Source organism: Monomorium pharaonis, chromosome 2, assembly GCF_013373865.1.
Source record: "Monomorium pharaonis isolate MP-MQ-018 chromosome 2, ASM1337386v2, whole genome shotgun sequence".
In the NCBI taxonomy this organism is placed as follows: domain Eukaryota; kingdom Metazoa; phylum Arthropoda; class Insecta; order Hymenoptera; family Formicidae; genus Monomorium; species Monomorium pharaonis.
In genome coordinates this window covers 25,947,893-26,161,435 of record NC_050468.1, presented here as the reverse complement: position 1 = coordinate 26,161,435, position 213,543 = coordinate 25,947,893, and the positions used below count along the sequence as shown (strand labels likewise).

The 213,543-nt window shown below is 34.2% G+C and overlaps 21 protein-coding genes, 3 long non-coding RNA genes, 1 other non-coding gene and 1 pseudogene across 46 annotated transcripts; 12 read left to right on the top strand and 14 right to left on the bottom strand.

The window, feature by feature from the left end:
• Positions 1-1,712: 1,712 nt before the first annotated feature.
• LOC105840002 (gamma-aminobutyric acid type B receptor subunit 1) lies at positions 1,713-13,499 on the top strand. 6 transcript variants are annotated; one of them, XM_036282705.1, is made up of 13 exons: positions 1,714-2,544; positions 2,751-2,857; positions 6,421-6,519; positions 6,624-6,758; positions 6,876-7,046; positions 7,358-7,856; positions 7,959-8,086; positions 8,173-8,465; positions 8,615-8,858; positions 9,170-9,413; positions 9,519-9,913; positions 10,252-10,405; positions 10,469-13,499. In XM_036282705.1, exons 1-13 carry the CDS (start codon positions 2,475-2,477, stop codon positions 10,480-10,482), a joined length of 2,553 nt encoding a protein of 850 aa, XP_036138598.1. In that variant the 5' UTR covers positions 1,714-2,474; the 3' UTR covers positions 10,483-13,499. The 6 variants fall into 6 exon arrangements, 4 of the variants coding, with proteins under 4 accessions (XP_036138597.1, XP_036138598.1, XP_012542154.1 ...); XM_012686700.3 differs by having other exon boundaries at positions 1,715-2,544; positions 12,651-13,499; XM_012686701.3 differs by having other exon boundaries at positions 1,716-2,544; positions 9,206-9,413; positions 12,651-13,499.
• Positions 13,500-16,827: 3,328 nt separating this feature from the next.
• LOC114255525 lies at positions 16,828-17,829 on the bottom strand. The gene is made up of 2 exons (XR_003626785.2): positions 17,759-17,829; positions 16,828-17,086 (listed from the first exon to the last, which is right to left on the bottom strand). It is a non-coding gene; the product is annotated as an uncharacterized LOC114255525 (long non-coding RNA).
• Positions 17,830-18,795: 966 nt separating this feature from the next.
• LOC105839992 lies at positions 18,796-20,007 on the top strand. The gene is made up of 2 exons (XR_004962155.1): positions 18,796-18,878; positions 19,607-20,007. It is a non-coding gene; the product is annotated as an uncharacterized LOC105839992 (transcript).
• A 719-nt stretch (positions 20,008-20,726) lies between these two features.
• Positions 20,727-24,576, top strand: LOC105840003 (nuclear pore complex protein Nup54). The gene is made up of 5 exons (XM_012686703.3): positions 20,727-21,033; positions 22,496-23,014; positions 23,106-24,016; positions 24,094-24,321; positions 24,403-24,576. Exons 1-5 carry the CDS (start codon positions 20,934-20,936, stop codon positions 24,523-24,525), a joined length of 1,881 nt encoding a protein of 626 aa, XP_012542157.1. The 5' UTR covers positions 20,727-20,933; the 3' UTR covers positions 24,526-24,576.
• Positions 21,027-22,388, bottom strand: LOC114255455. The gene has a single exon (XM_028194142.2). It carries the CDS (start codon positions 21,689-21,691, stop codon positions 21,317-21,319), a length of 375 nt encoding a protein of 124 aa, XP_028049943.1. The 5' UTR covers positions 21,692-22,388; the 3' UTR covers positions 21,027-21,316.
• Positions 24,577-24,929: 353 nt separating the features above from the next.
• LOC105840004 (SWI/SNF-related matrix-associated actin-dependent regulator of chromatin subfamily A containing DEAD/H box 1 homolog) lies at positions 24,930-31,792 on the bottom strand. Its single transcript, XM_012686704.3, has 12 exons — positions 30,316-31,792; positions 29,782-29,963; positions 28,176-28,369; positions 27,880-28,108; positions 27,379-27,712; positions 27,020-27,294; positions 26,793-26,930; positions 26,363-26,686; positions 25,895-26,196; positions 25,606-25,818; positions 25,400-25,506; positions 24,930-25,334 (listed from the first exon to the last, which is right to left on the bottom strand). The coding sequence occupies exons 1-12, from the start codon at positions 30,410-30,412 to the stop codon at positions 25,192-25,194; spliced, it is 2,538 nt and encodes an 845-aa protein (XP_012542158.1). The 5' UTR covers positions 30,413-31,792; the 3' UTR covers positions 24,930-25,191.
• Positions 31,793-31,840: 48 nt separating this feature from the next.
• LOC105840005 (lysophospholipase D GDPD1) lies at positions 31,841-37,425 on the top strand. 2 transcript variants are annotated; one of them, XM_012686705.3, is made up of 7 exons: positions 31,841-32,096; positions 32,205-32,247; positions 32,918-33,099; positions 33,174-33,394; positions 34,308-34,441; positions 34,534-34,651; positions 34,726-37,425. In XM_012686705.3, the coding sequence occupies exons 1-7, from the start codon at positions 31,973-31,975 to the stop codon at positions 34,849-34,851; spliced, it is 948 nt and encodes a 315-aa protein (XP_012542159.1). In that variant the 5' UTR covers positions 31,841-31,972; the 3' UTR covers positions 34,852-37,425. The 2 variants fall into 2 exon arrangements, with proteins under 2 accessions (XP_012542159.1, XP_036138405.1); XM_036282512.1 differs by lacking the exons at positions 31,841-32,096; positions 32,205-32,247 and adding an exon at positions 32,254-32,384.
• A 3,684-nt stretch (positions 37,426-41,109) lies between these two features.
• On the bottom strand, positions 41,110-41,781 carry LOC105839995 (protein mago nashi homolog). Its single transcript, XM_012686678.3, has one exon. The coding sequence runs from the start codon at positions 41,631-41,633 to the stop codon at positions 41,193-41,195; it is 441 nt and encodes a 146-aa protein (XP_012542132.1). The 5' UTR covers positions 41,634-41,781; the 3' UTR covers positions 41,110-41,192.
• Positions 41,782-42,668: 887 nt separating this feature from the next.
• LOC105840006 (synergin gamma) lies at positions 42,669-46,789 on the top strand. Of its 2 annotated transcripts, XM_012686706.3 has the most exons (6): positions 42,670-44,202; positions 44,310-44,688; positions 44,780-44,943; positions 45,030-45,171; positions 45,515-45,657; positions 45,812-46,789. In XM_012686706.3, exons 1-6 carry the CDS (start codon positions 43,042-43,044, stop codon positions 46,028-46,030), a joined length of 2,208 nt encoding a protein of 735 aa, XP_012542160.1. In that variant the 5' UTR covers positions 42,670-43,041; the 3' UTR covers positions 46,031-46,789. The 2 variants fall into 2 exon arrangements, with proteins under 2 accessions (XP_012542161.1, XP_012542160.1); XM_012686707.3 differs by lacking the exon at positions 44,780-44,943 and having other exon boundaries at positions 42,669-44,202; positions 44,310-44,624.
• Positions 46,232-48,237, bottom strand: LOC105840008 (transcription elongation factor SPT4). Its single transcript, XM_012686708.3, has 4 exons — positions 48,019-48,237; positions 47,782-47,888; positions 47,258-47,313; positions 46,232-46,571 (listed from the first exon to the last, which is right to left on the bottom strand). Exons 1-4 carry the CDS (start codon positions 48,079-48,081, stop codon positions 46,453-46,455), a joined length of 345 nt encoding a protein of 114 aa, XP_012542162.1. The 5' UTR covers positions 48,082-48,237; the 3' UTR covers positions 46,232-46,452.
• Positions 48,238-48,248: 11 nt separating this feature from the next.
• On the top strand, positions 48,249-48,880 carry LOC118644309. Its single transcript, XR_004962114.1, has 3 exons — positions 48,249-48,501; positions 48,578-48,677; positions 48,760-48,880. It is a non-coding gene; the product is annotated as an uncharacterized LOC118644309 (long non-coding RNA).
• A 1,998-nt stretch (positions 48,881-50,878) lies between these two features.
• On the bottom strand, positions 50,879-51,896 carry LOC105839994 (smoothelin-like protein 2). Its single transcript, XM_012686677.1, has 5 exons — positions 51,881-51,896; positions 51,756-51,831; positions 51,430-51,553; positions 51,131-51,282; positions 50,879-51,002 (listed from the first exon to the last, which is right to left on the bottom strand). The coding sequence occupies exons 1-5, from the start codon at positions 51,894-51,896 to the stop codon at positions 50,879-50,881; spliced, it is 492 nt and encodes a 163-aa protein (XP_012542131.1).
• A 1,304-nt stretch (positions 51,897-53,200) lies between these two features.
• Positions 53,201-70,672, bottom strand: LOC105839998. Of its 2 annotated transcripts, XM_036282543.1 has the most exons (5): positions 70,082-70,672; positions 66,047-66,088; positions 64,929-65,213; positions 55,551-58,957; positions 53,201-55,421 (listed from the first exon to the last, which is right to left on the bottom strand). In XM_036282543.1, the coding sequence occupies exons 2-5, from the start codon at positions 66,060-66,062 to the stop codon at positions 54,666-54,668; spliced, it is 4,464 nt and encodes a 1,487-aa protein (XP_036138436.1). In that variant the 5' UTR covers positions 66,063-66,088; positions 70,082-70,672; the 3' UTR covers positions 53,201-54,665. The 2 variants fall into 2 exon arrangements, 1 of the variants encoding a protein (XP_036138436.1); XR_004962113.1 differs by lacking the exons at positions 53,201-55,421; positions 55,551-58,957 and having other exon boundaries at positions 65,109-65,213; positions 65,924-66,088; positions 70,082-70,347.
• A 326-nt stretch (positions 70,673-70,998) lies between these two features.
• On the top strand, positions 70,999-75,889 carry LOC105839996 (dual oxidase maturation factor 1). Of its 2 annotated transcripts, none has more exons than XM_036282741.1 (8): positions 70,999-72,239; positions 72,813-73,014; positions 73,140-73,197; positions 73,727-73,861; positions 74,028-74,247; positions 75,004-75,215; positions 75,297-75,492; positions 75,578-75,889. In XM_036282741.1, exons 2-8 carry the CDS (start codon positions 72,850-72,852, stop codon positions 75,750-75,752), a joined length of 1,161 nt encoding a protein of 386 aa, XP_036138634.1. In that variant the 5' UTR covers positions 70,999-72,239; positions 72,813-72,849; the 3' UTR covers positions 75,753-75,889. The 2 variants fall into 2 exon arrangements, with proteins under 2 accessions (XP_036138634.1, XP_012542136.1); XM_012686682.3 differs by having other exon boundaries at positions 70,999-72,243.
• Positions 75,890-76,039: 150 nt separating this feature from the next.
• Positions 76,040-93,053, bottom strand: LOC105839999 (dual oxidase). Of its 4 annotated transcripts, XM_012686692.3 has the most exons (20): positions 90,049-93,053; positions 88,419-88,502; positions 87,725-87,886; positions 86,754-86,941; positions 86,273-86,477; positions 84,818-84,984; positions 84,331-84,567; positions 83,282-83,727; positions 82,673-82,874; positions 81,801-82,127; positions 81,039-81,263; positions 80,180-80,398; positions 79,524-79,727; positions 79,097-79,409; positions 78,584-78,958; positions 78,285-78,502; positions 77,510-77,971; positions 76,842-76,997; positions 76,585-76,713; positions 76,040-76,405 (listed from the first exon to the last, which is right to left on the bottom strand). In XM_012686692.3, exons 1-20 carry the CDS (start codon positions 90,134-90,136, stop codon positions 76,277-76,279), a joined length of 4,536 nt encoding a protein of 1,511 aa, XP_012542146.1. In that variant the 5' UTR covers positions 90,137-93,053; the 3' UTR covers positions 76,040-76,276. The 4 variants fall into 4 exon arrangements, with proteins under 4 accessions (XP_012542146.1, XP_028049957.1, XP_012542144.1 ...); XM_028194156.2 differs by lacking the exon at positions 90,049-93,053 and having other exon boundaries at positions 87,725-88,818; XM_012686690.3 differs by lacking the exons at positions 88,419-88,502; positions 90,049-93,053 and having other exon boundaries at positions 86,754-86,936; positions 87,725-87,805.
• Positions 93,054-93,174: 121 nt separating this feature from the next.
• Positions 93,175-103,235, bottom strand: LOC105840000. 4 transcript variants are annotated; one of them, XM_012686695.3, is made up of 10 exons: positions 103,041-103,235; positions 102,544-102,819; positions 96,635-96,719; positions 96,430-96,529; positions 95,754-95,991; positions 95,342-95,573; positions 94,953-95,071; positions 94,472-94,615; positions 94,080-94,208; positions 93,175-93,791 (listed from the first exon to the last, which is right to left on the bottom strand). In XM_012686695.3, the coding sequence occupies exons 2-10, from the start codon at positions 102,580-102,582 to the stop codon at positions 93,558-93,560; spliced, it is 1,320 nt and encodes a 439-aa protein (XP_012542149.1). In that variant the 5' UTR covers positions 102,583-102,819; positions 103,041-103,235; the 3' UTR covers positions 93,175-93,557. The 4 variants fall into 4 exon arrangements, with proteins under 4 accessions (XP_012542149.1, XP_012542148.1, XP_012542147.1 ...); XM_012686694.3 differs by having other exon boundaries at positions 102,544-103,235; XM_012686693.3 differs by lacking the exons at positions 102,544-102,819; positions 103,041-103,235 and adding an exon at positions 102,213-102,491.
• Positions 103,236-108,071: 4,836 nt separating this feature from the next.
• On the bottom strand, positions 108,072-113,095 carry LOC105840001 (ribosomal protein S6 kinase beta-1). Its single transcript, XM_012686697.3, has 12 exons — positions 112,320-113,095; positions 112,148-112,185; positions 111,807-111,984; positions 111,243-111,326; positions 110,896-111,029; positions 110,754-110,816; positions 109,876-110,004; positions 109,705-109,795; positions 109,360-109,476; positions 109,026-109,265; positions 108,754-108,929; positions 108,072-108,666 (listed from the first exon to the last, which is right to left on the bottom strand). The coding sequence occupies exons 1-12, from the start codon at positions 112,407-112,409 to the stop codon at positions 108,612-108,614; spliced, it is 1,395 nt and encodes a 464-aa protein (XP_012542151.1). The 5' UTR covers positions 112,410-113,095; the 3' UTR covers positions 108,072-108,611.
• Positions 113,096-113,665: 570 nt separating this feature from the next.
• Positions 113,666-116,061, top strand: LOC105835043 (thioredoxin domain-containing protein 17). Its single transcript, XM_012677980.3, has 3 exons — positions 113,666-114,184; positions 115,430-115,511; positions 115,715-116,061. The coding sequence occupies exons 1-3, from the start codon at positions 114,040-114,042 to the stop codon at positions 115,869-115,871; spliced, it is 384 nt and encodes a 127-aa protein (XP_012533434.2). The 5' UTR covers positions 113,666-114,039; the 3' UTR covers positions 115,872-116,061.
• LOC105835042 (SEC14-like protein 2) lies at positions 116,060-145,330 on the bottom strand. 3 transcript variants are annotated; one of them, XM_012677979.3, is made up of 11 exons: positions 132,854-133,057; positions 130,685-130,845; positions 124,468-124,537; positions 123,685-123,728; positions 121,695-121,812; positions 119,525-119,734; positions 119,335-119,415; positions 118,204-118,403; positions 116,979-117,121; positions 116,737-116,891; positions 116,060-116,443 (listed from the first exon to the last, which is right to left on the bottom strand). In XM_012677979.3, exons 2-11 carry the CDS (start codon positions 130,727-130,729, stop codon positions 116,340-116,342), a joined length of 1,170 nt encoding a protein of 389 aa, XP_012533433.1. In that variant the 5' UTR covers positions 130,730-130,845; positions 132,854-133,057; the 3' UTR covers positions 116,060-116,339. The 3 variants fall into 3 exon arrangements, with proteins under 3 accessions (XP_012533433.1, XP_012533432.1, XP_028050292.1); XM_012677978.3 differs by having other exon boundaries at positions 132,893-133,057; XM_028194491.2 differs by lacking the exons at positions 130,685-130,845; positions 132,854-133,057 and adding an exon at positions 145,198-145,330.
• On the top strand, positions 124,536-126,349 carry LOC114255516. Its single transcript, XR_003626775.2, has 2 exons — positions 124,536-125,113; positions 125,401-126,349. It is a non-coding gene; the product is annotated as an uncharacterized LOC114255516 (long non-coding RNA).
• Positions 137,517-160,314, top strand: LOC105832384 (calcium release-activated calcium channel protein 1). Of its 3 annotated transcripts, none has more exons than XM_028194492.2 (4): positions 137,517-138,090; positions 154,626-154,810; positions 158,554-158,682; positions 159,242-160,314. In XM_028194492.2, exons 2-4 carry the CDS (start codon positions 154,658-154,660, stop codon positions 159,767-159,769), a joined length of 810 nt encoding a protein of 269 aa, XP_028050293.1. In that variant the 5' UTR covers positions 137,517-138,090; positions 154,626-154,657; the 3' UTR covers positions 159,770-160,314. The 3 variants fall into 3 exon arrangements, with proteins under 3 accessions (XP_028050293.1, XP_012528726.1, XP_012528727.1); XM_012673272.3 differs by lacking the exon at positions 137,517-138,090 and adding an exon at positions 140,620-143,211; XM_012673273.3 differs by lacking the exon at positions 137,517-138,090 and adding an exon at positions 146,421-149,768.
• Positions 160,091-163,453, bottom strand: LOC105832386 (MORN repeat-containing protein 3). The gene is made up of 3 exons (XM_036283047.1): positions 163,037-163,453; positions 162,216-162,525; positions 160,091-161,698 (listed from the first exon to the last, which is right to left on the bottom strand). The coding sequence occupies exons 1-3, from the start codon at positions 163,232-163,234 to the stop codon at positions 161,487-161,489; spliced, it is 720 nt and encodes a 239-aa protein (XP_036138940.1). The 5' UTR covers positions 163,235-163,453; the 3' UTR covers positions 160,091-161,486.
• Positions 163,454-164,036: 583 nt separating this feature from the next.
• LOC105832383 (zinc finger CCHC domain-containing protein 8 homolog) lies at positions 164,037-169,491 on the top strand. Its single transcript, XM_012673271.3, has 7 exons — positions 164,037-164,878; positions 165,568-165,811; positions 166,168-166,460; positions 166,746-166,959; positions 167,072-167,252; positions 167,451-167,611; positions 167,694-169,491. The coding sequence occupies exons 1-7, from the start codon at positions 164,550-164,552 to the stop codon at positions 168,264-168,266; spliced, it is 1,995 nt and encodes a 664-aa protein (XP_012528725.2). The 5' UTR covers positions 164,037-164,549; the 3' UTR covers positions 168,267-169,491.
• A 1,637-nt stretch (positions 169,492-171,128) lies between these two features.
• LOC105832385 (small integral membrane protein 14) lies at positions 171,129-177,564 on the bottom strand. The gene is made up of 5 exons (XM_012673274.3): positions 177,372-177,564; positions 173,706-173,810; positions 173,018-173,072; positions 172,614-172,759; positions 171,129-171,848 (listed from the first exon to the last, which is right to left on the bottom strand). Exons 2-5 carry the CDS (start codon positions 173,775-173,777, stop codon positions 171,804-171,806), a joined length of 318 nt encoding a protein of 105 aa, XP_012528728.1. The 5' UTR covers positions 173,778-173,810; positions 177,372-177,564; the 3' UTR covers positions 171,129-171,803.
• Positions 177,565-180,190: 2,626 nt separating this feature from the next.
• On the top strand, positions 180,191-210,359 carry LOC105832387 (sodium-dependent dopamine transporter). Of its 3 annotated transcripts, XM_012673278.3 has the most exons (13): positions 180,191-180,320; positions 187,308-187,481; positions 195,959-196,093; positions 199,303-199,612; positions 200,112-200,250; positions 200,488-200,622; positions 203,229-203,332; positions 203,413-203,650; positions 203,878-204,006; positions 204,205-204,405; positions 204,953-205,120; positions 205,499-205,651; positions 210,128-210,359. In XM_012673278.3, exons 2-13 carry the CDS (start codon positions 187,319-187,321, stop codon positions 210,146-210,148), a joined length of 1,896 nt encoding a protein of 631 aa, XP_012528732.1. In that variant the 5' UTR covers positions 180,191-180,320; positions 187,308-187,318; the 3' UTR covers positions 210,149-210,359. The 3 variants fall into 3 exon arrangements, with proteins under 3 accessions (XP_012528732.1, XP_012528730.1, XP_012528731.1); XM_012673276.3 differs by lacking the exon at positions 210,128-210,359 and having other exon boundaries at positions 205,499-207,316; XM_012673277.3 differs by lacking the exons at positions 180,191-180,320; positions 210,128-210,359 and adding an exon at positions 182,327-182,509 and having other exon boundaries at positions 205,499-207,318.
• LOC118644334 lies at positions 196,463-197,786 on the bottom strand (annotated as a pseudogene).
• Positions 210,360-213,543: the final 3,184 nt, after the last annotated feature.

Below are 213,543 nucleotides of genomic sequence, written 5' to 3'. Positions count from 1 at the left end.
AGTACACGTAACATGAACTATACACTTTTAGTACTGACGCTACTGGCAGTGAATTTTGGAACGCACCCGTAGAATAGTGAGGGGCGTAGGGGGAGCGGAGGGACAAATCTTGCGCATGCGTAGTAAAGCAAACAATATGGACGATTATAGGTCTGTTCCTTTTAGCTGCATTGCTGCGCTAATGCAATAAGTTAGAATGAGAAAAAATATACTTGTTTTACTTTAACTTATTGCACCACTGCAGCAGTGCAGTGAAAAAGAACAGGCTAAAACAGGTGTGTCTCAGATACGTATGCAGGCCAGGGGCTCGATTCTTGAATTTATTCGCAAGAGAAACGTATTCGCAAATTCTGTTCTTACAAAAAAGTTGAAAATTTATTGGCTATCGTGTGGCTTTTAACCAATAAACTTGCAACTTTTCTGTTAGAGCGGGTATTTGCGCATACGTTTCTCCTGCGAACGAATTCAAAAATCGAGCCTCTGCTCGTTTCAGGAATGGGGTATGGGCACACGTAGAAAAGGACAGATGATATACGTTGAAAAAGACGGATGATATAAAAAATATATCCTTCTCTCTCACATGCAAGCACTTATATAGTCTGCCTTTTTCTACGTAAGCTATACGTAGAATTGTCCCCACTTCCAAAAATTGAGACAATCCTCAGTCTAGATGTATTATGCCTATGTACGAATGTTTGTTACAATGAACAACGATTTGATGAAACTGGAACTCTTCGAGGGAAAAGAATAGAAAACAAAGATTGGAAATATTATGTATATTATTTGTAATTATTATTATAATAGATTCTATAATTATGAAATAAAATATGTTAAATTAAAATTAAAGTTAACACTCGGTAGAAACGGGCCGTAGGCCCAGTTCCACAATTTAGTTTAACTGGAGTTTAACTAACCATGTGCAATAGATGATTTTGTATTATATAAAAATTCTCCTATTGAACAATGTTAATTAAACTCTGGTTAAACTAAATTGTGGAACTGGACTTAAGTTACTTAAAATGTAATCAAATTCATTCTTGCAATACGCTAATATATAAGTACAGAAGGTTAATTATTTAAAAAAAAATTAGATAATGCGCATTTCTAGATACATAAACTTGGCAAAAAATTTAATACTTATAATATATTTTATATCTTTACAATTCTCACTATTTACTTACATCTTATTGCATCTTTAACATTCAAATATTATATTAAATTAAATCAATATAAATTTATAAAGGAAAGGATCCACGAAGATAATCCAAAAAACACATTGTCTTATAAATATAAAATGTCTTTTAGATTACTTAAAAATATCTTCAAGATATTTAAAATAATACTTCAACACTATCGCATAAAATGTCTTTTAGATTGCTAAAGATGTCTTTTCGAAGCTTTTTGAAGAAACACAAGACATGACAAGACATGATCTTTTAAAAATCCTTAAGATATCTTTTTCAGATCATTTTTTAAAAATCTTTAATATCTTTAAAAATCTAAAAGATGTCTTATTGTTTACATGGGAAGAATTTTTCATTAATGCAATTGTCACAATTGAATCGCCCGCGCCATATTGATTTTCGCGCGAAGGCGAGCACCCCTTTCACGGATCCCATCCTTCCTCACTCCCTCTCTCTTTCTTTCTCTCTCTCTCTTTCACTCTCCCAGCCGTCCTCCGTTTCACCTCATCCTACCCCACCCGGATCCCCGGTGACCCTCCAGGGGGTTGGGAATCGATATGAATACGTCCGCGAAGCGTGCTCATCGCTGAACCTCTCGGCTACCACGCGAGAAATTCCCGGCCACGCGAAGGTAGAGTGTGCCCTTGCGCGAAACCGGAAGTACGAAGCGCCGTCACCTCCGTTTCTTTAGCCGCAGAGTGACCGCGAATTCGTCGTCCCTTGCGCGCGTGTCCGAGAACGGGGACGGGGATCGAATCGAGCACGGTCCCGATATATCTCCGGGGGTGGCTGCCTTCGCCTGCCATTCGCACGCGAAACTCGCGCGCGACGAGTAACCCGGGCGAAGGGAAGTATTCCAATTCGTGAATCTGCTCAGTTTCCAAGTCCGGAAGTGCGAGAATCGCGGAAGAGACGTCTCTCGCGCAGGAGAGACGAACGTGGAGACTCGTGAAGAATTGAATTTGGAACGAAGAAACGGAAGCTTCTTCGACAGCGAGGGAAGGAAGTGTGCATAGCAATTGATTTTGCTTGATTGTAGTAAAAGAGGAAGAGAGACAGAGAGAGAGAAAGAGAGAGAGAGAGAGAGAGAGGGGCGGACGAAGGACAAATAGAAGAGTGACGTTCGCGCGAGGAGATTCGCGGGCGATCGAACGCGCACGTCGTGGGACCGAGAAAAGGAGAGAGTGAAAAAGAAAGCGAAATAGAAGCAGAAAGAAAGTAAGAGAGTAAGAGATAGAGAAAGAGAAGGTGTTCGATTAGTCGGGCTACGAGGTCGATCGGGCGAGGACGATGGCAGTGAGCACTTTCTCATCGACTTTGCACACCACCGATTTTGCCACTACGTGTCCCACTACACCCGGTATGTCGTAGGAGAGAGCTAAAAAGAGGTAGTGAGAGAGAGAGAGAGAGAGAGAGCGAGAGAGAGCGAGAGAGGGGGAGAGGGAGAGAGGAACGTACGGTTTTAGTGAGCGCGCGCGCGAGAGCAAGACGCTGCTGTCGGAATGGCGAGCGGCCTTCCTCAGCAATGCGCGATGTTGCTGGGCTTAATTGTGATTTTAATGGCAGCGCTCTGGACCGAGGCGGTGCTACCACCCGAAGACGAGGAGGAGAACGTCCTGCACATCGGCGGTATCTTCCCCGTTGCCGGAGAGGGCGGCTGGCAAGGCGGCCAGGTAACGGGAATCCTCCCCTCGAAACCGCGAGCCGCGAAAATTACATTATTAAATATTTAACGACGTCATAAGATATTTAACGTGCTTTTTTTATTGCACGTAGACCGAGAAGATAAAGACACGACAAACTATGTATTTTTTTCTCTTTATAAAACATATCTACAAAGCAAAAAATGTTACAGAAATATCTTAAAAATATCTATATGTCAGAATATCTGTTGCAAAGCAAACTGTCAAGGTATTCTAAGAATGTCTCTGAGATATCTCCGAAATATTAAAAAATTATGATATTTTATCTTAAACTTGATATTTGATTTTTAATTTAATTTTATTTTTAATTTTTATATTTAAGGTAGCCTGAAGTTTATTTTAAGATATGTTCCATAAATTATATTATTAGTTACGGAATATTACGAAAGATATTTTAAAATTATAAATTATATTGATTTAAAATTGTAAGCACAAAGATATCTGATTACATCTCAAATATATTTTGCTGTATGAATAATGTTGAGCTGGTAAACAAAATTCGAAATAACTCCATTTGCAATGACTTAATCAAGCGATGTCAGTGATAAGAATTGGCGATCAATTCGATATTTCTTTTTGTTTGAAAATTATATACTTACGAAATCTTTAATTGTGATACGAGTCGCTTAGAAGCCAAGTTCAATTTTTGAAAAAAAAAGGAAAATTTAATAAAGTCAATCTAAACTAATCATATGTTTTGATACATTGAAGAAAAGAATTCGATGATAATGAAACGTAAATGGTAATTACTAAGTTTTAATAAAATAATTTTAATTAAATATTAAATTAATACATTAAAAAATTTAGTTGTTAACTTTTTGTTAACCGTTCAGTAATCGATTGGTTACTATTGTTGTATTTCATTACTATTAATATAATCATTAAATGTTACTAAATATTTGATTGATATTAATCAAACATTTAATTAAAGTTATTTCATCAAAGCTTGATTATTACCAAACTCCTTTTTTTACTAAAATTAAGAAAATCACAAAAATCACTTTGGTTTTTAAGATAGCTTTTCTTTTATTTACACACGGAAAAACGGTTTTGCTGAAATGTCTACACTGAGAAAAAAATGTTGTTAATTTGACTAAATTTTCCAATTAAATTATATTTTGTCTATTCAAGTATTTATATATTTTAATTAACTATATAAATATTTGAATTATAATTTGTGCATTTAAGTTAAATGCATAAATTCTTGAACTGACAAAATTTTAATTTAGTTGGAAAATTTTGTTAAATCAATATTTTTTTCTCAGTGTAGAAATTTAACTGGATATAGATCTAAAAATAATTTTGTTAAACCATTAAAATAACTATAAAGAACGTTCAACCATAATAAATACAAAGTTTTAATTTTTAGATACCAACTCGAATGTCTTATATAATAATGGTCGAATTAATTTTAATGTCAAATTTTAATTAATAAATAAAATTGTATTTAGATTTGTAGTTAAATGTTAAGATACCTTAGCAAAACAGTTCTTTCCATATATTTGTCTTGCAATAATATCTTTGTAAATTTGGGAAGAGAATACGTGGTATCTCCCTGTTCAGTTTTATAGACGTGTTTACGAAGGAGGACGAATTGTTACGCGATATCGCAATCGCTTGCAGCCTCTCTTGTTTCCTCCGGTCTTATATATATGTCTTTCGCTTCCTCCCTTTTACGAATCTATAAACGACCGTGTGACATCGATAGCACGAGTAAAATTTCCGACAAACTTCGCGAAACTTTGGAGATCAAATTCCAGAAGTTCCCTCATAATGGTGGACAAATTTACTTATGGAGAAACGTTTTTTGCTCCCGAGTTCGAAGCGCGTTGAAGCATTTTTCTCGTTAAAGTCAGAAAATCTGTATAGGATTGAGTAAAATTCTTGGCGAATTTAACAAATCACGCATTATTTACGACCGCCAGAATCTGTTGGATTTACAATGAAACAACAACAATAATGATAATAATAATAATAATAATAATAATATCGGAAAAATCGCGGTTCAGTAACTCGCCTCTCTCGTCATAATTGTCTCTTGTCGAGGCATATTTTCTTCCGGATCGTTGCTGTCTAACGTCCGCTGTAACTTAATGAGAAAATTCTATGAGGCATATTTTATTACTTTTTCTCAGCGAACGCATTTAAATTGTAAATGCTTGTACTATTCTACAACGCAGTATTTAATTCTGTAAAAATTAAATGCAACATTATTGTTTTTATGATAGACAACTCAACTATTTTTACAATAATAATTGAAATTATATTTAATTGATTTATTTAAGGATTTAAAATATTCTTGGTAATTTATTTTCCTTTTACGTGGCATAAAGTTTATACAACCACGTAAAGAGAGAGTAATCTGCATACACAATGAACTAAAGTTTCGTAAGGTTCTTTTACAAGTTTGTCGGAGTTTACTCAATTTGTGACAAACATTTTATAATTTTATAATTTATATAGTACTTTCTGAGCACGGAAAAGCTTAATAAACTGTTCACATAACTAAAATTGTTTATTCAGATAAAAACACAACGCAGCCTGAAAGTTATCTTTTTAATTAAAATATAACTTTCTAAGATAACTAAATTTTTTACAAATATTCTTCGAATCTTTTTCATTTACATTGTTTGAATGCAAAACTGAAAACTTTTTACCATAATTTTTTTGCGTCGCAATTGCGTCCTTTCCACGATAAAGTATCTTAAAGTTTCTATAGTTATAACTCTGACAAAAATAAAAATCGGTATTTAAGGATATATGTGCTTTATTTTAAAGTATTGCCAAAAATTTTAAAAATTTACAAATTGTTTCATTACATTTGCATATCTTTGTAAAATTTAAACATAATTCTCTTATTGGTTTTGAATATTATTTAATTTTTCATTTACCTTTGATTATATAAAATCGCATTTTGTAATACTTATTTGCAAATTTGACGAAAAAGTAGCATTATAATACTAAATCAATTTTTACGTATACTAAAGAAATTTTAATAAATATTAATAAATAGATAAGCAAATTATTTGTCAAACCTATTATTCTAGTTTTTATTTAGAAAGCTCAAAGAAAGTATATAAATTTTTGCAAATTTTTTAAACATTTTTACTAATTAATAAGCCCGTTAAACATAATTGACCTACATATACCGTTTAAAGGTGCCAAAAATAGCAATACAGAGTAAGTGTTAAATTTCGATAACTTTTAGTATTTCAAAATCAATCCTGCCGAACGTAACAGAAAAGTTGCAGAGGCATAAACAAAGCTTCTAGCGTAAATTGGATCAGCGTAACATAAAATAAACATTTTTGAGATGTAAACTTCTCTTCTACGTTTCGCTGTTCCAATTTATGCTTCCTAAAAGTTTCGTTTACACCTCCGTCACTCTCCCTTTATGCTCGACCTACACTCCGATCTTTACTTTCGCCAAGGGACATGCACGAACGGCACCGCTTTTGACCTCGGCATGCAAAGCCCGGCTCATCAAATTAGAAGATTAATCAAGCTGAATTGCATTATCATTTATTCAACAGGCTTGCATGCCAGCTGCGCGCCTGGCCTTAGAAGACGTTAATCGCGAAAAGAACTTGTTACGCGGATATAGACTGCATCTCCATTCCAACGATAGTGAGGTAAAACTTACGAAGATGCTTTTAATGACATTATAATGGCGGACGCGATGGTCGCCGTCGCCGCTGTCGCCGCCCCGCAAAATTACCTCTGTAATTTATTTTAGTGCGAGCCCGGCCTTGGCGCATCCGTAATGTACAACTTACTATACTTTCCACCCTACAAATTAATGCTGTTGGCCGGGTGCAGCACGGTATGCACCACGGTCGCCGAGGCGGCGAAGATGTGGAACTTGGTGGTGGTGAGTACCTACCCTATTTCCTTTTCTTCTCCCGGTCGTGTTTACGCGAACCTCGTATTTCGCGACCGATGCGGTATAATACAGAAGTGTGAGAACGCCTGTGACATTTATCCCTAGCTCTGCTACGGTGCATCATCGCCGGCGCTGTCCGACCGAAATCGATTCCCGACCCTGTTCAGGACGCATCCTTCCGCCACCGTGCACAACCCCACGAGAATCAAATTGCTGCAAAAATTCGGTTGGTCTCGGGTAGCGATACTCCAGCAGGCCGAAGAAGTATTTATATCAGTAAGAATGTTAAGCACTGTTAGTAAGTTTAGAGAAGCTAAAACGATTTTGCAATGTTTATTTCCATCAATGTAGATTAACTTTAATCTCGGTTTAACTATTTTACTCCTTATCTTTTTCCAGTTCTGAAAATTAGAAAAAAGATATAAAGTAAAATCGAGATCGACTTTTCTATGACAAAGTATATAAGAAAATATCTTAATATTTCAACGCAAGCTGACCGGATTAATATTCATCTCTTGCGTAATGAATCGCCATTCGTAGTACAAATTTAATATGAACGTGTCTGACTGTCCGTCAATCTGTCGCAGACCGTGGAAGATCTAGAAGCGCGGTGTAAGGAAGCTGGGATAGAGATAGTCACTCGTCAGAGCTTCCTATCGGATCCCACGGACGCGGTGAAGAATCTACGCCGTCAGGACGCGCGAATAATCGTCGGGCTGTTCTACGTCGTGGCCGCGAGACGGGTGCTCTGCGAGCTCTACCACCAGAAGCTGTACGGCCAGTCCTACGTGTGGTTCTTCATAGGTTGGTACGAGGACGACTGGTTCGAGATCAACTTGGAGAAGGAGGGCATCACCTGCACGAAGGAGCAGATGCGGATGGCGGCGGAGGGGCACTTAACTACCGAGGCGCTTATGTGGAATCAGAATAACGACACGACGATTAGTGGCATGACCGCCGAAGACTTCCGAAAGAGATTGAACAAGCTGCTGAAGGACGACGGCTACGACATAGATAACAATCGATATCCGGAAGGATACCAGGAGGCGCCTCTCGCCTATGACGCCGTCTGGTCCGTCGCTCTTGGTGAGTTACGGGCGCACTCGAACACACGCACGCGATATATCCAGCAAAGTTGACGACCAATAATCGTTTTATCGATTCCTCCTTCTTTGTCTCTATCATCAGCGTTCAACAGAACCATGGAAAGGCTAAGCAAGATGGGTAACAGTCTGAAGAACTTCACTTACGAAAACAAAGAGATCGCCGACGAGATATACGCGGCGGTAAACTCGACCCAGTTTCTCGGAGTTTCCGTATGTAGAGCCGCAACTTGAAAAATTGCTGCTTCCCGCCTTCGCGAAAATATCTTACGTTGAAAATCTTGTTTTTCCTCCCGTAGGGTTACGTCGCGTTCAGCTCCCAGGGCGACAGGATCGCCCTGACGCAGATCGAGCAGGTGATCGACGGAAAGTACGTTACATTAGGGTACTACGATACGCAGAGCGACAATCTAACGTGGCGGAACGTGGAGCGATGGATCGCCGGGAAGGTGCCGCAAGACAGAACGATAATAAGAAACGTTTTGCGAACAGTGTCACTGCCCTTATTCATAAGTATGGCGACCTTGTCAGCGCTCGGCATCGTGATAGCCATCGGATTGATCGTATTTAATGTCTATAATAGGCACCGAAGGTATATAACCACTGTCTGTACTGTATATGATATAACGTATAACTATCGTGCTGCATTCGTTAATACGTTATCTATAACGTATACCGCGGGCCATGTCAGGCAATCTACAATCAATAAGCTACAACCGATGTCTTTTCATGACTTTTCAGAGTTATATATTCGTCTCATCCAACCGCCAACACGATAATGCTGGTGGGAATAATAGGCTGCTTCTTGGCCGTGTTGTGTATAGGAATTGACGGTAGGTTCGTGACGCCGTGGCAGTTTTTGATAGTCTGCCAGGCTAGAGCGTGGACGATGTCGGTTGGTTTCACCCTGGCGTTCGGTGCCATGTTCAGCAAAGTGTGGAGGGTCCATCGACTCTCCACGAAGGCGAAAGCCGATCAAGGAAAAGTAAGTTCGGAGATTGATTGTAGATAATCGAGTCTCCGCTGGCAAAGCGGTACGAGTGATCTTTATACTTAAAATATCGCGAGCTGTATATCGCGATGATATGAAATAATTTCTCTGTTACTTTTTTGTTACTCCTCCTCCGCCTCTAACGATTCTTCTTCTGCGAAGACAATCGTACCGCTTTTCCCCTTGAGTTGCTGATTAGTAACGAGACTGATTTTTAGTTTTTCATGAAGATGGAACCATCCTGCATGGTTTGCTGTTCCCGCTCGTATGTCCCGCATCTTTAACCTATTCTCGATTCCTTTTAGTCATTGACGGCTAAACAAAAAGTTTCGTCTATACAGAAGAAGATTGAGCCGTGGAAGCTGTACGTTATGCTGGGCGGATTGCTGTCGGTGGACATCATCCTCCTCGTCACTTGGCGAGTGGTCGACCCGCTGCGACGGAGAATCGAGACCTTCGCCCTAGAACTGCCTCCTTACGGAGACGAGGACGCAATGATCAGACCCGAATTGGAACACTGCGAGAGCGATAACAACAGCTTGTGGCTCGGTGAGTGCGATTCTTGACTTGCGAGAAGGCACATACGCATATCGACATAATTCTATTACGGTGTAAAATCGTGTACGGAAATTGTGAATATTTTTTTTTTTTCAGGATTGATCTACGGCTACAAAGGCATTGTTCTTGCGTTCGGGCTCTTTCTATCGTACGAGACGAGAAGCATCAAAATCAAACTGATCAATGATTCGAGATACGTAGGAATGTCGATATATAATATCGTAGTTCTATGTCTCATAACGGTACCTGTGGTAATGGTCATCTCTAGTCAGCAGGACGCGAGCTACGCCTTCTCGGCGTTGGCCACCATCTTTTGTTGCTTCCTCAGCATGGCCCTCATCTTCGTGCCGAAGGTCATCGAGGTGATCAGGCATCCTAGGGACAAGTCCGAGTCGAGATACAATCCAGACGGCGCGGTATCCAAGGAAGAGGAAGAGAAGTATCAGAAACTGCTCAACGAAAATGATGAACTTCAGAAACTCATTGCAGCGGTAAGAGATCAATGTCGAGGTTGTTGCGAAAATAAAACTTATTCGTAATAAAATAGATTTAACACTGGAACATTTAAAGTAAATGCGTCAAGAAATATATAAGTGTTGAAGTGTTTAGTTTTAGTGTGAAAAACTGAAAAACAATTTAAGATTGTTATGCAGGCAATTTATTACACCAATATTTACACGTAATGAAACTATCCGTTATATAATCAGAGTCATCTCTTTTGTAGAAGTATTTAGTTCTAAAACAGACATGCGTTTTATTGATTAATTAATTTCCGCTTTATTATGCTCTCTCATTATTCTCCGCATATTTCCTATTCTATGTATTTCAGAAAGAGGAAAAGATTCAAGCCATCAAGCAGAAGCTGGCTGAACGCGACGCCCTGAAAGGAACCGGCACGAGTCGTTGCAGGCAAGGTCAGCCCAAGCAAACTTTCATCGTTGCTGACTATCCGACCGGCGAGGGAACATCGGACAGTGCTATCGGTGGGGGTATTTCCATTTGTACAAAATCCTCCCGCGCTTCCGCTTCTGATGTTGAGTTTTCAGAAACATACTTATAATCTCGCCACGTACACGGATAAAATCAGGCCGCTACGGACGTCCTCATGCATTCGCGCGATACATTTGGGACCTAAAATTCTTTTCAATTGATCTCGGTGATTATTGTTACGCCTCACTTTTAAATTGAACGGTATTTCCGGTATTATTTGTCGTAAGTATCGATGGGTACGTACTTGCGTGTTTCTTCACGATGCACTTTCGAGCAATGTCTCGTTAAAATGGCCGGAGTACACGATTATTCACGACAGCTACACTCCAACGCGACGATAACACGGACGATGAAATATAATTTTTATTGAATGGCTAAATCTGCACAATTTAAGGAAAATAATGGAACATCAGAAACTGAGTCGTGATTTTGAGTTATTAAAAAAAGCTGGCACATATGTTTTTCTCACGCAACTTGCGCACGATTGATAAATTATGTTGCATCTTCATTGATTGCAGAATATAAAATTTGTTCGGTGAATACATAAAAAGTAATCTATTGCAACAATAAAATAAACGAGTGTTAATGTCATGTCAATGTGAATGTTAGCTCTTAATCGAATTGTTTACAGAATTTTTTGAATTGTTAATTATAATTTATAGTTTTTTCACTTCAGTAAAGAGATATTTTATAGTTTTAGATCGTTAAATATTTAAATATACAAATAGTATCGATTAATATGTATATGTACGTGAAGTAGAAATTTTTATCTTAGTAAATTAGAAACTCTCTTCCTGTGAATTCATATAAACGAAAAACACACGATCTAATGAAATCTTCTGGCCTACACTTCATGAAAGTTTTATGAAAGTTGGTCCTATCTTTCTGACAGCAATGTGTTCTTCTTTCTATAATTATCTATTATCGATTAATTATTTACTGGTAGAACGACATGTGTATTTTTATATGTAGCCCAAGAGTCCCATTAGCTGTTGTGTAGACGCTCGAGATTGGATGTTTGTGAAATCATTAGGTGTATTTTTCAACACCTGTGAGAAAGTACTCGGATCGAAGGTACTCGAATCTTCTTAGCGTAATACAATCTTTATCCTATGGACCAAGTTACTCCACCGTGGAATAGCATTTTCAGAGACGGAGCTTTTGAGTATTTTATATCTTGACTTGTAACTATTTTATTGACAAACTATATACTCGAAGGAAAATATAAAGTCTTTCAATCATTATCGATTTCAATTAAATACACAACTTGATATTTTTCTTAAAAATGTAACGAATTTTCAAAGAAAAAAAAATGTTATAACAGATAAAAACGAAACGTGTTCGCTGAACGATATAAATTTAACCAAACGTGGTCTTTAATAAAAACGAAGGAACAAGGAAATTGGAATTACATTCTTATACCGGTTATGTAATTTTCTCGTAAAAGTATTTATCTTTCCAAATAAGAATACAGAATAATAAGAAAGAATATAAATATATTTTGAAACGCACAATATATATAAATATAATGGACATGTTATACCTAAAGTAAAAAATGTATTATTCAACCGGTATAGATACCGCCGCTGTAAACTGCAAATTGGATTTGACTGGCTCAGGATGATGTTTATAACATGTTTATCATTTGTTACAGAGCACGTATACTTATTACACGAAGCAACTTGTAATGTTTACGTTTAGGCCTAAAAATAATCTTCACTCATGTCATGTGACTCAGTTTATCGCAGTTAAATCTCGTTAGAAAAGTGTCGTATTGATTGTGTACAGTATCAAACGTTGTTGTAAACCTCATGAAGCGTACTCCCAAATTTGATGACATGAAGACAAGAAGAAACCAAATTACGAAATTTGGTCCAATCCGGTTTAATGACGCAGTTGTTCACATAGACGCGAAGTGTGCTAACGAGATTTAAATGCTTACGAATTTCGTATGCCGTTCGTTTATAATTTGGGAGTCTTGATGAGGTGTGAAGTGTTACCATTACCGTTTAGCATGTAAGCCAGGACGCACGATTGTTAATTTTTGATGAACGTTTTTTGAACAGAGCAACATCGGACGCATGTCGGACCGTTTTGGGATACTTACACGGAGAATAGGTGAAATGTACTTTTTTTTTTTGTCGACTTCCAAATTATTTACGGACGCATTCGGTATCAGCCAATTGTCCATCTGCGAGCTCGCGAGATTTATGGTGTTTTGACCTTTTGTTTTTTTAGGCACGCAGCACATCGCCGAAATGTACGAACTGCACCGACTATGATGCCAAAGCAATACACACGCAAACGAGCGCTACGCTTGCGACAAAACTCTCTTCTAAAACTAGTATTAAATCTACGTGCACGGTCAATATGCGAAGCATACGAGTCTTGGAACACGCCAAAAGTGAGAATAACTCTCCGTAATGTCTGAGACACGATGACGGGAAACCCCGTTAAAGTAACTGTAACTTATAGTTTATAGCGGATGGAATTGTTTTATATGTTTCGACTGCGCCTTAGAAAGAGGAAGGAGAACAAAAATTTAAGGAAAAAAAAACAAGAAAAGGAAAAGACACGGTTAGGTTGAGACATGGTACATGCGTCGCGCGGATGTTACGGCTGTTTATCGCGTGTTCTCTCTCAGGCACACAAACCGAAGATAATGTGAAATCTGTCGTCGTAAATCCCGTGTATAGACAGTATTTAAAAAACGGAATGTAATTTCTCATTTACGGTACCTACCACGCGCGCTCACCCACGCAGTATTTTTTACTGTACTCGTTTTAATCAACTGCCGCGCAAACGGCGCTTGTAAGTCTAGCATTATACATTATAACGATAGTCCTATCGAACTGTTGACGAAAGTATCACATATATGTACGTTAGATTTATGGAGATATTTATTTTTAAGTTTTTGAATTATAAAATCCGTTAAAAAAAAAAATCGAAGGCTCTATCTATTATTGAACCCTGGGGATTGTTTACTCGATCCGAAGCTCGCGCAGCTCACGATCGGCGTGATCGCGAGTGTTCATATCTCTACGTTGTTTCTAGAGTTGAGATTTTAATAAAGAAAATTTAAACAAAGTCGCCAGCCTTTACACTCACTTTAATACACCTCTTCTCCCGCGAGTAAATGTATTCGTTTGATTATAAACGAATAACGCGAATAAGCTCTTAGGAAAATTTACTTTAAATAAAGTTGAAGTTTTCCAAATTACCTTACAAATCTAAAAGTTTACTAAAGAAATTTTTAGGTAAGTTAAGGTATTTAAAAGGTTAATCTAATGTAATTGAATTTTTTTCCCAAGGGAGTATCGATAATGTTCAACGGCGACACTCGTGTATTTGTTAGATATAGTTTTCACAGCGCCGAGAAGTTGCTTAAATTGATAAGCGGTTTGTAAAAATAGTTAGGACCGAACAACTGGTTGCCATGTACAGCTTTACCGCCACTCGCGCGTATTTTTTAATCTTGTATACAACGTGTCCTAACAATGTTATTAACTTTTTAGAAATCTCTACTGAACTTCGGCGTATTCCTCCATCACTACGAGATGCTACGTTCAAACTTTATAATGAACTCAAATAATTCGAATATTTTCTTTATCAATTGCTTCAATGCATTGTTTGGTATATTATTTATCATAATAAATCTGTTTGATAGATTGTTTTTATGCATTTGTCTCAATTTATACTATTTCTCAAAAATTAAATATTTTTCTTTTCTTTTTACTCTTTTTATACTTTGGATTTGATTTACACTATTCCTCAAAAATTTAATAATAATACTTTCTTTTTTTCCCCTCATCTTTACTAATAATGTCATCGTCATTTTCATCATCATCATCAAAACTTGCATCATACTCCATTATTTCTTTCTTTATTCGTAGTTTATGTTCTTTCTCGTTGTCCACTGGACTTTCCTTGACGTTGTTCTTTTTGGGTTTAAATTTTAGAGCTTCAAAGTTTTTACAACTTTATTCTTTATTTCTTCCTTCTTAATCATTGTTATAATCATTGTCATCCTTATCATCTCTCTCATCATCTTTCTCATCTTCCTCATCTTCCTCATCATCGTTCTTTTTTTCTAGACTTTTAAACGTTTTAACACCTTTATGTTCAACTACCTTTTTTTTTTCATTTCTATTATCATTTCATTTCTATTATCATCCTCCTCTTCCTCTTTTCTTCCTTCTCTTTCTTCCCTTTCTCATTTTCAAAATCTTTATCATCTTCAGCTGTATCGTTTTCTAAGGTAAATCCTGAGATCTCTAGTATATTATTATCGGAATTAGTTAGAAAATCTTCTGTACATATCGAGAACAATCCAAATCTGAATCACTGATGTTAGAGGCAGTTATACTTATCATGCTTAATTTATAGCTTGAATCATCGGTTGATTCATATTACTCTTGGACACTTGCTCGCGCGAACTGTAAGCTTTTGCATTCGCAGAATCTTTCTTGAATAATTATAAGGAAAGTTGTATACTCGTAACGGGAAAAGTGAAAGATGAAAGGTACGAAAGTTAAACTCTTAATCCTCTGTACACACATTGTTTTTTGAAATCTTCTTTGCTCACGTGAGACACTTGCGAGTTATTTGCTTTTATAGGCATAAAAAATCTTTAGTTTAAACTTTTCTGTAAAAAGTATTTATTTACATAGCTGTTTATTTAAAAACGGTAGTTCAGTTTAAAGGCCTCTGCTCAAATATCGATGAAAAAGATATAACAATTATTTTAAAAACAAGTATATAAGTGTTTGAATAAATTACAGTGCATTCTGATTTTTTAAAGGAAAAATTTACAGAAACAAAATTATCAAATTGTGTGTACGGAGAATTAATTCTTAAACACCGCATCCCAATTTTATTTCATCAAGCATAGAATTTTAAAAAATCAGAATTTCAATTTGCACCTGTGTGGTTACAGTTATATATGTATATATAATACGTATATTTTATAAAAATAATATTATGTTTAATACTTTACATTGAACACAATTCTCTACCGTATTTATAAAAAAATCACAACATTAAAAATTTTTATACTATAGTATAAAATCTGATATCCGATAGAAATAATAGATTCAAATAAAATCATATTAAATTTCTATCAAATTTTTATGTTTCTATCAATTTCTATCGAACTTTTTGAGCAGAGTAATTAAACACTGATTAACTCAGTCAGCAGTTAATTTATTAAGCAATATTTGTCTTCATTTGTTAATATGAATGAAATAATTTTTTTTAATAACAGAAGAACATAAATCGATACAATTAATTAAACACAACTAATTGAAATGAGTTTTATATTCAGTAAACTAGATAAGATTACATAAAAAAGCTATATTTAGATAAGATTTTAATCGTTTAATTCAGATATGATAAAGAACGATAGTGAGTATAAGTAAAGAATGAAGATAGAATTTTTCTTTATTTTTCCTTGATTCTATTGGATCTTTTGAAGGGCAAGGTTGTTCTTATTGCAACTTATTTCCAATAATTCGAGGCGTTTGATCGTGGCAGACCATCGAGAGAGCAGAATGTAACGCGAATATCTAACAGTGTCCACGACGAAGGGAGGAGAAATCAGAAGAAATGGTTACATAATGTGTACGTGAAGCGCGCAATGGCACAGCGGCTGTGAGGAGGCGAAGTTAGCCGATTGTCGATCTAGCCCTCGAGATCGAGTTACAAGGAACGCGAAAGATCCTTGCTAAGAACTATTTCTGAGATCCATGAATTCGTTTCAGCTTATCACGATGATCTTTTTGCAGTAACTATGGGTAAATATATAACATTTATATATAAATATATAAATGAATGCAAATAAAAAATTACACAAACGCTAAAAAGACTATTTTTCCACATAAAAATGATTTAATCTATCTTTTGAATTCTTTTTAACTCCAAAAATACAAATTAAGTATAATTAAGAATATAAATTATTATGAAACTCAATATGTGAAGAGATGTTAGTAAAAAATATCAAATAAATATGAACAGATAATATAATAAGAAATTATAAGAAACAAATGTAACAACTAAGAAATTAGGATAATAGAACATAATATGAAATAAAAAGCTTGGAAGCTGTGATGTTTAATATATAGTGTGCTGATGTTGATGATAGATTGCTTTAAATATGTTATAAATCAAGTTCAAGAAAAGAAAAGCAAAAGCGATAAATTCCAAGATATTTGTCTATCCTTATGAAATCTTTTTCTTGAATACAAAATACTTTAAATTTTTCGACACATCTCGAAAAAAAAAATATATATATATATGTGTGTGTATGTATATATGTTTACATAATTTAAAAAATTAAAAGAAAACTTTCAAGATCTTAAAAATAAAAATAAAATTAAAAATTTAGGGGTTTGTGAGCGGGTAATAAATGTAAAATAAATTAAGTGGGCCACATTTAGTTGAAGTATATTACATTCAGTGCTTTATATAAAATTGCCCGAATTCTTTTTAAACCTTATATAATTATAACATAATAACTTGTATTTTATTTTTTTTTTTTTTAGGCGACACCGACCCAGTTGCTTATGTCGTCGGCGTCATAGCCCTCGGCGCAATTATTTTCTGCATTTGGCGCCTCTGCCGGTGGTGCAACAGAATACGAAAGCCTCAGCTACAAGGTTCAGCATTCATAGTCGAATCTGTACATATCCAGACTGCTTCAAGTAATGTCGTAAGATACTAATATAGCTCTGATTAGTTGATTGCATCTTAAGACTGTACTTAAGGATGTATCGGATTGAAGTTCAAAATGTTACAAAGTTGCTAAAAATCTGTGAAATTGTTCTTTTAGTTTCCCTAATGTACTGCAAAAAATTGAAAACGCATTCACTAAACGGTTGTTGAGTTATAACTATTTTAATTTTCACTGATTTTACATGGTATCCTTTTCTATCTTATGGAAAAAGACGATCTTGACGAATGAAACAGCTAAAAAAATAAAGAAGAAATAGTACAAGTGTTTTGAATTTTTTTATACATCTAGTATATGAATAGATGAAAATATCTGCCAAGTTTCAATTGTCTTCACTACACCGTTTTAAAGAAATAAAATATAACTTGAGATAATTGTGCATTTTCACTGTCAAAAATTTAAACTAAATAAGTAAAAAAAATTGCAAATACGTGAAAAATAACTTTGTAAGAGTAAAAATAAGACTCCAACTATCGTTCAAGTTTCTTACATCTAGATTTACTATGCGTTAGGCGTAGATATTTAAGTATTTCAAATTTCATGCACTTTTGTCTAAGATTGTATGTCCGATACACCCTTAAGATGATCTTAAATATAAGATTTGACTATGAATACTGACCAAAGTTGCGAAAAGTTGGAGACCTGAACGACATGATTGTGTACCCGGTCAAATCACTCGGCCCAGTGCACATGACAGAGATGGCATGCACGATATTGGGACTGAAGTCCGGTTGATTGAGAGATGAATGTTATTCGTCATCAATCTCAAAGGACAATTTTTCAATTCCAGTCTGCAGTTTAAAATAATAAATGTGAGAAGTTGTGGAATTGATTTTCTTTATTATAAAGAAGAAAAAATAAAAAGCATTGACTTATGAAAAAAGTTCTGAATCATTTTTTCAAAAAACGATAATTATATGTATAATTAGAACTTTTTTGATAATCTAATAATGCTTCAGAATTTTTTAAATATTTATACAATAATTATCTAATATTCTCATTGTACATTGAATTATTACATAATTATTTCGTTATAAGGTAGAATAAATAAGCTAGAATAGATGAAAAATTGATTAGTGAAAGAGCTATTGAGGCTTTAATTAGTTATATATTTTACCGAATATAGATTGATACGCCGTTGTTGAGGCATGTTTTCCTTGCATTGTTACATATTTTACTTGTTGCATTAAAAATAAAGCTGATTGTTAATAAATTCCAACTATGAAAGCTCTCATCCATAGTCTTCCTTTGATGTTAAAAGTATACACCTATAGTAACACCTATAGTATTTCTGTGCTTACGCTTCGCGCTCTAGACATGATATCGGTGTTAGTAAATATTGCGCAAATTTCCGGTAAAAGTTTTCGAGTTACTGCGGTGGGGCCAAACAATACCGACACGCGATTATGGCGAGGAAGTCGCTCAATGACTATCATATGCTTCATCTTTCAAGAGGATATCGGCCTTAGGGCCGATTGTTCCAACTTCTTGGTAAACTTACTATGATTACCCTATCAGGTAAGCATGTCTATCTTCATTTCTTTTCTTAAATAAATAAAAACAAACATACATTTATCTAATAAGTAAGTTTACCAAGAAGTTGAAACAACCGACCATTAGACTGATTGGACTAGTCTATTTTCAATTAGATCGATCGGTGACAGAAAAACCGGTGAAACCGAGATGACCAGTGAAACAGAGATCTTAAGATCTTTTCCTTAGAAAAGCCGAAAAACATGGTAAGTGTTCTTATGCAAAGATAAGATGTATAATTATTTTTAAAATAATTATTTTTTTATTTGTCTGCGTTATTTCTTATTTCTAAACATCTGAACATTTTTATTAGTATTGTAATCCTAGTAAAAAGTTTATCATGAAATAATTTTGTACTTAGTAAAAAATTTTTCATGTGAAAGTGTCCAGTATATACACATATAATATCTCGATATATATTTGCAACTCACTTACGGCACGAATTCCTAATTGCCCAAGGTTCTTATCTTTATTATTATTTATTTTTTTATTTGAACTTTTAGTGGAGTCTTAATGAATTTGATTTTATTTTATCTAATTATTTTTCCTATATGTATATATTTGAAGAGATTATACAAAAGAAAATACGTGTGGTGATATTTTATGTATATTTATGTATGTTTTTATACAAGTACTTTTTTACTAAGTAAATTTTTTTCCTAGTAAAAAAGTACTTATATAATATGTTTCTAACGGGAAGATTAGTCTTTAACTCCGTACCATGTACTTCTGCTATAGGTTAATTGACTAACTTGGTTTTCTTGCATCGCGCATCTATAATATCTCTAATGTTACTACTCTTATACAAATAAATCTATCAGGTTGAATGGTGCAAGAAAAGAAAGGCTTTATGTCGTTTATATAATGCCGAGAAAAGTTTTAATAGAAAAAAAATACGATAATTTCGAATTAATTACAAAAGACATTATTTCAGAGCCTATCCAAATGAAACATCCTACAGTTTGATAAATGCAGCTTCATTATCAGAGCTTAATAGTCGACTGGACAAACCACTCACGCTGCAACAATTTCGCTTGAACTTCGTGGTTAAGGATGCCACTGCTTACGAAAAAGATAAATGGGATTGGATAAAAGATCGGGAATGTGATTATGAGAAATGTATGCTCTGTACAAGATGTATTTTGACTACGATAGATCCAGAAACGACAGAACCAGTACGATCCGACAGAAACCAGTACGAAACATTCCAATGCAGAGCTTCCAAAGACTTTGAAAAGGTACATATACATATATGTATAATGTAATAAATATATAAAATAAAGATTTCTTTAGTTAATGCAGTATGCGGCAAAAGTGTATAATATAGGTGGAAAACATTGTTATTTTATAAATATACGTTTAAATAAATAATTTTAGCACAAAATGTAGTTTTGGTAATATAAATTATTATTTATTTAATATTATAACCGCTATCATTTTTTGTGATATTTTTATCAATTGAATTAATTTAGTAAATAGTTAACTTATTAATATCTATGGTATTTTGTTAATAGATAAAATTAGTTTTCTGTTCAATATACGTAAAAAATCTCAGATTAAAAACAATAAATACATTTAAATATAGTTAAAAATTTTGCTTCAAGCACTTTTACTATTTAAATTAATTTTCGATTAAATTAAGTAACATCTATGTTTTATAAACATAGAGATTATTTATTTTTTAATATACGAAAAGAAAAATTAAATTAATGATAACGAATTACATAATTAGAAATTTTGCTGTTTTCTGCAGATTAAATTAGTTGCCGAGTAATCAGAATTTGATTAAACTCATTAAACGAGATAATGAATATTGTAAACAAATGTGATCTCATTTTTCAATAATCATTTGACGCGTACGTACATATATACATACACTTGCCTATTTAAAAAAAAAAGAGATCTCGCGCGTTGCGCAGATTTTTCGCGCATCGCTAAATCTCGCGCCCGTGCGCGAAACTGTTTTTCCGTGGCTGTACGTTGCTGTTCTTTCTACACTCGAGAATGAGACAGACCGACGGACGAAGGAGATTAGACGTTGAAGGGAGAAAGAGGGAAAGTGAGATAGCGCGCTGTAGCGCGCGGAGCTTGACGAATACCTAACCTCTTATCGCACGTGCGAACGGCCATGTTCAGCCATGTTGCGATTCGCCCCTGTCGCCGCGCGTTCGTGATCGCACGCGTCGCGACGCGGGTACGTCGCCCTGAGTTAGCAGCGTTCGACTGGTTCGCACGAGGTACAAGGAGAAAGGAAAATCAACATGTCGTTCGGCAGCGGCTTCGGGCCGTCCACGTCAACACCTGCACCCACGTTCGCCTTCGGCACCACGCCAGCGTCCACGGCGACAGCAGTTAAACCTGGTAAGTCTAACCTTCCGTCTCGTCGAAAGATCGCAAATTTTTCGCCTCATCTCCCGCAGCTCCTGGTTCTTTACGTTTTGCCTCGTACACTACGATTTCGCCTTTCTATCGGACGTTCACGCTCCGCGTCATTGCCCGTGCATAAGTTTCTCACGACAGTTCGCGCGTGACTCAATTTTGTGGTTAAGAACGGCACTTCGGCGATTCGTACTTCGTCGTTCCGTTTTTTCGATAGTGAGGCTGAGGGATAATCGTGTTCGAGACGCGTACAAACGGTCTCTCGTCAGTCCCTTGTCGAGCTGGTTCTGGTGGTCGCGTCGGAAGCCTTGTCCAGCAAGGGCTGGTTTACACCCTTGCAGTCCGGACTACACTCGACGTCGCTTTTCGTAAGGAAGGCATGTCTCCTCCTGGATCTCGCGATAATACACGCCGTGATGCAGCACATGAATAATATAATTAGGAGCGTGGTCAGCAGAACGATTAGCAACGTCGAGCGTTCCGGGTACTCCGGTTTATTATTTTCGATCGAAGCTGCCAAGGTGGTGTGGCTGCGATCGAGCATCATGCGCGATTCGGTGCCGTAAGCTGCAATCTTTCCGGCAGTTGTATCTTCCAAGTAATACATTTCATTTGGAATTTTTCCAAGCGTCGTTATCATAATTTCCGCGGTCGCATCCTGCGCAAGGATAATTGAATCAAAATTTTTACCAAGGATGAAGTAAGATGTGCCAAGCGAAGGAAATTGTTACCCCGATTGCTACGTCTGTAGTACCAAGTTCGCTTACAATTTGAGTGGAAGAATCCTCTGCCGACTTAATATGACGGAGAATGATGTTGGAGTATGTAGCAGCTGTCTGTAATGAATTATGTGCCAATTGTGCATAGAAGTTGGCCTGTTAAAGATTTAATGTGCACTTTATCTTTGTATTGTAAATTGTTATGTTTCAATAATTTCAAAAGGCAAACTTACCTAAGTTCTAAGATTCTTAATATCAAAATACTTAATTTATTGTTAAATTACCTGCAGATTATTTTGTTGACTCAGAAATGCCATTTTGTTATTTTATGCTGATTTATGTGACTATATATTATATAAAAAATTTATATTTATAATTGACTTGTGAATTTTTTAATATAGAAATCTCAATAAGTATATTCCAAGTAACATATAATCTACAGATAGTTAAATATATCCATGTTGTATCTTCCAATATGTCACCACATTAAAAAATATAAGAGTCACATTTAAAATTGTTTTTACAAATAATAATAAGTGACAAGGAATGTCACAATAGCAAACACTTTAGTTTGACATGATTTACCTAACTTCATATTAAACAAAAAAAAAAGAAGAAAACGTGTAACTTGATTTTATCGATTATACTTCGACTTTACCGATTAACACTCGCTTTGCAGTTTTTTTTTTAAACCAAAGGTTGTTAACTTGTTACAAATATTAAAGTGGCAGGATTTGGAACGCCCTCGTTTGGATTTAGTACGCCGACTACTTCAACGCCAAGTCTGTTCGGCACGCCGTCAACACAAACAACTGGATTCGGTACTGGCACTGGATTTGGTACGCCAACGGCCACTGGTTTTGGTAGCGCACCTAGCACTGGTGGTTTTGGTTCTGCGCCTACGTTTGGTACCGCATCAACCAGCGCCTTCGGCTCGGCACCGGCCTTCGGTAGTACTCCCGCTTCCTCCACCGCAACTGGATTTGGTACAACCTCGACATTTGGCACTCCTGTTTGTACCACGTCCGGTTTTGTTGGTTTCGGGACACCGACGACGGCGACGTTAAGTTTCGGCGGTTTTGGCGGTTTTGGTACGACCACCACTACATCTACCCCCAGCCTGTTTAGCGGATTTGGCACTGGAAGCACCTCTTCAACTGGTTTTGGCACAACCACAGGTTTTGGTGCATTCGGAACCAAACCGGTTACCACCAGTGCTACTGGATTCGGTGGATTTGGTACAGGTAACGCCAAATCTTTTATCTTACATGTAAATTGAGACTTCTGATATTACTTTTTTTCTTATTTTCCATTGACATACATATTTATGTATAGGGACAGGATTCACTGGATTTGGTACTGGATTGACACAGCCTCAGCAGCAACAGCAACAACAACAACAACAGCAGCAGCAACCTACAAATACTGCGTCAGAAGCTCTCTATAATGCTGTGTTTAATTGTCAGTTGTATAACGATGAGCGAGATAATACCATTGCGAGGTGGAATCTTATTCAAGCATTATGGGGTACAGGAAAGGCTTACTATTCCATAAATGCTCCACCTATAGAGCTCACTCAGGAAAATTCGTTATGTAGATTTAAAGCCATTGGATACAGTCGCATACCTGATGCTGACAACAACGATGGTTTAGTAGTATTGTGTTTTAATAAAAAAGAAAAGGATGTACAGGATGGAAAGCAACAGTTAATAGTATTTCTCAATGGTTTGTTGGGAAATAAACCTAATCTGACAGTAACTGTTGACAATATCAAATCAACGGGGGAGACCAAGAGTCAAGTGACAATATACGTATCAGAAAAAGGAATTACTGGTTCTTACAGAAAAATTCCTGCTAACGAATTAGTCGCGTATCTGTCGCAAGTCATGCAAAAGCAACAGTTAGTACAGAACGGAGTGGAAGACATATTTCCGTTGGTAAAGCTTGATCCGTCCCAGTTAAAAGAGTACCTAGACAATCCACCTTGTGCTATTGATGCCAGATTGTGGAAGCAAGCGCAGTTGGACAATCCCAATCCGGAGCTGTATATTCCAGTTCCAACGATCGGTTTTCAACAAGTTAAGCACAGACTGAAATGTCAAGAAGAGGAAACTGCTAGACACAGAGCGTTTCTAGATATGGCGGCTGAAAAGATACAAGGCTTACAAAGGCAGCACACAGCTACACAAGCCCGACTTAAAGAACATAGACGTACATTATTGGAACTTCAACACAGGGTTCTACAGGTATTGCAGCAATTAATTATTACTTTTAGTCGTGATATTTTTGTCTCTCTAACTGACAACCTAAATTCCATTTAAAGATACTAGTACGACAGGAGATTACACGAAAGGTTGGATTATCTTTACAACCGGAGGAAGAGGTTTTAACACGTAGATTTGAAGCAATGCATTCGCAAATCAGTGCTCCAACGCAGTATAAAGGTAGAATTAGTGAAATGCTCTCTCAACTCAGAATGAGACGGCATATTGATATTCAAAACCAAGAGAGGTATACAATGGATCCTATAGCACAGGATGATATTAAAACGGTGAGAAAATATTCTTTATTTACTTCAACTTTAAATTATCGTTAAGTAATAAGTGTAATCATTTTTTGTCTATTTTTCCAGTATCTAAGTATGGAGCAGCAGGGCATGGCGCAGCTTATTTCGACAATAAACGCCGATTTAGAAAGTTTAAAAGTTATTAAGGATGGAATGTCAGAGCTTTTAATGAGCCAAAGTATATCTTGAGGATTGTAATATATAATAAAATTTTTTCATACGTCTTCTATACAATTAAAAGACAGCGTGTTTATTAATGTTTATATAAATGATCGTGGTTGTGTAAATTCTATATTTTTCACAAAAACTCTGTGCCATATTTATTTCATTTATGCACGTTCTACAATTTCTTTTATAATAGAATGTTGACATACCCATAAATGAACAAATGAAGTCAATGTACATTACTTTCAATTTTATATTAAAATTAAAAAATTTTTATGCCTTGTGCTTATTATGCAGAAAATCAATTTTTTTTAAGCACGATTTTTTTTTATTCGCTGTTATATTTTTAAATATTTTGATATTTTAAAAAATTATGTTATATAAAAATAAATGCATGTTGCATATATATACGAGTAAAACAATGCATATTGTGTAGATAAATAATGATTTAATGGACATGTAAAATAACAGAAAAGGAAATACTCCACAGTATACATTATAAATAGAAAATCTACAAATTGTGATATATTTCTATCGAATCTTTGAATGAAAGTAAAAAACGACCCTCTACAAAATATGTTTTATATCCCACGTATGTGTTTACGATGATTTGACATGATCAGTATAGATTACAATTAGAGTATATCAAAATTACGTGACTATTACAAATAGAGGAATAAAATTTCTTATTTACAAATTTTCATCATTTTCTATTGCGTCGGTTCCTTTATTGGTTCCATTTTTCATCGATGATAGAGATTTATTATGAACATCTTGGCCTATGGTCATCTTTAATAATTTTATAACGGATTTCTTATCCGTATTTTCATTTTCTGTAGCAAATTTGATTTTGTTAATTTTTTTATGACTTTGTAAGATAAAATATCGTGTACTTTACCTGCATCTCCAGTGATTTGTTGTTCAAGATGCAATTTTTCTTGCGCTATCTCGTACATGCCTTCCTCTATTGTGCCTTCGCTTAATAATCTTATTATAGTGACGGGTCTATAAGAAAATTCAGCAACTTGAATATCTATTTTTATGAATAATAAACGTATGTTTTATCTTAACTAAAAAAATACACTTAAATCTGATGATACATACTTCTTTTGGCCCACGCGGTGGCATCGATCTTCCGCTTGTTTATCATTATAAGGATTGAAATCTATGTCATGTATTATAACTGTATCGGCGGCAGTTAAATTAATACCCAAACCTCCAGCTCTTGTTGATAATAAAAATATGAATATACTTGGATCTTGTGTGTACTCATTTATAAGAGTCTGTCTCTCAGTTACAGGTGTACTGCCATCTAGTCTAATTTGAATATTAAATTCATAAGAATTAATTTGAGACAACATAATTACAACATATGACAATAATTATAGTATACCTTAGAAATGTTTGTCCTCTAATAGTTAAATATTCTTCAAGTATGTCTAGTACCATAGTAAACTGGCTAAAAATTAGCACCCTGTGACCGTCCATTTTGAATTGTGGTAGTAATTTGTCCAGTTCTTTTAATTTACCAGCTTCAGGAATAAGTTCTTGAGGCAAGCCAAATCCAGCTATACTTTTGTATGTACGAGTCATTTGATTTATTTGATAATCAGATGCCCAAATCAGTTCTTCAAAAACATATTCTGGATTCTTCTGTTTGTAACCTGGTTCCTTTGCCAACCTACTAGCTATAGCCTAATAATACATTCACCCATTAGTTCTGGATTTTTTAAATTCTAAATATTTTGAAAAAATATTAGGAATATCTGGAGAACCAAAATTGAAAAATGCTATTTTATAGAGACAGGGAAGTTAATAAATTACGAACTGAATAGAAAAGTTTCCTAGATTACGTACGTACCCTTAGCTTTTTCTCATCGTAATAATGACGTACGAGAAGGGGATGATTAGCAAGCTTCCTTAACTGCATCATCATACCAGTACCATTTACGTCAGTAATTTCGCTGGCCTCGGCAGAAAATTGTGCGACCAATTTGTCGTACATACTTCGCTGCTTTTCAATTAAAGTACATCGTATTATTTCATCCTTTTTATATGGCAAGTCGCGCAAAACTTCAACTTTAAGTCGTCGAAGAACAAACGGCCGCATAATTTCCTTTGCATTCTTAACTTGCTCTCTTTCGAACAATGGCTGTTCTCCATTCTTTTTATCACCTGGTGTTTTCTGAAAATTTATTCAAATTTTTTGAATTACGAAATGTACAACAACTTAATATCTTACATATGTAAAATATAATTAATACATTTTTGATAATAATTTAATAACTTACAGGATTTTTGGAGAATAAGCTTTTTAAATCTGCTTGTTTTCCAGCAAACAGTGAAGGCATTACGAATATTAATAAAGATATTAATTCTAATAAATTATTTTGCAAAGGCGTGCCAGTTAACAGAATTCGATGTTTAGCCTTAAAAAAATTGCGAAATTTTGTTACAAGAAAGATATCTCACATTTTTGTTACATGTATATATACATACATATATAGTTAAAACGTACATTAATTCTGACAAGATTTTCGTATCTAACACTGCTCATATTCTTAAGCATATGAGCCTCATCAAAGATTACATAGTTCAGTGGCATAACCCGAAATAGTCTACGCTCCTCTGGAGTACTACAAATTAAATTATATGTAGTTAACAAAACGTCGACGTCATCAAGATCACCGTTTCGCCAACCCATCCGCATCTCTTTTCGATCCTCTTGAGAGCCATAATATTGTACAACTTTCAAACCAGGTGACCATCTTTCTAGCTCGTCTAGCCAATTTTCTGTATCAAGACAAACATTTTTGACATTCATATTGTTATAAAAATCTATGAGCAGAACAAATATCTGAATACACGATATATTACCCATAGTTGAACTGGGAACGACAATTAAATGAGGTCCATCCTTCTCATCAAGAAGATCAGCTTCCTTCAGATATGTTAGAAATGCTATCACTTGTATCGTTTTCCCTAAACCCATTTCATCGGCTAATATGCCATTTACATTTTGCGCGTGCATGACAGCAAGCCAGTTTAGGCCAACCATTTGATACGGAGCTAATGTCATATTTGATGATAATCCTTTTGGTTGCTGTGTTATAGTCGATGCACCAGCAGCCACAGCCTTTTCCATGTTGGTAGATAAGCGAAGGCATTTTTTCATAAGAAGTTCTACCACGTGACGTGTAGATAGTAATACCTTTATGTACATATTAGAAACAGAATTAACCAGAATGTATATAAATTGTATATTTTATTATTAGATTTATATTAAAATATTTTAAATTTAATGAAATTTAATCAAAAAATTATTTTTAAAAGAAGATAAATATCATTAAATACATATATGTTAATTGTCAAATTTACCTGAGCTGCATTGAGTAATTCTGTATCTAAATATTTTATATTTTGAAATTTATTCACTAAGTCTTTCCAATCTTCAAATGGTCTTGCCTCTATAATGGCCAAGGCTTTCTTTTGAGAGCATTGGGACAACAAAAGCAACTCCGAAAGTAAGGCTGTCTGCATAAATTCTAAAACTGCCTTTTTATCACCTGTGAGCTCATTAGATATTTCTACATCGGAATCTTCATCACTGTAAAACAATAATACATTTATATCGCGATCACCAATTTAGTACAAATCATTGTAAAATTACATACCTGTTAAATACTTTGTCTTTATTATAGTCTTGCTCATCTGAATCGATATCTATATCCTCATCTACATTTAATTTTCTTCTTTTCTTTTTGCTAGTTTTTGCAGACTTCTTTAAGCCCCTTTTCCTATTATTTTTAAGGGTCTCCTCTGCCTCTTCGACATTCCAATCAGTACTTGTAAGTACTTCCTGTATATGCTAAAAGATAAAAATTTTTTTTTATTATTTAATTAATATATAATAAATTTAATATGATACGTTTGTTAGCTTATACAAAAATACAAACAGATTATGAATCAAATAAAAACAGTAATACGTCAAATTAAGTTTTAGTGCTAAATGTTTTATATAAACAAATATTCTAAATATATAGAAACTCTTAAATAATCAAAAATCTCTAATTGCAATTCTTAGATAAAACTCCATACAATTTAAACTCTCATTCATCGAGGTCTGTATAAATTTAGTGACAACTCATCACCAAGATTTACGAGTGATTTCAATAATGACTCACTAATGCTTATATTTATAATGTATTTCTAACAATATTACAATTAGATAGGATTAATTTACTGATTGTATTATATTGTTTTATATGTTCACTTGACATTTGAAACCGTTTTTATACTTGACACTGAAGATAATCTAATAAAGATGACTGAAACATTTGTTTATTTAGATTTTAGAACATTATGTTTATGTAAGTTTTAGCATTGAAACTTAGTTTGGTCCATAGAGATTTTAGAATTATTTTATTGTTATTTTATTCCTCATTGTTCATTGAACATTAAATAAGGATAAATGACATTCACGGTGTTGCAAGTATTAAATGGAACATGTCCTATGTGTAACATTGCACATAATAGCGACTGCACATTGGTCTTTCAAATTTGAGATAAATTTCTGATTTATCCAAAAGCAACATTAAATACTAGTTCATGAGAATCAATAATAAAGGATGCATTTAAAAGCACAACTGCTCATTGATTTGCTCTATTTGCTTAAGCCCATCGTTACATCTGAAGCTCTATTCTGTAATTCTTAATAACAGTGTCAATATCATTATACTGTCCTTGCGCATATATGACAAAAGAGCTGTGCAACAACAACAATATCGAACTGTTGTTAACAGTTACAGGGCAGGCCTACTGATATTTTTATGTTAACTTTATTGTGTCCTAGTTTTTTATTGTCTTTATATATTTATTAAATAAATTATTTTCATCTTGTGAGTTTTGTTGTGAGAGATTTCTAGAAAACATGGAGGTCTTGTGTGAATATTCGCAAGATCTCGAAGATATTTTATTAAAGATATCTTTAGCTATATGTAGAAGATGTCTAGAGGTTGTTAAAAAAATATCTAAAACAATTTTGTTCAAGATAACTAGAATTTTTAAAAAATAATAAAATGTTTCTTAGCTTTCTAAAGAGATATCAGGACCCACCAATATCTGAAATGATATCTCAAAATATTGCATAAAATATTCTTTAGATCGTTAAAAAACATCTTTTTAAAACTTTGACAAAAATGCGAGACATTGTAAGGCAATTTAAAAGATATCTTTTCACTTATGTAGGAATTTCTACTTAGGAAATCTGAAAATACTTACTATTACATCATTCTGCGGATATAAAGTTGTCAGGTACTTTAACTTATTCTCTTTACCTTTGGCGCTACAGTCCGAACTTGTCTTAGCTGGACTACCAATATCGCTGTCACTGTCTTCAATGCGATTTACGGGTTTACGGCGCACTTGCACATCGGAACCAACCAAGTTACTGTCCTCATCAGCTAAAATTATTTTTAAAAAATTATTATACGTACATCTCCCTGTTTGATCAAGACAGATAAGATTAGATATTAATAGCAGTTATATTAAATAATAATTATCAGTTACGATATATTAATTAAGACAAGTATGAATTTGCATATAACAAGTTTATTTATTTATTTCCGAGATGCGCACGCAAGCATTGTTCAAAAATCAAAATTGAAAAATATTAAAATATTAAACTGTACAAAGTAAAACATAGAGAAGCCGTGCGACTTGTCAGGAGAACACGCACGCCAATTACGCGCGTACATAACGTATATACATACATCGATTAACGGGACAATGATAAAAAGATACGCGAGTGCTTACACAGGTTCATGATCTTCGGTTGTTTTTTTTGAAAGCGGAACTGCCGCAGGAGGCTGGAGCTACTTGTGTCCGTTTTGGGCGAGTTCGAGTCGGACATCGTTCGAGTCAACCGTGCGAGGGACGCTGGCAGGAATGCATTTTTCCAAAGGAACTTTCGGTATCGTCTGCCAGGTGTATTCGATGCGGCTCGCCGAGCGCGTCGAGGAGCGGGGGATTACAGTAGAACGTAGATCAGACTGCGGCACATCCGGTGGAATGATATTTATGCCTGATTTCCACGCGGAGATTATTTTTTCCGAAATTAATGTTCCGGATCTAGAAAGTAATATCGAGATAATCTAATCGGAACAAGAACAGATCATTGTACATACACTTGAAATGATAAATAAGGGAAACTTGTGTTGGTGCAACAGAAAACGGGATAGGATTAAATTAAATTAAATTTATACTTTCAATTTTAGTAAATTAATTTAATTTTGATATCGTTCGACGTTTGTATAATTTAATGTTGTGATAATGTCACTATATCTAATACAAGGAAAGTTAATAAAGAAATTTACATTGATGACTAATGGAGAAATTTGCATTGATGACTAAACGTAAAATGCGTTAAAAATAAAAAAGAATTGCAGTGTCAAGTACAGTGTTTGCAGTGTCAAGTGTGGACCGCAGTCTTTTAAACAGCTATCCCCGAATAATTTGAAATTAATTCCCGATCTGCATTAAATACACAAAGTTATTTGGTTGGCAATTAATTTGTCTCACAGAATTAGTCAGAGTAAAATTTTCAACTGTGCTATATTCGTCGTGTCTAATTTAATTTTCCTACCTTTTCATGAAAGAAAAAATTTAAGTTTGTTTATTTTGTGATTAATTAATATGCAAAGTGATTTAAAAAACGAGGCAATATGCCTGAGGCTTTGACTTCAAACTATATAATTAATTAATTTAATCGACGATTAATTTAACGTGTAATATCTCTTGTATCTGTTGTTTCGTTGACATGGACAGAATCATCGATCTTTTATTGTTTGACAGACAGAAAGGAAAACTAGAATTAAAAACAATAAATTGTAATTACAGTTAATATTTTACTGCATATGAATCTGCATGTTGATCTGCATATGAATCTGCATATGAATCTGCGGTTGAACTAAAATAACTTTAACTAAACTTCGAGCAACTTAATTATTATAATTAATTCAAATATTTCCATGCATCATATCGTTAACAATAAAATCGTTAATTTTTTTATTCAATCCTCAGAAAAAAATATTAGATTAGGGACAACGATTTATATAGTTTGTTTTAAGCAATTTTGCCGGGATTAAATTAGTCGACGACCAAGTTAAGTTTGGTCGAAATCATTGGAAGTCATCCCTTTGAGACGGTCCTGTCGAGCGTTTTCCTGGCAACTGTCACCTGATCCGATTGGTCCCAGCTGATCGCGACGCGCGCGTTCGCGCGGCAGTGACACGCCGCTCTCGTGGGCGCATGATTCAGGGCCGACAGCCGTGCGCACTTGCACCGTCCGTCGTCTGCTGTTTCTTCCGTTTGTTTGTGTCCGTAGTTTTTTGCCACACGCAGTGTATTATGTTCGACAGTGGATAAGTGTATCACGCGGCGTACGGGTACCACGGAAAGCGAGAAAAAAAAAATGTTGCTGTACACGCTAATCGGCGGCTACATGCTGACCTCGGTAATACTCTTCAAGTATCCCACTCTGTTGCACAAAAAGAAGAAGGTGAAGTTTCTGTGCCAACACATCAGCCATCGGGGCGGTGAGTTGTTCGTCCATCATCCCTCCGTTTTTTGTTTACCTTTACTCGCGGGGGTGTATTCGCGATTCTTATTAATCGTCCACCTTCTGCGTGTGAATCTTCTTTCAGGTGCTGGCGAGAGCTACGAAAACACGATGTGCGCGTTCAGACGGTTAGTGAAAATATTTGTTTACCCAAGTGCATTCCCTCGCCCAAAATTGCGAAAATGCATTATCATCTATGTGTTGATCGTTACGAAATTTAATTACCATATAGATGAACACGGCGGCATGAAGTACATACGTTTATGTAATTTCAAATATTTATTCAAAAGTAGTATATAGTATAGAGAAGTTAATTTCTTGTATTCTATGTTAATTTTTATCAATCTCATTTTTGAATTGTCGAGTACATCTTTTAAATCCTTAAAAAAATATCTTTTTTTTTTATTTCAAAATATCTGAATATTTGTATGTACTTGTATAAGAAAATAAAAAAATAATCTGAGTTCTTATGCTTTAGAGATTATAGTAATATTTCAGAAATTGTAAGCCGTTAATTTGATTCTAATATTATTACATAATTTATTTGTATTTATATGCATAGATAAGAAAGGACAAACAAAAGATAATATATATTCTAATTTATATAAAAATTCCTAAATATGAAAAAATTTAGACAATTGAACCAGTAATATAAAATATTATAATATATTTAAATCAAAATTCTTACACAGAGTTACAAGATCAAGCTTGTCTGAAATTAACCAATAAACTCATCTAAAAATATGCTATTATTCTAATTGTGCTCACTCAAGTAAATATCTCTATTTACAATTGCAGAGCAGTGGCTATTGGAACGCAAATGTTAGAATTAGATTGTCACCTTACAAGAGATGGTGAAGTAGTAGTTTCTCATGATCACAATCTCTTGCGCAGTACAGGCATAGATAAAAACATCTCCGAATTGGATTACAAGGATTTACCACTTTTAAAGCAACGTTTACCAATTGATTTTGATCCAGGTATTGCTATCTATTATTTTAAAAAAGAAAACTGCACTCACGAACAAAATTATTTAAGAACTATAGTTGAACAGATTCTGAGTATGTCGGTTCGGAAAGGGAAGAAGATCGACAATTCGCATTGTTACGAGAAGTCTTTGAGGCATTCCCTAATATCCCTATTAACATCGACATTAAGATCAACAATGATCGACTTATAGCCAAAGTTTCTGATCTTATAAAAGAATACAATAGAGAGGAGTATACAGTTTGGGGAAACTTCAGTGATGAAGTCACACAGAAATGCTACAGAATGGTATATTAATATACATACCTATTAAGTTTTATAAAGACCAAATTAATATATTTTGAAAAAATATTTGTAGAATAATACTATGCAAAATTCATACAAAAAAAAAAACATTCGGCAAATTGGCTAATATAAGTTGCTGATCAATAATTAATATTGCCATTATAATCTTCACAAATAGACCATTTAATTTCTATAGATAGCCAAAGTTCATAAATTTTGTGTATCTGATTATATATTACTTCTTACATAAATTAAATATCCTAGAAACATGAAAATATCAGAAGAAATAAAGGGCTTCTTTTTACTAATATTTTTCAATGGTAGCATGTTTGAAATAATTCCAACTTAAATTCCATCCTATCACTTTTCGAAAAATGAAGGGAAAATGCTCGGTAAGATTTTTTTATTAAAATAAATACATTTTTGGTTTATAAATCACTTTTATATATCGAAATATAAATTATTTTAACACAAAATATATTTGACCTATTTTATTCGCAAATGTGTATGAAAAAAACTAAAAAATCAAGGATGTTTATTATTTTAATTAGAAAACTTACTAATATTTCTCCTTTTCACTTTTTTCCCCGCTTCATTGAAAATGAAAGAATCTAGCTCAAATTACATGTTAAAACTCCTACTGAAAAATACCGAGACCGTTTAATTTATATAAGATATAGGATACATAGAATTTTATTTTCTGTAAAAGTCAAATAATTTGCGAAGATCGTAACATTATTAATTTTTGTATGATCAGTATGTATATATAATGTATATATAATCAGTATTGTATAAATAATTATGTAAAATAAAAATTAGTCAATTTTGCTGAAAACCATTTTCCATAAGAATTGTACGAGTCTTTTATGAATTGTTAATTTTTCTACATTTTAAATAAAATCATATTTTGTTATAGAATCCAAATGTAAACTTACTATTTTCAATGCAACGTGTGACGATGTTAATATTCCTTATGTATACTGGCTTGTTACCATTTGTACCATTAAAGGAAACACATCTTGAAATTTTCTTGCCTTCAATATATTTGCGGTAATATAAATGGAAAAAAAAATTTTACCCTTGTAATTATGATTCTACATCATAACAGTACAATAAAAAATATTCTTTTATTTTGATTTTAGACGAAAAGGTGGTCCGAGTCCAACATTTTTACCGTTGGAAAAGTTAGTAGTACGTACTATTAACTTACTATTAATGAGACCGTGTTTATTTAATCATTTAAAATCACGGGGCATACATGTAAGTACACACAATTACAATTGACACAATTGTATATTTGATTTGTAATATTATTAATTTACGTATTTGTATAGGTTTACTTTTGGGTTTTAAATAAAGATGAAGAATTTCAAAGAGCATTTGATTTGGGAGCAACTGGCGTAATGACAGATTATCCAACAAGATTGAAATTATTTTTAAAGAAAAATTCAATAGAATAAAGTACCAGATATAGATTTTTAAAAAGTACACGTCAGATAACAAACCATTGAGAAATTGCGCAGCTATTTATGTCTGAGGGGAGATATCTGCCATGATAAGCCAGAGCTATAAGTTATACAGAATAAACAAAGTAGTATATTTTTTTATAAGCCAAGCAAAAATATTTGCTTATGTTCTGTGTATAAATGCCAATTTGAATGAATTTTTGCCATAATTGCGTCAGTCCATATAAATCGAATCATTAGCGAAATTACGTATACAGTACATGAGTACAGAATGCGTACATGACAGTTTATTGTTACATTAACCATGCGAGTATTCATGGAATAAGATTGCTCTGGCCTCGTAAATCTTATCTGCCTTTTTTCATTTTTTATTTTATATAAGGAAGCTTTTTCTTTCCATGTGATTAGTTTAGAATTGTAAGTTTATTATTTATTATCATTGACAGTTACTCTGCGTGGCATAAGTTACCAAGATATCTGTGCAACTTAGCAATTTTAATAGAGCGATTTTTATATAATTTATAATGATACTGCGCACTTCTATTTACTTTGCTTTTAGAATCTATCTATGGTCTCAGACTCCATATATTATCTTTATTTACGGGATAGGCATACTTTACTTTCATATAATTAAAAAAAAACGAATGTTCTTTAACATTATTCATTTTTCTTCTTATAACGACTTTTTATTTACAATAGTCTTCCACATTTTGATTTATTGTAAGGTACAATTCGCATACCTTGTAAAAAGGGTCTGCATGCATATCCTAAATTTTTGGTACAAAATATCTATTAATTATATCTCTCTGGGGCCAGCGTTAACTTAGCCCAGCATTTAAATGCTTTAAATAACATATAGATAGTTTACCTCGGTGTTCACAGTGCTTGTAAAGGTTATCACATATTCAATAAGACATAACAGTATTAGGTTTCAATCAACCGTGTACTCGACTCAGCCGACTATGATTACAGTCATTAAATTCAACATCGAAACTATTACGTCTTATAATAAGTATGTGTGATAACCTTAAGTATAATTTGTGCTTCTTTAATATTTAATAAATAAGAATGAAATAATGCTTAAAGCGCTGTAAGCGTCAAAGCGAATGCAGCCCATGTCTGATCTATGGTGCATTTGTTAAATAAGTTTTAATCATAGATTCGTGAGAAAAAATATTTTACGTGTGAAAAGAGAAAAATCGAGTTACGCAGATCGTGATATGTCTTTAGTATATATGATATAAGTTTTTCGTAAAAAAAAATAAATGTGATAAAAGTGTGTGTCATTCTCATATATTGAGAATTTGAAATCGATGCAACTATCAGGATTAGTCCTATAAATAAAGAAATAAATTTATGTATTTGTGCAAATATTGAATTTGACAAGTATATTTATACTATATTTATGCTAGACATAGCATAAATGATAAACAGTATTATGGTCTTATAATAACTTAATATATGTAGGACATACTTCACAGGAGTTATCATTCTTCAGTGCTACATCTCCATTCCTGAAGCATATCCTACACATTAAGTTACATCATATTTTTACAGGGCATTTTGCAATTAACATGTGCAATTGTCTTACAATCTATGGATATCTATATGTTGAATATGTGTACTTTTCTAATCTTTTAAATGTAGAAACGATACATCCCAAACAATTAAACGAATATTATGTTAATAACATATTTAACTGCAGCTCACATTTATAAAAAGTGTAACGATAATATCTTTTCTAACTTATATGTATATTATATATAATTTATATATTTAGACTGTTTTTATATATAAAAGATCTGTATGTATATGTGCGATTATATGTATATGTATACAATATACATATTCAGATGAAAGAATAGTAATATATGAAATTACTAAAGAGACGTGGAAGATATCAATATTTACGTGGTTATAAAAATTAATAAAGATTATACATTATACGCGCTGTCTTATAGAATATACAGTTATAGAATTCATGTGATGTATGTTTTCATTTTACATATTTAAAATCATTACTAAATTTTTAATGATAGATAATTATATATTTATTATTCTAGTATTTTGATGTAAAATCAGTAGCATAAATATTCTTTTATTTATGCTGTAAAAAACCGTGTAAATCATTTATTGCATAAAACAAGTTCTCTTGTTTCATCTAAATAATAATGATAAAAAAGAAGCAGAAGTGATTTATATAAATAGTTTATTTAAATTGAAAAATTTGTTAAATTTACAACTTTATATAAGTATATACATATATTTCAGAGAAAAATTATTTCTATGTATGTTTAAATAAATTGTCTATTTAACTATAAGTGTACTTCACAGGAGGAAAGGATTAAATAAATAACATACTAAGTTTTGTTAAATTGCTTCTATTAAGTAATCAAAGTCTTATAATGTATAATTAATATATTGAAAATGTTTTACAATGAATGTTAAATATAGAGAAAACGCAATTACTATGTACAAATACATGTACCTTTGTACTTGAAATTAACTTTTGTGTATTTGTAAAGCTCAAAATTTATAAATATAAGTTTTCATTCTATGTGTTATAAATAATTGTTCCTTTATATCCATATAAATAATCTCAAAAAAAATCTCATATGATAGAAAATAGATAATTAGTTCATATTCGTTCTTAATTAGCTTAGCTTTCATCTATAATTTTTATTTTTGAGCTTTTAGAATTTGTTCCTTTATGAAAAAGAAAAAATATCGCAGTTGCAAATAAATTTAAATCAGATCTATAGAGTATTAAAGTTTCAGAATTAATATTTGTACTTCGTCATAGCGCCATTATCTTTTCGTTATTTATGTAATATTTTATATTTAATTTTTCTATTTAATATTTGCTAATAATAGCTCTCTTAAATTATATTTAAAAATATCTTTAAATGATATAAAATATATGTGATAAATACATATTTGGAAGAATCTGAAATTTATGAGCATTTTAACTATTATAAGAATTAGTATTTTTTACATGTGTAGTGACATGGATGTATGACGTCAATATTATATACGAATATTAAAAAATGTATAAATAACGTGTATAAATATATATATATAAAATAGATGATTCATATGAGTTTATGTCTATTTTATATAAAAAAGATTGTTCGACATGTGATATATCAAAAACATTATGGCCCATATTCGAGTTAACTTTTATCGGCCGTATTTATTTATATCACTGATTTTAAAAGTAAAAATAAATTTACAAAAGTTATGTATATTCTCAGCGCATTTTTATAGTACTTTTATCTTAGAAGTACATATATGTACATTTATTACGTTACACCTATGATAATTGCTTTGCGCTTCTAGTACTGTAATCAATCGCGAACGCGATATAACTTAAATTTATAAACTTTACTTCGCTCTGTCGCAGTAATGAACAATACATAATAAACAACATACAACATTAAATGAATGTCCGATTGTAGTCTTTATTTTGTCCAAATGTCTATGGACGTAATATTTTAAGAACATGCATTATTGGACGTTCAAAATATATTCATATTTGAACGTTTTAAAGATGTTCATTTTACGTACGTTTGAAAAAAATTCTTGTAAAATAATTGTCGATTCTTTTTGATAAAATAGTGATGATAACATGTATAAGAAAAACATTTTTTAAATAATTAGTCTAGATCAAGTGCAAAATCCTCACAAGTTCACGAATTTCAGCTGTATCATCTTTCTGTTGTCTCGATAGAGCAAGATAAAAAATAAATAAAAATACGCGTATCTAAATCTTGAATAATAATATAAAGATGGTATTAAAATTATCTGAAATGTTTGGTATAAATGTACTACAAAAATAGTTCAAAATAGTATTTTCGCTATAAAATTGCATTTTTATGTGATGCTTGACAGTCCGTGTCTAAGAGTTTCAATAAAAGTGTATTCAGAATATGGTCACATGTATCGTCACATTTATAGTACTTTTATCGGTACTTTTATTGATAAACGTGAGCTCATAACACGGGCCTATATCTTCATTTTTATATATTTGTATATGTGTACTTCATTTATATATGTATTTATATAATTTATTAATATATATTATATATATGTATATATAAATATTATATTTAATGTATATAAATATATATTTAATATATACAAATACATTTATATTTATATAAAATTATCAATATTTATAAAGTATATCTGATTAAACTTATTGTCTAAAATCTAGTAGAGAGACATAGTATTATATATATTAATATTAATATTATGTAAGAAACAGGTTGAAGACTAAATGTTTTTTATCACCGAGTATCTATCGATTGATAGAAAGAATCGATTGTGTACGTATATAATATTTATCAACCAATCAGTATCTTTTGATTTTAAATAATTTCTTATACAACTAAAAATCTCTAATTTGTTTTGTCTAGTAGACTCAATTTTCAATTACTAAGTATCATACATACATCTTCATTACTAAGAATTTATAGCTGTCACGATTTCCTACATCTATTTCTATTAACACATTCTGTACCGCGTGAATCATCAAGATTTATTTTGAAGTTTTCACTCGTGCATTTCATATTTTGTGTTATAAAAAAAACGTAATTGCAAAATAACTTCTGATATGCATGTATAATTGTGATACAATATTAATACTAGATAATACCTTATAATTTTAATGTTTATTTTTGTAATTTTAAATAATTTTGTAATAGTTATTTTTGTAGTTTTTATAACTATTTAAAAATACATTTTATCCGACAAATATAATAAACACAAAAATCATCAATAATTCACGCAATGGCAGACAAGTTAAAAATTTGCATAATATTAGAATGTATTAATAAATATTATCAAATTTAAAGCTCTTATTTAGAAATTACAGAAGAGTATTGGCATTATGTAGGTAATGCCTTTGACGCATTTGTTTCATGCTGTTCATTATGCTTGCATTGATGATATACAAATCTTTGTGATGATTCCTCATTGTCTACTATCGTGATTTTTCGATACACAAACACTTTGCCTTTGCAGTAGCAGCAGTGTCTGTCCGAGGGATGCGAATCGTCAAAGTGCTTCTTTATGGAAGACCTGTTTGCTAGAATGTCTCGATTGCAGTCATCGCAACGGACACGTATCTGTTGAAATCTCTCGTGAACCGAGTCTGTGACTACACGATCCTCGAATTCCTCTGGAATTCCGATGTCCTCGTTGTCCAGCATATCTTGTACATCGGTTGACATCTTGTATCTGCAATTAAAATTGCACGATTAACGAAATATTGTACAAAAGAATATTTACATATAAAATTCATTGCACTCGCTAAAAAATTTAAAGAAATGAATTTTTTAGAGAAAGATGAACTCTTTTTGAAAACAAGAATTGTTTTGAGTTTTTTTTTCTAAATTTTAAACTCTTTCAGATTAAATAACTTTACCAGCTTTTCTTGATGAATTTGCTTAAATTTCCAATTAAACGTTTTAAATTCTTTTTTCCTCTGTTTGTAACGAGCAAAAAATTGTCACGAGGTTAGGAACCGTAGACAAGTGATCTAAATAGTAACGGCAAATCATATGAAGTAATTATTACTGTAGCTGAAGTCATACACCTGCAATCGTCATTCTTTTGTTTTAATCACATTCATTACTTGTATGTATATAACATATATATGTCAAGATACATACTTGTCGATCCAACAATTGTTTCACGTGCGAATGTGTGTAAACGTATGTCGAGTGTGTGAATACTGTGAATGTACCGATGACGTATGTCAATCGTTTTTCCCGGATTAGGTTAGGTCTCTCTTCTCTGCTTCGTCCCTGTTCGTCCCTGAGCAGCCTATTATGCTTGTTGTTAGAGATGATTATTTGTAAAAAAATCCAAATGTTGAAATGCAAAAATAAACAATATATCAATATTATAATGATGAATACAAAACGCGGTCAATTGTATCAGCAACGTTCAAAAATTTTGTGTCAATATACATCAGAGTCCGAAAAAAGATTGAGTTCTCAGAGAAGTCAGAGAAATTCTCTTTTATTCTCTAACAATTGGCCTGTTTTTTTTTGGCTGATGCAATAAATTATTGCACTTGTTCTTTTTCACCGGTGCATTGTTATTGTACCAGTGTAGCAGTGCTATAAACAGGCCTATTGTAATTCATAATAAAAAAGACAAGCGTAATTCAATGTTTGTAACTATTCTCGATCAAGTTCCTTGAACGAAGGGGGGAGAGAGGAAGTTTCGTAAGAGAAGTACAGATTCAAGTACAAATATCTATATTTTATTAAAATAAAGAAGCGCAGTAGAAGAAGGGGATTACAGAGAAGTCTTTAGACACAGATTTATATGGGCTTGATCTTGAAGTGTAGTCCTATTAGAGAGAACACCAAGCATTTGAGATCCTGCACAAGATAGTAGAAACATCGCAGTCCTTCCGGGTCTCGCGACTGATTCACGTCCAGCAGAGAACCAGTCTTGGAGGTGGTGAACGATATGTGTTCGTCACCGATGACGATCTCCAGCTCTTGGCGACCAACTCGATCCGGCGGCGGCCAGAGTGAGTCGTCCTCCTGCATGATCTCAGAGTCCTGGATAATGCGCTTGAGCTCCTCCATCACGCACTGGTGCACGTACGCCTCTTTGCGTATCATCGTGTCGTTCTTGTAGTTGGAGTTGTTAGCGTACCGCAGCTTGCCGTCCGGCCGGAACTCGAATTCCAGAAACTCGTGTCCGAACTTGCCTTTGTGGCCGACGTAATAGCGTATATAAAAGTCCGCCGACATCCTCGCTGCCGTCGAGTTTATCACTTGACAATTACGATCAGTAGCGATTAAATGTAAAACTGATTGTGTTTGGGAGTGTGTTTCTAATAAGGTTACAATAGGTCTTTAGCGATCGCCAATAGTGCCCGCCATTTGCAAACATTAAGCCGTTTTCTCATGTAGCGAATTTGAATCAGTTTTAATTTGTCCACTGAAACGCGATTAATTATCACAGGAATATTATCAGCAATAAAGTATAATGATGTATTTAGAATAAATTTGATAAAATTTTAATAAATTTTTTGAAAAATTAACATTTTTTCTTATTTTTAAAACTAAAAAAAATAAAACCAATTAGATTAAAATTAGGGTGCGTTCGGGGAGACGCTGTTAGCGCTACCAGCATCAGTCCATCTTCATTACTCATTAAAAGTAGAACAAGGATAAACTGATGCTGATAGCGCTAATAGCGTCTCCCTGAACGCATCCTTAGGCTGAAATCACATGGTGCGGAATAGAGCTGCGGAATAGAACGTGCGTCATAGAAGCAGCCACTCAGAGCTTTGCCGCATTAGAATGCGTTGATGCGGCAAAGCTCTGATTGGCTGCTTCTATGACGCACGTTCTATTCCGCAGCTCTATTCCGCACCATGTGATTTCAGCCTTAGTCTATTGATGGAAATGAACATAATTCAGAATGACTTAATGACTAAATTCTGATTAACTTAATTTAAGTGGCAGAATTACAAAGAAATTTTTAGTTATTTTAAAAGTTATTGTTGCTATTAATTTAACAGTAATTTTGAATTAACATTATTGCTTATAATTTCGTTATTTTTTTACATTTACATTAATTCTTTTGGTTTTATATTCTCAAAACTGTAAAGAATAATTTTCAAGTAATAAAAAAGAAAACAAAACAATTTTTTTTAACTTAATTATGCGAAATGATATCCATCGTCGGAGGAAGAAAGACCGCGAGAAATCTCGAGTGCAGAAAGTGCACGTAAAACAAAAGCGACTCCAACAAAGTTTAGTACTCTGGATTGAAAAAGGAGCAAGTGCAATCAGGTGACAGCAGACTGATGGCGAATGGTGTCACTTGTAATTGTAACGAGATCGACGTCACTCTCGTTAGTTGACGTAAGGACGAGCGTGTTTTGTATTTCGTCGCACGGTAAAAGCACCATCATGTGGCACAAGAGTAATGTTTGTATTGCGAGTTTCGGAAGTTTGTGCGGCCAACATTAGGGAGAGATCAGCGATAAGCTCGACTTCCTCTTCGTAATGCCAATGATATCGATGTATGTATCAAGCAGTTAGCAGTTCGAACGACGAGCTCATGCTGCTCGACGAGTTCACATAATTCGCAGGCGACGTTCGTCGTAGCTGTAGAAACTCGCGCCGTCCTCCGATCCTGTCAAGCGGGATGAACATGAACAAGAGCCATGCGAACAGGAAGCTGAACCAGCTGCCAAGTTGGCTGTGGACCAACTCGACCACCCTGCCGCCGGTCTACAAGATGGTATGGGAGGCGGTGCGGGAGGACCGGGTCAGGTCGAACGGCATGCAGGCCGAGCTGCTCGTCGACACCAACAAGGTGTTTCCACTGTTGCTCACCAGCCATCTGCCTACGGAGGTGCTCGGTCACATATGGAGCCTGGCCAATCAGAAGTACGCTGGGCAGCTGACCGAGCAGGAACTGTACGTGGTCCTGGCTCTCGTGGCGGCAGCCCAGACATCCTACACCTTCAACAGTCTTGATATCTTGCACTTACTCCCCTTTCCACCAACGCCCTACCTGAACATTGATTGCCTGATGAATCTGCAGCCTGCTGCGCAGGCAAACGCACCGAAACCTCATTATCACGAGGAGAGCAACGACATGGTTGCGGAAGGGAAATACATTCCTGAGATTAAGGGAAAAGCGAAAGTCAGAACCCAAGTAAACGCAGTGCCTGATACAGGCGTACCCTTCCTCGGCGGTACGCTTGTCGGAAAATTGTCCTGCTTTGACGGCAAGATTCAGCAGATGTCTGGTGCGACTGGAAGTAATAATGCCAATAATCTGTTTAGAGAAGCAAGACAAAATCCACGTGCTCAACCCGCTGACGTTCCGTCTGTCGTGTCGTCGTCTCTGGACGAATCCTGTGACGAGTTTACGGAGTTTCAAAGCGCCCCGATCCCGAGCGTCTCCGCCATCCCGATCTGGGACAGCAAGCAGGGTTCCGCGATCGGCAGTAGACTCGCTAATCACAATCTAGGTGTAAAGAAAACGGTCGACAGAATCAAGAAAACCGCTGCCACAACAAAACCGCCCGTGCACATTAACGCACAGATTCGCACGTCCGCACCTACGAGCTTACCCTATCAGAGCAAGGATCAGTCCATCCTGGAGTCCACGTCCGACCTGTTTCCTAAGTGCGGAATAAAGAATCAGTCTAAGACCGTGATACTCAAGGACACGGTAATCAGAAATAACGACACGCCGAAGGATTACAGCGACGGTTTTAACAATTTGGCGGGTACGCCGGAGCCAATCGGCGGCAGCGATAAAGAGGTATTGCCTAGAGTGGAATTAGCATCGAAGGTAATTAACCGCAAGTTTGTTAATTATGTAGCTAGTATCTGCCTCTCTGTTGCACAAGTTTAACGTCCAATGTAATTTTTGCTGATGTACAAATTTATGTTCTGTAGGCTGTAGAAGTTTCTAATTCTGTTCAGCAAGACTTAATGAGTTTGCAACAAGTCGAGGACAAGTACAGCGCGTTGCGCGAATTGGTTCAGGAAGCGCCTGTTATTACGAGCGACGCGAGCTTAGATTTGACTTTCAATAATCAGTCGGCTGACGAGTTCGGGGAGTTTATGTCGGCGGAGCAATCACCCGCTAATCCCTCGACGTCAGACGCTTTGGACATTGAAAGTTTTAGCGATATGTTTGCGGATTTTGAGTTCAAAACGCACGCTAATGCTGATAACAGTAACATAGCAGATCTAAACTTTGTATCTGAGGTGTCTGATTCGTTTAACAATTTAAAACTTGATGACGGAATTGAAGTGCAATTGGTAGGAACAGGTTAGTGCTCTCACTACGTTTTTATTTTTTTTTTGCTTATCAGTGTCATTTTCGCTTGAGAGAATCTAGTAGCATATATATTGTTTCTTAGGAAAGAATGTTCAAAAAGAGGATGCTATTTCCATAAATAGTATAGAATTGATTAGCGGTACATCCGAAGCACTGCCACGTTCTGGATCTGTGCCTAGCTTAGATCTTAAATCATTTTTGCCTTCTAACATAGAGGAAGATCAAATTATAGAAGCTCCACAGCAGGTACACGTGCATTTGAATTCAGTCAGAAAGTGTTAAGATTCAGAATATTTGTGTGACATGTTTTATCAAGCACTTTTTTGTTTCAGACTGTGTATTGGGAGTGGAAGCAATATATGGAAAGTTGTGTTTTACTATTACAAGTTGCAGCCAATATATTTACTAATATCACATCAGAATTGGTTTTGCAGGAAGTTTTAAATTCAGACCAGGGATACAACTTTCTTTGCCGTAGGTGTTTTTTGAAGAATATATTTTATATTAAAAAATTTAACGTATCCTATGTACAGTCTTGGCCAAAAATATTAAACATCACATTTTTTATTTATATGGAATTTTTTTATCTGTATAATTTTTTATTAATAGGAAATTACACTGTTTCAAGAAACGTATTACTATAAATTTGTATAGATTTTTTGATTTGTTTATAATCCCGATAATAAATAGAAAAATACAAGTAAAAGAATTCAAAATAGATGAAAAAATAGGTAGCTTCATACTTTTAATCAAGGCTATATATCACTGTTATTCAATATGTGTAATAAAGTTATAATATCTATTTCGTCTTCGCTAGAATTAGCTGAAGTTGCAGCTGTTTGTAGACGTGTTAATTTTTCATACAAAGAATTGGATATAAACATTATTGGATTTGATGATCTTTTAATGGACATTGATCGGATCTGGGCTGAAATGGAACCATTTTATGCAAACATACCAGTTAGTATTGCTCGAATAAATTATTAATTATTTTGATATGTCAATTAATATTTGTTAATATTTTTACTATATATATTTTTACCTGTATACATTTTTCTTTAATAGTTATTTTTATGCAAAGCTTTTAAAACACATTTGTATTAATGCATTTCAGATCGTCACTGAACTACCAGCTTGGCCATTGCATCAGGGAGATTGTGTGTCTTGTTCCCTGTGCTTAACAGTTATTACGAGTGGCCGAGTTGTGTATAACGATAATAATTATCATGTAACATGCGCAAATTTGTGGCTCAATTGCGTAAACAATCAATTGCCGGTGATGCGGTATTCTTTATTTTGTCAATCGACTATATGTCCAGGAAGTCACATTTAAGTGCTGATTTGCACGTATGCGTGCGCGCGCGCGCAAACACAGAAAGTGTTTCCAAATTCAAATTAAAAATATACTGTTCAGATCTTATTAACGTAATGCATAGGAATTCATACTAAAAATAATTTTTAAAAGTGAAATTCTGCAACAATTTGCATTTAATCTAGTAAAGTCACACATATGTATATAAACAAGGTACACAGATTTAATAATATAAATTATTTATTAAACTTGTACTTTTTAGAGATTGTTAATAATAGACATGCGATATTACATTAAATTGGCCGTGCAGGAATATTTGTATATACTTAGCTTAACAAAAATGAACAATGATTGTATTTCGACTGGTCTATTTATAATGCATTTATAATGCAGTATTAAGAAAAATTTAATATGTACATCTTAGAAAAAGATCTCTTAAATAATTAACGTTGACTCGTATCGCGCGGCCTATATACTATTCCTCTGCTCTTCATTTCTCTGATTACGCCAGCAGGTAATCGTCCTGATACTGATATGGCGTAGACGCCTTTACAAAATCGATCTGAAAGTAGAATCTCCAAATCAACATTGATCATTATCGACTTGTAATTAGACTGAGATACAATTTTAATTCTGAAGAAATTTGAACAGCATTTTGCTTAAACAAATCTTTATAGTATATATACGCACATAAATATGTTCCTAGATAAATACATATTGGTATTTGTAAGAGTAATAATATGTCTGTATAAATGTATTATACGTTTAAAATTGAAAAAATATCAAATAAATATATTTATTAAAATATATCAACATGTGTATTATATAAATTTATAAATAGTATAAAAAACTTATCCATATATATATAAAATTTATACTACGCAATTAAAAAAAAAAATTGTTTTTATAAAATAAAATTACAATAAAAAATGGCAACTATGTATTGATGATAATTTAAAAAAGGATAATTCAACAGTACTAGTGTATCAAAGACTACCAAGACTAGTCTTATTAACTTCAACTAAATATATGAATTGCTAAACTGCGAAATTTAAAACTGATCATCTCAAATTAATACTTTTTAACGTTTTTAAATAAAAAAATTAATTTAAGATATATTTTATAAAGTATAATTTATAGAAATAAATAAGAAAAAATATAATGAATTTTAAGTTTTGTAATTGGTTAATCTTAAATTTAACCTGCCGATCAAGTTAATGGGAAATGGTAAGATCGAGCTCTACTTACTTATTCTTTGCCACTTGCATACCCAGCTATCTTCTGGACTCATTACAGCAATCATTCTAGAAAATAAAACAAGTATACTATATAAATATATAGCAACAAGATCATTTATTTTTTTTTAATACAATTTTTTTACAAATTTAATAAAATGATTTGTCAACTTAACATTGTAAATTTTCTGATTTGTTAAAATTAAAGAGTTGAATTAGATTTAATATAATTAGTCTTTTAAAGTACATTATACATATTTTTATTCCTAGATTGCTATCATATGCAAATTTGACGTGCAACCAGAAAATTGAATTTTATAGTGTGCTTATTCCTTCTTTTCAAGTTAATAATTAAATTATTTGTGTGTCTAAACGTCTAGATTATAAATATTTTATATTATTAAAAAATAACTAAATATCATTAGATTATAAATATCATTTAGTAACAATAGCATTATAGGATTAATAACTTTTATAGATGTAAAAAGCTGATAATGTTAAATTATTTTTATAGGCAATTGTATTGCTGCATATTACCCATCAAAGTTGGAACTCGTACAATCAAAAACATTATCTTTATTATTCTTCATACGAAGAAAATCATCACAATTGTCACATCCATCAAACTCGAATTGGTCAAAAGTCTGTAAAATAAAATCATGATTGCAATTATTATAAAAATATAAACAAATGTTCTGCAGGTATTACAATTACAGTCTAATTAAGAGATAAAATTAATACTATGTATTGTGATAAGATTTATAAAATACGCACCTTAACCAAAGAGCACACCAAACACGCTCTTAGTCCACGTAAATCTTTCGGCACAGTTTCCATCGATACTACTGTTATACACACAATGTACACGTTAAATTATATAACTTTCTCGTAATTATGATACCAACGAGAAAATAAGTTCGAACTATTTTAAAATCAAAATTATCACAAATGTCTCTTCGCAACGCACAGATGGATAAGGTTAGTGTGCATCCCGATGGAGAAGAATTAACGGAACGGAATAGAAACGGAATGAAAATATGGAGAGGGATTGACCAATCGGAGTAATTCCGTTTCAATTCCGTTCCGTTTTTTGATGAACTGGATCCCCATGTACAGAACTGTCTCGGAACGGAAAAGGAACGGACACACATTTAAAAGTGGCAAAGCATACCCTGCATGGTCCGTCGGGTGACTTTTACGACGCATTTTTGTGCATTTTGTGTCTATTTTTTTGAACGATACATTGAAATATCGCCAGTAAGTATAAAAATAGTGATAACTGATAATTATATTCTAGTAACATTATAACATTTATTTCTAATATTTATTTTAGGACTGTAACATCCTTACAAAAATCAATACATGAAGCTTTGACAAGTTCAATAAAAAATAACAATAACACTTCTTTCACATCAACAAGCGACAACTTCAACGTGAATAATAACGTTTTAACTCTTACCAACAATAATTCTACGTCAATAATTATGTTTATATATTTATATATTTCTGTTGTAGAAAGAAAAAGGATTGATTTTGATAGATATGAAAAAGTTCATGAAGATGAGTATAAGAATACAAATATTTTAGCAGCAGATCACTTAAAAAAAAGATTAAAACGTATAAATATGTTAATACAAATATTTTAGCAGCAGAAAACGTTTACTTAAAAAAAAGATTAAAACATAATATGTTAATACAAATATTTTAGCAGTAGAAAACGTTCACTTAAAAAAAAGATTAAACATGTTTTAATGAAATTTAAATATCAAATATTATGTATAAATATTTTTTGTCAACAGATTACCAAAAGATATAGATAAGTAAAAGAAAATTATGGTTGAAAAATATTGGTTTAGAAAATATTATCTAAAAAAATCTGCATCAGTTTATTCTTTACATTTTAAAAAAGAGAATATAAACAGAACTTTGGATAAAATTTTATAATATTCTTGACTTGATACGAATTGAGCTTTATTAAAAGTTTCTTTTTTAGGCTGATGTTTTCTCGGCACTTACAAACAGGAAAATGTTGAAAAGCAGAAATATTTGAATTCATTATTTTCTTTTATGAATGATCAATTTTCAAATTTAGAAACATTTTTAAGTGATGCTCATTGCACAAAAAACTAAATATAGAGAATTAGAAATTCAATTAAGAGAAAAATATTTTTATGTTGGCTAATGAACAAATAATTCTCAATAAATATATCAAAGAATTAATTAAAAAAGAACCTTTACTAGATGACTGATTATATAATTTTTACATAATTATTTAATTTTATTTATGGAATCTTTATTATTAATTTGAAAATTTTGCCAATAATGTATAATTATTTTTAAATGAAATTCAAGAATACTGTACTACAGAATTAAATGAAGAACTTTTTGACAATACTTTTGTACTTTTTCCATAAATTTTTCTGCAAATTTACCTTTAAAAGTTAATCGTTCTACATCTGTCAATTCACAACATTTTCAAGATGACAAAGATGATACTATAAAATATTTAAAAGCGTCATTAAAAGAGTACAAACAAAAGAATCAACAAACAATAAATAGTTTAAAACTTAAACAAAAGTCTGAAGATGAATTTTATAACGTTATAGCTTCTTTAAAATCAAAATTAAATAAACTTTATGTAGATATCTTAGAACAAATAGATAGTTTAATAAAATCTAATAAAGTTTAATAAAGAATTATTGAAAATAATATGGACTAAGAGCGTATTTGTTATGCTTTTTTGTTAAAGTACGTATTTTATATATCTTATTACAATATAATAATATTATTTTATCTCTTATTAACTGAGTTGTAATTGCAATATCTGCAGAATTTGTTTATACCTTCAGAATAGTTGCAATCATAATTTTCTTTTATGGACTTTTAATTAATTCAAATTTGATGAATGTAATAACTGTGATTCTCTTCGTATTGCAACGAATGATTTTAAAACATAAGACTATTAACAAATAATACAAATCAGAATTAAGATTTTATACGCTAGCATATATTATATATATTGCATTACTACAGTCCCAAAACTTATAATTATGGGAAAATAACAACTTCAAAATTCTTGTATCACATATTTATTTGAGAAATTTCTTTGGTACTCTCAAGGCATTTTTATTAGTTTTATAATATCGACGCTCACATCACTTTGCAGCAATTCTATGTGCGTTTTGTTTACACAGATATTATGTATTTTCATAGAAATTATAATCGCTGCATCGATAGAAAGTAGTTACACGTTAGTAAGGCTTGCGTGCCAGGAAAATATGCAAGATATAAAAATATATAAGACATATACGAATGCATAGCTTCTCACGCGGTCGTGAGACTAATTTCAGTGGCTCAGCATTGCCGTTCATCATCACCATCATCATCTTTATCATCATCATAATCATCATTATTGTAATACATTGTCTATGTGAAATCTACGCTTACTATCAGATTTGATTCACATGTGGCCATAAAAACGCTAATCTGACTGCATAATATAAAAAAAAGAAGGCTGTCGTTTTTTCGGCTACATATGAACTTAAAAAAATTTTGTTCTACGAGTAGCGGTCATGTTATATGTCTTGGCGTAAAGTGGAATTATGTTGCTGCTGCTTGCATTTTAAACTAGCGACTAGTCTTCATCCTTGAAGCGACGATAGATGGACTGAACATATGTGAAGACGCACTTCCAATCCGGCCGTTGCATCATCACCATGTCCTCGACGTCAAGTAACGGCGCGATTCCAGCGACTTCGCTGCAAGAGAGGAGAATTGTTGAATATACGAATAACCAAAAAAGAAAAAGGAAAAGAAGAGCTGACAGATTCTCAAAAACAAGAACGGTCAATATCTCGATACGAAGCAAAAAGTTCAGAACCCTTACTCGGCCTTCGTAAAAGCAAGTTCGAAGTTTTTCCTGCGATTCTCCGGACGAAGAGAATTGTAATCGAAAGCGTCCGGTCTGAAGTGGTGAATCAATGCGCAGAATGCTAAACCGTTGTTCCAGCTAGTCGAGAAGTTATCAAGCTGTACATTCTGAAATAGAGGTGTGGACGTTTTTATATACGTAATTCAATAACTCATTAATTGCAGCGCCCTTTCTCGTGATGGACACTAGGGTGTCGTAAGAGTTCGCCAGTGTCAGGTCAATATTATTTTACACAACACACGATGCACACTTACCTCGTACTCTTTGGTTTTCGAGCGGCACCATGCCAATAATCGCTCTTTAATTTGCGCAGCGTTATCTCGCACAGTTGGTTCGGTAAATTTGAACCGAAATTCCGTTCCCGGCGATTTTAGGGGGCTAATGAACAAATTAGAAAAAAAAAAAGTGAAAATCGTTTAATGTGTGTAAATTAAAAACATGATGTAAATTAGCATATAAAACGTTGGCATTCTTTTTTGCGCTATCAATCAAAACTTTCCCTTTCCGATTTTTGTTACGTTAAAGCAATCGCTGTAATCATTAATTATATATCATGCAGTTTTTATTTTTATTTTCTCACCTCGGCGACAAACTGGCGCTGTTTTGCCTATCGAGCTGACGAAATTTGGCAAATGGTGACAACGGCTTTTTCGGGGCTGAAAAACAAATAAGGCGCTGTAAAGCTACGAATGCTCAAAAGCGCACGGTATGTTAGACTCATGTCGAGATGCATACTAAAATCCGACTGGAATGTTAATGCCTCTATATCTATTTTAAGTGTCTATAACTGATTCTTGGTCACAAAGGCGTCAGAGGTGCGAATTATTAGAAAATCTGGATCTAGCAGAATCGTTCATCTCTCACATCTCGTCGCGTGCCCGCAGCGACATGCATTAGTTGTCTTACAAACAAATTCAATGACAGTTTAGTATGAAAAAGAATAGGATATGGCGTATCACGAAAAAAAACATACATGTGTCTGTACAAATATTAATTGTCTAAGTATCTCTTAGTAATTCTCGGTTGGGAGATGTGACAAATTTACGTAAAAAAAAAAAGAGCACTTCAAATTGAGTTCGATTGTAAAGTGGCTAAATTCATTGAACGACGCCACCGCACCGTCATGCACGAGCATACTTGAAAAAGTATGTCTGTGCCGCGTGTATACATATACACACAAACGCATTTGCACGAGGACATCACGAAGTGTACAAGCATGGGTAGATTTGCCGATCAGACGACGAATTTAGAAAATCGAATTTTTTTACGTAATTTATAAGGATCAATAAAATAAGAAACATTTAAGAAAGTTTATCTTTGTGTTTATCTCAGAAAAATCTTTCCGATCTGTTGACTGCACTATTCAACCTATATCTTTTCTTGTCAATAGAGAACTTTTATTTCTTTACTTTAATTTTTAAGGACTAGTTACATTTTTCATACAAATTTGCAGAATCAAATAACGATTTTAAATAAAATACCAAAGAGAAATTAGAAACTGGAAATTACGCGAAATTGATTTCGTTCACAAACGCACATAATAAAATTATCCTCATATCAGCTCAAAATCATAAGACTTGTTGCAAAAATATCCGTCCAAAGAACTGCTTTAACTTTCTATATTGTTTATATAAAAAAAATTAATGTGTGTAATGTGTGTTATTTGAAAATATTAGATATTTATGTAGTTACGTAGTTATAACTATTATGCAATCTTGTATCAAATATTTTACAAATATTGAAAAATATTCAATTTTAAATGCAACATTGCGCGAAGCTCCAAGTGAAAACAAGAGAAAAATCGCATTTAATTTTCGTTGAGCGTTCATATTTTTTGAGGGATATTTTTGATTTGAGCCGAGAGTTATTCGGGTCACCACAGCATCGCTATGCTTTGTAATTGTACTAGCGCGTATGGCACGCGTACACTACGATTACACTCTTAGACACACTCGCAGCAGTGCAAACAGTATACGCTACTGCGTAACAAAAGGATTAACAAAAATAAGGACTGTGACTCACTGCTTTATTCGGGGATTGGTATGGTCCTCTTAGCGACTCCGTCCGCGAGAACGTGCGCGTCGCGCTCGCGACTTGGATTTGAATAAAAAAAAAAGAAGACAAAAATGTGTTGAGAGAAAAGTTGATAGAAAAGGTTGAGAATGAAAAGAAAGAAGATAGATAGATATTATAGATATTGATAAATAGATAGATAGATAGCGAGAGAGAGAGAGAGAGAGAGAGAGAGAGAGAGAGAGAGAGAGAGAGAGAGAGAGAGAGAAGAAGAAGAAAAGAAGAACAAGAAGAAGAAAAGAAGAAAAAGAAGAACCACGAGCCACGAGATTCGCGCGTGTGCCGAAACGAGTGACTGTTTCATATGCGAATTTTGCGACTCGTAGCTAAGTAATGCGCATCGAGCGGAATAACGGCGGAATAACCGATGCGTTGCGCGATGTTCTCCATTTCTTGCTGATTACAGCGGATTTTCGCACAGTGGCTCCGCACGTTGCTCGACTTTTCTCTTGCACGTGTGCCAGAAGGCGATCTTCAGTGAAGAAAACAAAGAGTGATGGGACGCTGGGCACCGGCGGTGACGATGGTCGTTGAATCGATCTGCACTACTCGTCTCGTAATGGACGAAGACCATGTATCAGCGTCAATTCCGCCATCATTGCGCGAAATATGCTGCTTTCGCAGAGAGCCATACAGTCATGTCGGGAACGGCGTCGCGAAACGTCTTCGTTTCTCAGAGATGCGACTTCTAATCAGATTTGTTAGATTTACTTTTGTAATATTGTAAGCTAATATAAAAAGAGCTTCAATACAAACTATAATTATAAGACGACCTCAGCGATCACGAAAATATCACTCGGAAATTACAACAAATTAGAGCCAGGTATTATTAACGTGACTGTCTTTAGTTTCCTTTTAATTCCATGAAAGATGATTAAGTCATAGATTTTACTAAAACACGCTGCATTTTGCATAAAATACAACTAGATAATACTGGATTCATTTTTCTGAACAAAGCCGTTCCCATTGAAAACTAATCACTCGGAGGAAAGTAGATTAACAGTTAAATTTCAGTTAATCTTGAAACCTTAGCTGTTAATGTTACAGAAACAGTTTTATAAAAACAAGTAACCAACAATAATCGTATGCAAATTTTTAACGTAAACAGTCTGATTAGAATTAACTGGTTATATGCGCGACAATATGGTTTTGGATGACGATTGTCTGCGGCAGGCTATACGAGTAGGCAAAATTACAGTTTGTCTATGTACCTTGTCGGTCAATTACGTAGCATGTCCGTAGCGAGACCAGCGCTAACCATAGAATTGTACCTTTATCACGATGTCCAACATGGCACAAAGTATTGCTATCGCACAAAGAGTACTCGCCAAAATCTCAAACAAACGTCACTTTTACTGTCACCAAATCCTCAAAGTGTACTGCACCGACCTTTTACGATACAATGAAGATCAATCAATCAAAAACGAAGATTATCGGTTTTGGTGGCCTCCTCGAAGATGTCATCAAACACCTTATCCACATCGGCACTATTAAGGTTCATTACAGGAATCTGTGACTCCGTCGGGATCGTCAGGTGCAGACCTTCGTCGCATATCCCCGGCATAGTGCGACTCCTAGATAGACTGACAAGACCCTTTTTCACTGAGTCGCGCGATGAGAAACGTCTACCTTTAATATCCTTCGACTCCGCGACGCTGTCGTTTGCCGAATTGTCAAAGTATCTGCGTATCTTATCCTCCATCTTTTTTACACTATCCGTGGACGCCTCGTACTGTTTCTTCATTTTGAATGATGATGGTGATTTTGGCTTGGGCGGTTTCGGAAGATAAGACCCGGTGTTACCAAAAGATTGCGGCGGTAAGTTACCTTGTACCGCACGTGACGAACTATGATGGCCCTTCGAGAGTGCCAACTGATGCCATGACTCGGACTTCGACAAGACGATAGATCTGGATGGTTTGTTGGTGCAGGATACAAGATACTCATCGCTGGAATCCATCGCGCCGCTTGCGTCGTTCGAGATTGGCGAGCGTTCCTTGCGAATGGGTTTCGATTGGCCTCTCGGTTGTTCGTACTGTTCTCTGAGAGCAGTGATCCGATTCTTCGCTTCGAATCCGGAAGGTACTACTGACAGCAAACCAGTAACGACCGTTGGTGGCTCTAACTTTCTCGATGGTTCCATTTTCTTTGGTGGCTCCAGTCTCCTCGATGTCTCCAATCTCTTCGACGATTCCAGTTTCCTTGGCGGCTCTAATCTTCTCGACGGTTCCAATTTTCTCGACAGTTCTGATCTTTTCGGTGGTTCCGGTGGTTTTTTTGGCAGTTCTGGTCTTTTCGGAACTTCGGGCGATTGGGATTTTAAAGGTTGACTAAAATTAGATTGATGAAAATTGTCAGGCTGATTAAAGTTACCAGACTGATTGACATGAAGATCATTCAGAATTGTTCGTTCATTCTGCAGCTGACGAATCAAATTTTGCTGTAGCATGTTGTGTCGACGTATTTCATCCTCGGCTGTCATTGTCTCGCTATCAGTCAATTTGGGATGTAGCCAGAACTGTGAGGGTGATAAAGAGGAGGGTGATAAAATTGGCGATGTTCCAGATTCTGGTCTGGCTTCGTTTACTTGCAGCGCTGGAACGTCCGCAGATGCGACAGTTGCGATCGCACAAGTGTATCGTGTAACGACGCCGGTGTCCGCGCTGATGTCCTGATTTTGGATATTCTGTTCCTCTGGCAAGGCACCGTTGTTTATACGTAAAGGATCTTGCTTGCCAATTTCATGAGAGACGCTTGGCATCTGATATTCGAACGGATTTTTATTAGGTTTATCGTACGGGATATAAGTTGGATACGTTTGCGATCGATTATCAATCATTGATTTAGGCGAGAAATAATTTTCACATCGCGGACTCGTTTGGAAGACTGGTTCCGGTGACTGATGGCTGGAAATCGCTTGGAAAGGAACCTCTTCCGTCAAATACGGTACGCAAACAGTGTCCTTCTCGACAAGATCGCATGCATTCTTGTTTGCTAAGGGCAAAGCTTCATTTCTCAAAGCGACATCGGCTGTTACGGGATGATAATTTCGATTGTGATCCAGAACGAAATGGCTCAGATCTTCGGAGGGATGATGATTCAAATCTGATATCGGAACGATGTTGTTATATTGAGGAGGTGTCCATTGTTCTTTGACTTCTACGTTCGGCTCATTGTGGGTTTGAACGGACACATTATTGTATGAAGACGGCTTTTTTGCGACTCTAGGAGTCACTTGAAACACTCGTGCTTCTTCAGGATGACAGTCGTCATTGATACCAGTCTGTACAGCCACGGACGAGCTACCTTTGAGCATCGCATCGATCGATGCGTTTCCCGCGAATGAAGTTCCAAACGAATCTTTATCATTACGCACCGTGATTAGAGGTTCGAAAATATTCTTCTCCTTATGGAGACCAAATTTATCTCGAACAGGTCCCGTGCGACGCGACTCACTCAGACGATACTGTTCTGGTGGTCCTTTCTCGGGGAACATCCTAAAGGAAATCTTCCCGTCTATCACGCCAATCTTTTCGTTCAATGGCGTTGAGTTCTTGCGATGAGCGTTTGAGTTTTCGTTACGCTTGCGAGAATCCGTGATACTCTTGGCTTCCGGAGCGACGTTTTTACCAATAAAAGGTGCAAACTGCTTACAAAACTGCCGGTAATCGAGCCGTCCGTTCTCGGTGACCATCTTGTTTGATTTGCCTTCGTTTCTATCGTGCTCGATCCACGGTGGTCGGGGAAAAGCAGATTTCTGATTGTTTTCGTTCACATTGAACGGTTGGGATTTATTGCTATCTCGGTCGAACATTTTAGCTTTCTCGCGTAAGGAATTTCCAGATGATGGTGCGTTATCCTTCTGCCAATGGCTAGACGGGGACTTTGGTGTATGCGGCTTCTCGATCTTTCGAAACAATGACGAAGGTGCGTGCCTGAAACCCGGATCCGGTTGGGACACATTTGCGTTTGCGTTTGCATTTACAAACGGGATATTGTGTGCCGCGTTAACACCTGTTGACGTCTTCTTGTTCACCGGAATCTGAGGAGACGCTGGTGGCGTATCCAGGAAGCGCTTCGCGACGTTTTGCAGCCTCGGTGACAACTTGTCGATATCGTTTGTTGCGGACGAGGACTTATCGAAGGCAGTCTTGATGTTCGAAAACCGGCTGTTCCAGTTCTCATTTGGCTGCGCCATGTCCGTCGCCTTGGTGTAGCCGGACGATTTGACAAAGGCGGGCGCGGCGTTGTACACCTGCTTCGTTTCGTTATTCCGATTGATCAGCGCCAGAAACTTCTTATCATTCTCCGTCTTGGGTTGGAACGACGGCACGACGAGATTGGCTGCGTTCGCCGTTACCTTATCGCCTACGTTTATGGGACGTCGTAGCACTGCGCAACCGGGATTGTAACCGAGACTGTCCGACTGTAGCTTCAGGTAGCTCGGTATGTCGATGGTGTTGGCACGCTTGATCTTGGACTTTTTTGCCGCGAACTTGTTGCTGCCGTTGTTGTACTTGCTGGCGCTTATCAGCTCCGCGCGTTGCCGAAGCGCTACCGCGAGTTTCGCCACCTGACTCTGCTCCTCGCTCGGCCTCTTGATTGCAGTTTCCTTTTCCTCGTCGTCGGTCACCTTCTCCTGGTGACTATCGATGCCGTCCCGTTGTCGAATTTGATATGCATTCGATTCATCTACAGTTCTAGATGCGACCGTCGGCCGATCCACGTAATCGATTTGCGGCGGGACCAGCGGCCGATACACACTGGTGTCCTTATTCTTATCGCGTAACGATTGACGTTGATTGATCACGTCCTTCGTATATTTATCGTGGATCTCCTCTACGTGCGGCCTCTCGTCGCTTGCTGCATTACGCGTCGCAGGCAACAGGGGTTCGGGTCGCTCAACCGGGAACACCTGGTCGTTCAATCTCGCCAAGTCCGTGCTGTTCTCCTCCAATTGTCTTCTCGCGCGTGCGATTTCCTCGGCGGAGACGCCGATGGTGTGCCTGACGGGGCGCTTTCTTCGTCCGAGCGGTGCACCGCCGCCGCCGCCGCCGCCCTGTGTTGTGACGTCGACCGTCTTGTCGCTCTCGTTGCTAACCGGTTCTCTCTCCTCCACCGGCACCTGCAGCCGCGACAGCAGGCTCGACACTAGCCGCAGAAGATGTAGCTTGCTCGTAGGATCCGACACCCCGCCGTGTTTCGCGAGCGTCGCGACGTCCGTGCGCTCGAGCGTCTCGCGCAAACGGGAGAGCGCGGTCTGGATGTCCGACAGTAGCAGATCCTCTAGGAACTTGAGCTCGTCCTTCCTCGATACGGGCACGTTGTGGTCGCAACCGTGGTCGATGCCGAGCAACGCCTGTTCCATACAACGGCGCGCGCAGGATCGGTCGCCGATCCCGTCGGTCCCGACGCCGGGCGCGGCGTGCGACGTCGCCGTCGGCTCGTCGCCACCGCCTCGCCGGCAACCCGCTGCCAGAGACAGCTCAAGCGCCTCGCGCAGACGTTCTACCAGTACCGGCAATGAATTCCACTCACCGACTGCCGCGCTGGCACCGCCGCTGGCGCGACGCTGCGGTGATCCGTCTCCGTCGTCGACGGTGGTTGCCAATGGCACCCCTACACCTGGTAATTCTGCCTGCCTCGTGGCTACCCCCGACACTGGCACGCCGTCGTCCGACGACGCGCTTCTCGTGACGGTCGCCAGCTCTGCTGTGGAGGAGAGAAAATTATAAATAGTTGAGAAAAAGTAAGAAAATAAGAATTTAAAAAAGAGTAAAATAAAGTAAGTCATTTACACATGTAAATAAATTATAATTAACGTATGCTAGACAGAGTGTTATGCATTATCGTTTTAAATGCAAAACGATTTAAATTAGAGTAATTATTGTGTTTTTATATATTGTCCTTTTCTGTTTTTTATAGATTCCTACAATTAATTTTGTTTTATGTTGCCGGGTTGTAAAATAAAAAAAAGAATTAACTGTAAACTTATTTATGTTATATTTTAATAGTGCCTAATAAATGTTATTAATTTGCATCTATATGTATAGGTGAATGTTATAATTGGATTATTATCTAATAAAGATATATAAATATATTTATCATCCCCAATATACATATAACTACATAACACTTGTATGATTCATATTTTTTTAATAATTAAGTATATTAAAAGACTAAAAATGAGCAAAAAATAAAAATGCATCTTACAATTTTTTTGAAAATGGTTAGTACATTAATATAATTGATTAATGTAGTTCATTTTAATATAATTGGATTTTATATTTAACAACTTAACAATTAATTTAATGGAGTTAATCATTTGTATCATCAAATTTATATTGCGATTGAACAATCTTTATAAAATTAAAATTAATTTTGTTAGTTATTAGATATTGTGTTATTTTGAAGTTAATGTACAAATCTAAAAAAAAAATTAAAATACAACATCTTTATTTTTTGCTCATTTTTGGCCTTTTAAAAAACTTAATTATTATAGTTCAGTAAGCTAGATTATTATTATTAATCTATATTTTTATATGATATTCTATAGATTGTAATTGTATATTTGATAAAATAATAACAAACATAAATTATATCGACGGATAATTATATAAAAGATATTATATAAAAATCAATTAACAGATAAAATGTGTAATGTCGGAATAAAACTACGTTTTTACACAAATGTGAAAACGCATACCTACTATGTTTTTTCAGACTACGTGGAGAAAATGTTGCCAGCGGCAAGATACTGCTTTGCTAGTCGGATAGTGGAAGAAAACTCACTGCTTTTCTGTCAGAACGATCGCTATTTTTAATCCGCGATTGAAGAGTCGAAGCGTAAATCTTGACAAGTGGTGCTTTTCGAAGACTGAATTGTGTACACACATTCGATTATTCGCGCGCGTTACGCATACTCGCGTCTTGCTTTTTAAAATTATTTTACAACGATTTATCATTTAACCCTTTCTGTGCTACAGGTGTGTAATCGGCCTATAAAGAATAACAAAAGTAATAAATAGAAGTATAAAAGTACACAGAAAATAAATTAGTCTCAAATCTCCAATTATTATTATCTCATACATAAGTAAGAATATATAAAATTTCTTTTAAAGAATTTATTAATCTTAAACAGACGTAACTCACTTACATGAAGAATTTTTTTACAATTTCAAAGAAAATATATTGTCATATGTCATTATTCAATAATAATTTTCACCGAGTTAAGAAAAAAATATTGAACAAAGAATTATCATTTAATATTATTATTAAAACAATCATATATCTACATATATAGTGCGCACTTTAGATGACAATAATATTAAAATAAAAATATATCATATTTTGTTGAAATTTAATATTATGAAACTCATCATTCAAAATTTCATATTTTTGTTTATACATGAGATAATAATTGTTGAATTAATACTAATTTTTTTTCTGCATACGTGACAAGAAGATAGAGCAGGTATTCTGCATACACAACTCTCTAAATTACAATCAGTGAAAAATCACTAAAATCAGTAAAAATACACTGACTTCAGTGGTATACTTATAACTTGTCAATCAGTGAAATAAATACACTGATCTTTCAGTGATTATACACTAATTCTGAAGTAAAAATTACTAAAAGTCTGTGAATACTCACTAATTATCACAGTTATAAGTATACCACTGCAAATTAGTGAAAATACACTGATTACAATTTAGAGAAAAGATTTATTTGTTAAAAGTATAATTCACACAGCACTGAAAGGGTTAACAGAGATCATACGTTAAAATCCACCGAACATTCGTCTTTGAAAGCAACATTCGTGTCACGTGCCTTACACTCGGACTACAGTAGCCGCATATATCGCGCGATTGGAAGTAGCGTGAATTGCCCTAATTGTAAGAAATAACATCGACATTAAAATGTCGCGTAGTGACAACATTAACTATTACTATATTCGCGTAACTGAAAAAAAAAAGAACACCGTTTCCTTCCCGAAACAATCGATTAATTTACGAGAAAGATTAGACTGTAAATTCTGGCAAAACGGTATACTCTTCCATGCTAAACCAGATCACGAAGGAAGAAAAGAATTGAGAAGAAAAGGCGTAAAATTTTCACCGCACGTCGACACCGTGTTTCCGAACGTAGAACGCTCGCTTATCGCACCACGAAGAGAGAAGACGCGCGTTGTCGAGACCTCGCACGTCCAGCCGCCTCGGCACGTCTCTCTTCGGCACGTCAACGCGTCGCGCGTTTTAAGAGCTTCGCGCTCGCGCGCGAGCCCGCGAGAGCGGGTCGCGGGACGCGCGCGAGGCGGTTTGTTAGAAGCATTGTAAAACAACCGGTTTTCACGCGCGTGACAATCTATCGCGAATCCGCGGAGACACGAGCTTCGATACCTCGCGATTGGCTGCACCGTTAATCTTCCTCTTCTAAGGGATGATGCGTGAGGGACCTCTAAAGCAATCGAACGATTGCGCGAACAAGGTAGACACGAAGAAAAGGGAGAGAGGGAGAAAAAGCCCGCACAGCAGTTGAGTTTCAAAAACGCGCTATTGGAACACAGTATTTTTACCCCGGCTGCGAACACTGCGCGCGGACGCGCGATTTCTTCGCGACTCGCGCGAGGCAAGAAGAAAGGACGAAGACCAGCCGCGCGCGCGAGCAAGCGGAGATCGCGCGCTGACCGGCTTCGGCTATCGCGCGCGCGCGCGCGCGCGCGCTCGCCGCTTTATTTAAAACACGCAACGTACGGGGATTCTCTCTCCGCGGGGATTTATTTTCGGTCGCTCGCTCGTTCGACGCCTGTGCAGCTGCCGCGCGAAGCGAAGCGAAGCGGGACGAGGCGAGGCGAGGCGAAGCGAAACTACCCGCGTTTGTACAAAGCGGAGTCGCAAAGCCGAAAACGCGCCTCGCGCGTTTCTTTATCGCGTATTTTGCAGCGGGGATAACGTCTAATAACAGCTTCACTGCATGCGGCGCCCCATCTGTGCCATTAATCACGTTATTGCGTTGTTATTGCACCGTAATGCAACCGCGTGTCGCGTTTTTATTTTTGGAAACGGTGAAACGTTACAATGACGACGGTGTTACGAAATAACGTCAGAATCGAGGCTGCCTGACGCTAAGATTTGACAGAAGTGACGCCGACTAGTCGTTCCCCTCACGGAAATTTAATACCACCATATTAAATTTCTGTAACACCATTAAATGGGTCAATTTTTCAACCAATTTCTCAGTTAAGTCATATTTAGTTATTCTTAGTGACCATTATTAGTGTGTCGAAATTTACTATTTCGACACAAAACGTGTATTAAAAGGAAACGACTAGATACCAAGTCAATTCATTTCAATGGTTGAATTACCCGTGCTTGTAGTAAAAAATAGATTAAATTTTAGTCAAGTTCAATATATTTTTGGAGTTAGATTATTTAACTCTGTTGTCCATCTCAGTTAAATCAAACGATATATTTAGTAGGAACAGTGGCGACTTATAAGAATGGTTAAAAATGACTAAATTACAGTAAAATTTCACACTACGGATTTAAACAGAGACAGGTCTTGCTTTTCTCCTTTTGCGTTAATAGTGGCTGAAACTCTTGCGCTTTTCGCCGTCAGTCAAAAATCATGGAAGGTAATCCGGAAGTAATACATTCGACCTCTGTTATTCCATTAAAGAAGGGGAAGATAAGCAGGCGAATGTGTGCGCACAGATACATAACAAATTGGTCGCACCCCAGTTGTTGCGCGTTCCACTTTGCCCCACGGAGCCATTCCATTTCTCTTTCCGGATGGAAAAACCTTCGTGGCGCAATATTCTTTTCCGGAATATGTCCAGAAACGTTTTTTTTTTTTATTTGCCTAACGAACCGAGATCTCTTAGATGTTATAACAGTGAAACAGATTTTTCGCTTTGTATATACATGCTGAACGCACTAGCGTCCAGCTTGTCGTACTTCTCTTCTACTGAATTTGTGCCAATTTTTCTGCTCTCTTTCTTCCCACGCTATTTCATCTTCTTTTATTCCGTTCATTGTCCCGGTTATCTTATGCTATTTATATATTTTCTCATCTCTTCCTTCCCTCTCCTCCCCCTTTCACTCATTTTCTCTCTTTTTTTTTCCTTTCTCTCTCTTCTTCCTGTCAATAATTCTATTTCTGATAGCGCCATTAGTAACTCACTGTTGTGCGTTACAATATTTCATATTCCGAGAATTTATATCGGGCATTTCTATTGTAGTATCAAGTAACTGTGTAATTGTATATCGCCGCGAGAACGTAAGATTTGTAAATAACGCGGGAACCTGTAGCGCGACCGAAATAGTTTGCGCGTAAGAAAGTTTAGATTTCCTTGAAACATACCGCGAAACGCGCAGATCGCCGTACATCGCCGCGCCGAACTATCCGCTGACGTCGCTATTCAAATAAACGCGTGAACTGTCTATGCGAATAATGGCAGTGCTAACGCAAACACGTCGACGATTTGGATGAGCAACGCCGATTGGTTCCGACAAGCGCGACGGGATAAACACACCGCGAATCCACTCCGCGTGTTGTGTGCGTTGCGTGAGTTTGTGCGCAATTTCTTTAAAATTAATAGAATTTCTATTTTAACCGGCGCGAAATGTCGTAATTATTTCACACCAGGTATTTCTCAACTTTGAATTCAGATAGTACGTGGAAATTAATTTTCCTTGACCGAAGAATTGAACCGGAAGTCAACAGAAACCAAGTTCTCAAGAGTTGAAAACCTTCGTCATGAATTGGCACCTTTACCCAAACAGCATACGATATTTATAAAAGCTTTATAAAGTATCTTATAATAATTATTTGAATATTTTAAGTATCTTATAATAATTATTTGAATATTTTATAAACATTTATTCCAAAATATTTCATAAATATTTTTTTATGTCATATTAAACAAATCATAAAAATTTATGCCATAAAAGTATACAATATGTATAAAATACATTTATAACTTTAATAAGATGTTGAGAAATTTTATAATATTTTCCTTTGTGTATATATATGTAGAAAATATTTACGTAACATTTTTTAGAAATAGATAGTAACAAATATTAAAAAAATATTTATAAAATATTTACCATAAATCATGTGCTGTTTAGGAATGCATAATAAGAGTAACGTTCAAGTACAATAAAATTGTATTATTTATCTAAATTCAGCGCTTTAATCCTTTCTCCAAATTTAATTATATTATAGTATCTAATGTTAGAAGGGGGTAACAAAAACAAGATGGCACAAGACCAAAGTTTCAATTCTTAGAAACCAAATAGTGTGGTTACGAATTCTAGCGCACTATTTCAATACTTTGCTACGCTGTGCCATTATCCTAAATGTGCGTTACAAAAGTGTAACGTTTTTCAAAAAAGTATATGATGTAAAGTAAATTTGTAAAGTGTAACATTTCTTAGACCAACACTATAAATGCATTGACGTTTGCGTGATATTGCTGTTTGCATTGTTATCTTCTGTTATCTCAACTGCTTTGTTTTAATCGCGCAATTTTAATTGTTCATATTTTTGTATCACATATTTAAGTCGCGTTGAGTCTCGCAACACTTGGCGTTAAATGACACAAAATTCAAGATTATTAAATCTTCGAGTTTCTCTATTTACTTTTTAACTATCATGCTTGATCGAAGTGCGCCTTACCAACGGAGGCCGACGTTTCTTCCCTTTGCGTCTCTTCCTCTTCGTGATTCAGCGTCTCTCTCGCTTCTGCCTCCTTAACTTCTTCTTGTTCCTTCTCCTTTATTTCTTCTCCTTCCTTCTTAATTTCCTCTCCCTCCGCTTCCGATCCCTTCGTAGACGATTTTTCCGACAAGCTGTCCGAGCTGTTCGATTTCTCTATCGTGCCCACTACCTCATGGCTGACTTCGGCTGTTTCCGTGGTCTCATCTTGAATGGTGTCATCCTGTTCCGACGCGTCCTGCGAATCTGCAAAAGTAAATTAATGATAATAATCGTTCAGCAATACAAGCATAAGTACGGTTAATCGGAAGGAGATAAAAAGCGATCATCCACAATGGAGAAATGTTTTCAATGATAAGTATATGTAACGAGGCTTGAAAGATATTAAATTGATATAAAGTCTTCGATACGTTAGTCGTGAAATTTTATGCATTATGGCAGAGAATATTCGACAATATGTTTCTGAATTGCATCTGAGTTTTGTGTAACTTCAGAAAATTGAGAATTGCACGAAATAAGACGCAACAATTTCTCATTAGTATGTGATTTTTTAATATATCAATAATTTAAAGCATCGTGTATTCGATGAAAATTTCTTTTTATAAAGTAATGCAAAAAAATCTACTAAACAAACTGGTGTTTTTTTCTTAAATCTCTGTCAAAAAGAGAGGAATAGATATATGATTCTTATTATTTTTCGCAGACAGGCAGAGCTTTATAAGGATCGATGACGTAGCTCGGCGAACGCTTCTTGTTAATAAACATCGTCAGTGCAGTGGCGAACACAGCGGCGTTATATATCGCGGAAATGCGACAGGTTGGTAAACAATTTGCACCCCAGTAGGCAGTAGACAGAGGTAGACAGAGACGTTTTGATTTTGCGGTCGTCCAGAATCTTTGGTTAATACGTTCATCGGCATTCCGTTACACATTACGTTGATCATATTAAACATTACATTTTTGCGCGCATACGCTGAATTACGCTCGTTTCCGTGACTTCCTCCACTGACACTCGTTTATCTATCTACGATGATACTCAAGCAACATGGTCGTGACAGAGCTCGTAAAGGGGCCCTCACCTTCTATTCCCGACATTTCAGCACGCCGCCTCGACTGGACGCCTAAAAAAAAATAAACACAGCTATTAGGAAACAATAATATTTGTAATTTTACTTTTTTCTTACTGATGACTCTTTACTGAGAGTAAAAAGATCTTTACCAAACTGTTTTTTAAAATAATTGGAGTCATAAAAACTTTTATCTTTTTATTTTTCATTTAAATAGGCTTAATAATATGACGAAATTATTTTAATTTGACGCTTACAATATAAAATGATATGTAAATCATCCTACAAAATCGTGATTTCTTTTGTATCACTTTCTTTAAATTATAATGCGTAAAATTTATTATGTGCGTTGTGAATAGCGTGTGTGTTGTAAATATATTTTAATAAATATGTTTATATATTTATTTTTTTATTAATTAATAATTTATTATTTGTAAAACAAAACATTAGGCGATTTCAATTTTATGAGATTTAATTCCGGTTTAATTCAGGTTCAATAATTATTGCAATTAATGAATTAGAAGTATGTGAATAGTTCGAACAGTTTGAAAATTTCAATCGATGATTCGATGTCAAATCAATCGTCTATTTTTATTAGCTTATTTATATCGCCTATGCAATCGATTTTATATATATCATCGCGTACATTCTTATATCTAATTGTTTATCGACTTTTCTATTATTCCTAAGTCTTATAAACTATTCAATTTGTGTACACGATAGACAAACGTCTTTGTAAATTTGTTTCAATATTTCAAAGGTTTGTATTATAATTTTATAAGAACAAAATTTAAAATTATAAAATTTTATTACTTTTTTTAAATAAAATTAATAAATAATATTATTAAGGTAAAAATATTAAAGTATTATTTTGATAGCATTATTTTTTATTTGTTATTAGTATTATTCATAACTTTGGTTAGATTAATTATATCATTAGATTGATTTTATTAGACTATACTTTATGCGACATATATTCAACACTTATTTGTCAGTATAATATTCTGATTATTGTCTAATACTTAATATAAATTTTTATTTAAAGAGAGAGAGCGCATTATTTTTTAAAATTTTTGCAATTGATTTTCTTGTCTATAAAAAAAGAATCTACAGCATCATTGAAAATATCATGTTTAAATTAGCACGTAATGTAAACCCGGAAAGAAATTATTCGCATCCAATTCGTATTCGAATTAAAGAGATTCGCGATTCGATTCGATTCGATTCGACCTCACAAATTGCTTCGCATACCTCCCTGCAATGAATCTAAATGTCACGTCGGATATGTTAGATTCGCAAACGGGAGTTTAATCGACCGCGCGTTACGATTCACAATACGCTTACCTTCTTCCTCGTGACGTTCCTAGATTCGCTCTAAATCGTTCTTGGATTAAGAGACTTGCTCGTTATCGAGAATAATAGAGAATAACAGAGGCGGAAGCGAGAGGCACACGTGGTGCACGCGGTGTACGGCGTTCGTTCTAACGAGAGACACACCGTCGTCGATATACTTTCGCGGCTTTGAGGGCTGTTTCGCGCGAAAATAGCTCTGACCCGTTTTTCATACGTTTAGAAATTAGGAAGAAGCGGGCTAGACAGCGCGCTGATTTGCACGCGGGACGACCATGATAGGTAGGCGGTAGTGGCGAACGCGGTGTGTGCCACGAGGTCGCACTTTATAAATAGGCCGGGCTACTTGCAGCGCGTAGGTAGATGCCTCCGAATGCTATCGCGAGGAAGTGCTCGCGTTTCGCTCGTCACTGAGATTTCTCATCGAGATTACTGCGCGATTTAGCGAGAGTTTGCGACCTAACGTCGCATGAACAGAATCGCTAAAGGAATCGATTGAGAGACTAGGGGAAGACTACGGGGGAAACTTTTATGAAAGAATTTCGTTCTTTCACTTGCTTCCCTCCATCGCGGTTTACTCTATCGATTCCTTTTGTGGTTGCGTTGGGAAATAGTCACAACATTTGCGATATAGTAAATTAAACAGGGTTTAGAAAATTAATTGCAAGAATTGAACGATTAAAAAAAACATTTCTTAAATTAAAAAAACAAAATTATTAGATTAATTAGTCTTAAACTTTCACAAAGAGAATGCAGATTACTATTGTATTATATCACACGCACAAATTATTTTTTTAATTTAAAGTTTTCTAATCAATACAAATATAGACAAAAAATCCAAAAAACTTTATGAAGATATAAAAAAACACTATAAATAAGGTTTAAAGTTTTATTATATATACAACAATTAAGTTTATTAAAAAATCAAAGACAAACTAAAAATAAAACCGTTGTGTTTAAAGATTTTCTTAAAAACAAATAGCATATTAATTTAAACATAATATAATGTTTAGAAAAAGTAGTTTCAACTTTACGTCTTTTTCAATTGCAATAAATATTTGGTGGTACAATTGATCAATTTAATATACTGAACGGTCATAAATATGATCAAATTATATTATATCAAATTATTCAATTAATGAGTGTAAAGCACAATTATTATGTTTTATATGCAAAATCCATGGATATTTAATTCGATTGATAAGCTTGCAGTGTGCTTTATTGCGAACTATTGTCTCTTAAATTCTCTTTGTGTTTCAAAAGTAAAATTAAGTGGCAATTTATTGTCCTTATCTCGCCTCTTTCTTTATTCGTTATATATCGCGTGTATTGAGTCTGATCTCAATCTCTTTGCCTAATTTGACTTCAACTCGATTTCATCCCGATACTATTTGTCATTACTACTATACGTTTCAATCACGCAGCCGTGACTTTTAGTAAATGACTCTACGTGGCAGCACGCCAACGATCACTTTACCATCCTGTTGCTTGAAGCACACCGACTTCACCATGACGGTGAATTTTCGCATCGTCGACGGTCAGGTATTTTCGGATACAGGAATGCAGTTTCCGTAGACTGCGCTCCCGTTTTCGGACTTGGCCGAAATTGCCGAAAAGTGTTTCGTATAAGTCGCAAGAAATTGGAATTTGCGTGGGAAAAAAAATGCAATGTTTTAAAATAATCCAAAGTATCAACTAAATCCTCGTTAACTATCAGAATTATTTCGATGTAATGTATAGATGTAATTGTAAACATAATAAATTTTGAAAAATATAACAGAATTAAATTCAATCTGTAATTGCTTTCTCTCTCTCTTCTTTTTTTTACATTAAAAATAAAAAAAAAAACAATAAATGCTGTTGGTGTAAATTTTTTAACAAATATTTTTCTTTATGAAACAAGTTAAAGTATTTATTTTGTGAGTATGCCAGAAGTGGCGACGCATTTGGAGTAAAAATAACATTTTGACTACCAAACTATTTGCTTGTAAATGCAAGATTTCTCAATTATTTCCGAAATGTTTCTCATAACTTTTATCAAATTTGGGACGAAAAATTCATTGATATTTGACTTAATAAATTATCTTCATTATAATTTACACATAATTTCAAGTTAATTCTTTTAAGATTTCTGATATTTGTGCCATTAAATTTTTCTGAAAGATTGGCACTAATAATTAAAACTAATCTCCGTTTATATATACCAAAATACTTTCTATACGTATATTGTCGTCACATCTAATGTTTTTTTTTTGTTCCACATTCTAAAAGAATTATATAATTTTTAAATTTTCTTATTTATTTATTTTTATTGCAACAGATGCACACGCAACAATATTATAATTTTATATGAAATTTATATTTAAAAAAAAAAAACAAAAAAATAATATAGTTTTTTGCTTCAGTCTTCATAATAATATGAAATAAATGCAAGACTTCTAAATTACTTCTGAATGTTTCTCAATTGGTTTTGATTAAAAAATCGATATTCGAATAATGATTTATTTTCTCTTTAATCCGAACATAATTCCATGGTTAATTCTTTCGAGATTTCTGAATACTCGTAACAGTAAATTTTCCTAAAAGATTAGTACAAAAAATGAATATAATGGCGTACGAAATAAATTAATTGCTATTTCGGAAAGATTACGATTTAAGCGGATTCGCGAAGGGCGCGTGCGAAAGGACTGATTTTACCTTTAAGGATCGGAGGACCAGCGTCGGGTGGCAGTAGGAGGTCCAAGCCCTCGGGAGACTGCAGCGAGCGGCCGTCTCGCCACCACCGAACTCTCGTCGTTCCGGTGGTTATTGCTGGCGACGGTGGTGGTGGCCGACAGCGCTGGATGATGCTTCACTATCAACGCCGCCGTTAAAAGCGTAGAGTCACCGGGCCCAAATTAGACGGCCCGAAATAGCGGAATTATTGGCGGTGGTGTAGCATAGCCGGCTTGGACACTACGTACTGCGATGCCCGGCCTCGCAGAACGAGTGGAATACGGTCCGATGCGCTTCCGCTACCGGTATATGCGATCCGATGCGACGCTCGTTTATCTGGCAACGACAAATCAGAGGGTCTCGTGACGTCGTGTAAAACGGTTTCCTGTGCGTCAAAGAAAGTGGAAGTGGCATAACATTATTCAAGGGAAAAAGAACTTGTGCCAAATCGAAGCGTTTTATGTGCACTGAGGAAACTGTCACATGTTATGAATTTACAAGACAATTCGCCGTGTATTAAATTAATTCTAAAACAGTTGTTAGATCTGTCTCTTTAGATATGTGTTTGTATATATGTGTAGTGCAATCTTAAATAAGTAAAATAAATATATATTTATAAATCTAAATATATATTTATTTAATATCATGTAATACAGCAAAATTTTAATACATATGAAAAAATCACCTCTGTTTAGTTTTTTATTTTGTTTTACGTGTAATGAAAAATTACATAACACTATTGGAATTACTTTTAAAATACTTTATAGAATATTTTAGAATATTTTTATTATCAAAAAATTATTGTGACAGTAATATAATGTATACTTTCTAAATATATGCTGTATATAACTTTCTTAAATATTTATTTACTTTATTTTCTATTTAATATTAACAATAATAAATTTAAGTATTACTTAAGAAATTTTTTAATCGCTCATAAAAAGCTTTATTTGTCATAAATTGGATTATTTTTCCTTTTTAGCACACTTATATTTCTCTACACTATAATGTACACAATAAATTTTCTTACATAAAGTAAAAATAAAATTTATTTATATTTAAGGTAAAGGTAATATATCCAGTTACAATTTTTTTTCTTAATAATTAATCTTTTACAAATCAGTCAAGATTCCTTAATAGGCTATAATTTTACTTTCATGACTGTCAATCGAATCATCAGAAGCATATTTAAGTGGCAGTTTAAGTTGCCTTAGATGCAACTATTCCGGAATATTTTGGGAACTTCGAGGCTCTCCTTCGCTCGTCACGAAAGTTATCTTATTTGCCGGCATTGATGTCACTCGTATGCCATCCCGCGTGCCGTGCGATCCGTGCGCCACGTCGTCATTGTGTCGCGATGCAAAATTGTGGCCGATTCATCGAAGAGAAAAAGAACATGAAGTTTATCCCGTTTAATTTTAAACTAATTTCTTTATAGTCATAAATAAAGAGAAACAATTGTTGTTAAATTAAACTTAAAAAATACGATGAACACCTACAACATCCTATTTTCCTATTAATTGTAAGCGTCTGTTCTAACAGAATTTCAATTTAAAACTCAAAGGAAAGGTATACAATATAAAAAATTAAAAAAGCAACAAACGTAAGCTTTCTCCAACGTTGTCTTCGTTAAGGAAGTATTTTAATCATATAACATTAAGCGCCGATTTGACAAATACGAAATTATTGTTCAACAGATAATACTTATTATATTCTTTAACTAGATACTGATAAGATATATATATTCAATTCAAAAAGCGAGCGAAAAAGTCGGCCTGCAGCGAATCGGATCAGCTGATTCAACGTAGACCTTTCTCGTCGGACTGCCTTCTCCATTCTTCTCGCCTTTCTCTCTCGTTCTCTCCCGCCGATGACCATCGCGGTGACAGCCCCACCCGCGGCATCACCTTCTCTCTCTCTTTCTCCCTCCTTTTCTCTCTCCCGCCGAGGTAATGCACGAGGTCGTCCGTCCACTGGTGGAAACCGCTTTCCAAGCGAAGCCCGTTAACCTACTCGGGGCCCCAGTACACTCGCCGCCTTCGGTCCCACATGTCGCACGTTGCGCGAGTGCGCTTTCGACGCATGCCGAGGATTTCGCAAACGTTTTGACAACTCGGACTTTGATCCAAACCCGCTGATCGTAGGTAAACCCCTCTTCTCCCCTCTCCCAAAGAAATAGAAAATCCTTCAGGATTCGCGTCAAGGCCGGCCAGGAGATCGCTGCCTTTTTTGGGTCGCGCCAATGACTACGAGCCAGACAGAACGACGGGTCACGGTAACGTTAAAATAACGTTAAAGTGAATCGTGATCGATGAAAAGTGACTTTTAATCATTGTTTTAGAATCATTTCGATATCGTTGATGACTTTTTGTACTGCTCGAGGAGAGCAGTTCCTTCTGGCATTTCTGTAAGATCCAAAATACCTTTTGCCCGCGAAAATTCATGTTTCCCAAATAATAAAATGTTAAAAGGATATAGTATGATAAATAAAGTATCTGTAGCAACGCCCAGAAGATATCTTCTCAAGGTCCGTGCTACCTGCGCTTATTGCTGATTATATATTAAGTTTCTTAATAAAAACGAACGTGTCCCGAAGTAGCGTCTAGTATAAGAGTAGTGTACGAAGAAGATATTGATTCGTGTAACCTATACAATTTTCTTCGCCGGGAGCGAGGATTGGTAATGGCGATTTTTTCATTCGAATCCGGCCCAGATTCCGGCGAGCCGGAAACAGCTGCTGATCCAGGAAGATGAGGGGATGGTTCGACGCCTTCCGCAGCGACGGCGGCCCGACGCTCTACAGCTACAGCAACCGCACTCCCGTCACCGGTGACGTCCCCCTGGTCATCGTATTCGTGATTTTCGGCACCCTGTTTACGGCGTTTCTAGTCATATTCCCAGGCGTTAGGAAAGAGGTGAGCAACTACATTTTCCATTTTCCACTCCTCCGTCGTGTCCGATCGTGACCGACGATTTATGTCTAATTATGAGTTTCTGGCGTGTTCTGGCCGTGTAAACCTGGTGTTTTCTCCCGCCGCAGCGGTTAACCACATTTCTCACGGTTACCCTGAGCCTCTTCGTGGGTGCGACGATTCAAGGTTCGTGCACTTTATCTACTTTCCAAGTCAAGGGGCCTTGGCTGACAGTGGCGTAACTAACCGATCGGCCTCGCGGAGCTCGAATTGTAAGAACTCGGCGAGATCGACCAAGAGAAAGAGGGGAAAAAAAAAGAAGAAATAGGAAAGGAAGAAGATAGCAAGAAATAATGAGAGAGCAAAGAAAATAAAAATATTGAATAGAATTCGTCTACGCATTTTGTAGCATCATATCAATTGAACTTACTCTATGTGTCATTTTCGTCGGCGTGTAATGTTCAACGTTTTTAAACGCGCGTATTTAAAAAGATAATGAACAAAATATCTCGAGATCGAAATTATTTAAAGTAGAGTGAGATACTGGTTACGCCATTGTCCGCCTTGTAATAACCGCATATTTAATGCTAAAAACTTCTTTGATACTGTCAAATAAAATTGCGACATCTATCCGGGATGATTAATCGAGATAGTTCTAAATATAACGCCGCAAACGCGCGAAAGAATAACCGGCTGTGTTTCTGTGCGCGCGTAGTGGCGCAATACGGCTCATCCTGGCACACGAGCTCCGCTACCATTGTCAGCTCTTACAGCGCTTTCTCCAGGCATAAGGCAACGGCCGACATCGGCGGCTACATCGGTTTGATGCACATCAACATTACGTATAGGTGTAAGTTTCAGTAAAGAAAACAGGATATCTAATTTTTGTTGCGTGTCTCTACAATTTTCAAGATATCGATTTGTGATTGATTAAACGTGACGGAATGAGATTGAAATTAAGATTAGAATTTTACGGGGCTATTTCACACGCTAAACTAGATTTTGTCGCTAAACAGTATTACCAGATAACGAGCAAACGAACGGCGACGTTGAGTACAATGAACGGTTCTGGTGGCGAAGTTCCGGCGAGATGACCAGCGCCTTCAAGCAGGCCCTTTATCAGGGCGCGCCGTTTCCCATTGTCTCCCTGGCGGAGTACTTCAGCCTTCACCAGGAGGGCTTTTCCTGGGGCTCACGGTACCGCGAAGCTGGATACTACGCCTCGATAATGCTATGGTATTATTTCCGCGTGATGAAGCACTTTCGGAAGAAACTTTTTTGTGAAGTACCTGAAAATTTAGTTAGATACTTTTCGTCGGATCATTAAAATATAATTAGTAAGACCCAAATTATAGGATCAGATTATTGCTCGAATGCTCAAAAAATTTTGCAGCATTGTTCAACGTGCTTAAGCGTGCTTGCATTAAATATTTTTAGATCAGTATTCAACTACATTTTTAGGTACTAAAGTAAAATTGTTCTTTCCGTGTAGAAATTATTTTGAGAGTCTTAAATTTGTTTGCTTTAATATAATTTACTTTTAAATTCGATTTAATTTATGTTACATCTTTTTTTAATTCCAGAAGAATTAAAATTAGGAAGATTCTTGTTCTAGATTTTGAAATTTTAAATTTTAAAATTGGAGAAAATTCTAATTCTGGATTCTAGAATTCTAGAATAATTTTTTTAGGTTTATTGTAGAATTTTAAATTCTATAGCTTTAGCCCATTCTATTTCTAAGAATTAAACAAAATTAGAAAGTAACCCGGAAAAAAATCTTTATATCAAAACATACTTCATATTAAAGCACATCTAACTTTATAAACCGATTAAAAAATTAGATCTACTCTGATATAATTTAAGCAATTTGATTCTTGATGTGAAGCTTTTTTCGGGAAGTCAAACGGAGTTTAAAGTTGAGCTACATTTTAAACAGGCCGTACAGGTTTTTTTATTTAATGCGCGTTCACGAAATGAATAATTTCTGTGCAGGACCTCCTTTGCTTCATGGTTAATGATGAATTTGTTGCTCATGGTGGTACCGCGATACGGAGCGTACGGTATGATCTTCACGGGTCTGTGTATGCTGCTAACAAATCTAATCTACACGGCACTCTTACCGTGCGAGCCTCTGATAGCTCACATCGAAGGCTCGATCCTCTCCTTTAATCTCGGCTGGAATTACTGGTTGGTGCTATCAGCCGGTTCGTGTTCTTGCGTTAAAACGACTTTTATTACGTCAACCCGCGGACATACGTACGTGATCGCGATTCTTTTCTTCGTAGGTGCCGCGTGTCTCTTCGCGGGACTTGTAATAACAGCCATCGACATGATCTTCCCTCATCAATTCTCGACCATACTCGAGGTCGACTATGACACACCGTATGACAGACATGTCATTATAGAGGAGAGTTTCGATACGCGCAACGTTAGGCGAAAAGTTCCCAAGATCGAAGATTCATTCGGTGATCGAATAATGAGGTTTTTGCCTTACAATAGTATTTGTAGTAACCAAATTTAAATAAATTATTTTTTTCACTTCTATACATTTTCTAAAATGTTTCAGTCAACTGTCGTCCAAACTTCAGAACAGACACGGCAAAGACGACACCGAGGGGGTCATTAATCAGGGCTATACACACGAGCTGTCCGAATTCTCGCAAGAAATCAGTGATGAGCCCAGCAAGAGCAATTGGTCGTATCCATTCCCGCCAGCCACGCGCAGAACTGTTAATGGTTAATGCATTTTCCGCATGTTGCGGACAGCCGCGATACTCGCCGATTTTTCCAAGCGCCGTTGCAAAACATTTAGATATGCATATTTTATTATATAAATATTATTTAATATTATTTAATAAAAAAGAGAAATTCAAACATTTTTCTGACTTGAATTATTTACAGGAAGTAATCTCGAAAGCTTTCCAATAACGAATGTAAACGAAAATTTCGTAAGAAAATTATAATAAATTAGAATTATTAAAATTACAATAAATTATGATGCAATTTTATAATAAAATTAAAAGTACAATTAAGTTTTTCTGCACGTTAAATTCAGACAGATAAAACAAGGAGGGAAGGAAGAGATCTTTTTTTGCATTCATAAATAAGAAATGTAATACTCATGATAGTTAATAAATAGTAAAAAGCAACGTTTCAGCGTATAAATATGTACATTTCGTGGTAAATCGTCGAGATTCAACGACGAAAGGTTGTCAAACACGTTGACGGTTCGTTATTTCATACGAACGAGGAGCGGCGTGCACGACTAGCCAAAGTTTTCGAAGTGATGAATGAAGTACGGCAGTCGCCGCGTTTTGTTGACTTCATCGCAGGCCGACATGACGCTCTTCGTCAGAGGACGCGGTCCACAGCTGAATACTCCTATTTTGCTAACCTGCAGATCAATAATACATCTCTCTCAATCGACATATAAAACGTATTTTCAAAAAAAAAAACTAACATATCTTCAAACCGCGCAAGCTAAAAAAACGTTTTAACTTTTCGGATTTTTTTTTGGAGTATTTCCTTTGAGCTTTTAAGCGCTAAATTCTTAATAATTTATATTTCACATACATAGCTATGTTTCTTCTGGACAAATTTTAAAAACGACGTCATGTCCGGTCGACCAAAGTGATTGATGGCCTTCAGTCCGGTAAATATACTCTTCTTCGATAGCCTCTGAAAGTGGTTCTCACATATGTACTACATATGTGGAATAAGAAAAATATTAATAAACGATTAATTAAATTAAATATTAATATAGCCGAAGCTTCGCGTGCTTTCTTTACCAATTATGGATCGTACAAGAATTCCAAAATAAATTCACTTACCAGCATAGTAGTACGTAAATCGAACTTGTGAAAAAATTGCGTGATAAATATGTGAATTTCAAGTACATCCGTAACGTCTTTCCTCTCAACGTCTCTGAGAACGTCAATAAACCATTCGAAATGTTTGTGCGACGGGCAGATCCATAAAAAATAGACCTGCAGAATAAAAAGAAAGTGACACGTTATTATCGCGTGAAGAAACGAGACTGTTTTCTTATTTTAATGAGGCATTAAATTTAATGCAATGAGTTACATATTTCGACTGGACGATATTCTAGTCATATTCACGTTTCTCTTTTAGTAGTGAAACGGACTTTCCAACAATGAAGCAATCGTCACTTTTGCATCAACTTCACGTAACAACATTTTTACATAAACGTATTTTTTTTATAGAAATACTTTAGTTTCCCAAAACAATAAAAAATTGTTAAAAACAAAATTATTTCCCAACCTTGAAAATATTTTTAATTTATTTGCAGAATAAATATAAATAACTTCTTTTTATTCATTCATTTTTATGATAGATTGTAATAGAGAATTTTTATTTAGAATAAATAATATTTACATTTTATTTTAAAAAAATATATATATATTTTATATAAAAATTTCTATTAAATATTCTTTATTTTAATTATCATTTTTATGTGCTTCTTTCGGTTTACACTCACCTTCTTGCACGCGACACCCGAATATCTGTTGGTAGACGTTCCAAACACGAGATCATTGAGCATTGAGGCGTAGGGAGTCACCCCAATGCCTCCACCGACCATCACTGCGACCTCGAATTTGTACCAATCCTGATTCCCTCCACCGAACGGACCTTCTATACGAATCTTCGGATGATCATCCTCCGGATTGTAATTGCAGGGATCGAAATAATTGCGGAGCTTCCAAGTCCACGGTCCCTGAGCTTTTATGTGGCACGACAGAAAATTCTCGTGTGGTGCCGAGGTCAACGTGAAGGAATGAAACTCATTGGACCTGAAGGCGGTGCAGGCGAGACGCACCCACTGACCTGATAGGTACTTCAAGTTCGGAGGCCTGTAGAATTTGATCTTTATCACGTCGGAGGGTAGCAATTCCGTCTCGATAATGTCCAGGGCCATGTACTTGGTTCGCAGGCTGACGACCTGAAATCGGCAACACTATCGGTACTCTGCATTCGGTTATTACTTTTATCGCGTTAATAATGAATATAGATCTTAGATGGCAACCGGATGCGACTTGCATTAAATAAACGTGACGTAACGCGTATTATACGTTCTGTATTATAAGATCTGTTACGTCATACACGAGCCATACATAATTAATAAAGTTGCGTAGTTATATATAATTACGTGTGTGATGCATATACAATGCGAGCGCAGAGAAGAGAAAACTATTTTATTTTTCTTTGTAGCCTCTTTTACTTTCAAACAAAAGCGTATAATTATATGAAATTACTTTGTCCAGTGCGTAAATAATTGCCGGGCCGACGAAGAATATCCAGAAACGCGGTGCGCCTGTCAAACGGGCCAAACCGTGGATCAGGCATAACGCGTACAGGACCACGTAGAGACTATGCGTCGACCAAAAGAACTTGTACGCTTTCTGTCGTATGGTCGGGTGTGCGAACACGAAAATGATCGTCATGATGACGAAGAGGAGAATACCGGTTAAACCTGCAACGAGAGCAAAATAAGAGAATCGTCATTATTCGAGATATCGAACGAAATTGCGAAATTGTCAACGAGAACACCTACCGGTCACCGTTCTGAACAGCCAAAAGGAGATAGTAGGCCGCGCGTCGCTGGGAAAGCTGATTTCACTGGTGAGACAGCGAAGATGCGCTATCGGCTGCGTAGAAACGTGATAAAAGTTGACTATGTGACCGACCGTGTGCAGCACAGAAAAGAAAAGTGCCGTACACGCTGCGATCTTGTGGAATTGTATGTGCGAGTCCAGCGGGATGTACTGTTGGATCGAGAATTCCTTTAGTTTCGTCAGCAGATTACGCGACATCGTTAGTAACAGGAGACTGTAACAAAAGGACAGTGCGGCCGCAGAGCCTCTGGTTATGGCGATTCCCACGCCCATTATGTGCCTGAGATCCGTGTGTTCCGCCATAAAGGAATAATCTGCGGGAAAAAGGATAGAGAAGATTACGTTGCGTTAAATAAACGCGAGCAAAACACTTCCAGAACGTGTGCTGGAAAAAAAAGTTTAGACAACATCTTTGAGACTTTTGTTCTGCCTGAATCTGATCGGGCACTCACGGATAAATCTCTCGACGAAGAGGGCTATGGTGACCACGTAAAATACAAAGAGGTAGAATATGTTCTGCCGGTTCTCCTCGAGGAAGGTCGATATGGCGTCCCACTGCTTACGCGTCCAGCTCTTCGAGTCCTCCGGTGGCAGTTGATCGATATGAAAGCTGGTCATGCGAGCGACATTCGTCGACGTGTCGAGAAAATTCTGTTTGGCGCCCTTGCAGTCAAGACCGATCGCGACGAAGTCACCCTTGTACTCCTTCATCATCAATTTGAAGTCATTGTACGTGAGGTAGTCCTTCCTCTCGAGCCCGGCGTCCTGTTCAACGAAAGATTTTAGCAGTTACATCGCGAAAACTAGCGACGGATGACACTTCAAAGGCCTGGTGGAACATCGGAAATCCGTGACGAAGTGACGATAATGAAAACGCACCTGGAACATGCCGTCGATCAGTTCCGTGACGTGGTCATCTGAGAGACTCGTGGTACGCGCTATCTCCACAAGCGACCTCAGCATCTCCGACAGCTCCTCCTTGTCGATCACGCCGTTGCTGTCCTTATCGCACATGTCGAAGATGATGCGCAACTTGTCCTCGGTTTTGCCGCGCGAGAACAGCAAGACCGTGTCCAAGAATTCCTGGAATTTAAATCGCTCTTTGCTGATGATCATCGGACGAATCAAGGGACGAATGTTATGACAATAGGACAAAATGGATAAAAACGCAGCTTTATACCCACAGAATAGATTTCTGGACCTAGTGCTATTACTCTTCGATCTATCATAAAATAGGATTGATATATAGACCACCAATCGTATTTATTATCAAAGATAAGGAATATTTTATTCTTAAATGGAAAGTTCTCAAATCTAGAATAATGTGACTGATTTAGTAAATTTGTGACAATCTTATGGCATTCTAGATTTAAGTATAGACCGATCTGAAGATAGAAATTTAGGATTTAATCTTAATCTTGTTTTATTTTATACTACATGAGGTTGTAATAAGATTAAATATGTCAAGAATATTTTTTGTCTTGGTATCAGAAATCCTTTCTGAGAGGGCAATGAAGCGAGAGACGATTATATACCTGGAAGGAGATCCGGCCGTCGCCGTCCTTGTCAACGATGTTGAACATCTTCTTCACGAAGACCGCGTCCGGCCGCATGCCAAGGGCACTCGCGAATTCGCTCTTGGAGAGCGACGTCCTCATCACCGTGACGACCTCCCCGGTGTCACTGTCTTCGGATCGCCGCCTCCGTTCGCCGGGCCGTAAGCCGAAAGTCAACGCGTATGCTTCTCTAAAGAACTAAGAACATTCCGCGATGTCAGGAATCTTCCATACATATAATTGATCGTTTCAATACAGAACAGCACGATGAAGAAACACGGTCTGTCTGAAGCCAGTAGTTTTTTTTTTTTACTTTGAACGCCAACAGTATATTAAAATAGTTGACACTCTACAATAATTTCTAATAATAATAAAATAAATTATTCAACTACATTTCCTCTACTTACAAGTAGTAAGTTACATTCCGAGACTTTAATCGTGAATCGAATAGCATTTATATTTTATATAAACAAAATAGTACTTATGCAAAATAATTCTTTTAAAAATTATATATGTGTATATAATTCTCAATACAATACTAATATTTTAAAATATAATATTAATATAGTATATGATAATATATTTATAATATCTTATAATATTTAATTTGGATAACTAATTAACGAGTCAGTTTAACCGGCTTCGTTAAAACTTATTAATTTATTTTCAATCGATAACACGTCCAATAAGACGTTCTAAGGACCTCCTTAAAAGGTCATATAGATGTCTTGAGGAGGTGCTGCATGAGTTTCTTCACGGGATATTAATCCATCTTTTGATGTTCAACGAAACTGCGAGTGCATTCATAAATGTGTACACGCGAGAAAGAAAGACAAACCTGTTCGAGCTTCTTTTGCCGGCGCTCCTTGGTTTCCGCTTTTGCCAGCATGATATCCCGCGCAATTGGCGTGAGTGTGAAATGCTTTTTTTGCGACGCCAGAAACGCCTCCAATTTCGCAATGAACTTTCTACGCGAAGCCAACGAATCGAGTTCAAGGACAAGGTCGTAATCGCGCGGTATACGTAACAGCACTAGGGCCTTACGACGTCCGGTTTCACTCTCCTGGAAACCGCGATTAATAATTATCGGGTGTACGGCGTGACGTTAAAGAGTCAGCTGTTACTTAATGAAGCGTATAGAATTAATTTTTGACGTAATGCCGAGTATTCAATAAAATACAATTACTAACCACGAATTTTATATCGTTACATTATTTCGGCAAACGCGTTTGGATTGTTTCATACATATAGCGCAATTGTTACCTTCTTTCAGTATTTTTCAACAATAAAACTTCATGATTTTTTTTTCGGGAGTAAGAAATTTTTCTCTAATAAAAATTTGTATATATTTGTCTATTTGTCTATCTGTCGCGTGTTTTCTCAATTTTCAACATCTGATATCTTGATAATTTTACAGATATAAAATTAAAACTTTGTTTAAAATTATCGTTATTAAGTACAAAGAAAGCTCTCATTGTATTCGTATGTTTTAGAAATTTAATTCGAGAGAAATTTATTTTATAAATCAGGCAAAAAGTTTATACAATTTTTTAATATGCCGCTAAAAAAGTGTCTATTTTTTGTAATTATTGAGAGATACCTGCGATTCTTCCATAATTATGGTGTTGACGCCGCTAAAGTCAAACGTGCGCAGTTTCTCCCCCTTTCGATCGACGATGTGCAACGCCGCTTCCGGTCCGAATTTCACCTTTACGAGACGGCGATGATTCGCGTGCAGCCACTCGCGTACGATCATCTTATCAACGCAGATCCGGCCGTCGCTTCGCTTTTGGATTGCCTCTTGAAGTATTTTCAATCTACGCCGTCGTCTGTTCTGTAGTTTCACCAATCCGTATCCCGCACCGGCGCAGAGAATCGGAACGAATCCAAGGAACACGCACGCGTAGATGTAGACGAGTTCGCTACCCTACAGTGGATTATGAATATTCTCAAATAATTGTATAAAATATAGTATGATACGTGTATTGTGTAAAAAATGTTCTTTCTTGAAAATCCTTTCAAAAATCACGTCTTACTCAATATTTAAAAAATGTACACCAAAAAAGCTTATTAGAATCGTTATTCCAGAATTGTAATTTAAAAAAAGGAATAAAGTTATTTAATTTTTAATCACAAAAATCAAAATACTAGAGAAATCTTATCTAGTATAACAAAAATGCAGTATCAGAAAATCTTGCAACTGTTATTAAAAAAAATGTTATAAAATCGAAATTAAAAAAAAAAGGAAGAAAACAAAATGCAATTATTTTAATTTAACTATAAAAATCGGGAAATTAAAGAAATCTTATTCAATGTAAAAAATGGAATATCAGAAAAACTAGCAATTGTGTGAAAGCAAAAAAATATCTATAATCATAAGAATCGAGATATTAAAATTATTTGCCCAAGATAACTGAGAGATAATTCAAACTGTTTCTTGATACGGTCGGTCTGCATATTTCTTAACATTACCTCAAAGTAGTCATAGCGCTGTAGGGGGACGCAGGGTTCGAGCATCGTCGAATTCAACTGAAAAGGCTGGGGACACGGATCGCCATCTTGCCAAACGAACACTCGTCTTTGGATCGCGTCGGGTGGAATGCCGGTCGCGTTTATGATCACGTCCCACAGAGTAACACGGCGGATTTCCTCTATTTCACCTCTCGTGAAAATGCTAAAAAAAAAAGTCGGACGAAATCGCGGGTAATCAAAATTTACACACGATCAGCTACGTCTCTACACTGAGAAAAAAAAGTTGTTGATTTGACTAAATTTTTCAACTTGATTAAATTTCCTCAATTCAACTATTCGTATCTTTCAGCCAAATGTATAAATACTTAAATTGAAGTTCAAGTATTTTGTGTATTTAAGTTAATTACATAAATACTTGTACTAAAGAAATTTAATCTGGTTGAAAAATTTAGTCAAATTAACAACTTTTTTTTTTTTCAGCATACAATTTATTTCAAAGATCGTAAAATATAAATATATATTCTTTCGTCACGAGCATAATCGGAAGAAGGGCGATCATCGCGCGCATAAATGTTAACGCAATCGTTAAGGACCAGCTCGCTCACTCACCCGTTTTCCTCGTTCTCGAACCAGAACCTGTCGGAGTCGCGCAAACGGAGGAATTGTTCCTTTATAACCGCTGTGAAGAGCTCGCCTGGTCCGCCCTTGGACTCGAGCATCCCTCCGACGTATACGTCGACGTTGTTGAGATTATTCGAATAAATTTCGATGAGGGTGCGCAGCAGCGACGGGTTCTTGTTGAATAATTCCGGATTGATCTCGTTCCACGTCTTGCGCTTCGCCAGCTTGAAGCGCGCCCTGGCCGTGTTGTAGTCCGGAAGACCGTTGTCGCGACCGCGCATGATGTTCAGGGCGCCGAGATCCCGGCGCGAGAACTCCATAGGTCCGAAGAGATTGTTCCGGATGTCGGTGCCGAGAAGATTGTCCTCCTTCTCCGCTAACTGCGACGCCATCCCCATTATCAGCTCCTCGATCGTGCTGTTAGCTAAAACCTCCTGTGAGCAGCATCTATGTTTAATACGATCACAGGCCTCATAAGAATTTAATGTAATGATTAGATCACGCAGGATGTTCTGGAGCTTGGAGTTACATTTTAACGAATAAAAATTTGTGAAACGATTTCTCTTTGATTTAGAAGGAAAGTTTAAGGAAAGCCGTCATTTGTTATAACTTTGTAAAATTCAACACTAAACATCTTGATAATTTATTCTCGATTAAAAATTTTAAGAGATAGAAAATAGGCAAAATTAAAGACTACCGGAAAAAACTAATATACAAAAATAATTTTAAAAGAGCGTTACTAATAACTATAAAAAATTTATGTTAATAATTAATACAGCGTATAAAAGAGGATTAATCGATATAATCAATATAACAAGTACAAAAATAAAAGAGAAAAAATTTTAATCGAAAATTATTAAGGGAGATTAAAGCAATGAAATAATTTCAAAAAAAGATAATTACTTAAAATTTATATTGACGGTTAATATAACATACGAGAATTATTACGATGATAGACTTAAAGATAAATATATGAAACATGATCTCTGTTGTGTAATGTTCGAAAAATTGGAAAATAAATTTGTAAATACACTCACGTTCGAGTCCCACCATGTGGAGCAAAGTCTCATTGCTGGCTGGCCTGTGTTGGTCTTTCTGTACTTGCAATTTTCGTCTCGCCGATATATGCCCGGCGGTATAAGAGTGTGACCGAAACGAAAAGCGGCACTTTGAAAGATGTGACTAATACCCGGATGTAAATCTGGTTTATAACCGGTGTACGACGGCAGATCCTCGTTTAGCAATGCCGGAAGATACTCGTAAAGGATTATATTCTGCAATAAGATAGAAAAAAAAAAAACCCTCACGTACGCCGGCAAACAGGGTTTCGCAAAAGGCAAATGCAAATTATGTAAATTGCGATTCGAAAGGACTCTATTCAGTACCGAGATTCCTCGATAGCTTATCAATTACATAAAACTCATTTTACTATCGTTTGTAACTCTTTCCGCGCCAAGCAATAAAAGCAATAGCTTTTCTCTTTTACTGTTTATCTATCGAAAGAAAATTGAGAGAGCTGTCCACCTGAATCGTCCCGGTGACCATCTGACGTGCCTTTTGAAAAACTTCTTCGTCGGACATGCCAGGATGCTGTCTGTGTATACGAGCCGCTATGACATTGTGATATCGATAGAACAAGATTCCCAGGGCCAACAGCGGCGGGTGCTGATTCGTTCTCGGGTCGCCGAGGACTGTGCAATATAATTAATTGTTAGGCCACTTTCGCAAGAGTCTCAGAAAATTGATTGCGGGGAAAGTTAAAACGCAAGACGTAATAGAAAATGGACACGAGCGCATGCGGTTAATGAAAAAATTACGTGCAATAATGCAAAAGAGCCACACGGTTCAACGCACGCGGATAATAACATAATACTTAATGAGTGAGAAGAATCAAATTATGTAAGTGTCGAACGATTAGAATGAAGATGTTGCTAAAACGTCACGAGGAAAACGCATTGTTTCGGTAATGAAGCGATAAGTCGATTAAAATTATATTTATATCAGATTGCCACGAATTCGCATTCCCCTATTTCACATAGTTAACGTTTTTGATACAAAACAAATTTTAAAAAATACTCTTTCAAACATGCGATATATTTATGATAAATATTCATAAGTATTTATTACTATTTTTAAAAATATATAAATATTATTTTTTTAATGTAATGTAAAAGAAAAAATCGTAAAATTTTGATTCAACGTGTTGTTAAACCAAACATAGACCAAATATTTATTGTAAGTAAAAAATACATATATTTATCATACTAATAATTATAATCTTTATGATCTGTTCAATCTAAAATAAAAGATATTTGTAAAATATTCAAAGTATTATAAATATTTTACAAATACGTCATACATATTCCATATATACTGTCTTGACTATGAGAACAAAAATAATACTTCTTCATATATGCGCTCACAATGAATTTCTTTTCTTGAGCGCATACACTGAAAAAAAATTTACTAAATTGAAATAAATATTTTTTTAAATTATAGAAAATATGATATTATTTGAAATAAATATTATTTATTTTTTAAAAAACTTCTGCATACTATTTGAAAAAATATTTATTTCAATTTAGTAAATTTTTTTTCAATGTATATACATATGTACGCGTAAATACGGTCAAGGGGTTAATAGGCGGAATCAATTTTCCGCAACTACAAAAGTGTCCATATTTTCCGACTAATAAGCAAGCCGCGTGAAGACCTCTCGGCAGTTAAACTTTCTAACTGCGAGCAACGTTTCCAAGCTGAACGAAATTTCCTACGCATTCCGAGCTTCAATTCAACCGGGATGTTCATCCGTTCGAATGAAAGCGGCGAGTGAAAGAGAGCAGTGTTACGCTGCGTGCATGCAATTAAAAATTCGGTTAGATAATATTCAGCTAGGCGCGGTGCGCGATTACGAATTTCTTGAGAAAGTCTTCGGGCTATTTATAGGCCTAAATTTATACACGTAAGATCCTCGCTTACGATACAGGCGCTCCGGGCTGAGCATTCGCATGACGTGCGGCACCGCGTGGTTGAAGAGGGGCGCGCGCATGGTGTTCCTCACGGGAAACTGTCTCGTTCGCTCCATGAGAAGGCTGCCGTTCTCGAACGCGCGCATTGTATTGGCCCACGCCTCGCTGCTCGAATAGACGAAGCTGCCATCGATCCAGCTCGTGACTTTATTTATCTGCAATCTCACGTATACAGAGCTAATTCTCACGGATCACTGTCTGTCGCGGCTCGGCGAAGCGTTCAACCAATCGAGAAAGGGGGGAAAAAAAAAAACAAGCAACAAGAGATCGCGATCTATCGCCGTGGCGATAACTGTAATTTCAAAGATCGATTTGGACACTCGACAATGTCGTTATCATAACCGGCAAAAGTCAGTCGAGAGTCTAACCGCTGCCGGAAGTGGAGTGATTAGTGGCGCGACGCAGAGGCACGAGAAAAGCAGGGGGATTACCTGCTCCCGCGGGCTGTTGGGGCTGCGCCCGGTAAGACGGTCGTAATCCGCTCGCAGAAACGGAATGTACTTGCTACCTTGGCACTCCTTGTCGAAAACCGGATCGCATTTGTCCACGTCGATCCGATGAAATTCTATGGGGCAACCACTTTCGCTGGCCATGATTATCTCCGACGTGACCAGCTGTCCTGAAAAAGAGTCACCGTTCGAGGATGCCGAGGAGAGTTCCGGCAGGGAGAGATCTACGTTGTGTGTCGCACTGCGCGCTGAGCTCACCCGCGGATCTAGACTGGTTTTTTATATAATAATGTACATTTCGCGCCGCGTTGACAGACGTGGCAATTAACTGTGCCTGCCTCATTCGCGTCCGCCATTGTACGCAGGCAAGCAATTTATATGTAGATAAAATCGTAAACGCACGATCACGGCGTGATTAATGGTAAACTATATACAACTCATTTATCATTATTACAGCTTAAACAAATTTTGATCTATTGATACGTTAAAAATGTAGACTTTTTGTTAAAATAAAAATTCTCGTTTTGTGTCTAATTACATTATTACACGAAAAAGAAGATTGATTACAGCAGCAAGAATCTACGTGCGGTAGCTAAATTTTAGTTATGCACCACTGAAATTTAACTACTTCACATGTAGACTGTTGTTGCAACTAATTTTTTTTGTTTAATTGACATTTTTGAATATTTTTTATACAAAAGGACCTCACTTCCTTTATTTTTTTTAATCAGGAATTTTTAAATATTCGTTAGAGCGGACACTTTAGGCAAAATAAAACGAAGTTAAGCATTTTCATTGCTTCTAAAAGCTCAGTACTTTATAAATAAGATGTCAGTTTAATATCTTTCTTTTCTATTTTCGTTTTTTTTCTTAAATAAATGAATAATCACTTGTATTTTCCAGTCTCTCTGATTTTCATTTTACATGCATTATTATCTATGAATTGTCCTCACCGAAAAAGGCGAACAATGCGGTTCGATTTTTCACCGATGGCAGACCGTCGTCACCTTGCATGAACAGGTCGCTGAGCTTCCGAGGGGATGGCCTGTCTTGGCCAGCCATCGCGTACACACCATCGGAATATGCCGCCGGGACCTTTCGGATTAGCCTACTGTCTACGGAGGTACGTGCGACTCGCATTAAGATAACTTTCCATGTAAAATCATCGTCGCCGTATCACGCAGACACTATAATCGCAGGGTCGTCACTTTCCTGTCTCATCAGCTCTTCTAAGAAATATACTTTTTACGTGGCACATCGAGTGATTAATTAATCTCGACAGCCTCTCTTACTTGAATCTTCGATATAAAGTCGACGAAGCACGTTTAATTATAGAAATGTATATAATTTTCACGCAAAAGAAAATTTATAATTATAATTTTATCAGAATCTATTTAAGAGAAGCTTCTTAATGAGAATATCAAGTTGCGAAGTCACGTAAGTGTGAAATTAATTGTTGTTTAAAACATTAAATGAAATCCAACGAAATTCTACTTACTTGTACCAATACTTCGAAATACCTTCGTTAAAAGCGTTTATTTAATAAAAGAGGAAAATGCATGCATTTTTATAAAGTGACAATCCTGACGTTGCGTAATAATGAAACAACGATGATACTTAAAATTTCATACAGATTTGAGTACTTGCCGATTGCACCCCAATCAGGATGAGCTAGATTATTATAAAACCCATCGTATCTCTGTTTATTGTCCGCATAATTAGGCCCCGCTTCTAAAACATTTGGTATAGATTCTGCATAAATATATGAGCTTATATAAAACATTTTATATATAAGCTCATTTTACATAAGTATTTTCGGACCTACGGACTGGCATGCTATTCATTAAAAAGTGAAACTAGTAGATTATAATGAAGCTAATTAAGTACTTGTTAAAGAGTAATCAAATATTACCTTTATAATATTAAATATTATTGTTCATTAACAGTTATAGTTTCAAGAAGAAAATTGTATTTTTTTAATCATTTATTGAGGTAAATCTGTATTTAAATATAAATTTTATAAAAGTAAATATTATTTTAAAAATAATCTTTTAAAAAACGTTTAATTATTTCCTAAATAGATTTGTCTTTGGTAATAATTATTTTGTATAAATATTGTTTTATTTATATTAAATATAAATACTATTCGACTTAAAATTGAGATCAAAGTCTCGTCATAAGTAGAGGGATATCTACAACTGTTAAAATCAGAATTTTGTAATATCGCTATCGGCCAAACCAATTGATTACCGGCACTGGCGTCACGTTATGCCGTGAGAAAGTTAATAATCGTTCGATAAGCAAGAGATGTAAAATGCAACTTTTCGTGATTCCGTAACTGAGTATTAGAGACGCGTAAACGCTCTTCTGCTTCAAAAATATAATTAGGATATTCGAGAAATTTGAGGCAATACAAACGTGCAGACAACCGAAAGCGGGTCAAAAGTACATAACGAGTTTAACAAGCCAGATCTACCGTAAAATTACTTTTCTATCTCTCACCTTTCGATCTGTTCTCTAGCTTTCACAAATATCTTTTATCCATAAACTAATATGAATATTATGAGATGTGAACGTCTTTATTTTGACAGTGAAGGCTACAAAATTATTACGCTCTATTCATCAAGTTATTGTATATATAGTTTCAGATAAGACTTAATAAATAAAAATTAGAATTATTTTTAATATAATTTTGATATAATTGATATTTTTATAATTATTAAGTATAGGTGTATGTTATTTCAAAGTATTATTAAAAATTTAAAAATTTTACATATTTTATTATGTAAATATCCATTTCCATTCTTATTTGCTTAAAAATTATTTATCTAAAATTGCAAAATGGAATCATTTTCATTATACATAAGTCAATACTTACAAGCCAAATTTTTTGTTTTCTCTTGCAGTTGATTTTAGGATCAAAATTCGGACATTCACAATCAAATTTTGATTAAAAAAAAAAAAAAAAAAACTAGAACCCTGCAGTTGTTAAATTTCAATACTTTTACCTACTATTGTACAGTCTAAACTTTCTTAAAGTTATTATTTTAATTCAAATAAAATATACAACCAACTTCGCTATATTAACAATAAATGTTGAGACGGATTATTGCATTATTTTATTTTCATTTTTGTAACATTGATATTAAAAGTACATTATCGGAGGAGAAATTTTTTTTAATATACATAAACTCAGTCTTTCGCATGTCTACAGGTTCTTTTTAACGAGCGACTTAACGACCACACGTTCCAGAACGATAACGGCGATTGTACTTACTGGTTTCAGCGGGTAACACGATCCAGAACGCCCAAGCGATCGCGCAGAGCGGCGCGATGCTGCGGGCCGGCGGTCGTCGTCGTGTCATCGTCGTGTGTCACTCGCTCTCGCCTGGTCCACGCCCGTGCATTTCTCTCATGCCACACAAAGCGTCCCTTTTTTTTCCGCACCCTCTTTCTCACTTTCTTCCCCTCGCTTTTACCAGCGGTATTTTCGGGGACGCATGCCGTTGGTGCCGTCGACCAGCGGACGCGACGAGAACGTGCCCAGCCGTCGTCGCGCGGCACATACGAATCCTCGGGTTCGCCAAAAAACACGGACCGGTTCGAGAGGCCGAATGCGGCGGTTCACCTGGCGATCCGAGGAAGAGAGACAGAGAGAATTTAAGCGCGCGCGAGGTGTAAAAATGCCACCGTGGGATCTTTCGATCGGCCCGGATGTGACGATCACGTGCGTCGGGCGCGCGGGTGAGAGAAGGCAAACGCGAGGAAAGGAGGTAGAGCGCACTCGCGCACTTACGGAGCACCACGTGTGTGCCTGGTCCCGCGAGAGGTGCGAGATCACCATCCGCGGCCTCTCCGGCCCGGCATCAGACCCGTCGAGGAAATCTCTCGCGGAGGAGCCGACGATAGTACGCGCGCGCGCGCGTGCGAGAGCCCCTCAAGAACGGTCGGCTGTCTCTTGGACTGTGTGGATCTGACTGTGCGCTCCGGTCTGCGCCTCCGCCACCATACAGTCGCTCTTGGTCGCGCGGTGAAAGTCGCCGGCCTATTTGTTTCGTTACCGCGAGCGCGCGCGCGCCTCCTTCTTCTCCTCCTCCTCTTCCTCCTCGTCGTCGTCCTCCTCCGTGTCTTGTCCCTCTCGCCGCCTCCTCCGCGAGCTACGGCGTCGTCGTCGGCCTCTCAGTGCTCTTCAGCCGTTTTTTTCGTACGGCGCTTTTGGAGGAGAGACCGAAGACTTGCATTTACATTCGACATATCTTCGGTTCCGTCTGTCGTCGTTAATCGATAGGGTGGACCGAGGCGAATCGGATCGGAATGACAAGTTTCGATCAGAACATGAACGAATATGATCACAATGCTCATTTTGATTTGGTCCGTCTACCCTACAACTGCTACAAAATATTATACCATTACGGTTTTAATTGAAATCTCGTATTCTACCAGTATTGCATTTGGGGAGTCTTTTGTTGGACACCTAAACCCGCGTAGGGTTCTAATTAAACTATCAGAGCCGACTGGGATTCGCGCAGTTCTTCGGGGAACGTATCATCCATTCTCAGCGAGAAACGATAATGAATTCGACATCAATTCGACGTCGAATCGACATCGAAATGATGATTCGATTCGATGTACTATTTCTCACTGGGTTTTAAGCTAACGTTTGCGGGAACAAGGCACTCGAGAGAAGCGCGTGCACTTGCGCGCCGATCCCACGGTTGCCGTACCGGTTGAAAAACCACTGTACGCTCAGGCGCGATGCGGCGCGCGGCGACGTCACCGCGAGCACAGGCCTAGTTTTCGAGTCCGCGGCACCGATTACCCAAGGCGAAACCTCTCTCGAGTCCCCGCCGGTCGTTTCAAGGTCGAGCGCACGTCGGATGGACAGTGCCGATGCGCACGTCGGTTGGAGACGACACGGAGGACACGGGAGGCACGTTCGCGTAATCTCACCCGCGGCATTCCCGGCGACTCTCCCCCCCCCCTCCTTCCTTCTTTCTTCTTTGGCGGAGCCCCCGTTCTTTCCAAGTGAAAATGAGAAGAAAATCCGTGTCACCGTTTACGCGCTGACAAACGACGATCGGAAAGAGTAGGATAACACGCTGATGCATGACGTACCGACGTCAATACAAATACAGAGCCGACACTCGAGTTGGGTCTGTATTTGCGTACGTCGAACACATTACATTTGATCAAACAATGTTATAATCAATATAATCAAACGGCACAGAAGTCCTGAATGTTTGAATAAGGATCTAAAATGTACTTAAAATCATTAATCTTCAAATCTATGTGACTTTCATATTACGAGAGATGTTTGACAAGTTTTTGCGAATCAACGTATGGATAACGCTGGGAAGAAAACTTTATAGTTGCATAATTTCGCCATCTTTTATAATATCTCGCCGGAGAAATTTTAATTCTAACAAAGTGGTTTGTTTTGACGACAGTGAGAGTTAAACGTTTGTTAGACGCCTTTGAAAGTTAGAAATCGAACTGCAAATTTGGTAAAATATCGTAAAAACGATATAATATCGTCTAAAAATATTTTCATATCTATATAAAAGAAAAAGAAATGACCAATTGTTGAAAACAAAACGCAGGGAAAAATGGAGCCGAATCCGAAATGTAACTCACTTCTTGAAAGAAGTGCTCAAGAAATACAAACAAAATCTGTATTATTAATATAATATGCAAGACAATCATCTCGCATTATATTCGCAAAAATCTCTCTAATGACATTACAAAAGATAATGCGACAAAATTATGCAAATAATTTTTCTCTCTCTTCTCAGTTACATATTCATATCTGCAGAACTCTTCGAACAGTCACCGCATGCTTAAAATACGTAACGATAATTATCCTGAACAATACTGTTATACCGTTCGGAATAATTAGCATTACGTGTTTTAATTAATAGCACACCGCGCTCTCATTTCAAAACCGTAGACCTCCGTTTCCATTTTTTCTCTGGATTCGCATCATGTAATATGTTTGCACGTGGCTTAACTGGATCGCGCTCGTCGGAATCCGGGGAGATTCGACGATGATTCGGTGCTTTTAGCGGCCGGACACAAAGGTGCGGCGAGCTCGCATTGTGACTCAACCCGGAGAGAGAAATCGCGTTCTGCTGTTCTCGACTACTGGCCGAAATCTTTTATCGCCCTTGGCACGAATCGCACTTGGGAAAGGCGAGCGCACGCATATTATTGCGTACGGTGCGTACACGCGATCGCTTCTTCCTTTCGGAAGCGCGAGGTCCTTCACCCTCATCGTTCGCGAGACGAAGGCGTCTGCCGCGACGTACGCGCGGATGAAATATCGCCCGCATAAATTACCACGCCGGAATTCCCCAGCCTGTTGTTCAACCCCAACAATGGAACTAGCAGAAACTCCGTCGGCACGTGCAAAAGAACTTGTTTATTCGTATACAGAATCGTTTGCATACAGATTTGTCGAACAAAAACTTCCGTTTCGTGGAAGGAACGAGATCATCACAAGTGTCGTTCGCGATCGTCGTGAAGTGAATAAGAAATAAACAAAATTGCAAATAAAAACCGTGTAACACTCATCGACGTCGTACTTTCGTTCGTGGTTTTCTTTTTTTTTTTTTTTTTAAATTATTATTGTCGCGTCGAAAGGCGCCGCCCATGTCGGCCGCGCTTGTCAAAAGACGTTTCGTTGCGTTAAAAATACTTAAGGTACACCCGCATGCTTTCGCGTAAGAAAATCTCTGATACTTTGGGAAGACGGACGGAGAGACCGCGGTGAGTGTCGTAGACTGGCGGTCACTTGGAGTTAGAGTTCGAGGGGTAGTAGTAAACCACCGCCGGCGCCGGTAGCTGCCAATGGGCGGCGTGGAGCTCGATCAGTTGCAGAAGCGTCCTCTTGACCGGGGGCAGCGTCGTTTCCTCCGCCAGGAAGGCGTCGCGCACACTGCCAAGCAACTGCTGCAGCTGCATCGGCAGCTCCGCGTCCAGGTCCTTGCCGATACACGTGAGGATGAAGAACAGACAATTTGTCTACGGTATGCAAACGAAGAGAGGAATCAGAATTAACATTAAGAGAATTAATATTGGGAGTCCGCATTTCGGTCAAAGAGTCCGGTGCGAGAACGAGAAAAGCTCATTTGTTTACAATTTCTAAATGCAATTTTACATTGGTATTATATTACAGACTTATTTTACGCGGTGGACTTTGTAATTTTAAACTGAATCGATCGTAAGGAATTTTAGCTAAACTGAGTTACAACAAATATGATTTTGTTGTAAATCAGACCATAAACCTTGTGTCGACCGAGTCGCTCTTACCTCAGCCAGAGAGTTAATGACCGGCGGTTGCAAGCAATCCTGGCAGCATTTCCAAAGCAGCGTGAGGAGCACGCGTCCGGGTGGAACGCCCTCCTGCTGCGTCTTCAATTGTAGCTGCCGGCGCTTCAGCTGGAACAGCACGATTATGCGGGCGTTTATGCGGGCGCGCTCGAAAGCGTTTTAGCATCAGAAGATAAAAAAAAATAAACGGGTATACAGATGTAATCGAAATGAATGCCAAGTCGTAAATTAGATCGAGAAAATCTTGTAACTGGCCCGTTTCTCTTCGTCATAGTTCGGAAGAGTATCGTTACAGCCGTAACAAGCCGGAGTGCGCGTTTTTTGCGGAGAATGTCGCGTAATAAAGCGTGTCATTATGTGCTTAGTTATACCTGGCAATACATCTCGTTGAGAAACGTCATAAAGGCTGAGTATCGATGGCAGGTCTGGCCGTCGTACAGTAATCTAGCGCGATCCTGGTACCATTGTTGGCACGTATTTAGCAAGGATTCCAGGAAAGTTTCTTTTGTTTCTTTCTGCACATGAAATATATCTCAAGTTATACATTCCATCCTGTGTGTACGTCACACTAAGATCATCGTTTAAATTGGAAAATACTATTTGTGCGATTTTCTTATACACGAAATAAAATAAAACACAAACGACAGAAATATTTAAAAAAATATATAAAATTGCAAATTACAATACTTTTTAAAGTTGTTTATAGAAAAATTAATAAGTTAAAATTAAATATTTCTTTTTTTGACATTTTGTTTTTATTTCTTTTACGTTTGCTAAAAAAACGAGTTCGACGATTTTGATTTTTTCAATTTTTAATTTTGTGAAAACATTAAGATAAGAGAAATGATAAACCTCTATAATCGTGATGCAAATTTTAGCTGCCGGATCGGCATACTTGCGATTTTCCACTACCCTATCCAGAATGTGCCGTACTAGTTCCATCAATGTCCTCGCATTTAAAAGATTCGGATCTGTGTCAAGAACACACACATACATCAGCGTTAATTATCTTCAACAACTCTCCAACAACTCTTTACTAATTCTTTACTATTGATTAACTTTTGCTTATTCCATCGTCAGAGAACTCATGTAAGAATAAATTTCGCATGCTTTTGCTAAACAGCTACGTTCTAGTGACGTATAGATTACGTTATAAAATGTATAATATGCAATTTAATAATGACATGGCTTACTTGAGTCCTCAACTTAATAGAATAATAATTGATAATAGACCCTCTTACCTTCTATCGCTCGTAGAAGTATATCTTGAACGGGCGAAGGAAATTTTCCTAGTTCGGAGGCGTCCGCGATGTTGAGCGCTTTGGCGGCCAACACGTCCGTCGAGTTCAGGCTTTTGGAGCGCTTCAGGCCGTAAGTCGACACGAAGGTATGCGATTTGGTAAGCTTGCCCGGTTTCACGGAGTTAGTCTTGATTTCGTTCTGATCCATGTTGAAGTGTACCCTATTCGCGGCCTGGCAGGCAAAATAATTTTTCTCATCTAAATCTAAGATTTTCTAAACCCAAGAGTGAATTCATGAGAAGCTAATGATCGCTTTGCATTCAATCCCAAATTAAACCGGATAATTGTAGCGCGTTCAATCTTTGTTTAATTTATCTGTCTTTATTTGTTTTGTACAATTCACATTTCTTACGTGCAAGATGTTTCCACTGGACGCGGATATGTCCAAAGGATGGGGTGAACGCAACGTGGAATTCGTCATCGAGTGATGGCCACCCTGAGAATGACGGGACGGTAGTTGATGTTGCTGCTGCTGTAGAGGGTGTTGCAGCTGCTGATGCTGCTGAGCGTAGAGGTATCGGTGGATATTACCGCTTGATTTGCTGTGCTGCAGATAATACGTGGAGCGCTCCGGTGCACTAGTCCGAGACCTAGTCAAGACACACACGTTCAGATTATTTACAGATCGATCCAAATTCAGACTCGTGTCTGAAAGATTCTGGAGGCTCCAAGCATTTATTCTACCAATCATTTTTTTGTTGAAAAACTGTTAACAATGATAATGGCAATAATATACATGAAGCATTAAAAAAAAGTAATAATTCAATAATAAAATTAAATTTGAAAAAGTAATATCTCAATTAAATATTTTCCCATTTGAAAAAAAAAGAAACAGATCATTAAATAAAACTTTAAATACTAAATCTACATCATTAATTAAACATTTTTTAAGGTCCATGTTATCTAAATATTATTTGTATATAATTAATGGTAAAATCTGAACGCAGCTTCAGAAACGGCGTCGTGACTCAATTTTCACACACGGCGACAGTACACCATTTAAATATAGTCCGCTGGTTCACACTCACTTAGAAGTATGCGAATCGTTCTGCTTCATCGTGAATTCCTTGGCGTGCACGTTTAGTCGAAGATTAGTGACGCTCGCCGTGGTTCCTTCCGCTCGCCCACCTAGAAGTGACCATGAAATCAAACGAACGACCATTAACAATGATAAACACAATTTATTCGATACACAATGTGTGCTCGAATACTTATTAGCAAGAGGATACGAACCTGGGGGTCGATATATCTCTAAGGACGGTTTGGACTTGGGGGTGGCTACGTTATGACTTCCTTTCTGCGGAACCGCATCCCTCATCTAAACAAAAGAGCAAAAAATATATGTATGTCACACACGAGACACGCAAGAGCGTAATGGGACTGTCCTCAAAACACGAGTGCCCTCGAGTGCCTCGAGTTCGAGGAAATCTTTTTCTCACCGCAGAACTGCACCGTAGCGAGGCTATAATTGAGAATAATTACGCCGTCTGTATTATTAGAGACTAATGTCAAACCTTCAGATTTAGTTGTCACTTATGCAAATGGGAAAATGTAGGAAAGATGATTCATTGTTTGAAGAAAATGAAAGTGTTCACTTTTTGATTTCTTAATATAATTGTAATACAATATTTATTTCATTGATATTTGTTTTATTTTTAGACATTTGGCAATATATAAGATGTGGATGTAAAGAGATGTATATGCATGTGTACGCGCGCGCGCGTATTTGTGTGTGTGTTTTAGACAAAAAATGAAATTGATCATGGAAGTAAGAACTTTTAATATAACGTAATGAAAATATAAAACCGCAAACTGCTGCAGAGCACAAGAATAACATGACACGTGCAATTCTTTGCTTTCTGTATTTCCCTTCATCTCGGTGTTGCGATATATTGTTTAAACGTTCGAATAGCTTGATCCTTCACCTTTGTGTCAAGATCGGTGTCTAATTTATTAACAATAAATCACGGCAGTGCTTCGTAAAAGCAATAGGACCGCGTTAAAATCAAATCTAATGATTTTGTATTTAAAATAATAATGAAATGCGTTCACAAGTGTATCGTGTTCCATCTTTCAATGTATAAAACATCAAATAAATAATAATGGAATGCGTCTACAAGTGTATCGTGTTTTATCTTTCAATGTCTAAAACATCAAATAAAATCTATCAACGATTGGCATATAACATAATTTTGTAATATAACATATTTAAGTCGTAATAAAAATTTTTAGAAAATCGTTTTTTCTTTCCAAAAATGCTAGGAAGCTTAAAAATATGATGTATACTATATACTTCTTAGTTATTTAAGATACGAAGGTCACACACACAATTTCATTCAAAAACGGAACAATATTGAACTAAACGTCAGGTTCAAGGTTTTTTCTTTGTCTTCTTTGTAGGCTAAGAATTCTTTTTAAATATCCTATTCAATTTATTGAAAAGCGTCTTCCATTGCACGCTGCGAATTTAATCCCCCTTGCAAAATCCGACGTTTCAAAATAATCCTTCTAATCGGCAAAGTCTTGGCATTCACTTCTCACGTTGTATATATTATGCCGCATGACCACGTGCATTATTCACTACAATATATACTATTCATTGCAGTATACAGAATGTTTCTTAAGTACTGTCTGTATTCAATACTTTAAAAGTTCTTTTTAAAGCCATAAAAAAAATTATATAAACTTTATATAGTTTTAAACAGTTTTTAAGACAATGTTTCAGAGATATAAGGTGTTAAAAATTCTATAAAATTGAATTTTTCTTAACAGCTTTTAAACAAGAAAAGGTTTTCTTTCAAACTTTAAGACAAAATATTATTTTTTATTTGTAGTTACGTTTCATAAAATATCAATGTAAAAATATAGATAGGTAAGTACTGTTTCGAGTTTGAACGTTAGAATAAACAAGTTTAAATTTTTTTACGGATTTTTATTATTTTATTATTCTTGTTAATTTTTAAAAAATCTTTAAAGTTTAAAATTATTCAAGAGCTATAAAAAAACACGATAATCTTATAGAATTTTTAACATATTTCTCTCAAATAAAACTTTTAAAATCATGTATATTTGTATAAACTGTCCCTCAGTGAAATAATTTCAAAAATAATCCCTAAAATATTTGACAGTACTTAAATGTAACACACTGTTTATGTATTATATATATATATATGATAGAATGTACCTATAATAAGGAGTGTGAGCATCTATTTTTCCTGTTATACACGTTATGATAAATGCAATGAGTACACTGGCTGAATACACACTCTCGTTATGGTAACATGTTGCTAAGAATGCGGGAAGTTAAATGTGTATATTACAAGCCGTGGACTCAATTAAACGCGTGGGTTTAATTTACGCGCCAATTTATTGCGACAGTGTCATATTACGAAGAATATTAATTGTAAACTAATTGACGCGATTAAAAATAAATTGCCTGTAATATGTATATATTGAATCACAATCTGAACAATCAATAATCAAATATAATCAAACGTCTAATATGAGAAATGTGTCTAAAAGAAAAATTTCTATCAACTTTCTACACATTCCGTGTTTCATCTGCGTTCTCTTTCTATAAAAATGCAAATTTATAGTTCCATGAAGGAGAGATAAATAATGGATCGGAAGAAACAGAAATGAAAAGAATTCGACAGCTACAGCGCACAATCGAAAAAACCTTTCAATAATTAGATGTTTACATAATTCTGTAAAAAATTTTTCATCAAATTTTCAAATCATGCTATTTGCAAGAGGGAACGAAATACATGCGAAAATTAAAAATATCATCGTATTCACGTCGTTGCTTCAGTTCTATAAGATTCCAAGATTTGCAGTTGTGCAAGAAACACAACTGAAACTTGCATCGTTATCGCGCGATTTCTCAATTCGCACGTTATCTTCCTATCCGTCAGTATATCCGTTTGATTTCGCAAGTCGGCCAAGACGGCATCTTTCTCGGCGTATCGTTCACGTTAGGATTGTCGAGAAACGGTTAAAAAGAAAAAAAACTCGAAAGACTTGATCCCGCGTAATATCTTCGGTAATCATGTGATACCGCAAAGAAGCCCGTTTCTATTATCGTTCCGCGTTTCGACAGTCAGAAATATACCGAAAAGTGTCATTCGTATAGCGCGGAATGACTCAACCGACGGATCGAAAGCAGATGCTCGGCGGGCAGCGATATAATTTCGGCGAGGTATACTATGCTGTGTTTCGCGAGGAAAGAGATACCGATCTTCACGGGAGCCATTCTCCAATTAGTCCAAGTTGATGGCGATCTCTAACAACTCTCCGTCTCCTCCTTCTGGTCGAACGTCGAAGACAAAAGTGGGGAAACGAAGAGAGTAAAACAATTAAACCTCGGTTTCAACTTGGATCTTCATAGAGAGCGATCTCTTCATCGCTCTCTCGGGATTTTGCCTTTAACACACCTCGGGATATTTGGGTGATTCTGCGCATTTCTTTTCATTGAAATATTCCGTCTTGGCTATAAATAGTTCTAACATTCATATACAATTTCTTCAAATGCACAAACCATACGCTTTCTAAAATACCGAATGCTTTCTAAAGATATTATAAGATAGACGTGAGACGAGTTACTTGGCAATTTTTACATTCTTGTAAAAGTGACGAGAAGATTAAGGACGAAGAAAATAGCGACCCATCGCGTGTAGTGAGAGAGCCCGGAAAACAAAGGTGTGCGTTAAGCACGTAATTATATGCGTCGGAAGAAAAAATAATTCAAAAGAAACTCTTCGGAGCGACGCGATTACTCCATCGATACGAAAAACCACGGGAAGCTCCAACTATCGGGGAAAGAGAGGGGAGAGAAAGAAGGGGAGGAAATGACGAAGGCAACTCACAGTGAAGAACGTGCGAGAATCATCCTTTCCAAGGTTCAACGAGCGGATGCTATCGAGATCCTTCCTCTTGCGCACGAGCTACCACCACCACCACCATCAGCACCATCACCACCATACATCCACCGGAACCTCGCGGCTTAGGTTGGCGCGGCGCGACGCAACGCACGTGCACGCAGGCGAATTTCCGGGGCGCGACACCGGCGAGAGGAGAGGCGTGCTTTCTCGACTCGAGAGACGCGACAACTTTTCCGCGTGCGTACGTAGGTGCGTGCGTGCGTGCGTGCGTCGCCGTGCGTTGCGTCGTCGCGTCTTCGCTCGTGCACGCAGAGCGGCTCCTCTCCGATGACCGAGGACTAATAATAGCCGCGACGTAGCCACAAGCGAGCGCTGTATATCCACGCGCGTATATACGTACGTCGTTGCACCGTGCGTGAAAAGCAGACTGAAATATCCGACGGGACGCTCGTCGTCGTCGTCGTCGTCGTCGCGCGATGGGAACGCACGTCGTGACACTTCTTTTTCCCTCTCCTCATCTCGCTCGAATCGCGCCCCTATTCCTTCGTCGTTCCTGCGACCCAGCGGCGAACTAAGAGAGATGATAAAGGATCTGTTCTCTTCAGCTCTTCTCGTATTTACCTTTCTTCTTTTTGTCTCCGCGTTGAAGAGAAAAAAAGAGGAAGATGAACGACGTGAGTTCAACGGAAAAGAACAGACTATTGTCTACCAACGTCGGAAGTTCGATTGACTCGTCGATAGCGAGACGCGAATTGTTGTTTGTCTCTAGCGGTATTTTCTTTTACGAGGTTTTGTCGACGTGAACGTACGAATTGTCTTCAGAGAAACAAAAAGGACGGTTGATAAAGATACTTTCCATTGCTTTCACGATAGATCATCGATCGATGAAGTTTCATGCAATCGAACTTTCAGGTTTCTAATTGTGCACTTAATATATGTAAAAAAATCTTATTAAAACACTTCCATTTTTTACGCATTATGTGCCATTGAAGGAAAATATAATATAGAGATGAGGAAAGTGTTAGAGAGATTGTTTGGTTTTTGTGTTTATCAACTTGGCATCGCTAAGACAGAACATTAAAAACGCAGATTCTAACATATGGTGTTATTTTTACAAATGTTTTTGCGTTTGCAACGTAATAAAATTTTCATTATTTTATTTACTATTTTTTCTAATATAATTTAAATTTGAGTTCTAAATGTAATTTAAAATATTTCATTATTATGACCTGAAACCTTAAGTGTTCCGTATTTAGAACGCGTTTACGAAGATGTTGGTGTGTTTTATTGTCATTTTATTCTTGTTTTAAGTTTAATGAATGTGATAAAGATAGAACGTGCGCTCTAACATCTTTATAAGAATGCGTTCTAAATATGGGTCTTAAATAAAACTTTAACTAAATTTTAATTACTAAGTGATAACAATAATCATATTATGTTTTCGTTTTAGTAATTCTAGATTAAAAATACAGATGTTTGATTATTCATAACATTAAAAACTCGTTATAAAATTAAAAAAAAATATATATGTGTTATACAGTAAATCTTGTAAATATCTTATAATAGTCTTATAATTTCTCTTTTTATAAATTAAAATTAATAATGAATTTAATAACTGCTATAGCTTTATCCTAGGATAAAATTGTGCAGCCACATAGAATTTAAATTTTGTTTACGAGGCAAATACATATCGGAAGAAATAAAAGTTATAAATTTCCTCTTGTTTTCTTATATTTTTTATGCTTTATGACATTCAATAAAAATTACAACATAAATAAAATATTAATTTTATTAATTTTTTAATTTTAGTAAAACGACAACAAATACGTTAACAAATTATAAAGTTTTCATCTTATCTCTTTTCTTTTCCCCAAGCTAAGGAAGATTATAAAAATACGTTAAAACATTGTTTTGCAATAAATTAATTTTACGATTGCCATGTGATATCTTTTCACTTCCGCGTGCAGAAAGGTTTCTATCGTCATCGCGGACTTGGTTCCCTGCTGAATGGATCCGTTGTCTCCTCACACGTCTGACGCTGAAGTCTTACTCCGTTTCGCATTTCAATCGGGAACAAAATCATTACAAAATTACGTAGATGAATGCTTTCGAGAAAACCTTTAATATCGCTTCTAATAATACACGAGTTCAAAAGAAAATTAAGAAAAGCGCACGTTAGCGAGTTGTTTGAGGAGCGCGCAGAGTTAAGAGCCTGCTCACGCACGACTGCAAAATTAACATGATAATAGATGAAGGCCTCACCTTCGTTAGCGTTGCGTCTGCGCGAGTTGCCCGCACCATTCTCTCTTCACGCTGTATTTATTTATTATCAAACACCCAATGAAGGTAGATGCCAGAAATCGTGGCCACGTATTTTCTACACGACAACTAATCCCAATCGCGACAACTAATCCCAGCTCCTCTTCTTAATTGTCTTCCGACGAGGATCTTTGTTGTAAACAAATAAAGAAATCTTGATCTCCGCGCCGCGTTTTCGATTCTTCTCCCCAACTCTCGTCGCGATGGGCATCAGAAATACTTAAACATAAAAAATGTTGCCGGTACAATATTTGTTACGAAGAAACGAACATTCGCGATCACTCCCGCGAATTGATTCCTGAAACGCGCCGCGATCGACGGCGCTCCACCGTCTACGCCTCCTCGCTCGATCCGGCCGATCGATCATCCGGTCGTATCGCGTCACTCGACGTCGAAACCGCCGTTGCCGCACTATAGATATATCGTCTCTTAATAATTACCGCGCGTGATGATTCACCTCGCGCTGGACAACGCGACCGACAATTGCCTTTCGAAGTTCGCTGTCACGCGCGTTCGAAATCACCGAAAATCGTCATCCGGATCTTTTTCTCTCTTTCTCGAGAGGGGAGAGACCGGACGCGAGAACCGCGGGACTAGACTCGGTCACTCGGTGCCGATGCTGTCACGCCGATGACTGGAAATACGCGGCGTGCAACACACACCTAACATTACTTAATACGTGATTCGCGTGGTAGGCGGCCGCATGGCCGCCGCCCCCGTACACCTGCCGACGCGGAAAAAAAAGGACAAAAAACAGAGTTACGCGTAGCCGAATCAGCGGGTACGTGACACCTTTATATTCGGTCGTTTATGCGCGCGTATATATGCGTAATAATAAATTCGTTGCAACTCCGCGCGACCCACGCACTTATCTCAATTTACACACAATTAGTTTACGTGCATCCGATTCACGACGAATTTGCATGCGGGTAAACTCGTCATGAATCGGCTGCGGTATGTGGTAATAATGAATATATAATATAAATCTTGTGTAACATGCTCGCGCAAAATAAAAAGTGTCTACTTTTTAATTTGTAATGTTATATAACAATCTCATAAAACAATTTTATTATAATAATTAATAAAATTATTTGGTTATATATTTATAAGATAATTAATAGATTGGGTTTAACAGATCTTTCTTCATCAATAGAAAAATATGTTGTATTTGCTCTTTTAATTGCATAATAAAATTACTGTAGTCATGAATATCATTTTTTCAACATAATAATTATTACTATAATATTATAATAATAACGATGTTTATAAGGATTCCAACTATTAAAAATTGTACTACAAATCATACAACTTTTAAATATAGCATATAGTTATTAAATTATAGTAATAATTACTCCAACAATATTTCTGACTATAATTTATTTTACTATGCAATTATACATATTAGTCACAAATACAACACATTTTTCTATAAATGTTTTAATTTGTTTTAACTTATATATGTATACACAGAAAATCTATAAATTGCATTGATCAAAGATTTAGGAAACACTGCAAGAGATTTCAAGATTTTATCTCTATCCTATCAAAAATGTTATAAAGGTAAAAAAGATACGCCAAGTGCATAAACGCATTAAAAAATCCGTACGAGATCAATACAATTGGTCAAGTATATATTTTAAAAAAAACTTAGAAAAATCTTATAAAAATTCACTCAAAAATTAATTTAAAAATAGAAACGTTACTAATAACAGATAGTGAACCAAAAACTTGATTTGGAGAACATTACACAAAAGGAGAAAACAATATAATAAAATGCAATTAATGTTATGAAACAATGAATTTCGCGAACCAAAAAAATCAAAGAAGTTTGCTTCATCAAATTACAAATTTCTCATCGTTACATATTAACAGAAATAAAAAAAAATCCTATCTCCAATTAACTTCATTTTTTTCTTTTCTACTTTTGTTAATACAAGTAAACTTTTTAGATTTTTCTGGTTCACAAAATCCATTATGTAGATAAATCATCTTTTATTGTGTAGTAATCCAACTAACTTTATTTTTCTTCGTGTAATAGACTTAAAGCTTGCTTTTTCTCTCTTACGTATGTATCTATGTTGCACATGTATATTGTACATAACATACAGAATCTAAGTTAACGCCAATTTCAAACGGCTAAGATAGAGAGATCTCATGGGCATGGAACACTCTTGACAGCCTGCCATTTCAATCAAGAGGAGAACGATCGTATACCACTTTTTTTAAGTAACACAAATAATATGTAAGAAATTAACACAAAAATTTAATATTTAGGTGGTATTGGGCATCGAGGTTTACGTTAAATTGACTTACGTATAATATTAAATGTAACTAAAATAAAATGTTATTTTAATATTTGAAAGAAATAATTATTTACGATTTTGATAAAATTAAAATGTTAAATTGGCATTATCTATTAAAAATCTTAGTGAAAATTATAAGATAATAATTTTTTATTAACACAATGTAATCGTTATAAAACACGATTTATGTACTTAGCGTCACGCCGCTATTGTGTCGCTTAATATTGAATAACAGTCAATTGTTTCATCATCGTATTAAATCAAGAGCGAATTGAAAGTTTTATACCCAATTTATTGTACATAACACTGAAATAAGTAAAACGATACACATGACAAAGGTATGTCATACATTCATACATCGCATACACGCGCGCATTTATGTTCGCACATACACCCCCGCAAGTCGTTGCATATTCATTTACGAGTTGTAGAGGATTACAAATAATAGCGGGGATAAGTTAACTCGAAACTCTACATTTAGTCTTAAATGGAAGCATAAATCATTTATCACTTTTCCGTCTAATGGTTAGACTTCGTTACATATCGTTCGATGATATTTCTCCATCCCTTAAACGTCTAATGCATTCGTGCTGCAAATAAATATGCATATTTACGCTTTATATTTTATAAATAACTGATTGCAAAGTCGTTAATTTTCGTTCTATCAAAATAAATCTAGAGTTAAATAGATACTACAAATCGATCTACTTAACGCGTACGCTAGAAATGTCAATTCTCATTACATGTCATTTGAATATCTTCGAACATCTGGCAAATGATGTCCAAACGTGCACAAAATTCTGGTACTCTTACATAAGAACTGACATTAAGACGGAAGTTATTATAAACTTATTGCAAAGAATCTTAAAACTAATTAAAATTAAACTTGGCTAGAAATGAGCACGAGATGGTATATATAATCGCATGACACGGCATATATATAACATTTGTCTACTTTAATCATTAAAATGATGATAATAAAGAAGAAATGATAATAAACAGCTCTAATTCTTAAAAATAAACAACTCCTCCTAAAAAATAAAAATCAAAATAAAACTGCATCAACACCAATGCTTCTTTGAGAGCGCGTCAATCTACAAAGGAGGATCACATTCTAAAAAATTCTCTCGTGCTCACATTTGGAGATGCGCTCCCGATTTCTGTTTGCAAAAATGCCCTGATTTCATAAAAATAAAAAAAACACAAGATTCATTATATAGAATCCCGTGGAAGTAACAACGCGTTGTGTGAGGCAGTGATATCGAGCAGCGTTTCTGCACGAACGTTTCTGGCATGCTTTAATTTAAAGCGAATCTTAGGTAACAGTTATAGTTTATATAGCAGTTTGGTATCTATCAAAATCTGACAGTGGATAATTCAGGACATAATTGTATCTCTCTTACTTATAATAAATTTCAGTATGTTGTCGAGTGTAATATATATCTTCAAAACAGCATCTTGACAACTCTGTGTAGGCACATTTTCTGCGTTAATGTCGAAAATACATGTGTTCAGATACGTTTTTAGCGAAAAACCGATCAGAAATTCTCATTGTCTCTGAATACACATTTCTCTTACAATATAATACAGCTGTGTGTCGAGTATATAACGTGATTTTGTAAAGTATTATTATATGCACTTACTTATGTAGCTGACGTAGTCGAAATGCAACTTGCCAGCGAGAAAATGTTCCCACGTGTACGGACAAAAAATATTTGAGAGAAGAAGAGATGTGTGTCGGGCAGTATTACATTTCGACTATGGTTATTCGTCATAAATAATTAAAAGATATATTTGCCTGCTAGCATGGCCTACTGAACACTTGGGTAGTTTGGAGTTTTTACGAGTGATTTATGATCACTCTCGCTTATGTCTATCTTTTCCTACTGCGTTCTGTAAAATCAAGATTATCTATATGTATGTACATAATAAATGACAATGCGTATAACGTAAGGAACAAGTATGGAATACTCATTCGGATGGAAAGTCTATGTTTTTGCAGTAACATTGTTACCATGGTAACTTCGTTCTTGTTTTATACCATTTTGACTTTTCATTCATTCGATGTGTGCAACGTAAAAATATCTTTCGCAAGTAGATATTGAATTTGTACCTTAAAGAGTTGCACTTATCGTTTTAGTAATATGGATGTATGGTAATCGATATAAACATATCAGTTAAAAAACCATAGCCAAAAAATGAACCTATTTCATTCATTGTTCAAATATTAACTGAACTACGTAGGCATGCATCTCTTTCAATAAATCTAATATCAATACCTCACAATAAGAACAACCTGTGACCTGGAGTTAAAAATATACCAAGAATATAGATCCGTATTTGCAATTGTAATATTTCAAGCCTTCCGTGCTTTCAAGTTACAAACTGACAATGGTCATTCTCATTCTAAGATATCGATATACACATGACTATTTAACAAAATGTTCTTTAGTTCCGGAGAATATAAACTATGTTGTAATCGAATTTGCAATGTATAGGAACTTTCATTATGTAAATGCAATTCCATTGTAGCGTTATATACTTCAACTCCTATGCCATTACTTAGGCAAACTATCCCTTATATTATTGCCATGGAAACGTTATTACTGCTGAAAATATTTTTTCCTAACAATGTATGGTGCATATGGAACGAACCTTAAGCGGCGGAGCGGTTATGGTAGCATTTTTCGAGACTCTCATTAAAAAAATAATTAATACAGTAAATATTGATAGATTTCCCAGATATAAAATAAGCTTATATTATTACAGACGTATGTATAAATCTTCAGATGTAAAAATATTATCAAGAGAGAGATCATGTGTTTTAACTTCTTTAATAGTCTTCTTAATCCTTTAATAAGTCTCAAAAAAAACCCTCAACGCTTGTTTGTTGTAAAATCGTCTTAATCAAAATTTGTAGATTGCAATTAATATTTAGGAGTAAAAAGTTCTTTCTAAAAATCTAGTGATAAAATAAGATATTTAAAAAAATAAGAAAAAAGTAATAATTACTATTTATTTACTGATATTTAAATAATAAAAGATATCATTTCTTATGTAAATAAGTAAAATATATAAGTTACGTAATTAATATAATTATAGATTATTCAAATAATTATGATTAAAAAATTTTTAATTAACATCTGTATACGATTTTAAAACAGAAAAACGTATAGGGATCTTCTGAAATTTAATGAATTATTGGAATCAAGCATTATATTCGAATATTCCAAGAATTTTAAAAGCTTATCTTTAGCTACACTACAGTAAAAATTACGATCTTGTCATATAAATATATAATAACATGATTGCTGCGTTAATAAAGATTCAGATATTTATAAAAATTGATCCATAAATTCAATGAAAAATATATATTCTTTCAATAAATCTAATTAAAATAATCTGTAATAACTAGTTGAGAAATGTACTTTCTTGCGGATTATCGTTAAATCTAGTTTAAATTGCAACTATTCTACACGCTACCAAATACCTGCTGCGTCGCTGTCAAATCATAATCTATTGATATTTTCATACGCGATATAGGGATATAAAAAAAATTTGCTAAATGTAACTGCTGGATATCCAATGTAATAATGGACACTGCATCCATTCCCTAACTACACCCTCTAAATTATAAAACCCCTCCCTGAGGATTATGAATATCCAGCAATTGGGCAAAAATGCTATCTACTAGTTTAACAGTAATGGTTAGCCTATTTCAATCATTTCTGCATCTTCCACGTTGGTATGGCCTACATTGTACCTAGAAAATTGCCCACATTGTTCTTAACCCAATTTTAACTATAAAAAAAGCATTCAAAAATAAAAATTTATAACTTTTAATTCTTACGTGTGATTTGGTAAGTTGTGGAAATGAAAATGCGTCGTCCGAGGTGAAAAACCACGAGTTGCTTTGCGAGGACTTCTAGCTTTTATTACTCGTGGTGGTGACATAGTACTTAGATGATACTTAGATTGTTGAAGAAACACATCTTCCAATATGCTTGGTGCTACGTATGTAAATCCCTAAGAAAGTTATGTTATTAAGAAACGAGATATGTATACGTAATAATATGTTTTAATAATATATTCAAATATGTAAATTCCGGAAGGAAAATTTACCTGAAACAGTCCATCAGCTGATTCGCTCAAAGTATAATCGACTGGAGAATCTATTGGCGCTGTGGTAGTAAATTTCTTATCAAATTGTGATACATCTTCCGCGCTAGACAAGTTTGGTTTAAAAGGAGGTTTTAACTGTCGAGATAAAACCTCCTGCCAATTGATATGTTTAAAGAATTTGTGTGTTTTTACATCTTCACCATCCGACGAAGCAGATCCCAATCTTTGCACAGCTTGCCTCTACAAAAGAAAATTATATATTTCTAATAAATATAAAACATTTTTATGTGTGTTAATTTTTTATATTTACAGCGATTAATTTAAAAGCACTAACCTTCAACAATTTCCTAATAAGATCTTTAGCATCGGGCGTTAAATATTGCGGGAAAACTAATTTACTACGTAGAATCTTGTCAATAGTTCTCTTTCTAGTGCTTGAAGTAAATGGTGGCTGAAAATTTAGCAAATAGCATAAATTAATGTGCATGTTCTTTATTTTGTATTCATAAGCCAGTATTCGTATTCAATCTTTATTTCAAAACTTTTAAATAATATCTTGAAATGCAACTTAAAATGTTAATGCAGCTCTGTAATTGGTTTAGGATATTTAGATAGTATTTAAAACGATTTTAAGTATAAAAATCAATTATGAATATATACATATAGTGACAATACATACAGCTCCCGTAAGCATATCATACGCTAAAGTTCCCAAACTCCACCAGTCTACTGCTTTCCCATGTCCACTTCTTGTTAAAATCTCAGGTGCCCTTGAAAATAAAATATTACAATTTAATACAAATTATAAATCGTAAAATTTCTAAATTATCACTCATTCTATAATACTTACATATATTCAATAGTCCCGCAAAAAGTATGTGTAAGAGCACCTTCCTGTATATGCTCTTTACACAATCCAAAATCAGTTAGTTTAATATGTCCGTTCACATCCAATAGAACATTTTCTGGCTTCAAATCTCTAAAACAATTATTCCAATAAAAAAATTGTAGAAATATTGCACAATAATCATAAATTCATGACTATTCATGAATAATCGAAATAAATTGTCCTTAAAAAAGTTTACTATAATGTAGCAATTTTATTGGAATAAAATTTTTGTAAAAATATTTATCAAAAGTTAGATAAATTAAAATTTAAGGTATAAAATATCTGTCATATTTTAATAATTATTTTATAAATCGTTTAATTTTTTATTTAAAATTTTGCCATGTTAAATATGAAATATTTTAGGTTGCAATATTTTTACACTATAATTTAGGAATAATTATATTTTTACAAGCGTATTAATTTTGATTTCTTCGTATACAATTACAATCGTTATATTATTTCTGAATGTTTTAAACATAATGTAGCTAAAATATTTTTTGAATTATTGAATAATTTCTTTCAAAATTTAATAATTATATAATTATATCACAAAAAATAATATCACAATATTTTTACATTAATTTTTATAAATATAAAAAATGCAAATCATCACTTTTATGCAAAATTTACATACAATTTTATAAATGTGTTGTCTTATTGAAGTATAAACTTCATTGAGTCACTGTTGTATATACATAGAATGTGTAGTGTGTATGTGTGTATGTGTGCGCGCGCATCCCCCCCCACACACACACACGTCTCAATAGTATTGTAATTTTAAATTACAGTTTGACTCTTGAAATGCATCCAGATAGATAATTTATAAAAAAAAATGGTACCTGTATATGATTCCTTGCAAGTGGAGATGTTGTAGGGCTAATATAATTTCGCATAAATAAAAACTGTAAAACAAACAACATGTATGATACAAAATGTTGAATATATTCTTAAATAATGTAATTAGAGACGATTCTCACTTACCGTGCAGTATCTTCCAGAAAAATTCCTTCGTTATTTAAGTGCCCAAACAACTCACCGCCACACATATATTCCAATATTAGATATAATTTATGACCAGTTTGGAAAGCGTATTTGAGATCAACGATAAAAGGATGCTGTTGGATGAAAGTATAATTCCATGAATTAATATTTTGCATAAAATTAAAAAAATAAGTTATTAGTTTTTATTAAATTATATTCAAAAATTGGTGTGAGACTTATAAGTATATTTTTTATACGTACCATTAAACTTGTATACGTATATTGCACAATTGTTTGTTGAATTTTAAAATACTCCAAATATTTTAACATACATAAATACTACTAACCTTTATGGACTCCAAGATGTTTCTTTCAGCTCTAGTATGAGCTGTATCCTTCTGATTCCGCACGATTAAAGCCTTGCGCAATACCTATTTCAAGAATGAACACAGAAGAATATTTTGAATAAGACCGAAGATAACAAATTACAGATAAAAACATATGTAAGTAGAGAGAACACTATACAGTTAGATATCGATTAGAAAATTTATAACGCTATCGTTCTAAAGATTTGCAACTGCAAAAAGAATTATGTCCTTTCCACAACGATTATAATAAATTTTTAGCAAACAGGACAATTAAAACAATGTTATATAAATCTTAGTTCACAGCACTTGCGAAAAATTAAAAAAAAATGAAACGCAAAACATTGCGCATATTTTTGCATGTTAGTGCGTAATACGAAACGGAAAAAGATAACGCTCTTAAATTTCGGGTGTTACTCATCCTTCCTGGAAAGCACTTCTTCACATATGCACATATGACATGCACTGCTTACTTGACAAACAGCATATGTTCCGGAATAAACAATCACGTTACATAATTGTACGTGACAATGGGTATCTCGGTACCTTCATCGCGAAGATCGTGCCGCTGTCGTTTCCCGTTATTTTGCGCACTTGGAACACCTTGCCATAGCCGCCTTTGCCGATAACTTTGCACAGCTCGAAGTCCTGCGGGCCGACCTTCTCGCGCGTGTGATTGACATTCTGCTCGGATATCTGCACCGTCTCCACGACGTCCGACGAGCTGGAAGCGGCAGAAGAGGGAAGAGGGGACGACTCGTTAGAAATCAGAGAATTAAAATCAGGGAAAGGTACGAAAGAGAAAGAGAAAGAGAGCAAGCCGCGTGTACGAAAGGTGCATACGCGCGGCGTGCAAGCGGGACGTTCACGCGCGCAGGTCTACTCACTTTACGATCTCATTCACGTTCAGCGCGACGCATTCCTCCTGTGAAAAGGAAAACAGATGCGGCGTTAGTACAATGGAACACGTGTGCCCGCGGTCGTGACGCGGCGATCGCGGGATTCCCGTCGGATGCGGGAGAGAGAGAAACACTCGACGAAAGGGGAACTTTCAATTACCGCGTCGATCTCGATGACGTCGTCGTCCTCCGACTCGTCCCTGTGCGGCAGCCCTGCGTCCTGCAGCTCGATGTCGAAGATCGCCGACATCGCGATGGTCGCCCGTTCACTTAACGCGGATTGAGAAAGCCGTAGACGTAAACCGATTCGCTTTCCCGATGTCAACACATGAAATCTGTGACGCGACGTGCGCAGACCAGCAGCAGGAGGCCGCCCAGCAGGCACGAGCGGGATACGTGAAGCCAACAGTCGCACGCCCTCGAGACCCGCTCGCTCGCGGATAGTCGCGGAGTGACGAGAAGAGCGGAAACGGATTCGCGGAACGGACCGAACTCCAGTGACGCAACTGCGCCGACCGGGTTAGAGGGGACGACGCGAGCCAATCGCGGGTCGCCTCGTCGCTCCCACTCCGTCCACGAGACAACGAACGCAGCCGCGGTAAATTCAAATGCGGTGCGCGTTCTCGAATTTGTCTGGAACCTGCCACAAATACGGCAGAAACAAAAACTTTTTTTTTTTAAGTAGGATAAGTGATTACTGACAATGTTCGAAATATTGGCAATCCGACTTTATGAGTGCTTTTTTGAATGTATAAATTGTATTACACAGAATTGCATTTAATCTTACTTGAATGTACATTCTTAAGGAGTTCACTTGTTATTACATTTTTCATTAAAAGTAAAAACATCAATTTTTTTAATTTAAAAAATATATACTTAAACTGTGAATGTTTCGATTTTCGTCTGAGCGATGTTCATTCTTATTAAAAAGTGCGAGAAAAAGCAGGTACAAAATTAAGAAATTTCAAGTTAAAATTAACAGAAAATCTTATTGAGACTGTTTTATTTAATAATATAAATTTGAAAATAAGTAAAAGAAATATAATAAAATATTAAAGAACTTGTATGTATTAGGTATAATTATTGATGCCAGTAAATATATATGTACGTTTTCATTGTTGTGTTACTTTTTTGATGTTGCTTATAATATCATTAACAATATTCCCTGTAGATAAAAAATCTTTAAGACATCTTAATTCAATTTTGAATCTTTCGGGTTACGTATATAAAAAGGTGAATCTTCAAGGGACAGGGGAAGAAGGATGTGAGGAAAGTCGTTCGAAATTGTCACGTTGAAAGAAGACCAACTGGGGCCGTCGATCTTTCGTCACGAGTTCTTTGTTTAAAGGTCATTTTGACCTTTATTTCTCTCCCACTTTGTCGGCCGGGAGCTGTCTCTCAACCGCCTCAAATTCTCGGAACGCAAATGCGTCATACGTTCGAATGCTTAAAAGACCGTCCGCCTCGTCGTATGCGTGGTATGCACCTATATAGATCGCACGCTCGCGATATTGTGCAACTTTGCAAAATCGCGCGAATCGCGATAATCGTGACGCGATTGCATCGACCCCCGCGCGCCCGTTCGGGCGGCCGAGATTGTCTGGGCTCGATAACTGTTGATAATTGTTAAAACTGTTGAAAATAGCAACTTGGTGACACGGACGTTGTTGCGATGTACTTCGATGGTTATCGGTCGCCGTTATCGCGTAAAATTCAAGATCGCGATGACGGTGCATATACATTACTGATAAATGGAGATAACGTAGGAGGCGGACACCACCTACGTTAGGCAGGCGATAGAATTTCATACGCTTGCCGTTCGTTCCTCCTAAAGCCGCGCGCGTTCGCCACCGCTGCCGCCGGCCGGCCATTCGCCAAAAATGGTTCAACGTCGTCACGTTCAGGGATACGAAAACTTTCTTAAGTATATGGAGAACCTGAAGGCCGCGGCTCCGATTTACGTGCTGTATACCGGTACGAAGCTGCCAGACACCGGCAAGAGTTGGTGCTCGGACTGCGTGGAAGGTGAGCGGATCTTTTTCGTGCAAACATAACCTCCAATTCTCGAGTCTCATTGCCTCGGCCAGCCGAATCCCCGAATCTACCGGTGACGAATTTTACGATCGAAGTGCCCGCTGTAATTTTTGTTGGCGGAATGCCAGCAAAAATGTAACGGAATACGATGGTAGATTATCTGCAGAAATCGCCATTTTCCAAGTATTTAAATATATTTTTTTGTATGGGCAAACCTAGACAGGACACAGTCATAATAAAATCATGAGAAAGATGAAGATTTTATCATGATTTTATTTATTACTTACATATGAGATTTATAATATTAATATAACGTCGTCTGTATTTGAGACAATCTATTTAAACGAATTCTGTAAAGTGTTTGCTATGAATTTTTCGTCAATTGTTTAAATGACATTATTGCTGCTTTCCATTTATCTGAAAGTGAGACTGAGTCACTCAGTAATGTGAGTACTTTATATTCAGATAGTGACGTCATTACTTAGTGATTTAAAGAAACATGCAAGTGATCACGCTTATTTTAATGACAAAATTATTTCAATATATAACCTTACTTCTAATGTGAGTATGCGAGTCAGTAAAGCACACGAGTCTTGAAATTGCTCAGATTGTAGGAAAAAACTCAATTGAATCTTACTCGTGAGAATGCAAAAGGAACGTGCATTTAACTGAGTTATAATGTCACTAGTGAGAATTATGTGAGTTTTGATGTAAATGGAAAGCAGCAAATGTTTCAAATCTGTCAGACTTTTCAGTGTTCTCCATAAATTTTGTTGGAAAAATTTTAGAAGAAATTAACAATTTGCTATACAATATGATGGCAGGTCAACTGTAAAATTGAACAGAATTTGCCATTTGTAACTTTTTAAATATTTAGATAAGTAGATTACATATTCTATGATCAAATGTCAATGAAGTTCAAATTTCTAAACAACAATAACTAATGATGGAACAATGGCCGCTATATTTACATCAAAGAAAATTTATTATTTAGAAATTTTTTCTATCTAAATAAAGATACAAAATTTTTAAGAAATTAGTTTAGAGAAACGTATTTGAAAATAAATTTTAAATGTCAAAATATTATTATCTGTTTATTTTTATCTATTTGTGTGTAATATAGACAAAGAGGAAGTGCAAATACATAGGACATTAATGTTGACTTATTCACTTATTAAATTTTTATCTTAGGGTTGAATTATCTCAGTGTATTTACTCAATATTTATTTATTTCAGCTGAGCCTTTTATTGAAAAAGGTTTTAAAGCAGCGTCTAAGGAAATTCTATTAGTAACAGTAGAAGTTGGGGATAGGCCGTTGTAAGTATATAATATATTAGTATAAAATGACTTCTGCTTTTGGGACTATTACGTGTATATGAATTATCATGAACAATATTATATATATAATAATTGTTATTTAATAATACAAAATATGATACATGATATGATATCACATAACATATGAAGTGCAACATATGTAAAAGAGAAAGTTTTAAAATATCTTTTATACGCTATCCTAGCTGGAAAGATCACAATTGTCCATTCAGGACAAATCCTGTTACCAAGTTGAAGGTCTTGCCAACTTTAGCTAGATGGGGGACACAGAAACGTTTAGAAGGTGATCAATTACTGAAACCTGAGCTTATCGATATGTTACTAACAGATGAAGATGACTAAAAGTATTTGTAATATACGTTTTTTTTTTATAAAAGTATAAAAGGTATAAAAAGTATAAAAGTAAAAATTATAAATGTATATAAATTTTTGTATACGATATATGGTATGTCTGTTCTTTTTTTATAATCATTCCTTCCGTTACCTTTTTTCGAAAAGAGGTATTGGGACAAATAAAAATTATTATTTAATAGGATGTATTTATTTTTTATTTTTATTGTCTGTATATACCATAATTAATATTACAACTAAAAGTCACATAGTTTCTGCACAATAAAGAAATAATGAAAGACAAAAAATGTCAATTAAAATCTGTGATAAAGTTTGTGATAAGTTACGAAGAATGTACCTCATACCTATATTTACTACTATAAAACTAACATATTTTTTCAAAAATTTAACTTGTTTTTTTACAAATAGAAAATGCCAAAAACTAATTACTGCAAATTTCCTAAAAAAATATTCTTTTTATTACATAATTCGTGCCGCTTGTTTTGCCGGTGGTAACATACGTACGGAATAATGAACTTTTTTATTCCTTAGGAGACTGTATGTATTGTCGAAAACAAGGGAATCTAGAACAAATAAAAATTAAATAATGACTATGAGATTATAAACGAAATTTAGACCGATATGTGAATAAATGGAAGATAAAATTTTTAGTCAAAATAAAACAATTCATGACATGCTAGCTTCAGTTTGGGGCTGTGTTTTAAGATTAGCGATTTGCAGAACTGGAAAATTGTATATAAATTTAGAAGCTAATATTAGGCATCAAAATTTTCTTTGACTGAAAATGACATTTCCTTTTCTGTTTAAATTTGAAATAATATTGTTATTTGGAATATTGCGGGTGTTATGTGCTTACATGTCGTCTGATTTTCGCATGTTAATACTCCAATTTCATCCGATTGATGGGACGCGACTCTTCGGATAGGTATAACTTCTGTTTTTGTACCGTTGGTATCATCCTTTTTTAAAATCCCGAATTTGATGTCGTGATCTTCGCTTCGGAATTCCCAGCTGAATACAAGGATATAAGTTAAGAAAAGAAAGCTTCCCTCTTTCCCTATTAATATATTAATAAGTTTATTGTCAAATAATTATCACCTTAAGATGGAACCCACTTCAGGTGCAGAAATATCGAATTCTAACTTTCCTCCTTTCCGAACGACAACGGTAGTATAATCCTCGTTTGTTTTATCCATATTTTTGGTGTACAATTCTTTAGGTATTTTACCGCCTTGACAGATCTAACAATAATTTTTATTATTATTCTCCGAAACAGAAACTAGTATATATTTTACATTTAAAGAAAAACAAGTGAATTTATTATTTTAAAATTAAATGCGTTTTAAGAATTTTCTGAATTGAAATTAGTGAAATTTTATTGATTTCAGTACTTATATTGCTATATCAAGTAATATATACACCGTCTTTCATTAATAATGTATTAATTGCTTTTCTTAACACGAAAATAATTTTTTTTTGTACTCACTGATGATTACAGTTATGATTGTAGCACTGTAAATCAATGAATAATATACTGATTTCGATTTAGAGAGAAACAGACAAAATGCAAGAGTTTGGAATAAAAAGTCTAATTTTTTGTCAAGATTTCACTTTTTTTTAAATGAAAATTTAAGAAGAGAATAATTTTATTCTCTAAGTATATGAATCGGTGAAATCCAGTGATTCAATCAAACTAATTTGCCATGCTATACTTAAAACTGTAACCATCATTGGCTATTCACTGTCTTTCATTCATTTTGATTAAGAGGAGAGTACTTTCACTAACCCGAATCAATGTACTATTACTGAATGACAGTGCATGTGTCACTGATTGATATAGTTATAAGTATAGCACTGTAATCTGTCTACTTATATTCACTGTTTTGTTCAATGAATAATACGCTGATTTCGATATAGAGAACAGATGTTGACATTCAAACTAAGGAGCAATTAAATTATCATAGAGTTTGGTAACAGCTGCCAAATGTTGAGTGAAATAATTTTATTTAAAAATATTTGATTAATATAATAAAAAATAATTTTACTTTACAAAATATTTAGTAAGTATTAAATCAAACGGTTGTATTGTTATATTTATTTTTACCAAACGCTTATATTATTACGTTTGAGAATAGGTTATTAAATATTTAGAAAAATAAAATTATTTTTAGTTGTATTGAATTAATTGAATATTTAATTGAGATTGTTTAACTCAATATTTATTAGCTATTACTAAACTTTTTCAGTATACACACAAAACGTATGTTCTACCAAAGTTTTCGGATATACTGTCTGCACAAGAAATTCTTTTAGTTAAGTTTACTTTTGAAGTATATTTTGGGTTGCCATCTGAATCTGTTAATGTTCCACCATAATGAGCAGGTAGTTGATTGCTTGGAATAAGTTTGAGAATTGCGGCTTGCCATTTTATAGGTTCGGCTTTGTAGATTTGCATTTTCGACAATGTATAGTCATCCATGAATTTCTTGACAATGGAAAAAGCAAAAGCGAATACTCTTGGGGCTGTAACAAAGCACATTTAATAGTTTGTATTTTGTTTCTAAAAATTTTTTGAAATAACGCTTATTGTTACATTAACAAAATGTACAACACACCTTTTGAGATTACTCTGCGAATTTTTATGTAATAAATTTTTTCTCCTGTTATGCCGATTCATCATTTATTAAATAAATGTTTGAAAGGGTACAAAAAAGAAAATAAAATAAATGAATACGAATTAACATTCCAAACTTAATCGTGACAGATGATGGACGATCGACTTTTAAGTCATTCAGAATTATATAAAGAGAAACGGAATCGTAAAATATATTATAATATCTATAACTAATACGTAATTTTTTCGCAAAACATAGTTACCATGACTCATTGATCCATACGGCTTGAATAAAAAATTAAATGACCGTAGAATATGAAACGCTTTAAAATATATTTTGTATATTTATAGAATTTCCTTTTACTTTAGAAACAATTCTTTTAGATTTTAGACGAACAATTTATAAAAGATATTTTTCACATCTATTTTGTTGCAAGTGGCAACAATTGTCTAACGATAAGGCTATCTAAATTTTCTAAAATAAAATATCACGCAAAATGAGTGGAAGTTTATTACAATCGATAATAAAAATACTGCCATTTGAAATAAGATGATATTTTATTCTTCTATTAATCAGAGGTAAAATCACTTGCAACGGCGAAGTTATATTCTTGAAAAAATGAAGTTTTTTTTAATCATTACGTATTGCGACTTGTTAAGACACATTGCCAGTTAATGATCATTAGAGAAAACTTTCAACTCATTTTTTCTCGCTTAAATATTCCAACAAAAATAGCTTTATCTTTGATTAGTGAAAGAGTAATATTACGAGTAAACGACTAATCAAATGGACGAATCCTGATTTCTTTTTAAATAGAATTACGATTATTATAAACTTACCATTGATCAAAAAGCACATTTTTAGAATTTCTGGGTAGTTTGCTTCATACATTTGGAGAAAAGCGATGATCAGTTCACCAGCTGCAACGGTATGTATTGATTATACAACAATAGAAAGGCAGGTGACAGAATGCTTTAAAAGGAAGCATGACGAATTGAATCTCAGACCTAACTCAGTATATATTTTTACCTGGTTTCCACAAATATTGTTTAAGATTAAATCCTTCCATGTCAAAGACAACAGTTACTTGATTAGCGATTTGTCCATGCTTCTTGGATTGCTCCCTGGCTATGTTCAAATAATTGTCTAATATTTTTATCATAATTTTGACGAATTCGTTCTGCGATATTACATGTAATGTTCCGTACATGTCCATACCAGCAAATGGTACAATGATCACTAGAAAAATAACTTATTTATACATACATATATATACGTGTGTGTGTGTGTGTGTGTGTGTGTGTGTGTGTGTGTGTGTGTGTGTGTGTGTGTGTGTGTGTGTGTGTGTGTGTGTGTGTAATAAATATATAAAATACATCCATCTACATACACATACACATATTACACACAAAACATATATATTTTTAATATTTAATTTAATCATGCGCGCGATATATACTTATTGTTAGAGAGAAAAATATTTTTTTATCTTTAGTAAGTATATGTTGCGCGAGTTTAACTGGATTTATATATCAAAAGTTTAATTGTGAAGAGTTACATTACAAAATTTTGATTGAGATTACTATTTTACAATGAATAATTTTATAAAGAATATATTAAGTGACAATTGTAAAAGTTGTACAGAGTAGGTAGTAAAATATATAACATAATTTTCAAAAAAAGGGTAAACACTTTATTTTTTCCTTACTTTAAGTCAATTTTTACAATTTAAAAAAATATTAACTCTTAAATGATTATCTTAATAAACAACTTTTAATACAATAACGAAATTAATGTATTCTTAATACCAAATTAGTACAATTAAGTGATAATTTTACTTCGCCAGTGTTCAGGATCGGAATTAGTGTTCGGGACCGGAATTAGTTGTGCACGGAGCTTAAATCAGCGGTGGCCGTGACCTCACATAGGTATTTGTTTTAGAAAAGTCTGGGAATCATACATGAGATTGCCTAATAAGGAAATGTTAAAAGTACGCTTTTGAGTTACCCGGCAACGGAAAGATGCTCCGAGCTTCTTCATTGCCACCTCGTTTTCTTTTGTCTATTATTCGCGTCGTTTTTCATTCATTCTGCCGTAAGAATCTATCAAGTCTGCATCGCGACCGCTTCGCTCTTCGCGATTGCATCGTTCTATCGCGACCATCTCGTTCTTCGCGACCGCTTCGCTTCTCGCGTAAACCAATCTCGCGGCATAAGTGTTTGATTTTGTTAATTTCGAAAATTTGTAATAAATAATTGTTATGAGAAAAGAGACTGTTGCCAATTTCCCCTTCGTTCGTTCGAGTTTCTCGGCCCTTCTCACACGCGCTCATACCCTCGCGCACAGCCAGCTTTAGATGTAGTGCAAAAAAAAGTTTAAATAGAAAGTATTCTATTAACAAACAAAACTTTTGATGTAATTGTTTAATTACATTTTTAAGAGTTTCCTAATAATTGTTTTAATTAGACAACTACTGTTTGAATATTAAAATGATGTGTCTCACCATGAGAGAGAGAGAGAGAGAGAGAGAGAGAGAGAGAGAGAGAGAGAGAGAGAGAGAGAGAGAGAGGGAGGGAGGGGGGGAGAAAACAAAAAAAGTAATTAAAAGTAATATTACACTTAAAAGTAGTTTAAATTGCGGTCACGGTCTTCAATATGTTACTTCAGCATGTTTTTTGTGGAGGAAAAGTACTTCTGAAAGTTGAATAAAGACCTTGACCAGATTCTTTACCAAAATATTGAAATCTGCATTTTTCAGGTCATAAGATATTAAGACTTTATTTATTGTCGAAAGAAGCGGAACATTTGCTAAAAGGAATATCTATTTCTATTGTTATATCTATGTTGATATACTTAACGAATTTTTATTATAATATTGATAGTATTGAAGTTTATCACAAAATATTTTTTTATTTAATTAATATGTGTCTTTCGATTGTTGTTATTATTCTCTGATTTATCTTTTACAATAAAAATTGTAACATTTAAACCTTTGTTTTTTTTGCTTGGTTATAATTCGTTTCTTTTTACAAGACTCTCAGTCTTGTAAAAAGAAACGAATTATAACCAAGTGAATTTAAATGTTACTGAGAGATATTGATAGCTATACTATTTTAATATGACGCCATAAATGTAATAACAAAAAACAATTCACAGATTTACGATTTGAATTTATATAATGTAACAAAAGAGATTTTACCTGGTGCTCCGTCGTTGTCAAATCCGCTTAATCCATGAGGCAAATAAGTTTTTATTATTTCAGGAATTTCCCAATCAACTAAACTGTCAGTATCCCAACGTTTCCTCCATTCCATCGACTGCGAATAAAAATTTTTTATAAATATTGTTTATTTTATAAGAAGCACTGTGTTATAATTAAAATTATCAATACTTTTGATATTCCTGATTGCTGTATTGTACTGACAAACATGTATCATGCATGATATATATCTTTGATATTTGTGTTACTTTATAAAAACGTACAATCTATAATACAACATGTGCTTACGCCGTTATTTTTTTATTAGATTTTGATAAATTTTAAAATCTAATTGAGATGTTTTTTTACCACTCTTATTTTGACATAAGATAGAAAAAATGTAACAGTACAAATTGACTTTGTGTCTTTCTTGATAAAAATAAAATATTTATGTTATGATAGTTAAATTTCTCTCCGCAAATGATAATAGGTTAATTCTAAATATAACAGTTAATTATTTCTCAAAAGAGATAATATATATCATGAATGATGAAAACGAGTCATATTTTAAATAAATCGGTGATTAATAAAATAATAAAATTTTATAAAATTACAAGGGCATGTCACTCAAAACATATTTAACTTATCTTAACGCAAATAAGTTACGATACATTTAAATTTAGCATAAAAACTCGTGAATATCAACTATACTTGAAAACGCAATCTTAAAAGTGATTTTATTGTTCCGTGCAATAAATAATTTCATTGTCTCATTTTATCGTTTCTCACGTGTAATATATCTGTGTAAAATAATACGGCTTGTAGGTTTATGTGTTACGGTAGAACAAGTGCCGTTGGAACGGCTTGAGTCAGTGAGAGATGTTCGAAGACAAGCTGACGGTGAAAGAAATATTTCTCACAATTTACATTTAATGACATCAGGAATAGCAGGAATAGAAAGTGAAAAAAAGGTAATTTTCCTGAAGACATTACTTCAAAGGATACTTGGCCGCATTATAGATCCCCGGTTTTCAATCATCGTGAAACTTTTCGATGCGTGAATACAGATGGTGACTTCGCGAACGTGCTTTGGAGACTTAACGCATTACTTTCAACTGGCAAAACGGAACGTACAGAGAGAACAACTTTCTATTTCATATAAAACATCTTCGAGAACAAAAAAAAGCGGAACTGTCGACGGCAAATCATAAGCCTCAACATCCGATACGAACCAGGAAGGGTACTTTCTTTAATTTATTCGTGTGAAAATTAGCAGTGATTACTTTGAATGATGTTAGCAAATTATTTGACCGGTGCTTATGTAAGAAAAGATAGTTAAATTATTGTCTTAACATTTAATAAATTACCTAGTAAAACAGTAAAATATATAAATAACAAATGTTATTATTATTTAATAAAAAAATACTTATAAAAGAAAATGCCAAATTTACATTCGTTTATCTTTGTTTAATTTATGAGGCTCGATGAAATAATATATCTATTATCCGACGTACGAAACTGAAGATGACATCCGTCTAGATGTTCTTGAGACTGTCATTCAATTTCAATCAATAGAACTCGCTCATAAAAACGAATGAAGATTTCTCATCTCGGGACACAACAAAAGAAGTCAATTTCTTAGGATGCAACGAGCTGTGACACGACTCGCTAAATTTACGCCTGCCGTGTTAATATTTAATGACTCGCGAGTAATTCACGTGGCAGAGAAATTTAAAAGGCTCGCGGTGACCATATCCGGAACGTGTTTCACCACACTTTCTCAATTTGATTCGCCTGCCGTTTTGTGTAATGCGAATAGTCAGCCTAATCTGGAGGAACAGTTGAGGGAGGTTAAATACATAACCGGCGCGCGGAGACCCGTGTAATGTAAAATACACACATGCATTTTATTTGTTATATAAGTAAAACATAAGAATGTAAAAATATAACATTACGATATCTTAAATTAGCTTTTCACACGTTTACTTACATCTCTCAGCATTTTTTCCGCCGCGTCAGGTTTCCATTTTCTAGCTGAAAACAAATAAATATACGAATTTATTTTAACTTATATTACACAAATAATGCAATATTTTATGATATATTTATAAGAGAACTTCATTATTCTTTTTTTGAATTATTAGTGGAAATATTATTTTATTAATATTTAGTGTAATTTGTTAAAGATATCAATATTTGAACAAATGTGTGTATTAAAACAAAAAATATATAATTAGCTAAGTATATATCTGAAATAAAATTTATGTAATAATATTATACATGCAACATTAAAAAACAATTTTAAAAAGTACAATTCATAATCTCAAAAAGTCGTCACCTTTACTTATTTAAATAAGACTTTAAATTAATATTGTTATTAATGCAATATATAGTTTAAGTATACTTTAATAACATTTTCATTGTTCATTGGATGTTGTCTCTAACAGGTGTCGATGTGAGTCTTTAACAGTTTACGTGAATCACAGTACTGGAAACAGCTAATAATCGATAATTTAGAATTTTTATTTTCGCAGTTGTGTTTCAAAACAGTTTAAATAACTGTGCTAGACACTGTTTCGAAACACAGATATAAATCTCTACAAAAGCAGGCAAAAATGATGGATGTCATGATAATTTCTACATGAATATTTTTTATGATGCATGACTGACTATGTACACATAATACATTTATCGAAATCAAGGAGCATCTCTTCTTACAAAAGGTAGTATTAATTGATTATCAGGAGGAGCGGGTAGGAGGAAAAGATCATACCTCTCAACCAACGAAGCAGAAAGTGGTCATCATGGTGTGGCTGTAGGATATCTTGCACGGACCGCCGGAACTGCACAAAAACAGAAGAAAGGAAAATATAGACTTGTTTTATTTACCTTTTATGCATTATATAATTTTGTTATTGTCGAAACGTTCCCTCATGTTCGATCGTACAATTTTACGGTTCGGGACACGATTATTATACGTTCGTGAATTGAGATTTAGTCACGAAGAACAAAGTTACTTCATAAATATATATGGTGTGTATATGTGCATATTTGTGTGTAATGCGTTTACGCAACGAGTTACACATTTTTCCGGAAACAACGGTATATCGACTTCGTTCATTTTGCTTTGCGTCATCGCAATTTTTCTACACAATTCTTAATTACAATTTACAGGAAACATGTGCCATGATGTGTCGTATTAATGATGTATAAATACGCGAGGAAGTGAAACTTTCTTGTGGACTTTTATAATTATCAGTGTTATCTCTGAGATACGGAAGGGGAGGCGGGAGAGAGAGAGAGAAGATCCATATTGACATTATTGACATGTTACATTATTATTAAACCGAACCCTAATCGGAGTGTCTACTTTCACTCAAGATCATAAGAAAATCATGGAGAGCGCAAAATGATAATGTGTATGTGTATATATATATAACAGCTTTAGTACAGAATACACAATAAATAAATTAATGTATATATATATATATATATATGTATATTTATTTATTTATTGTGTATTCTGTACTAAAGCTGTTATTTTTGATAATTTCGAATATTCGAAGGTTCGGAAAAATGTGAAATTTCGAAACTTTAAACCTTTAAAGTGAACTTCTGACTTCCAAATTTAAAAGTTCGAACATTCGAAATTTGAAGTTTATTTTAAAAGTTTTAAAGCTTTAACATTTTATATTTTTTTGAATAGGGTGATTACTAAAAAGTTGGTAACATTAATTAATGTTGGAACTTTATTGATTATTTTACATTAAAAATCACCAATTTATTATCGTGAAACAGCCTTTTACATATATTGCATGGAATAACCGGTACGAAACATATCCTGGTATGGTGGAATTATACACCGATCTTTCTTGCGTAATAAAAAGATTATTACGGCACTGATCTCATTTCTTAATAGACAGAAACATAAAAAAATTTACAATCAGGAGCGAAAGGATCAGAATAAGTTATATATATGTTATTATTACTGGATGGCGATTAAACCGGTTAGGTTCTTTAAAAATCTGGCCTTGTGTTTAAATCTGTAATTCGGATAAACTTTCCTCTGCATGTGCATAGTATCGACGTGTACGTGACACAAAGGAATGTGTTTGTATGTATGTGTGCCGATTAAAGTTAATAGTATTGTTTTGCAGGTAGTCGATGATCGTATAATGAGAAAAAAGTTCTATCTTTTTTGCTACTTTGAATGTAGCCTACATTGCGTCGAGCGTGAAAATAGAAAATAGAAAATGTAAATAAGACAAACTATGATCGGATTTTAGATTGGATTGGATTAGACGCTATCAATATCGTTATTTTCTTTCCGCTGTTTTTTTATCAATAAATTAATTATCCAAAAAGATAAAAGCATCTTAAATATATGTCTTACATCTCAAAATATTATTATGAAAAAAGTTTCATATATCGTTTTTTTTTTTAAATTAAATTTGATTAACTATCTGTAATAAAATTTGAGTATAATTTTCTTGTTGGTTTAGAAGTTGTACAATTTTTTTGCTCTTAATTCTTATGTAAAATTGCATTCTGTAATACTTAGTTGCAACTGATGAGAAAGTAGCACGATTATTTATATTACAAATTAAATTTTTTACATGTAATAAAACTCTAATAAAAATATTTTTGCGAAAGTTTATTTGGATCTGTTTAGTCATTTAAAAATTATTTACTTAAAATTATAACAAAATAGGGTCCTATTTAATAAATTGCTTTTATATTTGTTATTCTATTCTATTATAATATTTACAAAACCCAGCGAGTTGCTCATCGCAGTGGTTCACGTAGCACTTTTTAAATATTTTTCAGACGGAGTTATTTTTGCTGCCAAATTTTTCATTGCAGTTGATATCAGGGCCAAAATTCACGACCAAAGTTTTTGGTTATTAATTAGAAAAAATAAGTCTGAAAAATCTGCAGTTTTTAAATTTTTTATATTTTATTAATAACGATTGTTACAGATTATATTTTATTAATAATGATGTTAATTACATCCGTACATTTAGGAAAATTCCTTGAATACTCAATGAAAGTGACGCATATTTGTTCTTGGCCAACTACAGTAGAAATTTATTTATTAATATATATAGAGTGATATACAATAATCGCGATAGAGTGAGAATATAATATCTTTTTTTGAAATTTTTATTACTAAGAATAAGTGTCATGAAATGAAAATTTTCTATTAATAAAAATAGAATAGGAATTAAGATTTATTGTAAGGAATTTACTTTCTCAAAAGTAAATTGCGAAACAAATAACAGCTTGTTTGGGAAAAAGACTATCACGAACAATTACGTAAATTATTGCAATTTACTATTAGATTGTAGAAAGTATCAAAGATGCATTATAGTATATGAAGCTACTTTTTTTTTGCAGCGTGTTATGATAGAGCTTCGTTATAAAACAATAGATTTATTATTACATCTATATAAATAAAAAAATTACGCGGTTATTTTTGCAGTGACATTACTCACATTAAATATAAAAAAATATGCATATTGTTTCTACGAAATTACAAACGGATTGAATATGTTTATTTTCTGAATTACATTAAAAACGCGGAAAAACACAGATAGTATTTTTATTGACTAATAATGATGTTATTCTCATTAATGTTATATCTGATATTAGAAACGATGACATGATAGAAATACTGATCTTAATTTGAATTGTATTATCTATAGAGATAACTCAATGTAGATATACATTTTTAGTAAACATGTAATTTTGCAAATAACAAAGTTAACATTTAATTTTATTATTTGTAAAATATTAGTAAAATTAATATTTCCTTTTATTCAGTATATTTTTTAATGTTTACTTTATCATCCATTTCTATCAATTGTTTCAATTGCAAACATTTCATTAAAGCGAATATCATTTTTAACATTTAGTAAGTTTTTGCATTCCTTTCGACATAACCACTTTTATTCTGCTTCATAGATCAAGCCACTTTTACTGCAAATTTCTGCTAAAGTTTCCACGTCATTTCGTACGATTGCTTCATCCGAACCGAGCCTAGGAAAAGTCATCTTACGCACGTCGCGAAAGATTACTTATTTTTGCATCCGATGTCGTAATTCGAGACGGCGGATTTACGTATGTATTGAGGACCCTTCAAAGTGTGTCATGAGATTTTTGCTTGTACCCGATTGTCCTTAGTTGCGGGGCCGTGACAATCTCTGGACATAATAGATGAAAGTGTTGCCGTTGCGACGCGACGTTTTCCTTTCAATTGGCAAGAAAAAAAAACGACCGTCAATTTACTGGTCACGTTAATTAGTGTCAGACGAATAAATTAAAACCAAGCAAAATAATAAATCTTTTTATTATTACATGCACGTGTCACGTACAAGGTGTTATCTTTTTTTGCTGGTGACAGTGGTTGCCATTTGTCAACACATTTGCAGACAGTGAAATTCTTAATATCAAATATCAAACGAATTAATTTTAATAGAGTTTGACATTAAAATTGTCGGATCAGATTTTTATGCGCGCGTTTTATTTTGATTGATATAAAAGACAAATTCAGTATTGAAACAAAGTTATAAATCGATTTGAAATCGACGGCATAATCGGAAAGTACCAGCGTCGATCTCTTCGCGATCCGCTGCATCTCGCTGCTTGAAATAAGTACTCGGTTGCTTACTATCCGTTCTAGATATCAGAGGTGAATGATCACTAGGTTGTAAGAGGAATGAAGCAATCTCTCTATGCGCAGTGAAGTGGAATTTGCGGTACCGCGCATAACGAAATTTTTACCCTTATTGAGAAATCGCGTCGGTAAATCTAGATTAACCTAATTTAATTGCAAAAATCTTTCCTGACCCACTGCATAATTTCTTTTAAAGTCATCGCTGAAATTGTTTTTTAGCAACTTTTAAAATTTTGTAAAATGCAAATTATATATTTTAAAATCACATCACATTCTATTTATTATTACAAATCTATTTTTTTACAAGACTTTAAGGAGGAGCAGGTATAATTTTGTAAAAATAAACATTTTTAGAAGAAATAATTATTTACTTTATCTGTTTTTCCATCTTATATGCAAATTTCTATTAATATTTAAATTTTTATACGAAAAATGTTTATTAAATGACAACTTTCTTTCTGGTTTTTGTTTTTTTTTGTTTCATTGAAAAAAAAAGAAAAATAGATTCCTTACATAAAATTTAAAGGAAGCTGCTTACACGAGTTGTTACTTATATGTCACGAATGTCGATAATCTGTGTTTATCAACTGCATTTATGTGCGTATACATTCTAACATAATCAAATTGTCAACTACTACATCAATTCGTCAAATACTTAATAAATGTCAAGTTTTTACGTAATAACTATTATGATGCTATTACATTGCTTATATATTGTATTATTTACATCACATATGCTTGTTTCTACCAATGTAAATTAACGTTAATTTCAGTTTATTTTGTTATCTCATTTTTCCAAAAATTAAAAAACATAAAGCAAGAAGTTAAACTGAGATTAAAGTTAATCTATATGTTGGTAAAAATGGACTATAGCAATATTTCTGAAGTATTAACTAAATGAATATTTCCGAATTATCTTGGACTAGTCTGAAGATGAATATTCGTTTGTATGTATGGATATAAGCCTTTACAATGTTATCATATCATTTTTGGGTATGTGAATTAAACACTAAGATAATACAGAAATTTGCGAGTAATAAATATCTAAGTGTAATAAATCAAAGCGTAATATGAAATAAACACTTTTTTTTACATTCTTTACTTCGAATCCTAGGATAACATTTCTATTTTTGGTTATATTATCTCGTGTCAAAATAAAGTTTTAAGGGTTATCAATATTTCTCAGATTTACGAAGAAATATCTTTCAAGTAAATACTATCGATTTTTATTTTGACCATCTCAAGTAATGTCTTAAAATTTTGATACGGCTCTGTGATTGGTTGATGACATCTAAAGACAATACTTAAAGTGATCTTAAATACAAGACTCGACATACTATGACTACCACTCTTATTAATCTTTCATATATTCTGTCATTTATTCCTTAAAAAAATAAAAGTGATTTATAATCTCCAAATGTCATGCTTTTTCGCTGACAATATATGAATAATTATTATTAATTCATAAATCCATGAAATTTAATCTTTTGTTTACTGGAATTCAAGAGACAATAAGAATTATTTTAATTTTATTGTGCTATTTTTGAAAAATTACAAAACATTGTTTCAGTAATCTTTTTAAATTTTTTTATTAATAACTACATGTTCAAATTAAAAGAAGATATTGATATTGTTTGCAATAAAATTAAGTATAGAACATATTTCTCTCTTATTTCTATGTATGTTTTCTGATAACAGTGCATGTCACATAAAATTGATTTAATATAAATCTAAAAAGATTTGGAAAATTTGTTATTTATAATTGCGAAAGATGTTTTGCATTTTGCACGCGTAAAAAAAATGAAGAAATAAAAGATACAAGACTTACTTGGATTATCATAGCTCTTAACTTTAATCTCGGTTTAACTTTTTTTTCTAATTCTAACAAATTTTAAGCTATATTAACGCAAACGGGTTTAAAAAGTATTGACGTTCTAGGTATCTATGCGTTATTTATTTCATATACACTGAGAAAAAAATTTTATTAATTTGATTAAATTTTCCAATTAAATTAAATTTTGTCTATTCAAGTATTTATATATTTCAATTAATTATATAAATATTAGAATTAAAATTTGTGCATTTAAGTTAAATGCATAAATTCTTGAACTGAAATTTTAATTTAGTTGGAAAATTTTATCAAATCAACAATATTTTTTTTTTAGTGCAAAAAATCTATCTTATTTCAATTTATTGTTTATTAATTTTTATGAAACTGTCTAAAAAGATATGGTAATAATTTTTATATGTTGAAATTGTATTAGTCTTTTAAAAATTTCTAAGATAAATTATATATTTTTTTGCATTATCTTACCTTCATTAATGCAAATCGTTGATCATCCGCCAAGTTCAATGACATTTTCACTGTTTAAATATCGTTTACGATTTGATTTTAATGAATTTATTTCTTCAGTTGTAAAACTTGTTGATGAATGATTTTTTTGAGATTCTTTGAGTCGACCTTTGTATTTATGACTACAAGATTAAAATATAATTATATCTAATCACATATAAAATCGTATTAATTGTTTTATAAATTTTTAATTTTTATCAAGATATGATAATTTTTTTGTACATGTATCTATACTTATATATCTTTTGCTTGTTAAAGTATGTCGCACATGGGTAATTATGTGTTATGTAATTTATATCAATTAAGACTGAAATTAAAGAAAATTCATGCTTTTTACGATTATTTCTAAACAACAAACAGTAGAATATAGGAATTTATTATTTGATTAACGATGATTAATTATTTTGTTCTTTAGCTAATTTTTTATGTATACTATTTTAGTTAATTATATGTATATATTAACTTCAAGATATATCAAGCCTGTGTTCAACCAAGTATGAACACCTATGTTATCGATTCTTTAGTTGTGATAAACAATAATTAGACTAAAATTTGCATCATTCTTATCAGATTGCGTGATTAACTGCAACTTGTAGTTTTTATCGAATATTATCATATTTGAATAATTCTTGAGAAAATCAATAATTATATAAACTATTGCAATTATATAGAATATTTAACCTCTAGAATGTTTAAATCACATGCAGATATATTGGTTTTTTATTCAATAATACTTGCATCTCGATAGAACTATAGTTTAAAAGAGATGCTATATATAATTATACAATTATTTTTAAATAGCTAAATTTTACTGTATTATATAATTATATATTAATTTTCATAAAAAATTGAATAATGATTAATTATTTTTAATGTTCAATTATATGCTCATATCGAATTCAAGCTTTATCAATTTAATGTTCAATAAAATATAAACCTCTACATATTATAGTTTATTCAATTATTTAAAATAATTTAAGATTTATCAATTTAATGTGTTCAATAAAATATAAACTTCTACATATTATCATTTATTTAATTATTTTAAATAAAAAAAGATAATATGTAGAAGTTTATATTTTCTTGAACACATTGAATTGATAAACCTTGAATTCGATATAAGCATATAATTAAACATTGAAAATAATTAATTATTAATCAATTATTTTCTATGAAAATTAATCAACATATCTGCATGTAATTTGAACATTCTAGCGATAAAATATTATTATATTCTATATAATCTCTTTACATAATTATATAATATACTATAATTTAGCTATTGTTTAAAAATAATTATGTATTGCATATCTCTTAAGTTGTAGTTCTATCAAGATGCAAGTATTATGGAATAAAAACCCGAGGTTATCCAATGATTGTCATTTATTATGGCAATCCATTTAATTTGTGATATTATGTACTCCAGCTTAAGTTTGAGACTGTGTTACAAAATCGATAAATAATCGGTGTGCAATTTGCATGACTTAGAAATTGTAAAATTCGTGTAAAAATTTAATATAGGCATCGAGATTTTCTGTAATGAAATATAGTTTTCTTGCTTCTTTATGTTATTTACCTTTTAATACATTATAACAAAAATGTTATCAAATAAGAATATAATATTTACGAATGTTTTATCTTTATATACAAATTTAATTTTTATTTTTATATAGAAATTAAAGCTATATATATTATATTAAAATGGCAAATTACACTGCGTGTATAAAATATGCAAAATAATAGATCGATTTTACATATATAATTTTTTCGATGAAATATATGAACGTTTGTTGTAAAATATATTGCAAATTACTACTCTTTGTATTTTGTTTCTTTAGTCAAAGATCACGTAAACTTCAAGTTGGAAACGCGAACAGTTAAATAAAAGTTATCAATAGTATTCTCATACCACAATTTCCGATAGCTTTGACATCTGTATTTACGACCTGCGACCTGCGTTTTGCATATCTTATGCAGAAGGTCTTTATATGATAATGCTACTTCGAATATCTTAATATTCAATGAAAACTACAAGTTGCAGCTGAATCACAATTTGATAATAATAACGCATGTAAAAGAGACAAATATTTTTGTCTCGTGAAGTTCTATTTTATCTGAACTGTCATTTACAAATGCGTCCTAAACGTTTATCCGAAAATGCCACGGTACCAAAAAGGACTCGCAAGATTCAAAAGCTAATAGAAGTCGCGAACATCCCTCGAAGACAGCGAAGATTAACTGATCGTTTATTCAATCGGCAGACACAAATCCCACCGGGGACCACCACCTCGCGATCGCGCGACTGCTCAGCGTCGACTGCGGTGTTCAGGTCGATGCTGCAACAGGTGTCTGTCGCGGCGGCCACCACACGATTCACCCCACGTGTGTGTGCGTGCGGGCTCGCGCGCGCGCACGCGCGCAAAAGCGCGCGAGTGTGATTGCACGCGGTTGCCTGCGCTTGACGCGATCGTGGAGAAGATGAGACAGTAGACGAGGTATGAGGTAAATGCCGACGTGCGTCGCGAATGGCATCGGTGGAATGGTACCGGTTCATTTTCAACGATGGCAAGTTTCCAAGTTTGCTGCCGACCTCCCTTCCCTCCCTCCCTCCCCATCATCGGGCTGACCCTGGCCCGTTTCAGTCCAGTCATTTTCACCGAGGAGCTGGTACACGCACGCGAAGAGACGATCAAACTCGATCAACAGGACGTCGGACCCGTCGGGTCAGTTACGTTTCAACATCCCGACATAGCATATAGTCTGTATCTGACATTAAGTCTGTTGTCTCGCCATCACCACCCTCGATTATCACATCATCATCGCCGTCGTAGAACGAGATCCATCGATCCATGCGGTCGATGCGACGCGAGTGCACCGTACTCTGGCGTCGGTGCTCCGACGAGTCCGAGGTCGGCGTGTGCGCGGCGCTCCGTGAGTAGCCGCCGTGAAAGAGTATCTTGAAGGAATTCCCCATGTCGTCTGTTGTCTTCAAGCGATTGCAACATCCCCCCGAGGGACGGACAACAATTAATGCTTCCTAATATATTTATAAGCGTATATTTAATGCATTTGTATGCGTGTGTATATGTGTGCGCGCGCGCAAGCGTGTGCTTTGCTACTGTCTATTAATATCCCTGCACGTGCGGCGTAAGACAATAAATTACGTTTTCTATTTGGCTCGCTAACTAACTATAACTTGAGAAGTTCTTTGTGTTCTTTTGCGATAGAACACGCGCGTGTAGAATGATATTTACAGAGAGTTTATCTTGCGGATTTGTATCTACAATCAGCATTATTCAATTTTGAGATTGTTTATCTAATGTCAAATTGATAATGAATATGATATCGTGTCAAATCTTTTGTCGCAAATTTATTGTTTATATATGATTATTCGTTATCATTGTATCATTTGTCAAGTATTTATGTGATTATCAATTTATTATCTATGTGATTGTCCTTAGCGCCGTCGTTCAGAAGCGAAGGCTAACATCTCACTGTTCACTAATCTTTAATTCGATAGGCCATCAGACAGAAAACAATTTATATTAACTTTTTATGTGAAAAATCATGATGCGATTTTTCTCAAGGTTAGCTTATTATCTTGATAAGTCGATTTGTAATCGTCGTAAAAAAAACAAAAAACAGCTTTGCACTTAAGGACAAGAACCAAACAAGTTGAAGAATTGTGTAACAGTTGCAAAACTGGTTTTTTGCGAACGCAGAAATTTATGCTCTAATTAAATATGATTCTACGTAACGGGAGGTTTCAAACCTGATTCACACATGGACGGAAATATTCTAGTCGATTTTGCGATTAGTAGTGGGTAACTAATTCACGCGTATCTCGCTGTATCACCGCGACGTGCGTTGTGTTGGGAACTCGAGCGAACCGAGATACCGCTTTGCGTTTCATTAATTCGACGGCGATCAAAGTTTCGTTGAATGAGACATGTTTACTAAATCATCGGGACAAACAAACAGAATACCCGTCTAATGAAATCATGAGCGCATCGATAAAACAACGCTTCTAAAATAGAAATCATTGATCGATATATGCTGGCGCATGACAAGTCACCGCATTGTTTCGATAGATTCTCATAAGTTTCTTTGTTAATCTTTTTTTACTGACATGAAATAAAATATTTTTATCTTGCAAAGATCTTATAACAAAAAAATATGTTGCACAACGCGTTGTGAAAAAAAAAAAAGATTTACATTTGTCTTATTCATCTTGATAATTATCTTTGCATATACATATATTTAATATAGTCTGATTTTATATTTAAGATTATCTTAACTCGAGAATAATTACCTTGTTTGTTTATGTACACGATTATTTAGGATGATTTTTAGTTAAAAGCAATTGCTATTAATTACTTCTTGTATATTATTGTTTTATAATTTATTAATATATAAGAATATTTTATACGTAAAGATTTTATTTTTTATTTTTTGAGAAAAGTGAGGAATGATCAAGAAAATATTAAAATAAACGAAACAAACATATTGAACAGCTTATTATAATAGTATTTCTAAAATATAAGAAAATTAGTTACTAATTAATAAAACGTTTTTATAATATTATACATTATAATATGGTACAAATTTAGTCTCGGAATCTTCGAATGAAAGATAGACATGGGATTTAGGATTAGTAAAAAAATTTATTGTGACACGAGATTTATTTTCTGATGCTGTGGTGTAAAAAACATCCTAATTAATTATTCTCGAGTTATATAATTTCGAGTCGTTGTATAATTTATTTCATTGAATGGAAAAGACTGAATTGTGAATAACACACCTTTAATATATAATAGAACCTCAATAATTCGAATCCCCAGAGTAGAGCTAAACAATGTTATAGAGGTTTTTGAACTAGAGAAGATATTCGATCAGATATAGTGGTCTGACGTAAAACTCAACTTATTAAGGCCTTGAGTAAAGATTTGATGAAAGAACATTCGAATTATATCGCAACGACATAGTGCACAGCACTGGTAGTGTTATCTATCGACAAATGTGAGCACTTTCTTGGCGTTGAATGTCGGGCTTACCCGCGTGATCATTTGACTTCCATACCTTTTAAATTCGCTCACTCAAAGTCAGACACTTGCATTAAACATGTCGATTTCGTAGCAATAATTTAAAATAATGTAAGACATGAAGTACGAAACTTCAGCCAGTAATTAATATTTTCAATTTAAAAAAAAAAGGAGTTTTAGCCACATAAAATTATTGCGCAATTGACATGTATGTTCAGATGTTTTACAAAAGTATATCGTAAACTCGGAGCCTGTTACATTGTATATTCGCGAAATATGGTAATACGTTCTGTCTACTTACTTTCGAGTATTGCACATATACAGGGTTATTAGTGCCATAACACGTGAATTTATGCACATGTTGGAGTGAATATATATACATTCTTCACATACATCTCAATAAATTCCTAAACTCGCGTGTAAAGCAATATAATGACTTGAGAGTATTTGAGGAATTTTCAATTAACTTAATCGATAGTTCATGCAACTTAGTAGAGAATCGCTTACAACAAAATTTTTAACTCTATCATTTACTTTTATTCCTTCTTTCCATATAAATACGTCCAATAAAAAATTGACAGTTTATATTCATTTTAATAAAGTACCTTAGGATTTATTTGATGAATTAATCGACGAATTATAACACTTGTCTTTTTATTAACTTGGATAGAATTATTATCAATTTTTTGTTGTTTTATATATGGAAATAAAGATTAAATAAAAATTAATAACATTAAATTATACAGTTAAAAAGTTTACAGGAATATATTTCTGTTATGTCATTTAGATACGTAAGCACGTCTTTCTAAGAGTGTCATTTTTGTCATTCAAATATGAATGGCATCAAGTTCTTGTGAGAATTTTAAACCTCGTTATTCAATGTTTTACAGGAAAATAATGAAAAGAGATGGCTTCGGCTTTCAAAAGAGTTTATGAAATATGGAATTGAGTGTCATTTACACACACACACACACACACACACACACACACACACACACACACACACACGCGCGCGCGCGCGCGCGCGTACATATATGAATAATAATGTGTCACAAGCAATTCTACAAGTTGAATTAAACGTCAATTAAATCAATTTGAATTTGACTATTCTAAAAGCCATTTCTAAATAATTTTTGGGTATAATTTGTTACTCCTGATTCAATTTTTTTTTCTATGTGCCGAATAACAAAGGAATACATTCTATCTGTGTAAAAGAAATAAACATTATTTGATAAATTATATAGACAATTAAGTTAATTCTTAGTGATCTTAAATTTTTAAGTTTTTTACATAATATTAAGAACTTGATAAAATTTTGAGATCAAATTTATGATTAATGTACAGAAATTCTTGAATTTTTTTCAAATTTTTTAATTGCATAATTTTGTTTAAATTTAAAATGTAATTTTCTAAGATAAAATTGAAAGATAGAAAAAGAGATTTTATAACAAAGAGAAACAATTTTTAAACAATTTAATCGTGCAAACCAATATACAATAATTTTCCAAAATTGTAAAACTATATGCATAAAAAATAGATTTTTAAAAAACATTTTTTGAAAATTAAAAAAATAAAATTTTTCCACTCTATTTTCGTACAAAGAGCACAAGATGTTTATGAATTATACAATTCTTTTTAAATACGACGTAAAACTAGAAGAAAACGTAGGAGCGATACTTCTTACTATATTTAAACAATTATTATAAACGATTTTTTTTTTTTTTCAATTATTCCCAGGAAGCATTTTCAAATTATCGTTTTTATTATTTAAATTTTGCTCATTATTTAGTATTTAGTATTTTCATGGAAGACAAATGCCAAAAGCTTCTTTGCTAAAAGGTGTATAAATATGAATGAAAAGTCATGTGATTCCCCTCCCATTCTTTCAAGCTGGAAAACCTCGTTGTGACACCTTGCTTTGAGCTGCAGAATTAAGTAGCGCTGTATGGCAGAAGACGGTAAGTATAACTATACAGCGCGCAACTTCAAGTTTCGTAGTATTCCGCGTGATCGGGGGTGGTCGGGGGGTTGCGACGTGACGCGACGCGTCGATCAGCTGTAGGTTCGACGCGACGTGAGTACGAGAGCGGTTCGCACAGTTTTCGCGAACTCCGAGTAGTTTTCACGAGGCGGATCAGGGGCGGGATCTTCAGTCCCGTAGCGAAGCATGCGAATTGGGCGATATCCCATCGTTGTCGCACGCCGTCGTATCTTGTGCGAAGAGGAAGAAAAAGGTGCGAGCGAGTCTCGCGGCGGCAGGGTCGATACGTTGACTTCAAGGGCGCGCGGATCACCCACGCAGGGTCGCGGGTCAGCAGTTTTTGCGTAAGTCACCTTTTGCTGAAAAGCGACACACGTGCTTTACGATTATTTGGCGATCAGGCATGCGAAACTGTCGACGAGACGGCTAACGAAGTAGGTGGAGTTTCGTCGATCGCGTCGGTGTATAGGTTATGTTTCTGCCCCGGTGCACTTGACGACGCTAGGTTTAAATATACAATGAGGAGGATCCATATGTATGTATGCATGTACATATATACGTCGATTGAAAACGAACTGTCATGACTATTTTATGACTGTGCGTTTATATTATCACGACAGCAAAAATGTTTTGCATATTTTTACCATTAATAATTATTAATTAATTAATATGGATTTTACATGATATTCGATGAAGGAATTAATTGGTAAAATTGTTGTGCACGTGTGACAAATTGATCTGTCACAAAAATGATGTACATACATGTCATGTGTTAATAAATGTGTTTGAGTTTATTATACGATTTTAGTATGGGAAATATTTTGATTTCATTCACGCGCAGATTTATTGCATGCAAAGTATTTTGAGAGAGAAAGAGAAAATGTGCGTTTATCAATTTTTAATTAACATATTTTTTGATAAATTCGGTAAATTGCTTTTCGACGAAGTTAAAAGATAATTTATTTATTTTTGTGATATTTTGAAACTTAAAACTTAACACTCGTGTATTATTGAAAAACAAGTAGATTTCAGTAAATAATGTTTTTTTCTTATTATGCATTTTATTTTGGTTTATGTTATAATGAAAATTTAATGACGATCTATAATTGCATCTCTACATAACATATATAATAGTTACATTGTTGAGTGCGAAACTTTAACATTAATGTTATGTTACTGTTGCTTGGTGTTTACTGGAATATTAACATAACGCAGACATAATTAATCTAAATTAAAAGATTTTAATAGTGGAAATTTTTTATTTAAATTTGATCACTACGAAATTGATTTCTAAACTATTAAAATAAAAAAATAAAACATTGACATGTCGTATGAATTTAAAATAACTTTTTTGTTGCGTCTATTTAGCGAAATAATTAAATTTTTTGTTTTCCAAAAGCTATACAACGCAGTTGTTTATACTTTTATTTACACACTAACTGCAACTTATAATTTTTTATTTAGGCCCGGTTCCACAACTCACGGTTAAATTAACTGGCCGATTATTCCATTGGAATTGACCAATCGTATTTGTCGTTAAGCAAAATTAACAAATACGATTGGTCAATTCCAATGGAATAATCGGCCAGTTAATTTAACCGTGAGTTGTGGAACCGGGCCTTAGTAATTTAATTATAGCATTCCGTGTCTTTAAAATCCAGGAAATGTCATTTGTTATCTAATAATATCTATTAATATAGTTAGCACGATCAACAAAATTCTTCGACGGTTACATCCTCACTAGATTTGTATAATCTTGTATATAATAAAATACATAAATTCAATGGAGAAGAGCAAGGTTTTAACTTTTTCTTTCACATTTTATCGGCATGCGCGTGTATAATTTTAAAAGTCAAATGAACCAGAAAAAGCGAGCGTGTGAACAACTGTTTCTATTTTCGTCGTAGCATAATATTAAAAAAAATTATATAAATCGTCGTAAAAGATTTGTAAACTTGGCGCCGAGATTAAAGGGTACTTGTATACATGTTAAAAATTGACATAAACACTCGTCAAACAACAATGCGATTTAATCACGTAAGAATCGCATCACCTGATACACCTACTTATAATTAATCATCTCGATGACATAATATTGGTAAAGTATAAAGCATTGTCTTGGAAAAAATTATAATGTATATTGTATGACGTCGGAGATATTTTCACTCTTCCTACATAGAAAAAAATAACATTTTTGTTTCGAAAATATCATTATTTTTGAAACGTTAAGTATTAATGAGCTTTAAATGAGTAAGACATTGGTAATATAAAAAATTTTATATTTTAGTTTTATTTAAAAATATGTATTCCCATATTTAACAATAATTTTTACAACTTAAGAGAAAAAATATCTAGGTTAAAAATAAAACAGAATAAAAAATAATGTTCTCAGAATTAGAAAATTTTGTATACCTATTATCAAAAAACTGTTTCTTTAGAGAAATGATTGTTATAATAATGAAATAAAAATATAATATTTTATTGCAATTTAAAATATTATGAAAGAACAATTGTTTAACAGAATATATTAATGAATTTGATGCTAATGTTTGATATTGTTTTTTCTGTACATCATTCTTCTTTAATCTTTTCACTTTAAATAAGAATTTCAATCAATATATGATTAATTTAAAAAATTTTAAAATATTAATTAATATTTAATTAATTGAGAGTACACGAAGAAAATTTTATATTAAAAATTACTACATGCGATAGTAGCTACGGACCATAAGAAATTTTAGAGAATTATACTACAATGTAAGTATATAGTGTATGTATATACATTATATCCAATTTAATGAAAAAGCATAGTAAAAATTTTTATAATTTCTTTCATCTACGCTTATTGCATTTTTTAATAATTTTTGTTATAAAATTTTCTCCGTGTACTTATTTATTTTTTTTAATAAAATTACGTAAGTTATTAGAAAGCGATTATTGAGAAATCTATTAAATAGAAGAAGCATTAAAGCAGTTAATAGTGATTTTTATCGACGTTAATGGTAGAATTACTCAACTCGTAAAAGTTAATTGAGTGGAACAAAGAATGTTGACAAAGATAGTGACAAAAACGGTCAAATTGAACACTCTGCAAGCTACAATTTAAGCTAATGAATACAATGACTATCATGACAAAGTTGATCGATTGCAACATTGATTCGGTTTCTCGTATGATAAACTATAATATTTTTAAGTAAGGAATTGAAATCAAGACGTAACTTCAATTGATCTTAATTTATATAACTGGTCGTTCATTTGATTGAAGATAGATTATAGTACGAGTGAATCAATAAAAAATGACTAAATCTTTATAAATTTAAATTTTTAAACACGCTGCAAACACGCCGAAGTATTTTCCACAGTTAATAATAATATAAACATTTTTATAGCATTTATCGTATAATTTAGAATATATTCCGATTTTAATCTCAGTTATGATGCGATCATTGTTATTTGTGCGTAACTCGGAAAAAACATTTTGTCTTGACGCTATTAAACCCTCTTTCAACGAGCAATCGTTTTTTAATATAATTATCACAGTGTGTTGTGACGTAAAACTTGAACTTTAACCGATAACTGTGGGTTGCGTGCACAAAAATAACAATATTATTCTAGAGATAATATTTCAATCAAACTCATCAAACTCCATCAACTATTAACAATGTCAGTTAAAGTGACAAATTAAATTTTATATATCTAAATTTTTGAGAACAGCTTGACTGAATTTTGAAGAAACTCTTATGAAGAAACCAAAAGCTATTTTCTTAGCTGAGATTTTCAGGTCTCCACTTATAAACACAATCTTCTTTTATATTCCTCAAAACATAAAATGATAATTTCTTGTATTTCTATAATTCTAACGTACACAGAAAAAATGTCTTAAATCTACAGTCATTGTCTCATATAAACAAAGATACAAAATTTTTAAAGAATTTTTCAATCTTACACAGATGTAACTTACTTGCGTTATGAATTTTGTTTCACAAAAAATGTTTTTATTATTCAATAATTATTTTATTTTATTTTTATTCAGAAGAAAAAAGGTTGAATAAAAAACAACGTCAAACAAAGAATTAGAATATTAATATATATGAGATAGTATATTTATATAATACAATTTAAGTAAAGATAGACAAACAGTAATAACGGATCTTAGAGCTTCTTGCGTGACTTATACATTTTCTAATTTATTCGAACTGCGCACTTCCCAACACTTTTTTAAACGCACTTTAAATAAAACTAAATATCACGATATTAGATACATTATCAATTTAACTAACAATAAAAGTTACATCCCTTCACCCCGAAATATTAAAGAAAGAAATATAAAAGAATTAGAATCTTTTAACATTTTATTATTATTAAAACAATCATACATCATAGTTTGTACTCTTTAGACTTATATAATATTGAAATAAAAATATTATATTTTCTTAAAAAGTTAAGAGTACTAAATTCTTTAAAGATTTTATATTCTTACTTATATATAAAACAATAATTGCCAAAAAAATGTTGAATTGACAATTTTTTCTGTGTATACGGAATCGACAGTTTATTCCATCGTACACGCGTTCGAAATCTGTCACAAATGATGGTTGTATCGTCTAGCTATAAAACGCCTCGTGCCTCGTGCCCGACTGCACACACTTGCCGCGAGATAATTTGTGGCTCGCGGCGCTAAATGATTCTCGTCAGCCCGAGCCGTTGCGGCAATCGCCGTCGATCCGCCGTGCGCTTTCACGACGACGCGTATGATAAACGAGAAAGATAGATAGATAGATAAAGAGGTAGGGGAGGGGGAAATTCCAGTTTTCTCGTGACCGGTGTACCGTTGCTTTCCACGCTCAACTGACACGCGGCCGCGGGTTTTCAACCGATACCAACTCCAAACGAGACGGCCTTTCGAGAGCGGCATGCCAGTCGATACTTGCGAGCGCAACGCGTACGTACAATCGCGCTCTCTTCCGCTGCGACGGGCGAGCCGTCTCCCGGTTTTTTTTTTTTTCCTAGCGGTTCTTTTCCACGAGTGGTAACGGGAGTTCCCGGTCGCCTTTTCCGCTGGACTTGCATGGGCGACTCACGATTTTCCGGCCCTTCCTTCTTCCCCTACTTTTCGTCCTCCTCACAAATAACGTTAGCGCGTACGGTATGTTTCGGACTTTTGTGCTATAAATACCGATGATATCTATGATGTTTATTCGTGATAATGGAAACGCAACGAGCGCCGTGCGGAATACATTTCTGCGTACTCGTGGCATCGGGAAGTAAAAGTCATAACGGGACCACATCGAAGTTACCTCCGTTCTCGTCAGTTTTGTCCGCGGTGTACTCGGTGTAGAAATAATAGGTGTTTGCGAGACTCATTTCGCATTCCCAGTGCGTAATTGTTAATATTGCCACCTGTCCTTCGCGACTGTTTATTTTTATGAACATGGGAACCCGTCGACGTGTCGATACCGGTACCTGTAAGTTTTTTTTAAAAAATATATGTTAAAGCGCGCGATGTTAATCTTCGAAGATGTCGCGATTACCAGTTTTTATGATTACTCTCTTATTTAACCATTTTTTTCTTCAATTGTGCTTGTGCACCGTTTTACTAAACCTCTTGGCTATTAATGACAAAAATAATTGAAATCTACGAAAGGCTAATGAGCGATTATTTCTTACTGTAATTTTATACACATTTTTGAGGTCTTCAAACCGCGCGGCGTTACCTTTAGTTCGCGCAGAGGAAAGAGCTAGAAAATATATATATAATTACACTAAGAAACATTATTAGATAACAAAAAGATTATTTATAGTCGTAAATGTGCGCTTATTATCTCATTGTCATCTTTTAACCTTGCCTTGCATTGTTTCCGCGCACGAAGTACGTGTGCATATGTTTGATTATCGTATGCCTTGTAATTTTTTAAGATATCAACGTAATGACGTCCGGTTTGAAAGTAAACCTGACGACAGTCGGAGAAGTTTGGTCGCAGCTAAGAGGCGAACAGCGATTTGTGAAAGACGCGCCAATTGGAATTAATTATTACTTGTACTTCTCTCACTCGACCTCGGCGCTAAATAAATTTCCGTCGGGGATTCCCTTGATGTCCTGACCTCGAAAGAAATCAAAACAGACCGCAACTATATTCTCGGAAGTGCACGTGCACGAAAGACTTTTTTTTTCAGTCACAACAGAACTCGTATAATTGCTTGTAAGTCGCGCAATAACAGGATACCGTGAATAATAGGCTGTGACAATGTCTAATCGTCTTCTAGCTCCGTCTAGCGGTCTTCGACACGATTGATCTGACAAGACGAGGAATCTCGAAGAAACGGATTTGATTTTTTTCTAGTAAAATGGTAGAAAAAACGGATGTTTCTTGTCTCTCGACGCTGTCGTTAATCGTGCGCGAAGAAAAATACACGTAGAATTGATGGGTTTAATTAAGATTCTAGGACGACACACCGCGCTTGGCTGCAATAAATATCAGGTTGCATTTATAATGCACGTCATCGCGACACCCATCTCGCGTTGCACTTCTCCTGGACTGCAAGTATTTATTGCAGCCTCGTTAATATTTATCCTTCCGGTCTCAATTCTCGAAATTGTGCATCGCACTGCCGTTATATTTCTTGTAGGTATATTTCTCACGATAATCCCGTGAGATTATCTTGAAAATGTGTTGGATGAAAATAGAGAAAATTTCGATTAATTTTACCTTGATTAATTCAGTGATCTGCATGGGAGAAGAAAAGGATCGTCAATTTATGCTAATTAAATAGATAAATATCTTACAAATGTTTATTATGAAGATGAATTATTTAAATTCAAGGACAATGTGTGCACAGAGGAATTTTCTAAGAATTTATAATACTTTCAAAATCTTGATGAATTTTACTAAATTTTACTAAAAGTATAAAAGAGTTCTTCGAAGTTTTTTCATGCCTACCATGATTTTGAGAATAACTTGTAATTGTAAGAGAAAATTCTCTCTGCATATAGAATGTATTCTTTACGTCATCTCATTTTCCGAGAAAGATAGAACGTGGCCTGTGGACCAAGTGTCTTTTAGTAATTCGACGCATCATAAAGTTAAACCCAAGTATCGTAATGGAAACAGGACATGTGAATCATTATCGTATTCATGAGAGATCAACAGGATTTAATAGCGTTCGGCTTTTTTCACTGAATATTCCGTCATTTCGCCTAGGAAGAATCCCACGACAACGCGTGTTTGTTGATTCGGGCTTCGGCGGGTTTTCACAGAAAATATTGACTTCCACGTAGTATCTACGAAATTTATTTATAATCGATCATAACCGTAAATCATGTGGGAGTCGCGATGATACACACCTCAATTCCGTCCACTCTCTGTTTTAAGTAACAACACCTGATGTTTGCCCATTAAAAATACATAATGATTTACTAGGAAAATAATTTTATTTAAAAGAGAAATACATACTGGAGGTATACGATGATCACAAGTTCCACTTCTTTATTTCCCATCATTAAAGAAGATAAGACCAATGAGGTTCAATTTAACACTTCGAATAGATTAATTCTAATGGGAGCGTAAGCGACAGCTCCATTCGAATCATGGAATACGGACGAGGCGTCAAATATGAGCTTCGTCCGCGGTTCTTTTTGAGAAATAAAAGAAAAAGCCGTTGCACCCATTTATTTCGCAGGCAAGACCAAGTGAGTTGGCCCCGTATTCGATAATGTTTCTCACTTGCAACGAGCGCATCTCTCGTTCGTTACGAGGCGCTAAATAGATCAGACTGACCGCGCTAACTGTAACTAGGCTACCAGGGATCCCCTGACCCTGACTAGTCGCGGCAAACGAACGCATCGTCTTCACGGTGCGGAGCAGGCGACCGCATCCTGGACCGCTGCCATCGAGAGAGATCTAAATAGAACTATCTGCCGTCCTTCGGCGACGCGACGGGACGGCTACGCAAAGTGGCCGTCCCAATAGATTCCGTTCTGTTTCGTTGACCATTTGCGCGCGAAGTGCGAACGTCTTATTAACTGATGGATGAATAATGCTTTTAAAATTGTAGCGTCGCGCATGTAACGTGGGCGCGTTTTCTCCTTCTCTTTTATCTTAGGCGTGGAACTATATCGATGTGAACGTTTAGACTACTTTGATTTGATACATTAAAGTGGAACGCTGTACGTCTGCCAAGTTATGTTATATTGTATACAAAATTATTTAGTAAAAATAATAACTGACGCATCTTGACAGCATAAGATTTTTTTGTATTATACAAATCGCAGATATTTTTTCATCGTAACAGTCTTGCTTTAACGTGTGAAGAACATGTTAAAATATTTAGTTTAAAGTTTGTCTTTATTAAACCATAATGCTATTTTTAAAGTAATAGCATATTTTAATTAATAAATTCAAATTATTGATAAAATTTTTATTCACATCAAGTTATCTGTGATCATCAGCCGTTCTATTTCTTTCAGTTACTTAAGTAATTGCTATGTAAATGCATAAATGAATTTAAAAAAATTGATATCCCAATCTAGAGAAGTAATCAGAAACAAATGCGAAACAAATAAAAAATAAAAGATTAATAGAATACATTAGGGCAATATTGTATAAACTTCGATTTGGAATGCATTTTAACGCGCATGCTAAAATCGGGATATAAAACAACTTAAATATCTTAAAGATGTGTTTCAACATGACATGGCTCAAAGACGCTTTTAAATCAGTTTTAAGTTAATATCCCAATTTTGAATACGATGTTTGTCGGGAAATCGTACAAATATCTAAGCCTCGTTTGTATCAGTTATTCTAAATGTCTTACGTAGAATTTTAAAATAAAACAGAAAAAGTAATAATATGTGAAATTTTTCGATAATTGTTTCGATTTTATTATTTTTATCATCATTATATTTTTCTATTTACAATTTCATCGACTTTTCATAATTTAATACTGATACGCATTGTCGATCAAAATATCTTCTTAAAAAAAAATACATGAGGAATATCTTGGAAAATTAATGAGATTCTCTGTACGTATATTTTTAGCTCTTTTATAATGAATACTGAAATAATGCGCAACTCGGCAAAATAAAATTATCTTGAAAATGATTGTTCTCAAATAGCCAAACTACATGTCGTTGTAGGACATATTGCAGGATAGGAAGTCGAGTGCTGACGTGCACTATTGTGAGGAATCACGAAAACATATCGTTAAAAAAAAAGGAGAATAATATATTTTTTCTCGCTCTGTATGTGTCAGACCTGATAAATAAAAGCGCGGGCACGCACACGTATTATACGATGACGTAAATGCGCATTTTTGCTTACACGTGCATGGGGAGAAACACACGTGTAATGTGTGAAAAAATATATCACATAATTTGTGTAATTTATATGACGGCGTCATACACGTGCCCGCTTAGAAATATGTTTTGTAATTTCTACAAAGAAATGTATGTGCTGTCAATGAAGCTTGACACTTTAAACACGCGCGAAAATTTCGAACTATGCAGATCCTCGTTTAAACAGCGATTGATTAATTGGTTTATCTAAAAATTTAATTAAATTGAGTTATTTAACCTACGTTAAACATAATACTTTGTTATGGTTATTATTAGTGACTAATTGTAAGTAACACATAGCCAATATGATAATTCTCAGTGTTTACAGTAATTAAAATAAAACTTTCCAGCGAAAGATGTATATTTGTAGCATTTTTATATTTTTTATATATTTTTTTTGTTAATGAAGAGATAGAGTTCTTTAAAAGTTGTAGTATATAAATAAAGTTACTCAAAAAATAAAGACGAGAAATATATCTTGAATATTTATATAAAAACGGATCAACGGTAATTGGAACAAAATAAAAAGAATATAATTTTAGAGACATGTATATCTCGCGATTACAAATTCAGCATTTTTAAATTTTATTTTGAAAAAAGATACATCGAAATATAGTAAAAAAGATATAATCTAAAGTAGTAATGATAATGTCAAGACATTAAATTAATATTAATTTGCGATAATGTTTAAGTGTTTTTTAAATAATATTTTTCGATTATTGATTAATGAGTGCAAAGTGTGAGATAAGTATCAGCTTATCTTTATATGTAATTATTATTGATTCAGACTTGTTCAAAAGCGCAGTAACATTTCCATCTTAAATAAAACTTTGCTTTCGCAGACAGTGTAATATAGGAATTAAATTTATATGTCTACTGACATTTCCATGCTCTAACTGACAATGAAATGAGTTCCGCGAACATATAATTTCCTCAAGTAATTGTTTGTGATTTTCAATCTATTCCGTTAACAAGTAAAAGAGTCCGCTCTTTGTATTTTTTTTCTTTTTTTTTAGCAAAGTGCAGCCTTCGTAATACTATCGACTATTGTACAAATGAATCTCACGACATGACATTTTGCAGGAACGTTACGTCAACAGGAGGAATAATACGTTTTCATAATCACAACGATGTCTGTGTCATGAGCATTGCATTTGTATAAAAAAAAAAAAAGAAAATTATTTCCTTCCTTTGCTGCACAATTACGCGAGGTATCATCTTATTTTCATTATCTTCATTTTCAGCGGTCCAGAAATATATACGAATGCTTATTTAAAAGTACAAGGCTATTCTTATATGTACATACGTTTGCTACGTATAGTTTATGTTAACTATTATTTAAAGTATGTAAACTGTTATTTAAATATCCGACGTCGCGACAAATGCGCGGGTATAATGAACGCTCGATATCTTCGAAAATACTGCGTATTGTTTACGAATGCTGCTGTTTTCCGTTTCATTGGTACATTACATCGGAAATGAGGCAATGCGCGATAAACATGAAATATGGATTACGTGAAACGAGCAGCGCGAGAAACGCGAACAAAAGCTACGATCCATCGTCAAGTAAACGATCAGTCAAACATCAATGGCATTAATTTATATCATTTTTCTTTTTGGAATGTGTTTTTACCACAATATAATCCCTTTAATATAAAATTGAAGACAGTTGGGAGGGAGGATTAGAAATTTTAATAAAATTCTAAATATAAGATATAACAATGAATTAGTCAAACATTTTTCGTCAAATCTTTAAAGGGAAAGCGAATAAAAACAAAATAGAAGGAAAAGAGAATAGAAATAGCTCTTTCTTATTCTTACAAGCGTGAATTTATATCCTTCTCCTTAACACGATTTGGACGAAAAATGTATTTCTTATTATGTTCAGATTTTTCTACATTTTGTTATCGAAACTCTAGGTATTCGATGTAAGATCAATTACAATTATCCGATGAGATGTACATGTTTGATCCGATTTCTAATCAGATACATAACTTTCATTGGGTATATTATTGTAATATTAGATTAAACATCAACGGATATTTTTGTCGGTGTAGAGTTCCTAGAAAAAATATTAGGTGTCCCAAACATTTATTCGATTTATTTGCAGAGGCATGAATGAATTTTTATATCCATATCTGTCTCGCGTCTCGAGAAACTCTATGGGTGCCCGACGGTTATTCCCCGTTACAAATCTTATGTAGCATTGTGCCGGAGAATGGCATTAACTTAATCGTAAGAATGCCTCTTCCGACGCGCATGTCGCAATTAAACCGTTCGCGCGCACCCGACGCGTCGGCGGACGGCCGGATCCTCGGCCGGTCTCGTCGGCGCTCGGCGATTCTCGGCCCGCCTCGGTTGTGCTCGGCGTTGTGTTGTCGACGCCGGCGGCGGTCGCCTCGCGCTCGTTCATCAGTGCGCTGGTCGGTGTTCTCTCGTGCTTGTCACTGACATTGCGCGGCTTCCTCGTTGGTGCGCGCGCGCTCTAAATTTCGAACGTGCGAACGGTGTGCGCCTCGGAGTCTGTTTTCTGACGTGTACTGACGTGGACCCCGCCATGCGATAATCCCTAGGAGAAAGTGACGCGCGCCGAGAGGAGACCCGGGGAGAGAAAGAGAGGAACGTGCCAAGCTAAGCTTTCTTCCGTTCGTCATGATTTTTCGACATCCGTCACTCCGCGTCTTAAGAATGGTAAGGCCCGGTTTACAATAGCTGGTCTACAATAGCAATAGGAGTGAGCATTGGAGTAAGAAATAAGACTAGGCGTAAAAAGGTTAATTCAGTGTAAGAAAGCTGGCGTAAGGACGTAAGCGAAATAAATTATTTTCATTTCGTCTTGCTTCTACTCCTGCTTTTCCTAACGCTCGGTCAATCACAGTGCAGAAGGAAATTAAGGCCTTTTGTCTACAATGAAGATGTAAGCCGTAAGAAATTGATCAATCACAACTGAGTATTCTTATAAAAGAACTACTGTGATCGGTCAGTTTCTTACGGCTTAAAGCTTAAATCTTTTATTGTAGACTAGGGGTAGGGGGGTAACTTACTTTTACATCTTACTCCTTGCTTACTCCATGTATTGTAAGACCAGGCCTAATTTTGAATAGACAATAATCTCCATTCCATCCATTCGTCTTGTTACGTCGAACGCTCACGAACGCCCGGGAGCCCGTTCCGTGCCGCGCGATTCCGCGTTACGTTTCCACGTGATCGTGTAATCCTCCGCTTGATCGTACGACGCGTCGTCGGTCTGCGTCTGCGTTAATCGCGATTTAATTCCGTACGCGAGCCGCAATCGGGATCGTACGTCGCCGTTCTTCGGACCCTGTATTTTTAGTGATATTGGCACGGCGTTTACCACGGCGCCGGTATTGGCAAAGCGTCGACTGCCGGTGACAACGATGACAACACGACAATGCTCTTATAACTTTTTCGCGAGAAAGTGGAAAGACACTCGGTCCGGCCCGGTAGATTCGTGCTGGCCGCGAATCCCGACTTGAACTCGTCGCGCCTCTCTCTCTCTCTCGCTTCTATGTTTGTCGTTCCGCAGCCAAATCGACGCCGTCTAGACGGTAATTACGTATATCGCGATTTGTTATGTGGTAACGCACACACACGCACGTATACACCAATGGCGTAATCAATGGCGTGGGTCAAAGTGCCGATGCCAGTGTGCGAAGAAAAAGAAAAAGAGAAAAGGCGGAAGAATACGGATTGTTAGGTTTATCATAGTGTTGACATTTTTGTTTTATGCCTTAGTTACTCATCGCGCGTATCACGTGTCTCATTTATTAATTATAAGATCGGTCGAATTCCAGTTACACAATAAAACAATGAGATATCAGGAATTATTAAAAGATATTCAAGTATCTATATACTGCAAAAAATACTGCAAAAAGTTAAATTATATATAAATGTGAATTTGTATAAAGAGTGTATACATTGAGAAAAAAAATACTAGATTCAAATAAATATTTCTTGGAATAGTGCTAATAACATTATTTTATAGAAAATCAATAATATTTATTTAAAACAAGTACTAGTTTTCTATAATTTAGAAAATATTACTTGTTTGAAATAAATATTATTGATTTTCTATAAAATATGTTATTAGCACTATTCAAAGAAATATTTATTTGTATCTATCAATTTTTTTTCTCAGTGTAGAGTGTATGTAATATATGTAATTTATATCAATGTAAACAAATATAAATTTTTATATAAGAAGTGTGTGTAATATTTACATAATGGAAGAGAACATACGTCTCCACTGTAAATCGTATAATTTTTACATAAACAATTTATAAACGATTGATTATATTATGGTAAATTGTATGATTTTTGCAGTTTATATAATTTACGATAATTAAATAGAATTTTTATAATAAGTTTTTGTATAACACAGGTACACGAATGTTGATTGCAAATTGTATAGTTTTCAAAAGTTAAATAATAAATTTAAAAAGTTGTTAACTTTAAACTTAATTTTAAATAAGTTTATAGTTATTTTTAAAACACGTAGCTTTAACTTAATAACTTTCTCTCCTAAGTTAAAAATTTATTTATGAAGAAAGGAAAAAAAATAGAAAGAAAAGTACATTTTTATATAATTTTATACAAACTTAATTTACAAACAAAATATTTATTTGATGATCTATATTATATATACATATACATACATACATATATATATATATATATATATATAATTGTTTTATTATTTAAACTATTTAAAGTAATATAATTTTCACAGTAAACAAAATTCTTTTTAACGTAATTAGATTAATTTTATTAGTCATTAACTTTAACTTTAAATTTAATGAAATTGAATAGTTAAAACTATAGTTAAAAAGTTATATTAAAACTTAATCTCATAATTTTTATACTCTTGTTCGTGTAATTTCATCTTTTTCAATAAAAAAGGAGATTCGGTCGATTACGCCATTGCGTACAATGGCGACAAGAGTAGGATGATTACATGAACTGAAAGCGATTATCATTGTCGGTGCGAGAAACGCAAATGTACAAAGCCGCTTTAAATGTATCAACGTTTAAAATTGTAATCTCTCTGAACGGTAAAACGGTATTTGTAAACGTAACTATAATACCTAAACTGTGACTCTCGCGAGACGAGGCGATACTGGTAGCTGAACATAAAAAATTAGATAATTGCATCAAATTCTCTAAATTGCAATTAGTGTATTATCACTAATTTGCAGTGGTTTACTTATAATTGTGATAATTGAGTATTTACTGTCTTTTTAGTGATTTTTACTTCAGAATTAGTCTATAATTATTAAAAGATCAGTGTATTTATTTCATTGACAAGTTATAAGTATACCACTAAAAAACTGTATTTTTATTGATTTCACTGATTTCACTGATTTTTCACTGATTGTAATTTAGGATAAAATCCTTCTTTTATTGCTTGCATATTTCTGTACTTTAAAATAAACGTATGTGTTTATATTAAAAAAATAAAGAAACAAATGCAACAAACTATTCTTTAAATGGGAATCAGTATATATTATGAAACTAAAAGATAACGAATAATCTGATTTTAGTGTTATACTTTCTAAATTATAATCAGTGAAAAATCAGTGCAATCAGTGAAAATACACTGATTTCAGTGATATATTTATTATTATAACTATTTATTATAACTTGTTAATCAGAAAAATAAATACACTGATCTTTCAGTGATTATACACTAAAGTAAAAATCATTAAAAGCCAGTGGATACTCATTAATTATCACAGTTACAAGTTATTCACTGCAAATCAGTGAAAATACACTTATTGCAATTAGAGAGTACATAAAGCTATATATATCAATCAGTGATATGTGTACCGTCTTTCAGTAATAATACATTAATTCCGGTCAGTGAGTGTATCCTTTTTTTAACTCAAAATCTTTAATCAAAATCACCGAAAGACATCGAATAATTACTGATCACAGTTATAAATACAGCACTGCACATCAGTAAGATTTCATTGATTCAGATTCAGAAAATATGAGAAAAAGTGCAGTTATGCCGATAGATCTAATATAATTCCTTTTTTCTTGTTTATTGAATACAAAATTTCGCTAATTATCAATTGCCATCGGTCATAACTTTCAATAATTGCGGATAGCAAAAATAAAACAAAATTAAATATACAGAGAAACAAAGAGAATGCATGTAAAATGCAAGATGTCTGTTTCTTTTAATCCAGACGTTATGTTATTATACAAAATCGTAAGTCAAGAACGAGATTGTATAATTTTCTGCCAAGACCGCATCTCTCGGTACGTTCCGATTATTTTCTGCTCCAACTAATCGCGCGCTCAGATCGTCGATCCTTTTCAACGAGCTCGCGCCGCCTGGTTTGACCCAGACCGCTTTCCGACGAGCGTGTATCACATTTTTCGACCTTGCGCGCGCGTTACAAAACTTACAAGAAGAACGTACTTGTACCGGCTACAAGCGCGTTAATTCACGTGAAACGTTCACTGGCCTTTATCTAGCGTATGTTCGATCGCTTCGCTTGTTGCAATCGGCATCACGATCGGCCGACAACACATTACGACTCGCGTGAGCTGTTCAATTGGCGCATTCGTTAAAGCAAATTAAGCGGCGTGTCGCGTTTCACGATACCGCACCATCGGCACCAATCTTCGTCGCATTCTTCTTCGTATGGAATGTGTCTTGCGCGGGTAAATTAAAAGAAAAATAATATATATGAATTTTTCTTTTCATGACAGCATTAATTGAATTTTCGTTTAAGGCGATCTTGCGGGCGCATGAGTGCACGCGATCGTCAGAAAATATAAATGTATATAAACTTCGTCTAAGAAATATAAACGATCGACTGAGATTCGATATCTGATATATAGCAGACGAAATTAACGATCGCAAACTGGCGAGCGAATCAAGGACATATGTACGTAAATTTGGCTCTAATTGCATTCCTTGGCGCGTTATTAAGTTTGGGACACTTCGATGTTTCGTGGATCTTCTCGATTTTACTGCGAGTGTTTCCGTAAATCAAATCGATATTCCGTGAAATCGAAAACGGAGGATACCGTCACCTGCATGTTAACAGAAGGTCGAGTTATGTCAGCGTTACTTTTATATTTTACTTCTTTCTCAGCGCGCGTTTACTGTTGTTAAGAATTGCCTCGGGGTTTAGTGAAGTGAAGATGAGATTAATCAAGATTAATACGATCTGAAATAAAGAGAGAGAAATTCCCGAGCTCCTCTACGTGAGAGAACGTGACTTCTGCCATCGGTCTAAAGTCGAGTCGATGAAATAAGAGATAATATAAAAAAAAATATAATGTATATACATTTTTTTATTAGAAATATCTTTAAATTGGTTTTCAGCATAATTCCAATTTTTTTTACACAATTAAATGCACAAAAAGACATTGGGCGGGTTCATGTTTATAACGAAAACAATTTTTGAAAATATTTAATATGTTGAAAATATATTTCTTCATGAAATTGCATTCCCTCCGTTTCGCGCGAAGGAAGGCCGTCCTCTCATTTATTCTGATTTCGGCTTACAGCTCCGGACAGAGCGGCGCAAGGATCAAGCCTGATGTCCGTATGGTCGACCAGCACTGGGCGCAACTCACTGTTTGGCGCGGAGACCGGCGGAGCGGTGCTCCCCACTTCGCATTTGCCGATCCACGAACATCTGCGCAACGTTGACGGCCACTGCTTTCACAGGCCGTTCCACGATCACTGTCAGGTCGGTTAGACAACTTCTTAGCCCCAGCTGATCCTCCTCCACGGCAGCAGAGAGGTCCTTTCCTCCTCTTCATCCGCTCCGCGCATGTACATCGTATATCTGTCTCTTCTTTCGCTTTTCGTTCTGTATTGCTGCCGTCTATTATATCTCGTTTTCCATTGTGTCGTTATTATTTTTGTTCCCGGTACTCGTCGTTCATTCGAACTAATTGCTTTTTTTATTTATTGACGGCAAGATTCTAAGTTAGTTCTGATTGGAATATTAGAGACACTGCGCACTTCTCTATTCACTGAGAACAATCTATAATATTAACATGTTGAATATTATTTTATATTTTTAAGTATGTAGCATTCGAATTAATAAATAATGTTCACAATGTTTCCAATGTTAAAATTTTCTACTTCTACATACTTATATTGATTATATTTAACATATTTAACTTTTTAAAAATAAATTATTATATTAATTTATTTACCATTTCAGTTTGTATTTCTATTAATATCAGAAATTACTGACGAACGCATTATATATTGTAAAAATAAAATTCTCCTGAATTAAAATCATTTTTTTATTATGTAAAGTGAATCAGACTAATCGAATGAATTAAAAAGAATCAAGTAACTATTAGGTATTTTTTAAATAATAATTCTTTATTCTGCTGTTATAATAAATATACTTAATTTCTCCCCTGCTTTCATTATCAGACAAAGTAACATGCTAAATCAGCGTAAATATTCCAAAACGTTACGAAGAAATTGAAATGTTTGATAGTGAGATTATAGCTGGTCCATATAAATATACATTAAATTTCTCATGATTCTGGCATACGTAGAACTATTTTCATTGAACTCGTAATAATTCTTTTCTTCGTATTCGCAATATTGCCTTTAACGTATGAGTCACTTTAAAGTATGAGTTAAAAGAATCATATAAACAATATGATTGTACAAGGAAACCGAAACGCAAATATAAATACGATTAAATTTATATGTACGTTATTTCTTGTAATTTCTCTCATGAAATATACATCAAGTACACTGTAAATTGATTATTCGAGAATAATACTAGTATTGCTTAAAATATAAATGATTCGAAAATTTTGAATCTAAAAGATTCGAATTTCTACATTAAGAATTTTATAAAATTATATTTAAAATGATTTTATATGACTCTCGTGTATAATCAATATTATTTTTTTCGTTATAGATTATTATAGATTACAATATCTTTTTTTCATTATTTTAAATGTCTTAAAAATCAATCGACAATAATTATTAAAATGCAATTTTAAATTAACAACATAATTATTGTTGATTCGATTCAGGTATAAAATTTTGTCGATTCGGTTCGCTTTGGATTCGAAGAAATTTGATTCGATTCAGTGTCAGGAACCTTGATTTGCCTCTAATATTGGTATATGATGGAGAAATTATCAATGTATTTTTATGAATGTTTTAATTGTCAATATTTGACGTTTACACTGAGAAAAAAATGTTGTTAATTAAATTAAATTTTGTCTATTCAACTATTTATATATTTCAATTGACTATAAAGACTTGAATTGAAATTTGTGCATTTAAGTTAAATACTAAATTCTTGAACTGACAAAATTTTAATTTTGTTGGAAAATTTTGTCAAATCAACAATATTTTTTTCTCAGTGTAATATTGGTATAATTAAAAACGCCTAGCGTGATTATTTTATAAGTATGCAATGCCGCCATTGTTAACAAGACTATTTTGATATTCAGACCCTGCTTTAAGATAATGCCGCACATTACATCGAGTTCGATTACGCGTTGATTGATCGATGCAGTAACCATCAGCTTGATTGTATTTAATCGTGTTCAATGAACGACAAACACGTGCCTCTTTAAAATCCTCTTACGGACTGTACAATATTTTTCGTCGAACATCGCTCATATTTGACTTTGAGCGCGCATTTTCTTCAGTGCTTCTGCATTTTGCATGCGTGTTACGTACCGATAATTATCCGGATGTCGTTCGTAACGATAACGTCGTAACATTGTACTTCCCCACTTTTTTTTTCTCTTATTTGCATGCTGCAAAGACCGAGTTGTCTTCGCACTCGGCAGTTCACGGCAAGACAGTTTTAATGAATGAGCACAAAATATTTTTAATGCTACTGATACGTTTGTACACACATTCGACTGTACGATGTAGAATTGTAGGCTTTAGCTTACGTTAGTCAGCCTTTGTTGTGATAAGAAAATTTATGCGCATTTATTTTTGCCGCACGTTTGATTGCTGTGAGCTTATTGCGATTAGCGATACACAATTATATAAACATACATACGTATCTAAACAGCAATGACGCAAGGTACGCGACTGGTTCATCATGTATGCATTTTCTTTTTTACTTATTCGTATATCTCACGTGTGCTTCGTTGATCACGCGTTAATTATTATCTGCTCATTATTCATCGAAGAAAAAATCTTGGAGAATGGGTAATAGGTGTGTACGTACAACAAAGTTGATGCAATTCGCCAATAAGCATGCTTGAAAGTGCTGCCTGTGTACATCAAGTGTTCTCGAAACCTATGTACATATTGATATCGAATGTATCTCTTTCTTAGCTCTAAACAAACAAAAGACGGGTATCGCGTGATAAACGTGTCCCTTTCTCGCCTGCCAGTCACTATTTTCAACACGTGTCAAGATGCAAGCAATTCAATACAATCTTGAAGTGGGTAGCAAAAAAAAAACAATATTATTTAATTGCATATGTTATTAATATTTATATTTAATTGTCTTTAAGTTTAAATCCAAATCGTCGGACTTGGATATGAAAATGTAAACCATACGAAACACCAAGAATCGATAATACTTCGAAAGCACTTTCATTTTTGCACATCTCTTGTGGCAAGATATGTTTGTAAGTTCCGCGACATTTTTCAGTGAGATCACATCGTTCAGATTGTTTTCTATATATGTTTTTTTCACGGAATTTCCGTTTTTGCGTTAATTATCCTCTACTTGATATCAAATTCTGCGAATATCTATAATATTACTTAATTAACATCCCTGTCTAACCGGAAACTTTAACCGTGAGATTATTAATGAATCGTGAATCAAATTGAATAACATTTTCCCGGCAAAGACGTGAAACATTGCAGCGAAGCACAGCGCAGTCACGACGTAAACTCTCTCGTTAGTGCATGCATCTCCCTCGAAACGCCTCTGTCTCCACATGTGCATCTGTGTGTGTGTGTGTGTGTGTGTGTGTGTGTGTGTGTGTGTGTGTGTGTGTGTGTGTGTGTGTGTGTGTGTGTGTGTGTGTGTGTGCGTGTGTGTGCGCGCGCGCGCGCGCGCGCGGGCATGTGTCTTTTCTTCTTCTTGACTTTTCGCAAGACGCACGCAGTCGATAGCGCCGCCGTATCGCAGCCTCACCTTTTGTTTTTTTTCTACGTTTTTCATTAATTTTTCCTTATTATTTGTTTCGTTCAGCACCAATTGGTTTTTTGTCCTACTACTGCGGGAGTTTTGGCAAGTTCTCCCGTTGGCACCGACGTTGCCATCGACCTCCGGTACGTGTCTCTCTTTCTTACTCGTGCTTAAGCTTCCACGGGGGAGTTCCTCCCCCTCCGTGAGATCGCAAGATCGAGTACCGCAGATGCTTTAGTTGTTCCACTCTCCCTTCCTCTCTCTCTATAAGACATGGCGCCCTTTCCTACTCCAGCTTTAAATTAATTTGCCTAATCTTCGTTTTACGTTCGCTACAGTCGACGATGTCGCAAGCGGGGGATGGCCTTCACACACCGGGCTACTTATCCTGGAGAAAATTGCAGCTGAGCCGCGCGAAACTCAAGGCCTCCAGTAAAACGTCAGCCTTGCTCTCCGGTTTCGCTATGGTAAGCAAACGTTACTTCGCGGAGGCGAGTCGAGTCGAGTCAGGCCATCCAGCGACGATAAGTTTTTTTTTTTATTTTTTTATCGCGATTCACAGATCGACGCGCGTCCGCATCCTCCGCGATTAATTAATCGAGATAACCATAATGGAGTCCATCATTTGGTTTTGTAACTATTACGCGAAATTGAAAAAAAATCCCTCCTGTGAATCAAAGAGCATAATTCCGGAAACGATTTGTATTGTTTTCCGATTAAACGGGCTTACATAAATATTAATCTCACGAATATCGAGCGAAGAAAAAAACGCCCACCTGCAGGCTTATTAATGTTTATTTAATTATTAAATATAAAAATGTAAATATTAAATATTTGTTAAAATATTTTCGAAAGCAATTCGCTCGTTTCGTACGACAAGTTCGTGGAATTTCTGAATGTATCTTTAATGAAATCTTAAGTAATTGTTGATAATAACATCCGCGTTTTCCGGTAATGAGCAGACAATAAATAATAACGTCAAGATGTAATTTCCGCAAAAACTGGACAAAAAGAATTTGTCCGTAGGTCGCCATGGTGGAGGTACAGCTGGATGCCAGCACGCACGTTCCGCAGCAGATGCTGATCGCCTTCGCCGTGTGCACGACTCTGCTCGTGGCCGTGCACATGCTCGCGCTAATGATATCCACCTGTATACTGCCGAACGTCGAGGCCGTCTGCAATCTGCACAGCATAAGCCTCGTGCACGAGTCGCCGCACGAACGTCTGCACTGGTACATCGAGATCGCGTGGGCCTTCTCCACGCTGCTGGGTCTCCTCCTGTTCCTGCTGGAGATCGCGATACTCTGCTGGGTCAAGTTCTACGACATTTCGCAGGTCGCCGCCTGGTCGGCCTGCGTGGTGCTGATACCGGTGGTGATAATCTTCATCGCGTTCGCGATACACTTCTATCGGAGTTTAGTCGCGCACAAGTACGAGGTCACAGTATCCGGCATACGGGAGCTCGAGTTACTCAAAGAGCAGATCGAGTCCACGGACGTGGAGGGCAGAAACGGCGTGAATCTCTTGCAGACGGGGGTGACGCATATCGTTTGATTAGATCGGTCCTCTATCTAATTTTTATCTACCAGAATGAGGATTGGATTCGCGAATCGAACGCGACAAAAAGAATTCCCGCTCTGCCCTCCCGCGGAACGTGGCGAAAGAAAGACAGAGAGGCAGAGATCTTTTTCCGTGACGACGTGCTGCGACGTTTCTCCGAGGAAAGAAAGAAAGTCTGCCAGGAAAGAAAGAAAATCTTTCGAACGTGAGCTGTTCGAGAAAACATGACAGACAACCGTTTCCTTCGCACATGTCGGCGCATACGTGTCACAGATGTTAACGAAGATTCGGCCAACAGACAAGATCTTCCTCTTCTTTTTTTTTTTTTTTTTTTTTTATACGCGTGTTTCTCTGTGATATAAATTAAGTATAAGCGCGACGAGACTCCACGCGTCCGTACGATACGGAAGCAGAATGAAGTTCGATAATGTTATATTGTATATGTAGACACAAAATACACATTCCTTCATTTGCGTTGCGACTTAAAAACGTAGGAAGAATAATGCTATAAAGATATTAAGAGATCTTCTTAACAAAAAGCAATAATATAACAGTCCGAATTAATAATTGAGACATAATACGATTGGCTATGTACTTATCTTTTGAAAACGTGCTTATCCAAGAGAAACGCGACTTTGATACTTCTAAAAGGTTGGGTTCGGGGAGACGCTATTAGCGCTAAAAGTATCATTGTACCCTTGTTGCTTAGTGAATGTTGAAGAAAGATAGAGCACGTTCACAGCGCCAAAAGCGTGCTCTCCGAACTCAACCTAAGTGTCTTGACGGTATGTTAGACATGTCAGACAACACGTATATACAATACGCATTTTGCTACATAAATTTGCCATCAACGACATACAAAAGTCGACATCTTTCTTAAATAGACTTTAGGAACTCGCAATGACAGCAACTTCTCTTATTGTTCTTCAACGCGCACGTACATTACTCTCAAGTACGCGACTACCGTAAAAATTTATAAATAAGGAACGAAGTGTTAAGAGCGGCGACTCGGACATCGCTCGAGATATCATTTCAACGATCGCAGATAGAAGTCGGGAACGTCTCAGATAACCAAATGTCCTAATGTTGCAGTCACGTTGCCAACAATGGTTACAGCAACTAATTTAGATTAACTCGGAACGAGGTGAGACAACATTATGTCTATTAGGTTGAACATGTAAATTCTGTTTAACAATTAATTAATAGCGATGTGTCAGCATCAATTTGTCATCAAACATTCTCGTTGCTGTCATGTCGCTGTTATATCGTAAACAATATAAATGTATTGCTGACCATTTCTTTGTTATTATAAAATGTCCTCAACTAATTGTACGTACAAGTAGTCATGTTGCTGAATTCATAATTCATTTTATTTCGATGTTAGCAAATATATATATAGCACATATACATATATATGTGTATATATATGTACGCGTGTGTGTGTATATATATCAACACATGTAATGCGTTTGCTCAGAATGCTACATCACGCTTGGTTATCTGGGGTGTGTACCTATCCGATTGTATTGTGTTGTGTATACCGTTTGGCGTGTGAAACGCATTCTGCGAGATAAGTGATTGCCAAAAAATAAAAAAGTCACACGTGCACGCATTATATTTTTTACGTTTGCTGCGAAAATGCAGGAAAGGCCAGTGAGAAACGTGAACCATATTTGTCCAGACCGATCGAGAAAAGACGTAAGCGTGACGGCTATAAGTGTATCGCTTTTCGGCCGTTTATAGGAATGAGTAATGTCGAATGTAAAGCTGGCTGCCGGCAGTCGACGTCCTCTATCGTGCTATTCACGCAGACGTCGTTCTCCCAACGACCCTCCTGTACTTGATGTCTGTCCAAGTGGTAGAAGACACCCCGACCTTCCTTCTTGCCATTTGTAAACTGACCCTCGTAAAGATTACCGTTTTCTATAAGGGTTTTAAGATAAATATTTATGGAAATTTCTAAGATAAGTGTGTGATGAAGCGTCTTGAACGAGGAATGGCGTGGTTCGCAATTTTTGCGAATGTTAAACCAGAGCAAAATCAAACACATAAGCGGACGCTAAGACAAATGTATCACTTTTTGCTCTATGTAATATCTACGTAATTAAAAATTAATTGACAAACATTTTTAAACAGTCTCATTCTGCGCGAAGCCATGAATTCTAAATTCCACCGTTAGAAGGTTGAAGACCAAGGATCTGTAAGTTATTATTTTTAAAGGATTAATGTCGCCTAAAACTCAGATTTTTGTCTTAGATTTTTGTGTTGACCGTTAAAAATATAATATTTAATAATATCAAAGATTAATAAACACAAAGATTAATAAGTCGTTTTAGGCAACATTAATTCATTTTGAAAGTAATAACATAGATTCTTGATGCTAAATCTTTTAACAATAAGTATATATTTATTATCTTTTTTACTAATCAATAATGGCAACCTTGAACGAGTATTCCTTCTCCGTGGTAACGATCATTCAACCATGTGCCTTGGTAATATCCACTGCCGCACCTGTACCAAATCCGGCCGTAGCCATTCCGCTTGTTTTCCCGAAACGCACCTTCATAGTAGCTACCGTCTTTGTACCAATTACTTCCGAATCCATGCTTCCGTCCCTCCACCCAATCACCGGCGTACACCTTTCGCACTTTGCCGTCTTCCGTAATCTTACTGAGAATACCGTAGCCGTGTCTCAGATCGTTATACCAGTCGCCTTCGTACATCCAACCGTGGCTACGAAGGAACGATTCCTAACGAAATAGCGAACGAAATATCTTGGCAGCTTGGATGTACGCCGATAAGAAGTTATATAATAATACATAATGTATATTTGATTATGATTTCAGAATTACAATACGTTAAATCGATATCCGAGGAAAGCTATACGTTCTTATACAAATTGTATATATTTAATCAAAAAATCTTAATAATAGTGAAATTACGAAAGAACAGATCTCTTGATGCTTAGAATATGTATCAATATTACAAAATGTATAATTCTTTTTAATTTCTTTTTATCTTTTATGTTAATTGTGTGTTATCGTAATTAAAATGTAAATATTTTTTTATCGTTTTGCTTGATATTTTCATAGAAAGTAGTTTATATAAAAAAGAATACTTTTTACGAAAAAGGTGCCATGGTTGTCACATTAGAAATAATTTTGTTATGCGTGTTTCGCTCGTAATAGAAACATTTTAGGTGAAGCGAAATTGAAAATATTGTCTCAGGTCTTAAATTCGAGGTCGTTCGAAGAATTTTCAGGGAATATAATTTTCATGATACCTGTCAACTCCTAGGCCCTTGCCCTCTCTCTTGTCGTTTCTCCATTCACCCTTGTAGTGTGCTTTGGCAATGCGTTTTGTCTCGGGCGAATATACAGCGTGTCGCCAGCCATTTCGTTTTGAAGTTTCTATCCGTCGTTCACTCCACGTGATTTTATGTGGCTTCAAAAAGGGCATTGTGTCGAATGTTCACAGAGGAAACTGTTTTAATTTGTCATTTGCCGCGAATGATCGATAATCATCACAGATCGACGTAAAATTCACACCGTATGCGGTACAAAAGAAAACGATTGCATTCACATCGTGCAAAATAAATTCCTGATACGTAAATGTGCGCGAATATATTCTGATTCCCGAATCTCAAGTATTTTAATAATAGAGAAATATAGCGGTGTCGATTAATATAGATATAAACTAGAAACTTTAAAATTTCCTCGATGCTTTATATTGATATATACTTTATTATATTTTTTAATTTTATTTTGTATGTAAAAATAATATATTTATTTTCAATTGTTTTTGTATAAAAAAATAAAATTAAATCCGTACATATTTTCCCTAAAAACGTTTTAACTATAAATTTTCTTAGAATTCGAAATTTTACTTTTTGCAATCGTCATCTCAAATTCTTGTGTGTAGATTACATTTTCATATTCAGCGTTATTAAAAATCTATTAAAAATTTGATGTTTCTATTCCAAAAAAATCAAAAGGATTAACTTGCTCAATGATCAATCAGCAAATTTTTTAACTATCTATATCTACATAAGTTACTATTTTTCTGTTCTTTCTTTTATTCTTCCGAATAAAAAATTGGTTTATCCACATTAAATGATAAAATATTAGATGTTACCTAATAAGTTAATCGCTATATTAAATAACACGACAATTTGCTTACAGCAAAATTTCTATGTACATATTTTATCTTTTTATCATTCCCCTAATTTTTATTATTATTTTTTTCTATTTTGCAAGCAACAAAGAATTGATCGAAGCATTCTAATTTTAAGTAGCTTCCGCGCCATGACCTGGTTTACAATAGCTGAAGTAAGCATGGAGTAAGAAATAAGACCAGGCGTAAAAGAATTAATTCAGTGTAAAAAAAACTGGCGTAAGGGCGTAAGCGAAATAAATTATTTTAATTTCGTCTTACTTCTACTCCTGCTTTTCTTAACGCTCGGTCAATCACAGCGCAGAAGGAAATTACCTTACTCTTATTTCTTATGTCTTGCTTACTCCATGTATTGTAGTCCAGGCCTATTGCGCATGTGCGGGACTTGTTATACTCCGCTAAACACCAATTGCCGTACCATCACATACGAACATTATTGTACACAAGTATACACAAGTGCACACATACGCAAGTACGTGATAGAGAGTTTATGTATGTATGCGCCAAGCGTTGATGTCGATGGTCGCGTCGTCGCGTCACATTCCATCTTCCTCGGAGAAACGAATCGAGCGCGAAAACCTCGAAGCTCCGCGTGTTTACGATGGATAGCGATGTCCGCGTGATTAATGTGAGTACGGACACGACCATATCCTTGGACGGGTCGATCACGATCGAGGACTCTGAGACTGAGGTGATCGAGCTCGTCGATACCAGTTGCGAGGCTACCTCCTACGTCGACACCAGTTGCGAGGCTGCCTCCTACGTCGACGATGAGAATCCGGTCTACGGCAGGAAGGATCCCGGCAGCGTCTCATCTTTCCCGGAAGACGTTGAAACGGCCGAGATGACAGAGTCGCCTTCCGCTTGCACGAACAACGTTGCTCCACAGCCCATCTTTAAGGTTATGTTTCGTGACGAGAGTGCCTCGAGGTACGTTCGAGCGCTTTGTTTATACCGCGCGCGCGGGAATTCGTCCTGTCTGACTTTTACGTGGATGACGTGTCTAACGTGTACGAATGTAAATAAAACTTTATTTTAAATAAACGTTATTTCGTGGAAGAAAGAATATACGAATTATATTTTAATTATTTAGATGCATTGATACACAACAAAAATTAATTTTAATTATTTATTAAACATTGAACGTGTATGAATTAAACGTTTAAGTTTAACGTATAGAAACATATCGCTTTAGTGTAAATAAACTTTTTTAACATAAATATAATAAATATAATTTATTTACTTTGCATATTAAATATTAAACTTGAATTAAGTATAATGATGTAATTGTTATTACATTAACATTAAAATTACCAAAGTTTCTTGTTAAAATAAGTATGTATTTTAATCAAATTTATGTTTAATTTAATATTTATATATAATTTTATATTTAATTTAAAAATTAATTTTTCAGAGATTTTCCATGATTTTTATTTTAATGATTAAATTAATTAATGTACTTTCTGTTTTATTCTTTTTTCATACATATGTATATTTAAATAATAGAAATAAGTTAATAAATATCATCAACAAATTTTGTTGTTAAACGTTGAATGTAAATAAAATTATTATATTTGTACTAAATCTATCATGGATTATGGAATTTCTTACATTTGCAGACGGTATCGACAACAAGTAAAAGATTTTTTGCATGCTTTAGTGCGATCTAAACCCTGTCATGAAAAAGATGAAAATAAATCAAGTTTGATTTTGGAAATTTGGAATGATAAAGTTGAAGATGAAGAAAAAAATGACAATGATTTGAGCAATAATGCAACAGAATGCGATGGTATAGATGATTTATTTACAATTGATAAACAACCAAATGTAAAGAATGATTTGGATGTCCCAACATATGGACAGGTAACAACGTTTCTCTCTTTATATATTTATTTCTTAACTAATCTTTTCATTGCCACTGTGTTTAAATTTTTACAATTGTTAATATGTTTTACTTGAATTAAAAAATATTGTAATAGTCTCTGATATATTGTAGGTTCATAGTTGAATCTAATATTTAAGACTATCTTAAGTACTGTCTTGAGATGTTATCAGTCAATCAATCACAAAGCTGTATTAGCTGTATCTTAAAACATTATTTGAGACAATCTTGAAATAAGAATTGATTATGATTTGGTTTTTTTTCTCATTTAGAAGTAATTATTATCCTGTTTTATATATGTTATTTTTATGTTTTAAATAACATTATTTTATTTTAGAAATATGAAAATACATTTGAAGAATCAAACAACGAGACACCAAAAGATTTTGCACCAAGACTAAATTGTTTCAATTGTAATGGGAATCATGTTTTGCGGGACTGTCCTTTGCCTAAGAATCAAAGTAATATTAATAAAAATCGTAAAGAGTATGCCCTAAAGTCCAACATGGGAGTCCGATATCACACGAATGAGGATCAAAGATTTGGTCATATGGTTCCTGGTCAATTAAGCCAGAAACTACGAAAAGCTCTTGGATTAAAAGACGATGAATTACCTAAGCACATATATAGGTATTAGATAATTAAGTAATATCTAAAGAAAAAAAAAGAAATTAATCTTTATTCAAATTGGCGCTATTTTTATTATAAATAATAAATTTCTTAGAATTCAATATCAGATTTGCAGTTTTTAAATAAGTGTGATAACATTTTAAGATTTCTTCTTATTGCGGCAAACGTAAAGGCATTTGCGCATAAAAAAATTAAATATTATAGTAAGAAAAAGGAAAGATGTATAATTACAATTTAATGAGCCAATGAGGTTCGTTCTACGTGCGAAAACGTGTTTTTTCTTAGAATGAGATTACTTGGCTACCCTCCAGGGTGGTTGGAAGAAGCGCGCTTACAACATTCTGGCTTGGCGCTGTTCAATTCTGATGGAGTAGCAGAAAAAGATGTAAATGAAGAAGAAGGCGAAATCATTACACAAATAGATAAAGATCAATATGATCTAAAAAAAATATATGACTTTCCTGGGTTTAACGTGCCACCTCCTCCTGGTACTATAGATGTAAGCAATATTTAGGGAAACGAGTAATTGCTATTGATACATAAAATGATATTGCCTTATAATTTAATGTTTCTTATTGAAAATCATAAACATTAAAGTCTATTGATTACAGGATAGTCACAAGTATTGGGTACCACAGATGCAATCCACACAGAGCAAACAAATAATGTTATTGCACTTGCAAGGTAAAGAAGCGGACGATGGTTACAAACGAAAAAAATTAAAATTACCTCCACCAATAAATAATGTAAATACAATAGAAACAAGTGATATGGAAGTAGAAACTCTAGAAGGTATAATTATTAATCATTAAAACTAAATACAAGCAATATCTATTTTAATGTGATTCTATTTTATTAAAAAGATAATTACCATAAAGAACAAATAAAAATTACTTTAATATTAAGTTCTTATTAGCGATTTTTATGTTTTCTTCTATATTTGCTTTTTTTGAAAGTAAAAGATAATTTTTTTTTATTTCATTGTAACAGAAAATGTTGTGGAGAATGTGTCTATTAATGGGCATTTTGTACCACCATTACCAAAAGAATCATTGGAAATACCACCAATACCACCACCAGAAGAGTTACCTCAACCAGTAACAGATGATTCAGACTCGCAGTCGCAAGAATTGCCTTCCTCCGAATCTGCCGTATGCATACTTTTAAAGGTTTCTTGTATTTTGAAGCTCTATTCATATATCTTAGCTTACAAAAATTTTCTTTTTTTTTCAGGATGATAATACTTCAATCACAAATTCGCCATCTTTGTCTGAATTAGAAAGAACGAAAAAAGCATTACTTATGGAAATCGAAGAAGCCAATTCGCAGTCTAATTCTAATTCTATATTAACTAAAAACGATTCGAATACTGCATTTGTATCTGAAATGTCATTTTCGAATATAACGGCTACGTCTTCTACTTTGAGAAAATCATCGAATCAAGATTCTGTGAAATCGAATTTACAGTGTTGTCCTGACATATCACTTATAAACGATTTCAACACTACGATTACATTGGACACGTCAGGTTCCGATAAATGCCTCAATGTTACTCCAGTTCATTCTACTCCACAGAGATCTTTAGATACGAGTCAAGCTTCTGTCAAGTCGATACATTTAGGTACACCATTATTGCCAAGTACCTCTCCGTATAGTAAATTACCGTCGTCAGAAAAATTTTCCAGGGACATTTGCGACGTTATTAATTTTGAAAATTTGCCTGATTCAACAGGTAAATATGAACAAATGACAGGAGTCTTGCAAAAAGTTAGAAGCACTATGGCAAGACTATACCAACAGGAATAGGTCAATTATTTAACTAGAGTGTGCAAATCATTTGAATTGAAATCGAATTGAATATGAGTTCGAGTTGAGTTTATTTTAAAATTAAAGTTTCAAATCAATTACTCAAATTCTAATATCGACAATTTCGAATTATAGTCAGTTCGATTTCAAATTGATCACTTCTCTCGTGTTTTCTAATTCATGTTTTTCAGCCAATCAATTGTTTTTTATTGACGCATTCGTATCCTCGCGTGTATATCTGGACAGTGGTATAAAAACTGGCGTTTTATACATAGTGTTGCCACGTTTAAATTAGCATGTAATGAATTTAATGAAGTTTAAATTTGGTTCGTATTCGATCTAAAAAGATTCGATGTGATTTGATTGTGCAAAACTATAATAACACACCTTTGTATTTAATCCTTTGATGCTGAGTGACGCATAGATGTGTCCTGCGAAATTAGGTACTGATAGCGCTTATTTCAAGCCGAATTTTTTTTATAAAATGATACATGAAATACCTATGAATCATGGTGTTAGAAGACACACCATGCTAACACCATGCTATGAATGTTGTCATATAATTCTCCTTTCTTTTATGAGTAAGCAGTGTCAAGACGTGTTTTAAAACAGTTAAACGACGACAAAATTTTATAACTTCTGAATGATACAGATTCGGACGTTGAGCTTGCAGAAAGAATTAAAATTGAGAATTTTGATGTGTCAGATACTTCAATTTAATGATAAACGTCCAGGGCCAGGCAAAAGAGCTAAAGAACAAAGTTAGATACATGAACCATATAATTCTATAATTGTTTGATCCATACTATGAGTGCATTTCATATAATAGCTGAACTATGTATTGATTCTTGCTTCACCCACTTTCATACTTTGAAAGCTTTCAAAAGATTGATGCTAACGCTTAGTTTACTACAATACAGAGAAATTGGGTTACATTTCCAGTACGATTTTTGTTTCTAAGACTTTTGTAATACAAGACTTTTAAAGGTTTTTATTTTACTATTGTCCCGGGAACAATCTGTCAATTTTGTCGCACTGCAATTATAATCCAATGTCTTTAAATTCGGCGTCAGATATCAGATTAAAATTTTTTTCTAAAAATTGATTTTTTTATTCAAAATAACCTCGGCATAAAAGGATTAAAGATTGATGTATATAATATGTTTAGATACGCCAAAATCAGTACAACAAGAGTCGAGATTATTAGGAAAAAAAGATAAAAAAAGATAAAAGATTTAAAAATTATTCTTTTTTTCTAATTGGGATTCATAATTTATATTTAAATAAAATTCATTTAATTTACTGTATATGTAAATGTATATATGTGTGTTATATAATATATATAATATAGATACATATTAATTATATTTTATATATATAAAATATAAGGTTTTATATATGTAAATATACATATATAATACTGAAAAAATCATATAAATCACTCATCTCCCAAAAGTACAAAAATACAGATACAATGTTTTCATCACACAGTTACTGTTAAATGTAACTATAATATTTACTTTCTGTATTATTTTATAATTCAAATCTCTTCAATATATGTACACATTAATTTTAATTGGACGGAACAAAACTCTACTTGTGCAATATATTTTGTACATGTAAAGTGATATGAAAAAAAAAATTCATCTGTGATTTATAATTAAAAAAAATATAAATATATATATATATGAAAATTACTTTTTACAATTTGTGCGTGGCAAAACAGATAAGTTTCTGAAAAATTAAACAAGATTAAAAAATAAAATGTAAATCGTTAGACATTAAAATTTGATTATAATATAATATAAAAAAATTCAAAAATATCCTAACAAACATCAAGTAACAGTTATACAACTTTTAATTGGTGTTAGAATTTTGGATAGAATTTCAAATATAAGCTGATATTTAATTTTTACTCGCTCAAATGTATAAATTTTATAAAGATAATAGTAATACAATAAACTTGCTAACATCTAAAATTTGTTTCATTAACTATTATATAATGTAGCTATCTGCAATTATTTCAATAAATACCAATCAGCATTTTTTATAAATATAAACACGTTGATGTTTTTGCCTATATACATTCATTTTTCAATGTACAATTTTCTATTTTATTCGGAATATACATAGAATTTCCGATATACATATAAGTAAGATAACGCGTAAATAATCCGAGCTAAATATTAAAAATACTAACATTGTACAAAGATAATAATATGTGTAATAACATTTTTATTTAAAATAAAATTATATTTTATAATAAAAATATAAATATGTATAATCAATTGCATGACTTGAATGATATGCAATGAATATATATAAACATATCATTGCTTATGTTTAATGTTCTTGTCTTTAAAAAATCCTGTTTTGAGAGAGTAACATTAATGTATGTTAATAAAATAAACATACGGAGCCATTTTATGCAATGTGGAGAATTAATTTTATTTATCGAAAATATATGGAATGTACAACGCGTTAAACAACATTATTATAAAATATTTTATCATAGATCATATCCATTATGGAAAAATTGTATAATATTACTAAAAAAATTGTTATTTGTATATATCTTGAAATCTATAACTTTTAATTTGTTTAAAACATCCGATGTGAAAAAATATCTTCATTTTGTTTGAAAAGTGTGTGTGTATATATATATATATATCGAAGATATTATAACGCTATAAATATTATTTTCTTTTCACATTGTGATAACAATAAAAATTATTATTTAAATATTAATTTTATATTATATATAACATGGAAAAAAGATGCATTTCATCTTTTTTATAATTGTGTTACACAGAAATACTGTTACATAAATACAGTTCTTTGACAAATTATACAAGATCCGAATTTCTGAAATATCATACATTAATTTATTATCGTTGCATTTTGTACAGCAGATAATAATATATTCGATAATTATACGTGGAAGATTCTTTATGTAAATAAATTACTTTTTGTCATTTGATTCTGAATACATTTTGGATGTTATAATTTTTTAAATATAAATACCAAGCAAATAATACTATTAAGTGACTATTCGTTTACGCAGGTACTTCATTTTTTTTATCGTTTTTACAGTAAAGAGTTTAAATTATATTCGCGCGTACAACACACTCTTATCGCGCATGAATGAGTTCTTAACGTTTTATTAATTGCAAATCGCTGTTATCCGCTGTTTCGAGAAACGAACACGTCAAAACGCTAAAGACCTTATGTTAGTTATGTAACCGTTGAACTTCACTATTACCTTTTGGACAAAATATTTATATGTATACATAGTCTAGGCACATAATGATATGAATTTTTAAAGGGAAGGAAAATACGCATGCGCGCATTATGTCGTGTAAAATTGCGATTACCGATATAATAAGAAAGTTACGTCTCAAAAATCAAACTGATATGTTCTATTGACGCATATATTATGTTTACTAACATCCAAATACCATAACTTCTCTTATTTCTGTTATAAGTTTAGAGCACAGATGATATATAAAACCTTGAACAAAAGCCTCGTGAGATTGTTTAATTCATCATCGGCGGCGAAGGCGGACCATCCCCATGTGATCCCTGCAATTAAAGTGTCGAAATATGCCTTCAATTTTTTTATCGGTAATAGAGATATGCATACCATTCAAATACGAATCGAATTGAATCAGATAAGATTTTATCCGATTAGGATTTGAATCTTTATGGTTCTAATTCAAACTATTCGAAAACTTCGAACTTAATAGCTTTGAGTCGCATATTAACAATCATATATTAACATCTTACAAAATTATTTTTAAAGAGGATTTATATCATGTATATGATATAATCAATATTATTTTTCTTACATACTATTTTATAGTATGTAAGAAATACATAGAATTTTTTAAAATTATGTATATATTAAATTTAATATAATAAAAGTGTTTACTTAAATTTCGTAAAAAAAATTATCTCGGAATCTCCTGACTTTCCGAAAATTTTATTCAAAATTTTAAACGAGATTAAAGAATTATTAAAGAATTTTTCAATATTTTGAAATAAATTTATTTTATCATTCTTTAATATTTTCCTTAATCATATAATTACAAAGGCTTAAACTTAAATTTGAAATTTGAATAAGTACTAAAAAGAAGTAATATGAATTGAATATAGCTTGAGAATAAATTCGCTTTTTTTAAATTTTAATTTCAGCTTTGACCCAGTTTTTTTCTATAGTAAATAAATACTGTGAATAAATTGTTAATGAAAAAAATTATACTTCAACGATTCGATTCAATTCAATTGGGTGTCCAAAAATTTTGATTTGCGCATTTTTAATCGGTAATGTACAATTAATATGCTCACTGGCTCATTGTTGCTCTTGATAACGTTCCTGGTCGATTGTCGCAAAGATCTGGGTCGAAATGCATACATAAGAACGAGAAAGCCAATAATTAAGCAAGTGAAGATGAAGTCTAAAGGTTCCCGAATATTTGTCTGCGGTCCTGGAACTAAAAAAAGAAATATTGTTTTTTTTTTGTTTTTAATTGTAACTTAATTGTGTTATTAAATATATATTATCTACGCAATTTGTGCATCTTAAATTTGAAACATTTATTTGTTTTCAATGCTAAAACAATCAGGGATTAATTAAACTAAAATTAAATTAATCAATAATTGATGAAAATAATAGAGAATATAATTTAATAAGCATAATTAATTACATCTATATTACAATTAGAAGCATCTGATAAATAATGAATACATACTTCTTGATACGCTGAAGCATTCGGTATCCGAACAATAATTCTGCGATTGTCGTAACTGAAACATATTAATACAATTTATTTTTTACTTTAAAAATACCCGCAATGAGACAAATAACTATAAAGATGTTCGTCGATATATAAATGCGATAAATGTGTGTGTGTGTGTGTAAAAAAATATAATAATTGTATAATTATTATATGTATGTAATTATCAAGATAATTTGATTTTTTGTGTGAGTATGCAAATGTGTACGTGTTTATATAAGTCCTGATACATTTATGCGTTTCATAGAAGCCACGTTCACACTCTATATACTTCTTCTAACGTTTGAACAATAATTTACTGCGGAATATTCGATCAGGTCTTCTTTTTTGCACTTGACTCTCTTGGAATAATTCGAAGTCCTCGTATTTGATTCGTACAATGTATCATGCATCGGCAATCGACTTACGTAATTGCAACATTTTTACGTAATCGCGTGGCGCAACAAATTTCTGCCAGCTAAACAGAAGAGGTCATTGCGTTACAAGTTGTCCCAAGATGGGGAAACCTTTTATCGTGTGTTCGTCCTAAAGAGACCTAAATGTTCTCGAAAAAAAGCAACCAGCGTTGCCGCCGCCCATTTTATTGCGGCATCGATCTAACGAACGTCTCGCGCGTCTTTTCATTTTCTCTCATATTACTTACGATAGAAAGTAGATGTTGCACGGACATTTGATTCCACATGCACTCGCACGGGTCAAATCCTTCGTCGCTCATCGTGGTAGGTGGGAGAGAGACCTTCTGCAGAACCTGCAAACGACAATTAAGAAATTGCCTTGATTACCGCGCTTATTAGACGCATCAGCGTTTCTTTTTCACCGCGAGAGCGCAACGCGTTTCTTCGCTACGTGCGGACTCCTTTTTTTGTCACTGACAATTTGCAAAACACGCGATTTCTTTTTCTTACATGATGCATTACGGTTATATTTGTAAACACGGCGTGATATATACTGACATCGCAAAAAAATGAAGAAAAAGCGAAAAACTCACCAACAAACTTTCCAGCATTTCTTTTACAAATTCGATTATGCGAAGTAATTTAATGCGAAAATTTAGAGATACTTTTGCAAGTACGCAAAACATAAACCAATAGTGCAAACAATCTTTTGGTTGATTGATTTCTCTACATATTTAATATTGAACATTAGACTCAAAGTAAGACGAGGTGTATTTTTGCGTTTGAAAAAAAATACGATAACTAAAATTATTTCCCTATCAATTCTCACAATTTCAAGGACATCCCGTATATAAGGAGGACAATTACGCAATTTGCGCGGGCGAGGGAAGGAAGTACCTGATTTTTTTATCTGGCTCGGTGATATGGTAAGAGTGGCTGCACGTTTGAAAATATAAGCGACATAAAATATTGCAAACTTGCATTATATAGATTATCAATGCGACCAAGGACTAGTTGGAATAGCATTTGTTATGCATGTACTACATTACGCTTTACGAAATATTTGGCGAAATTTGTTTCCTCTAGTGACGGAGATGTCGCATCGTTTTTTTTTTTTAGTAAAAAAATATGCTTGCTTGTTTGACGATATTTTATATATGTTTATTCACTCGATGTCTTATATTTAACTTTGATACTGCCACGTCAACCGTATCTGAGTATCAAACTTTTACAAAAGTCCCGTTATCCATTTGTGGACAACAATTTTATTTACACTAACAAACTTTTACTTGCGAGTGACTCACGCAGATTTGAAATGATATAGGGAAGATATAAAATATTTCGTAAATAAGACATTTTCGGATCGTACGTGTCCTTTAAAATCAAGAAACTTTTGTTGCAAAGGTTTGTTTTCTAAAAATACTTTTCTTATGAGATATTTTATCATATCTTTATTTCAAATTGAATACCTATCAGATCCCTAAAGACAAAACAATCGGCATGTGTTAATAATAATGATTACTTGTGAGAAAAGGATATTAAAATTTAAGTGAGTTAAAAAATATTTAAAATTTTATTTGTAGAATATAAATTTATTTCATATCTTTATTTAAATACGGCGAGAAAAATGTTTCTAACAAATAAATCATTTACATACATACATACGTACATGTCGTCATTACAAGATAATTTTTCTTAATCAATAAGTATTGTAGAAATCATAATATTTGTTTCTAAATATTTCGAATATTTCTTTGTCAATGTTCTTCATTAAAAATAATTTTAAAGTATATTTAAAGAAAAACAATATAAATTATAATTCAACATTACGTATATTGATAATAAAAACAATAAAGTATTTAAATTACACAGTAATTTTATAAAATTTAATGTTCTCGAGTAGGAATTATTTAAATCACGTATTAAACAATATATTCGAAAAAAAAACAATATAAATTATATATCAACATTACATATATTGACATTAAAAACAACAGAGTATTCGAATTACACAATAATTTTATTTAACAATTTATTCGAAACAAATACTCTCGAGAGACAGATTAAAATAAAACGTTTGTTCGCTTTGATTTGTTGAAAATAAATAAAACATTTTACTGCGAATATCTCTGAACATTAAGATATTACGACCGAGTTTAAACACGCAAGAATAAGATGTGCTTTTAATCAATTTTCATAATTTTTCAAGAACGTTGCATATCAATCCTTTTTTCCAGAAATTTAAATACGCTTCACCTAGTTTTAATTTATCTATTTACTATAATATAATAAAAGTCTTTATTTTACTTTTAAATTATAATATGTATAAAACACATCTTAAAAAATTATGCAAAATAAAATATTGCTATGTAACGGTAAAACTTTAGTACTTCGAAAGTTTAAAAAGTTTAGAAAGTTCACGGAGTGAATCCGCATCCTCGTGCGATATTATCCAAACGGAAGCTTTAAAATGCGGAAGTCTCAAGAAAATGTAGACAGTACATTCGACGAAGAAGTTCGTTTAACATCGATATTTACATCGGCAAATTATTGACTTGCGATGCGTAACATTAATTTTTTTTTCAGCGCACACGAATATCACGTAACAAAGAAACGATCCCCGATCGTAGTGAACGTCAATTGCGAATAAATGCTAAACGAACAAACAAACGTGCAAAACGCCCTTTAATAACTTCGTTCAATCGAATGTCGTAAATCGAATGGATCCGAATACAGCGCAAAGTTGCGGAAATTCATATTGCCGTACACGTGCATTCGTGGGTCGGGGATTCTTTCGTTAATAAGCAGGGTTGGATAAGTTAATATATTTAACTAAATTAAACTAAAGTTAATGGATTATAAAATTCAGTTAAGTTAAAAGTTACATAAATAAAAAACTAACTCGGTCAAAGGTTTACGTTAAGATTAATTTAATTCAAGTTAAATTAAAAGTTAATTTTGATAAGTTTTATCTATATTAAATTAAAAAGCCATATAGTTTATTTGAGCCAGATTACCAACATAATCGATAGTATCGATCATCAAATATATTTAATATTTTATTTGTAAATTAAGTTATAATATTAATTATGTGAAATAACAAAAAATATTGTTTTTATGCAGGAATGTACTTTTATTTTATGAATTTTTTCTTTCATCCAGATACAATTTTTAATTTAAGAAAAAAGTTAATAAATTACAAGTTTATACGTTTCAAAAATAATTAGTTAAAATTAAAAGTTAAATTATTTAAAATTAACTAAACTAAATTAAATTAAAAAGTTATTAACTTTTTAACTTTATTATTAAATTTCAACTTTTTAACTGGTTACTATCCAACCATGTTAATAAGTAAAAAAATCCCATTTACGCCAACGCTTATCGCCGTATGACCGATATTTTCGCGTGTGAAGCGAGATACGAGAATTGAGAAAATTTTTTTTCTCGTTCCCGCAACGCGCTGTCACAGTTCACGGCGATGTCTAACGGCAATGACATGCGGAGGGAAGAGGACGAGGGTTACATAGCCGAGGAGATCGCTTCAACGATCTCGAGATTTTCCGCGCGGCCGTTTTCTCTATCCGCGCGCGCGCGCGCGAAAGAAAGAGAGAGAAATCCCCGCGGCGGTTCGCGAGGACAGACGAGAGATAGAACGAGTCCGCCTCCGTATGGTGACACGACACAAGTGGATCACGGCAACGCGAGAGCGTTATCGAACGGGGGATTGCGAGATGACGAGCTGATCGCATCTTCTTATTGCGTCGACACTATCGTCGCGCGCGAAAAGAAAGGGGAGGAAAAACGAAGAAAAAAAAAAGATGCGACCCCAAAGACGCACGCACGATCGAGACGGCGAATCGTCGTCGGACAGAGGGGGCGGTAGCGCCAGTTGAAAGATGGATGGATGTACTCACCGAGTCGACCGAGAGAAACGGGAAACAGACGGACAGATGGATCACGACTGCGTGACGCGGAGATGCGACTCGCTGGCTACGGGCGACCCGGACGACTTACCGCGCGGCACGTTCCAACCGTCACAACAATCCGTCCGTTGCTGTCCGCCCGTCGCCTCCGGTTGCGCGTATACGTACGAACTCCGGAGCACGGAATGCGTTCGCATCTGCATTCGTGACCGCGCGGGATTGGCGCGCGATCGACCAATCGTCGGGGACGGCGCGATAATTTTAAACCCGCGTTTGTAGGCGCTCGGTCTCTTTTCCCTCATATCTTTGAACTGTTCGGGAAATCTCGCTCTTCCTCTCATTCGCGTCGTAAAGAAAACAGAGAGATTTCTTTTTTTTTTTTTAATTGAAAAGATTAAAAAAATTTCTTTACTTAAGACAGTTTGAAAAAATAAAAGTTTAGTTTTTTTTAATAGAAAGATTTATAAAACGCAATTATATATATGTATCTAATCCATATAATGTTAATATGTACCTCATAATTTTTGGTAACTTTTAACTAAATTTTATAAAAAATGTCTTTTTTATATTATAAAAACAATTCTTTTTGAATAAAAATTTAATAATTTTTTGCTTAGCAATTTATAAAACATATGCAATTTTGCATATAATGTATGTTTACAAGTCAACAGTGCTGTAAACATTTTGTTGTTCCAAATAACTTATAGGTATATATATGTGTGTGTGTGTGTGTGTGTGTGTGTGTGTGTGTGTGTAATAATTTATGTATACAATGTGTAACATGCACGCACGCACGTACGCGCGTGCACGCACATACACACAATAAAACAAAATTTATTGTGAAAAAAAAAATTAATTAATTTAAAGAAATAAATCACTCTAAAATTTCGAAAAAATTAACGTGCTGCTATACATCACGTTTTACATCACGAATCATTTTACATTTCTTTATTGTATGTCTTATTACAAAGAAAAATTTGATTTTGTGTAAATCTATTAATAACAAAGTTTCATGATTTATTTATCCTTAACGAGCTGCTAAATAGAGAAGCGAATTAATTATCGTAAAGATTGATAGACAGAATAAAAAAGTAATAATTTTTCAATTTAAGAATTATTATTAAAAACGGCGATAAAGTCGGTTCTAAATTATGATAAAATTAATGAATGTCACTAATGTCACTGGTAGTATGCGAATTTCATTACCGACAGTCACTCACATATGTTTAATAGAAAATATAAAATGCATATGTATACGTTATATAATATATAATACAAAATCAACAGACATTTCATATAATCAGAAGAAAAAATTTTATATGTACATTTATACTTTTTAATATTTTTCTTGAACTTCTACAACATAATAAGGAAAATCCGTTGTTTATCTCGCCGCACGTCAAGAATAAATTCCATATTTCGAAATTCGCTAATTGGAAATCCCGATCAAATTTTTAACGTTTTTATAATGAGTACTCGAGTATGTACGCGCATACGTTTGTTTACAGCTTATCCCGTTATTGAAAGAAATATAGTATCTACAATTTTAATAGCCTTAAATGTAGTATAACTTTTGATATATGTTTCATTAAAGGCAAAAATGTGTACAAAAAATTAAAACGTGATATTACCTTTTTTTACTTTTTCTTACAGATGTACGTCATTTATAAGACGTGATATTACGTTTTCTGTTATCTAATAAAAAATACATTTGATTGAATATTTCACGTACTTGAATACAAGATTTTAATTTTTAATGATTGTGTAAAAATCTTATTTTAATCTAAAGATTTTTAGATACACAGTATTAAATTCTGTATTCTTAATTGACGCATTTTTAAATATCATTACTTAAGAAAGATTAAATACGAATAAGATTAATATATTTCTATTTAAAGTTATTTTTATTTTACTTTTGCGTAATATATGTATTAATTATATTTATATTTATATTTATTAATTCCATATACATATATATATTATATAAGTGCAACATTTTAATGATCTTTTTTTGGAAAGACAATTCCTTATTGATATCATGCGTCGAATTTTTCATCGGGCGACAGCGTACGCGCACGCGCAGTGATTGGTTGCGACACCACGTGACCGCGGCGCGTATATACGTATCGACGGGCGCTAAAATTTGTCACTCGCTCTTTCGATCCTTTGCAACGAGGTTCCCCCGTTTGTACCGGAAGAACAACCACCACATCCCTGTTTTGCATCCCCCTTCTCTTCTTCTCTCTTTTCTTCTTTTTCTTCTTCTTCTTCTCTGACCCTACTGATTCCGACTCCGTTCGATTTTGATTTCGCGAGAGAACACGGGTGCGAATTTCCTCCCCGGGCACGACAAGCGGCTCTTCCGCCGGAAGTAACTCGCGGCGGGGACGCACGCCGCGTCTTCGGAGCGCGCCTCTCGCGAACTCCACCTCTGAACGCATCCCTTCGCGCGACCTTGCTTTCCTCCCATTTTTGTCCTGCATCTCCCCGTCGGTCGCGCTACCGAGAAGTGCGCGAGAACTCTCGCGAGTGCAGGGTTTCGAACGCCGCGCGTTCTTCCGCGCGGAAATCTCGCCTCGTCTCCTCACGACGTAACGTCCGCGCGCGTGGGAAGAGAGCAAGATCCCCCCTAGATTTCGGCGCGAAAGAAGAACGCAGGGGTGAGAGTCGGTGAGACGGCGGCAGCGGAGGGACAGCAGGAAGGCAAGAGGAAGAACGACGACGACGACGACGACGACGACGACGACGGCGACGTGCTAAACGGGCATGGGTCTGACGGATACCAGTTTCGAGCTGCTTCTGACCCTGTGGCGAGTCTTCGTCGTGGGAGTCCTACCGTGGACCGAGGAGACGCGCGGTCAGTGTCGCGGTGTCTCGCCGAGCTGCAACATTCACGGCGACGCGGTCGCTCGTCGTTAGTCGTCTTCGGCGCGACACTCGGTAAGTACACGCGTCTCTCTCTCTCTCTCTCTCTCTCTCGCTCTTTCTCTTTCTCCTTCTCTGTTTCTCGCGCGGATCGCCCGAGGCCGATGACAAACGCCCCGACACCGACGCCCAAGTCGACGGCGGATTTGCAATCTTTGAAACGGTGATTCCGAGTTTCTTTCTCTGTTTTTCGAGGGGTGAAATGTTTCCGCTCGGCGAAAAGAAAGGGAGGACCAAACGGAACGGTGAATGTTATTAACGAGGAGTGATTGTTATTTTCACAGATTCCGGCGGTGCCGCGAATTTTCGAATTTAGCGTCGCGTGTACAGTTTGAAAGTGTGCGGGTTCTAGGCTTCCGCGATCCGCCGTCTTTCACGTCTTAATTTTTCGATACGCGTCTGAAGCTTTATCAGAGCTGTAAAATTGACTTAGGACCTTCCCGGCGAATCGTTACACAGATAGTCAGATCTATCTATCTGTATATCTATCTACGCGTTTCCAATATATCGTAAAACCAAACGTTGACACGTCGAATAACTTTCATGTTGTTTATACGAACACGGCACTGCACTTCCTCTCCTGTTTCGCCGTAAATCAATTATTTTCGAAAATTTTTTTAGTTATCTTTTTTTGTTAATTTGAACATGATACAACAATGGGTTTCACGTTTAAATAGAAAAAAAGCTTTATGTAACAATATTATTTTCTGTAAGAAACGCAATGCCATGTAACCGTTTTTACTTTTTATAATTAAAAAAATTTTTTTATTATTCACACTTTGGCGGCATTATAATTTTTTACTTCGTAAATCGAAGCTTATAAATGTTTGAATGGTTTGACGAAAGATACTTTTTGAGAGGTAAACAAAATTACAGTTAAATAATAAAACATGATTCTTCATATAATTTTGTGTAATAGGAATCAATTCGGCATTCTGGATAGTTTTATTTATTCAAAATTATAAGCTTCTAACGCTGTTTTATTGAATTAAAAGAAAAAAAGCTGCGAAATGTTGAAAAATTTTAATAAATATTAACCACGTCCCAAATTTTTCTCGAGAACAAACGAATGCCAAAAGACCCCGCACAATTTAAATGGAAAAAAAAAAAAAAAAAAAAAAACTCGGTCAATTTCCTTGAATTTTTTATATATTGTAGTACTTATAGCCTTAATGAAAAATTACAATTTGTGCGACCTTTCTATGTTTAGCCTAGTTTCGGAGATAAAATTTTTTGAAAATTACCATTTTAAGGTTTACTACGTGAGTTTGCACTTGTCAACTTGCTCGCATATGTATATATACACATATATCTGCATATATAAATGTTCGTGACACTCTGTGTGTGTGTGTGTGTGTTTCACACAAAATAAGCTGTATTTTAAAAAATATATAAATAATTTAAAATGTAGGCTTTTCGCCGTTTAACTAAAAATAACACTCGCACGGACATTTGTCAATCGTTATTAACGAAAATAGAAAATATTCCGATACATGTTATATTGCAATACGCAAAATGATCTTAATTAAACATTATTGCGCGTTATATCCTAATGCGGCTGAAAAGAGGGATTTAAAGGTCAATAGAATAATCCAAAATGTCAATAACGCTTTATCCTAAAACACTCGAGTCACATACTTGATAAGCCAAACAACGGCTATTATTTTTACACCTTTCGGCGTACTTCCTACGCTTTCTCGAAACGACACATGTCCATTGAAGGAAATCAACAATCAATAATGAAGATGCGCTCCTCGAGATGAAACGATTCATCATTCGTCATTCGCGACATGTTGATGCCGATCGAATTAATGCCGTGTCTCAAGGATCCACGCACAACTGCCGGTTAAAGGAAAAATCTAATCAGCGTCACGCGTTGTGATTCTCGGGAAAGTCCGCCGCAAGAAATTCCCCACCCGAATTTGCATGTCGTTGATACTTGTCGCTAAATAGATTCATCGAATCCGACGGATCCTTTCTCCCACTGTCGATATATTCGTCAGCGATCACGTAGCCATCGTTTCGATATTTGAGATCGGAACGCAGCGCGTGAGTTAGTTAGCTCGCCGCCGTCGCGAATCGCGCCCGATCGACCGACAGCAACGATCGCGCGGGTACATTTCGGGTTTTCCCTCGGCGAATTCCTCCGCCGAGGAAGAGAACGAGAGAGGTCTACCTTCGTATACTTAAGAAGGCCGGTCGCGGTAGGTTCCTTCTTTCTCTCCTTTTTTTACATCGCGGTTTCGGAGAATCCTGCCGTTGACGTTGGTGCTTTATTTGGAAACGAAGGCGCGAAAATATCCTGCGTCGTATCCTGCGATTCGTACGACAGACTCTTCGGTTCGCGAAATTTTGTGGCGAAAAAATTGAATGTGAGAAATCTGGCGGTTAGCATAAAAAATAAAATTTTGCCCGTTCTCGTTACGAAATTTTCTTTCGACACTTAAAAACGTGATGTAATAATTATTGTAGCTGATGTGAAAAGAGAAATTGCCATTTATTTTTTTTTTTCTTAAATATAAAACGAGAAATAAAATAGAACAAAATTTCTTGTTTTAAATAAAATAAAATATTTTCTATGAAATATGTCTCATAAATAATATGCAGAGAGAAATAAGATTTTGAGATATTTTTCATAGTGTCACACTCAAAGAGTTAATGGAGACCTTTAACATGCGAAAAGGTCATTTCACAATTCACTTCGGTTGCGCGTATCATCTTCTTAAATATGTTAGCATCAACTAAGCGTGCTAAAGTTCATTAACTATACTAATTCTTGTGACTTTTATTTCCTTACATTACAATATATTATAGACAATCTATGATTATGAGAATTACATATTAAATTGATTTTCAGATTAAGCAAATGTGGGATTTCGTGTTTGCATTACAAAATACAAATAGAATTGCAACTGTTAAAGTTATTGCAGATTATAAGTTGTAATTTTTTAATTATCACGTACATTATATCCAACCGACATTTAATTTTATCTAATTAGTTTAGAAATATTATTAATTATTATTTGTATAAGATGCAAATATATAAACATTTTTATAATAATATTTTTTTATTATTGGAGAAATCCTGTTGCAACGCGGGAATAACTGCGCATATTGTTTCATGCATAATAAATTTTGTGTCAACAATTGAAACGTGGAATTTGTCTATGTATTCACGTGTATATACACGCATGTAAATGTTTTGTACAATTATGAATAATTAATGTTAGGTATCTATTCTTTATCTATCTTTAACAAGTCACGTTATCTCAGAAAGATGCATTTTATGCTAATGTTATTTCAAAATCTTTGGTTATTTTTTTAAAAAGCAGATAATATTTTAGAAATACAATGCTTTTTTAATTTCATATTGTTTTAATCATTAAAAAATCATTCTTTAGCAGATTTTATGCATATACAGTTGTAATAAAACAATTTAAAAAATAATTTAATACACAAAAATATTCCTTATTATATTTATGGGATTATTTAAATTGTTTTAATCAATTTTAATATATAATTTTATAATATTAAGAAATAAGAAAAAATTTCAAATATGTATATATATATTAATTATAGATTCTAGTTAATTTGTTTTTTTTTTAGTATACTTTTTAATGATATTTACTTTGTATAGCTCTTTGAAGTATAGTTGTACGCTCATTCATCGCTGCTCGAATGATTAAAAAAGCATATTGAGATCGTCTTTGATTTCTTTACACATGTAATTTCCGTCTAGAAAAGACTGATACGCGACGTTAATTTAATTGGCAAAAGATATTTAATAATATATATATATATATAATACAATATAAGCAAAGAGTATAAATTAATTTTAAAATACTTGTGTGTGTGTGTGTGTGTGTTGTTAAAGTTTAACATCTTTGCAAAACGAAAGATACAAGGATAAGTTTGTATAAAAGAATCAATTTTGAATTTAAATATTGCCTTTAAAGAGAAAAACAGAATATGTAATATGAGAAACGTAGATTAGGACAAAAGCCTGATATTTCCTTTATATCAAATTTTTCCAGGCTATTTTAATTCTCTTCTATAGTTCTTAAAAATTATTTTTGATAGATTGTCTTTTGTAACAAGAAATCTTGGTGATTTATCAGAAAGAAAATGAAAATTGTTAAATTAAGAATAAAGATGTCTAGTTTAAAAATATGTATATGATAGAAAAAAAGCATATCGAAAAATGTATTGGCGATCAATTTCAAGTCATTGCGGTGTATTACATTTCCATTTATTAAGTATATGTATATGCATCTGCGAGCATATATTAACGTTTGTGATTCACTATTTTTGTTATTCGATCACAGTTAAGATTATTAATTCATACTTTGTTAGATAACGCTTCGGGAAAATATTGCTAGTGAGTAACATTATTAAATTTTTTATCTTGAATTCTTCCCAATTTGGGTTATTTTTTAATAATTAATACGTCGCCACTGTTTCTAAGCAATATGTTGTTAATTTAATTAAAACAATAACATGAAATAATTTAACTAAAAAAATGTATTAAATTTTACTAAAATTTAGTTTATTATTTACTAGACGCATACATTAATAATACTATTTACTTCAAAACGGAATTTAAACATAGAAATGAGTTGATTAAATATAACTGTTTCTTATATTAAAAATAACCATTTTTGAGACAATAATTTGGAAATTAAGAAATAATAAAATATTATTAAGAAATTAATTTAAATTTGATTCTTTAATATTTAACAGTGGAAGATTAGTTTTTGAATAAATATAGATATGAGGCTTGTAGAAAGCTTGTCGACGTAAAATTGTCGATTTTTAAAGAATATTGCTTTTGTCACTTCTTTTCCTACTCCGTCTTTTTCTTCTAGCTATTATCCTCGTTGAAACTAGTTTTGGAATACTTGTTAAGAAACGGTGATGCATCGATTGAAATATCATCATTCGCACTTTGAAGAGGCAAAATTTTTAAATAATTTTTACATTTTAATGTTTCCTTATATTAGGAGAAACATTATAATTTGTGATATAAATAAATAATAAGATATATATATACGCTAGTAAATTGATTAGTATTGTTAAATAAGTTTTATTAAAAAATGTTGTTTTTGTTAACATATAAATTTTTTTTTTGTTTTGTTTACTTAATCAATTAAGTAGTGCAGATATATTTTTGCATTGCTAATTTTATTCAAAAACTGTTGTCAATTATTAAAAAATTTAACAAACATTAAGTATTTAAAGAATCTAAACAAAATCTTTAAATTTAAAAAATTAATAAAACTAAATAAATAATAAATTAAAAAGAAACAACATTGAACTACGCACGTGAAATCATATTCTCTCTTCGAGACATAATATTTCAATCGCTTCACGTTCGTCAATGCATAAAAATTATGCAACAGTAAATGAATTTTATTAGATCGGATTTCAGAATCATTATACAGTTGATTATTTTTTATTTATGAATCCAACTACAATTCCCTCCTTGACGAACCGGTTTCCAAGTAGTCGCCGCGGAAGCGGGCGCGTACGGGAGCGTTCCTCGCGGCGCGCGGCTTGCGGCGGCGCGAGCGGATGATTTTTCGTCGCGCGCGTTCATCTTTGCGCGTCCGTAGGTGTCTCCGCGACCGCCGAATATCAATTAACTGGGTCGGTCTGCGTGGATAAGCGTGGATCAGTGCACGTGACAGAAAACCCCTCGTCGAGTGTCCCCTCGAGGCCGGATCGCCCGCGATCGCCTTTGAAATATATCGCTGTTTGACCGGTACCCGTCACGGGGTACAATGAGGCTCGTTGGGGGCGTCGAGCGTTGTCGTTTGAAGGGCTATCGATAACTTGTCGTCGCCAAATTACACGCGCCCGCGCCGCGCCCCGTCGCGCACGCGACGCGCTCCTCTTTCTCTTTCCTTCCCTCTCCTCTCTCTCTCTCTCTCTCTCTCTCTCTCTCTCTCTCTCTCTCTCTCTCTCTCTCTCTCTCTCTCTCTCTCTCTCTCACATATACTCTCTCATGCATGCTAGTGCATGAATAAATAATATAATAACTATATATGCGCGTATATCAAATCACCGATTTCCTTTCCATTGCATTACATCGTCATCCGTTCTCCATCTATCCCTCCTCCTCAGTCCTCACCTGCCCCGTTCGCGCTGCGCGAACCTTCCTTTCGCTCGGTTCCTTTCGCTCCTCGCACACTCGCGCGACCTTGCGCCTAATCCCGCGCACAGTAGGCATGCAGACTTATGCACTTGTTCATAATATGAGCCGTGTGCCTCCAAGATTACGTGATTGTATTGATTAGTTTGCATGGACGAGAGAAGTTCGCTTTTAAAAATCCCGAATCTCCCAGAGAAATATAACGCGTTATCGTTCCGTTCGCATTTTTGCATTGTGCGCTTCAACAAAAGAAATATGCTTTTTTTCTAATCTTAATATTATTTTACTTTCTAGAGTTGAGAATTGAAAATTTTCAAATCATTTAACGATGTACGAAAAACTGATTTATTTTGACGTAAGAGAAATTTTCGAATTCGATTTGTTACAATGGTGGAAGTCATAAAGGTCGAATAAAAAGCAATGTCAGTGTTATCTTAAGAACCACATTGTGTCAATGATATAAGATGCAATCTGTCCGCAGAATGCATAACATTATATCAGTTTTATTTTAAGAACCACATTGTGTCGATGAATCTAATCGCAGATTCAACATTTCAATGATAATCCTATAAAACAGTATATTTCAATAATAATTATCTTCATTTAAATATCAATTAACTTACAAACGTGAGAACGTTTTTAATGTTATCTTTTTTCACGTTTGCAATGTAAATTAACTTCAATATCGAAAATTAATCTACTCTTTGTCCTTTCTTGTTCTTAGAATTATAGGACGGCGATGTGTAAGTTAAACCGAGATTAAAGTTGGTCCGCAGCGATAAGGATGAATGATAGAGAACGAAATCAGCCGTAAATCATATATTTATTGCTACATACATTTTTATTTCCAGGTACCGGAAGTATGTCGTCGACGGTGGTGAAGAATGCCGCGAAGGGCGTTAACGGCGGCGACGGCAGGGAGACTTGGTCGGGGAAGCTTGATTTCTTGCTGTCGGTCATCGGGTTCGCCGTCGATCTCGCTAATGTCTGGCGATTCCCGTATCTCTGCTACAAGAACGGCGGTGGTGAGTGTCCAATACGTTGGCGCCGAGCGAGCGCGGTTTATTTTCGATTTATTGTTTCGCGAGTGTGAGAGTCGAGTGCTCCTCCTCCCTGTCATTGACGGGGGCGCAGCGATACGATTTCAATAATCCGCCCTTTCACCCATTTACTCCCTCTCCCCCCCCCCTCCCGCCGCCCCATGCGTGCGTTTGTTACGCGAGTAACAAGAGCGCCGCGGCTTCGCCTAAGCAAAAACCATCATCTCCCCGCGCGGCCTCTTGAGCTTCGCAATTTTTCGCATCATCGATCGCGGGGACTCTGGCATTATTTACGCCTGGTTTTTGCGCTTCGGGGATATACGAGGGGGAACGGAGTTTATATCCGGTTCCACTTGCGACGCATTTCATTCTAGTTCGTGGAAATACGATACTCCCCGTTCCCGTTCTGTGGAACCGAGAAATCGGCCCGTTTCTAATCGGTCGGCGAATTTGCGTCGAGAACGCTGATCAAAACCACTGTTATTGTGCCCGTCGGTGTATAATTGTCACTTCCCCAGCTACTCGGGGTCCATATAGAGCTATGGGTCTCATAGTTGCGTCAATGCGGAAAACAAAGTTCATTATAAGTCGCTTATTTACGTCATGGAAAACATCGTCGTTACGGTTGAGTGTCGCTCTCGGCCAGGTTTAAATTCAAAGCTAATTGAGCGAGAAGATACAAGTGGTTTAACTATGAAATTTACATTTTCTTCCTTTAACTTCACGGGTTCCCATTCTCCGTTTTCTTTTTCTTTTCTTTTTTTTTTTTTTTTTATTTAATCGCATTTATTCCGCGTAGCGACCTTACTCGAGTACAAACCGCTCGATCTCGCTCTTTCGATACTCGTGTGTGCGGGGGAAACTTCGTCAACTACAGCTCGTAACATCGTCGTCGGACGTTATTTCGCAGTTAACTTAACTCGAGGGAGGGTGGGTGTTATGCGTCGTCGAGTAATGTACTCCAGCTGTCGAGCAATGCCGCGCTAACCGGTCGACTAATTGGCATTTACCTCGTGGAAAATGACCTCGGGATTTAGACCTCGCTCGGCAAAGATCCCCGTCTACTACCTCTTCAGGTGCCAAAATTGGTTATAATTACAGAGAGTAGTAATTTACAGGGCGGCCTCGTAAATCACGAAGCGCTCACGCGCTCACAATGATTTTAAGACTTTTCCTTATTTTTTAATGGAAGAAAACACGGAATATGTACTCAGCTTTAATAGAAATTCTGAGAATAAGGTAGCTTTAAAAGAAAAGCAGAAAAAAAACAATTACGTTTGATTGCGCGAACCAATAAGCGTAAATATCGCTTTAATTGTAACGTGATTGATATCCAATTACACAAGCACACAAAAAGAAGTTGTCTAAACAGAATATTCCACTAAGCTATCTTTATGTATTTTGTGGTGCTGAACGAAATGCTAAACACGAATCCGATGTCAGAATTGCTTCATTACCCACCTTTTTTTGTAATCGAAAAAATGGCCTAAAAAATCTTGAAAATTGTAATAATTATATTGCATGCGGAAAATGATGGATGATGGGACAATTCTGATATCGTGTTTAGCACGTCAAAATACACAAAGATATATTCTAGTGGAATATTCTGTTCAGACAACTTTTTTTTGTAAGCCTGTTGTTTCAATTAATGATTAGGTCTCAGTTGCATTTCCTGCAATATGCAGATTTTGTTAATAGTTATAGGTAATACTATGTTACGAGTATTGAACCTACACACCTAGAATATGCTGACGATATCCACTGCATTTGCATAACACATTTTAAGACAACGATTTACGTGTTAACATTAATAGCTACACATAAATTATCATAAATTATCAGATTTCTCGTACTGCAACGATTTGCAAATGATCTTTCCTTTATTGCAGTCAATTTGTCTTTATCACAGAAAAGAAAGGAATGTACAGTGATAATAGAGCCATTTTGCGCCGATCCTCGTAGATATAATTAATTGAACGATAATTTTCAGAAGCTACGGTATCTTACCCATTTACGCCTAATAGCATATAACATCCCGTTTAAAGATCGTAAATTATTACTACGAGGAAGTCATTGTGAGTCACCTAAAATCGAAAAAAAAAACTGATATAATGTGAATCAATAAATCATTTTTAAGATAGTATTTATCAATGAATTAATGATAATTGTGCGAATAAAGAACAATGAGAAATAAATCATAGTGAATAAATAATTTGACATAGATTATTAAAAGTCCAATCAAAAATTCCATGAAAATCGTGAAAAAAACATTTCTGTGATTTTCTTAGATGCGCACAAAATATATTGCAAAAATTAATCCATCTAACACGATATTTTCTAAAAGACGAATTTAAAGACGATTCTCTTTTACGTATATCTGGCCAAATGTAATCTTTGTAAATTTATTCATTTACAGCTAAGCCTAAAATTAATTAATATTTCTTCAAATTTAAATCAATGTAAAATAACGTGAACATTTTCATTTTTTGTGAAGCTTTATTTCGACAAAAGATTCTAACATTTCTAACGCTAAATAACTCTGTAATTAAGTTTCAATTTTGAAAAGGCAAGGTGTAAAAAAGGAAAGAAAAATACTTCGTATCTTCTTAGTACTCTCCGCATAAATTTGTACGTCATGTGCGGTACACATTTGTGTTTGGTTTGTTCCGAATCGATGGCACACAGAAAAACGTAAGCAGTAAGGAAATCAACAATTTTGAATTTACTACCACTCGCGTTTACTTAAATTCTCGACTAATTCTCGTAATGCTTACGTTTTTGTTGTTATGTGCTATAGGTTTTAAGCTTGCGCGATTATCAACGCCGTTTTATTTCTCGACGTGAACCCCGATCTCACCTCCACGCGAGATCTCTCGGGTTTCGTTCTCAGGGATCGATCTCTTGGAAAACGGTCGGCAATCTTATTGACTTTTGTTAAGCCCTGCTGCGGCGACGGCGACGGTAACAGCGACGGTGACGACGACGACGACGACGACGACGACGCCATTAGTACCGGTTCTATCGGGTCCCCCCAGTAGGAATGCGATTAGGGCTGCTGTCAGTGGTACAGAGGCTCCTCAAAAGCGGCTGCTGACTCAATTAAGAGCGGAGTAGAGCGCGCGGCTCCGCGCCATTAGGATGGGCAAGATCGGTCGCTAATTTCCAATTACCTTAATTAATTATAATTTCCCATTCGGGACGCGGGCCTTTGATCATGGACGTGCGCGACGCCGCTGCACCCCGTCGGACAGTGGCTGCATCGTTATCGCCCTACGAGAGGCGTTATTAACGTGTTGTTTCGTGATTATAATTCGGAGCAAGCTTGTACAATACCCGATATGCACATACTGGTCCCCATGGCTGCCTACCATTTGATATTTTGATTTGCTTTTTATCCGTAGATCCTTCATGCGACGCGACTTGCTCTCGCAATTTTGGGTAATTTAAAACAAATTGAGACGATGCAGCGGATGTGACAAAAATTTCTGATAAAAAGATACTAGAGCGATTAAAAGTTGTATGATTGATTTGGGAAAATTTAGATTGATAAACTTCTGTCTTTCGATTTTTAATGATACGAAATTTTAATGATACGAATAATTCAATATTTAATTGAGTTAGAAAAGTACTTTATTTAAATTTAAAATGTTAAGTAAATAATATTTATGTTTTTAATAAAATTTTAATATGTTTACCTCTCTAGTTTGAGACATAGGTTACATAGTTTAATTATTTAAAAAAAAAAGTTGATTAAGAGAATATTACATTTTTTTATTGACTTTGAAATAATCATAATTCATAAAATTATAAAGAAAAGTTTACAGGAGAGATTACAAGCGTAAATAATTTCAACTACAATAGACTATATACTACTACAATATACTAGATATAATATTAAAACTATATTATAGTATATTATACAAAATGTTTTTAAAAATATCTTGAGTTTTTACAATACATGATGTTTTGCAATGCAATATTCTTCTATATTTATCTTCCGCGTAATCTAAAAAAAATCTCGCATTATTTAAATAGCAGAATTGTCTTCGCTTTTCCATCTAGTTATAAATACGTCAACATTTAAAAGTCATACTTAAAGAGAAACATATGATATTTGTATTCTTAAATGTTTTTATATTTATATTTAATATATTTATTCTTAAAACCACAATATTCTTGAATCATTGTCACGATTATAAGACATATCACATGTTTATTCAATCGGATAATAATTTTAACTTTGTGAAAATTTCCATCCCGCAAAATTCAACGAATTATAGTTTTCCCGTTTGATTTGTAAGCATAAAAATTCCCGATTACCGAGAAATATACTGAAGTTTCCACACGTTTGAATAATGCATCTTGATGTCATTTATAAATGCTAATTAAAATTCTAGACCGGTTTATCCTGTCGATACAGATTACTTAATCGACGATCCAAAAGCATGGCGCAATGCTATAAGGAAGTTGATTATATTATAAAAAAGCCAAAGCTTTTTACACAGTTTACGTATCGTGCGCTTTTTTTGCTATTTACATATAGCTCAAAATACCGCTACAAATTTAGTTATTAAATCAAATGATTTGAATTAATTTGTCATGTAACAAGCAAATGATTCATCATTTAGACATCTATCCTAAGAGTTTATAGTTAAAAGTTAAAAAGACAGATAGATTGCATATCAAAGAAACTTTATTGTACTCTCTAAATATCTTAAAATAAAATGTCACCCAAAAGAGATGAAAATTGACTTTGGAATTACAGACCTGCAAAATTTTGCTTTTTATTTTTATTTTACTATTTACAAAAACAGTAGTGTCCCATAATTTTTAATCCTTTGAATTCAAATGCATAACTGAAAATGTATTATTATAGGTTTTTAGAAAAATGGGGTTGAATCGCTTCAAAAACTATAGGAAAATGATATTTTTTTAAACAACAAAAACGATGTAATCTGTGTTATTCGAATAATTTGCCACTCTGTGATAAAAATTAATTCCATTATTTAGTCCTATAAATTTGATTTTTATAAAGTTAGAAAGATTCGTATAAATTTAGAAAGTATATGAACCCAGTATATATTTATTACATATATGTAAGAGATGATTTAGAGATTATTGTTTAGTTTATATATTATACAAGATTATTCTAGTTTACAGATCTTTACATAAAATTAGCGAACGCTGTTATAAAATCATGATTAATTTAAAACCCATTAAGTCAGATTTTATTTACATTATAGAGTAATAAATGACACATGGATTGTAATTATATTTCTAATTCTTATGCTTAAGAAGTGCGTGCTTTTTGTTCGTAATATGAGTAAACCAATGCGAGTTGAATTTTGTTAATGGACGACACCAATACACCATCAGCTCGACCTAGACCCTCGTACCTCTTTTAGTGAAAGCGTATTCCGATCGACGGGCTACAATTGGTGTGATTATCTCGCGAGAATGCATTACGTTTTATTCGAACGAGCTTTCGCCTTTGTTCAGGCGTAAAATGTAGCTTTAAGCACTAAGCCTTTGCGTGAGTGCATGCTTGCGTTCAAAGGGAGAAAATTGAGCGGAACTGTTGTCCGGGGCCGGACGTTTGCTCTCGACGTTAGGGACATGTCAAGACAAAAAAGGGAGAAAGGGAGAAGACGGTTTGCTCTAGATTTTGCAATTAATCTTTGATTTTTTTCGAACTTCTTGCAAAAATAATATTATCAACAATATTATCAAGAACTTTATATATTCTTAAAAAGAAGTAAATAAAGAATCTGATAAATATATTGATTCTGATATTATTTATTCGTATCATTAAGCGCATTAAACTATGTGCAATTTTAATTAACTTGTAACTAATTGTCCGCGTAAGGGAACCATCCGGTAATAAATACTTTGTGATAGAAGAAAAATTTTTAGTGTTCGATCGACAATTCGTATTCAGGCAGGGACAAGAAGAAATTAATCAAGGTTACTCAACGACAATATCCTTCTAATGCGATTACATCTCCATGGGTACGGAACGAAAGTTCCGTTGGAGCTAAGAAGGAAGATTAAGGAAATAAGTATAGTCTCTTGCTCTTCTCTTTTTGATTGCTTCTCTACATTGCCATTTATTTATGCTATGCGAAAAATAGTAAATATAATGGTACTTAACAAAATTTCTTGCCAATACGCATTGAAAAATTGATATTAATATAAATTATTGCTATCCATAAAGAAATCACATATATTGATCGACAATTCGATTTAATATAAACTATACTTTGGCCTGTTTCTGCCAATGTAGATTAATTTTAATCAGTTTAACTTACTTTCTAATTTTTCTTCTAATTCTTAAAGCTAGAAAAAGATAGAAAATAATTTAAAGCAAAATTATAAAATCTAAATTGAAATGAATATTAATTATTTAATATAACAAATATTGTTCCAACTTTTTCTTTTCTTCTCTAGACCACATTTCTAAGTTTTTGACTAATTTTTTGTTTATAGCTCTACTACTGACAATGTATACATTAGGAATTTTTTGAAATTGATAAAAAATATATCTTAAATGTGTTTACATTCTTTGAAATATTTTCATTGTAATAAGTAAAATGCATATATGATTTGCATATCATTATTTATTTAAACATATTGATTTGCGACGTCATTTAATTAAATTGGTCCGTCTTTTTGGAAAAACGCTGAATTCTCTAAATTTTTATTCCGCATTATATGAAGGGGAACATATAGGCAGGAAGATAACACACGCTACTCAGAGAGAAACCGGTGAAAAAATGCGATATATGACGCACTCATACTAGCGGGTTAGTTCCATAACTGCATTGTGCGTTATTTAGAGCACCGGTAGCGAGGTGCTTTTAGGCACGTAATTCGATAGTCAACTTTCGGAAATGCGGCAAGGTGACATTAACATGGCGACACGACCGAGTCGATCGTCAAACTGACAGAAACGATGAACCAGCGGTGCTGTTCCGAAAAATAATTCCCGAAAAGTTTTTCTATAATTCTGACCGCCTAAAGTTTCTTATATAGCACGACATTAGAACAAGTAAATTGACCGTCCGGCTGGAAATAATGTGACTTCTTATGTTGACTTTCTAGAAAATCTAGAACTTCTAGAAAAATATAAATAAAATTTCATTTTTAATTTTGTCATTATAAAAAAAAATAAAAAATCTTTACTTAAAAGATAATGTAATATTCTGTTAATGTTAAAACTTATTATAAATCTAATGTAGTTTAATCGAGAAATATTGCATCATCGAGGAGCATTAATATTTATATAATTTTCAACGGCATTTTGAAATAATTATACTAATAAATTTCAAAAATTTGTATCATAATTCTTCTTAATAGAGTTCGTAAATCTATTATAAGTTATTTGAAAAGACGTATCTTAAAGTAAACTCTGATGATTCTTTAATGGTTTCTTAGTGGCTACATGCGTACTTTTCGCCTTCTAATTTGTTCGCCTTTTAACTTCACTTCCTTTTTGTACAGACGAAACTTTTCCGGAAACAGCACATCTCCTTCCTCTCACTCCCGCTTCCTAAATCGCACAATAATCGTTTTGCCCCGTTACACAATGGTTCTTGTCTTAAGATTTAAGAATTTTTTGCAAAACTTTTTCTTCTATAGATAGACATTCGTCAGACGGAAGAATAATCTAATCTCGTTTGATCGACTTATACCAAAAAGTTGAACTTTACGGCGATAAAATCGTATTATTATAATTTAATGTTAATTGAAAATGCTAATAATGATTGAAAATCAGCATTTAATGAATTGTTGTGATAATATCGTTCTAATAAAAATGTAATATGAGCATAAAATTGATAATATAAGATGGATTAAAAACAGAAACAACAGAGATTTACAGAATTTTTCAAATAAAGCAATTAATTTGGTATACGAAAAGGAAAATTGAAAGATTATGCATGTTCTTTTACAGTTGATGTTTTTTACAGTTAGTTAGTAATACTAGTAAGAGTATTTGTTTTCCAAATATTCTTATTTATTATTTTAATTATCTTCAATTTTGTAATTAAGAACTAATGACAATTATATTTTCTTTTACTTTATAACTATATTATACATATATACATGTTTGATAAAAAAAGATAAAAGGGGGATGGAATAAAACAATATAATCATTTTCATATTACAATAAAAGTCGCGGAAAATCTCAGAAAATGTATTTAGAAAATATTATAGATTAGATAAAAAATTACATTGTCCAGTCATTCTTTGTGGTTTGGTAATTCTATGTAATATTAATATGCAAATTAAATCATTATATTTGTTGTATTTTTAATTCATGCACGTTTAATATTTAATGTGTAAATTATAAGAATGATTAAAAATTTTCTGTTATTTTTTGTGCAGCTTTTTTGCCAATTTTAGTTCTAATGTTAAACTGACAATGAGGGTCTCTTTTAAATAAGTTTGTTTATACTTTGTAGGTGCATTTCTGGTTCCCTACTGCATTATGTTGGTGGTCGGCGGTATTCCTCTGTTTTACATGGAACTCGCTCTCGGTCAATTCAACAGGAAGGGTGCTATCACTTGTTGGGGTCGATTGGTACCACTTTTCAAAGGTAAGGATAATATGCTACAAACACATCGGAACATATATATCAGCATTTACTAACTTCTTACGTATCTTCAGTATAATAATAACAAAAATAAAATAACTCTGTTCGAATTATGCTAATTGAAAATGCTAATTTTCTGTTGGTTATCATTTCCTTTGTTAAACGTACACGGATACACTTAAAAGTTTATAGCTTTTTTCGTGCGAGGTGACGCGTAACGGAACTGACCATTGAATCCGCTCACGCACGTGCCGGTCGTGCGCCGTGGAATTCATGAGATATAACTCTCGAGACGACAGAAATATACCTATATACTGTATATATATATATATATATATATATATATATATATATATATATATTTTATTTGCGCGTACAGAAATCCGCGCGCGAACCGTCCGGGAAAATCTTTTCAGAAGCTTAAGAGCCGGAACGGCCCTCTTTACTCTCATTATATTCTACTTCGCTTCCTCGCCTCTTTTCGGTCCTCGGACAGAATGGGATATTGGTATTCCAACCCGGTCTCTCCTTTCTATTCGACTTCGCGATCTTTTCCCCTTTTCCAGTTTCTGGAATCGCAAGGACGATTGTCCGATCTGCGCGATAAAAAACTTACCAACATGTTATTTTTTCACATAGTCCCCTCTTGGTTTTCAACGCATTTATTGTAACAAAACTTTCTGATTGCGTGGTCAGCCACTGTTGATTGACAACATTCAACAAGCATGCACTTCCATTCTGAAAAACCGTCAGAATATACCATTTGGTGCACTAAAAAGAACTCTAAAAGATCATCGATTTCCTTCGAATCAACAAGTAAAATGTGCGGTGCATGATAACCACGGAAATGGAAACTTTTTTTTTAACAAGAGCATAATCTTGTACAATGATGGACTAAGTGCATTGCAGAACAAAAGTAAAAGGACTGTAGAAAAATGTGTTGATAAGTTATCTTTATTGTAGTTATAATAAATTTTCGAGATAGAGTATGAATAATTATTGATTCACTTCTGTATATGATCTTATAGACATATTTCATTCTCTATATATTTCTATAGTTTTCTCTGTAGCAATATATATATATATATATATATATATATATATATATATATATCTTTGCCACCTCGCAGATCTTTCTCGACCGCAGTTACTTCATGCGATGCGTATAAATTCGAGGGAATCGCAGCGGGATATGAGAGACGCTGTGCTCTCCGTGTAAAGAGCCTCCATTTCCGCCGATTTCCAACTTCATTTCCACAATCACAATTTCTTCCCGTCTGCCCGCCCGTCCGCTGATCGCCGTATGATCGATCGAGATCCTCTGTCACCGCGATTCTGCGTCGCGCGATAAACGTACCTACGTACGTATTATACGTATGCGCGATTCCGCACATCGCAGTAGAGAGAAGGTCACGATGCACATTTACAGGAGACACGTGAACTCGATACACGCATGCAAGAAACAATATCGCCGCAGGAAGGACGGTGCGTTTCTAACGTTTCTGCCGCGGCACGCCGTCTCGATTTCTTTCGCGCCTATGCGATTATCGTGCTAATTTATTTAGTGAACTCCATTCTTGTACTTCTGAGATCAACTTAACACACGTATGGATTGCCAATTGAAAAAGCTGCAAATAATAATGATCTAAAAAAATATTTTTTTTAATAAAAAAATAATTTTTCTAATAAAAACTTTTGTTACAAATTAAAAACACTTACGTGATATTATTTTAATTAATTTCCTTGTAGGTAGAAATAAAATTAGCAATAATTTTATATATAACTAGCTATGCCCTGTCACGCGTTGCTGTGGCTCTCTATTCTTATGCTAAGTTTTTTTCAAATTTTCTTTGCTTTTGTTGTTTAACTTTCAAGAGTCTTGCTTTACTGTTGCTCTTTTTATTTTATTTTTGAATAAGCATTTATCTATCTTTAATAAATCTAATATTCATTTATTCACGTACTTCTAACTTTTTTTTCTAAAAGCTGCCATGGATTTAGAAATCCATTCAAAAGACTGTTTTAAATAAGTTCCTTTTTTTCAATAAAATAACAGCCATCTTTATTTTTCTTATTACCTTAATTTAAACACAATAGAAACATTCTTCACCTCTCCCGGTCTCTCCCGTCTCTCCCGTCTCTCCCCGTCTCTCCCCGTCACTCCCGGTCTCTCCCCGTCTCTCCTGGTCTCTCCCCGTCTCTTCCCGTCTCTTCCCGTCTCTTTCCGTCTCTTCCCGTCTCTACTCATCTCTCCCGGTCTCTCCCCGTTTCTCCCGGTCTCTCCCCGTTTCTCTCCGTCTCTCCCGGTCTCTCCCCGTCTCTCCCGGTCTCTCCCGGTCTCTCCGGTCTCTCCCCGTCTCTCCCGGTCTCTCCCCGTCTCTCTTGGTCTCTCCCCGTCTCTCCCGGTCTCTCCCCGTCTCTCCCCGTCTGTCCCGGTCTCTCCCGGTCTCTCCCCGTTTCTCTCCGTCTCTCCCAGTCTCTCCTCGTCTTTTCCGGTCTTTCCGTCTCTCGTCTTTCCGAAATTAATTGATCCAGGATACGGGAGTTTATTTTATGATTACTCACACTAAACGTTATAACTTTTAGAGAAAATTTAATTAGAAATGAAAATCTTTGCCAGTGATCTATTCCATCAAAAATACGTTTCTAATCTGTAGCGTAAAATAAACTTTCATTATTTTGTGTGTCAAAACAATTAGTAGTTGTAAATAAAATCTTGTTTATTTAATATTATTTTACTAATTTTTGTATTTTTTGAGACATAAGTAAAAGAGAGAGAGAGAGAGAGAGAGAGAGAGAGAGAGAGAGAGAGAGAGAAAGAGAGAGCAAATAAAGGTAAAGATAAAATAAAATTGGCATTTTATTGCAATTTTAGTTAAATACATCTTTTAATCTGATTTTGTCAATAACAATTAATTGTTAACTTCTTTAGTTTAAATTCGTAAAGGGCTTTTATTTCCAATCAAGTTTTCCCTAAAAATCATAATATTTGGTGAATTTGAAGCATAAAATAAATTCGCAATATATCCAGACAAATAGTTTTCATATGTATATTAACGAGTTTAATATTTAAATTGTTTTCGGCTTAATTATTAACAATATATTGCGTATTATGTAGATCTTAGAAAATACAGAAATTAAATTTTTTTTTTAAGTAGACGGTTTTCATTGACAAATAGTTTGACATGAAAATATGAATTATTCTTAATCAGGTATCGGATACGCAGTCGTCCTAATCGCGTTTTACGTTGATTTCTACTATAATGTTATTATCGCTTGGTCACTTCGCTATTTCTTCGCCTCGTTCGCCACGATGCTACCGTGGACCTCCTGTGACAACAATTGGAACACGCCGCTGTGCCGTGAATTTGACCCGAATATTTCGTACGCGCTGGAGGAAATGACCAGCGAGATGAATGAGAATTTTGGAAACACGACCCGGCTTCTGGACGATTTAGGATCGGATGCCGTAGCTCAGAGTACAGCGGATAATCATACAAGTGCTGCGCATGAATACTTTAAGTGAGTGATGTTCTACGCTTCGTCTGTAAACGAAATAAACTTTACACGTGAACGTTTAATAATATTAACATATTTAATTAGTTATTTATAGTAAATAAGATTATACGAAAACCTTAATTTTTAGCAAAATATTAATTTATATCTATAAAGGGCATATTATTTAAAATTTTCTATGATAATTTTGACTTGAAGAAATAATATTAGATGTTGATTTTAAATATTTTAATATTTTCTTAATTCGAATTTATTTTAATAGAATAGTAATCTAATAACAACGATTACAACATATTTTGTGAAGAGAACTTTTAAAAATTTTAACACGTTATAGATATATCTTCTGTATATTTTATATTTTTGTCGCAATGCTTAAGCATTAAACGTTAATGTGTTATTAATGTTAAATGTAAATCTTAACCACGTATTAAATATAAATCTTCTTTTTCTCCGCAAGTCATTTACTATATTCTTTTATGAATTACAAAACTCTCTTTCCCTTCAGTCGCGCTATTCTAGAGCTGCATCAAAGCGAAGGCTTACACGATCTTGGTGCCATTAAGTGGGACATCGCGCTATGCTTGCTCGTGGTCTATCTGGTCTGCTACTTTTCCTTGTGGAAGGGCATTTCGACTTCCGGCAAGGTAAGCTGAATGCGTCGTTAGAGATTCGAGTCCTAAAGTTGAGCGAATGAGACTCTACAAGACATCTTTTTGCAAAGACTTAAGGTCCACAATAAAAAGTGCCCTATATTTATAAAATTCAGAACACTAATACGTATATATGCGTTATCTACAATATGTATGTATATTTGTGTGTGTGTAGAATATTTTAAATTATAAAAATACAATTACACAACAAATAATCCTTTTGTGTTGCAGGTAGTCTGGTTTACTGCTCTTTTTCCTTACGCAGTCCTGCTGATTTTGCTGATAAGAGGTGTCACTTTGCCGGGCAGTACCGAGGGAATTCGTTATTATCTCAGTCCAAATTTCAATGTTATCACAAAAGCAGAGGTACGTGTAATGTTTTGTACAGCATGCTTATTTGAAATGCAGTATTTAAAATATTTAGCGTGATTTCGAGGCAATTCATTTATCATGTGGTTAATCTCTGTGTGTGACACAAATATATTTTTTTATTAAAATCCAAGTAATTTGTAATAAATAAACTTAAATAAAATTAAGAGCCAGGATTAATAAAATTCATACTCTGATAACTAATAATTTAAAGTAATTTATAATTTTGTTTAACTATATATATAAAAGATCTTGTGTGATTAATAATAAAAAATAGCATGAGGTAAAATACTGGAGCTGTTTAAGGATATTATAATAAAGAAAAGCATCACTCTTCCACAACAAGACATTGAAAAATTTTTTGTTCGCAAAATATGGAGTTTTTTTTTTTTTAATAATAAAAACCCTACGAAAGGAGAGGAGAAAAGTATCGGCCGCGCACTCGCGATTGTTTTATTACCGCTGACCTGGATTACCATGAGCTACGACGTATCCCGGCGGCAGTGACAAAAGGAGAAAACTTTTGGAGTTAATGCGTTTACAGGATCGCGAGCGCGTTCGGAAGCGGTAGGGAGGTCGGGCATGGGTGGCCGAGGTATGGGAAAAATGGGAAGGAGAAACGTGCAGGGTTAACTGACGACGGTGAAAATGGAAACTCTGTGTAGCTGTCATAATGAACATTAGAGTTCGGTAGATCGCGTGCTAGAACGTTAGAACGCGCGTCGACCCTCGTGCTTCGCGCGCAGAATGCATTCCGACACGACGGCAACGGCGACGACTTTAGCCGCTTATCGTCGTCGCTAAAGTGGGTTTTATATCAGTGAGAAAGTGGATTTGTTGATCACCGCTAATCCGTGGATATACGAGAAAAATCAAGCTGATGAATTGGCCTATACTTCCTCCTCCCTTTCACCCTTTCTTCTTGTTTTCTGTTCTCTAGCATCCGATTTTTTCGCAAATGTCCCTGCACAATGGCTTCTTTTCGTAAAAATGTGTATTGTTCGTAAATGTTTAGTTAACTTATTGCCGCGACTGAAAATTATAAATAGCTTATAGACACATAAAGCAATGAAAAACTGAAGCTCCTAAACTACGTGGATTTTTAAAGTTATAACAGTTTATTAATTTATATTAACTTAGCTGTTATGTTATATTTTTGTCATTAGAAAAGTACGCTAAGAAAATTATTTATTAATATAAAAAAATCTTACTTGAATTTAACAAATAATTTATTTGTATACACCTAATTAATGATTTATCTGTACACCTAATTAAATATTTATTTGAAACAAATTAATACATTTTATTAACCAAAAGAAATTTTTTTTTTAAATATTTTTTGATAAAAAATATAATAATTACAATTAATTATTAAATTACAATTAAAATTACAATTAATTAATTATTTAATTTTAAAATATGTTAGTGTTGTTATAAATTATGTTTTAAATATTTGAATATTTATCAGACTTTTAACATAATGTTTAAAATATTGAAATAAAGATATTTAGATCAATTCTGTTGGACGTATTTGTAGTATTGATAGTATTTATAATACGATAAATAGGTCAATATATCGAGTCAAGACAAATTTTCCTAATACAATATAATTTATCAAATAAACATTATATAATTATAAACACGACTAAAAAACAGCTGTGTTAAAAAATGTTAAATTTTGAAACGTTTCGACTATATTTAGTCCTCTTCAGTCATAATAAATTACCAATATGTATGAACTTAAACATGAATGAAATAACGCAAACGAAAATATAATTAAACATGTTTGTTTAATTAAATTATATTTGTTTAATAAATTATATTGTATTAGGAAAATTTGTCTTGGCTCGATATATTGACCTGTTATCGTATTATTTTTGCTTAGCATTAACAAGCTCTTTATATTTGTTTGTTTTGTTGATAGTATTTAAATATACTGTCAAAAGATTTTATTTATTTCTATTTTGGAGTTTTCCAATTTTGGGTTTTATTTTCAAAACATTATTACTGTGTCTTAAAAATATGGTTGAGGAAGGATATGTTGCGCTCTCATTGTATGTGGTTTTTTAATTATAAGAAATGATCTTCGTCCATTTATCGACGATACCACGTACTGTTCGATCGATCTCATGTATTACAAAATTCGGTTGCTTGAATAAAAAAACTGTTTACTTAAAGCAAAACCATTATTCTTTTAATATAATTAAATAATTTTTTTATATTTGCAAAACAATTAATTTATATCTTGCTTATTTTTAAAACACGTACATTTTTATTTATCTACATGTTTTATATTTAAGAAAATTTATTTTTTATTTTGAAAAAACTTATTAATTTTTTTCTTACATTGCAACATTTCAAATCAAATTTTAATTTGATTTACAAACTTTTTGTAAATTAAAAGGCTCAGATTAGAAAGAAATAATTTTAGATATTACAAAAAGTATTTTCTTGATTGTATAAGTATTTTTCTAAATATATTTTATCTACTTAAAAGAAGCGTATTTAAAGAAGTGCATTTGTTTTGGTTTAATAAATATTTTACTCAGTGTGGAAGGATGTTTTATCTCTTCTGCAAGGACATTTATTCCGCCTTCTTTTAGGTTTGGGTGGACGCGGCGACGCAAGTATTTTTCTCCCTGGGCCCGGGATTCGGAGTGTTGTTGGCTTACGCGAGTTACAACAAGTATCACAACAACGTTTACAAGTAAGAACCGCCGGATCTCTCTTGGAGCGTTCCCGCGCAACTTCTCCGCACGTCCATGTCTAACGCTCGCGTTTTCGCAGGGATGCCCTGCTGACGAGCTTAATCAACAGCGCGACGTCCTTTGTTGCTGGATTCGTCATATTTTCGGTGCTCGGTTACATGGCGCGTGCCAGCGGCAAGTCCATCCAGGACGTCGCGACGGAAGGACCCGGTCTGGTCTTCATCGTCTATCCGGCGGCCATCGCTACAATGCCCGGCTCAACATTCTGGGCGCTTATCTTTTTCATGATGCTGCTCACACTCGGTTTGGACAGCTCAGTGCGTTTTTATTTTAAAATAAAACTTACCACGCGAATTACCTTCAACAATTATACATTTTTCAATTTTATTGATAAATTTTTTTATCCGCGGAACTCTTTTCCTCTGCTATTCGATATTAAATGTAATAATACTTCCTTTTTTTTTAACCGATGGAACTTTTCGCTTAAGTACGTAATAATTAAGTAAGTAATAAAGAAGGAAGAAAGGAATTAATATGATTTTAGTTCGGAGGTTCGGAGGCAATTATAACGGCACTCAGCGATGAGTTTCCAATAATCGGCAATAATCGTGAGGTCTTCGTGGCATGCTTGTTCACTCTATACTTTCTGGTCGGACTGGCTTCTTGCTCACAGGTAGATATTCTAATTGCCAAATCTATTCGTGGATATCTCCTAAAAGCGGATATCTCAAGAATATTTTTTTTAATATTGTTACATTTATATTTTTATATGGTTGTACATTTATTAGTTTTGTACGAAACAATATTTGATTCTTTAATTGCGTGTGCTTAGTGTCCTATAATATAAAGACTATTGTATTTTTTAATATAGGGAGGGTTTTACTTTTTCCACTTATTGGATCGATACGCGGCCGGATACTCGATGCTGTTCGCCGTTCTGGCAGAAACAATTGCGGTCAGCTGGATCTATGGAACGGACCGATTTTGTGCCGATATCAAAGACATGATCGGCTTCCGACCGGGCATCTACTGGCGAGTATGCTGGAAATTTGTAGCACCATTGTTTCTTATGGTATGTCACACTATAGCTAATGTATCTAAAAATTATATAAGATAATTCAAGTAGTATCATTATCGTTGAAAAAAGAATTTAGATTTCTAACAATTTTTATCAAAATCATATATATATATATATATTTGCTTTTTATAATATTAATAAAGAGGTAGTAGTAATAATATGTAATATTATTAATTATAATAAATTTATTTTAAAGAAAGCATTGTCTTATGTGGATTTCGATTTCTTTCTCGTTTTATTTTATTTTATTTTATTTTATTTTATTTTATTTTATTTTATTTTATTTTATTTTATTTTATTTTAGTCAATTTTTATGGGAAAGAGTTATAAGTTTATATTATCCAATTCTAAGTTTTATTTTAAAAATTTATCTGTTATATTTTGTTTTTATTACAGTGGAATATATTTCCAATTAATATTTAATTTAAAAAATTGAACCTTTTTGCTTTATGAGCAATTATACTAATTAGTCTAATGCTGAATTAATCTAGCATTCCAATAATAATTTATTACAAACTGTTTGCTTTTTATTTGTTTATAGTTTATTATCGTCTATGGTCTAATGGGTTATGAACCACTATCGTATGAGGGCTACGTTTATCCAGTTTGGGCAAATATATTAGGTTGGCTGATCGCATGTTCTTCTATCATCATGATCCCAGGTATGGCGGTCTACAAAATCAGCAGTACACCCGGATCTTTTGTTCAAGTAAGTCTTTATTTAAATTGTAGTGTGTTTATTATATTTAATGTAATTTTTACATTTAAATTTATTTAGTCTAAAAATTGTTAAACATATTTAAAAAATTGTGTATATTTATTGCTGAAAAAATGTTAGTTAAAAAAACTGCTCTCTCTAATACGAATGTAATTTATATAATTAAATCTGAAATACACGTCTTGAATACATTTGAGTTTAGATAACTTTACTGTAAAGATAATTGATTAAGGATCATTGATTAAATTTTAAGAAATTAATTATAAAATAATTTTATCAAATTATTTAAATTATATGTGTGATTATAATTGACTTTTCTCCACGAGAAAATAACACGGTATGCACATGCGCCAAATTTGTTTAACATAGAGGTTGAAGATTCTGACGACACCATGGCGGGACACGCAGCATCAGAGAAACGATCTATCCTCGGTGGCGAACGGCGCGATTCGTCGAAGTTTCCTGGCCGAGCAAGACTTCGAAATCACCAAGGATCACGCGTTAACTAAGGAACAGACGGAGGTAATGATTCAATCTAGAGGGGGCGTCAAGGGGAACGATCCGCCCCCCGAGCCAGTCTAGGACAGTGCGGTTGTGATTTTGCACGGTGCCCGGTTCCAAGTATACCTCTGCTAGAGCACGATCGCCGAGCAAGGTCTCACAACGACAAGTAACAATTCACCGAACAAACCAAGACAAGGAGTATCTCTTATCACGGATACACGACACATCTCACTTGAACCTTGGGGTATCAGCTTGATTGACGACGGGCTCTCCTCTCTCTCTTTTTCTCTCTCTCTCTCTCTCTCTTTATCTCGCGAGATGTGATTTGCGCGTTGAACTCTACTTCCTTCGTTGACGAGAACGGAGTCGAAGCTATCTCGTCCTTCGTGTGTTTTATTGCGGATAGGAAAACTGTCGCGCAGATACGGACGATAGAAAAAAAAAAAAACTGGGAAAAAGAGAGTGGATATCGTCGCTACGTAACACCGTCGTCAACCATGCTTCTCCTCGGACAGGTCTAACCCCGGACCTTCTAAACGATAACACCTTTCATATCCTGTAAATATAACAACGCGCGTCACGGAGCACGGCAAATCGCATGAGGTTGATGAGACGCCTTGGCGAACAAGCACAATTGATGTTCACGCTTCTTCTACTCTAATGGACAATGCTAATGTGACGAATAGTTACACGATCCTGTCTAATTTTGGACGAGAGCTTTAAACCTAGAAGGAATCATTTTATGCGCGAGAGCTTAATTTAGCGTAGTCTCGATCTTTGTAATAAATCGACTCGGTACTTTCCTGGAGCGTGGCAACTAACTAGACTACTCGTAACCGAAAATCTTGTTACCTTCAGTAAACCTCCTGCCCGCGTAAAAGATTTCCGCGAATCGTTTTTCGCGGTATCACGTTTGAAACGAACTTTGTTGTTTAATAATATCATTTATTTTAGACCGATGCGAGTTATTTGAGCGCATAAAATGTGTATATGAAGATGTTATAGAACAAAAATTATAATGTTAAGGTATCTTATTATATAGGAGATGATTACGCGATCCCTATTAATCGATTGTATGACTGACGATTTTCTTGCTGGACCACATTGTTATCTATAAAATAGAAAAGTGGAAGGGAATCGTGAGTTAATCGCGATTAATCGGTGTCGATGTTTTAGACAGGTGAATTAGACGAGTTTATATTTCCGTTTGACCAGTCCTCCAGGGCTTTTCATAAGCCTGGACGGACTAAATGCTGTGTGGACTATACGCAAATTATAATCACCGGTAAAATGTTGTAAGCAATTTATTAGGTCTTATTACCGGTGTGAATACGCTTCATCGATATCCCGTTCAGTCCTATGTCGTGCACCATCGTAGCATGAAACGTTGATGCGTTTTTATACATATAGATAAAATTTTCGATCACTGGGTTTAACTCACGCTGTAATTTTCTAGTCATCGATTATACCTCCTTACATATTCATTAGAGATCCACGAATGTACGGTACAATTTCTTTAATGGAAATTTTCTAGAAAATTAATTGACCACGAGTCCATTTATTGGTAATCTCTTATTTTACGATATTTGTACAGACTGACTCCGCACGGCCTGTTTGTTCGTCGAATATTATATAGATTTTATATTATGATATAAACGTGCAATATATCCGTTGCGCAATCCGGATAAAAAAATGATAACTTTATATTTCGTATACGCACATAATGTTAGACGTTATAGAATTAAACAATCATAATATTTACTTTATATATACTTAATCTCCGTTACAGTTCAAAATAATTTCAATCCACTAGTATTAAATATTTCAATCAATTCTGATTTAATTGTCATCAATATTATTTGATGTAACAATTTCATTTTATGTATTTAATACAAATTTTAAAAACAATTTTCAAACAAATTTTTTAAAAAAATTCTAGAAATTATATTATTTATTAAAATTTTTATTTTTTTAAATACGTAGAAAGAATTGTTGTGCCAAATGCTTTTTAAAATAATATCTTTTGATTAACCCTCTGCGGGTTAAACTATCGCAAATATACGAAAGTCAAGTGGTTTATTCTCAATTTTTTCTAATTAGCTAATCTGAATGTGAAAGTTTTTATTACTCGGAGGGATTTGTGGAAATCAACTTGTGTGGAAATGACTTTTGGAAAATCTCAAAAACGTGAATTATAACTTTATACAAATTCGAATTGAGTACAACTCGACAAAAAAAATCGTAAAGGGTTAAATGTGTGTCGCAAATATGGGATGATTCGCGGATAAACACGTCATGCGGACTTCACAGAGAATCAGTCGCAATCTCCAGTAGTTTGAGATCATAACACTTAACGAGTATTCAAATCCTAACGTGTGCCGGCATGTAAATCTATTTGTCTATCTATTTCCACACTTATGCGTTATATCGCGTGGTAACGGGAACGATAAATCGTTTCCTAATTCTCATAATATCGCGCGGCGCGTGATCTCCCCTTTTATTCATGATGCAACGCCTTCATTGCAATAGGACCGTTCATCATTTATCTAGTATTAGTCAGGGCCAGTAGAACTGATTGATATAGCGTAGGTATCCGATGAATGTTCTCAGATACACAAACGTCCCTCAGATACGAGCATTTGCAACTCTTTTTAGACTATTTTTTTTAACAAGTTGTTAATGTTTAAAGTAATTGAGTGATTTATATAATTTTAACAATTAAAAAAATTATTTTAATCGTCTGTTTACAATATTCTTTCTTCTTACAACTAACACATTTACATGTATTTTAATGTAGTAATAGCATTTAGTTTAACAAACTAATTATTTAGTTTATTAAATTTTTTTAAAGTTTCTTTTCCATCGCCAAGCCGGAGTGCACGTCTGCACAATTTTCAAATGTATTCTTTCTTGACAAAAAAATTTTACACAGCAACGAATCTAATGAAATAACAGCAAAAATTTGCGCGTACTATCTCTATAGGGATACCTGCGTGCATCCCCGCCTCGCCGCGACTTTGTTTTATCAAATGACGAAGTGATCATATCGGATCTAACGGGGGATGCCGATATATCACACTTGTAGGTACAATAATTACGTGTCTCGCATTGTAGTCTCGCGAACTGGCCGATGAAAGGCGGCCGGACATAGGAATTAAGCAATTTCGAAATCGTCGTGATAGAAAGTCGTTAGAATTTTGCGGTCGCGTGAGGCGATTGTCGCGATCCTGCATTCCTCACCTGTCCTTTCTTTTACCTTTTTTTAACCCCCCGCGCGCAGGGACGCGTCGATCCACGTGCGACACACACATACATATATATAGTTTATTTAGCGATCGTTGTTAGATACAGAGATGTATACGTATAAACTCACACATGTGTATGTATATACATATATATATATATATATATATATAAAGTAAACATATATATTTTATACACATCGCATCCGAGTTGCCATCGCAGCCATAGGTAGCAGCTCGGGCCTTGTTAACTCGATTAAACTCGATTTAAATGACTTCACCTACGAGGAAACTACTTAGCAGGTTTGCGAGAAATGAAAAAAAAGATCATCGAAATCCCGAAATCCTTTTTTCCCTCCCACGGGCCACCACAAGTCAGGGCGGTCATGCCCGCCCAAGAGCCATATTGGCCGGGCATTCGCCGAGACTTTTATATAATATACGCGTACAAAATAGTTTTGCACCGCTTTGGACCACGGCACCACACCGTATGCTTTAACGTTACGCTTCTCTAATTAGCGCACCGACGATTATTAATTAACGCTATATTGTCGTTGTATTAACCGTTGTATTAATACTGTTTTACTGGCACTTGTATAAGTGATACATGAAACGAATGTGATTTTGCTAAAGTATCTAAAAACTTAGCTGGATACAGATCTGAAAATAATTTTATTAGGGTATGAAAATAATTATATGTGCGCTCAAGGTACAGGTTGTTAGAATGTCAAAACTTTTGGTAACATGTTTATCACTTGAAAACTCTCATAATTATTTTGATGATCCGACAATATCATTTCAGATCTGCAACTAGCTAAATTTTCAGACACTTTAGCAAAGTATTTCTTTTTTTTTTTTTTATAAATGTGAGAAAGAAAAAATGAAACTTTGTTTTCTTTTGTTTTGTTATACCTGAATTTTACGGGGTGAAACAGGCATTATTGTTGGTACCGTATTGACAATACGATACCAATGTACAATAGTGACTTCGTTCGTCCACAAAGACGACAGCCATGACTGAGTCTGTAGGGCATTACATAATGATAAAGTAAGAAATATATTATAATTATGATTACGTTACTCACTGCGTTAGTCAGTCTTTGTAAAGGATAGATCTGTGTTTGTTACGAAGAGGCGAGGATTTTAATCAGTAGTGGCAAGACGATATGTGGAAGAAATGAAGAGAGAAGTGGTCGGTCTGATAGAGGAGGCCGTCTCGACGAGATCTCATCTGTGTGTGTCTTCTTTACAGAATACTACTACTCGACTGTAGGTTGCCGAAAAAAATCATTGTTTCGAAATACCGAGCGGTGCAAAATTGATCTTGAACGCGTGCGCCCCGTTTCCCGCTACGTGTCTCATCCTGTTGAAGACTGTTACAGCCGCGGCTTTGAAGTACGAACCCGATTAGCGTTGATCCGCAGCGCGACGTAGCGTTACATGTAAGGATGATTTTGTCGAATAAAATTTTGTTCTCTAAACAGGAACAGCGTAGCTTATTTAAACCATCACAATTTAAGCGAGACTTGAAGAAGACTAAAGATATTTCAACAAAGTATTTTTCTTTTCTTGTAAACGTGAGATATTTTTTTTCTTTAGTTGTTATATCTGAATGTTACGTAGGCGGAACTAACATATATTATGATATAGCGAATATTTTATTTAATAAATCAGAAAGGAGTTTGTAAATTTTTTGCACTGGAAAAAGTTAATGAAAGCTAAATATTCAAATTAGAAAAAAAAATTTATTATTCTTTTAATATATCTTTAGTTTAAGAATATTAATGTTGTTTTGAATCGTTTTTTGTCTCTCTAATTGAAATTAAAATAGAGAAAAATAGAGAAAAATAGATAAAATAAAAAAGAATTTTTTAACTATAAATTAAATTTATATTTTAAAAATCATTCCTAGCTTCAGAAAATTGGATTTCTATCAATCCGTTAGATAAAAGTAAGAAAGTATTTTTAAATTTATAAACTTATTTGTATTATATATTTAAAAAAGATTATTCGTAACTTCAAAAAAATTGTCATCAATTCTTTAAATCGGTTAAAAAAATACCTTTTACGATGTAAACTATATATAACAGTTAAAGACTTTTCGTTTCACTCGTATTTCTTATCATGTGTTCGCTCGTCATAATAAACGCGTTTCCGCCAAAGAGTATAATGAAGAGGCACTTTAAACCGCCTACACTATGTTTACTCAATTTTCGCAGAAGCAGAAGAAGCAGCTTCCATGGAATAATTGCGCGACTTGTCACGGCGCACATTAAGCATAATTGAAATTATCTTGTATCTCAAAATTGTATCTCAAAATTAATTAATAATATTGATCAATTAGTAGAGTTTTCGTTAATTCGTTTTTGTCGATTGCAGATTGTTTTCGCAGAGCATTTTTTCGTAAAAAAAAAGAACAATTAAATATAATTATAAACTTTTTTAAACATTCTTTCAATTCTGAAATTCTGGAATTCTTTAATCCCATAATTGAAAGACAAATTTAAATTAAGCCTTATTAGCTATTTCAATTTATATAAAAAAAACATCATTTAAATAAAGATTTTGTTTAAACAAACTTGAATAAGTGGCGATTCGTAGTAACTATGTAGCTATTTTCTTTCCAATAACTTTCAATGACTCAAATCATTTCCGAAGCAGACATTTTAATTTTTTTCAAAGATTAAAAATCACTAATCACTCGATCCTATGTCAATCTCCGGATCATCTTTGACAAACCAATTAATATTAAAATTAAAATAATTGTAATAATAATAATAAATATCACCAAGATATCAATGACTGTCTTTATAATTCTGTTTTTCGAATACCTTCTTCATCTCTTATATATTACGCTAGAAGATCGTAAAAAAGGTATAATAATATAATATATAATAATATATATAATATTTATTCTTTACCCATTCATTCCCCAAAATGTAAAACACTATAACCATTTATAAAATATATTTAATTGCAATAATATTTGGTAAAAGTAGAACAGTCTTATAAAAAGATAACATTACGTCTTTACATTTTCCTCACATTTTAATGTAAAGATTGAACTATATAGTCAAAGTCCATAATTTTGATATGTTCAAGATTGAGGATGGATTAGATATATGTATTGCTCATCTTTATCTGATGATACATTCAAGTCAAGATGAATTTTAAGATTTATTATATGTCTACATGAATTATTTATTTATTATTTATATTATATTTATACGAATTATACGAATTATTTTTCATAGATGTGGTGGTTCCAAGCGGAACAAATGACATCGTGACTTAATTGGTAAGCAAAATCTATACATCATCATTTATTTCATACAGCAATATTTGTTTGAGAGAAGACTTGAAATAAATGCGTATTTTGCAATACTCGGTTTAACGAAGATCGAGACATTTTGTAAATCGCGAACGCGATAAGACAAAACCGATTCATCATTGTAATTTGATTCTTTTTTCACAGAATGGAACAAACGCTGGACCGGCTTCAAAATGAGTTTGATAACGTGTAAGAAAATAGAAAACTTGAAAGAAGAAGGAGACACAGAAAAAGCATTGATGCCGGTGGAACAACTTTGTAAAAAGTATTATTGCTTATTTGCATACACATACATTAGTCGTTTTTTTTTTTCAAATCGTTATTTGCATTGTTTTATTTCAACAATTTGAAAATAATAAGACAAAAATAATTAATCTGTAACTACATAAAAGTTTATTCTTATATAAGATGTCTTTTGAAATATTTTTAATTTAAAAATAATTTATTATATATATATATACAGGGTGTTAATAAACCTTTGCATAATATTTATACCATCGTGTTGCCCACGAAAATCGAAGACGAAAAGCTATTCACAACGTTGTTCGTAGCGATAAGCGATGGGGACTAAGGATGGTCGACGATAGCTCACAACTAAAATTTTTCACATAAATTTTTAAACTGTACTACATAAATTGCGAAGCTAAAAAAATTAAAAGTTGATTGAAAACATTAAGAGAATCATTTCATAGTATTTTTATTGATATACTTGAATTTTAAATCAATGAAAGCAAATAATTCGTTGGAAATCCGTTACAGTTTATGCTCTTTCGTCATTTTACAAGCTTATCAGAACTGTATGTAAAATTAATATATTTTGTTATTATCCTTATACTATCAGGTCACTTTACAGCTTTCGGAAGATGCGCCATAGTATTTTTAATGATAAACTACAGTTTTAAATTAATAAAACCGAATAATTCATTAAGTCTGCCGCATCCAATTTTTTCTCGCAATTTTCCAACTTTATCGATTAAATCCTGATAAGGAAAAAAGAAATTATGTTGCCGTACCAAAACTTTTTATACACATTATTGGCAATTGTATTGTCACAAATCATAAACGTAATATTTATAAAATGTAAGTAGACATTTTCACGAACAGCGGACTTTACAATTTGTGGACTTTATTCCAACGTGCAAAATTTCCAAAACAAATAGGAAACAATTAATTGTTCATGACTTATTTGCTTTTATTTCTTTAAACTTCCAGTATATTAATGAAATTAATATGACATATTCTTTGCTGTTAAATCGTCTACAAGTATAAAATATAAAATATAAAATATTGGCTTTGCAATTTATGTAGTACAGTTTAAAAATTTATGTGAAAAATTT

Excerpts from the sequence above, each read along its gene's own strand:
- LOC105840002 (XM_036282704.1), top strand. The coding sequence starts at position 2,475 with ATGGCAGTGAGCACTTTCTCATCGACTTTGCACACCACCGATTTTGCC. Across the intron at positions 6,520-6,623 it reads TCCATTCCAACGATAGTGAG|TGCGAGCCCGGCCTTGGCGC; the intron begins GTAAAACTTACG and ends AATTTATTTTAG. Across the intron at positions 9,414-9,518 it reads TAACAACAGCTTGTGGCTCG|GATTGATCTACGGCTACAAA; the intron begins GTGAGTGCGATT and ends TTTTTTTTTCAG.
- LOC105840003 (XM_012686703.3), top strand. The coding sequence starts at position 20,934 with ATGTCGTTCGGCAGCGGCTTCGGGCCGTCCACGTCAACACCTGCACCC. Across the intron at positions 24,017-24,093 it reads TTCAACACAGGGTTCTACAG|ATACTAGTACGACAGGAGAT; the intron begins GTATTGCAGCAA and ends TTCCATTTAAAG. Across the intron at positions 24,322-24,402 it reads CACAGGATGATATTAAAACG|TATCTAAGTATGGAGCAGCA; the intron begins GTGAGAAAATAT and ends CTATTTTTCCAG.
- LOC114255455 (XM_028194142.2), bottom strand. The coding sequence starts at position 21,691 with ATGATAACGACGCTTGGAAAAATTCCAAATGAAATGTATTACTTGGAA.
- LOC105840004 (XM_012686704.3), bottom strand. The coding sequence starts at position 30,412 with ATGTCCGACTCGAACTCGCCCAAAACGGACACAAGTAGCTCCAGCCTC. Across the intron at positions 26,931-27,019 it reads AAAATCTTGTCAGAATTAAT|GCTAAACATCGAATTCTGTT; the intron begins GTACGTTTTAAC and ends AATTTTTTTAAG. Across the intron at positions 26,197-26,362 it reads ACGATGAGAAAAAGCTAAGG|GCTATAGCTAGTAGGTTGGC; the intron begins GTACGTACGTAA and ends ATGTATTATTAG.
- LOC105840005 (XM_012686705.3), top strand. The coding sequence starts at position 31,973 with ATGTTGCTGTACACGCTAATCGGCGGCTACATGCTGACCTCGGTAATA. Across the intron at positions 32,097-32,204 it reads ACACATCAGCCATCGGGGCG|GTGCTGGCGAGAGCTACGAA; the intron begins GTGAGTTGTTCG and ends ATCTTCTTTCAG. Across the intron at positions 34,652-34,725 it reads TAAAATCACGGGGCATACAT|GTTTACTTTTGGGTTTTAAA; the intron begins GTAAGTACACAC and ends GTATTTGTATAG.
- LOC105839995 (XM_012686678.3), bottom strand. The coding sequence starts at position 41,633 with ATGTCGGCGGACTTTTATATACGCTATTACGTCGGCCACAAAGGCAAG.
- LOC105840006 (XM_012686706.3), top strand. The coding sequence starts at position 43,042 with ATGAACATGAACAAGAGCCATGCGAACAGGAAGCTGAACCAGCTGCCA. Across the intron at positions 44,689-44,779 it reads AGTGCAATTGGTAGGAACAG|GAAAGAATGTTCAAAAAGAG; the intron begins GTTAGTGCTCTC and ends ATTGTTTCTTAG. Across the intron at positions 45,172-45,514 it reads GGGATACAACTTTCTTTGCC|AATTAGCTGAAGTTGCAGCT; the intron begins GTAGGTGTTTTT and ends CGTCTTCGCTAG.
- LOC105840008 (XM_012686708.3), bottom strand. The coding sequence starts at position 48,081 with ATGGAAACTGTGCCGAAAGATTTACGTGGACTAAGAGCGTGTTTGGTG. Across the intron at positions 47,889-48,018 it reads TGGTGTGCTCTTTGGTTAAG|ACTTTTGACCAATTCGAGTT; the intron begins GTGCGTATTTTA and ends TTTATTTTACAG. Across the intron at positions 47,314-47,781 it reads ACGAGTTCCAACTTTGATGG|AATGATTGCTGTAATGAGTC; the intron begins GTAATATGCAGC and ends TTTATTTTCTAG.
- LOC105839994 (XM_012686677.1), bottom strand. Across the intron at positions 51,554-51,755 it reads AGCGCCAGTTTGTCGCCGAG|CCCCCTAAAATCGCCGGGAA; the intron begins GTGAGAAAATAA and ends TTTGTTCATTAG. Across the intron at positions 51,283-51,429 it reads CGAAAACCAAAGAGTACGAG|AATGTACAGCTTGATAACTT; the intron begins GTAAGTGTGCAT and ends CCTCTATTTCAG.
- LOC105839998 (XM_036282543.1), bottom strand. Across the intron at positions 58,958-64,928 it reads AGAAACGTCGGCCTCCGTTG|AGCTGGCGACCGTCACGAGA; the intron begins GTAAGGCGCACT and ends CCTCCACAGCAG. Across the intron at positions 55,422-55,550 it reads TAAAATCCCAATCGCCCGAA|ACATCGAGGAGACTGGAGCC; the intron begins GTTCCGAAAAGA and ends AAGAGATTGGAG.
- LOC105839996 (XM_036282741.1), top strand. The coding sequence starts at position 72,850 with ATGAGGGGATGGTTCGACGCCTTCCGCAGCGACGGCGGCCCGACGCTC. Across the intron at positions 73,198-73,726 it reads CGTGGGTGCGACGATTCAAG|TGGCGCAATACGGCTCATCC; the intron begins GTTCGTGCACTT and ends GTGCGCGCGTAG. Across the intron at positions 75,493-75,577 it reads TTCGGTGATCGAATAATGAG|TCAACTGTCGTCCAAACTTC; the intron begins GTTTTTGCCTTA and ends AAAATGTTTCAG.
- LOC105839999 (XM_012686692.3), bottom strand. The coding sequence starts at position 90,136 with ATGACACGACGACGACCGCCGGCCCGCAGCATCGCGCCGCTCTGCGCG. Across the intron at positions 82,875-83,281 it reads TTCGAGAACGAGGAAAACGG|CATTTTCACGAGAGGTGAAA; the intron begins GTGAGTGAGCGA and ends TTTTTTTTTTAG. Across the intron at positions 82,128-82,672 it reads AGCGCTATGACTACTTTGAG|GGTAGCGAACTCGTCTACAT; the intron begins GTAATGTTAAGA and ends AATCCACTGTAG.
- LOC105840000 (XM_012686693.3), bottom strand. The coding sequence starts at position 102,266 with ATGACGATAGAAACCTTTCTGCACGCGGAAGTGAAAAGATATCACATG. Across the intron at positions 96,530-96,634 it reads AGAGATATATCGACCCCCAG|GTGGGCGAGCGGAAGGAACC; the intron begins GTTCGTATCCTC and ends GGTCACTTCTAG. Across the intron at positions 94,209-94,471 it reads TCAACGAGATGTATTGCCAG|CTGAAGCGCCGGCAGCTACA; the intron begins GTATAACTAAGC and ends GTGCTGTTCCAG.
- LOC105840001 (XM_012686697.3), bottom strand. The coding sequence starts at position 112,409 with ATGTCGGCGATCTTCGACATCGAGCTGCAGGACGCAGGGCTGCCGCAC. Across the intron at positions 108,930-109,025 it reads CAGCTGATGGACTGTTTCAG|GGATTTACATACGTAGCACC; the intron begins GTAAATTTTCCT and ends TAACTTTCTTAG. Across the intron at positions 108,667-108,753 it reads CACAACTTACCAAATCACAC|GTACAATGTAGGCCATACCA; the intron begins GTAAGAATTAAA and ends GCAATTTTCTAG.
- LOC105835043 (XM_012677980.3), top strand. The coding sequence starts at position 114,040 with ATGGTTCAACGTCGTCACGTTCAGGGATACGAAAACTTTCTTAAGTAT. Across the intron at positions 114,185-115,429 it reads GTGCTCGGACTGCGTGGAAG|CTGAGCCTTTTATTGAAAAA; the intron begins GTGAGCGGATCT and ends TATTTATTTCAG. Across the intron at positions 115,512-115,714 it reads GAAGTTGGGGATAGGCCGTT|CTGGAAAGATCACAATTGTC; the intron begins GTAAGTATATAA and ends ACGCTATCCTAG.
- LOC105835042 (XM_012677979.3), bottom strand. The coding sequence starts at position 130,729 with ATGTCATTGAACTTGGCGGATGATCAACGATTTGCATTAATGAAG. Across the intron at positions 123,729-124,467 it reads TCTGCTTCGTTGGTTGAGAG|CTAGAAAATGGAAACCTGAC; the intron begins GTATGATCTTTT and ends ATTTGTTTTCAG. Across the intron at positions 119,735-121,694 it reads TGACAACGACGGAGCACCAG|TGATCATTGTACCATTTGCT; the intron begins GTAAAATCTCTT and ends TTATTTTTCTAG.
- LOC105832384 (XM_012673272.3), top strand. The coding sequence starts at position 143,172 with ATGAACATGGGAACCCGTCGACGTGTCGATACCGGTACCT. Across the intron at positions 143,212-154,625 it reads ACGTGTCGATACCGGTACCT|CTCCGGACAGAGCGGCGCAA; the intron begins GTAAGTTTTTTT and ends TTCGGCTTACAG. Across the intron at positions 154,811-158,553 it reads CGTTCCACGATCACTGTCAG|TCGACGATGTCGCAAGCGGG; the intron begins GTCGGTTAGACA and ends CGTTCGCTACAG.
- LOC105832386 (XM_036283047.1), bottom strand. The coding sequence starts at position 163,234 with ATGCCCTTTTTGAAGCCACATAAAATCACGTGGAGTGAACGACGGATA. Across the intron at positions 162,526-163,036 it reads ATCATGAAAATTATATTCCC|GAATCGTTCCTTCGTAGCCA; the intron begins TGAAAATTCTTC and ends CTATTTCGTTAG. Across the intron at positions 161,699-162,215 it reads AGAAGGAATACTCGTTCAAG|AAAACGGTAATCTTTACGAG; the intron begins GTTGCCATTATT and ends AAACCCTTATAG.
- LOC105832383 (XM_012673271.3), top strand. The coding sequence starts at position 164,550 with ATGGATAGCGATGTCCGCGTGATTAATGTGAGTACGGACACGACCATA. Across the intron at positions 165,812-166,167 it reads ATGTCCCAACATATGGACAG|AAATATGAAAATACATTTGA; the intron begins GTAACAACGTTT and ends ATTTTATTTTAG. Across the intron at positions 166,960-167,071 it reads CTCCTCCTGGTACTATAGAT|GATAGTCACAAGTATTGGGT; the intron begins GTAAGCAATATT and ends TATTGATTACAG.
- LOC105832385 (XM_012673274.3), bottom strand. The coding sequence starts at position 173,777 with ATGAGCGACGAAGGATTTGACCCGTGCGAGTGCATGTGGAATCAAATG. Across the intron at positions 173,073-173,705 it reads TGCAACATCTACTTTCTATC|TTACGACAATCGCAGAATTA; the intron begins GTAAGTAATATG and ends AATATGTTTCAG. Across the intron at positions 172,760-173,017 it reads ATGCTTCAGCGTATCAAGAA|TTCCAGGACCGCAGACAAAT; the intron begins GTATGTATTCAT and ends TTCTTTTTTTAG.
- LOC105832387 (XM_012673277.3), top strand. The coding sequence starts at position 187,319 with ATGTCGTCGACGGTGGTGAAGAATGCCGCGAAGGGCGTTAACGGCGGC. Across the intron at positions 200,251-200,487 it reads GCATTTCGACTTCCGGCAAG|GTAGTCTGGTTTACTGCTCT; the intron begins GTAAGCTGAATG and ends TTTGTGTTGCAG. Across the intron at positions 203,651-203,877 it reads CACTCGGTTTGGACAGCTCA|TTCGGAGGTTCGGAGGCAAT; the intron begins GTGCGTTTTTAT and ends ATATGATTTTAG.